The 288,358-nt window shown below is 34.6% G+C and overlaps 2 protein-coding genes and 1 long non-coding RNA gene across 3 annotated transcripts in view; 1 reads left to right on the forward strand and 2 right to left on the reverse strand.

Annotated features, from left to right (window-relative positions):
• Positions 1-50,914: 50,914 nt before the first annotated feature.
• LOC140710196 (uncharacterized) lies at positions 50,915-212,355 on the forward strand. Its single transcript, XR_012091137.1, has 3 exons — positions 50,915-51,123; positions 210,878-210,955; positions 212,148-212,355. It is a non-coding gene; the product is annotated as an uncharacterized lncRNA (long non-coding RNA).
• RGS21 (regulator of G protein signaling 21) lies at positions 89,945-140,120 on the reverse strand. The gene is made up of 5 exons (XM_007989117.3): positions 139,998-140,120; positions 113,956-114,026; positions 109,640-109,716; positions 104,978-105,144; positions 89,945-91,596 (listed from the first exon to the last, which is right to left on the reverse strand). The coding sequence occupies exons 2-5, from the start codon at positions 113,964-113,966 to the stop codon at positions 91,393-91,395; spliced, it is 459 nt and encodes a 152-aa protein (XP_007987308.3). The 5' UTR covers positions 113,967-114,026; positions 139,998-140,120; the 3' UTR covers positions 89,945-91,392.
• Positions 212,356-274,251: 61,896 nt separating the features above from the next.
• RGS18 (regulator of G protein signaling 18) overlaps positions 274,252-288,358 on the reverse strand; it is a 26,981-nt gene continuing 12,874 nt past the window's right edge. Inside the window, exons 4-5 of the mRNA XM_007989128.3 lie at positions 278,871-279,037; positions 274,252-275,980 (exon numbers count right to left, since the gene is read on the reverse strand). Coding sequence (XP_007987319.1) covers positions 275,723-275,980; positions 278,871-279,037 — 425 coding nt within the window. The 3' untranslated portion in view covers positions 274,252-275,722. The remainder of the gene's footprint in view (positions 275,981-278,870; positions 279,038-288,358) is intronic.

A 288,358-nucleotide genomic window follows, 5' to 3' on the forward strand; every position in this document is an offset into this window, starting at 1 on the left:
AGAAAAACAGATACAGAAATAACTTGCAGTAAAGTCAAAGCACATGAAAGAAAGAATAAAATCAAGACCTTTTGTATAATTTCAATCATCTTATACTTTTCTTTGAATTTTCTTCTTGGTTTGATTTTACTAAAATGACTACCAATGAATGGCCATGCCAGTATTAACAATGAATGAACTAAACATAAATAATCAATTTAATTACTGTCTTCCTGTCACTCACCATGGACACATGTTCGTTTGGAATAAAATCAGGACAAAACTAACTGAGATTTATGCGATTTCTAGAATTAATACCCCCCACTACAACAAATACATAGAGAAAATCCTGAGAATATAGTTATTCTCTGCTAGAAGAGGGCAGAGAAAAATCTACCATACTTTTATCATGAAAAATTTACTGATGAGTTCCACAAACAGTTTTGAGGGCCTAAGATGTGACAATGGAGTGCAAATTTTTTACAGATGCCTTAATTTTTTTTTTTTTGACTGTGCTTTGGATTTGTCACCTCTGTGGCTAGACAAGATAGAAATGTCCCAGGTATTCACCAATTTTACTCTCTATTTAGTTGGGGAAATGTTGTGTTGAACAATCCAGAGAATATATACTTTCAAAGGGTCTCTAAGCACAGTTTGTTCACAGTCAGTGATGCACTTGAGCCAGCAAGTGTTTAATTTCTAACTTAATAAAATTACCAAAATGTGGATCTTAAAATAGAGAGGTATTTAAGAAATGTCTCTTTGGGGAGTGATTGCTATCAACCGCACGTAAAGCACAATTGGATACTGCAATAGTACTTACTGTAAAAGAGCATCTGTTCCTGGGCCTATTAATCCTCTTGCTTATAAAAACCATCCACCCCTGAGTGCAAAGAGGAGAGTGGGGGTGGCAGAGCTCACTGCTGGAATCCTCAGGCGGGGAGGGCGCGGGCCATTGACAGCATCCCTTAAAGCCACTTTAAGGCGCTAAAGTCCAGCATCTGTTTGCTAATATTGTGTTTTCACTCTGCTAGGCCATGTCCAGTTTATCCAATCTAATGTAGATAATGAACATGAAATCTTTAGGGTGGCTAAGGACATTTCCTAATGAATAAAAGAACCTTAGAAGGGGAAATGATGATAATGGATGAAGCAGTGTTCTTTGAATCACTAGACTAAATAAATTGGACATGACATAATAGCTTCCTGTTTTTGCCAGAGACTCACTCTGGCTCCTTAGAGAGAAATTCAATCATTTCTGTTTCGGTCAACTCTTTATCAGCTGTTAAACTATTTGATGAATAGCTCCAGCGAATATCCCAGGGCCTGGAATTTTTATGAATAGCTTAAGGTGCTTGTCTATATAACAGAAGAATTTAGAATGTTTTGGCTAAGCATATTTTCCTTGCCAAATCTTGTATCCAAAATTAATTGTAATCAACTGATGTGCCTAATTGGTGTCTTTTGAGAGTTGCCTTCATTTTCATTTTTATATTCCAGTGGACTAATAACAATGAAAACACATTGGTGGTGAAGAACACCACCAGTTTCCATAAAGCTGAATCATCCTCTTTTAAGGAGATGATTCATTTTAAAAATGAGAATAATCTTCTGAAGTTCCAATTAGGTTCCCATTTAAATAAGAGTAAAATAATAAGTAGTTCTTACACAGTGCTTATTATCTGCTGAAGTTCTAAATGCTTTACATATGCTAATTCGTTTAATCTTCCACAAAAACTCTAGTCACAAAAACTCTATGAGGTAGATAAAATTAGTATCTCTGTTTTACAGATGAGGAAACAGATCCAGAGAGGTTTAGAAACATATCCAAGATCACAGAGCTATCAGGTAGTGAAGTTATGATTTGAATTATAAAGCCTATGCTTTTTAACACCATGTTAGTACTTCCTCTCGAAAATTTATAATACCGGATAGGACTATTTAGTGTTGCTGATTTACTACCTGGTAGTAGAAAGGATAAGTTGGAAAATATTAATGTCATTACTAAATAGAGGAATTAGCACTGAAATCCAGTAATACTTAACCCTGTTGATCATTTCCAGTTAAAGATGTTTAATGCACATGACCTTATGCTTTTTTAAGGCTGCAAGGAACAGAGATAGGTTTGGTTACAGTGTGCAGTGAGGGTTTTGATGAAGGAAGAACAAGAAATAGACTGAAAAGCTACATAGGCCCTATACTGAGAATGTAATTGTAATTCTGTAGTCACGCCTTGTGAGAAGTGGAACTTGGTTCAGCATTCAGCATTACTCTGGTAATAACCTGGTTATCTTGTGTTGCCTCCAGGAGGATGAGTCCATCATTCTCTTTTCTTGAGCTCTGCTAGTTAATGCCTTTGTCTCTGTTTTAACTGCTTTTCCTTCTGCTGCTGCTAGCTGACTCTGTCTTTACATGTTTCATATTCCAACTCCCTGAGAGAGAGTATTTGTTTTAGTTGAATTTTCACCATCCAGTCTAAGGGCATTTCTTATGAACAGAATCCTGTGACAGTCCCCTGTAGATGGCTGCCTTAGGATCCAACATCCATTCCTGCATTAGACAGTTGTGGCCAAGATTGACAACTGATGCCTTAGAAATTCCTGGGGCGAATTCTCTCAGAAGAAAGCCAAGGGCAGTCAGACATTCAATGTATTATGTTGAAACTGTACTTACATATATTTTCCCCCAAATTACATAAATGCTGACCAGCCTAATAGCTTTTCTCAATTAAGCTTGATATCAATTATAATTAATAAAGTTCCTGTTTAAAATAAAGGAAAGTAGTATTTTCTAAACACATAATTAAGGTAAAATGATTAGCTAAGTATTAAATCTGAAGAAATATTCTACAGTATGTATGAATGTAAACCTACACAGCTAACTTGCTAATCCTCACCCTTATTTTCTTACAAGGATTTAAGAATGGAGAGCAGATGTGTCTCTCATTGAAGAACTAGAAGTTTTATGTTGAAGTAAATTCTTTCACATAAGCCTTAAATTATTCAATTCTGTTGCTACTGGCTTCCTTTTATTTGGCTGTTAAAAAAAGAAAGAAAGAATTACTCTGAAGTTCTAGGGCACTACATGTCTTTCAAATTTTAAAGATTGCCAGCTCAAGTAATAAGATACATTAAACAGAAAGGATTCAGTCCCTGCGGATGGCTAGGTGTCTTCCTGCGTGTGTTATTGCCTTGACTTAGTGATGGCACTTCCTGATGGATTATTCACCTAAGCTTCTCTCACTAGCAGGCATCTTGTATCCCCCCGTATTTTTGTGACAGTTTAATATGGCAGACCTCCAAACTGATCCTCATGTAGTAAGGAAAATGATCAGTTGGGAAAAGAGGAGAAAACTAAAATGGGAATAAAAATGAGTTGTGGTTAGCTGGAGTTTTCTCAGAAAACTGAGATACCCAGGTCAGATTTTTTTTTTTTTAAAACATTTTTTTCTTTTGTTAAAATTTGATATGTTTTGAAGTAACAGGTCTTCATTGATTTACTTCTTCTTTAATCTTTACTTGATAGATGGATTCCAAACTCAATACGCCACTTCTCTTTTGTTACAAAGAATTTTATTTTATGTTTGCCATTAAAAAATGTCTTCAGTACACTTTACCTGAATGCAAAACTGTGTTGTGCATTTTCCCCCCTACTGATCTCTGGAAATGTGTTGTGAATTGTCTATTGTACTAAAATCTGGCTGAACTTTAGTTCCAAGTAGCTTAGAGACAGCTCTGTGCTGCTCATTAGTGGAGATGTTTTTAAGCCCCTGGTGGCAGGTAACGGAGAGGCTCGCGAAATATGTATAAGAAATAGAATCAACTGGATTAGGAGTTGGGAGTGCACCACTAAATTGCACCGCAAGTTGAGGTGGGTCGCTTAACCCCTTAACCCTCAATGTCTTCATTGGTAAAAGGGATAGATTTGTCTTTGTCCTCAGAGGTGGTTGTGAGTTTGAAACATTAGTGTCAACTGTTTGGGACATGATGCCATTTCTGGGCCATTTGAAAATACTGTTTTTATTAGTTGAATATAATTCCCTAAGAAAACTCTAGTAGCTGAATAATGCATTGTTGGGAGAGAAATCATCCAGTAAAACAGCTAGCATAGAGATAATTTATCTTGAATTTACCCGTGATACCACAGAATATCAGACTTTTATAGACAGAAAGGATTTTTGTAGCTGAGTATATGCAGATTTTTATCTTAGATGCTATGGAGTTTTCCTGTAGTTTCCGGAGAGACCCCAGGGATGTTATGGAAAAAAGGGATTGGATGTTTTCCTTCTCCATTTTGAAAAATAGAATTCAACATTTTTTTCACCAATTCTGTGTCTCCAAAAGATTTCAAATGAAGTATTTTGCCAAAACATATGTGAAGATCACCAATCATAGATCACGAATCATATTTAACGTCCTCATTTACAGAATAAACTGATCTCCAAATCTGCCCCTCAATTAGGCGAGTCTGTCATTTTAATTGACAAAAGAACTGTAGCATTTTAAAAATTTTTGCTTAAGATCCTAGAGTGGTGTTTTTCAACCTTGGCCGCACATTGGAATCACCTTGAGAGATTTAGCAATCTCAATGCCCAGGTGGCTTCCAGACCAATTATATCAAGTCTCCACAGGTGATTCCAACGTGCAGCCAAAGTTGGAAACCACTGGCTTGGCAGGAGGGAGAGGTGACTTTGACTTAAGTTGGTAGGAAAGTGTTTATGGAGAAAGTAGTTTCTGAGTAGGATTTGAAAGATGCGCTGAATTTTGTTCAGAAAAAACGTGGAAGCATTTAGAGTGATATAATAATACTGGTTTCAGAGACTAAAGAGTAGTTAATGTAGACAGAGAGCGAATCAGAAGTATAGGATGACATTACGAATCAGAAATAAATTTAAATTTCAAATTCTGGCCCTATTATCTACTCCCTGTATAAAGGTGGCCAAGTTACCTAATATCTAAAACTTTTTATTTCCATCTATAAAATGAGAAATACAAGCACCCACTGATAATGTTTAATAAAGGCCAAATGAAAAAAAATCATAGAAAGCACTTCTCTCAATGTCAGGTAATAGAAAGTGCTCAATATACGGCTAATACCAAAACATTTTTTACCAGCTGAATATCATTGAAAGTTAAGGAGAGCCACTAATGGAATTAAAGCATTTAGGGTCAGACTGTGGGAGCCTTGAATGCCAAGATAAGCAGATTTTTCTTTTCCCTTTTCTTTTCTCTGTCATTGAAGCCTGTTTTTGAGCACAAGGCCAAAGCAACCAAAGGAGTATGTTGAGATTTGTGCAATTGCAGTGTGCAGGAATGATGGAAGAGAGCAGAAAGTGGAGGCTGGGAAACCAGATAGGGAAGGTGTACAGTAGCCTAGGAATGGACTCCTGAGTTATAAGAGTTGACATCTGTGAGGAAAATCTGTAGATGAGATATTGTTCAAGAAAGTTCAAGTAGAAGACAGTAACTGGCAGTAGGGAAATCTGAATGAAAGAAAAAAGTCAGTGACTTTAAGATAGAAATAGCGTCAGAGGAGCCCAAACCCAGTTCAGATGAAGAGACAAGGCATTCTTTATAGACCTTTTAAGTCTGAGGCTGGGGCAGAACTGTTAAAAAGATGGAGAGCGCAGAGTGGAAATGTCATGTGAACATCAGGGGGAGGGTCAGGCATGACAACAGAGTTTGATAACACTCACAGTTACAGGCATTATGATTGATGGGGTGAGAGTACAATCCCACAGGAGAATTGGAAAGTCAGAGGAACACAAAAATCGTTCATATTTCACAGGTGGCTCAAAATTTTTCTTTTACAACCCTCCGTTTCATTCTCTCTTCCCCTTTCCTGCCATTTAATTTCTTAATCACTCTTTTGCAAAACCCATTTGTTGTTTCAGTCCCTCCGGAATGACACTCACTATTTCTAATTTTCTTCTATACAACTGAGATTTTGCATATTTTATTTCTCGTGACTAAAATGTTCTTCTACTCTTTTTCTCTTGGGATACTCTTCTAGGTCCTTCAAACCTGAGGTAATATTTTTTTCATCCTTTTTATAGCCTTCTCTAATTTTACCAGTAATATTCTTCTTTTTTATTAACACTTCGTGTATATTTTTACAATTACATAAGTTAAAGCATGATTTCATGTTTAGTTTGTCTCTCCAACTAGATAGTAAGTTACCCCTAATATGTTAATTGGTTTATAATCACAGATGTTTGACAGACTTATTGAATAAATGAATGAGTATTTCTTTCATATCTGTGTCAATACTCAGGCTGTAAGTCTCTAGGATGTCATCTGAAAATGTATGCAAGTGTTTTGTTTTCTAATAAAGGCTGACAAATGCTGCTGGTATTTGACACATAAGACCCAGGAATGCTAAATATTCTGCAATGTATGAGACACTGCTTCACAGTGAATAATTATTTCTTTTTAAATGTCAAAAATGGATCACTGGAATGCTGATCTAAGGAATGGTAAGTAGCTACTACCAAGTAAGGCAATTGAAGTGGGCAAAGTCTTCCTCAGTTGACAGCATAGTCTGGTATATCCCTGTTTGAGAGGCAGAAACAGGTATGCAGTAGTTTCTAAGTACTCTGGGCAAGAGAGAAAAACATTGGGGGTAGGGAGTGATAAAGTTTTAAATGAGTTCTGCTCTTGATACTATTATTAAATGACACCAGTGAGCTCTTTATTACTCTAATATGTAAATTACACAATTTGATTAAACATTGGAAAAGACTGTACTGCAGATCTCACAATAATCAACTGCTTGTTTAAATTCTTAGCCTCTTGACAGTTGCAAGAAGAAGCAGTCAGCATAATTTTTTAACATCCTCAGGATAGTGAAAAGTCCTTAAGAAGTGTTTTCTAATTAAAATTGTTTAGATTCCTTCTGAAATATAATTATTTAATATATTTGTGTTGTAACAAAATTGTGTTGAATCAATGTCAGATGATCCTAAGAGCCAAAAAAAAAAAAAAAAGAAAAAAAGAAAAAAAAAGAAAATAAAATGCTTTCTGTTTCATGAATCATCTTAATTTGCAAAGAGTCATAGATTATTCCAAAGAATTTCATTGTCCTTTCAGAGTTGTTTACCCAGTACCCCGTCAGATGTGCATATTTACTAAGTGGCTTTCTATGCGGCCATTTCCTATTCATTTATTATGCATCTTCCCAAGTGCAAGGCAAAGGTTGCCCCCACAGTGAAGTCATTTAGTGAAAACACAGTATGAGCCAAAGCAGCCTGTTTCTAAGAAGTCTGTTATTTGGCCTCTCACGGAAAGCGGGAACTGTTCTCAAGAGTGCTATGAGAAGTGGGATATGCAGTCCGTGGTCCACTCTTGTGTGCCATAGGATTTCTGAGTGCAATCCTATGCAGAGAAATGATCTACCTCCTAGCAGTGCTGAACCATTGTTGCTGTGGCACTCTAGAAAATTCAGTGAGAAAAATAATTCATTGTATAACTTTTTTCCAGGAACTGCTCCTAAAACTTTCTCAAACAGATGATATCATTCAGCTGGTCACCAAAGGGTGACTTTTTAAAAAAATCTGATACAAAGATAATAAAGATACGGACATTGTTCTCAGTTTTGGAAAGGGTAATGTAACAATACATTGTGTCTATATCTCAGCCCTAGGCCTGTCTTCAAAACACATACTAGAAATTAAGCCACTTAAAAATGTCCACTTATTATTTGTTTTGTAAACCTAGTGGTGAATGACATTTATGATCCCAACATAATGCTTAAGAAATAATTGTTGAACAGATGCTGGAGTATAGTATTTTTAAAATTTTATTTTACTTTAAGTTCTGGGATACACTTAAGGTTTGTTACATAGGTATATATGTGCCATGGTGGTTTGCTGCACCTACTTGACCCATTCTCTAGGTTTCCTCCCCTCACCCCCCAACCCCCAACAGGCCTTGGTGTGTATTGTTCACCTTCCTGTGTCCCTGTGATCTCATTGTTCAATTCCCACTTATGAGTGAGAACATGCGGTGTTTTGTTTTCTGTTCCTGTGTTAATTTGCTGAGGATGATGCCTTCCAGCTTCAACCATGTCCCTGCAAAGGATATGATCTCATTTCTTTTTATGGCTGCATAGTATTCCATGGTGTATATGTGCCACATTTTCTTTATCCAGTCTATCATTGATGGGCATTTGTGTTGGTTCCAAGTCTTTGCTACTGTAAATGGTGCTGCAATAAACATACGTGTGCATGTGTCCTTATAGTAGAATGATTTATAATCCTTTGGGCATATACCCAGTAATGGGCTTGCTGGATCAAATGGTATTTTTGGTTCTAGATTCTTGAGGAATTGCCACACTGTCTTCCACAATGGTTGAATTAATTTACATTCCCACTAACAGTGTAAAAGTGTTTCTACTTCTCCACAGTCTCAACAGCATCTATTGTTTCTTGAGTTTTTAATAATCACTACTCTGACTGGTGTGAGATGGTATCTCACTGTAGTTTTGATTTGCATTTCTCTAATGATCAGTGAAATGTTGAGCTTTTTTTTCATGTTTGATGGTTGCATAAATGTATTCTTTTAAGAAGTGTCTATTCATATCCTTTGCCCACTTTTTGATGGGGTTATTTTTATTTCTTGTAAGTTTTTTTAAGTTCCTTGTAGATTCTGGATATAGTATTTTTAAAGTTTTCTGCAGTAAATTAAAAAAAATATTTACCAGGACAGTGTCATATGAAAAGAAACCACAAGGTGGCACCAGAGTAGTTAAAGTTACTGTATTTACTGTGACTCTAAGACAATGATAGGATAATGTTCTTTTAAAGGATATTTTTAGATTTTCATGTAAATGACATAAAAACAGGATTAACATTTTAAATTTCAAATGTTTTCTGGGTCTGGGTACTATTTTGCTGTCAAATGTAAGAACACACTGGGTAAGCATTTTAGATGACAAAACTGAGGAGAAAGTCAGAAATAGAGGGCCGAAGAAGGGATGTGTGATCATAGCATTCCAGAGGCTGATGAAAATGACTACTTTGCTCTAAACAACACAAAATCCATATATATATCTATTGACATGTGTGTATATGTATGTATATATATACATCCATTAATTGTGTACATTGATTTTACAAATACATTTTACACGTATTATGTATAATACGTATGTCATGTATAAAACATATAGTATTATCTGTAATATATGCTATATGTAATGTTATCTATATATCATATAGCACACACACATGTGCACCCACACAAAGCAGTAGATCATTTCCTCAAAGGAAGCTCGCTGGGTTGTTTTGTGACTCCATGCCTTTCCTAGAATTGCTCCCTGTCTCACATTCCTGTTCAGAGGCCATTCAAAAATTCCTTCCTTAGTAAAGCACTTCCTGACACCTGCTCAGGGAAAACCTATTATTAGCTCTATAGTTTGTGCCCCATTGTTTCCTTACCTAGTTTTATATCAACATCTATGCCTTTTCAGTGGACCTATTTATTTTCTAACCTGCCATATTTTATTTAATTGTACATCCTTTGAGGAAAGAACTGTGTCTTGTTTGCTTTTGCTTCTGAGAACCTGGCGCATAATGGGAATCTAAGGAATGCTTCATGAATGAATGTCAGGCATTTCATACTGACAGAGCAGAATGAAAAGAAAGCCACACAGAACACAGAATGTACTTTAAATAGCAGTCCCAAAGTGAACATTTTCTGGCTAATATTGTTATCAATCACATTTAATCAATAACAGTGAGTATAAAATCATAATTAAATTGCTAATATCACGAATGTGAATATTATCATTAAATGGTTACTATTCTTCCTATTCCTTGGGGTGTGGAGTAAAATAAACTAATTTTAACAGACATGAAAGTTAGAGAGATAAACATTATTTTAACCATTTTGCATATTAACATTAACTTGTACTTGCATAGCTCTCCACCTCCTCATTCACTGCATCTGTAAACTGAATCAAATAAAGCTAGACTCAACACTGATCCCTCCATATGCTGGTTGGCACTCCCTCATCAGCTAGAAGTTTAAGTTTTTTGAAACCCCTGTTTACAAACCTTCTGCTTATTTCCAAATAATGCTGCAATGCTAACATCTGAGCCAACAAGACTTACTTTTCAAGAACCAAATGCTCAGCTAAATAAAGATAGAGTATCTTGGAGTTATGTGGGTTAATGAATACTTTTGTGAGTAGTTCAGTTGCTTTGAAGGAAAAAATGTTTCAGATAAATAAATTTGTATTGTATAAAATTGGAATAATATTTTTAATGGCAATATTGTAACAAACAGTATTTAAATTTCCATTGTAAAGCTAGAAAATGGAATTGGCCAAGATCTCATTTCTGCTATATATCAATATGCTAAAATAACGCATACACACACTCATACATGCCCACACTTTCTATCTCCACTAATTAAGGTCTTAAATGAGTTGAGATTAAAGACAGGTAATGATACTGCATTTTGACCAAACACAAAGTCTCCCATGATGTTCACTGGACAAACTGAGAGGCAACATAGAATCTGGGCACTGCAGCTCTAACTCTGCCATTTTCATGGACTTTTCCACGTTTTCTCAGACTTAAAAAGTGAGCTATTTAACACTGAAAATCTAGAAGAGATATGAACATTTTCTGTGTCTTCAAAAGTGATGCTTGTTCTTCCCAGGAATGTGAGAAAAATTATTTCTCCTTCACAATGTATATAGATTTTGTAGAAAGAAATTTAAAAATATAGATAGTAGAATCTTAAATCGATGCATATAAACCATTGCTCTAAACATGGACAACACTAACTGCCACACATTTATTCATTGCAGAAACAATCCCATGCATACTCTGCTCTCTGTATCTCTCCTCTATTTCCTCTCTCATCCGGAAACATACATACGTATTTTGGTTATTTCTTCCATAGTTTATGGACTCTTTTAAAATCCAGTTTTCTGTGCATGAGTTATGTATCACTTTGATGAATCATTTCCACAAACCTTTAGCAATACAAATCTGTTTCTTTTTTTTTTTTTTTTTTTTTTTTTTGAGACGGAGTCTCGCTCTGTCGCCCAGGGTGGAGTGCAGTGGCCGGATCTCAGCTCACTGCAAGCTCCGCCTCCCGGGTTCATGCCATTCTCCTGCCTCAGCCTCCCGAGTAACTGGGACTACAGGCACCCGCCACCTCGCCCGGCTAGTTTTTTTGTAGTTTTAGTAGAGACGGGGTTTCACCGTGTTAGCCAGGATGGTCTCGATCTTCTGACCTCGTGATCCGCCCGTCTCGGCCTCCCAAAGTGCTGGGATTACAGGCTTGAGCCACCGCGCCCGGCCTCAAATCTGTTTCTTTTATTAACAAAGTGTTTCAGATATCTTACTTCCAGAATAGAAGACAAATGAGTGATTTGTGAAAGTTCCCTCTATTTCATGACACTACATTTTGTCCTCTCTGCCTATACATTTGGCTGGTTCTCTGATTAATACAATGTTAGGCACTCAGTGCCAATTATTGAAAGTTTGATTAATGAATAAATGCACCATTTGTCCAGTTGTTGAATTAAAGACTTTGAGATGAGAGTTGTCAAATATATGTGTTTTGACTTCTTACATTGTTTACAGAAATCTCAAAATATGGGTTATTTGATATATTCTTTTCATGCTTATTCAGTGCCTAGCAGAATTTTCTTACCCAAAGAATGTATAATAATGCTGTCTTTATAATTTCTAATTCTATAATTGTGTTTGAATGGTGGCTCTATCATTTATTAGCTGTATTAATCTTTTTTTTTTTTTTTTCAGGCTGGTTTCCCCTTCTAAAATGCAGGGAATAATAACTGGCTAATAGGTTTCTCTAGAAGATTAAATGAAATTATATGATAAAAACTGTTAACAAACTTTATCCAGTCATTTATTGCTGCTTAATAAACCACTTCTAAAATTTGGTGGAATAAAATGAAAACTATTATATTATGCTCATAGATTCTGTGGTTTAGGAACCAGGGATGTCTAGTACCTCAGAAGGCTCAAATAGCCAGGGATGCATCAAATGCTGGTGGTGCAATCATGTGCAGAGTTTCTTATGTACACACATAGTTGTAATGACTTGAAGAACAAGCTCCTCTGTGGTGTCCACTGGAGATTGTAAAATATCCTCTCCACTTTGGTGTGTGCTTCTTGCAGCATGGTGACTGGGCTCCAAGAGGGAGTGTCTTCAGAGAGGGTATGTGGAAAGCAAGCATTCCAAACAGTGAGGTGGAAGATGTGTGGCTTTTCTGACCTAGCCTCAGATTTCACAGGAAGTCACTTTCCCTATGATTTTTAGTTACAAACTGTTCACTACATCCAGCCTAGATACCAAGGAAAGGGGAACTAGACTTCATTTAAGAATGGGCAAGGTCATGTTGCAGGAGGACCTATGGGTGGAAGACATTTTTGTGGTCATCTTTGTAAAATGCAGTCTGTCTAAATAGTGCTTAGCATACACTAAGCAACCAAAAACATTTTGCTATTATTGTAAAGGGTCCTATATAATTACAGTGTATACTTATGGATATATATATATCTAGAGAGAGAGAGAGAGAGAGAGAGAGAGAGAGAGAGAGAGATGCAGTCTTGCTCTGTCGCCCAGGGTGGAGTGCAGTGGTGCAACCTCTGCTCACTGTAACCTCCACCTCCCGGATTCAAGCTATTCTCCTGCCTCAGTCTCCTGAGTAGGTGAGATTACAGGTCCATGCCACTGCACCCGGCTAATTTTTGTATTTTTAGTAGAGACGGGGTTTCACCATGTCGGTCAGGCTGGTCTTGAACTCCTGACCTTGTGATCTGCCCACACCGGCCTCCCAAAGTGCTGGGATTACAGGCATGAACCACCTCACCTGGACTACTTATGGATACTTTTGCATTTGTAGTCTGAGCAATAGGCTCTGAGTTTAATAAGAACTCTGAATTCAGCACCTGGGACAGTGAATCACATAACTGGCTCTCAGTCATTATTCGTTGAATGAATATGAATGTTTTGGTGAATGAACTAGTTCTATCTCCTGATCACACATTTGAGTTATTGATATTCAGTGCCAACTGACACCTTTTTCTGGAATGAGCTAGAAGAGTTTGTCCACTGAGATGACTAGAGCCTATAGATTCGTGATTCTTACATAGTGAGACAATGGTGCCCAGTTCTAGCCGGGTGCCTTCCCTTTATCTTTGGGTAACTTATGGCAACATTGTGAAGATGTTTCAGCCCTCTGAGGTTAGGAGGGACAGAACGTTTTCTTGTTTGGGTAATTTTTTGTGTACACGTGTTGTAACTTTATCTTAGTTTTCTTTGCTATTTACTCATGTTAACTTGCCTTCACCTATAACTCAGTCCTTGTTTTTGTTTGATTTGCTACTTAAACTTCCTGCCTTAGGAATCTTATCTAGTAACATGACCTTAAAAACCAGTCTGTGTGTATCTGCCTGTCTATCATTCTGCCAATCAATCAATTGACTTATCAAAAACTGTTACATACACATAATTTCTAGTCCAGGCTGTCTACTCTTCATCTTCACTTGTCTATCTAATAGCAGTCTTAAATTTCACGTTTCCAGAAATAGGTTTTCTGATTTTCCACTGCCCTCAGGAACTCATCAACCTGCATCCAGAGACCTCCTTCCCCTTCTGTCTTTATACTTTCAGTTGCTCTGGTTGAAAATTCTCTCATTATTTCTGCCTTCTCTTTTTCTCCTACTGTCTGATTCAATAGGCATGATATTTTTCTTGGTTCTGCCTTTAAAATACATTGTCACCTTTCTCACATTCCATGGCTGTGGCTCTGATCCATTCCATTCTCACCTCTCTCTTGCATTCTATTTTCATAGCCTCCTCACTGGTCCCAGCACTTCTGCTTTTTCTTCCTGCATTCTATTTTCAATGAAGTGGTCAGAATGATTTTTAAAAAAGATAAACCAGTTCACGTCACTTCTTTATTTAAAACCTTCCTATCCTTCTCAGTGTCTTTTTCTATCTAACTCGGACCTCAAGTCAAAGTTCTTACAATGACCTAAAATGCCCGAGAAATCCACACCTCGTCCTCCACCACACACATCCCCATATGACTTTCTTCGTGGTTTTCTCCCCCATTCTTCACTGTATCTATACTGACCTTTTGCCAAGCACGCTTGTGCTTTGGGGCTATTGCAATTGCTCTTCCCTCATCTTGAATTTCTCTTCTTCCAGGTAGTCCCAAGACTGGCTCTCTCCCCTTCAGGCTGTTGTACAAATGTCACCTTTTCAATGAGTCCATCCTGATCATTCTACTTAAATTATAACTACTCCAACATTCTCCATCATCCCTCCCCGCTTTATTTTTCCCACAGCACTTTTTCACCATCTGACATTTATTTTACTTATTTTGTTTCTTGTTCATTCCCTTACCGGAAAGCAAATGGGATTTTTGTCTTTTTTTATTGAACTTAATTTCTCTGAGATCCTACCATGATGCCTTTCTCAGGGACTCAGGAAATATTGATCAAATCCATGAGTAAATTAATAATATCCAAAATATTATTATATGTTTATATTCAAATGAAATAAACGTTGTCATCTATAAGATATTTATCAAAAATAATACCCATCAAAAACAGTATTTTTTTTTGTTTTAGTATTCTAAGTTACAAAAATGGTATTTTTTCCGCAAGCTAGATTGTTTTAGTATTCTAAGTTTATTTTGTGTTACTTTGCTTTCCTAAGAGTCTTGACAGACTATTGGTCCTTTATTAAGTGTTTTGTGCTTATTGATGAAACTTTTCTAGTGAAATAACTTATGAATTTAAATTCCAGGAGAATCTGACTTAATTTGTATCTTCATTTAAATATATTATTAAAAATGAAAATATTTGCATAATTTGGGAGATATTGTTATGTATTTTTAAAATATGATCTTGTAAGTTATTTTTTGACAAACACAGGGAAGTAGCGATTTCTACTGTAAGACAAATTGAGACCAAGGGTAGCCAATACTACAAAATTATAAATATTCTGGTGTTATAAATATGTTTAATATAAAAATACTTGACCAAGTGTAGATTGATTCTTCATGCTTAAAAACAAGATCAAGAAAATAATTTAGCAATCTTCTAAACCAAGGGTAGTAACAATTGTGAATTATATGTATCATGAAATTTAGATGGATAGTCTGGCTATGTGATTTGCTTTTTAAAAGCTTATATGAAGAACTGTGTAAATACTGCTATTTACTGAGATTTCTGACGAATGAGGTGCTTTACCTCTGTGGATTTCTCTTAACAGCCAGAGAAAACATTATATAAACAAAACAAAATAAAACATTCATTTTGTTTCAAAAATGAACTGTTTTGCTATTTTTAAGGCACATACATGTGGTTCTGTCACTTTTGCTGTACTTTTAATTCAGTTATCAATTTTTATACATTATTTGAATATGCTAAATTTAAATTTGAGTTGTAAATAAGACATGACTGGTTAAAATTTAGGAATATTGAAAATTGAGTAAATATTTATGAATTGGTTTATTTATAGTCACAAAGTTTTCATTGGAGAATTACATATGCATGTTTATTTCTACAATATAATTAATTTTCTGTGATGTTAGAAAAGTTTCTTAAGGTGATATATTTAATAAGGTGAATATAAGAAAAAAATTTCTAATTCAGAAGGGATTATGCCCTGTTAGAGTATTCTTCAGGCAAATGATGAGCTTTATAGCAGTGTATTATTCAGGATTCTCCAGACAGATAAAACCAATAGGATAAATGGGTGGATGGATAGATAGATGAATACATAGACAGATGACAGACAGATAGATGAGGGGATATAATAGGAAAATTTGCTTTTTTATTTATAGAGGCTGAGACATCTCACAAAAAGCTGTCTACAAGCTAGAGAACCAGAGAAACCAGTAGTATGGCTCAGTCCAAGTGTGAAGGCCTCAGAACTAGGGAAGTTAATGGTGTAATTCTCAGTCTGGGGCTGAAGACCTGATAACCCAGGGGAATGCTGGTACAAGTTACAGCATCCAAAACCTGGAGAACCTGGAGTTCTGATGTGTAAAGGCAGGAAAAGAAGGATATTCCAACTCCAGAAGAGTGAGAGAGAGAGAACAAATTTGCCTTTCCTTTGCCTTTTTGTTCCATCTAGGACCTCAGCTGATTGGCTGGTGTCCACCCACATTGAGGGTGAATCTTCATCACTTAGTCCACTGATATGCATGCCAATCTCTTCTGGAAACACCCTCATAGACAACCCATAAACAATGCTTTAGCAGCTATGTGAGCATTCATTAATCAAGTTGACCCCTAATTTAACCACCTCAAGCAGAATAACTAATGTAGTTGGACTACAACACAGCCTAAACTGGGATTCAGACTATGTAACATGCGTGGAGAACTGATGGGGGTGAATCGTGAATGAATCACCAGGGGTTTCATTGAGTGGGGAACTCTGAAATCCCCTAGTTGGTCCTAATAAGCAGAGACAAAGCCAGTCATGATGGGCTGTACTTCCCAACAAAGCCTTGGTCGTTGTGGAAAGCAGTGGTCCTGAGTTCAGAGTCGTGGCTGGCATATGAGTTCATTCAAGGCTAATTGCTTGTGTCTGGGACTAGAAGAAAAAGTAAACAAAGACTTAACCACCTTTTTTTTTTTTACTAAAAGCATTTTAAAATCTTGATAGAAAAGCAACATTACCAGCCGGGCGCGGTGGCTCAAGCCTGTAATCCCAGCACTTTGGGAGGCCGAGACGGGCGGATCACGAGGTCAGGAGATCGAGACCATCCTGGTTAACACGGTGAAACCCCGTCTCTACTAAAAAATACAAAAAACTAGCCGGGCGCGGTGGCGGGCGCCTGTAGTCCCAGCTACACGGGAGGCTGAGGCAGGAGAATGGCGTAAACTCAGGAGGCGGAGCTTGCAGTGAGCTGAGATCCGGCCACTGCACTCCAGCCTGGGCGACAGAGTGAAACTCCGTCTCAAAAAAAAAAAAAAAAAAAAAAAAAAAAGCAACATTACCTTGGGATTTCTTACACAAAAGGGGATGAGAAGTATTGGCTCATTTTACCAGAGACTACTCTACAGCTTTGACATTTGAAGAGCCCAGATGCAGATTTTACTGCCCCATAAGAAACAGTAAAGCAGCATCTCAGAGTTTCTCTCTGCATATAATCTTCGGAACTCTCAAAAATATTTTGAAAAAGAGGCCTTGGCAATTATTTCGGAATCTATAGTGTAAGTGTTAACAAGAGCATAAGAATTTGAACTAATATTGTTTGTATGACTTTGTTCCTGTGATGGTTAATTTTATTTGTCAATTTGACTGGACTAAGGAATACCCAGACACCTGGTGAAAAATTATTTCTGGGTGTGTCTACGAGGGTGTTTTCAGAAGAGATTAGCAAATGCATTGACGTGCTGAGTGAAAAATCTACCCATACCAAAGTAGGCAGGCATCCTCCAATCTTTTGAGGGCCTGTGTAGAAAAATAGTCACAGAAAGCGCAAATATCGGCTTTCTCTGCTTGTTCTGGGATATCAACCTCCTCCTGCCTTTGGACATTGGTGTTCCTGGTTCTTAGGAATTTGGGCTTGAACTGGAGCTAGACCACCAGCTTTCCTGGGTCTTTAGCTTGCAGGTAACAAATGGTGGAACTTCTCAGCCTCCATAATCCGGTGAGCCAATTCCTCATAATAAATCTCTTTGGATATATGTATACGTATTCTATTAATTCTGTTCTTCTGGAGAATCTTGACTGATATAGCCCCCATCAGCTGATGAGGTCCAGGGAGAATCATATTGCACTAAAATCACAATAACAATTTCTGCTCTATGGGACTACACACAACGGCTGTATGGCTACCCATGTCTGGTATATAATAGTTACTCAATAAAAGTTTATCAAATGAGTACATACTTAGAAATAATAGAATACTACCAGAGGGCTAAATAACAAATCTACCTTCTTTGGAATGCAGGATTTATATTCTAAGGACTGAGTGTGAAATCCATCAATAAGACTAGTTCTGTGATCTTGATAAATCATCTCCCTTCTTCATGCTCATTTTTCCTCGTGGGAATATAAAATGGCGACCTTGTTAGAATCAGATTAGATCATCGTTTGGCCACGGTGTGATGTAATAGGAAAAATTCTGCAGAATGTTCCATGGTAACATCGCTTCTCTTTTGTGTTCTTTCTTTAGGTCCCAAGTGTCAATTTTCATAAATTCAGGACTCTGACTTTGTATTTCTGTTTCTTTCAAATCCAACATTAATTTATGTATATGAACATATTCACACTTATTCAAATTTAACAGTAATGTACATTTCCCCCATTTTATGCTCTTTTTAAAACAGTTATTGAAATACAATTTACATACCATAAAATTCACATTGTAAGACTATAATTCAGTGATCTTAGTAAATTTATAGTGTTGTGCAACCTTCATTACAATCCAATTTTAAAACTTTTCTATTTTTCCCAAAAGTTCCCTTGTGCCTGTTTACAGTTAATCCCCTTTTCTGCTCAGTGATATACAGTTAAGCACACATATTATATCTTTCACAGATAATTACATTTATCCTCCGTTTTAAAAAAGCTTCAGATATTAAAGAAGAGATATCAAAAGAATAAATTATTATTAACCAAGCAGGCTGAAATCAAGTAGCACAAGTGACTACTTAAAAAAATGTTTCCACAGCACAGCAGCTATAAGTATCTAATGTCTGATTTTTCTGATAATATGTAATAGGTATCTTTAACTCTCTGTCTGAGGTAGTACTAAGGTGTCAGTGGTGCTATGGAGGAAGTGATCTACTCAGTAACAATTCTGGTGTGGATTTCTAAGAATGCTTCATATCTGCATAGAATGTCAAAACAAAAACAAAAACAAAAACAAAAAAAATGTATTTTACTTCTGTCTTTGACATTTTCCCAACTATGTGATGTTGAATAAGCTATTTGAGGTCACTGAACTTGTTTCTCATCTGTAAAGTGGGAGTAATATTGATTTTCCTTTTGTTGCTTTATAGGGTTGTTATCACAGTAAACAAAATGTCTATGAAAATATCTCGTAAGCAATTCTACACATAGGTTAGTTTTCTCCCTCATTATTAATAAGTACCAACTGTGTTTACAGTGAACTCATTTTACAAAGATCTAAAACTGAGTTGATGAATAAATGAGATAAAGTATTTTTCATATGTGTGTTTATAGGCTCTGTGGTTCATTAAGTACATGGGTTGAAAGTAATTAACATCCATCAGAATTACATTTTCACATCACTTAAATGACTGAAATCTTAATATTAGTAGTGCATGTACAGAGTTTATTGAAATTTTAATATAATTCCATCTTTAAGTCCCAGAAATCTAATGTTTGACTTTTCTTGATGAAATTTGCCAAGAACTTTCATCTTTCCACTTGAGCAAGAATTTTAAGTTGCTAGTGGCACTCGGTAGGAAGCTTCCTACACAATGAGATTGCAGTTTCGCTCTCTGTCAAGGTTAAAAGCTCAATAGTATCTTGTCATATAGGGCAGAAGCAAGCTATTAGAATTGTCTTTAAGTGGAAAGAAATGAAATGAGGAATTTATAAAATTCTCCAAATCCCACTTCTCAAATATCTTTTCTGTCAGATTCCTCTGCTTTTGAATGGAACCCATTGTTGATAAAGCCATACAAGCCTTGTATTGCAGAGGTTTCTTTATCTTGTGCTTGACAGAGAAAAGACTCATTCTTTGCAGGCGTATATTGCACAGCTTGACAGTATTGAACATTGTAGATTTTAAGTTATATTTAAGTATTAGTTCCCATTAGGTTGCCGTATTTAGAGGGTCAGCCGTCTTGGTATTGTTTGCAAAGAATATGCTCATTCAAAAGAGCTCAATTTAAAAGTACATGAAGACATCAACAAGAATTGTTTAAATAGTGGTTTATCACAATCGTTGTCTCAGTAATTCTTTCATTAAAACTAAATCATAGATGAATAATGAATAATAAATAATTATCCCTTTTTGTCCATTGCTTTGATAAGAGAAACTTCCATTTTTCCTTTTTTCAGGTATTTTTATTTCTCTGGATAAATATTTATTTGCATGTTTTCATCTTTCCTTTGGATTGATTTTTATTGATTTTTAAAATATTAATTTAAAAGTAAAATATAAATCATTTTCCATCACATTGAAAAATCATACATTCATATCCTGGCTTACACAGCCTACATGATCTAACACTGGCCTCCCCGAGTCTAATTTTCTGACCTCGACTTAAGCCATTTTTCAGTACAATGAAACTCTAGCCCTTAACTCTTTCTTTTTTTTTTTTTTTTTTGCTTGTCCTTCCTACTTGAAAAGCCTTAGCAGTCCTAGCACTACCAGTCTCCTCTTCCTGGAATGTTCATCGCTCTAATCATGCCATAGCTACTGTTGCAGTTCAGTTTCCCAGGAAACAGACTCTGAGGTGAAAATTTAGATGCAGAGAGTTTATCAGGGAGTGCTGTCAGGGTCAATGTTTTGCAAGACAGGAAAGCAAGATTAGGCACAAAGAGAAGCTGGGCTGTAACACAACCTCAGTAAAGTCCTTAGGTGGCCTCATAGGGAAATTGAGACCCTAAGAGTTGTCTGGGGTTGGATCAAGGAGGTCAGAACTTTATTCTGCATCATTAATTGTTAGGGAATGCAAGATGCTCATGGAAGGAATGTGATTGGGCAAGACAACTCTTTCCAGTAAAGAACATTTCCAGAGGGGCCTAATGACTGAGAGTTCTTGGTCAGCAGTACTTCCAGCAGTGGGTGGAATATCCACTCTAAGTGTATCTTCATAGGGTCCAGTCCAGCTGCCTTTTGCTTTCTTTTTCAGATCTCAGCCTAAACATCATCTATTCAGAAGGGCTTTTCTTTTTCACTGTGGAAGATCCCCAGTGAGTTACACCCTGTCTGCCCTTCTCCTTGACTGTGAGTGTTGTCATCAATAGGACATGGCAAAAGTGATGGACTACCACTCCCATGATTATGTTATGCCATGTAAGACTTTGCCTTAGCTGGCCAGGCAGGATGGTTCATGCCTGTAATCCCAGTACTATGGGAAGCTGAGGTGGGTGGACCATTTTGTGTCTGGAATTAGTTCCTTCTAGTGGGTTCTTGGTCTCGCTGACTTCAAGAATGAAGCCACGGACCCTCACGGTTGAGTGTTACAGTTCTTAAAGATGGTGTGTCTGGAGTTTGTTCCTTCAGATGTTCAGATGTGTCTGGAGTTTCTTCCTCCTGGTGGGTTCGTGGTCTTGCTGACTTCAGGAGTGAAGCTGCAGACCTTCGCAGTGTGTGTTACAGCTCATAAAGGTAGTGCAGACCCAAAGAGTGAGCAGCAGCAAGATTTATTGCAAGCGAAATAACAAAGCTTCTATACCATGGAAGGAGACCCTAGGGGGTTGTTGCCGCTGGCTTGGGTTGCCAGCTTTTATTCCCTTATTTGGCCCCACCCACATCCTGCTGATTGGTCCATTTTACACAGAGCTGATTGGTCCATTTTAAAGGGAGCTGATTAGTCTGTTTTACAGAGCGCTGATTGGTCCGTTTTTACAGAGTGCTGATTGGTGTGTCTACAAACCTTTAGCTAGACACAGAGCACTGATTGGTGTGTCCTTACAGAGTGTGGACTGGTGCATTTACAAATCTTTAGCTAGACACAGAGTGCTGATTGGTGTGTTTACCATCCTTTAGCTAGACAGAAAAGTTATCCAAGTCCCTACCTGACCCAGAAGCCTAGATGGCTTCACCTCTCAACTTGAGGTCAGGCGTTCAAGACCAGCCTGGCCAACATGGTGAAACCCCACCTCTACTAAAAATACAAAAATTAGCTGAGCATGGTGGTGGGCACCTATAGTCCCAGCTAGTTGGGAGACTGAGGCAGGAGAATCACTTGAACCTGGGAGGTGGAGGTTGCAGTGAGCCGAGGTCATGCCACTGCACTCCAGCCTAGGTGACAGAGCAAGATTCTATCTCAAACAAACAAACAAAATAAAACCTTGCCTTAGTTGACTAAGAGTCAGAGAGACTCTTGCTGGCTTAGTGTGAAACAAACAGCAGTGGTGTGAACTGCCTATAAATATGAAGCCATGTACACATAACTACAGACTATCTCCAGGACTGATAGCAGTTATACCATCAAGCCATCATTATGGCCTCCCAGTCACACCATCATAAGGAAATGAGTTCTACCAATGAATGGTCTAGTGAGTTTGGAGAGGGGCCCTGAACTCCAGAAAGAATGAAAATCAAAACAATAACGAGATATTACCGCATACCTGTTAGGTTGACTATTGTCAAAAAGTCAAAAGATAATATGTGTTGGTGAAGATGTGGAGAAAGCTAACCCTTATACATTGTTTTTGGGAATGTAAATTGGTACAGTCATTATGACATTAAAACAGTATGGAGGTTTCTAAAAAAATTAAAACTAGAACCACCATATGACACAGAAATTCATTTTCTAGGAAAATAACCAAAGGAAATAAAGTCACTACCTTGCAAAAAAAAAAAAACTTCACTGTCACATTAATTGCAGCATTATTCACAATAGCCAAGATTGGGAACCACCTAAATGTCTATTGATGGATGAGTGGGTAAAGAAAGTGTGTAATACACACACACACATGCACACACACACACACAGATATGCAGTGGAATATCATTCAGCCTTCAGAAAGAAGGAATTCCTGACATTTGGGACAACATGAAAGAACCTGGAGACATTATGCTAAGTGAAATAAATCAGTCACAGAAAGACAAGTACTGTGTGATCTCACTTGTATGTGGAATCTAAAAATGTTGAAGTCATATACATAGAGAAGGGTGGTTTCTAGGGGTTGAGTGTTAGGGAAAATTAGGAGATACTGATTAAAAAATGCAGTTTCAGTGATAAGATAAATTCTGGAGTCCTAATGTACAGCATGGTAACTATAGATAATAATGTATTTCATACTTGAAATATGTTAAGACAATAGATCTTAAGTGTTCTCATCATTCAAAACAGTATCTAGGTGAAGTGATGGAAATATTAATTAACTTGACCATGGTAATCATTTCACAATATGTAAGTGTATAAAAACTTCATGTTGTATACCTTAAATATACACAAATCTTAAAAATTATTAATACATAGTATTTGTACATTTTAATGGGGTATATGTGATATTTCATTGTAAGTGTAGAATGTACAATGGTGAAGCCAGGATAGGTAGGGTATCTATCACCTCAAATATTTGTCATTTCTATGTGTTGGGAACATTCAAGTCCTCTCTTCTTGCTATTTTGAAATACACAACATATTGTTGTTAACTATAGTAACCCTACTCTGCTATCAAACATTATAACTTGTTCCTTCTAGCAGACTTACGTTTATTTAATCAACGTCTTTTCATCCAGCCTCACCCCCCACAATGAATGCACTATTCCCAGTTTCTTGTAAATATCATTCTACTCTCTACTGTGAGATCAATGATTTTAGCTCCTGTATGAGTAAGAACATGCCTGTCTTTTTATGCCTGGCTTATTTCACCTGACACAATGACTTCCAGATCCATCCATGCTGCTGTATATGGCAAGATTTCAGTATTTTTTATGGCTGAATAGTACTCTATTGTGTTTATATACTACATTTTATTTATCCATTCATCCATTGATGGACACTTAGGCTGATTCCATATCTTTGCCATTGTGAGGCTGCAATAAACATGAGGGTACAGGTATTACTTTGATATACTAATTTCCTTTCTTTGGATAAATACCCAGTATTGGAATTGCTAGATTTTTATTCTAGTTCTAATTTTAGTCTTCGGAGAAATATCCATACTAGATTCCATAAAGTTGCTACTAATATACATTCCCATCAGCAGTATAAAATAGCTCTCTTTTCCCTGCATCCTCATCAGTACCTGTTATTTTGTGTGTTTTTTGTACTAGTCATTCTAACTGGGTTACGATGATACTTAATTGTGATTTTGATTTGCATTTCCCTGATGATTAGTGATGGTGAATGTTTTTTTCTTAAATAACTGCTGGCCATTTGTATGTCTTCTTTTAAGAAATGTCTGTTCATGTCCTTTGCCTCTTTTTAATTAGATTATTTGCTTGTTTTTATTTCTTTGCATTGTTTGAATTCCATGTATATTTGGATATTATTCCCTTTCCAGATGAATATTTTGTAAATGTTGTCTCCCATTCAACAAGTTGTCTCTTTACTTTGTTGATTGTTTGCTCTGCTGTGCAGAAAGTTTTTAGTTTAATATAGTCCCGTTTGTCTATTTTTGCTTTTGTTGCCTTTGCTTTTGAGGTGTTAGCTATAAAAATCTTTGCATTGACCAAAGTCCTGTAGTATATCACCTATGTTTTCTTTTAGTCATTTTATAATAGTAGGTCTTATGTTTAGGTCTTTAATCCATTTTCAGTTGATTTTTGTATAGGATAAGATATAGAAGTCTAGTTCCATTCTTTTACATATAATATCCAGTTTTTCCAACATCATTTATTGAAGAGGATATTCTTTCCTCGGTGTACGTTCTTGGCACTTTTGTTGAAAGTGAGTTGGTCATTAAATGTGTGGATTTTTTTTATGGGCTTTCTATCCTGTTCCATTGGCCTTTGTGTCTGTCTTTTTTTGTGTGTGCGTTTTTTCCCTTTACATATTGTTTTGGTTGTTCTAGCCTTGTAATAAATTTTGAAGTCAGGTAGTATGATGTCTCCACCCTTGTTGTCTTTGTGCAAGATTTCTTTGGCTATGTGGGTTCTTTTTTGGTTCTGTATCTATTTTATGATTGCTTTTTCTATTGCTGTGAGAAGTGACATTGGTATTTAGATAGTCAATTGAATCTGTAGATTGCTTTGTTAGTACGGTCAATTTAACAATATTAGCTCTTTTGATATATCATCATGACATGTTTTTCCATTTGTTTACATCCTCTTCAATTTTTTTCATAAATGTTTTATAGTTTTTCTTGTAGAGGTCTTTCACCTCATGATTATGTTTATTCCTAAGTATTTTTTGTAATTATTTAAAATGGTATCACTTCTTGCTTTCCTTTTCAACTGTTTCATTATTGCTGTATAGAAACATTACTGATTTTTGCATGTGGACTTTTGTATTAGTCCATTTTCACACTGCTACAAAAATACTACCTGAGACTGGGTAATTAATTTATAAAGAAAAGTTTAATTGACTCACAGTTTTGCATGGCTGAGAAGGCCTTGAGAAACTTACAATCATGGCAGAGGTGAATGGTAAGCAAGGCATATCTTACATGGTTGCAGGTGATAGAGGAAGCAAGCAGGGGAAAGGCCACACACTTATTAAACAACCAGACCTCTTGAGAACTCCTTTACTATCGTGAAACGAGCACGGGGGAACCACCCACATAATCCTATCACCTCTCACCAGGTCCCTCCCTCAACATACAAGCATTACAGTTAGAGATGAGATTTGGGTGGGGAGACAGAGCCAAACCATATCATTCCACCTCAACCTCTCCCAAATTTCATGTCCTTTTCACATTTCAAAACCAATTAGGCCTTCTCAACAGTCCCTCAAAGTCTTAACTCATTTCCAGCATTAACTCAAAAGTCCAAGTCCAAAGTCTTATTTGAGACAAGGCAAGTCTCTTTTGCCTATGCAACTGTAAAATCAAAAGCAAGTTAGTTACTTCCAAGATACAACTGGGGTACAGGCATTGGGCAAATCTTTCTATTCCAAATAGGAGAAATTGCCCAAAACAAAGGGGCCACAGGTCCCATGCAAGTCTAAAACCTGGCAGGGAAGTCGTTAAATCTTAATACTCTGAAATGGTCTCCTTTGAATCTATGTCTCCAATCCAGAGCACACTGATGCAAGACATGGACTCCCACGGCCTTGGGCAGCTCTGTCCCTGTGGCTCTCAGAGGTACAGCCCTGAAGTTGCCTTCGTGGGTTGGCATTGAGTGCCTGCAGCTTTTCCAGGGGCATGGTGCAAGCTGCTGGTGAATTTATCATTCTGAAGTCTGGAGGACAATGATCCTCTTTCAAAGTTCCACTAGGCAGTGCTCAGAGGGGAGTCTGTATGGGGGCTCCAACCTCACACTTTCCTTCCACACGGCCTTAACAGAGGTTCTCCATGAGGGCTCTGCCCCTGCAACAGACTTCTGCCTGGACATCCAGGTATTTCCATACATCCTTTGAAATCTAGGCAAAGGCTCCCAAAGCTCAACTCTTGTCCTCTGTGTACCTGCAGGCCCAACACCACGTGTAAGCCGCTAAGACTTGGGGCTTGCACCCTCTGAAGGAATGGCCTGAGCTTTACATTGGCCCCGCCCCTTATAGCCACAGCCATAGCTGGAGCAGCTGGGACACACAGCACCAAGTCCTGAAGCTGCAGAGGGCAGCTGGGTCGTGGGCCTGGCCCATGAAACCATTTTTCCTTCTAGGCTTCTGATAGGAGGGGCTGTCATGTAAGTCTCTGGCATGCCTTGGAGAGATTTTCCCCATTGTCTTGGCTATTAATATTCAGCTCCTCAGTACTTATGCAAATTTCTGCAGCAGGCTTGAATTTCTCCCCAGAAAATGAGTTTTTCTTTTCTACCACATGGTCAGGCTGCAAATTTACCAAATTTTTATGCTCTTCTTCCATTATAAACATAAGTTCCAATTTCAGAACAACTCTCTGTGAACACACATAACTAAACACTTTCATAATAAGCCAAGTCACCTCTTGAATGCTTCACTGCTTAGAAATTTCTTCTGCCAGATACTCTAAATCATCTCTGTCAAGTTTAAAGTTTCGTGGATCTCTAGGGATTGAACAAAATGCTGCCAGTCTCTTTGCTAAAGCATAACTCTAGTTATGCTTTACTCCAGTTCCCAGTAAGTTCTTCATCTCTATCTGAGACCACCTCAGCGGAGACTTCATTGTCCCTATCACAATCAGCATTTTTGTCAAAACCATTAAACAAGTCTCTAGGAAGTTCCAAACTTTCCTACATCTTCCTTTCTTTTTCTGAGTCCTCCAAACTTTCCAACCTCTGCTGTTTATCCAGTTCCAAAGTTGCTTCCACATTCTCAAGTATCTTATAGCAATGCCCCGTTACCTCAGTACAAATTTTCTGTTGTAGTCTGTTTATTCACTGCTACAAAAATACTACCTGAGACTGGGTAATTTATAAAGAAAGACATTTAATTGACTCACAGTTCCTCATGGCTTGGGAGAACTCAGGAAACTTACAATCATGGTGGAAGGCAAATGGGAAGCAAGGCACATCTTACATGGTGACAGGTGAGGGATAGAGCAAGCAGGTGAAAGGCCAGACACTTATCGAACAACCAGATCTCGTGAGAACTCCCTTACTATCACAAGAACAGCATGGGGAAACCACTCCCATCATTCAATCACCTCCCACCTGGTCTCTACCTCAACGCATGGGGATTACAATTTGAGATGAGATTTGGTGGGGGCACAGAGCCAAACTATATCAACTTTGTATCCTACAACTTTCCTGAATTTGCTTATCAGCTTAAAGAGGTTTTTTTTTTTTTTTTTTTTTTTTTTTTTTTTTTTTTTTTTTTTTTTGTCTTTAGGTTTTTCTAATTAAAAGATAATGTCATCTGCAAAGAGGGACAATTTAACTTCAACTTTTTCAACTTGGATGCCTTTTATTTATTTCACTAACCTGATTGCTCTGGCAAGGACTTCCAGTACTATGTTGAACAGGAGTGGTGAAAATGGGCATCGCTGCTTAGTTTCAGATCTTATAAAAGAAGCCTTTAAATTTATCCTTTTGGTATACTAGGAAAGGATTTGTCATAGGTATACTTTATTATGTTGAGATATTTTCCTTCTGTGTCTAGTTTATTGAGAGTTTTATCTAAAAGGGATATTGGATTTTATCAGTTGTTTCTTCTGCATCTATTGAGAGGGTCATAGGATCATTTTCCTTCATTCTGTTGATGTAATGTATCGTGTTTATTGACTTGCATACAGTGAATCAACCTTGCATCCCTGGCATAAATCCCACTTGATCATAGTAGAATCAAGTGGGATTAATGCCAGGGATTTATTGATAATAAATTGATAATTAAGAAGATAATTATAATTATTACATTATAAATAATTCTAAGATAATAAATCAAGTGGGATTTATTATCTTTTTGATGTGATATCTAATTTGGTTTGCTAGTATTTTGTTGAGGAATTTTGTGTCTGTATTTATCCGAGATAATCATTCTGTAGTTTTTTTGTTATTGTTGTTATGTTCTTGACTGGTTTTGATATCAAAGTAATGTTAGACCTGTAGAATGAGTTAGGAAGAATTCTCTCCTTTCAATTTTTGGAATAGTTTGAGGATAATTGGCATTTGTTCTTCATTGCATATTTGGTAGAATTCATCAGTGATACCGTCTAGTCCTGGGCTTTTCTTTGCTGGAAGACTTTTTTATTACTGATTTAAACTCCTTACTCATTATTGGTCTGAACAGATTTTCTATTTTTTCCTTATTCAATCTGATAGGCTGTATGTGTCCAGTTATTTATCCATTTCCTCTAGGTTTTCAAATTTGTTAGCATGTAGTTGTTCCTAATAGTCTCTGATAATCTTTTATAATTCTGTGTTGTCAGCTATAGTGTTTCCTTTTTAGTCTCTGAATTTATTTGAGCCCTTTCTCCTGTTTTTCTTGGCTAGCCTAGCTAGTGGTTTTCTGACTTTATCTTTTCAAAAAAACCAAGTTTTTGTTTTGTTAAATCTTCATATTTTTTGAAGTCTGTATTTCATTTAGTTCTCTTTTGGTCATTATTGTTTCCTTCTACTATTTTTTATTTTGTTTGCTATTGCTTTTTTGTTCTTTGAGATGTATTAATAGATTGTTAATTTACAATCTTTCTACTTTTTGGATGGGGACATTGATTACTGTAAATTGCCATTTCATTTTTGCTGTATCCCATAGGTTTTGGTATGCTGTGTTTTCATTTTCATTTGTTTCAATAATTTTTAAAATGTTCTTCTTAATTTTTTCATTGGATAAATAGTCCTTTAGAAGTATGTTGTTTAATTTCCATATATTTTCACAGTTTAAAAAAACTTCCATTGTTATTGATTTCTAGTTTTATTCCATGTTTGTCTGTGAAGATACTTGGTATGATTTTAATTTTTCAAAATTTGTTGAGTCTTGTTTTGTAGCATAACATATGGTCTACACTGGAGAATATTCCATATGCTGATGAAATGGTTGCGTATTCCACAGGTGTTAGATAAAATGTTCCATAGATGTCTGTTGGATCCATTTGGCCTAAAGTGCAATTTAAATCCAAGATTTCTTCGTTAATTTTCTATCTTTACAAGCTGTCTAATTCTGAGAATGGGGTGTTGAAGTCCCCAAATATTATTGTATCAGAGCCTCTCTCTCCCATTAGCTCTAATATTTGTTACATATACATATATTAATATATATAGATGACAAATATATTTATATATTTTGTGTGGGCACCAGTGTTGAATGTATATTTTTAGAATTGTTGTATCTTCTTGCTGAATTGATCACTTTAATATAATGTAATGACATTCTTTGTTACTTTTTACCATTTGACTTAAAACTGTTTTATCTAAGTATAGTTACTTCTGTATGTACATATAGCTGTTTCTGCATATACTCCTATACTTCTGTGTATGCATCTTTACAGGTGAAGGAAGTTTCATGTCGGCAGTATATAATTGGTTTGTATTTTTTTCTCCATTCAGCCAGTCTACCTTTTAAGTTGAAAATTTAATTAGTTTACGTTCAAGGTTATTATAGATAGGTGAGAACTTATTCTTGTCACTTTGTTAATTGTTTTCTTGTTTTTAAAAATATCCTTTGATAGATAATAACAGAAAAAATGGAACAATCATTGTGGTTTGATTATTTTGTAGTATTGACATTTGAGTCTTTTCTCTTCCTGATTTGTGTATTTGTTCTACCACTGAGATTTATATTTTTGTGTGTTTTCAGGGTGGTAGATATTTACCTTTCCTTTTAAGGTGTAGTACTTCCTTAAATATTTCTTATAGGGCTGGTTGACAGGTGATCAATTCCCTCAGTTTTGCTTGTCTGGGAAAGAGTCTGGGAAAGACTTTATTTCTCCTTCATATATGAAGGATAGCCATTCTGGGTGTAGTGTTCTTGGCTGGCAGTTTTTTGTCTTTCAACACATTGAGTATATCATCCATTCTCTTGTGGCCTGTAAGACTTCTCCTGAGACATCTGCTGTTGGTCTAATGAGACTTCCATCATAAGTGACCAGATGCTTTTCTCTTACAGTTTTTAGAATTATCTCTCATCTCTGAGTTTTTACAGTTTACTTTTATGTGCAGGATAATTTTTGGGGCTGCATCTATTTTTTTTGGTAGCTGTGAAGAAGACCTTTTTGAGTTGCATTTATTTGGAAATTGATGAGCTTCCTGTATTTGGATGTCTAAAACTTTTGCTAACTTGGGAAGTTTTCAGCGATTTTTTAATAAATATTTTTTAACTTTGGGCTTCTTTTGACCCATATTCAAATATTTTGTTTCTTAACGTGTCCCATATGTCACCTATGCTTTGTTTTTTCTTTTTTCTTCTTTATTCTATTTTTTCTGACTAGTTTATTGCAAATAACCTGTTTTCAAATTCTGAAATTATTTCTTCTGCTTGATATAGTCTATTGTTGAAGCTCTCAAATAAATTTTTAAAACTTTCATTTATTGAATTATTTAATTTCAGGATTTCTGTATGGTTCTTTTTTTTTTTTCTTTCTCTTTTTTTTTTTTTTTTTTTTTTTTTTTTGAGACAGGGTCTCTCTCTATTGCCCCAACTGGAGTGGAGTGGTGCAATCTTGGCTCACTGGAACCTCTGCCTCCTAGGTTCAAGCAATTCTCCTGCCTTAGCCTCCCAAGTAACTGGGATTACAGGCATGCAAGACCAGGCTCAGCTAATTTTTGTATTTTTAGTAGAGACAAAGTTTCACCATGTTGGCCAGGATGATCTAAAACCCCTGACCTCAGGTGATCCACCCACCTTGGGCTCCCAACATGCTAGGATTACAAGCATGAGCCACCATGCGTGGCCTGCTTGGTTCTTTATTATGATATCTGCCTCTTGGGTGAATTTCTCATTTATACCTTCATTTCTTTTAAAATTTCTTTGCATTATTTATCTATGTCCTCTTGTATCTCACCAAACTTCTTTAATATCATTACCTTGAATTATTTTTGTGGCATTTCAAATATTTCTTTTTCATTGTAATCTGTTGCTGGAGAATTATCGTGTTCCTTCAGAGGTGATTTGCTTTTTAATGTTTCTTGTGTCCTTTATTGATACCTGCACATTTGGTGTAACAACCGCTTCTTCCTATGATTTGATTTGGCTTTGATAGGGAAAGGTTTTTCCTGAAGACGTATCTGTGATATTGGTTGGGTAGAGCATTTTAGCTTTGATTCTGTCTGTGTGCGGAAGTGTAATCATTGTGTGAGTTCTTCAGCTGCAAACAGCATTAGTGGTATCTGTTATTTCCTCAGTGGATTTTGCTATGGTTGTTAGTGGAGGCTGTGGTGAAGTTTTGCTTGGGACAAGGATGCCAGGTGGTTCCGTCTTTGGGCCTCGGTGGTGGCAGTGGCAGGTTGAGTGTGCCTGTCTTTGTGCTCTTGAACAGCATATGTATGCAGCAGTGTTAGTGATTCCAAGCTGGACAATTCTTGGGCCTTCAGGTGGCTTGCTTAGGAACTGGCAGCGGCAGTGGTAGGCCAAGTAGATGGGCAGGTTTTCAGCCCCTGGGAAGTATGTGAGATGTGATCAATAGCCATAGCAGTGGAGGGAAAACCCTTTGGCTCCTAGATGGCACATGCTTACGTTAACATTGGCTGCAACAGTCTGGGTAGGTCAGCCCTAGTGGTGCATGGATGTGGATACTGGCTGTGATAATAGTGGTCATCAAGGTGAGTCCATCCTTAGGTACCTGGGAGAAGTGCACAGATGCCTACAGTGGTGGACAGGGCAGAGTAATCCCCAGGCCCCTGGGTGGTATTCCCAGACACTGGGGATGTTGGTGCCAGCAGTAGCAGACCTATCTTCAGGATCCCCGTTGATGTGTACAAGTGCAGGCTGAGTTTGGCAGAGTGAGGTGATTCTCAAGTGTCCTGGCAGAGTGTTCAGGTGGCAGGAGCATCAGTGTTGGTGATCAGGGAGAGCCCATCCTCAGGGCACGTGCAAGTGTATTGTGGTCCTGCTGCTGGGGGATTGACAGCATTCATGTCAGGGGCAGTAGCCACAGGCAAGTGACTATCATACTTTGGGGAGCATGCACTTTAGCTCCCAGCAGCAGCATCAGTGACTGTGGGCATGGAGAGCCTGTCCTAAGAGTGAGTGCCAGTGTACTTCGGCCCTCCTATTGGTCGGGGTAGGGTTGCTGTCAGTGGCAGTAGCCACAGACAGGCAGGTTTGAAGCTCTGGGGAGCACACATTTTGGCTCCTTTCATTCTGGGGGCAGCCTCCCTGGTTTGCTGCACTACCTGTTCTCTGGGGTATAGGACACTGTGTGTATTAAAGTGCTGGGGACCCCACTGCTCTGCTGGGTCCAACAGGCCTTGTGCTACTGCAATCCTCCAGGTATGTATGAGGGATGTCAGTAGGGCTTCACGGTCATAGAGATTCACAGGCTCTTGGGCTCTGGGACAGGATGCAGTCTGGTGGAGGCTGGGTTCCCAGATCGGCACTCTGCTGCAGCTGCTTAGGACTTGGAGTGTGTATGGGACCCAGTTTGAACTCCTTTCCTGGAGGAATGTTATTATGTGGTCTCTAGGAAGCTTCCTATAGTAGCCTCATGACCCACAAGGGTTGAGGGCAGTAGTCCATGGTGGGAATGTGGACCACTGGGGATTACTCACTTACCCTTTCTCCATGCTGGGGAATCTCTCTGGGTTCCCAGCCCATCCCAGCTGAGGTGACTGCCTTGCTTCTCTCTCCTTTTGTGCCTCAGGTATTTCCTGTCACTTCTTCATTAAATTCCCAGTGATCTCTTAGATGCTTTATTCAATGTGTGAGTATTTATTTACTACTTTGGTTCTTCTTTGTAGAGGAGGCAGGTCCTGAATGCCTCTAGTCGGCCTTGAAGTGCCTTCTCATATACAATTTACATTTGTCAATTATAACTCAATACAAGTAGGGTTTAAAAATCAGCTCAACCAACACCTTGATTGCAGCCTTGTGAGACCTGGGTGGAGGATCTAGAAAATACGGTCATTGAACTTCTAATCCATGGAAACTGTGAAATAAGAGATTTGTGTTGTTTTGGGCCACTATATTTGTGGCAGTGGAAAACTACAATATCAGTAAGTTATTCCTTAGTAAAATATCAGTAAATTATCACTCTGTTTTAATCCTCTGTATAATACTTATATCCATAAATATTTTATTTATCTACATATTACTTGTTATTTGTTTCTCATTACCAGACTGGAAGCAACATGAAGACAGTTATCTTGATGCTATTATGTAAAGTTTTATTTCCTGTATGTAGATCAGTGTTGACTGACATGAATAAATGTGGGGGAGAAAAAAAAAAAGACAAGGGAAAATGCTACTCGTACTCCTCTCTGTACTTACTCCTTCCCAGAGTTTACCTCCACTGATATTCTGGTATGTACCTCCCAGTTCTAATTTTATTTACTCATGTATACATACAAAATTGTATACTTAAAACATTTTATGAGTTTTTTTTTTTTAAATTATACTTTAAGTTCTAGGGTACATGTACACAACGTGCAGGTTTGTTACATATGTATACATGTGCCATGTTGGTGTGCTGCACCCATTAACTCATCATTTACATTAGGTATATCTCCTAATGCTATCCCTCCCCCCTCCCCCCACCCCATGACAGGCCCCAGTGTGTGATGTTTCCCTTCCTGTGTCCAAGTGATCTCATTGTTCCATTCCCACCTATGAGTGAGAACACGCAGTGTTGGTTTTTTGTCCTTGTGATAGTTTGCTGAGAATGATGGTTTCCAGCTTCATGCCTCTCCCTATACAAAGGACATGAACTCATCCTTTTACACGGCTGCATAGTATTCTATGGTGTATATGTGCCACATTTTCTTGAAAGATTTTGTTTTATGTCTTGATCATTGACTTTCCATTTAATACCAAAATATTTAGAAATATTTCATGCCTTAGAAATGTTCCAAATATTCCATGTCACCTCACATCAGCTTAATTCTGTCTTTTTATTATGGAATAACACTGCGTAGATTGGATGCACCATAACTTACCCATCATTTCATTATAACAGGTAGTTTATATTTTTTTAAACAAAATCTCTGTTTTAAAACAGTTACACAATTTCTCTTTACATATATTTTCATGCAAATATACATATTTAATGGAAATATACATATTTGTGTATAGTAGATCCTAGAAATGGAATTTCTAGAGTAAAGGCCATGTGCATTTTATCTTAATCAGTTTTTCTTACCTGAACTGTTTTAATAATTTATTAAGAGATCATGCCATCTTCACATCTTCCCCACTCCTCTATTCCACAAACATTTTAGTGTTACGCTAGCATATCTCTGACTATGCAATCAATAACCTTTCTAAAACTTTCAGTGTTTTCTTATAGTCTACCTAATAACATCCCAACTCCTTGGTCTGGCATTCATGACTGCTACCTTAATTTCCTAACCTTCCAGCCTCATATTTAACTATCTACTTCACATGTCTTGATAGTGAGCTTGGAAAATCTATTCTCCAAGCATTCCTGGCGATTTGTCTTCTACGTATCTCATTCTTATTCTTCCTTCCTGTGGAATTCTATTCTTTTCTCTCTCACTATTGCCCCTGCCCTGTCAAGCAGCTCAAGTGCTGTCTTTTCTAATGAAAGATTTCTTGGGTTTTCTAGTCTTTGATAATGCTTTTATATCTGTAAGTTTTTCAATTGTTTATGAACATTTTACAAATATAACCCATAATCCTCAAAACAACCCCTTGAAATAGCTATTAGTTTGCAGACAAGCAAACTGAGGTTGGATAATTTAAATCAGTGTTCTCCAACCTTTTTGTCACCAGGGACTGGTTTTGTGGGGGACCCCTGGTTTCAATGATTTGCCTAAAGTCACACTTTTTATTTTAAGTGACAGAACTGTAATGCTAACCTTCTAAGCCTGGTGCATAGTCCACTGTACAATGGCTGCCTCTCCTTTCTTCTGAATCCCTGTAATTCTGCACTTGTACCAGTCTAGTCTTTGGGACTTATTCAATTCTCTTATACATTTTAAACATTATTCTTCTTATGTCATGGTTCTTTTTATATTGTAAGCTCCTTGAAGTCAGGTAACCTTTCTTAATTTAACTTAAAAAATTTCCCACAACCTCATAATTTCTCAGTTATGCTTCATTGGTGAGTGAAGAGGATTCAATTACATATTCATTGTATTTAATGAGAAAAGTCATATTTATGTAGAAAATATAATGAGTCTAGTTAAGGCAAGCTTCTTTCAAGGTGGTGAGCTCAGCTTTACATACAGCCAGCATCTGTGATGCACAGTGTAACCTAGCACTGTCTTTCAGGTCCACGGTCTGTGTGCACTTAGTTCTCAGGTACTTATGCATGTGGCTTAACCACAGTTTCTACCAACCAGTTTACAAGTGTCATATATATCCCATTTCTAAATAATGTCTAATTAGCCGTAATCAATCTAAGGAACTCAGTAGAGTTCTTAGCCACACTGAGACTTTGCATCACTTCCAGCAGATTGAAGGTCATATTCTCTCTCCATTCCTGTGCCAGAGGTTTTGCTTGGGACAGGTTAGAGCTAGGTCATTCCTGGCTTCATGGGTTTCTCCTTTTGTTTTACATGAGAACCAGCAACAATCTTGTTTACAAATAAATTTGTAAAACCACCCATGTGTACTCCGGGACAGAACCACTGATGAAATTGAAAAGTGAAGATGATGTTTATATATTTGCTTGCATACATATTTTAAATATTGATTTACTTCATTCTCTTAAGAATTCTTGACATCTAAAATGTAATTAATTCTCCCTCAGTACCATGCTACCAGGATGAATAATCTGATAAGAAAACTGATTCTAAGTAAAATTAAGTAATCAGCTAATTGCTACTTACATCCAGACCAATATGTTTTCATCTTTCCTAACCCCAGTGCTCTGCTTGATGCTTAGATGAAATACATTGCTGGAGACTGAGACCAGGTTTCAAAGGTCAGGGCATATTAAAAATTGTCGGAGAGATCCTTCTTTTTTTCTAATGGCAACATATGATTTTAAGCCTTCCTCATAGTGATTTTAATTATTTTTATTTAAAATGCAGAAGTAGTTTTGCAAAAAAAAATTCTAATAATAGTGAAAATGTCCATTGGTCCCCCACTTTTATTTCCATGAATATATCTTTCCAGGTGTGTACTGTGTGCGTGCAGATGTTTAAAATACACTCATGCTAAGTCACTATTTGCAAATTATTATTATTTTTCACTCCAGAATATGTAATGGATCCCTTCTGTGTTAATACATAGCCTCCATCTTCCAGATGCCTCAGGCTTCAGGCTGACTTTTTTGCAAAGCTTCCTCAGCAAGACTTGCCTTGTTTATATTTATTATATGTACTTCTCCAACCATCTGGGAAGAGTGTGGTCAAAGGTGAAGCAGTGCATGTGGCAATGTCTGCATTACCCACAGATCCCTGGTGAAGCATCACTCATTGTCCTTTGACCCATGTTGTATGAGTGCAAAATGATATTTCCTTGTGATAGACTTATCACCTTAATATTAGAACGTAAGCTGGAAAACAAACTAGAGCATTTTTCTTTTTAATTATTGATCGCTGAGTCATACTAGCCTCTGAATGCTTCTCTGGTGATTTGAAAGAAAACCTCATTAGCTTGTCTATGTATTTTCATTTTATAACAATAACTAGTGTTTTTTTTTTTTTTACCAGCTTATATATTTTTAAAGCCACATATATAAATATAATCTAATTGATTAGAACATTTAACAAATCTTATATCTAGATTGATGCTCATTTAACATATTCAACTATTTTTTTTTTTTTTTTTTTTTTTTTTCCCGAGTTGGAGTCTCGGTCTGTCACCCAGGCTGGAGTGCAGTGGAACAATCTCAGCTCACTGTAACCTCAGCCTGCTGAGTTCAAGTAATTCTCCTGCCTCAGCCTCCCGAGTAGCTGGGACTACAGGTGTGCACCACCATGCCTGGCTAATTTTTTTGTATTTTTAGTAGAGACGGGGTTTCATCATGCTGACCAGGCTGGTCTCAAACTCCTGACCTCGTGATCTTCCTGCCTTGGCCTCCCAAAGTGCTGGGATTACAGGTGTGAGCCACCACACCTGGCCCATAAATAATATTGAAATTTCCTCTCCACTTGACTAATCAAGATGTGAAGATTTTTCTTTTCCTTAATATCTCCCTACCTACATGTGTATATACACATAGATATTTATGTGCATAAATCATTGCTTCTTCAAATTAAATAAAATTTTCTCATGACACCCTCCTTTAAATATAGAATAGAGAGAAAATAATAACATATTCTAGTATGGGTTGAGAGAAATAAAAATGTCTTATAATTCAAATAAACATTTCAAATTAAACAGGAAAAGGCCTTTCCGATGTGTTCATTTTCATTTATGTCTTTGTCAATTTACCTTTTATGAAATACAATTTTATATATCTAGGATATAACTTTGTTTTAACATTTTTTTAAAGGTCCCTCATGGCTAGTTTTGGAAGATGCTCTGCTTCTCCAAGAAGGAACAAAAATACCTCCCAGACGCAGAATTCATTCATACCCCGAGAAAAGGGAATAAAAAATTCTCTATGTCTGTTGCATTTCACATTGAATACTGCTCAGCTTCAAACCTGAACGATCAACATGATTTCTCTAGAAATATTTAATTCCTCTTGCTATCCAAGTTAGTGAGTCTGGTTAGAATAAATGTTTCTTCTCAAATTGGATAATGGTTTACATCTTTGGGATTCACAAAGGTGAAGCCATTTCTCCCAGAAGGTCATACAACAAATATTATGTACCTTAACATTCATATTTGAAGTTATTTTATTATTCATGTGTCTGTTTTGATGATCAGTTCTGATTTTCAACTTTCCTTTTCAAAAGCTTGCAAGAAAGTACTCGTCCTTGAGTTTGGGGGTCAGCAAATATTTTCTGTAAAAGGCCAGATATTAAATATTTTAGGCTTTGTGGACCAGATAGTTTCTGCTGCAAGCACTTAACTCTGCTTCTGTGGTGGGAAGCAGTCATAGACAATAAGCAAACAAATGGGCATGACTGTGTTCCAATAAAACTTTCTTTGCAAACACAGGTGGTTGGTCAGATTTGGTCCCCAAGTCTTAGTTTCCTGATACCTGCTTTAGCTCAGTGTTATTTATAGCACCTGGTTCATGGAATGTCTATTACCAGTCTAGAATGTGATAAGGAGCTTTTTCCAGAATGTAAATCTGTATAGTGTTTCTTTCATTGAGGGAGTCTTGCAATATATGTGAAAATGTGAAAAATATGACAGTTGAACTAAATACTCCTTCACGACTATGTAGGTTGATTTATATTCTGCCTCAAACTCCTTGTCTCTCCATCTACTGAGAAAAGATTTTTTGGCCAGCACCGGTCCCTGGAGGACACCGAGTAGCGCTGCTCAAGTTAATTTTTCTGTATATCCATCTCTGAAAATGTTGCAATTCATGATTAAGTTAAATTTAAACTTTTTCTTCCCCAAATAGAGAATAATTATTCTACTACTTATTTTGTTGCTACGGTTGGAACTACAGCTCTGCTTCAGGGCAGAAAGAGGAGTTATGCCAGCAATCCCTTCTTTAGCAGCTGTGGAAGCGCTGTGTCTCCATTTCCTTCATTGAGCTGATATTCATGCTGTATTTGTCTTTAAGGACAACAAATGTTGAATCTTTAACTTTTATAGTAAATTGCTCATTAAAGGAGATAGTTATTGAGAGGTAATTTTAACTTTTTATGTCAAATAATAACAGAAAACGATATTTAGAGAAAACGGATGCACATTTGCCAGTTGCTCTGTTTGTTTATATCAAAACCAGAATTAAAAATGTTATGATACGTTGCCACTATAAACACATGTGAAAGTGTTTCCCTTCACAGTCTAGGTAATTTGGGGGAGTGCTGATCAGTGGATGCATATATGTGAACAAATATGCAATTCAATACCTACAATTTAAAACCGCTTCTGTGAATGTATTTCCAGCATTCTCATTCTTCCCAAAACAGTAACAGACATGAAGATGAGGTTTTTAGTGCATGAAATTAGAAGATATTCTTTCTTTCTTCAGTTCTTATCTATATGTGATAGAATTTCCAACTTCTTAAAGCCTGAACCAACTGGTGTTTTTCTGTGCTGAGTAATCTTTCCTAATCATTTAAGCTTAAAATGGTTATACACACTGGCCATTTGGTTTGGAATTGTCGTCTCCATTTTTTTAACCTAACAAATGACAATTTAAAATTAACTATATTACTTAACATGTCAAATGTGTAACCATTTTGAATTTTTTGTTTTACAATTATAATTAGTGAATAATTTGTGGGATGTGATGATTTCCTACTGGAAACAAATAATTTTAAGACATATACTGCATTTTTGTTTATGCTTTTAAAGAACTTAGCAACATTCAAAATATGTAGGATTTCTTCTTTGAGCAATACTGCACCTTTCTTTGTCACACAAATCACTCAGTATATGTTGCAAGTCTTGGCTTCATGTGGATTTCAGAGATGTGAGAGAAAGTATCAAAAGATAAAGCCTGGCTTGGTAGAACCATATATTCATTCCTTCATTAAGCATTTTTTGGGCCATTATTCAGTGTTCAGAATTTCTGCTTAAAGCACTTGAAGATAACAATTGAGTTTGATAGGACTTCATAAATGTGCTTTATAATTTAGATTTAGGTTTTCATAGCTTTTATCAATTTAGTCACATACAAGCAGAGATGTTTGATCATATTCTATTTCCTGGCTTCAACGTTTCAAGCCTCTCCAGGGCAGAAATGAAAGATTATGAGTGTGCTACATTTCTATAGCTCTTTCATTTCTACCCCAACCCTAGCTTACTTTCAAGTCTACAATAAAAATTTTGATCCAGATCGGATTTATGTGAACATTATTTTTTTCAGATTGACCTACCCTGTGACTGAATTTTGCAATGAAACCTTATCAGGTTGTTATACACCATTGCAACTGGGCACCTTAAAATTAGATGGAAGAAACAGAATATGTTACCAAAGGATGGGCTGACTGGGCAAAAAGTGGGTTTTAGCTTGTTTCATATTTTTTGAGCATATAAACCACTTTAAAAGTTCGCAAGTCTGTAAAGCATTAGCTCTAGATATTTCAAATGTGCTAAGGTTAGAATATGCAGTGAAAAATATAAAACATCATGTGAAGGAAATTCTGATATGCTATTATATTAAGGAAAGTAGATGGAAGTTCAGGAACATGTTGGAAAGAAATCAAGATAACTAGATTTTCTTGTTTTAACTTCCCTACAAACTGATTGTGACATGAAGGATAAGTGATCTTTGTGTCATGGATGTCTACAGACGTGTGATCAGAGTTTGTTATCAGTTAGTGTTGTCACTCTGAACTGTTTCTCAATTTTGAAGAAAGTCAAAGAAACAGCGTTTTAATCAGTTCATCCAAAATAAATAAATGTGAAATATCTGTGAGGAAAATTTGGAAGTGAAAATAGCTCACACACTCTCCATAACTATATTGAAAGGTGGTATGTATATTGACCAAACTAGCTGGGTTGCTTGGGTTCAAATTTAAACTCAGCCATTTACCGAGTGACATTGAGGCGACTTCTTCAACTCCCCATGCTTTAATCTCCTCATCTGTAGATTTAAGGACACTGACTTCATACTTTTGTTGTATTTAATACATGTAAGTACATGGAAGAGTTTCCGGAACAAAGTAGGCACACAATAAATGTTATTTCTTACTGTTTATCAATGCAATCGTTAGCATCACTATAGTTACATTTGAACTCATTTTGGAGTGAACCCTGGAGTCCAGGGTTCTAGATTGAAAACCATTGCTCTAAACTCATAAACTTACAGAACTGAATTTTAATTTAGAAAAATAATTTAAATCAATAAAACAGGATTTATAAAATAGTATTCTCATTGTTTATTAAAGTTATAAAGTATTAGGCATTTTATATATGTGGTTAATTAAAAATGGTTTGCCCCGTTTTATTTTGACTTTCTACACTGAGTTGACAGAGAAAAGTTAGGGTATGATCCTAATTTGCTGACAAATACACAGAAGATGACTTTTCTATCCAAGGCTGACCACAGACTGAAAGCTGAATTGTTCTTTTGATACTGATATTATTTTATCCAGAAGTCATTTTTATTCTTAATTTCTAGCAGTGTTGTTTTGCTTCTCTTTCCTCTTATTCCTCCTCTTGTTCTTCTTATACTGATAGATATGTTAGATTTTTCTGTGCTACAGACTGAGGATGCTACATTTAGACTCTGTATCTAAGTGCATGGAAGAGTAGAGATGTTTCTGAATTATTTATAGTCATCCATAGTATATAAAATACTCTGAGTAAATAGGATTATGTATAAAAGGCACATAATCTATTATATTTTATAATATATTAAAATTATTCTAAATTATAGACTGCACCATGTGATATATGTCCACAAAACATAATTCTAGTAACAAACACATTTAGTTTATTGTTTCACTTGTGAATGTTGGTTTTACCTGGGAAATTCTGCTTTAAAAGTAAAACATGTCTTACCTAGTGAAGCGTCTTATCTAAATGTTGTTTGAAACCCTCTATGTTCTATAATAACATGACATAAAGCAATACAAATTTCAACAGTTGTTTGGCTTTTCTGCATTTAGTTCTGAACCATGTAGACATGTATTATCAAGCTTCAAAAGTTTACTTGACATCATATAATAGCATGTCATTGGCATGAAATGTTTTATATATAAACTGCACCATTTTACATTTTATTTAAGTGTGTAGGTTTGCCAAGGGCCACACTGTCACTTCCTTTTACTAAAATAGATTACCTTAAAAATTACTATCACAATACCACACTTCAAGGTCCTACAGAAAGCTCTGGATTTAAAAAAGTTATATTTTGATACTTTCTTCCAGTGTTAAAAGAAAAAGAAAAATCAGTCTCTCTTAAGCAAGGCATGTGTATGGAATATCATAGGAATTCAGATTTTTAATTGAAAAATTATGATTATAGGAAATATTATTATAACTATTTTTAATTAATTCTTTTTTTATTATACTTTAAGTTCTGGAGTATATGTGCAGGATGTGCAGGTTTGTTACATAGGTATACACGTGCCATAGTGGTTTGCTGCACCCATCAACCCGTCATCTACATTAGGTGTTTCTCCTAATGCTATCCCTCCCCTAACCCCGTACCCCCTGACAGGCCCCAGTGTGTGATGTTCCCCTCCCTGTGTCCATGTGTCCTCATTGTTCAACTCCCACTTATGAGTGAGAATATGTGGTGTCTGGTTTTCTCTTCCTGTGTTAGTTTGCTGAGAATGGTGGTTTCCAGTGTCATCCATGTCCCTGCAAAGGATATGAACTCATCCTTTTTTATGGCTACATAGTATTTCTTGGTGTACATGTGCCACATTTTCTTTATCCAGTCTATCATTGATGGGCATTGCCTAGTGGAGGTTCTAAAATTAATCTTTAAGGACTTTGTACTTTTTCTTCTTTACACATTTATATAATTTTTTTTAGTTTTTTGACATTGTTGATTAAAAAAACAAAATAAACATAAAAAATGAATTACTAAGTAGTTATCAGTTGAGAAATGTTTAATTTTAATAGCAAAAATATTTTTATTCTTAAGTTTATGGCATGCAATTTTGTTCATAATAGTAGATTTATTTGGAAAACTCAGAATGTTTCCTTCTTTATTCTGTTATAGTGTTTTTTTCGTTTACTTATAATTTGTTTCAGTTAAGGTCAAAGAAAATAGAAATCATATCATAAGGTAAATGGCAAATTGGTATAGATTGTATAGGGTGTTTCTGTATTGAAATTTATTTATGTGAACTTTAGAATTTTAGATTTATTGGGTTTTGATCATTGAATGTGACTTTTTTGTTTATAAAATGGTTGATCATTTATGCCGTAGTTAGAAATATATTTGTACATGTGACTTTTCCTGTATTTGAATCATGTTAGAAAAACTTACATAGAAACTCCTTTATAAGAGTTCAACAAATCAGATTCTCAAAATTGATTGTTATTGTAATTGAATATTTCACTTAATTTTTCTGTACATATCTTGACAAGATGGTGCAGAAATGTAATAATTCATATTTGTTTTATAAACAATACTTGAAAATATACAACAGGAATTTGTCAATTTTGTCATCATATTATTTACAAATAACATATTCATAATTATTTGAAATTTGTCTAAAATAGCTAAATACTCATTTAGTTTAAGTCTCAGGGAGAAAAGAGCAATGAAAGCGAGACTGAAATATATTTTAAAGATGATGTGGTGATAGTGCCATAATAAACAACCTGAAATAAAAGTACTCATTTATATTTTGTATATCGGCTTATGTATTTTAATATTCCTGTTATCCTTACCCTTCCCCTCACCATTCAAACATCAGTAAGGGTCTTTTATGTCCACTGCCTCAAGCATACAATATTCAAAAGCACTCCTACTTTTAACGGTAGGAATAAAGGGTGCTTAAAGGAGAAAAGTGTTTAGTGAATTTTGTCATCTTATTTACAAGCATCAACAGCCCAAATGTGGGTGACTCAGAGTATAGGGTTTATGCCAGTGAGAGGGAATTGGTGATAAGTCTCAATAACACAAAGCATTAGATTGTGAAATAGACTCGAACGAGTAAGAAGTCTCACTCAATAACAAGTGTTGCTATCACGTTGAGAAGATGTAATCATGAGGTGTAGGTAAAACATGGAGAGATCCAGGGCCTTCAATGCAGTTACCCAGTTTATTTCTTGTCAGTCAGAATGTGCTGTGGCTCGGCTTCCCATGTGAGGCCTCTGTGTGATATTTGTGGCTGCATAAATGACACAGGAGAGAACCATTTTTCTATGGCACACTGTCATAGCAAATTATTTCAGATGGTCGTATAGCTTATGTGACATCTTCTAGAGAGCCATATGCTATAAATTCGTAGATTCCTGGTTCACTTAGTACAAACAATCCTAGACAAACTATGTATATTCTGCTAAAATCTTTTCATAGATAAGAACTCTCTAGGTAGATAATAGGGAGTTTCCCCATCTGCCTTGTCCTGCCACAAGGAAGTTTATGTATTGTAAACTTTGTGCTTAATTATTTTCTTTCTGGGAGACATTCCTGATGATACATTCAGCTACAGGGCAGGAAAGAGACTGGAGGAAAGGTGCATTCAGTTAATGACTATTGGGTGTTTGGAAATAAATCCCATGTTTGCCATATCTTTCAGCTTGGTCCAGGGAGAAGGCATGACTCTGGAGATACCACAAGTTTGTAGGTGTCTCAGTGCTGAATATACCATGGAATAATTTCCCCAGGGCACAGCCAGTAAGGTAACAAGAGTCTCTTGGAATATCAGAATCATGAATGATCAGTGGTTGCATGAAGGACTTAGTGGACCAGCTTGAGGTTAGTAACAGAACTTTGCACACCCAAGCATGTTGAGGAAGGGATTTTAAAAGTTAGTGTATCTACAATAAAAATGGGAAAACAGGTGTGAAGACCAGTGATCTAGAAGAGGTCTCAATTCATAGGAAGAAGAGGTATATTGAATGTGGACTTGTCAGCTGAATGTCATGGCAGATTGGAGACATCAATAGCAGATGCAATAGAGATAAAGGATGATACCTAGACGAGGAAAGATCAGGGAGCCTTGATGATGGCCAGTGACGGCAGCAGACATTACATGGACAAGACATCCTTGACTCAGTGTCAGGAAAACATGTGAGGTCACTTAGAATTTATATTATTTCAGGGATAGGAGAAGAAGGAGAGAGAGAGAGGAAACTCGGTTTGACTCATTTTTATCTTGTAAGAGGCTATATTACCTTGAGTTGGTAAGATAAATTCTTTTAGTTAAAAACGAATGTTGTAAACCAAATTGCATTCGGTTTTAGAAGTAAAAATTACATGTTTTGAAAGACTGAATTCATGACTGTGACATTCAAACATGCTGTTCGCTCTTTGCATACTTTTCATCCTTTGCTGAAGAACAAGTAAATAATAGAGGGAAACTGAGTAAGAAAACACCTCTATTCTTATCAGTTGTGTTACCTTGATTATGTTGCTTAATCTCACTGACTTGTAGTTTTCTTATAAAGAATAACTATTCATACAGTTGCTGTCAAGAATAAATGTGATACTGGTGAAAATACCTAGCGTGTGGCCTGGCACATGTAGATTTCCAATAAATGCTTGGAAAAGCATAATCTGAAGAAATTTAATGGAATAATATTACTTCTTACCATTTCATATGGTATTTAGCTTTTGCTTCCATACTAAGGCAAACGTTCTGTGACCCATTGAGATTTTCAAGTCACCATTTTTGTTCTTCGGTTTCTGGAGTCAAAACATTCCACCATTCAAACACAAATGAATTTGCAAACCTCAGTGGATGTCTTTTGAAAAGGAAGACACTGGTTGACTTCTGATTGCTGCTTTAAAAAATGCCCTGAGGAATGTTTTAAGTTTTCAACTGTTATTAGAAGTACAAGTTTCAGTTTTGAATTAGGGAGAAAACATACTAAGTACCCCAAAGTCTCTTTGTATTAGAGTAGTCCTAGATGTAAGCAATGAACCCTTGCAGATGCTGATCTGAAATAAGCCTTGCTATTCTAGAAGTAATCCTCTATAGCATTCATCTTTATTTTTAAAACTCTGATATTTAATTATTTGAATTTATTATGAGACTTGTATAGACTCATTATAATTTACATGAAAGGAAAAGGTGAATGCATTTGTGATTTTTCATTTATTATTCATGTATTTATTCATTCTATTTTATAATATCAGTGGTTGCACTGATGTTACAGGGATGTGTGCATTTTCAAGAGGTTCTGCTCACCTCAAATATAATAAATCATACCTGCAAGCTATTTGGGAGCACTTCTTCTCTCGTGTGATCCGGAATGTACAGGTAGAAAAGATGCAGCATTTCCTCAGGATATTTTTTAAAGCAGCAATCAAAAGTCAACCAGTGTCTTCCTTTACAAAAGATGTCCACTGAGGTTTGCAAATTCATTTGTATTTGAGTGGTGGAATGATAGGCATGAAACTAATTAGAGACCAAAGGCTACACTGCCATTCTGTCTTCTTCTGGGTACAGCACACTCTAGGAGTTTTCTGACACAGAAGCTTGAGGGGGAACATATGGCTGAGATTCTCATTCTTCAACAAGTCGGTCCAAAACAAAGCCCAACATTCTGCCCATAGTTTTTTGAATTTTAACAAAAAGCCTGAAGAAACAAGAGGAAGTTAAAAAATATTCTAAACAGTACTTTTAGAAGTCATCATGGCAGCAACCTTTAATAAAGTAATAAATATTTTGATTGGGTTAAGATTTTTAAATAATGAATTTGGACTTTAAATTTCACAATAGTATGTACATTATTTAGAATTTATAATTGCAATAAAATCAAATGTGGTTGGTAAAATAATGATATGAAGAAGCAATCTGTCATTGTCTTCCCAAGACCCATGTTTTCTTTTAGGTAAAATGAAGACCTGGTATTCAAAGATCTCTAATTTCCATTGCTGCTTACACATTTTCTGAAACTACTTCATCATTTTCTTTTGTTGTTGATTTTACTTTTGACTTTCTCAGCACTTAACATAGATGTTTGACAGCTTTATCTTTTATAACCATGCTTTTGAGACTACAATCTTGTGACACCGTGGATTAAAATGAGACTCGTTTGGAGAAAAGTACTATAAGAAAATGGACATTATATAAATAGTAAATTAAAAACCAAGTGCCATCACTTGGAACCTGGAACTCCAGGTGTTCAGTGAGAAACATGGTATCTCCTATATGACATTAGGAACTTATTAGGAAGTCAGTGACAAATTTTGCTCTTTTTTACATTTTTATGACGTTATTGAAGTCAGCAGAAACTTAATATGAGTAATAGGGACAGAATATGGCCTTTGCAATAGGTGTCATTGTTATCTGTAGCCCTGTTCTTATATCACTCTCAGAGAGTGTTTTGTCAAATTCAATTTCAAATCAGAAGCCAGTTGCTTTTGCACCTGTGGGCTGAAACAAGCAGGAACAGAGAGACTGTTGTGCAGGATGCATTTTCTGGCCTGGAGCCACTAATTACAGAGGCTGTGTTGGAGGAAGCTGAAATGCTTAGATGAAAAAATCTGAATGCTTAGATGAAAACTCCTCTTAAAAGGATTGCAAGGAACATTTTCATCTAAGAAAACAGTCGAATTTTAAATTAAAAACACTTTGGAGATGGCTGTGTAGTAGTTTAAAGTCAACCTAGGTGTTGTGCTGTATATTATTGACTCTGGAATCAGTCATGGTATGAAAGAGTAATACTTAAACTTGATTCTGTTTCTCTTTTCTTTAGAAATCTAGACATGAGAGAGATAATCTTCATTATGTTGATAACTGACATCAACTAGAATTAGAAATGAGAATACAGTTAAAATTTTTGTCGAAAGAATAGAACAGACCTATATCCACAATGACCTGGAATATATTAACATTTTCCATCCATAGTAGATAGAGCCTCTCTTAAATTTCTTTTTAATTTGGATCAGAGTGGCCAGTTCACAAGAAGTTTTCAAGTCTATCTAACATAATCAAAACAGATAAATAAACAAAACTGGATTTCATCTATCTGATAAATTTAAAGAAATTCAAGATGAAACTTAAGGTTTTATGAGATAAAATGTGTTATTTATATATAAAATGCTTAATGACATATTTTAAGTTTGATTATTAATGTAATTCAACATAAGAAAGGATTTAGTCTCAATTCCACAGTTAATAAACTGCAAACATTTATAAACAGAAGAAAAAAACACTAAATATTTAACAAAATGACGAATTTGAAAAAAAAAAAAGATTATGAGATTGTTTTTACCCTTCCAAAAGCAAATAATGCTAGTTTAGGTTATACAAATGAAAAGTTCACTTTATATAGTCTATTTGAATTTTTTAAAAGTATCTTTGGGATTCTACAAAGAACTGGAGTCCAAGATATTATATGAGTACAACACAGATAGTTATTTTCTCAAGAAAATGGCTTAGAAGACAAAGGGCAAGGACATAGTTAATTTGTACTAAGGAGGCATGCTGTCATTTGCATCAGTTTAAAAAGGTGTCAGGTTAGTTTTATGTTCGATAAATGGTAAAACACTATAGATTTTTTAAGCTGTTAAATATTTAATAGCTATTGACGTTAGCTCCAGAAAACACCTTTGATTCAGAGATAGTATTCTAAGATACTAGTATACAGTGATGCAGCAGCCAAAAGAGCTAGTGCAACTTTTGAAAACAAACCAACAGTGTGCTCAGAATTTTTTTTAAGGCTGTACAATGGATAGAGACAGGTATAAATTTTCAGGCTCAAAATGCTAAAAAATAGAAAAACTGGATAGAAATAAAATCTAGATACATAAATTTCTTAATGTCATGAATGAAGATTTTTTTTTAAAAAAATTATCAAATGCTAGAGAAATGCACACATTTAAAATGTTATCAATAAAAAATGAACTTTTACTTGATATAGTCAACAGAATTTCATAAATCTAAAGGTTAAGAATCATAGAGAATACAGTTTAATAAATGGAGTTAATGATTTTTGCCTTTAATCAAACAGCCACATAGAACTTATTACAGAAGCTGTGACTAGTTGTCAAGGAGAACATCATATCCTTCCACAGTGTGGCTCTTAAGGCCCCAGAATGCAAATAAATATAAAATTCACTAGGGGCCTACATATAATAGCTTTTGTTTGGATCATTTGAAGAAGTTACTTCAATAAATAAAATTAAGTTCAATAGAATATGTTTTTATAATACATGTAGGGAGAAATAATTGAAATAAATATTAGACAAAAATGATTAGCTTTGTTAAGTATTAAAAAATACACTAAAATATTAGTGTTGATAATAAGCTCGTCTCAATAGCAAAATATTTTTGTTAAAATTCATTCTCTTTGTGCATGTTAATATTTCTATATACAATTGGACAAATTTGTATACCTTGATTATAGATGGATATTATTATCTGTAAATATATGCTTTAGTTTTCAGAAAACTTCAAACATTGTTACCTAATCCATTCATATATGAACATGAACACCTGACTTTTGATTAGAAAGTTGTTATGGTTTGTCGGTGACCCCTTAAGAACCAAGGAGTGATGTAGAGTCATGCATTAGCTCTCTGTCTTTCTCTCATTTTAGAAAATGAATTATTTAGTAGCAACTTTGTGTATGTCATTAAGATTAAATCTCTGTCAAAATTGTCCTGCAGGAACGCTAAAGGGTCTGGGAAAATAGCTTTGGCATTAACAGCGTTGCTAGTTTTTTACATTAAAAATGTTGCTTTTTTTTTTGACATACTACTTTGTGTATTTATGTGGAGAGAGTGTTGTGTTTGTGTGCATGTGTGTGTTTGGAGGGCAGAATAAAAATTAACTAACTAAAAAGTGGGTAGACATATATTATTCCATTAGAGATATGACATTATTTTTTTTGCGCATGCAAGTAGGAAAACTTTTGGAGTGCCAGAGGATGAATGGGTATGATTTGTTAAAGTTGGATATGTTGATAGATGATATATTTTTCTATTACATAAATTGAAATGGAGAAATGCTAAACTATGAAGTACTAAAGGCAGTAATATAGTTGTTTAAAATGACATAGGAATGGAATAAACATATGATGACTTGGGATGATATTTTTCTATTTTAATTTACAAAATTAGTTTAAAATAATTATTTTATATATATTTAATATATATAAAATGATTATATATTAAATAATTTATATATTATTTAATAGATATTATGTAATTATTTAATATATATAAATTATTTAATATAATATATATTGAATAATATACGGCTGAAAGACAACTACTTTGATTATGGATGCCCTGTGTCCACACACAATAAAAAGTCTTGCATCCATAGCTGCTAGTAAAAATTTTATTTTCTTCCAGATTTGTTGTTTTCATTCTTTAGCTCATGAAAAGAAAGTCTAAAAATTACTATTCTGAGTTTCTACTTGAGAATTTTTTGTCATTATGAGAAAAACCTTTTGATCTTAGTATTCTTACAGTTATGATCACACAATGTTTTCTTCTGCATTCTACTTAGTCAACCATAATAGTAGCATACTTAATCTTATTCTTATTCAAGAAAACTGTAAAAATATTAAATTATTTGCAAGCATTGCAGCTTTGTTTAATTAAAATCTCACTTTATTGTTAGAATATTATAAGGAAATGTGAGGTGAAGGCAGTTTATAGAAATTCAGCATACTAAATGTTATCAGGGAGCAGGATCTAGTTCTTGATCTCATATCGTGATAAACTCACATTGACTGGGTTTCCATACTTTACTAATTACTATTCTCATGAAACAGTTTTTGTTTGGAACAAGATGTTAACCTGTGTATTAGTTATGGCACTACACCTGTTTGTGTGTCTCATTGCTGCATAATCTTTCAATTAGTCAAAATTTAGTGTATTTAATTTCTTCAAATGGTCATTGTAAAATAAATAGAAGCCTTCAGTGTGAGGATATTTGGATTGTGTAGATACTGTGGAGGCTTTCTATCTGAAAAGAAACTCTGTTCTGATAGTCTTATACACACAAACCAAAGCTCATTTAATTTGTAGAATAATAGACAACTGATGAAATTTATAATAGTAGTGGAAGTTACAGTAATAGCAAAATATCTTATATTTTCATTAATAGTTTAATATAAATATGTATATGTATGTCTTTACAGATATGAAGACTTTCATGATAATTAACTCAATGTTTATTGATGACCCAGGTGCTCAGAAGGGGAGAGGAACCCAAGAACTGGTGAGCTGCACTGAACACTGCCATGAAGTTAATTTCCGCTCTGAACTCTTGATAGTCCTGGTCTAATTTCGTTTTCTCATTCACATTTTTATTTACCCAACATTAAAGGGGGAAATTTTCTCCCTGATTTTTTTGAGAGAATATGTAGCCTAAGAATCAGACTCTATAGCAAATGGGTCAAAAAACCAGAGGTCCATCTGAAGGGAAAACAAACAAACCAACAACAAACAAGCAAACAAACCAAACCAACAAGCAAAAAACTTGTGTGGTTGAAGTAACGGAATGAGGGATTCTGAAGGATAGGAAGCTGTAGAGTAGTTCATTATTTCTTAGGAAGAACTGTTAGGTTATGACAGAGTCCAGGGAGGGTGTGGTCATGGAAAAGGGTGAATAAGTAGAAAGGAAGTGAAGTTGTCTGAAAACAAGTAACCAAGATCATGAGAGATGTTGAAGAGCTATAGACATGAACACTGTAGGCACCTAAGATGATGTTATGACGGAAGGAAGAAGTCTTAAGCGCCTCAAATGCCATGCTCAAGCAAGAATTATATTCAATGTCTCTTTCTTCTAGATGAACACAGACTGCATTAGATACCAACCCTGACTATTTAAGTTTGTAATTCAAGTGAAATAAATCAATTCTTCCTCTTAAAAAAAAAGAATCGGACTCTATAATATTGAAAATAATATTTACATAAAAGGAAGGGAGCAAAATAATGTAAATTATTTATTGAGGTAAAAAATGAAGTAACATATTAAAGTTTCAACATAAAATGTTAATTATTTTCTTAAAAGCCTCAGCTACATTTCATGAAAAAGACATTTTAAAAAAAGAGAGTCTACATCAGGATTTTCCAAGTTAAAAAAAGCAATCATAAGACAAAAGCACCTTAGAGGCTTCAGTATGGAGAAAGGGATAATTTCTATAATGTCAACATGCAATTTAGATTGTAATTGCTTTGCACTTCAAACTATGTGAACAAGTCTGATAAGGAGAGGGAAGTATATCCTACAGTTTTTTCCTTGATGTGATAACAATGTGTAAATATTTTTACTTTGCTTCATTTTTTTCTGTTTAGACAAAATAAAAACCCAAAATTAATACGGTTTAAAGTGGTATGGGAACATAGTATTTTAGTTCAAATAAGAAATTCTGAGTTAATAATCTGATCCATTTTCTTACTCTCATGTGACAAGTTAAAATAAAACCCCAAAGCCTATTCCATTTTTAGATTCTTTAAGACTATTTTGGAATTAATGTAGTTTGGGGGTTACTTTTTACTCATGATTATGAAAAAAAGCTAGTAAGTTCACCCTTATCAAGTAAAATCAGGCAAGAGAGCCTGGTGAAATCCTGTTTTTATAATTATCATACATTAAGTAATTATGGTTTGGGACGTAATTCTTTTCAATATTCATACCTCTTTAGAACTTGTAATGCTCAGTGCTTGCTTTGAAGTTAAGAAAGTTCTGGGTACAGTTAAGATGCCTAAAAAGTACTATGAAAGTGTTAAATCAGACCAAAATTGGTGATAAAAGGGAAAGTAATAATAGGAAATATTCATTTTGTTTTGAAAGGTGCCCAGACAGTCATGTCAGGACAGCTAATATGCAATTGGTTTTGTATTCATGCTGTTCAACTACATGTGGGATCATGAAAAATTCCCAGTGGCTCTGCTACATTTCTTTCCTGTTATTGTTCTTATTTTAGAACCTTGATTTCACTTTAAAAAAATGCATGAAATGCCCACCTCAGAGCAAACTATTTCACCCCATGTGTCTTCTATTGAAATAGCTGCAATTTACAGGATCTGTAGATAAAGAGGTCAATTTGTTTTATATAATGTGCTATTATTCAGGAAATACACTCAATTTTTAGATTCAGAACTTGAGGTTTCAAATATTTGCTGTTCACCTAATAGAGTACCCTGGATATATAACTGTCACCTGTTCCTGGAGTCACTGCTGCCTTCTGGGTCCCTTGCTCATCATCTCTTGTATTCTCTTTTGACCATCTTCTCCCCGGAATGTGGTCCTGTCACTCCTGCGTGTCGCTCTTAACTACCAAGTGAATTGGAGGGAGTGCCTTCCTTGTTAACGTGGAGATTCACACACCTCATAGAGAGATGCTAAATATAGATTGGCACCTACATTACGCTTTCTTCTTGATATAGCAGAAGAATTAAAAGTTCACAAGAGAAAAGTTTCAAGAGAGAAACAAAATATGAATACTAGGCACTTGTCTGAAATGTTTTGTGTCTGGAATATTTGATATTTGCAATTTTGTTCTCTCTTCTCAGGGATCTCCCGTCACTGAGATGAATATTCTATATGAATGTTTTGCTTGAATTAGCGAATATAATTATTTACTAATTATTATGTTATGAAAATTTCAAAGTGACGTAAGTAATTAGCACAACAAATGTGAAGGATGCAGGTAGAGTGCACAACATTCTAACCGTCTTAGCTGAAATTCTAGAACTCTCTATGTAGCTGAAATTCTAGACCTTTCTGTGTCTTGTTTGTTTGTTTAATGTTAATGTATTGGTAACTACTAAAAAGCCTAACTAATAATTGTTAAATAGTTAGTGACTGGATTTGTTCATATACATTGATCACATTCTCTGAATGTTAAAAATTCCTACAGCTAAAGGAAAAATTGAAGTAGCTATTCCACTATTATCCTCTGGAAGGTGGGATGCACCCCTGATACCAAATTTGGTCTAGATGTTGAGGCTAATGACACCACACACATACACTACGAAGGTATGTAGAGCTGTGCTACTTTCCTAAGGAGGATTTCTGGTGAAGGCAGCACAGGCTCCCAAGCTGGTCTGACAGAAGGGAGAGGCCAGGGGCTTTGATTTTTATTGTGCTTTGTGGGTAGGCGAGGTGAAGTTTCCCAGGTTAAGTGGGGCCTTACATATTTGGAACTTTCTACTGGCACTAAAGGAGGGAACCCACCTGGCTTTCTTATGGTCTACCCAGATATTGAGCAAGAAAGAACATGTAAGAGATGGGACCTAAAGCTGTCTGCAGTCAAACACCAAAAATGGAGTCAAACTCTAAAATGACCTTTCTAAAACCAGTCCCTTGATAATGTCTCTTATCTCTGTCTGCACTGAAGTCTTTAATTCTCTACCCTCTTAGGCTGCTTTATTTATTGATTTTCATGGTGCAGGTCACAACTGACTAACATACAAGTGAGCCTTGGTTCATTATTTGCCTCTTCCAGCTGAAACTGTAGTCTCCCCAAAGCAAAGGTTGTGTCTGTTAGTTTACTGTTGTATCCTCAGCACCCAGATAGTACAGGAAGAAAAATAGGCACATGATAATTAAAAAAATGTCTCTCAGATTTACTAGACTATAAGCCCCATGAAGGCAAGACTGTGCCAGTTTCAGCCATGGTTGATTCCAATGACTCAGAGAGATGCTTCACACCTCAGTAAATATTGGTGGAAAGAATTCATTCTTTCAGTTACTTTTTTTTTAGATTTGAATATTATTTTATTTATTTATTTTGTTAATTATACTTTAAGTTCTAGGGTACATGTGCACAACGTGCAGGTTTGTTACATACGTATACATGTGCCATGTTGGTGTACTGCACCCATTAACTCATCATTTACATTAGGTATATCTCCTAATGCTATCCCTTCCCCCTACCAACACTCCACAACAGGCCCCGGTGTGTGATGTTCCCTTTTCTGTGTCCAAGTGTTCTCATTTTTCAGTTCCCACCTATGAGTGAGAACATGCGGTGTTTGGTTTTCTGTTCTTGTGATAGTTTGCTGAGAATGATGGTTTCCAGCTGCATCCATGTCCCCACAAAGGACATGAACTCATCCTTTTTTATGGCTGCATAGTATTCCATGGTGTATATGTGCCACATTTTCTTAATCCAGTCTGTAATCGATGGACATTTGGTTTGGTTCCAAGTCTTTGCTATTGTGAATAGTGCCACAATAAACATACGTGTGCATGTGTCTTTATAGCAGCATGATTTATAATCCTTTGGGTATATCCCCAGTAATGGGATGGCTGGGTCAAATGGTATTTCTAGTTCTAGATCCTTGAGGAATCACCACACTGTCTTCCACAATGGTTGAACTAGGTTACAGTCCCACCAACAGTGTAAAAGTGTTTCTGTTTCTCCACATCCTCTCCAGCACCTATTGTTTCCTGACTTTTTAATGATTGCCATTCTAACTGATGTGGAATGGTATCTCATTGTGGTTTTGATTTGCATTTCTCTGATGGCTAGTGATGATGATCATTTTTTAATGTATCTGTTGGCTGCATAAATGGCTTCTTTTGAGAAGTATCTGTTCATATGCTTTGCTCACTTTTTGATGGGGTTGTTTTTTTCTTGTAAATTTGTTTGAGTTCTTTGTAGGTTCTGGATATTAGCCCTTTGTCAGATGAATAGATTGCAAAAATCTTCTCCCATTCTGTAGGTTGCCTGTTCACTCTGATGGTAGTTCCTTTTGCTGTGCAGAAGCTCTTTAGTTTAATTAGATCCCATTTGTCAATTTTCGCTTTTGTTGCCATTGCTTTTGGTGTTTTAGACATGAAGTCTTTGCTCATGCCTATGTCCTGAATGGTATTGCCTAGGTTTTCTTCTAGGATTTTTATGGTTTTAGGTCTAACATTTAAGTCTCTAATCCATCTTGAATTAATTTTTGAATAATGTGTAAGGAAGGGATCCAGTTTCAGCTTTCTACTTATGGCTAGCCAGTTTTCCCAGCACTATTTATTAAATAGGGAATCCTTTCCCCATTTCTTGTTTTTGTCAGGGTTGTCAAAGATCAGATGGTTGTAAATGTGTGGTATAAAACCACATGATTATCTCAATAGATGCAGAAAAGGCCTTTGACAAAATTCAACAGCCCTTCATGATAAAAACTCTCAATAAATTCGGTATTCTTGGAACATATTTCAAAAAAAAAAATAAGAGCTATTTATGGCAAACCCACAGCCAATATCATACTGAATTGGCAAAAACTGGAAGCATTCCCCTTGAAAACTGGCACAAGACAGGGATGTGCTCTCTCACCACTCTTATTCAACATAGTGTTGGAAGTTCTGGCCACAGCAATCAGGCAAGAGAAAGAAATGAAGGGTATTGAATTAGGAAAAGAGGAAGTCAAATTGTCCCTGCTTGCAGATGACATGATTGTATATTTAGAAAACCCCATCGTCTCAGCACAAAATCTCCTTAAGCTGATAAGCAACTTCAGCAAAGTCTCAGGATACAAAATCAACGTGCAAAAGTCACTAGCATTCTCATACACCAATAACAAACAGAGAGTCAAATCATGAGTGAACTCCCATTCACAATTGCTTCAAAGAGAATAAAATACCTAGGAATCCAACTTACAAGGGATGTGAAGGACCTCTTCAAGGAGAACTACAAACCACTGCTCAATGAAAGAAAAGAGGACACAAACAAATGGCAGAACCTTCCATGCTAATGGATAGGAAGAATCAATATGGTGAAAATGGTCATACCGCCCAAGGTAATTTATAGATTAAATGCCATCCCATTAAGCTACCAATGACTTTCTTCACAGAATTGGAAAAAACTACTTTAAAGTTCATATGGAACCAAAAAAGAGCCTGCATTGCCAAGACAGTCCTAAGCCAAAAGAACAAAGCTGGAGGCATCACGCTACCTGACTTCAAACTATACTACAAGGCTACAGTAAACAAAAGAGCATGTTACTGGTACCAAAACAGAAATATAGACCAATGGAACAGAACAGAGCCCTCATAAATAATACCACACATCTTTCAGTTACTTTAATATAGCACTTTAGCATGGGCTCTCCTGTATCTTTTACTTTCAATGGAGACTAAGCTATCTTTAGTGAAATCTTGTATCATTTAAGTTCCAAAATACAGCAAGAACATGTTAACTGAAGCTTGTTAATTTTTAATTAAATTCTGTTGATTTGTTTAAAAGTTTGGACAGAGCAGAAGCTTTATCAGAAAAGTAAAAATTGGGAACTCACTTCCAATGATGAAATGATGCTAAAATTATAAACAGTTTAGGGGTATGTACACAGGACTGTTCTTTTGTTCACAGGAAGCAACATGAAATGTCTTAATTCCTGAAAAACTAGGTGAATTTTCAATTTAAAATCAATTATATAAAACTACAGGACAGCACAATTGAAGTCAGGGAAAATCTAATAAATAATCTTCTGATAAAATATGTGTTTTTATAAATAAACCCAAATCCCCCCAACATAAATGAAAAAATGTATAGGTGGATACATAGATAGAGATATAGAGAGATAAAAACAAATAAATTAGATGTTGCCATGCTTCTCAGTCTAAGCCACATGAGAATACAAAAGTTATTGCCTTAGAACTAAACAATACTTTTTTGATTCATTAAATGTTCTGAGACTTAGGCTGGTTAATTTTAGTTCTTCTAAAACATTCAGTTCACTCTGATTTAGTAACTGTTATCACAAAAGTGTCTGATATTCTGCCACTGTGCAATTATTTGGCTGACAAACTCCAAGATTGACTACAATGCTGTCCCAGCCTCGAAAAAGTGGCTTAGCCTGTACTCCTTCCTGGTGTCCAAACCTTAGTTTTGCTTTCATCTGCCTGCTTTCTACTAGCAAAGAAAGGTGGAGCGCTAGAGCTTTTTCGGAGTAGTCTGTTGCTCAGCAACCAGGCTTGTCCTCTTAGGAAACAGGTCAGGAAAAAGGAAGAGAGATGAGGGGGTGATTAAATGTTTGTCTGCCATCTCTGATAAAGCAGATATCCTCTGAATGGAAATTGTTACAGAGAGATATCTCCAACTCACGGTGAAACATATTGATCTCATTAGGCAAGGGGCTAATATCTATTTGCTAGAAATATTGTTTCGCCATCACCTGGTGGGAAGTTTTAGTAGCTGTCAATATTATAGAATGGTAAGATAAACAGCATTATATTTGGTAAGGTCCAGAATTTTAGTATAGTATGATTATCATCTCAAGGTCAAAGAAAAATCATTCCAGAATGATAAGAAAGAATGTTTTATTTTATATAGTAGACATTATTTAGTCATTCAGGGACACTTTAAATGTCATAACAAAATCTAGGCTCTTTTTAATGACAAAAACTTATTGAAACATCTTTCTTCTGTTTCTTTCTTAAAAATACTGATTGATAGTATTTCTCAGGAAATATTCTAAATACAAAACTGCATTGCAGAATCATGAATACCTCTAATTACAATTTTTGAGATAGGAAAATGCTTCTTTTAAATAAAATTTTCTTTTATATTGTTGGGAATCTGAAAACAATACCCCAAACTATGATGCTGTGGCCCGATGAGGACTTTGAGCTGAAGGACATTGGAAGGGTCTCAGAAGCGAAGTCTCTGATCCTTTGTTGCCTTTCTTTCTCCTGCTCCCCTTCCTTTCCCAAGGAAGGCCATAGAAACTGGAAATATTACTCCCCTGCCCCCACCTTTCTGTATAGGAGCTGGCCAGAAAGAAATGATATGACCTACCTTGTTTGCTGGTAGATTATAAGACCATCATTCCAGAAGGGTCTTGCCTTATACCTAGGAGGAAGAAATGCCACACAAAGAGGCCGAAAAGAATCTGAACAGAAGGTCATGCTGGGTTTTCTGCCTCAGACCATTACCTTTAGCTCATACCCTTTTGTCCAATCATATTTGCACATGGCTGTCCATTCTTCATCAAACCTAAGAGTAAAAATAGACAGTTTACCTTAAGTCTTCGGGTCTTCATTTCAGAAGGCTTCTGTGTCAGGAAAACATTTTGAATAAATAAATTTGTTATTCTTTTCTCTTGTTAATCCATCTTTTCTTACAAGAGTGTCAGCTGTGACCCCTGTGATGGGTAAGGAAAAGTATCACACCTCTCTGCCCCTGCAACACAACATATTCCATGATGTGAGCTTGTGTTAACTATATAGCATTTGGCAGATTTATAACCCTAAGGAATTAAATATAAGAACAACATACGTGAAAATAGAGACTGTGGAAAAAAGAAACTATGATTCTTTAAAAGCCCTCTCTTGATACTTCTCTTAAATCAAATTTTCTTTGTGTGTACACACACACACACACACACACACACACACACACATCTCAGCTGGCATAATTATACACACTAAAAATCAACATTTCTTTCTTATATCACTTGACTGGCACACTATTTAAAAGAGCCAATATGTTACTTCAGTTATTTTTCAGTTAAGTTCTTTTTAGTGCTGTTAGGAAAGTAGAGCTCATCAGTTTTAAGCTCAGGGTCAGAAATGAATATGAAGTTTTAGTCAAGCAAGATGAATAAGCCCTTGAGATATGCTATATGATGTTGTAATATAGTCAAGAATAATGTATTCTACACTTAAACATTTGGGAAGATAGATCTTCTATTGAGTTACCATAATAAAATAACAAAATAAAATAAAATGTAGTGGATAGTTAATGGAAGGTGGAGTTTCCTCACCGAGAATAGCAAAGGGTCTACCCAGGACACTGCGGTATTTGTAAATATGTCTTGATATTTCTGCCAGAATCTAAAACTAGGTCTGTGCATCTCTTTGTTTACAATTCATTTATTCATCCATTTACTATTCAGCTTTTAAAAGGCTAACAAGAAATATGAATAAATTAATTTAGCAATGACTTACTGCCTTTAATCTTGTTTTCTCAGTACACAATCTATTGGCTTTGAGAATTGAAGACAGCTAAGCAATTTAAAAACAATAGAAAAATATGGAGTGAGATTCAGCCCTTTCATATTCATGATGAACTCAATATATTACAAACCCAAAAATCAACCTCTATTTTACTTTGTCTTCCGTAAAATGGGGTTTTGACATCACCTTACATCTTTAATGAAGTATTGGAGTGCTATATGAGATCTTATTTTTGAAAATATTTTAGATTTTAGTTATAGCTAGTTATGTTATAATTAAGAATAATATTGTTCCTTGACCAAAAGTTACTAATTTTATTCTCTAGGTATCACTATATAATATACTCACATTTATATTTACATATATATTTTATGTATTTTGTAGTTTAGCTTCAGTAGTTATGATTTTTTAATAATGGAAAAATTTTTATCACAAACACATATTATGTGTGTTTGTTTGCATCTATCTGTCTGTCTGTCTATCTATCTATCTATCTATCTGCCGTGACCCTGTAGATTTATTTCAATTGGTTATAATTGTTATACTTCTGGTTAATATCTCTATCTCAATATTTATATCTAGAACTGGAATGGTTCCAGTCACATCATTTTTACTCCTACTTTTCAGGTCTCATGCTTGCAGTAAAACCCCTGAGAATCAGAAAGCAGAGGCATTCTCTCTACTTCCAAGACCATGATATGAACCCCTGTATTATTGCTTAACTTTTATCACTAAAATATAGAGAGGCCACATTCTATGGGAGGGATGGCATTCCTCATAATTTGCAAAAGTAGACTGATTTTCTATAGATATTTATATTTTAACATGATCTGGTTGAATTTAGCTGGGGAATAAAAATGGCAAAAATATGTTTATATTATTTAGGCACAATGGACTTTTTAAAAAAATAAAAAAAAACAAGGCAAAGTCAGCTAACTTTTGCAGCAATTTTGAACCTAAGGAATCTCTTGCTTTATAAGTTTTGTTCACAACTGTAATAGACTAGCAGCGTATCAAACAATTTGCATTTAAACGTGATAATAAGGAAAAAGAGATTCTTTAAAATATAAAGCTCAGATCAAGAATAAATTGTACATACAAATGTGCTGATTTATATGCAGAGGATGCATTCTAACAGTGGGGCAACTAAAGATATTAAGGCTAACGCTTTTCCTGAGTGCCCAGTAATATTGAATTATAATTGAATACCTATAGAAATGAGTGTGACATCCAAATGGTTACCAAATGAATATATTATGCTCTGTGATGTTTCACTGAATTCTAAATGAGTTCAGAATGATGACATACCAAGAGGTGCTGAAGTACTTCAGACACACTCAGTCAAATGTGTGTGTGGTTAAATAAAACTCCGTGGAATGTTCCTTACATAAAATTAGTTTTTCCTATTCAAAGGGAAAGTAGAGCAATTTATTTTTTCCTTGTAGTCTCATCACAAGTAGAAGTTTAATAAACTCCCTTTTGTTTTTAGAGAAACTTGCAATTTGAAAGTTACTTTGCAATGCTTTGGAACCATAATGCACTACACTTGTGATCTTGCCTTTAGTGTGCCCTATGGCATTAAGTATGCTACCTTTTCTGTTTAATATGAAAATAAGTATAAGTGAACTAATGGCAGGACACTATGCTACCAACAGGCTTTCTAGAGAACTGGGGAATTGGGACATTTTTATTAGTTATATTATTATTATTATTTTTTACCATGTTTATATAGGAAATACTAAATGCTGTTAATTATATTACAATAAGATACTTACATTCTAAGTTCCTACTCCTTTTTGAAAACACTGAATTTATGTTGATAGAATTAATTTCGAGGAGTGAACCTAGAGTGGTCCCTCTGCAGATGATTTCTCTGAGGTGAGATCTGTCCTCTAAGAATAGTTTGGAGGAGCAGCTGCCTAGACCAGAGGTTCCCAGAGAGTTGTAACTCCCCCTGTTCAATTACTGAAGCAGAAGATGGGGCTGAGTCAGAGAAGAAAGCAGAGAGGAGCCTGGAATGGAATCTGTTTCTTGGGGCTCCTAGAGAGAAAGATAAGTACAAATTTAGCAGGCAGAAAAGGGCTCTTATGTTCCTCTCTTGTCTTTCACCAAGGAATAAAATCCAATAATTCATACAATATTATAAATTCTGATTCTGCCAATTATGTTCTATGAAGTCTTAGTGAGATTGTATCATCTCTGTAAACTCCAGTTTTTCAAGCTGTAAAATGGGGTGAAGCTTAGATTGTTGGGCAATTGAAGATATAACAAAAATATTTGTAAAGCCAGTGGTATGAGTATTATTGAACCAATTCATGGTGGTTGTTACTCTTATTCAATTGGGTCTCCCAAGGATCCAGTACTCTAGGACTTGGCTGTCCAGACTTACTCCATAGTACAAATGCCTTGAATCGCTGTTCTTCTCATGCTTGAATCCCTCCCATGCTCTTCCATGCCCCCATTTTATCCTACTCCCTATTTCATTTCCATGTGTTAGCCCGCTGAGATTCTTTCCATTCTTCCTACAATCAAGTCCTTTGCCTCAGAGTCTCTATGCTGGCTATCTCTTGATCTTCAAATGGTCAAGCTCTTCTTGTGTTCCTTTTTTAAAAAAAAAAAATACTATTTTACTTTAGGTTCTGGGATACATGTGTAGAATGTGCAGGTTTGTTACATAAGCTGGCAAGGCTATGGAGAAAGAGGAACACTTTTACACTGTTGATGGGAATGTAAATTAGTTCAACCATTGTAGAAAACAGTGTGGTGACTCCTCAAGCATCTAGAACCAGAAATACCATTTAACTAAGCAATCCCATTACTGGGTGTATACCCAAAGGAGTATAAATCATTCTATTATAAAGATACATGCACAGGGATGTTTATTGCAGCACTATTCACAATAGCAAAGACATGGAACCAATCCAAATGCTCATCAATGATAGCCTGGATAAAGAAAATGTGGTACATATATACCATGGAATACTATACAGCCATAAAAAAGAATGAGATTATATCCTTTGCAGGGACATAGATGAAGCTGGAAGTCTTCTTAGTTTAAATATCTTACCCTCTGCTAGATCTTCCCTGAGTAACCAATCTAATTATAAAATTATGAAAACATTTTCTATCAAATTGTCCTATTTTAATTGTCTTCTAGCAATGATCATTTCTTAAATATTCTTGTTTGCTGCATTGATTGACTCTTTCCCTGCAATAGAATGCAAGCTCCATGAAAGCAGGGCTTGGTTAATCTTGTTCACTTCTGTATCTGTTCTACCTACTATGGTGATGGAACATACAAGATACTCAGTACATATTTGTTGGGATGAATACATTTCTAATGTAAGGTGGCTGTGATGTTAAATTTGCATTGTCTAAGTGTATGGAAAGTTCTCTCCTCTGTGCAGACAGTAATTCCTTACCCATTTAAAGTAGGTATTTCAGTTTTCTTTGCGATATTCTGAGGACATTTTGCTCTCAAATGGAAATTGAATGCTAACACTTTTCTCCTTTTGCTCCTCCTCCTCTTTCTTTTTCTTCATTTTCGCAGTGACCCTTGACCAGATTTACTTTAGTATGTCATGAAACTCAGTTGAAATTTCCCCGTTCAGTGTTAGTGTAGAATGTAAGTAGCTTGAGATTCCAGTCAACAAAGACTAAATTTTAAAATATGATGCTGTGACTTCAGGTTTCTGTGCAGGGCTCTTAACAAAAGTATTGAGCTTCATGTCTGTCCACTGAACAAGACAGCATCATTGAATAAGAAGAGAAAAATCATTTTCAGCCGACCTTTAATGACCTCTCTCTTTTTAAGGGAACACATGAAAACTGTCCAGATAAATGAGTTGGGCCCTTCACCAGTCATAGTCTTCAGAATGTGGTAGTGGAAATCTGCCAAAATCCTAAAACTGAATAAGGAGAGCTGTTTATCTGAAACAAGCATTTTATTTTATTCTCTGAATTTCAACTGATTGAATTCCAAGAACAACTGATTCAGATAATCACATATTATTAAATCTTCATATTGAGTATAAATTAAAAAGTATCTGGTATTTGCTAATGAGAGAAAACAGTATCCCCACTCTTTTTCCTTTTAATAAAAAGTTGGATAGGTGCTGTATGAGTGGTCTGCCCTGAGAACCTTCTTGCTCTCTCCATTCTGCTCTCAGCCTCCCTATGATTCTTAAAGAGTTTCTCCTCCCAATGAATGATAGAAACTCTGTTCTTCTCTCCTGTGCTTTCTCTCCCCTCTGATGTTAAAATTCTGTTTTCTTTGGATGTGCTACTTCCACTGCAGAGTGGAGGGATGTGAAAGCTTCCAAAACTATGGAACTAGAACATTTCTGCCATAATCTATCCCTGCTTCCAGTAATAATTTTTTTTGGTTCTTGTGCTGACAGTTAAACCCCTAAGAAACAGAAAGCAGATATGTTCTATCATCTTCAAGAACTATTTTCTGACCCCTTGCATTATCTGTTCAGTTTCCATCACTACAATATAGAGATGCCACAATATATGTGAAGAATGGCATTCCTCAAGACCTACCTGCTAAATAAATCACACCAAACAAGTTTAATAGTATTAAATTAATTTTTTCATGTTAAAAAAATTAAGATTCAGGGGACACATGTACAGGTTTATTACCTGGGTATACTGTGTGATGTTGAAGTTTGGGCTTCTGCCAATACCATCGTCCGAGTAGTGAACATAACACCTGATAAATAGCTTTTCAACCCTTCATCCCTCTGTCCCTTCCTCCCCACTTTTTGAATTCCCAGTGTTTATTTTTCCCATCTTTGTGTCAGCGTGGACCTAGTGTTTAGTACCCACTTATGAATGAGAACATGTGCTATTTGGTTCTCTGTTTCATTGCTATTACGCTTAGGATAATGTCCTGGAGCTGCATTTATGTTGGTACAAAGGCCATGGTTTTATTCTTTCCGTAGCTGCATAGTATTCTGTGGTGTATATGTACCACGTTTTCTTATCCAATCTACCATTAATGGGTACCTGAGTTGATTCTGTGTCTTTGCTATTGTGAATAGCGTTCTGATAAACATACAAGTGCATGTATCCTTTTGGTAGAGCTATTTATTTTCCTTTGGGTATATGACTAGTAATGATATTCTGGTAGAATAGTAATTCTATTTTTAGTTCTCTTAGAATCTCCAAACTGCTTTCTACAGTGGCTGAACTAATTTATGTTCCCACCAACAGAATCTGAGTGGTCCTTCTTTTTCTCTGCAAGCTTGCCAACATCTGTTGTGTTTCTTAAATTTTTTATTAATAGCCATCCTGACTGGTGTGAGATGGTATCTCATTGTGGTTTTGATATGCATTTCTCTGATCATTAGTGATGTTGAGCATTTGTGTTTTTGTATGTTTGTTGTCTGCTTGTATGCCTTCTTTTGAGAAGTTACTGTTCATATCCTTTGATGGGATTATTTTAAATGGGATAATTTGTGTTTTCTTCTATTTTCTTGTTAACTTCTTTAAGTACTTTATAAATTCTGAACATTAGTCCTTTGTCAGATGCATAGTTTGCAAATATTTTCTCCCATTCTATAGGTTGTGTGTTTACTCTATTGATTATTTCTTTTGGTAATATATTCTACTAAAAAAAAAAAATTAGTTGAACATGATGGGCTGTGCCTGTAGTCCCAGCTACTCAGGAGGATGAGGCAGAAGCTCCTGCTTAATTAGATTACACTTTTTTTGGGTTTTTTTTTGGTTGCATTTGCTTTTGAGGAGTTGATCATAAATTATTTGCCTAGGCCAATATTCGGAAGAGTATTTCCTAGATTTTCTTCTAGGGCATTATAGTTTGAGGTCTTACATTTAACTCTTTAATCCCTCTTGAGTTCATTTTTGTGTAAGGTGAGAGCTGCGGGTCCAGTTTCATTCACTCTCCTTCATGTGGTTAACCAGTTTCCCACTACTATTTGTTGAATGGTGTTATTTTTGTCAACTTTGTTAAATGGTGTTGTTTATTTTTGTCAACTTTGTTAAAGATTAGTTGGTTGTACTTGTGTGGCTTTTTTTTTTTCAGTGATCTGTGTTCTGTTGCATTAATCTATGTGTCTGTCTATTTTTGTACCAGTGCCATGCTGTTGCGGTTAGTGTACCCTTGTAGTATAGCTTGAAGTTAGATAATGTGATGCCTCTGGCTTTATTCTTTTTACTTAAAGTTGCCTTGGCTATTTGGAGTCTTGTTTGGTTTTATATGAATGTTAGAATAGTTTAGAAATCAGGAAGAGAACACAGACCAAATCTGGATCCCCAGATCTACTGAAACAAAGGGCAGGGATTTGTTAAGAGCTAGGGTGGAAGAAGGTAAAAGTCATCTGTGTTTGCTAATTGGCCTTACCAAATGGAAAATAAAGTTGTCCTTATCTTTGTGATAGTAGGTAATTTAACGACTTGGAACAAGGTACCCACCAAAGTTATGCTCCTAACCTCCCATAGAGACTGGGAGGTGAAGGCGCTGTCTTCTTTGATGATTACATTTCAAAGGGATGGCTCCCAGGTCCTTGAGAAAGACATTCCTGGGTTGTAAAACTGACAAGAGGCAGCCAGGCATGGTGGTTCATGCCTGTAATCCCAGCGTTTTGGGAGGCTGTAGGCGGGCAAATCATGAGGTCAGGATATTGAGACCATCTTGGCCAACATGGTGAAACCCTGTCTTTACTAAAATAAAAAAAAATAAAAAATAAAAAAAAATAAATTATCCGGGCTTGGTATCATGCCCCTATAGTCCCAGCTACCTGGGAGGCTGAGGCAGGGGAATCACATGAACCCAGGAGGCAGAGCTTGCTGTTAGCAGAGATCCTGCCACAGCACTCCAGCCTGGCCACAGAGCAAGACTCCATTTCAATAATGAATAAATAAATAAATAAATAAATAAATAACCTGACAAGAGGCTTTTAAAAACATTACCTTCTCAAAGAGGCAGAGAAAGCACTTACAATTACAAGATGTTTTCCAAGTAAATGCTCTAAGAAAAGGGAAGTCAGGGTCTAGAGTCTAAAGTCAAGTAAAGCTGAGGGGAATGTTAAGGCCCTCTTGGTCAGACATAAAACTAATTTCTCTTAGGACCAGCTAAACTTAGGGGCACTTTATAATGAGAGATTGCTTCCTTTTTTTTCCCATTTGCCCTGATGACATGTGGTCCTTCTGGCTAGCTTAAAGGTATGCCTGGCCTAATGGTACATTTATTTTCTCATCTTTGTCTCTAAAATGTCACAGAGTATGCTTTCCTAACAGCACAGTGAGTCATGCAGGCTTTTTGACCATCATCATGGTGTTTTTTATTTTCATATTAATTTGCATTCCAAAGGTATTGATTTTAATCATTTATTTTCCAGCACCAGCACTAACACTTGATGAATCCTTGCATGATATTATTAGAATTTTAAAGAAGATTTAAGTGACTTTATGTTAAAATACTAGAACAGTGGTAATCAAAATCAACTGTACAAGTTCCTATGCGTGTAAATAACAGCTTGAATCACAAGATACTGTAAACGTTTAGAAGTGGAGATTTCTGTTTACCAACAAAAGTACTTCCTCCATGAGAAGCCTACAATTTAACAGACTTTATAATTCATATGCCTGTCAGCTCTGCAATTTTTTTCATTATTAACTGAATCATAAAATTATTTCACATTTGTATCATTTTAAACTTTCTCATGAAATTGGTTAACAATATTAATCAATAGCAAATTGTGAGTCTAAACTTTAATTTGCAAATAGCAAATTTGCACCTTAGTTAGCAATGGCTACAATTTTAGCCAGGTAAATTTTCAAAGAACAGATGCTCTAATGGCTTCGGGTCAAGTACATGAATGCTTGACAACATGTACTCACAATAGTTTATAACATTTTATCTGAGTCATCTTTGCAAATATCAATGTGCCAATAATGATGATACATGGGCAATTGTTGGGGGGACATTATTGTCTTCATTTACCTGCCAAATGTGCAATCAAGATGTTCACCTTTTAGATAGTTGTGAAATCTTTTCTTTAATGATCAGTTTTTTCCAATTTTGTGACCACTATTTTATTTCATAGGACATTTTAATTAAATTATTGAATCACAATCATGAGGTATGATGTTACATTCTAATATTTAATGAAGATCTGACATGACTTGAATGGTTCTTGTGTTATCGTTGAATTGACTGATCATGTCTCTTCAGCACAAGAGGTTACAGTTGGTATACTTTTTATAATAGCAGTTATAGCAAAGAATGCAGGCATGGACTTCATAAAACATATATAAAGAAAATTAACAATGTCTGCTCTGCACCAAGTTTGGTGACAAAACAGTAGAGTTCTGAACTTATGACAACTATAAGGAACAATGCTTTTGTCAATAGTAAGTATGCTATTTTATTCTTTTAGCTTCAGTTAAACATTTTATGAAAGCTATGAAGTATATTGGCATTAAGTATATTTTAAAAATGAGTAACAATAAAAGAAGATGAAAAACAACAACTGTTACCAAATTGTTTAATATGTAGGAAGTTTTAGATAATGGCGAATATTTAATCTGAGTGCAGCCAAATTTTTTGCCATTAGAAGTAGCTTTATTCTTTGTAACTCCCTTTTACAACCAGGTTATCATTTAAAAACAAAGGATTTTATTATCTATCAGAAATACACAAGAATTTGCAGAAGCTCAGGTTAAGATCAGGGTTAAGGTTAGCTATAGAAGGTGGCACCCCATATTTTGCTTTTTCCTGGTGATTTGGCATTAAAAAGGGCAATTAAGCAATGTCTAAATCTTACTCTTTCATGCATGAGGTGTGTATACAATGGATTTCTCAAATTCAGGTATGAAGCTCCCCATCTACCTCCTCCACACCTCTTCCCTTCCACTCTGTGTTCCGGTAATAACCTGGAAGAAACTTTGACTCTTCATGAGAAAATTTAAATTATTTTTTAAAATTTAAACTATTTCCTTTAAAAAATGTAAGCACATTCTGAATTATCTGGATGATTATGTTGTAACTGAGTATATTTAGGCCTTTTGGAGCCCATATCTGTTTTATTGTTATTTTTATTCATTTTAGACAGTAACTCTTAACATAAAATTTACCATCTTAACCATTTTTAAGAACACATATGCAGTGTTGACTATATGCATATTGGTGTGCAACAGATCTCTTGAACCTTTTCATCCTGAAAAACTAAAAATCTATACCCATTGAAAAACTCCCCTCTGATGGTTGATTTTAGGCATCAATTCTGCTGGATTAAGGGATACCCAGATAGCTGATAAGGCATTAATTGTTCTCAGTGCTTTGATAGGAACTGAGCTCACCTGTTTTCTGCTGAAAGGCAGGCCCAGGTGATTTGGCTTTTGGTGAGTATGAGGGGCTGCCCCAGGTGTGTCTATGAGAGTGTTTCTGGAGGAGATTGGCAATGAGGAAAATCTGTCCTTAATGTGGGCGGGCATGATCTGTCTGGGGTCCAGGATGGAACAAAAAGGTGGAGAAAGGGCAAATTCTTGCTCTCTTTTCCAGAGCCAGAATGCCCTCTCCTGCTCTTAGATTTCAGAACTCCTGACTCTGTTCTTTAGACTCTGGGACTCACAGCAGTGGCCCATTCAGGCCCTTGAGACTTTAGCCTCACACTAAGAGACCACTGGAATCTCTAGTTCTGTGGCCTTCAGACTTGGATTGAGCCACGCTACTGGCTTCCCTGTTTCTCCGGCTTGCAGACGGCTCCTCGTGGGACTTCCACTTTCCATTATTGGGTGAGTCAATTCCTCTAATAAATCCCTTTTCATATATCTGTCTCTACATATATCTTATTCGTTCTGTCTTTCTGAAGAAGCCTGGTTAAAACATCCCCCTTTCCATTTTTAGCCAGCACCTCCCTGGCAAACACTGTTCTACTTTCTAAGAGTTTGACTATTTCAGATACTTCAAGTAAGTAGAATCATACAGTACAGTCATATGCCACATAATTATGTCTTAAGCAATGCAACACTGTGTAATCTTAAGAGACCATGTTTATATATATGCTATATATATGCTCACTCTCTATATATTTATATATATGTGCAAACCATGGTCCCTTAAGATTATAATGTAGCTAAAAATGAATGCCTAGTGATGTCAAAGGTGTCATAATTTTACAGTACAATGCATTACTTATATGTTTGCAGTGATGCTGGTGTAAACAAACCTACTGCACTACCAGTCACATAAAATTTTAGCACATATAATTAAGTACAGTGAATAATACTGGATAAAATTAATAAATGACTATGTTACTGGCATGTATTTACTACAATATACCTTTAATATTATTGTAGAATGTACTCCTTCTACATATAAAAATAGTTAACTGTAAAACAGCTGCAGACAGGTCCTTCAGGAGGTATTCCAGAAGAAGGTACTGTTATCATGGGAGATGACAGCTCTAGGCATGTTATTGCCCCAGAAGACCTTCTAGTGGGACAAGATGTGGAGGTGGAAGACAAGGATATTGATGATCTTGACCCTGTGTAGGCCTAGGCTAATGTATGTGTTTGTGTCTCAGTTTTTAACAAAAAAGTTTAAATAAATAAATTCCAAAATTAAAAAAATACTTATAAAGATACACAGAAAGACAATGTTTTTGCACCATTGTAGAACTTTGTACAATGTGTTTGTGTTTAAATGTAAGTGTTATTACAAAGGAGTCAAAAAGTTTTAAAAAAATTGAAAAAGTTTACAAAGTCCAAAGCTAAGGTAATCTGTTCTTATTGAAGGAAGAAAACTATTTTAAAATAAATTTAGTGTCACCTAAATGTACAGTGATTATAAAGTCTACAGAGTGTACAGTAATATCCTAGGCCTTCACATTCACTTGCCACTCACTCACTGACTCACACAGAGCAGCTTCCAGTCCTGCAAACTTCATTCATGGTAAGTGCCCCACACAGGTGTACCATTTTAAATCTTTTATACTGCATTTTTACTATACTTTTCTATGTTTAGACACACAGATACTTACCATTGTGTTACATTTGCCTACAGTATTCAGTACAGTAACATGTTGAATGGGTTTGTGGCCTAGGAGCAATATGCTATGTCATTTTGCCTAGATGGGCACTAGGCTATACCAGTGTATTAGTGCATTTTCACACTGCTGATAAAGACATTCCCGAGACTGGGCAATTTAAAAAAGAAAGAGGTTTAATGGCCTCACAGTTCCATGTGATTGGGGAGGCCTTACAATCATGATGGAAGGTGAAAGGTACTTCTCACATGGCAGTAGACAAGAGAGTTTGTGCAGGAAAACTTTTTTAAAAAAACATTGGATATTGTGAGACTTATTCACTATCATGAGAACAGCATGAGAACAGCATGGGAAAGACCTGCCCCCTATAGTTCAATTACCTCCTACCAGGTACCTCTCACAGCATATGGGAATTCAAGATGAGATTTGGGTGGGGATGCCAAACTGTATCAACCACATATAATAAGTTTGTGTAAGTACTTTCATATTGTTTGCACAAAGATTATACTGCGTAATGACACATTTTTCAGAACATATTTCCATTGGTTATATGATGAATGGCTGTATTTTTTATGTGACTGGCTACCTCACTTCCTATCAGGATTTCTTGTTTTAAAGGTTGAATAATATTCCATTTTATACATAAACCACATCTTCTCTATTCCTTTGTTGATGGGCATTTAGGTTTCTTTTACTTCTGGGTTTTTGTAAATATTGCTGCTATAATGCAATGAACATGGGTAACATGTAAATATCTGTTTGAGATCCCTTTTTCAATTGTTTTGGATACATGCCTAAAAGTGAAATTACTGGATCATATGGTAATGTTATTTTTAAGTTTTTGAGAAATGTTCATACTGTTTTAATAGGGCCTGCACCATTTTATATTCCCAACAAAAGTGCACAGAGGTTTCAATTTCTCCATGTCCTCAGCAACACTTATTATTTTCTGTTTTGTTTTGTTTTGTTTGACAGTGACCATCCTAACAGTTGTGAGGTGATATCTCATTTTGTTTTGACTTGCACTTCTTTAATGTAAGGGAGCTTGAGCATCTTTTCACGTGCGTGTTTGCCATTTGTATTTTTATTTTAGGAGAAATGTCTATTTTTGTTCTTTGCCCATTTTTAGATTAGATTTTTTTTTTTCTGTTGCTGTTGAGTTGTAGGAATTTCTTCCATTTTTAAAGTTGCCTTTTTACTCTATTGGTTGTTTCTCTTTGCTAAGCAGAAGATTTTTTGATATACTCATTTGTTTATTTTTGCTTTTGTTGCCATATCCAAGAAATAATTGCCAAACACAAAGTCATGAATTTTTTCTCTATTCTGTTTTCTCTTGGGAGTTTTATAATTTCAGGTCTTGTGTTTAGGTCTTTAATCTATTTTGAGTTCACTTTTGTATATGGTGTGAGGTTAGGGTCCAACTTCATTCTTTTGTGGATATCTAGTTTTCTCTACACGATTTGTTAAAGAGTCCCCTTCCCCCATTTTATTTCCATCATAACTTTTGTGCAGCCTTTTCACCTTCGTTGGAGATCATTCGACTACATGCATCAGAGTTTATTTCTGGGATCTCTCTTTGGTTGTATGGGTCTAATACCTTTCTTTATACCAGTAGTAGACTGTTTTGAATACTGTAGTTTTATAAAACATTTTAAAATGAGGAATTATGAGGCCTCAAGCTTTTCTTTTGTTTCTCAGGATTGTTTTGTTATTCAGGGTCCTTTGGGATTCCATATGAATTTAATGATTTGTTTTTTATTTCTTTTCTGCAAAATAATGCCATTGGGATTTTGACAGGGATTTCAATGAACATATAGATTGCTTCAGTATAAATTTTTTACAAATATTAAGTCTTCTAATCCATGAACATGAAATGGCTTTCCATTTATTTGTGTCTTTAATTTTCCAGGAGTGTTTTTCAGTTTTCAGTGTATAAGTCTTTTGCTTCTTTGGTTAAGCTTATTACTAAGTATATTATTCTTTTTGATGCTATTATAAATGAAATTATTTCTTAATTTTCTTTTTGGATTATTTATTGTTAGTGTATAGAAACACACTAATTTTTGTGTATTGATTTTTTATCTGACAACTTTATTGAATTATTTTATTAGTCCTAACAATTTTCTGTTTGGGGGTGGAATTTTTTTAAAATATATAAATAATGTAATCTGCAAACAGATAATTTTGCTTCTTCCTTTTTTATTTAGATGACTTTTACTTCTTTTTCTTCCCTAATTGTTCTGATTAGGATTTCTAGCACTTGATGAGTAGAAGTGATGAGAGTGGGCATCCTTGCCTTGTTGCTGACCTTAGAGGAAAAGTTTTCAGTTTTCACCATGAGTGTGATATTAGGCTGTTGGCTTTTGACATATGGCCTTTACTATGTTAAGGTAATTTCCTTCTGTTTCTTGTTTCATTAGTTTTCTTTTTCTTTTTTAATTATAAAAGGGCGCCAAATTTTGTCAAATGCTTTTTCTTCATCAATTGAGATTGCATGTGATTTCATTCTGTTAAAGTGTTGTATTACATTGACAGATTTTTATATGTTGAATCTTCCTTGCATTCCAGGAATAATTTCTACTTGGTCATGATACATAATCCTGTTAATGATGCTGTTGCATTTGGTTTATTAGTATTTTATGGAAGATTTTTTGCATCAATATTCATCGGGGATTTTGGTGTGTAATTTTCTTGTAATATCTTTGTCTGCTTTTGGTACTATGGTATTGCTGGCCTCATAAAATGAGTTCAGAAGTGTTTAATTTTAATTATCTTCACATTTTTGGAAGAGATTGACAAGAATTGGTGTTAATTTGCCTTTAAAAGTTTGGAGGAATTCTGCAGTGAAGCCACCTGATCCTCGGATTTTCTTCCTTGGGAGATTTTTGATTACTAATCCAATCTCATTAATTATAGGTCTTTTCAGCCTTTTTATTTCTTCATGATTCACTCTTAGCAGGTTGTACATTTCTAGGAGTTTACCCATTTCTTCTATGTTATCCAATTTGTTGGCATAAAATTGTTATTAGTATAATCATAGTAGTCTCTTATGAACTTTTTTTATTTCTGTGACACCAGTTCTGATGTCTCCTCTTTCTGTTTTTGAGTCTTTTATCTTTTGTCTTAGATTGGATAAGTGTTTTCTGATTTTATTAATCTTTTCACAAAAGAATTTGTTTTCCTCTTTCATCAGTGTTTGAAGTCAAGTGAAGTGAGACAGAAAAGAGTTCTTTGGGAAGCCCCCTGAAGAGCCAGAATATTGTAAACACACATTCCACTTTTCTCCATCCCTCCTAAGGAGGAAACCATGAACTGGCCACTTTCTCCCAATTACAGTGGACTTTATTGGCTTCTGTCCACAGTGTTACAAGGTCTATAGTTCTCCCATGAGCCACTGGGCTCTCTTGTTGTCCGTGCTCCCTGTGCCTCTAAAGTATATGACTTTTCATTGAGTTGGGCAAGACAGACACCAATCTCTTGGGCAGCTTTCTGAAAAGCCAGAATGTTGGATATACTTTCCATCTTCTCTTTCCCTCCATAGAGAGACGATGGAAGTTGGGATTTTTCTCTCAACCATAAACTGTGCTGGCTTGGGGGACAGGCTGATGCAGTTAAAATTAAGTTACTTTTCTTACCTACTTCAATGTGATTAGGCTTGTGTTTGAGCTTGCTGTGGATATTATGACTTCTTAATGGGTTTCTGAAGTTCTTACAAGGCTTTTCAGACTGTATATTATTGTTAAGTCTTGTTTCTATAGGTTAACAAAGCTCAGGGTTTCCTATTCTGTCATCTTGCTGATTTCACCTTCCCATATCTGGTTTTGTACTTGAGATCAAAATGGTTCCAAGTCGAAGGTCTACAATCCCTTATCTGAAACCCTTAGGGCCAGATATTTTCCATAGCTTTAGATTTGAGAAAGGTAACGCAGTACATACACTGAAAAGTATATACTTTCCCGAGGGAGGATGGGGAAATCACTGAAATCAATAGAAACAAACTTGAATCAAATCAAATTTTTATAATAACATATGTGGCTGTTCAAATAAGTGGGAAATAATGACTATAAATATACTCTTGTTAGATTGTATCAGGATTTTTAAAAATAAAAATCATTTGGATTTAAATCATTTTGAGGTGGAGAGTGAGGATAAGCAATTGTGAACAAGTAGTTCTTTACTTTCTTTGACAAATAAGGCAATAATACAGTGTCCTTAATATATAAATGATATGTACATGAAGTGGTGGTGGTAATGATTTAGTGGATGTGGTTATTAATTTATTGCCTCTAAGCTCAAAATTCACCCTTTTTATCTTATTTGTGAAAACGGACCTGAGCTTTTTAGATATTTTTCCTTTGGTAGCTGGCTCTAAGGATTTGCAAATAAAGGGTGTACAGCAACTTCAGTGCCTGGATCATTGAGTACATGCCAGCTAGCAGCTTTCCCTTGATACCACATTAGGCAGTCCTGTAGCAGACTGTCTCTGGTCAAATATCTCTCCATGAGTAGGTTTACCTGGCATTACAAAGAATTTGTTTCTGGCAAGTTCTACTGGTACAGTACTACAGTGATTTCTTTGTCATAAAATGAGCCACAGTTCTAGGTTCTAAATGTCGTTCCTGTGGGAACCCTTCCTTAAGTGTTCTGTCCCAACTCTAGAGGTAATAGTTGCACCTTATATTTGTTAATTTTGGATTTTTAAAATTCTCTTTACATCTAACTAGCAAATATGTTTTTACTCCAATCCAATGCAATAGTTAGTAATTCTTTATATTAAATGTTTCCTGTCCAAATTGTTCAGTTTCTCTCTCCTGATCAGACTCAGACTGATATAGTAGTCTCTTCATACAAATGTTTAACCATAGTTCAAATGGAGAAAGCTAGTGGAAAAATAGGAATTATCTATGGAACATACTAAAATCAAAAGAAATAATACTGTAGCTGCCAAAAGCACATTCACATTCTGAATTGTAATTTGACAACAGCAAACTAACTTGTTTTTGATCAAGATAAGTTAATGATGTTAATTTAAATTTACCTAATTTTAATATAGTTAAAACTGGGAGGGGGGAGGTTATTTAGTATTATTGGAATTATGAAAAATAGGAATCTATTCAGGTAACATTAAAATGAAAATAATATATCAATATTGGTTATGCACTTACATATTTTTCCGATTAAAATAGGTTTTTACCTGTTATGAGTTAAATTCTGTATCCTTCCAAATTGGTGAGTTGAAGTCCTAGCCCTCAGTACTTCAGGATGTGAACTTATTTGGAAATAGTATTGTTGCAGATATAACTAGTTAAGATAAAGTCATAAAAGTGGGAGGCCCCTAATGCAATATGACTTATGTTTTTATGAAAGGAGAGAATTCGGACACAAGCATGCATGCAGGTAGAACATTGTGCATATGTGAAGATGGCCATTTACCAGTCAGAGAAAGTGGCCTGGAACAGAGTCTCTCTTCAGAGCACTCAGAGTCAACCCTGTCAATATCTTGATTTCAGACTTCTGGCTTCTAAAACTCTGACACAATAAGTTTCTGTTGTTTAAGTCACCCAGTTTGTGACACTTCATTTCACCAGCCCTAGCACACTAATACAATATCTGATTAAGTTATAAAAAAGATACAGTTTTATCCTCTTCTGCAAATTTGCTCAATATTCTTGAAGCTTTTATACACAATTAATTGCTTAGCTGAAAAAAGTTTAAGGCATATCTATTCATAAGCTTCATTTTCTCTCCTAACTTCCAAGAATTTACTTGCAATATTATTTATTGAACTAACTAGAGCTTGAAAGTATCAATTTAAAATAATCTTTATGATGTTACTTTTTTTTTTTCCTGCCCCCTTTTCTCTGTTTACATGTTCATGTAACTTTAGAGAATAAAAAACCTTAGGACAAAATTGATCATCATATAGAAACTGTTAAGGTATAGAATACATAAATGTGATATATAATTAGACTGTAATGACACTTGAATCAAAAAGAATGTAAGGTAGAATGCATTGCATTCTTTATAATCATAATTAGTATAGTATATACATAATAAGCCTTTCTCTTTTTGTTCTTTTCCTTTTTTCATCGTTCCCACCTGTCAAGGCATTGATGCTTCTCTTTCTCTCTCACTTTTCTTTGGTATTACTCTCATGTAAATTACTCACAGTAAAAAAAATTTCCTGTCTCAATTGACATACAATTGTTTTCTTGAAAGATGGTAATTATTTAATTACATTTTAGTAGTTATTTTGTGTTCTAAGAACACATCATTTGTGTTCTTAGAGCTAAAGGAAATGGAAGTCAAGAAATCAGTAACATTAACAGATAGAAGAAAATTAGCCTCCGGATTCAATCTTTTCCTATAAATCATATTTGTTTGTTTCTATGACTAATGAATGCAGTATGGAAATTATTCACACTTCAGCAGCAACCTGGATAAAAACCCATTTTCAGAAGGCTTTGAATAAGAATAAAATTCAGCATTCATTATTTTAAATGCAAATGGTGGAATCTGAGTAGGATAAGAGTGTCAGAGTGGAAGGGCGTGTTTTCAGGCATTACAGAAAGCTGTCATGGTGACTAGGAGGCATAGCAACTTAATTATAAAAATAAATCTGAAAGAGTGAGTCAGGCACAGGTTTGCAATTTTACTCCTGTCAATGTTAGATGGAGACTATATCCTGAAAATCTGTTATCAGGATCCTGAGAAAAGCATTAGAGGAAGAACAGGATAACAGAAAATCATACTTTTATGAAGATAGAGATATAAAACATATTTATCTGCAGGTTATTTGAGATTCCAGCAACTATTTCTGGAACATTTTCTAAATTACAGTCAAGGAGTAATGTTTTAAGTGTGAAACAAAGAAAATAATATGTACTGATTTGTATTATATCACATATCTTGGGTTTTATAATGATAATTTTATACTCATCTTTTCCCATGAGTGTATTTTTCTCTGGCATTTCTCTTGATTATCATAAACTTAAATAAGTAGCAAAGACTAGGGCATACATATATTGAAATTCAGAGCAGAACATTAACTGGAAATCAATCCTAAATAATATGGCATCATTCTAAAGATAGAATATGTCCTCTCTCAGCTTGAGTATATTAGGGTAAAGTATCACTGAGATTAGTTTGAGAAATGTGGGATTGAAACCCTGCTCTGGGCAAAGAAGTCCTCGTAGCCACTGCTGTGAGCTCTGTAGGGGCCAGACCCCAAGGCCCTGGTGTGCAGCAATTAAGCTTAATTGGCTAGTTGGACTTCTTTGGGGGATTGTGGAGGAGCCTAATTAGCAGCAAGCAGTTGATTTTCCACCAAGGTGCTCTTTCACTTCTTCCCACATTTAGACTTTGAACTGAATGAAAGTTTAGAGGTGAATTTCCCCCCCAATGGTATGAATTTTGATGTGGAATGATCAGGTAGGAGGTTACTGTCTCCATGATGGAAACTTCATTCTAATTCTATAACCCATGTACAGTTCCCACTGGGAATCTCATCTGGCCATTACCTGGAGAGTTTCATGTGTTTAGTTTGTGAAACGTGGTTTTGTTAGTTGTTTCCCTACTCATGACCCCACCCTTCTAGAGAACAGGACCAAGGAAATAGGCAAGAGAGAGGCTACTTGATATATTTAAGGAACTGGTTACAGACATTTAGTCAAACTTTGATTGTTTTTAAATTTAATTTCACATGGACCATGAAAGGATAACAAAATCAAGGTGCTTTTAAACATGTCAACCATGTTCGTAAGCACTTTTAGAGTTTGTGACCAACTTATATCTAGTTTACAGAAAGCAAACAGACACTTCCAGCTTCAGTTTGTTGTGTTTTCTGCTTCCAGATTAGACATTACAGGAGTATTGAAAATGTGTTTACTGCATATGAAATGCTATCAAACTGCTTTGTGAAAGGAACGTTTCTTGCCCTGGAGGAGCTTATCATTCATGTAGAAAGAAGGTCAAAGAAATAGAATATTATGGTCAATAGAATTTTAGATGAACATTTTATTTAACATCTAGAAGCAGAAGTTTTCTTCCTTTCCAAGGCATTTCAACACTATATACATTTATCTTTCTAAAAGAAAATTTTGATTTTGTTATTCTGTTGCTGAAACTAAACTCCTTCAAAGCTTGTTCCTTACCCTGTACACAGAATGTGAGATGTTTTTTTGAAAGATTTATCTGAACTGTCCATCCCTGCCTAAGAACTTGATATATTCTTCCTCGAACTTTGCCCTTTTCTTTTCATAGCAAATGTGTCCTGGGCTTGTTTAATTTTCTCCCTGTTACTCAACTGTACTTTCCAAAGAAGCAGATATCCTACCTACCTTATGCATTTTTGTATTCCTAGAAACGAACTCACTGTGTGCCTCATATCAAGTATTCAATACAGATTTTTGGAGTATATGAACATTAATACCGCCAACTGGTGGCACATCATCAGGCAACAAAGCAAAACCAAAAAGAAAAGTTCTATTTCTCTTTTGTGTGGATACCTATAATCTTGATTTGTTATGTGTAGCTTGTAGAGAGGAGTGGTAGAATATCTAGGGACATCATATCTCCACATTCAGATTCAGCCATAGTAATCAGGAGACCAATGAATGCCAACAGATAAGACTAAATCATTTATTTAAATGTGGAGCTGGTTGGACATCTCTCCTTTCTTTCCTCCATACCTTTGGAAGCAAAGAGTATGAGCAAAGAGTATAGAAACTCATCACTATGAGTTTCCCCCATTCGTTTTCATGCCCTATCACTCTGTCTGGTAGATTTTTAGGACCAGTTAAAGCATAACTTTTCCCTCATCTTTCATTAGAGGTTCTTCCTACTCCAAACAAACACATAGGCACACACACCCAATTTTTCTTTCTCTCTCTTTTTTTTTTTTTTTTTTTTGAGACGGAGTCTTGCTTTCTCGCCCAGGCTGGAGTGCAGTGGCGCAACTTTGGCTCACAACTTTGTGAACAATGGTTCACGCCATTCTCCTGCTTCAGTCTCCCGAGTAGCTGGGACTACAGGCGCCCGCCACCACACCCGACTAATTTTTTGTATTTTTAGTAGAGACAGGGTTTCACCGTGTTAGCCAGGGTGGTCTCGATCTTCTGACCTCGTGATTCACCCACCTTGGCCTCCCAAAGTGCTGGGATTACAGGCCTTTCTTTCTCTCTTAAACTTCCCACTGCCTCACTTCCTTGATATACATGTCCACAGGGCCCTCTATCAGTGAATCCCTGTAATAATTTCCTTATAATGTGATCAGTGAAAGTAATATTTTATTTAACCCATTGAAATAAGTTTCTACGTCTTATTTACTTTTTTATCCATCACAGTTAGGAAACAACCTAACGGTTAGTTATTTCCTAGACTGCTTAATGGTTGAAAGGACCATTTAGATGACTGAGCAAATGGATGAATGGATGGATGGATACATATAGAGACTGGAGCAGTAACTCTTTTTTCATTCATTGTCTGTCAACTTGGATTATTCTTACATTCCAACAACAGATTAGGTAGCTGAGAGTAAAAACTCTGCAGGAAGAAAATAATAGCAAAATAAGCAGCAAAATAAAAATACATAAAAAAACTTATTGCAGGTACTCATCCTCATTCTTAGATGTTATGCATCAACATATCAATTTACTTAAGACATTTTTGCATTTTGTGGAGATTTTTGTTAGTGTTGGAGTACAGATAGCGTAAATTTTAAAATTTTAACACCAAAAAATAAAACTAATTTTAATGCATTGTTTTGATTATAGTTTTTCTTAAAACTTCTTACTGTAGTGTATTTAGTGCATGCATAAATTATATCTGTGTACTGGATAGATTAGCAAATTGATAGGCAGCTGTCTTGTGCCACTTATAGAGGAAAAGGTGTTTAATTATTTTCAAAATGTATATAATATTAGAATTTTGTATTATCCTAAATATACACAAGATGATTTAAACAAAGGGAATTACGGCTTTGTTATACCACAGCAACGGGCTCTCAGGAATACAGCAACAAAGTACATGAAGCTGACTTTCAAGTGGGCAACCTTGCTCTTCTGCAATGTTGCATAACTACGATATGGAACCACAAGTAGTGTGATATAACTAAAACTATGTATGGTAAATTTAGGATTTACAATGATGACTTCTTGTTAGAAGACAGTAAACAGTAGATCTGAGAGCAGTAAAGTTTCAGTTGAGTCATTGCACTCGTGACACTTATTTTAAATGCAATCTGTTTAGCCCAAAGTATTACCAACTTTAGAAAACACATGCCTCTTTCACAGGGCGTTTCTCTTAACAATTTGTAGGCAGCCTGTTGAAGAGCTTTCAAAGAGAAAAATCTCATCTCATACAAAATAATGTACTTTAATATATTTTCATTGAGAATATCTTCTCTAACAAAAAATGACTACTACCTTTTTCTGTCGATTATTATCTCCTGCTCTTGGGGAGTGGCTTCCTGCAAGGTCAAATGTGCCTCTGTAGTCACAATTCACACAATAAAATGTCTGAGCATTCTCTCCATGTTCCTTGAAATAAGATTAGTTATATTTTACTCTTTGGGTGGTCGTTAGGACACAGTTCTTTACAGGCTTCTCACGTCTTTGCCCATTTTGCAAGCAGAGGCACTGACTGCTTTGGTTTTGGTGCAATTTTTCGAGAATATTTGTATAGCAAATGGCCTTGGAAAGAGGCATAGTGTCTCTTTCCAGAGCAGAAGATAGGTATGTTTACTGCCCACTATAAAAGATTCAGGTCCTCTAAGCTTAGCTTTTCTCTTTTGTAATGCAAGCTGCAGAGTTTACAAGTGTCACCTGACTCTCTGAGCATCACCCTGTGGAAACTGGGACTGGAAGTTGCTGATGCTCTGGCTACTATTACTAGTAATACATATTACCAATAGTAACGTATATTACTATTGCTGTGAACTATAACATCTTTTTTCCAGTTCTAGGAGTCTGTGTCTTCTGCTAGTATTCATGAAATTGTAGAAGGTTAACTCGTTAGCTTGAAAATAGGGTAATATATCATTCACATTGAGGAAGAATGGTAAGGTAAGATATATTAAGCACTGAGATGTAGAATTAATTATGCTTTGGTTTTAACACATACTTGTAACGTATGTTCAGTAACGTCTGAGTTGTTACATGGAAGTTTAGAATTCTACTAGGAAGAAATGCTTCATTATAATATAGTATGTGCATTTATTCAGTGTTATATAGCAAGAGTAAAATTACATTTACATAATGTATTGCATAGCTCTTGAAAGCCAGTACACTGCCTCTTTTTGTCAAAAAGTTGGTACTTAGAATTCTAAGTTTAACATTTTAATCTTGAGAGGAAAGTAATCTTAAATGTTTTGCATTAAAAAATTTTCAGATACTTCCTACATAAAGTTCAATTATTTCCTTTTATTTCATGTTCCTAAGAAATCATATTTTTCCTAAGCATGTATATGAAATGCTTATACTTAATAAAATTTTTTCAATTCAAATATGATTATATATTAGAAGTTAGATCATTTATATATGTTTAATTAGTGCTATATTATTTCAAATTCATGAAATATTAAAAATTATAAGTTTGAGATTATTCTTTTAAAACTATTGTGAGGCCTAATTTGAACAACGATTTTAGATAACTCAAATACAGTTTTATAATGTATGCATTTCATAAAATAAAAAAATTAAATACCTAAAGATTTAAATATCTTTTATTTCATATTATAGATTTAATAAAGTAATTCAGCGTAATCATATTGTTATTATATGTTCAGAATTTTGAATTACCTGAGAAATGCAAATGCAGTGGGATATAATAGTATTCTTATGCAAATTTAGTACATTTTAATGTTAATTTATAATAGTGTCTGATTATTATATGTTAATAGTGAGAAATGTGTTTGAGATTAATGAGTTATGTGTATTTCATAGGTTTTCTTTTTTCAATGCCCTACCTTTCATAGATTAACCTGGATGTGCTGTCAGGGACTGGCTATTTTCATTGTGGGAAAATGAAATTTTACTCTCAAGAATCAATATTTTAGTAGATTTTACTCTCAAAAATATGATTTATTGTGCTTTTTTCTCCCTTGATTCATTTCTGGGTTTTGTTTCCACTACTCTTTTCATATTTACTTTCTTCATTTTCTTTTACTCTTCATTTCAGGTTTCTTTGCTTTTTCCTTTTAGCGTTTTACTCTTAGACATTGACTTCTTGGAGAAGAACAACTTCTGATTGCAACTACCCAACATAACAGTGAAAAACAATAGCAACTGGACTCCTTACTAAATATATATTTTTGTATAATGTAAAAGGAATAAGAACGTGAAATAAATTCTTTGAAAAGTACTTCACCAGAACTGTATGTTTGTGAATGTGCTTGTGTATGTGCATCAATGTGATTATGAGAAATGACAGAGTAAGCTGTTTAAAGTCAAACTCAAGTCCCATCTATGCAGCTTGCTTTGGGACATTTAGCTACTTAACTCTTTTTTCTCTCTGCTTTCTCATTTGTATAGTTAACAAATTATCCAAAATTTGGAAATAAGGCAAAGGAAAACTGCAATTTTTTTTCAGTGTCACCATAAAACATTGTGCCGCAGACTCACTCAGGGATTATTTTATTGCCTAGGGTAGGGGGTTGGCAAATTTTAACTCACAGGTGAAATCCAGCCCACATCCCATGCTTGTTCATTCTCTGAGCTAAAAATAGATTTTGCATTTTTAAAAAGTTGTAAAAAAAAGAAAAGATAAAGAAAGACAAATATGTGACAGAGACTTGACGTAGCTCACCAATACTAAAATATTTACAAATGAGCCTTCACAGAAAACATCTGTCTACCCCTGCTCTAAAGGAAGGAAGCATTCTTTGATTTAACTGTGCACTATTGATCAGGATTCAGACTCAGTGAAGGTAGATGATAACTAGAAGTTTAATAAATTACAAATGATTTTTGTCTGCTGGTGAGGCAATGATTTCTGTCTGCTTAAAAAACAAAACAAAACAAACAAAAAAACAACCCAACCGGGCACCATGGCTCATGCCTGTAATTCCAGCACTTTAGGAAGTGAGGCAGGCGAAACAACTGAGGTCAGGAGTTCGAGACCAACCTGGACACAATGGCAAAAATGTATCTCTTCTAAAAATACAAAAATTAACTGGGTGTGGTGGTGAGCGCCTTTAGTCCCAGCTACTCGGTAGGTTGAGGTAGGAGAATCGCTTGAACCCAGGAAGCAGAGGTTGCAGTGAGCTGAGATCTCGCCATTGCACTCCAGCCTGGGAGACAGGGAGAGACTCCATCTAAAAACAAAAAACAAAAACCAAGAAACAAAACCCTAAAGGACATAATGTTATCACTCTTTAAGACATTAACCATTTCCATATATCACTTTGTAATAATATTTCAGCATCTTTTAATTGGCTGTAAGTTCTTAGTCTCATTCTCTTTTGAAAAAGCTTTACTATCTGCTGGTTCCCTCATTAATTAAGAAAATAATCTTATTGACATGGCTTTATTTTATATTTGTATATGAATCATCTTTTTAACTTTTAGATATTTAAACTTCAACAATAAATGGGCAGTCTGCCATTTTCCTATTTAACTATCAACTCTTTCAGGGTTTTAATACAACATGGTCTTAGACAGTAAGTGGACTTTATTTGCTCATCTTAAATGTCAGTCTAGATGTTCTTTTAACAGAACTCCAATTAAGAACCTCTCAGGGTTATTCCAGTCTCCCCAGATTTTTCAAAGACTATTTTTTAGACTAGTTTTAGGTTCACAGCAAAATTAACAAGAAAGTACAGAGATTTCTTGCACCTGTCCTCACACATGCATCGCTTCCCCATTATCGACATCCCCAACAGAGTAGTATATTTGTTACAGTTGATGAACCTATATTGGCACATCATTATCATCTAGCGTCTAGATTTTACAATATGATTCTCCATTTTTTTAATGATCATGTTTGTAGAATAGTGAATTCTTATTGCTAGAGCTCATCTGCTGATACCAGTAGAGTTGTAGGTTTATCAACAACAGTTATGTTTCTCTTTTTCCTCAAGCTTCTTTATAAAAATTTTAATTATTGTTATTGCATGATTTAATTAAATAATATGCAATGAGATGAAATCAGTGCAGGGGGAGATTTAATTCAATGAAGTTGAAATTGAATGCTTTGCTATGGCTTTATTAAAGACATAACAAAGGTGAATTGCTAAATAATTGCTATGCAATTAAGTGTGGGTGAAGCAATAGCAAGAGATGGGTGTGTTTGGCTGTGACCAGGCCTCTACTTGGAAGCATCTAATTTTGAAAACACATGTGCTGCATATAAAGCAAAAGTTTGCCTATCAAATGGATATTTTGGAAACATAAAATAAATCATGCTATTTTGCCTCTATTTTTCATTGTTCAAGCAATATCAAAATGGAAATATCAATACAGATAAATCTGTACAAATAAAATGGAAACATAGAAGATCTGCTGAATCTTCACAGCTTCTCCTATTGACATGAAATTTTTTCCTATTTATCAAAGGATATTTATTTAAAGAAAGAAACAATTTTAGAAACATTTCAAAATAAATGTTTTTTAAATAAAATTTGTTCGCATTTCATAAATAGGTTCCAGTGATGAATGAGACATAAATAATTGAGTAGACAATGTTGCTGATTGGGGTTAATTAGTTTAAAAGCCATTCCCAGGGAGATTCTTCTCTCCTTAATCAACCCAAAGATCCAGGGTGCATTTAGTGAGGCATTCGGAAGGCATGGTGGAGCAGGTGTACCTTTTGCTCTAAATAGCTGAACTCTTCTCCTTTCTCAAGTAAAGAATTCAGGCAACTACTCTAAGATTCTGAGCACTGACTCCACAACTAGACTGGGGTTTCATATGTTTTTTGCATGCTTTGCCCATGAGAAGAATTCTCCTTCTCTTCTCTTCTTTGCATTTTTTCACACATCAATTTATAGTTTCTCTTTGTGAAGTCTCTGTTGACTCTGGTTTAACTAGTCCCTGTCTTTACAATTATACATTGATATATAGTGATATGAATTACCAATATTTATATCCACGTACACTATCCTGCAATTAACATTTATGCTGTAGTTTAGTTGCATATTTTACGTGAAAATAGAATTACTTTTCTTCTGTGAAAATAACATTGAACTGTGAGCTGTTATCCAAATGCTGTCTTTTTAGCTTACTGTGCACTTTTGAAAGACTTTTAAAAATCTTTTTTTGCCTTTCCACATTGCCTACGTCAGAAGTGTTAATTCAATGAGAAATTCTTATGACTCAACTAGTCAGATAGTAGTTATTGAGTGCTTAGGCATTTATAGTCATAGTCCTTCAAACTTGAGTTAAGAAATGTCCATTCACATGTCAGGGCTAATGACTGCATTTTAATCGTGGAAAAGAAGTATGTTTTACTTATATTTAGCCTCTTTTTTCAAAGTTATTGATTTAGAAAATAGATCTTCTGATTTGATTAATGCTGCTTTCATTTCCTTTTTGAAATGGAGATATTATGAAACACAACTTGTATAGACTTAAAAATAGCCAGGTGATATATGCCATTAACACTTTCAAAAAACAAAAATTTAAACAGAAATATAATATATGTGTATATTCATATAATATATATGTGTATATTCATATATACATGTAACCTTAGATTTTTCAACAAAGTTCTACATTTACTTTAAGGTACTATATTATAATACTATTTAATTTCCACTGGCTTCTACCACTTAGAAGCCATTTTCCCAGATGTAGTTTCTGTATTATTTAGTTTAAAACACAGTTAAGACTCATGGATTGAAATTTCAATCAATCTTTAACATTCTAGTGTTAGGGTTTATTTACTCTTTTGAAAGACTGCTTCTAGGTTAAAAACAAACAAACAAACCTGTGAAGGAATCTAAAGAATCACTGGACAGTAAACAATAATTTAAAAGAAAATTTTTAGCAGGTCAATCATAACTCCAACAGTTTAAATCTCTCTTACAGTGTTCTTGGTCTTTTACATGGATTATGTTGTGTTGTCATTAAAGATTCATATTCAGATATTAAACATTACTTTGAGTGATTAATAAATTTATTTTTTCTGCTAAATAATAGGCATTTTCTTTGTCTTTTCCTCATATGTAAGAAAAAACTTATAATTTTGAATTCATGATTATATCTTTGGGGAAAACATGATATATTTGAAACGTGCAATAAAAACAACAATTTAAAGGTATCATGATCAAAATATTTACTTCTTTAGACCTAAAACTGACACTATAAAAATAAGATATTTTAATTAAAATCTATAAGAAGTAAATGCAAGAATATTTAATATATCCAAGTTAAAAAAATTTAACTTTTTTCTTATTAGTTTTTAAAAAGAGCCAGCTATTTATTATATTTTATCTCTCAGCCATCATTGTTTACAAAATTAATGATCTAAATATTACAGCTTATTTTCCTAAATGCACGAAAGAAATAAACATATTAGAACAAAGAAATCATATTCATAAGGAATTAATTGCTTTAAAATCCTTATTTGTGAAAACAGAAATAAATGAAATTATGTTTTATGTGAAACTTCCAGGAATAATTAAACAATCATCACCCAAGAAAACAATGTGCATTGAATAAAGCAATTTTTGTTTCTTAGAAATATTCATAGCTGAATTTATTCTAGATATAACACAAATCATAAATACTCAATGGCTACCCAATAAGCTGATTAAACTTCATTGGAGATATATATAGATATAGATATATCTATATCTATATATATATATATTTTTTCTTTTCTTTTCCAGATATCTGGCCCTGTTTTTGCTTCTTAAAAGGAAAAGAAAGGCTAATGTGATTTCTTAAAAAAAATGCATTTTTAAGTAAATGTTATTTTCCCACTTTCTGTTATATTTGGAAGCATACTATGTTCATTTATTAATTTTAATTATACATAGACATTATATATTTCAACACACTCTGTAAGTAGTATTTATACAGAACAGATAAAAATTTCTCCAAAATGGCATAGCCGAGGTAAATAAGTTATCACTTAATATTCATTCCTGATCATTGCCCATTAAAATGCAGTGGCAAATCTGACAAAACAGTAAGAGGAAACTAGACTGTGTGACTCTTTATTCATATAATAACTGATTACTGCTGTGACAACATCCCACCTTTTTCACAGTTATGAAATGAGTTCACTTTAAATTAATTGGCATCATCATGAAATAAATTACCTGACCGTGTGGTTGGGAAGCAAATCAGGCCCACATTTGAATTAATTGGGGTGAAACTGTTATATAGGAATTTTGTGAGTGAAAACTAAGATATAATTTTTACATAGGAAATAAATGTAGGAGTAGCAATACTGAGACCAAATTGTCCGGTTTTGTTTTTAAGGAGAATTTTCTGGTTTTAGAATACATTTCTTAAGTTTTCCCACAATTATTTATTTATGTTAGGCATAGCCTACATGATTGGGAATATTGGCTAATTATCTTCCATATAGACAAAGAAAAGAAAGTTCAATCTAAATTTCAAGTCCAGGATAATGAACCTAAACTTTTCTTGAAATTTCAGGAAAGAAATTTAGACCATTTTCTAAAATTATGTTCCAGAATGCTACTATGGTATAAAAGGGCCAGGTTGATACTAAGCTTCATTAGAAAGGATATTGCAAAAGAAACTGAAAACACTTTTTTTCTCTTCTTTTATTATGTCAATATGTGTTTTCATCAATAATATCCTGAGTACACATAGTTGCTATATCACACAGAATTTTAAAAACTGTAGAGCAAAGTAACTAAAACAATGAAAATGGTTAGAATGAATTCTACATATAGACAGACTGAAGAAAACCCCCCAAAATAAAAGCAAATTTGGGAAGGGAAAGTTGGAGACTAGATTATGTTTGTAATGTCCTAAAGATTTTAGATTTTTACAATATAGTATGAGAAAAAAATTTGTTGATTATATCTTGAGGCAGAAATAGATCCTTTCTAGGCAAATGTAAGAAACTATATTTAAAAGAATCACTATTGATGGAATTATTAATACTTGAAATACAAATAAATTCAAAACGATTTTAGATAAATTCATGGATTGTAGTTCCATAATTCATTGTTAAAAAGGTAAGATCATCTTAGAAATATATCATTTTACTTCTTTAGGTCTGACTAGTGGAGGGCAAGCAGAAATTTCATTAAAACACATTCTGTGGAAACTTTCAGGAGGTGGAAAGCACTGTGCTTGGAAAAATCTTAGAGGGTCATTTCAATTTAAATATCTTGTAATCGTATTAATGTTTTACTGCTTACCTTAGTTTTTAATGTTAGCACCTCTTTTCTTAAAGTTGATGGAAACATTTTTAGGAAATGACGTTAAACAATCATTGAATATTTAAATACGTGTTTAAGGAATGTTAATGTGGTTATTCATTTCTTGCAAATTAATCCTTTTTACTTAAAATTTCATCCATAAAATTACTCATCAATGGTAACTGATTAAATAAAATAACATATGGCGTGAAAGAGACCACGTGTGTAAGATGTACATCTGATATTTTATTAAAAATCCTCACTGATAAGTATTCAAAAACCTGCAATTGTTTTCTTTTATTTAATCAGAATACCTAGAATTGTCACTTAGGGTGGGAGTGAGTTGAGGAGGTAGGTGTTGTTATTGAGGGTCTTTGGCTGGGATTCTATTAGAGGTCATTTAACATCCAATTTTCAACAAACCATTTTGACACCAGCCGTATTTTTTTAGGTACTATCAAGCACCTACGGTTTCTAGGTAGTGAAAGTTTGATTTGTGTCTTCTTTCACATCATTAGAGAAAACTTGAGAGGCAATCATTAAACATAAAGTCTTGCTCTATGGTAACGAGAAAGAAGTTGCAAACTGACTGTAAAGAGAAAATTGAAATACCTGATGAAAGGGATCATGTCTGGGTATTTAAGGATTAGTTGGAATTTAGATTCCAGACCTCAGAACAGTTCTAAATTGGAGAGAGGACTACACTCTTCTGTCAGAGCAGGGAGCCCATGTGGGAAAAGCACTGCTCTGACCAGCTTGGTCACTTACCAGCCTTGTGATCCGAGGAAATAACTGAGATTTTTTTCTTTTCACATCTAAAAGTGGGAATGTGCTTTTAATTTTTAAGATTCCTTTTATCCTCAAAAGTCTATTTCTTCTCTGAGAATAATTTTAAAGTTTCCCATTTAAATAGAGAGTAAATTAAGGTTGGAATCTCTAGAATAAATGTTAAAAATTATAGCTATTTTCCACTAAGTGCACCTTAAAGCACATTGAATGCTTCATAACCAATTTCTATTTATGTCTTCTTTTAAAGAATTTGCAAATGTACAGGGAATATTCCATTTGCATATGCTTAAATGTTTATTTTTCATGATGAAGGGGAGACAAAATTTTGTGTATCAAATGAGTAGTTTGTGAAAACATAAAATAAGCCATGCTATTTTTCCTCCATTTTTTAATGTTCAAACAATCTAAAAGTAGAAATACCAATACAGATAAATAAATATGTGCAAAGAAAATGGAAACATGGGAGATCTGTTGAATCCTTACAGCTTCTCATATTGAAATGAAATTATTCATATTTATCACAGGATATTTACATATAGAATTAAACAATTTTAGGAACATCTCAAAATAAACGCATTTAAAAAATTGTTTGAGTTTTACAAACAAGTATCAGTGCTGAAGGAGTGAATAGATACTTCCCCACAATTGAGTAGATAATGTTGCAAATTTTTGAATTTTATGACTTGCTATGTATTTCATCTTATAAGGATTTATCCATGCTCCTTAGTCTTCCACTTTCTTTTACATTTCCGTTAATATAAGAAAATCAGTATTCCCCACCCTTGAGGCCTTTTTCATACATAACTCATCACATTTCATATGTGATGCCATTGAATTGAGCCAAGTGATGTATTTTGAAAAACTTTGGTCCATGGTGCATTTAAGACATACATATAAATGTGTATACATTCCTGTGATTTTTTAAAAAATAATTTGAGAGGCATAGCGGTTTTCATAACCACCACACTATTAGAAATAGTTGGAAAGAAATTGTAGGAAAAAAAAAACCAGTTAAATATGTTAAATGAAGGCTTGTATTTTGGTTCAAAAATTCTCTTTTTACAAAAGTGAGTTTTTTTGAATAAAGCAATGGTATTTAAAATTGTGTATATGATGCTCAAAAGTCTTTCCTGCCACGTGAAGATATGTACAGTTTCTTACATTATAATGTAATAAGAGTAATCAGTTTTGGTTTAAGACTATATTGTATCTCCATAAACTTTCTTTGTACTCCCTCTGTAGGAGATTAAATAGCTGGTAAAGCAAATACGTTCTAAACAAATGAGTTAGAAATTCAGGCTTGATGTATAAAATGTTATTCGTCTATTTGCGTAAAAAATGTTTTCTAAATCCTAAAAACAAAACACAGGACAATGCATTGTGCTTGTATATTTAAAATATTGTAGCCCTGAAGTACAGTGACTAATTAGTTAACTTTTATCTTCCTCACAAAAAAGGGAGCCATTTTTTATGATTTGGAACCTGTTGGCTATTTACCAGTTTTTTATAGACCTCTGACTTTAGAAATCGAGGGAAAGAATCCTTGGCCATGAGGGAATAGATTAATTTCTGAGCCTCATCAAAGCATTTGAGTGTTGGTTCAGCAATATTCTTTGAGATGAGGTCTCTGGTGCTGAAGTCAATGTTAATCTGTGGAAAATAAGGTTGCATATCATTGGATTAGTTTAATCAAAGAACGTATAGTTTATATATACATATTATTTGAAATTCTTTCTAAACACAAAGCTAATTGGATGCAAAACAGCAGAAAGGTCATGTATTCATTTTCAAGAATGCAGAATACATGCTTAGTTTAATTATTTTTCCTTGCTTGAGAAGGGTAGCATTGACAGGAAACAGTGGTAAAACCTTATTTTGAGATTTATTTTTTAAAAAGGCAAAGTGAAAAAGCAAGTAAGACATTTTACAACTTTATATTTTTTCACCTACCTTTTGTTTTCTAACACTTTGACCTGAGTACATAAAATGTCATTTTCATAGGCAGAACTATTACTAGAATTTATTAGATTTGATTACACCAACTCATTCCCATTCTCCATATTTTCCTTTGTTCCTTACAACACTGCTTTTCCTTCTAATTTGTGTTTCTTTTTGTTTGATAAATGGATCAAATAACATCCCCTCTTCACTGATTCCCATCTCCCCCAAGGAACATATAGCTACATATAATCTACCTGTTTCTTTACCATTACCACATATAGGCATTTCCAGTGAGGTCTAATGGAGATCTATTATATTCTATTATATTGAAACACACTATTCACTTGAAAATATGTAAAATGCTCCAAACTTTCTTGTGGAGATACTAAGATCCCCACATATTTCATGATATATTCTGAGAAGCAGAAAAGTTTATATCCAAGTTATCTAACTTAAACTGAAAATAGTCATAAAGTTCAAAAGGGTTTTTTTTTTTTTTTCTTTTTTTCTTTTGCTCTTATCACCCGGACTGGAGTACGATGGCACAATCTCGGCTCACTGCAATCTTTACCTTCTGAATTCATGTAATTCTCCTGCCTCAGCCTCCCTAGTACCTGAGATTACAAGTGTGCTCCACCACCCCTGGCTAATTTTTGTATTATTAGTAGAGATGGGGTTTCATCATGTTGGCCAGGCTGGTCTTGAACTCCTGACCTCAGATGACCTGCCTGCCTCGGCCTCCCAAAGTGCTGGGACTATAGGGATGAGCCACCGTACCCAGCCTCAGAAGAGATTTTAATCTTAAAATTAAAAGCTCACCATAGGCGGATTCTGTATCTGTCTTATTCATCATTCTGTTTTCTAGCACTTAGCAGAATACCTACCACATAATAGTCAATCAATAAATATTTGTTAAATGGAATTTAAATGTCCCTTGGCAAAATGCAGGAGATGGTAAAAATGTTAGAATTTTGGATTCTGGAACTATAAATGACAAGTTATGGTGCATTAAATTGAGGTTAAACAATAGGCATAGACACCTGCAATCAAATTACTCCTCAGCTACTTGCTGTGTGTATGAGTGAAGTGGTTTCTATAATTTTCTTTTATCTTCAATTTCCATAGTGTAAAAGAGAATACTAATAGCACCTATCATAAAATGTTTTAAGGGTTAAATGACATAGGAATACCAAACTATTTTAATATTATTATTCTAGGAAGAAAAGAATAAAGAAAAAAAGTAATTTGAAAAGAATCATCAAAAGGCCACTATTTGCTCATAGATCTTTCCTTTCCTTTGGGACTTCAGCTACTCAGTGATCCCAGAATATACCTCCACTTTTCTTCCTTTGATTACCTTCTTGAGTCGCTCATCAAAGTTCCAGAACAAATGCCAAAATAATCTTAAGGGCCCGAAAACCTGGAATCAGTTGCCCGTTTATCATACAGGAAGACGCTGCAGGGCAGTGGAAACATTTGGGGATCCTTTCTAGTCTGTCCTCTAACACTTACGGCTTTGGTGACCTGGAGTGAGTTACCTTAATATTTCCGAGTTTCTGCTTCTTCAGGTTTAAGCTATTGATAGTTTTTGACCCAGTGATATAAGAATTAAAGCGGGACGATCCATATATTTATTATTTCACAAAAAAATTATGTGTCTGTTATGTACAAGATGCTGCTGTATTTGGGGGAACAAAACCAACAACTAAATAAATGGTGTTGTTTTAGATTTAAAGTTGAAAGATAAGAGGAAGATGGTGCTCTAAGAATCTGGGGAAAAACACTTAGGGTAGAAAAAATAAACAAATAAACACAGAGTCCCTAATGCAAGAAAAAAATTGTTAGGTTCTAATGAGCCACTACACCTGGATAGCTGGAGTGTAGGGTGTAAGCAAGGAATTTTTGTTATAAAGTTGTAAGAGGAGATCCAGGCCAGGTCTTGTAGAGCTTGCGTGCTATGTTCAGGACTTCTTATTTTCCTACTAGAGGCAATAGAAATATACTGAAAGGTTTTGTGTCAGGAAGTGGAATGATAACTTATATAATGAACATATATAGTGTCTGCCTCATAGTGGAAATCAATAGTGGCTATTATCAAGATCTTGTAGCAGTTTTTAAACATCTACTATAGTCTGTTTCATAAACTTACCTGGTGTGGGAATATGAGAATATATGTAGCCCGTTTCCTCAATTAACTATATTGTTAAGTCTTTAACAGCATCATCTGTGATTTATTTAACTTTGTATCTCCCGTAGTGGTTAAGTAGAGGAACCTAACCTTTTTAGACACTCATCAAGGGAGTCTTTTTACTGACAGCATGGCCAAGGTGTGCCTGCCAAACAGTGCTAAGTTATTATTATTACTGTTGTTGTTGTTGTAACTGAACACCTATAATAATTCCTCATTCCCTATTTAAAAAGTCCAAAGCCATGATTTTGGCATTCATGGCCTTTACAATGTGATACCTACTTACATATTTCTTCTCTTCTATGTGTACCCTGTATTCCCATCAAGCTAGACAATTCCACTTATATTTCTTGTATATTCTTACTTTTAAACTTTTCTCATAATATCTCAATCTAACTGAAAGTCATGCCTTTTATCCTAAGTCTTTCACAAGTCTTTTTGTCTTTAAGGCTAAATTTAACACCTAACATTGAAGTTTACGTGTGGATTTTTTTTTTCTTTCTGATCTGTCAAGGGATTTTGCATTGCTTAGATGATATTTACATTTTGAACATCCTTTCTTATGCCTCGCACACTATAAGGACTCAACAAATACATGTATAAGCAAGTGAAAAAATGGTTCCATATTTGTTCAAAATCATGTTTAAATTTTAGAGAGAACTCTTCAATTTCAACATAATAATGCCAATTAGTATTATTTTTGAAATATATTAACCTTGTACTTCTGACTTATCCTTGTCATTTTTCTAATTTGCCTATTTTCCTACCAAGGAACTGCCAGCATCAGCAATTGGTAGCTAAGTAATGAGAAGGTGTGCTGTTCTCAGGAGATAATCAGTAGTCTTATAAAGCTGTGTCTTGGCAGTTCAGCTTAATGTCAGTGACAAAACATCACACCCACATGTTTGTGTAAATGTAATTATATTTCTTAAAGTCGTTCAAGCTAACGTAGAAATTGTCTCTGACACCTCTCTTTTCTATGATCACTTATCTTGTGTGTTTGTGTGTGTGTACATGCACATATGCATATAAATTCTTTCTTTTATTTTCTAATTTCGCAATGGTCTTTTTAATTCTCACTCTTATTCCTCTAGCTTAGGGCTTTATAACCAACATTTTCCCTAAGTTATGGAATTTATAATTTATCTGATATCTCTTTTTACAGTATCTTTCCCTTCTGAACACAATAAATAATATTACTAAATTGGTTTTAACAGAATATAACTTTCATCATATAAAAGTTCAGTTGAAAATCCATTATTTTCTATAACAGAAAACTTAAACATCTCACTGTGGCATTTGAGATTCTTCACACCCTGACTTGAATATGTTGTTCTAAAATCAACTTCTACTTTTTCCTATTGATATACATAAATTGGACTACTTTCTGTTCCCAAAGTGAATATTTTACCTAAAACTTTTGTTTACACTGTTTCACCATCTAAAATTGCTTTTGCCCCCATAATTATATCCTGTACAGATTGTCTTCTACTTTTATCATTTACCTGAAGTTGAATATCCTCTGAGAAGCCTTCCTTGTTCACCGAAAGTCACTATAATTTCCTTTTTATTATATTCAGTGTTGGTTTTAAAATCTCCAGAAAATTGGCCAGGCATGGTGGTTTACACCTGTAATCCCGGCACTTTGGGAGGCTGAGGCAGGTGGATCACCTGAGGCCAGGAGTTAAAGACCAGCCAGGTCCGACATGGTAGAACCCCATCTGTACTAAAAATACAAAAATTAGCCAGGTGTGGTAGCGGGTGTCTGTAATCCCAGTTACTTGGGAGACTGAGGCAGGAGAATCACTTGAACCCAGGAATTGGAGGTTGCAGTCAGCCGAGATCGTGCCACTACACTCCAGCCTAGGTGACAGAGCGAGACTCTGTCAAAAAAAAAGAAAAAAAAATTCCAGACTTGATTTTTTAAACAGATTTGAATACAAAAGCTTCTGATAATGTTAAGTATTCAATGTGATTATCAGAGAAAGATTTGTTACTACACATGAATTCAATAGTTCATGACGTGGAATTAAGATGTTTTCTATTTTCTATCTTTTCTCTATTCTTTTACTAATTTTTTATTCTCCACAGGTCTTTTAAAAATATAAGCAGATCATATATATATTCCCCAAGTTCTGCCTCAAGTCTTTTCTTTCTAGACTTTTTCCTTAGTGACTCTGTCTTCTCCCATGGCAAAGTATTTTGAACAATACCATCAACTCTAAAATAATAATAAGATTACTTCAAGATGATTATTTTAACTGTAAATAATGTTGTTTTAATTAAACATTAGTACTGATGTGCTAAGTTTTCATATGCCCACTTTATACTACATATCACACACCCATATAAGATGGATAATATTATCCTTTTTTGGTGGTGTTGGGGGGAAAGTCGTAACCTATTTTGGAAAGCTATCTATTTTATTTTTAGTAATTTTTTCAATTTATGTACGTGGAGCATTTATGGAGTAGCTGCTTAGAAACTGTGCTAGGATTTGAAGATAAAAGATGATTAAAGTAAAAAGTCAATCAAGAAGACAGATTTTGAAACAGTAACCTAAAAGAAAAAATTACTTCCCTAAGGAAAAGCTTTCTGAAGGAAATGAAATTTTAAGCTGATTTTTCAAGTAGTATTATGACTGTGAAATATTAAAGAGGAAACTTGCACATGGAATGGTAAACTGGAAGAAGCCCTGTGGGTTTTGAGAAGAAAGGTAAATCACAAAAGGCATAAAGGTGCCAAATCATGTAGGACATTGTAGGTCTTGTAAGGACTTCTTTACTTATTCTGAGGCCAATGAGGAAAATTTTATGTAAGGGACTAATGTAACCACATTTTTGAAAAAGCACCGCCGGCTCCCATGTGGTGTAATAGCTGGCTGTGGGTGAAGGAAAGAAAAATTAGGATACCACGCCAGAAGATCAGGCGGACAATTGATAGTGAATTAGGATTGGTAATGTCACAGAGAATAAAGGGAAGTGCATAGATTTCAAAGTTATTCAGAAAATAGAATGAATGGGACTTGTGATTGAATAGTTATGAGCTATCGCAAGGCAGAACATCTTTTTAGGAATAACTGGATATTAGAAATCATCTAAAGAAAGAGATGATAGAAAATGGTGATGGATTGAATATAGGGTATATGAGAAAGAGAAGAACCGAGGGATGACTACAAATTATTTAGCCAGAATAGTGAAAGAACAGAGTTGTTATTAACAGAGATAGAGAGAACTTGGGTTGGAGAAAACTTTGAGCATGAAATCAGGACTCATATTTAAATTTGTTAAGTTTGAGATTCCCTTTTAAAGCCATAGAACTGGAAGAGATCATCAGGAGAGTGAGTATAAGCAGAAAATAGATGAGGAGTGTCTCTTATTATAATACATGTTGGATTATGAGTAGAAACAGGAAAAGAAATGGTGAAAGAGCAGTCAGTAGGGGAGAAAGAAATTCAGTCCTAGAAGCCAATTTAAGATATTTCCTTTGAGAGGGAATCCTATATTTTGTTAAATGCCCCTAGAAGTCAATTCTGGTGATGTATGGAACTATGCTATCAAGAGTGCCTTATCTTTTCTTTTCAACTCCCTTGACATTTTAGTAAGATAGATATACATATCTTACTAAATAATATATGTAACTTACTATGTGTGTATATTTATATATATATAGAGAGAGTTGTATATATAGAGTTATATATAACTGTGTTTCTATATGTAACTCTGAAATATTAAAGAGGAGACTTGTATATGGAATGGTAAACTGGAATAAATATATATATACACACACACACACATATATAAATACACACACACATACACACACACACGTATTTCTTCCTTCTTCCTTTAATAGAGTCACTCCTTGGGACATGTCCATGAATTGCACTCCCAACCCAACTCGGCACTCCTCTCAAATGTGATTTTTGGTTGTATTCTACCAGAAGATACTTGGATGCATTTCTATCTCTAAAAGTAAGATAGAGGAAATACTGAGTTTGAAGTGTACTAACGGTGGGACTCCATCCGGAGGTGACCCCCTGGAAACTCATACTTGGTACTTGGCAGTTGCATGCTGAAGGTACTCCTGAGCCGCTTGGAAGCTCCAGAGAAGCTTAGACTTTGGTGAGCATGTCAAACTAGGAACTGCAGAACATGGGCTGAACATTATCTCAATTAATGAAATAAACAGTGCCTCGTGTATTTTATTTACTGCTATAAATAGCTAATTTTATTTTTTTTGTATGGATACCCTTTGGTTTCAATGACTTTCAATATTATGTCTGTGAAACATAATAGTTTATTTGCTTATTTTTCAAAAGGTCATAAATTATCTTAGATTTCTGAAACCACTACACTGCCAATCTTAGAAAACAAGACACAGGATTGTGGTTCTTAGAAAATGACAGCTGAGATGTCATCACAACCATTTAGAGGCTTTTAAATCCTGTCAGTTTTGAAAAGGTCTTGACACAGCTGACACTGACAACAATCCACTGCATTAAAATGAATGACTGCTTTATGAATGATGTTTCAGGTAGTTGTGTAAAAACAATTTTATTATGAAGACCCAGGACGTTTTAATACGCATGTGATTTTTGTTAACTGAAAGTGATGCAAACCAAATTTATTTTCTCTACACCAGCAGACTTAAATTCTTTTGGCTTTCAACAAATGACTTTAGTGGAAAGAATACATTTTAAATTGTACCTGTTGGCTGTCTTGTGACCCTAATCTGTGCTTTATGTATTTTTACATAATTTGAATGAGAAGTTTTCAACTGTGCTCTCACATTCAAATTAGATAGCCTTTCCTCATTTAGAATGTATAGTGTAGCAGGAGACTGTCATTATGCAAAGGGTGTGTGCATGCATAAGTAAAACGCCTTACAAAAATGGAGCCGACAGCATCTTAGACCTCATTCACAACAGAGCTTAAAAATTACTATTCAAATTAAGGCCATCTATAATCATGTTTTTGGTTACATAATTCTTTTAATCACCACTAACACCTCAAGTATTACTTCATTTTGGCATCATTAAAAGCAAATGAATATCCTAAAATGTATTCTCAAAGGTGGCTATTAAAGTTGAATATAACAAAGTTTGTAACATCTAGAAGGAATTCATCCCTGCACAAGACTGTATCCTTTTGTTGTCATTGGCTTTGGAGGCAGAAATAGATGATACAAGGTGGGAGGTAAGATTAACACCTTAAATTGGGAAAGAGAAATGAGAAAAATATAATTCAAAACCATCTTGATTAATTAGACAAGTAGTCAAAACAAAGATAGAACTGAATAGAAACCAGATGCTTCTCTGATTTCTGTGGTGATAAAGGAGATGACACATATGAAATCATAACGTGTACAGATGGCTAAAAATAGATATACAAAAGCCGCAGCTATGCTGGAGCAGCTGAAAGGGAATCAGATTGACCTGTTCCCTTCACCAATTCCAACATGCTAAACTAAGGTCAATTTAAGTGGCACAGAGACATAAAAGTTTAAAGAACACCTGAGCCTTTTGTTTTTGAGTTGAAATGCAGAAATTATTTTTTGAAGCACAGAATGATTCTGCAGATTATTAGAAGAACTACTTCGGACACTTTTTTCCTTCTAATGTCATATTTGAATCTAGGCTTCATAATCTAAGAAGTTACACAAATTAGAATACGAGAAGAGAAATAAAACTTTTGATAGGAAGATATATTGTATGTGACTAGATAATTTTATGCTTCTGCCTTTAGCAGAATTATCCCAGTATATGCCATAAAGTATCCCAGGCTATGCCATAAACACTTCAAATGAGTGGTAGATCTAGGGGAAGAAATTTGAAACTTAAAAGTGTGGGCTGAAGACTTCCCTCTCCATGGATCTTAATGACTGCAGGGCTCATGATTTTATCTCTAAGCCTCAGTTTTTCACCTTAAAATGTGAATGAATGTAATACTCCCCTAAGAAAGTGAACATGATGACCACATGAGATAATCTATGTAAAATCTCTGTACAGATATTATGGTTTCTTTAGATTTCCTTTTCTCTTTCTCTCTTCCTCCCTCTTTCTGTGTTTCCCTTTCTTCTTTTGAAGAAGATCTCTACTAGAAGGAATGAATAGAAATGTGGAAATCATTGGGATCCAGAAGGTGCAGTTGCCTCAATTTATACTTGAACACACACAATACTAGGCTTATTTCACTGCTGGACCAGTCTTCTAGGCACTGGCTAGTCCTTTGCTTGGCTCCTTTGTTTGGCTCTTCTTCCTCTTCCTCACCTATCCTTCTTTCTTCCCATCTTGTCTTGTTTCCCTGTACAGTCAAATTTCTGGTCAAAGCTTTCCAGTTACTTCTTCAAAATACATTCCCTGATCCTCTAGACTTGGATTTTCCTGTTGCAAACTACCATCTCACTTTATATTTCCTTGTTAGGACACTCATGGAAGTTTATTGTAATTATTATTTTTTATCTGGTGTCTTCCTGCCAGAATATGGGAAAGGATCTACTCAGGGACCATGGCTGTCTTTTTCTTAGTAGCACCAGCATAATGCTTAGCAGATACTAGGTATTCAAGTATTGATTAATGAACAAAAACCTAGAAAATTAACAAATAAGCAAGCACATTATATACAGAGATGATTCTGTAGTTGGGGGAACAGTGTTGGCTAACAGTCACTAGTAGAGCAGAAATAAGCTACTCAAAATAACATCAACATATAGAGGAAGTGGCATTTAAAAATGCAAAGAAAAAATACGAATATAAAATGCAGAATACAAATTGGCATCACAGTAATAGGACAAAATGCTTCTAGATGCCTATTTTCCTGGACTTTTCTCTGCCAACGACTCATATATCTGTTTCTTCCCTTAAGATCCAGTTTAAAACTATCCTTATTTTTAATGAAGGCCTTATCTCAATATGCTGCTGTCTCACTGGTATTTAATCATCATATCCTTCCAGGTAGCATAAAAATAATTTCATCTTTGTTTTGCAGTTAATCATTTGTTGCTTTGCCATTTTCTCTAGTTCTATACACTTTATTTTTAAGCCAACTATATTGAAAGGTTCTTTAGAATCAAACTAAGGTTTCTACTTATTTTATTTTCTTACATTTCCTTATCAAAAGCTGCCTAGCACAGCAATACACTGTGTCATACTTATGTGTTTGTTATCTGTTTTCCTGCCTAAACTGAGCTTCCCTTCCATGGAGGGATTTTATCTTGTAAGGATGTGACTAGGCACAGAATAAAAAACATTTATTGATGTGAAAGATAATGTGACTCAATAAGCAACATTGTGCTGCATCAAAAATAAAAGAAGCCAAACACAAATAGTAAAAAGTGTCTTGCACAGACCTGTGAAGATGTATTCTCCTTTATGACTATAATTTCTTCTTTGTTTTATGAGATACAGTGTCCTCACATTTGGAAGATACATTTAAGAAATAAACATTTTGTCCTGTTTTTTGACTTAAAAAACTACCAATGTGTTTTTTTTTCTGGATTGTTGATAGTGTGAAATTGAATTTATATAATTTTTAAACATTACACCGTGATATGATTTGATACTATTTTCTATTTCATAGAATGACAATCAACATTAAAAATTTCTCTTTAATGACATATTTTTCATCCTCTATGACTTTCTTTTCAATATAGAGGAATGATGACATAAATATAATATATATTTAAAATATGTTAATTTCTCAGCTGAATATGAAAATATTAATTTTTAAAGATTATTTTCTCAGTTAAGTAATATTTTCTTGAAAATTTAATTAGTGATCCAAGCTGAAGCAAAAATAAGTACAAGTTTAAGAACTTTTTTCTGTGCCACTCTCACATTATTAGTATGTACAAAGTAGAGATACTTTAAAAATATATATTGTTTCTCTAATAATTTTCTTATTTTCAAGTCACTTAGTCAAATACTTGGGTCATGATTTTGTATTTTCTGCTGTATTTTCTCCTGAAGCCATCTGGGTACAATTTATTCAATGAGCAACTCTTTTTATTTGGACCTGACAATTTGCAAACCCATTTTTATAATATGTGTTCACATTTACACTTCTCTCAAGTCTTAACATTGCTTATCTACATATGTTCTTAGAAATAAGCTAAGGTTTGTTTCAATAGTTAGTTTCAATAGCACTTATCATGACTTAAGAAAGAAAGGAATTAACATTCCTTAAAAACTATTCTGCATGATGTAAACCCTAGATACACTGTCTTATATCTTATGTATCATTCTCATTTTTCCTATGTAAATGTATTATTATGCTTTTTCAGATGAGGAAACTGAGCAGAGAGATAAATAGCTTATGACAAAATTACGCAAGTGAGGGATCAGGATTTGAACCCAGGTCAAGATAGCTCCAAACTTTAGTTTTTCTGCTACATCATACTAACACCCTATTAATTTGGGAACCAGAGAGAAGGTAACACTTTAAAGGAGAAGACATAAAATCTCATTCTTGATTTAATTTTCCACTTGTGCAAATCATATTTTCCATCTGTCTCAAATATGTCACCGAGTCTTGTCAAGTCTACCTACCCAATATATCTAGAATACTTCCCATCATTTCTTTATCTCTACTGCTGCCTACCTATCCAACCTCATCTCCAACTCCTCTACTCACATTAGCAATATCAAAATGCCTGCAATTTCTGGAAAATGCTAGGGAGCTTTACACATTGATGCTCTCAGTGCTGAAACAGTATTTCTTCATTCGTTCTTTTCATAAAATATGACTCATTTTTCCTGTGTGAACCACATTGCAAATCTAACTTTAACTCTCCAGGTAGATTCAATTACTCTTTCCTATCGTGCTAATAATGAACTTTAAATGAAGTTTTATTATTATATCACCTATTGTGTATTTTACTCGTTTTATTACATGTCAGTCTCTCTCTTCTTTTACTCTGTAACTTAACTGTGGGAACAGATACTCAAAAAATCAGTTTTATGAATAAACATACTAATAGTATCACTATATTTAACACATAACTGATGAACTATAGAGAAATACCTTGAAGATTGCAATTGGTATAATATATAACAAGCAAACTCCCTTTAATAATTTGAATAGGAAACAACTAATAATAACTGATAGGAAACAGAATAAGTATTTCATATATATGTGTGTGTGTGTGTATATATATCAACATAGGGTATATATATTTACACTTGCATATTTTCAATTAATTTGGTAATATAGCATTTTTAGAGATACTTCAAGGAAAGACTATAATTTATTACTTGAAAAGCAGCCATCAATTTAATTATATTTTGTTTTGTCAAAATTAATTAGATGGACAATCTATAAAAAGCTGTGAAGTTTTATATCCCAAAATAATAGCTATACTATTTAGTTAAATTATTACAATATAAATTAATTTTGGAAGAAAAGGTTAGGAAAATAAATAAAACTATTTTGTCAAAATTGATGGTTTATGATATATTACAACCTTAAATTCAGCTATAATTGAAAGATGACATTTTGTGTTAGAAGATCTTTCACACACAATGTTTCAAAATATTATCCTAAAGCAACTACTGTTAATTAGATGAATTCATAACATAGGAAAAAAATATGTCTTTCAGACCAATATAACAATAAGTAGGATATCTTTAGGGTTAATTTCAAAGCAAAATGACACATCAATCAACCTGAAAAATCTTACATGCAACATTTTCAGTTTTCCAGCATTATTGATTGATTCTTAGATGATGACTTGGATATAAATGTTGAAATAGCTCCACAGGAGTTAAAGTTCTTTTTCCACCCTCATGAATTCCAGGCCATGTTTCAATGGTTCACGTGACTGTTAGTGTTATACTAGACTAATATATGCTGCAGTAATTAATATCTACCTAAAACTTGAACTACTAGTAATATGGTAACTAACTTCATCTCATATTTTCTGAAAGTGTTTGCATTGCATCGAGTCTATCTTTTTTTCCTGTGAGTACAACCATCCTCTCTTACCATGAATCCTCATTTTGGATCAGAATATCTAGTAACTGTCACTTATACAGATATCAACATTTCACCTCTGTAGGAAAGATGACTAGTAATAGTAGTTTGTTTGGTACTAGTAGTTTAATGGAGCTTCCTGTCTGTAGGTTACTTATACATTAACACTCTTTGTTTATGTAATATATTCAGCAAGAAATCCAAAGCAGTTTAGAAATGTCAATTGCTTAAATTTTACAGTTAAAATTTTAAAAGGATTTGAAAATGATTATGGTTTTGGCTCTGGAAATTAAATCAACTGTAAATGAGATATTCCACACATAAAACTCTTTTGGGGGCTATTATCAGAGTCATTGCCGGTTTCTCCCCAAGGCTCTTTCTAGTTTCCTGATCTTTAAGCAGCACAGGTGAGTCCTGATCACTTGATACAGAGCCTTACATCTTTGGCTCAATTTTATCATCAAAGAAATAAAGGCAAGCGACACATCATTTTGTTTCAATTAATCCACACACATTAATTTGTTTTTACATATTCAAGAATGCTATCCATGTTGACTTTGTCTAATTCCTAGTTTAGCAAAAGAAAAACAAGAAACTACATTGGAAATTCAACAGCATTTTGAAGTAGGATTTATATTGGGTTGACTTTAGCGCTGTTTGAGATATTAGACATTATTTTTCAAGGGCCTGAGTATTGTTCCAAAGAGACAGAAATATTAGTCATACCTAGCCCATAATAAGTGTTGAAAAATACTTACTGAATCAACGAAAAAAAGAATCATCTTAAGGAACTTCTCTTGGAAGCTACTGACATTTTCTATTTAAACACATAGCGAGAAGTTGGTTATCTTTTAGATGGATTTAAGGTCTTCTAATTGGGAGCAGATCTGTTATGGGACGACTCTTCACTGTTTTGAAGTAGTTCACTCACCTCTTTAGGTGCATCAGCTTCAATGAATTCAGAATAAATCATCCTGGCTTTGGAAGCAATTTTTTCTGCATTTTTCGTTTTCTTAAAGTCTTCACAGGCAAGCCAGAACTCAACATTTTCTTCACTAAACTCTGATTTTAGAAATGTTCGAAAAGCATCTAGACCAGCTATGAAATATATGAGAAAGAGTTTTGTATAATAGCATACAGAGTAGTGATATGACCAAAATGAGTACATTGTATAGTGTGAGCATTTACTGGGTATTCAGTGGCAAATATTGATCATTCCACCTAAATGTAAATGTATGTTTTAGTTGCTAACTTTAGAAAACTTTATTTTAGATCAGTAATTGTTAACATATATCTACACACAAAACGTATGTATATATGTATATCTATTTCTACAATTAGCTTCATTAACAAAGAAAACCTGTACTTTTTTTCTTTCTGTATTTGAGAAATCTAGAAGTTATGTTTAGGAGATCTTGATGGTAGTTACTTCACAGGAAGCCCCACGGATTTTGCTTTTAAGATTTATTGCACTAAGCTCAGGTCATATTAATGATGTTATACTAAATTCAGGGTAAAAATATCTTTGTTGCTATGAGTTGGTGCAGAAACAAAATATGATGCTAAAGTGTTAAATTGTATTGGTTTGGGCTTAAAGCAAAGGAGGAAGCGCTAGCTTTTATTAGTTTTGGGTAAATATATAGGCCAACTCAGTCTCAAAACCAAGCAAGTAACTGGCAACATATTTGATGTGAATGCTTCTCCCCTTTATGTGGCAACAAGCAACTTTAATTCCATAAGGTAAATACAAATACGTAGGGTTTTTCTCCAATGTTGCTTTAAGCAAAACATTGGTGCCTCCCATTCTCCCTTGTGGTACCTGTTTATGGTATTCCTCCTCCTCCCAGGTATTATCCTTAGCATGTACTTCTCCAGAAACTTTAGATCAGGAACTGCAAATGGACTCACTTATTCACAGGCGTGTTTACTTTGGCTTGATTATGATATGCTTTTTTAAATGCAATGAACAACAGGCAGGGCTTTCAGTCTGTGATTTCCATGAGTCTCACCTCTTCCCCTTATCTTACTTTCAGTCAAATTTACACTTATATCCCTTACTCCTAAAGATATTTGATATTGTGACCACTTGTTTAGACCCTTCCTTCTCTATTTTCCTCATCAAAATGGGCCAGGAAACATTCTTCTTTGGTATACCCAGAGCTTATGTGAGAAGGTAAGTGCCTCTGGTTAGACAACAGGTCAGAAAGATCATTGTCATATTCCCACTGTGGACAAAACTAAACCAATACATTTAGGTCATGTTATTCAGTGTCACAGTTTGTACCCTTTTTCTGGCTGTCTCTATTTTGAGAATGTATCTCTCTCTGAGGAGTAAAACATGTCAGCACTTTTGCCACTCAGAGAAATTTGCCTTCCAAAACGTTGGTGGTTTACTCCTCCACCTGCCAGGGAGGCCCCCTTTGCATGTGCTCCAAGCAGCTGCTCCTTTCCTGCAGGTGGAGTGAGTTAATCCTTCAAGTTCCAAAGTACAGGAGGAATAAGTTTATGGAAAAGCAGGGGATAGGCCAAATTGGCTACAGAAATAGAAAACAATGAGAAAAGTGAATGAAAAGAGGCTTAAGTTCGTTGTTCATGGGTTGCTGCCTGCAGAATGTAAAAGTGAAGTTTATAAAGATAAAATAGAAAAAGACTTTCTGGAGCAGAATTAAAGTGTCTAAAAACACTGTATTAAAATAGATTTAACAGATTTTTTTAAAAGTTATTTGAAATAAGTTTGAAATAACAAGTCATTGCAAAAGGTTATCAGGTACCAATTAAAATTCTTGGTTGAAATACTGGAGAGTGTGGATGCAGTTAATATATGAGCACTATATAAAAATTCAATTAACTTCACGTTCCTTGCATTTAAAAATACATTCAAGAAGTTTCTGTGACATCAATTTAGGTTATAAAAATCCTCTTAGTAACACTCAATTAAAATTTTTCTTGAATTCAGTTCAAACAATGATGAAATTTCAGAGATCTAAACAGAATTTATGCTAAGATGTGGTTTTGTGTAGAGAATAAAGTGTTCTTTAATAATACAGAAAGAAAGAATATTGTAGATTCATGCCTGGCAATATTTTATATGTGCATCATCAAGGCATATGGAGCTTCTCCCTAGGAGGATTTTCTAAATGCATCCCAGAGAGATGGGATGTTAGAGATCAAGATACAATTATTATTTTCCCCTGTTCTCCACTTTTAACGACGGGCTACTCTCAACTAAAAATTAATATCTTTCCTCTTCCCATAGCTTGATTCAGGACCCAATGGAACAAAATAAACAACTTAAACAACTAAACCTGGGGCTAGTTATCTCTGTCTTGAACATATTTTGTTGATTTACTCTCCTATACATACAGTTTGAATGTTCAAAAGATGCCAAATGATTTTAAAGTAATATGCTACATAAAATTAAACTTACTATCTGAGGGCACTCTCCACAGAATGGAAGCTTACTGGCTAGTATCAACAAAGGGTGTTAAATGGAATATGTCAGCATTATGGGGTGAAAACTAGGCTAATGCCTATGCTTAGTACATGCAAAGTATGTCCGCAAATCAACAAAAACAACTAGGTAATTTGATAAGTCCTTTAGCTGTTTAAAGCATTAAAAAGCATTCATACTTTGCCATTTCTCTGGTGTTATAAAAAGCAAAAACCAAACCACTGTTCAGATGCATATATGACTTTTCCATTTCATGTGGGAATGAAATACAAAATTGCAGAAGATATGCAGAGGAACGAGTTTGCCTTCATCTCACCCTTCCTGCCTCTCCTCTATAGTATTGTTGTATGGACTTCCACTACTCTGAAGCCGTCTGGGTCACAACACGCAGAGATGATTCAGTAAGCCCTTTAGCAAACTTGATCTGTCCCGTTAGTTATACACTTAAGGAGAAAGAAAATACACCATTTAACACTTAATAAACTGCAGTTCCACAATCTCATCTCTTCAATATACGCTCTTAGGTGGATTCTGGAAGTTCTGTTGATTCTTTGATGTTTATACTTTAAAAATTAGTCACTTAGAAATAATATGTTTATAGTATCTAAATTCATCTAAATCAATCTAACTTTATACATAAATAAGCAGCAGTGAAGAATTTATTCAGGTCTATTGTGTTTTATATTTTTCTAATATTCTAATTTTTATTCTTCATGAATTTAAAATAAAATGCCATTTGATTTATACAAATAATACTATATTATAAACATTTTCTCTTTATGTTTCACAGTGCCATTTTTCCCCTTTCAGATGAGATAGAACTGCAGATTATTTGTAACACAAGCAGAAGTTATACCTTTGTAAATGATTATTTCGTATATAAGTTGTGTTGACTAAGATGTCTTATTAAAGACTAGGATGTTTTATTTGTAATTGGCCAAAATTATCTTACTGAACCATTCTATCAGTTATAAATATATATTCACACATATACATATTAATACAAACGTATATATTTAAATATGTTTTTATATTCACTGAAAGTGAGAATAACACAATTGATATAAAGTACTTTAAAATACCTTTTGTTTTGACCAACAGTACATATGAAACAAGTGATTTATTTAAATTTTCAACTTTTTCAACAGTTTGTATGTTTCTTTCAACTTATACCAAAGGCAGTCATGATGTACATCAAATTATAGTGAGCCAGCTGGGCGCAGTGGCTCATGCCTGTAATCCTAGCACTTTGGGAGGTCAAGGCAGGCAGATCATCTGAGGTCAGAAGTTCGAGACCAACCTAGCCAACATGGCGAAATCCCATCTCTACTAAAAATACAAATATTAGCTGGGTGTTATGGCATGCTCCTGTAGTCCCAGCTACTTGGGAGACTGAGGCAGGAGAATCCCTTGAACCCAGGAGGCGGAGATTGCAGTGAGCAGAGATCATAGCACTACACTCTACACTCCAGTCTGGGTGGTAAAGCAAGACTCTGTCTCAAAAAAAAAATATATATATATATATGTGTGTGTGTGTGTGTATGTATATATATATATGTATAGCGAGTCTAGGGCTGGCACTGTGACTCACACCTGAACTGAATCCCAGCACTTTGGGATGGCGAGGTGGATGGATCACCTGAGGCCAGGACTTTGATACCAGCCTGGCCAACATGGTGAAACCCTGTCTCTACTAAAAATAGAAAAATTAACCGAGTATGATGGTGCATATCTGTAATCTGAGCTACTCAGGAGGCTGAAACAGGACAATCGCTTGAACCTGGAAGGTGGAGTTTGCAGTGAGCTGAGATCATGCCACTGCACTCCAGCCTGATTGACAGAGTCAGACTCTGTATTAAAATAAAATTTTAAAAAAGAAACGTTAAAGTAAGTCTAAAGAAATGGAAAACTTCACTTGCTAGTTTGAATTTTCCTTTTGTTTTAATGTACAGAGTTCCTATAAACTTATTTTAGACCCAACTTGATTCCATTTAGATTTTGGATTTTTATGAATTTATGATCATTAAGAATTTTATACTTCATTGACTAAACTCATACTTTATGATATGTTACCAACTTTCAGAATTTAATTATTTATATTTAATTATTGTATTTTTAAGCCTATTATTAGTTAGATCTTACCTTGGTTGGCTAAAAGTGTGTCCATATTTTCAGACCATGTCATTGCTTCCGTAGTTTGTGACCTGTAGAAACAGCATCTACCCTTGACAATAGCATTGTGATCTTTCTCTTCTCTAACCAATAGTAATATCTGAGTTATGTGTATTTTGAATTACATCATTCAAATGAACTTCATGCTGCTAATCAAATAGTCAAACATCAAAAAGTTATATAGTGCTATTTACAGTAGATAGCTATGGTGACATAAATTGGGATGTAATTGGACATCAGCAAATTATTAATCTAGCTGACAGTGTTAATAATATTTGAAAATTCTTAAATTCTAATAATGGCATAAGAGATATTGGTTCTGTGGATCAGTGGTGAATTTCTTTTCAACTATGAGTATTTTTTGTATGTATTACTTTGTATTATTTTGTATGTAGACATTACTCCAGTCAAAATTTATATTAGCAAAGGTGATGAATAAACTACTTTCTAAGTTTTTATGGTGTAAAGATTATCTATTTCATAATTATGCATCTCAAAAAAGTTCAAAAAAGTTTTAAGAATTTCTAGCATGTGATGAACTTGAAAACATTTTGTTCATAATATTTCAAAAAGTCTTTACCTACTCTGAGGCAGCCTTTATTTCTCTTTAGACTGGTATATTTCTAGTTCTGAGCTGATTTATTTAAATCTAGGAATCTGTCAAGACAGAGTAATATCTTTTCCAAAGCAGTCAAAAAATTTATAGACTTAAGTCTTCTGAAGAAGGTTACTTTTGGGGATGTGATGTAGAAATAATAAATCAGGTTTAAGATAGAAATTTTCTGAGATGCAAATATACATTATTCCTCTTAATAAATAAACAAAGATCCTGATGAAATAAGCCCCTATTCGTAGAAAGCATCTACTGCCCAGAAATAAAACCACATTGGATTACATAGCTGTGATGTGCAAATAACTTAGTTGTGGAAAGAGAGGGTCCAATTTAAAGTCTGTGTTGAAATTATCAATAATAAAATAGAGAAAAACTCACATATCGCAATTCTTATAAAACTTTTGTATTTGCATGGCAAGATGACTAATCTTAAATATACTAGTGTGAAATGATTCCTTTGCTTTTGTATTACTTCTTGTAATTTGCTGCAGTTTTTATAGTTTTTCCTCTACTGATGCAGTTGTAGTTGCATCTTCAGTTAATAATGGTCATCCTCATTGAGGACACATAGAGAGGGCAATATAGCTAAGAATTCATTTTACTATTTTCCATTACTCACATTTCCAATCTCAAATTTCCTTCTCCTGTTGTAGGCAGCTGACTTTCCTTTCTTCCTTGACTTACTAAATCTTGGGGACACAGATTACCTGTGAAACCATTTGGAAATAGTGGTTTTTTTTTTCATTCAAATGGACACAAAAGTTGGGTTGTTCAGTTTCTGTCTTTCATAAATGGAGGATGAGACACAATCCTAGATTTAATTTTACGTTGAAGAGATTTTGTGTACTCTATAGCCTGTTACTCAAATAAGCTTATGTTATGTTTCATGTAACTCAAATATTAGATCTTGTAGGAATTCTAAAGTTATATGGTCACTTAAAATACATATGCTTAAAAAATTCCTGTTTGTATACTAAAATTTGGTTGCTAGCAGGGTATTCAAATTAAAGCTACTTATACCTGTGGAACATATGCTAATGAATAGGATAGAGAGGAGCCTGGCCATGCAGAATGCCCATTTTGAATGAGGAACAGGCATCCAGGAAAAAACAGTGAAAAATAAAATCTAGACAAATTCATTCAAAGATGAACATTTATATTCCCATTAGTATGTAAGTTATCTGACGACAGGACTAAATGTTATTTTCTAGCACCAAAAACAGTGTTCCTGGTCTATGAAATATTAAACATATTAACAAACAATAGATGACCAAACCCCATATATTGACACATATTAAAGCCTTCAGTGGAAGATGGTAAATGTCCTCCAAGATGCTGATAAATTACAATGATAAAAAGTATTGAGATGTATAGCTAAATTGTATTAGCTTCAAAGACATAGGGTGTTCTGGGCAAGAAAAGACAAAAAATAATGTGAACACATCACTGGATCATCATGGATCTCACTCTCAACTCTAAGGTATGTGAGGTTGGAGAGAATGACCAACATCCATTCTAGAAGGCAGTGTCCTTTAAGGACAGACAGGTTTTACTTAAGCCAAAAGCAAAAAGGCATATTCCATGAAGATCTTTTTGGATATAAAGGAGTATTTATAGAATGAAGGTGTTTACATAAATAATAGCTATTTGTATTGTCTTCATTACTGTAGAGAAACAGTAAAAGAAAGCAAAGTGGGGGAGATGGTGTAGAACCAAGAATAAAAGAAAAATTCCTAATGTTTTGAATTACAGAGAGATGCTAAAATGTTATAGATATTTGATAGATATAGACATGGAATACTATAGATAATAGAACTAGGGATATGGGCATATCCTAGTATTAATCAAGGTCCACAAAATGCTGACATTGTTTTAAAGAGAAGAAATTGCCCATCAGCTCTGAAGGAGTACCTCTGCTGGTATGTAACAATGCCTGGAATGCCCTCAGTTCATTCCTTCGTAGCCTATTTCTTATCCAGAAGGTTACATTTTGACTATCTGAGATGTTGAAAGAGTTGGAGGTAACACAGCATTTACTTTTCAGAAATTAGGTGAAATGTAACTATTTTAAGGAGTAATGGTTGTTTGTTGCCAGTTAAATTAGTAAAATTTAGGGTTTCTTGTAATTCTGTGGAAGAGCAAATTGATGGTATCTATGAGTAAACTAAATACATTATTTATAATAGCACTAAAATGCACAACTATGTATTGGATGTTTACAATGTATACCACATTGTGCTAAGCATATCATATACTTTACTTCATTTAACCTTGAAAATAATAGTCTGTTTTACTCCAATATTACCAATGAGTAAAGAGTCTCAGAGATACAAATAAGTAGTGCAATATTCCACAGACAGTAATGGCCAGAGTTAGAATAGAAACACAAGTGTGTCTGCTTTAACCCAGATTATTTCATACTTCTTAAATGGATGAGTTAATACATATATGTTTGTACTTAATTCATGTTTTATAACATTTATAATAACTATCTGAAAAGTGATTTTTTTCTGCAATAGAGATTACTTCATAGAAATATTATATTTCCTCTAAATAATAGTTAAATTTTGGTAACTGGCTGCTCAATTGAAAGTTTACATGAAACAGAGATTCTTAAAGCTTATACACTATCAAATAAAAATAGGGCATTTCTTATGGTAGATGGGAGTAAGAAATATCATTTTCTGTTTTTAAAAACTGTAACTGTATAAATGTTAAGAAAGAAATCTATTGAATAAAAGTTGGGGAAAAAAGAGGGTGGTTGATTTTAAACTCTACTGACTTGGTTGACTTTTACTTGATATGTGCTATCTGAAAAAAATGGACAATGGCCACTCCCTCATTTCTTTTTTTCTTCCTTTTATTGAATTTTAACAGAAGTTTTGTCTGGCTCTTTTCGTTTCTGTGTATATTTACTGTAAAATTGTGATGCATAATCAGAGTAAGGTTTTGTTTGTGTATGATTTGCCATGAAAAGTCACTGTGTATCTGAAGCCAAAATTACACTTAGTATTTCATGGGGTTTTGGCTGATTTCCTTTCTATTTTCTTCATTAAGCAAGTGCCATCAAGGCCAGCAGTACCCATATTATATGTCCAGAGAAGAGCCAGGCCAGATGGGAACTGCGTGAAAGCTACCAGTTATCTTGCTAATTGTGCCAGCTAGAACCAGTTGTATTGCATTAAAAAATGTGGAATCCAACAACTTAGCTGTTCACACTCAATTAGCAGTGTGCTGGAGAATGGAAAATTCAAGCAAGGAGTCCATGTGCTCCAGGAAGTGACAGCTGCTTCCTTACCCAGCCCTTAATATCCATGTAAAAATTTTCAATAAACATTGTGATAATAATTTTTGCAAGGATCATGTATATGTTATGTCTCTAATCCATCTCATAATTTTTTAAAAAATTACATAAAGAAAGCACAATGGTCTCTCTCCACTTTATAACCTTCCTTTAGCCCACATAAAGAATAAATCGCAAAAGTAAACCACAAATTGTTGATATGTTTTCGAAAAGAAGAAATCAATAGAGAAAGGAGAAAAAATCAGGAAGAAAGACAACAATTAGTGTATATATCATAAATGAAGGAAATAAAACATCGAGACTAAAGAAGACTCAAATGTTTCATTTGTACATCTTCGGAGATAAAAATAGCTGGAAACGGCAACTCACTTCACTGGCATTTTTCGTTCCACTGTCTGTCACAGATGATGCCGAGTTTCTCTTTCTGACTGATCTTCAAGCTGAAGGTAATGTGACAGCAGGAACATTACAATTAGTATGCAAATACCTATCCCCTGGGTTACAAATTGGCATTCTTTAAATCCTGCTATTCTCAGCTTTTTTGTTTTTGTTATTAACTTTTCATTGGTCAAAGCACTTAAACTTCTAAGTCATAAATAACTCTGAATAAATGTGACATTTCTCTGAGTCTGTGGCATAATTGAAATAAATTCCATCTGAAAGTTTGTTTTCTGAAGTTCGTATTCATCTGCTTATAAGACAACTATTGTTCACAGGAGGTTAAATCAGTATATATTAAGATATACATATTTGAAATATATATATAATTAATATTCACCTTTGAGTCTTTAATCTGCCTAAAAGATCATTTTGTTTTCCTTTGTTCTTTGATTTTCAGAAAATCTGAGGAAGGCTCTACATTTAGTATACTTATCTTAACTATATATGTTTAAGCAATTTTATTCATGAACTAAAATGTTCTAATATAAGACATTGCCGTTTTCTTTGAAATTTATGCAGGTTTTATGGCTTAATAACATATATTTCTCTCTTTTAACCATGGATGTCATGTCATTTTATGCCAATATTTATGCAATGCAATGTTTAATGTAATAAGGCTAATATATTTATCAAAACAAAGACCATATATTGGCAATTTTAATTATAGTCAAAGTTTTATACCTTCATGCTTTGTCAAGCTTTTATCTCAATGTAATACAGTTCTTTGGTAGTAAAATTCAATTGGTATGTGTTTATGACCCTCAATGTCAATTAAAGACTATTGAAAGATTGACAGTTTTTCAGGTGGGAGAAAGAAAGGAGTCAGAAGAAGGTAGAAAATGTTCTTCTCCTTGACTTAGCATGGAAGTACCCTAGTTGATCTATAGAAATGGTTAGTATGAGTGGCCCTGGACTAATGAAACTGAGAGAAGTAGAAGAAATGACCTAAAAAGTCAGTGTATCATTAAGAAGGGAAATCATCAATTAGCTCAATCCCTTTTGTTAATTCAAGCTCCATTAAGTAATGTTCTTATGATAAGCAAAAACTGAATCATTAAACATATTTTGACTTTTTGTTTTGCTCAGGGGGGATAATGAAGAATTAATTTTATAATATATGCTTGAAAATAGTACAGTTTGGAAAATACACTGTCAAAATTTAAAGACCCTCTTTGGTAAAACAAAAACATGCACAGTCTTTAAGAAATAGGAGCCAGGGATAGGTTTACTTTATATTAAAATGTTAAAACAAAAATTTAAATTTCTATTTTGAGTTTAGTGCAATTGCAAGCATGCTTTTTCTCATAAATCCTTCCACAAACCACAATTATTACTTTTTTAGTGTGCACTTTCCATTCCTTTCAATCTTCTTTTCATTGTTTAAAAAACAACTCAGAATTAGATTTTATTTATCAAAATGAATCATAATACAATGAGCAGGTGAGGAAATAAGCTTTCTTATTAGGTGGAATGATGCTTTATAGCATTCAATGTATCTTGACAAAAGAATGCCATATAGATACTGTTGGGACATCTAAATACCATCAGCTTTCAGTCCAATGAGTTCAGGCTCAATTATCAGAACTTATGCCCGGTGTGATAAGCTAAGTATACAACCCTCCCTGAAAAGATATCTGTGTCCTAATGCCTGGAACATGTGAATATAGTACTTTATGTGACAAAAGAGAAGTTGATTATCCTAGATTATCCTGGTGGACTGGGTGTAATTATAAGGGACCTTTTTAGAGGGGAGAAAGGAGGGTTAATGTCTAGTAGTAGGATATTTCAGGATGAAAACAAGATGTTGGAGTGATGTGAGAAAGGGTTAAGAGTCAAGGAACGTAGGTGGCCTCTAGAAGCTGAAAAAGGCAGGGAAAGAGGTAGTCTCCTCAAAGCCTCCAGAAGCAGCTGGCCATGCTAATACCTTGATTTTGACCCAGTGAGACTGATTTTGGACTTCTGGTCCTGATATAGGTTGGCTGTGTCCCCACCCAAATCTCATCTTGAATTGTAGCTCCCATAATTCTCAGGTATTGTGGGAGGTACCTGGTGGGAGCTAACTGAATCATGGGGGCGGTTTCTCCCATACCGTTCTTGTGGTAGTGAATAAGTCTCATGAGATCTAATAATTTCTTATGGGGTTTACCCTTTTGGTTGGCTCTTTCTCCCTTGTCTGCTGCCATGTAAAATGTACCTTTCAGCAGCTGTGATTGTGAGGCCTCCCCAGCCAGGTGGAACTGTGAGTCCATGAAACCTCTTTTTCTTTATAAATTACCCAGTCTCAGGTATGTCTTTATCAGCAGCATGAGAACAGACTAATACAGGTCCCCTGGACTCTGAGATAATAAATGTATATTGTTTAAGCAACTAAGTTGGTGGCAGTTTTTTACAACAGCAATAGAAAATGAATACATCTAGGGAACTCCCCTCTTCAAAACCCTCCTTAGAAGAAGGGAGGTCAATAATAAAATAGGCATAAATTTTGAGTCAAGAGTAACAAGCTCATATGCAAATGTGGATTCTTCATCCTGGACAATAACCTTGACCTTTCTCAGTCTCTTTGCTACTGATAGTATTGATAATACCTATCTCACAAAGTTATTGTGTGAAACTGAAAGAAAATATAGCAAGCCAACACATCTTACATAGGATTATTTATATATGCTTATTTATTTTGTTTCTTTTCTCCTCATTTGACATTCACAGAACCATGGTTAAGATAATAATATGGGAGATCTTATGGACAATACTGTCATGCAATCAATGGGAATTTCTCTGGAAAGATATGAGATTTATTCTGCAATATTTTAAAATACTTGTACAAGAAATCATAGATAGGTGCTGTAGGAATTCAAAACTTTAATCAGACAGTATAAAATTGGTCATTCTGGATAATTAACATGATGAGAGTATGTGTGGAATAATTGGAAGACTGAGAGGCAGATGGGAAAGTTAAAGATTATGTTTAACTCCATAATATATATGATATATATAAACATATATAAATATATAAATTTTATTTGTCAGTTACAAAATTAATTTACTAGTTTAAAAGGTAAAGGGGAATTGGCAGAATCATGGAAGGTATTTCTTTTTATTTTCAGTTTATGGGTTAAGTTCATGACACAAATTATACTCGTAAACCACTTTAGAGCTGTAATATTTTTGGAAACTCGACTCTGCAGTCAACTTTCTAGTTTAGAAAGTAACATAGTTTTTTTTCTCCTTGAAATTGCAAAACAAAGTTTAAGAACATTTTTAAAAAGTATAGTAAACTGTTCCAAACGTGAGAGAACAAGGGTGGCGATAGATGGATGGAACAGTAAACGTCAGTGGTATTATGTCTCAGCAGAGGAGATGGGGTTAAGAGGGTCAAAGGAACAGATTTCAAATCTGGTGACTTGAAAGAATGGTAATTCCACTCATGATCATGGCAATCCATTAAAAAAACAAGGTTAGGAAAATCAATACATAAAAAAAAGTTTAGAGATATGTAGAACGTTTAGACACAGTTTGCTTAACTTTCCTGTCAGAGGTCATAGTAATTTTACAGGCATATTCAAAGACAATATAGAGCATTTAAATCTACATGAAACCCCTCTATAACCTAAGAAACTACTGCTATTTATACTTCATCATTAAAGGTAAGCTAAAAAATTTAATAAGAATTTAATTCTGGTACTTGCATAATTTAAGCAAAAGTATCATATTTTATCTTGATACAAGTGCTAAACAATGTTCATTAAAAAAAATGCTGATTTGATTGTATGACATCCAAGGGAGAATGTCATGAAAGATTTGTGGGAAAAACACCATAGCAGTTAAAATAATTGAGCATTTTAATCAATAATAGTTAAAATGCTTCAGACATATGTGTCAGAAACTTTCTGAGCATTATCTCTTTGGTTATTATTCAATGAGATAGTCAATATTTTTATTCATATTTTAAATATGAGGAAACTAAGACTCAAAGAGGCTAAATAACTTGCTTAGGCTTGTATAACTACAAAGGAGAAGGGCTGGAGCAAGATTGAGTGGGGGCAATTTGGTATTTAAGTGGTAGTGATAGTTAAGTCTGTTAGATTTAGTTTAACAGGTGAAATGACAGAGAAAAACGGAGCTGAGAACTGAGGGCTTAAATGTTCATTTATTCAATAAATATTTAAATACTTTATTGACTGCTGAATGTAAAGTAACACTTATATTTTAGGAATAGAAAAGGGAAATGAACTAGGGATGAAGATTTAATGCAATAAGCCAGAGAAAAGCTAAGGGTACAGAGTGGCATGGAATTTCCTTTAAAAACACTGTTCACAGCCTTTTGGGAAGAAGAAAGAATGATCAAGAGGTCAGATGACAGACAGGTTAAGGAGAATGATGAGTGATAAAATACTGTGAAATTTGTTAAGATGGTCTCTTGCACAGGTCACAGCAAAGGAAATCAACAAGAATGAGATTAGATGAGCAGGACAGTTCACCACAAAATCACACTGATTGTTATTTGCCCATATTATGTTTCTATTCAAATTATAATAGGAAAGGAAAGATTAATTTTTTTTACAATTGTCTTCTTTGATTTATATAATAGAGTTATATAAGTGGTTTATTTTAGGACTAAATAATTTAAAAGTTAATTTTCTTTTTATAAACAAATGGGAAAAGAAAATTATATTTTCTTGATTCTGCTTTGCCTCAAGTTACTGCTATATGAGGTTCAATTTATAAAGCAATGAGCCTGAGTTGTGTATGGTTCATCAATTATTTCTGAGAGCAGTTCTAATGGAGAAGTTAGAAATGTTTTGAGCAATGACAATACCGCTGAAATGTGTCTGATCTCCCCAAGTGGCTGCTTGGAAATATAACGCTCATTTGGACGTATAGTTCTTAGTATGCTTGTTGATAAATTGGTTGCATTACTTGCTAGTCACACTTCATGACTGTATGTCCTAAATGTATTTTCTTTGTTTTCTTAGAACATGTACTGTCATTGATAGTTAAAGGAATATCTGCCTTAGTAAAATAAAATATTTAGAAGTTCAAGATTTCTGATGTAAGTAAAAATGTCTTTTCTTATGTTTTGAAAGTGAATAACATTTTTTCACTTTAGTGAATTCATATACCTCAATGAATTAATTAAAATTCTAGCATGATAGATATAAAAGTATTGCATAAATTTAAAAGTCAGCTTTTTGGGAGGTAGAGAATGTTTAAATTCACATTGTAATATCATAGTCATCATCATATTTGTTATCATTTGCTCTGTTGCAATTTTCCTTTACTGTAGCTGAATATTTTTAGAACACAAAGATAAATAATCATTTAATTGACCCTTTCCCCTGTGTTTTACATTTCTGTGTTGCCATTGTGTATAACTAGCATCTGTAAAACTATTCTTCTGAGCTAACCTTTCCTGTCTTTACTGTCTGGTGAAGACCTCAGTATTCAATGCAAAAATATGCAAGGCAGAGTAGCAGTCATGGGAGATATTAATAAAGCTAAGTAATATAATTTTTAAAAAAGTATTTTAACTGAAATCTATGTACATCCTTAGCCAAATTTTTATTAACTTTTTAATAAAAACATTAATAAGAAATTAGCTCAATGGAATGCCACAGTCTGGGTAGTACAATTCTATTAAGTAATACCACAGTCTGGGTAGTGGAATGTTGACATACTGAGAGGAACGATTCTTTATAAATTCTAGCATTTTAAAAATGTACAATTTTTGAGATGGTACTAAGATTGTCTTAATATTTTGGGGTACTGATGCCTAATAAAAAATGGAAGAAACACAAATTTAAGCTATATGTATCTACTACATCCAAATATATTTTAAGTATAGCATACAAGATCATTGACTATTTTATAAGGAAAAGGCTCAATATCTTTTATTATATATTCCTAGAATAAATTGTCAAAGCCATGATATAAATTAAAGTTTATTTAATTATGTTATTGCAACTATATCCAAATTTCAACTATGGGTACCTTGTACCATCCTATTTATAAACTATTCTGAATAGAAAAGGAAAAAAAAACAAATAAAATTCTCACCAAGACAATCACTTTTTTTTTTCCCTCAACTCATAACAAGATTATTTTTATTTATTTTCTTCATGACCAGGTATCTCCTCCTGCATGGTCAGTTTGCTTTCATATCTTTTTTCCTTTAACCCTTAACTTGTAAAATTCATTTTTTTTTTTTAAATGGAGAAGGAAAAATGACAATTAAAAATATTCACTCTTTGTTGCAAGTATTATAAAATACCTGGCTTGATTCTTAGGGATATTCGACCATTCATTTTTTTGACAGGTTAAATGGGTTTCTCTTAATATGCAGATTATTGCTGAAATAACTCTCTTTTAAACAGTATAAAGAAGGCAGGAAGTCATCTAATATGTGCATTGCCAGGAATCAGACAGTAACCACATCTTCCATTGAATTTATCATTCTTAGACTACTTGAGCCTTTTATTTTATTTTATTTACTTTATTTTATTTTATTTATTTTTTAGACGGGGTTTCAGTCTTGCCCAGACTGAAGTGCAATAGCGCAATCTCAGCTCACTGCAACTTCTGCCTCCCGGGTTCAAGCGATTCTCTGGCCTCAGTCTCTCAAGTAGCTGGGATTACAGGCATCTGCCACAATGCACAGCTAATTTTTTGTATTTTATTTATTTAGTGTTTTTGAGGCGGAGTCTCGCTCTGTTGCCCAGGCTGGAGTGCAGTGGCACGATCTCAGCTCACTGTAAGCTCCGTCTCCTGGGTTCACGCCATTCTCCTGCCTCAGCCTCCTGAGTAGCTGGGACTACAGGCGCCCACTACCACGCCTGGCTAATTTTTTTGGTATTTAGTAGAGGCAGAGTTTCACCATGTTGATCAGATTGGTCTCGATCTCCTGACCTCAGGTGATCCACCTGCCTTGGCCTCTCAAAGAGCTGGGATTACAGGTGTGAGCCACTGTGCCTGGTCTGAGCCTTTTAATCTTCTGATTAGTGGTGCTTTGGGCTTGGCTTATAGACTGGTTACAGGAAATTCGGAAATGTCATACGTATATTAATTTTCGATTAATTGATTTTTAGACAATATGCTTTACACGGAGAACATTACACAGGTTGTTAATCTGGATGCTATTACAACAAATATACTTCGTTGAACAGCAACTAAAAAAATTTATTTTTGTTGATTTCCGGCTGCTTACCTAGAAGTCTAAAATGCTGGCCTGGTAGTATGTAAACTGTTTTTCTAAAACACAGGTGTTTGTGTTTTTGTTTTCCCTCTCAGACACACTGACTGCCTGGTATTCCCTGAAAGTTCCCCTGTTTTATAACTATTTCTGATCTTGAAATTTCTTCTACTTGGAATTCTCTACCCAGTTTTTGTCTTCTTTAACTTCTCAAGGCTTAGTTTAAAAATTATCCCATCTTAGAAGCCTTTGGTGTTCTCCAAAGAACAAACCTATCAATAACCTTCAGCTGGTAGCATTGTGATGTTACTGATTATATATTTTCTACTGCAATATCCAGTGTTCTGGTCTTTTTTCTTATCCAAGGTAGAGATACAGTCTTGTACATCTCACAGCATATGGCATGGTGCCTAGCACTATATGAATGTCCGGTGAATATCTGCAAAATGAATAAATGAAATGGGTAGGTAGAAAAACAACATGTAAAACTAAGGAACATACTAAAAAAAATGAGTAACCAAAAATGAGGAAGAGGTTCTTTAGTAAAATTATTGACAGTGATCTCTATTAGTAAGCTGCTATCATGTGCAACACACTGCATACTAGCTTTAAAGAGAATATCTAATTTCATTCTTATAAAAATTCTAAGATTCTCATTATATATGTGAGAAAATAAGCTCAGATAATCATTTCCTTCTTCCCAAAAGTTACTTAGTTTTAGTGGTGGAGAAAGGATTCAAACAGGTTTAACTGATTCCAAAATCCATGTTCTTTCACAATTTAAAAATTTAAATTATGTTCATCCTTTGCTGCAACAAAAGAACAAAAGTAGCAAGCTTTATCCTGATGACCTATGGAATGATTTTTTTTTAGGGAAGCTAAGCTCTGTGAGGATAATACAATGAACAGTTTTATTCAGGATCATACCTTAATACTGTTATTTGTAGGTCCAGATATGGTGATAAATATTTAATTAGAAGAGTATATGAAATACATGTTAAAAAGAGGATTTGTGCAAACTCATTAGGCAGTCTTTCAAGCTTTGTAATGACATAAGTGGCAAGTGGATTATGGTTTATTTTAAAAGACTTGTCAATGCAATCTTGTTGGGGGAAGGGAAAGAAGGTGGAGAAAGAGAAAAAGAGAGATGGAACACATTCTTTTGCAGATTTAACAAATGATTTCACATGCTTCATGCTGTTTATTCTGTGGGATTGTTCTCTTAGCTAAATATACACACTCATAAATACCGCATATTTCCTACTGTCTGTTTAAACTTTTGCAACTCATTCTTTATTTTCAATAGCTCTTCTCTCTTCAGCATCTGTTTTTTTTTCTTTTTGTCCCAAATTTCTCACATATATTACAACACAGTTCAGAGGCCTCTTTTTAATTTTATCAAGTTTTTAAGCTAGTAGAAGCAATGTCCAGTGACCTTCGATGGTATAACTTTAAAAGTATACTGTACTCATTGTCCTATGAAAAGATCTAATTCTTCCTGGGATAGAATTCAATATAGAATCCCAATATAGAATAGAATAGAATAGAACAGAATAGAATTCAATTCTAAAACAAAAATGGAAGAATGTTAGCAGAAAATACTTCATAAACTGTATTTGATCTTGACTCTAATAGCGTATAACTATTTATTTTCTCTTCTTTAAAGGTGATAACCTAAAGTGTGCATTAAGATTTTTTACTCATAGTTACATGACAAATACACTTTTTAAATTAATAACTACTGGATATGGAATTGAAGCTCAGGTATCTTTAAGTCCAAATATACTTTCTACTACACTTACGTTGAAAAGTTCACTGTCTAGAAATGTAGCTTAGATTAGCAAAGGCATGCAGACCCAAAGACAATGCTATGTATACATCTTTTTATAATCATGATGTCCTTAGAGAGCCATATGTTAAAGTAAACTTTTTCCAAAGGATTGATAATTTTGAATTAAATTTTAAGTCATACAACATGTTTTGTTTTACTTTTTTCAGCTTTTAGTTTTGGCATAAGTATATATTCACAGGAAGATGTAAAGACAGAACAGAGAAGTTTCAGACCCTTTGCGCAGTCTATCCCAGTGATTGGCATGGTTTGCATCTTATATAATTATAGTACAGTAACAAACCAGTAGTTGACACTGGGGTGTATGTGTTTGTCCTTTGTCATTTTATCACATGTGTAAATTTACATAACCACCAATGAAGTCAACATACAGAACTATTCCATTACCTCAAAGATCTCCCTCATGTTATGTCTTTATAGTACCTTCTCTATATCATCCCTAACCCCTGGAAACCATTCATCTCTCTTTTTTTTTTTTTTTTTTTTTTTTTTGTCATTTTGAGAATATTATAAAAATACGATCATACCACACATGTCCTTTTGAGATGGGCTCTTTTCAATCAGCATAATGTTCTTGTGATTAATCTGTATCATTTCCCATGTGAATAGCCCTTGCCTTTTTATTGCTGAGTAGTATTTCATAGTATGTGTGTATCACTGTTAATTTAATCATTCACTACTTAAGGACACTTTGCTTGTTTAGAGGTTTTGATCTATGACACACAGAGCTGCTATGACTAGTGTAGGTATTTGTATAGACATACATTTTATTTATCTGGATTAAATGTGGAGGATTACAATTGATGGGTCCTATGGTAAGTGTGTGTTTTTATGTGTGTTTATGTGTGTGTGTGTGTGTGTGTGTGTGTGTGTATTTAAGAAACTGCCAAACTATTTTCAGAGAGACTATCACTTTATATGCTACCTGCAGTGTATGACAGGTGCACTGTTTCTGCATCCTAATGAAATTTTTGTTTTATCATTAAAGACATTTTTATCTGTCCTAATAGATAGGCAGTGATAACTCATTTTGGTCTTAATTTTAATTCCCTAACAGCTCGTGATGTTGACCCTCTTTTTATGTGACATTTGCCATCTATATGTTCTCTTCAGTGAAGTGCTTCTTGTATTTTACCTTTCTTACTAATTGTTAGTTATTATTATTTTTAACTGTTGAGGTTTTTTTTTTTTTATTTAAAATTATTTTTTAGAGACATTTGGGTAGGAGGAGAGTATCTTGCTCTGTCACCCAGGCTGGAATACAGTGGCATGACTGTAGCTCACTGACTGCAGCCTTGAACTGCTGGGCTCAATCCATCTTCCTGCCTCAGCCTCCGGGGTAGGTAGGACTATAGGCATGAGGCACAGGCTCCATTGAGTTTTGAGAATTATTTATGTATAGTAGGCATGATCACTTTATTAGATACGCAGCTTGCAAATATTACTTCCTAGTATGTGGTTTGCCTTTTCATTCTCTTAGCAGGCTTTTTCATAGAACAAAGGTTTTTAATTTTGGTAAAGTTCAATTTATTGTTGTTTCTTTTATTAATTGTGCTTTTGACGTCATGTCTAATGACTCTTCCCCAGGTCCTAGATTCCAAATACTTTCTCCTGTTACACTCTAACCATTTTAGAGTTACATTTAAATCTATGATTCATTTAAAACTATTTTTTTAAATATAAGGTGTGAAGTTTAGAACAAGGTTTGTTTGTTTGTTTGTTTTGCCTATTGGTATTCAATTGACAGTTTGGCAGGGATTAAATTTTAGGCTGAAAAATATTTCCCTTTATAATTTTGATGGTATTGCTTCATTGCCTTTTTCTATCCAATCTTACTGATTACTGAACCCATATAATTCTCATTTCTTTGCATTTGTATTACTGGTGTTATGAGATATTTTGATTCTGTTCCTTTACATGGTTCTTTTTTCATTCACTAGGTTGATTTATCTTTTAAATATGGAGCTTTATGTTCTTCAGATCTGGGAATTTCTCTTTCATTATTTTAAGAAATAATTTTCTCCTTTCAATTCTGTTTTTCTGTACTTTATGCTTATCAGTTAGATCATGAACATCCTGAATTTTACTTCTTTATTAGTAATTTTTACCATGGTAAACCCTCAGTCTGTCTAAGATTCTACTTCATTTTCCCCGTTGTATTTTTTTTGCATCAAATAATTTCCCCAAAATTGAAAAGCATTTCTATTTAAGACCGTTCTCTAAATATCTTAATTATTGTGGATATATGCAATGTTCATTTGTTTAACATTACTTTTAAATGGTCTCAAGGGAAAAGAGATAAATACATTTTTAATCTTCTAACAAAAGTAGAGACCCCTGTATCTAAATTTTGAAAAAATATTTAAAGTAGTAAATATTTCAAAATGTTATTTTTCTAACTCATGATTTTCATACTCTTCTAGTATTTTATCAAATACCTGTACCTTAATTTTTAAGTTACTCTCATTGTGCCACTCATTAGGTTTTTAAGTATGTCAAAGTTTTTGAATAATATGTTTTAAAGTCAGTTTAAATTACACACAGTCTTATTTATTTATTTATTTATTTACTTATTTATTTATTTATTTAGAGATGGAGTCTTGCTCTGTCACCAGGCTGGAGTGCAGTGGCACGATCTGGGCTTACTGCAACCTCTGCCTCCCGGGTTCAATCGATTTCCCTGCCTCAGCCTCCCGAGTAGCTGGGACTACAGGCATGTGCCACCACGCCCGGCTAATTTTTTGTATTTTAATAGAGATGGGATTTCACCATGTTGACCAGGTTGGTCTCGATCTTCTGACCTCATGATCTGCTCGCCTGGGCCTCCCAAAGTGCTGGGATTACAGGCGTGAGCCACCACACCCAGCCACAGTCATGTTTATTTAAAATAGAATTTTTTTTTTTTTCAGATCACTTACAACTTTTAGATCCAGAAACAAGGGAGAAAATAAATTCCACAAAATTTTCATGGCTACATACAGCCAGACATTAACAAGAATGTAAAGCTATTATTTATTGAGGGCTTCATGTGTTCTATTATAGTCTTTCTTAAAGTAGTCTAGTTGAGTAGAGCCAGAACATATACATCAACCATAGGTTTGAGTTACTACCACATACACAAACACTGATACAATCTACTACATCATAATCTCCTAATTAATTACCAAAATACATCTCAATGCCACATTCGCAACTATTGCACAGATACACTTGGTTACCCCTCAGCTCATCAAACTCAAAGTGTCTAAAACTTAATTCATTTTCCATTGTCTATCATTCAATCCTTATTTTTTCGTTTTGACTTAACTATACTTGTAGTCACTGAATTAAAGACTTCAGAGTTATCATTAACATAACTTCACATGAAGATAATGGCTTGTCACGTCTCATTCAGGTATCTCTCACAGTTATCTGTAACTCTCCAACTCCAGCAACATTCCTTGTCCACGCCCTCACTTCTTAGTGATTAATGCATCTCTTAACTAATTGTACTGTCTCCAGATTCTTCTCCTTCCAATCCATCCTACATATCTTAAAAGAGTCTTAATGAAAAACATAAGATCTCATTATCTTTTGCCCTAGGATCTTATATGCCTCCGTCGTTTACCAAATTGTGTGTAAACCTTTTAAGATGACTTTCAGCATGTGCCAGAATCTGGTTTCAACCTGATTTTCTAGATTTTATTTCAAAGTTTATTGGGTCAAAGTAGCTTCTACTTTAGGAAAATTCTTCCCCTTCCCCCAACATCCTTCTTGAATTCTGAACCATTTTGTATATCTGTCCATATTTTAAACTCCCTCTGAAATTGACTTAACCTCACCATCTTTAGTTGTCTAAATTCTACCCATGGATTTCAAAGCTTTGCTTGCATGATTTCCCATCTCTGATCCACAGAACTGGAAACGATGCCTTGCTCCTCTGAACTTTCATAACACCTATTATATGCTTTATCACTTTCTGTCTTGTGTACTTCTGGTGTGTGACCATGTCTTGTTTCTCCTTTTAGACTTTTTATTGCATAAGGGTAAGTTAAATATTTATTCAGCTTTAAATTATTCTCAATGCCTAGCATATTACCTCATATATAATAACAATGCCAGTTGATATATAATATTAACAACAACGTTGGATATAGAAATATAAAATATTTAAAAATTTATATTTTTCTTCCTCCCTCAACCTTTAGGAAGCTCTTCACCACGTGATTTTAGCTTACTATAAACATGCATACAAAATGAAATTTATCACTGAATTAGAGTACTTCTGTTTAAATCAGTAAGCTTGTATACCTAATCCTACTTATAATGTGGAAAAGGCAAAGAATATCTGTTCTGTGTGTGTAGGTTTTTGGGGTTTGGAGTATGATTCTTTTTTTTTTTTTTTTTTTTTTTTTACTTTTCCCTGCCTATGCTGACCTTCTTTTCTCATCTGTACTATTGCCTGAGGCAGTAAGATTATAGCACAAAGATTTGACTACAGTTTTATATTAATTACATGACACACCTCATTTGAGAAACATCTCTCTTCTTCGTAGAATCTGTGAAACTGCCGTAGTACTTTAATTCCTTCGTTACGGATATTCTTTTAACTTAGAATAATAGGTCATTATATGTTTTTATTTTTCTTATGTAAGTCACAATGTACATAGATGCCCCTTTTCTCTTCATAATAAGCAGACAAATTAAAAGACACTTCCATATTTTATTCTTTTCAAAAATAGAATCAGAAATAGTCAAATCAGAATAAGAAATAGAAAAAAAATGTAGCTTTGGTAGTTAATCTCAGAGAAACAGCCTAGGGAAGCAAAATTAACAACGGAATGAAGTATACCTCTGCTCGTAATGAAACTAACATATATCCAAGGAAAAAAAACGAATAGGTAATTGAATTTTATGCTCATACTAGTGGGATCAGTTCTATATATTTTAGATACTCAGTATCACTGAATTCACTGAGGTGTTATCAATTTATTTCCAGGTAAACCTGACAATATCAGACACTAAAGTCTGTGTAATATCTGTTAATATTAAATGTGTGATTTATTGTATCAAAAAACTTATAACCTACATCATTAAGAGTGATACTAACTTCCCTGATTCTCTTCTTGTCATTTAAAAAGAAAAAAAAATGCTCATGGAATTGTAAAGTTGATCTATGGGAAATAATTTTAAATTGTATAACATTTTAAAGGAGTAAGTTAATTGAATTTAATCATATTTACAATATGAATGTATGAGACTTCAATATCAAGCTTTAATATTTCTGTATCAATAAATATGATTCTTGAACATAATAGCTATCACCTGCAAATTATTTGTTGATTTATTTAATCAATCCTCTATTAAACTTAAGGGTTATTTCCCCTTATCCACTATTGTAATAGTGTGATGGATGTCCTAGTGTACACATATTTTATACATATGTAGTTATATCAATGTAAATTCTTAGAGATGAGGTTTCTAGATCAAATTTTATGCACAATGTATATTTTGACAATTATTTCCAAACTTCCCATTAGACACACTTTACTAATTTGCTTTTACAAGTCCTATTTCTCTAAACTTTTCCAACAGTGAGTTTTTATCATTTAAAATAAAAGTCTTTGCCATTTTGATTAAAGAAAGTAATATAAAGGCCTAGCATAGTTGATGGCCTGTTTTGTAAGATTCTTATCTGAAGCTTGGAAACATTTAACTTAGAAAAACATAATAAACCATAGGGACAAATTATTAATTCAATTACTAACATTAATTCAACTACTAAGCACTTAACAAATAATAAAATCAACAAATTTCAGGTAACCATCTGTGTTTAATTTTTATCTCTAATTCTTATACCTCTTATCCTGTAAATTGAGCTAATACATTTTACATATCAAATTAGTATTAATTCCAATAGTTTTGTATCATTTGTCTGTCCCTGGCCGCCCTCAGAGCTGTGCCTAGCCTGGCATGCATATGTGATGATTAAGGATACAGTTAAAGAGTCAGTCACGTGTGTCCACAACAGAGACACATGCAGCCTTGTATGCCTTCTTTTTAAAAGTTGAGAATATAGTATTCATTTTGCCTATGGGATATTGTTCACATTGCCAGTTACATGGATTTTACTTATCAAAGTAAAGACAACCTTATTGATTTCCACTTTGATCAGACAATATGACTTAAAAATAATAAGCATTTCATGAGAAATTGTAACTCTTCAATTGCTATAGAAGTCAGAGTATTTTTTGCCATGTTAATTCATTCCTCGTGTCATCATTTTGTGCATATAACAGGGGATATAACTGACTTTCTTTATTTACTAAATGCCCAGTTTGCTACTTACTAGAACTTTGCTTTCCAGATGGCAAATTCTTCTAAGAATGTTTTTTTCTGGTTGGGAGCAGTTGCTCACGCCTGTAATCCCACAACTTTGGGAGGCCACAGTGGGCGGATCATGTGAGATCAAGAACTCGAGACTAGCCTGGCCAACATGGTGAAGCCTGGTCTCTACTAAAAATACAAAAATTAGCTGGTGTGGTGGCACATGCTTGTAATCCCAGTTACTCGGGGGTCTGAGGCAGAATTGCTTGAACCCAGGTGGTGAAGGTTGCAGTGAGCCAAGATCGTGACATTGCACTCCAGCCTGGGTAACAAGAGCAAAACTCCATCTCAATAAATAAATAAATAAACAAACAAACAAATAAATAATAATAAAAATAAATGTTTATTAAAATGCAATAATCTTAAATCTTATAGACTTTTGGGATTTAGCATTATTACTAGTTTTTTACTTTCTGGATTTCTTGTGTGATTTGTGTATTTTATAATCTGCTTGTTGCTAGAATATTTTGTTGTCACTTCTTTTTCTGATGCTTTTTCAGAGGCTATTATTGTCCCGAACTCTGCACATTTTATACTGCATTTATTTTCTTTTTACTCATTGCTCTTTGCCACTCAGTAACACCCATATCCACCTCTTTATTAAGATCACATGCTGTTGGGTAATTCGTATAGCTTCTTAGGTCAGTTAAATGTTTAACAATTTCTCTGTTATTCGATGCACATTGAAAGAGTTTATGTGCTTCTAGACATTCTATTATTAAGGAAATGGCTGACTTCTCTAAGACTCATTGAAAAACCATTTTATTAGAACATAAAGCTGATTCATCTCTACTATCCTTGACAATACTCTAAAACAGGATAAAAGAGCCCTAGAACCTGTGTATTTTAGAACTTTTTGGGGAGCTCTTTTGAGTTCACTGTCTCTAATATTAGAATTATGCAGATCTGTACATTAATTTATTGACATTCTTTACCTGCTATGAACAAAGTGGCTAGTACAATTTATATCCTTGTACTGTCATTTAAGGCACATAAAGATACTAGTTCCAAAGTTTGGGAAGAATATTGTGTTTGAAAACAGTTGTGTATATTGTAAATACAAACTGAGTTAATACATATTGCATATGAAATATTTTTTATTTTGACAGGACTCTATCATTGTGTGCATTTTCATACTCTAAAACTGAGAAAATTGTATTTCACTTTGCATATTCAATTTCTTGAATTTTACTCATCAGAATAAAGACAACTTTCTTGGCTTTTATGTTGATTAGGCAATATGACAAACATAATGAGTACACACATAAGTACTTTTAAGTTTATGAAATTATTTTCCTTATGTCATTCAAAGTTGTTAAAAATAACTTTGAGGTAAATATTATTAACCATATTTTTTAGGTGTGCAATTTGTCTTACGTAAGTCATAAAATTAGCAAGCTGTAGAATTAAAATTTGAACACATTTTGTTTAGCCGTTTTTAGAGAGTCTAATTTGGCTTCTTTCTTTCTCTATCTAGTTCAGTAATGCTGAATACAACCCCATTGTTTATATGATAATGGCTTAATGTATTTTAAAATAACTGCTATGTAATTAAGTGGTATAACATAAAAAGAAACATCATTATTTTAGTTATGTCAAACCTTTTTACAAATCTACTACCACAAAGGTTACCTAGATTTGTTTGTCCTTAGAGACAACAGTCCCTGCATATTCCTTATACTTAAGTTGTAATATTTGCAGGATCCATAGCTTTCGTGTATCAATTATGAGTCATAGAAGAGCCATATTTTATCTTAATAATATGAATAATTAAAATAATTCCTATAGAATACAACTTCTGTTTTGCAAGGTAACATACAGAGATCCATATTCTTTCTGAAGGATCTGTCTGCAGTTAATCAAATAAAAATTCTTGTTAGTATCACAAGACAATTTAAAATTAGAAAAACTCACAAACTGCATCTGACAAAGGTCTAATGCCCAGAATCTATAAGGAACTTAAATAATTCAACAAGAAAAAAACAATACCGTTACAAATTTGGCAAAGGACATGAGCAGAGACTTCTCAAAAGAAGACGTGCAGCCAACAAGCACATAAAAAATGCTCAACATCACTAATCACTAGAGAAATGCAAATCAAACCACTATGAGATGCTATCTCACACTGGTCAGAATGGCTATTATTAAAGAGTCAAAAAGTAACAGATGTTGGCAAAGTGGCAGAGAAAAGGGAACACTTATACACGGTGGCAATGTAAATTAGTTCAGCCTCTGTGCCATGCAGTTTGTAGATTTCTCAAAGAACTTAAAACAGAACTACCATTTGACCCAGCAGTCCCATGACTGGATATTTACCGAAAGGAATATACATTGTTCTACCAAAAAGATATATGCACCCATATGTTCACCGTAGTACTATTCACAATAGTAAAGATGTGTACTCAACCAAGATGCCCATCAACTGGGTAAACATAATGTGCTTCATATATACCATGGAAAACTCCACAGCTATAAAACCAAAACCAAATCATGTCCTTTGCAGCAACGTGGATGCAGCTGGAGGTCATTATCCTAAGCAAATTAATTCAGGGACAGAAAACTAAATGCCTCCTGTTCTTAGTTATAAGTGGGAGCTAAACATTGTTTCTATGTGGACACAAAGATGGGAAAAATAGACACTACCTATTGGGTACTATGCTCACTACCTGAGTGATGAAATCATTTGTACACCAAATCCCAGCATAATGTAATAACCTAAAATAAAAGTTGAAAAACAAAACTAAGATACTCAAGACAGATCATCCTCATTCCCAAGGATAGTGGAAATTAAAAACCAAGAGAAGAGGCCAAGATTTAACTATGTTATCACCAAATGGATTTTTATAGCTTAAAGAGTATCACCGTTCCAGCCTTCTCTTAGACTCACCAATTTCCTATTTTTCAATTAAGCTTCTGAATGATTACCATGTAACTAAGACATTTGTTAGCCTGGAATGGACTTTGTAGGCTTGCCTTTGATGGATTCAATGTAAAATTTTTTTTACATAGAAGTTAGAAAGGATAAGTGGTGTTTAATAAATATCAATAAAGCAAATGTATTTTTTTTTCTATGGATGGAGATTTTTTAATGCCAAAACTTTAGAATTATGTGCATGTGTGTGTGAGTGTAACATACACACATTCCTCTGTGAATACTTTTGGTGTTTTATGTGCAGTTTTCCAAGTGCAATATAATCTTTATTTCATTTTTTTCCAATGTGAAATTCACATTGAAATAAAATACTATTCCTAAGGGAACAAGAAGTCGTGTTCTTGATACTCAGCTCAATTCTACAACTACTGCTATATGAAATTGTTGTTAAGTTCAACTGCCAATGCCTTATCTTGCTGTGAAACAGATCTCTTTCAATAGAAAAATCTAAACAAGGAAAATTTATATGTAAATGTAAATCAGTATTCAAACTGAAGTGAAAATTCTCCTAATGAGAAAATTGTTTAAATATCTTGTAGAATTGGTCATTCTAGAGTTTCATTAACTTAATTTCAACCAAAATATAACTAAAGATATTGTTAGTAACAAGATCCATTGATCCTTTAATATTAAAGAGAACTCTTTATGCTGTTTTTATGAAGTTATGACTGTAGAGAAATAAACATGTGTCTGTGGAAACAGTTAACGATTACATGTGTATTATTTCTATCTATATTTAGCTACTTATTTGCTCTTCTTTATTAACTGTGATATTTCTTAGGGATGAACAATGAAACATGATGTAAACATTTACATAAGGCAAAATTCGTTTTAAAAAAATTTTTTTTTCCTTACAAACGAGTTTCTTGAATACATTTCTTAGCATAATACTTGAACCTGTCTAAAGAATAGCCTGATTTATAATGTCTGGGCTGTGCATTTATATGACTTGGAACTTTAGTTTTTTTTTTCTTTTCTGAACCTATGCATTCTACTTAGATCATCTTAGTAACTTTTTGAGTAATCTTCAGGAAATTTATACACATCACTTTCAGGCTGATGGTTGTCCAGTCTTCACCTGCAGTTCAACCCTTCCTCTGAGCTTCTTATCATTTCCATTGCCACTTAAAATCTCCATAAGCATCTAAGTATCTATATGCTCATCATCTTTGCCCTCTATCCACATGTCTCCTTCTAAAACTTTTTTCACCAGTCAATTTTTCAATCATCTACTCAGTGACACAAGCAAATCTGGGAGTCATTTTTCATTCTTCCCTCACTCTTGCCATTATCTATTTTCTTCATGTTATATATTTTCTTCATATTTCCTGATTTATTCATTTCAGTTTCTCTTTACTTTCACTAGTCTATTACAACTTTTGCCTAACATTCCTGCAACAGAGCCCTAAGTGCTCATCTGGCAGCTTCTCCTTCCTTTCTAAAGGCCATACTCCATAATGCAACAGGATTCATCACTCTGAAAAGCAAATCTGAGGTTATGTAGTTGCCTGAGCAGATGCCATGCAAATAAATGGAATTTCCTTCACAGCCAAACTTTATGCAAAAGCAGAAAGAGGCAACTGTGTTTCTGGGGTAAAACGAGGAGTGACTACACTTTCTTCATCTCAAACTTCTCTTGTTGCAAATCTAACACTGTATCTGCAATTTCCATCTTCTTCATCCTTTGTGTCAATACATTGAAGTCTCTTTTAAAAACACAACACTTATTTTTTTAAATAAACTATTTTGGAATAGGTTTAGTCTTACAGACAAGCTGCAAAGATGATATAAAATCTAGATAGATGCTTCCTGCATTTCCTCCACCCGCTTAATATTTTACATTATCATGGCAGGTTTTTAAAAACAGAAATCAACCGTGGTATATTACTGATATTTAAACTCTGAAATTTATTCAGATTTCATCTGGTTTCCCACTGATTTCCTCTTTCTACTTTAGAATCCAATCCAGACTATCAGGGAATTTAAATAATGCTGATTTTGACAGATAAAACTTTTTGCAGTTATTAGAATCTTAGTTTAAGACAGTTTAAGACACCCTTTTAGAAGGGTGAACAAATAGGACAACAGTCAGTGAAATTTGGGGAGATGGTGTTGGGGTGTTTGAGTGGTGTGCTGTAGTGTGGGATCCTGGCTGGAGGTGTGTGGCATTACTAGAAGAACTTGGGAAACCAGGTAATGCCATGAGGAGACTTGATTTAGAAGATACAAATTAAGGGGGTTGTTAGAACACATAATGGGTTGTTAGAAACAAACATTTCAGTTGTAAGTATGTTTGAGAATGTTTATTGATTACATAGAAATGGATACAATCATGAGTCCAACCTCAAAATGGGAAAATAATTGTGAAAGTAAATGAAAGCATATGTGCCATTGATTAGAACTGTGAATTTGTAAATTTCTTCCTAAGAGAGCCTTCCTGTGGCAGTTGATGGGCCTGTTGGTCTGGGAGTTTGAAAAAAATATTCTGAGGTTTGGAACAATTAATTTGATTGATTAGATTGATCATTTCCATGATAGGGTTTTTATTCTGCAGATACAAAATTTATAATGAACTTTAGATATTTGAATGTCGTGCTTCTATATTCAAATGAATCTTCTCAGGTTCTAAAGGAACTGAATATACCTTTCTTGTGAAGTCATGTATATTCCTGAGGGGAAGGACTGGGTAGTTGTCAATTTCCCTGGAAGTTATCAGCTGCAGTCCCCTGCAAGGGGCAGGATATTAGATTTCCCGTTCCATTTTTAATTTCCTGGGAACATATTGTGTGTTTACAAAGATATTGTAAGAAAAATCTGCATCAAATTACTTTTTAAAAATGAGACTTGCAGAAGATTTACTTGCTATAATCTCTGTGTGTGTGTGTTGGGGAAAATTGTGGGTGTGTGTTTGTGGTTTTAGCTGTTTTTTATTTTTTGGTCATAGTTTTCAATTCTAATATAAGGAGCTACTCAAAATGAAAGATTTATTTCAAGTATTGAAAATAAAAACATACTCAAAAAGCATATTCTCTTCAGATCAGGGCTCTTTTTAATATATCAAAGTGTGAGTATCTCAGGTTCATGAGAAAATAATTTGATTTATACTAATTGTACATCCATATGGTACATCTTTTAATTTTTACTCATATTATATATTAATATACAAATGATTCACGTAAAAGTAAAAATGGCATTAAAATAAAATCAATAAGAATTAGCTCCTTTTTATGAAGTGTCAATAAGTTTTTAATTTATTTACTTTTGTAGTGTTTGGTACCTAAAGTTATAATCAGAAAACAGCAAGGATCAGGATCATTTTAAATTAGAGTTAGATTTCATCAGTATGCCTGGGGATTAGAAAATCCCCAAGTTATAAAACTTTCCACCAGTTCCAATGAAAATTCAGCCCTAATGTCAAATCATTTTAAGTTTATTAGGCACTTGTCATAACACTAATTATAAATTAGATCATTTTATATTCTCGAGATTGAGAAAAGTAATTAAATTGGTGGTTTCATTAGTTGATGGACAGTTTTAAAGAGTTTATTTCTTCTGGAAAATCAAGGTGTATTATTTTTTCAGTTTCTAAAGAAGTGCTTATTAGAAAAAATGGGTTTGGATAGAAATCTAAATCTAACAGAAAAGGGTAATTTTGTCATGAATATTGACTTAATTTTATTAATAGCTTTTAATATACATACTTTAAAGATATGAAGTCTTAGCTTTAGAATTTAAATATTAAGATATTTCTTCATTAAACTGAAAATTCAAATTCAAAGTAGATATTTAATTAGATGAATTAAAAATATAGAGTCATCATAATATCTATTATACAGTCAATCCTTTAAAATATGCTAATTGCAAGGTTTATAAATGACGTGGGGAGTCGAAGTTTTATAAATCCTCAAACATTATAATTGGTCTTTGGAATCTTTTTTGTTGTTGCTGTCCAGACTTAGAAATGTACAAATGTTTAATTTAAGGTCAGCCAAGCTGAAAAAATTTAAAAATATTTTTAGTCAATTAGCTAATTCTAAATTTGCTTTGTTTATTCTCATGTTATTTCTTATTCTTTCTTTTTTTTCTGAAACTACTAATGTAGCAGTAGGAAGTTAAATTAATACTATAGAAAGTCATAAAAGTCATGTTCAATCAAGGTTTTAGCTTTAGCTTTAGCCCTGCTTTAGATTGAATGTGTTTTCTTACCAGGAAATTCTGGAGAGGTTATTACAACACACCCTCACACATACACATACACGTTCCTTTACATTTTACATGGTCTGTGCTAGAGGATTAGCATTTATTGAGTTTCTACTATATGAGGTGCTCTGATTCTCGACCTCCCATGCCACATTGTGATGTTGAACATCTCTGTGCATATATTCTTGTAAAATATGTGTTGCAATTTTTATGCAAATCTTTTAATTTAAACAAATGTCATTGTGTGATATATTTCATTTTGCTTCTTTTTAACTTTTATTTTAAGTTCAGTGGTACAAGTGGAGGTTTGTTAGATAGGTAAACTTATGTCATGGGGGTTTGTTGAACAGATTATTTCACCCAGATATTAAGCCTAGTACCCATTAGTTATTTTTCCTGACCCTCTTCCTCCTCCCACCCTCGATCCTCTGAAAGCCCCAGTATGTGTTGTTACCCTTCTGTTTTGTAATGTCTTTCATCTGGTATTGTGGTTTTAAAAAGATCTATCTATATTGCTGTGTGACCTTTGCTTCTAATTGCTATAATATACTTCACTGTGTGGACTCATTATCCTTTCCCTTTACCCAAAGGCTTCTGACTTCCAGCAACCACAGGTAAAACACAGTTGAGTATCCCTCTTCAGCTCCCCTTTGTCACCACTTTTAGATGAAGAAACAGAGGCATGAAGGGTTGAATAATCTTATCAGAATTGCACCGCCAGGATTAGAACCAGTCTAGTGGCAGGCACATAGAGGAAAGAGAAGCATCAATTATTAAACATCTATTGTAGCAGAAGTTTTATGTCAAAAAATCAATTTTATCCACTTAAGTGCCTTATGTAGTAGCTAAAATGACTCAAAAAAATCAGAAAAGTAACCCGAATAATCATAATTGATAACTGGCAGATTCAGAAGTTTACTAATATTAGTCATCCCTTAAAGCTCATCTTGTTTTTTAATTAACCAGTGTCTCGTTTCAATGAATGTATTATTTTTAAAAAATATGGAGGTAAGGTTGCTTGATTACTCAGGTATTTCTCTCATTTTGGGAAATTGCATACACAGCCTTAGCAAACAGCATGTAAAATTGTTCCCAAATACCTAATTTTATTTGCTTGTTTGTTTTCTTAATTTTGGGTAATCTACAGCAGCAGAAGAAAAAAAATATATATATACACACACACACACTCACACACATAGATTGGAGGATTAATTTTCCTAGTAACAAATATTTTGAAACAACTGATATAAAAAATTTGGAAGGGATTCTCATGTTAAAAGCTTATTGGATTATTTTTCGGATTTTTAGAGAAAGGGTTCTGTTCTGTCACCCAGTCTGGAGTGCAGTGGTGCAATCATAGCTCACTGCAGCCTTGAACTTCTGTGCTCAAGTGACCCTTCTGTCCTCAGACTCTCAAGTAGCTAGGATTACAAGTGTGGACCATCACACCGCACCAGGCTAATTTTTAAATTATGTTTATAGAGATGAGGGTGGAGAAGGGACCTTGGTCATTTGCCTAGGCTGGTCTTGAATTTCTAGCCTCAAGCAGTCCTCCCGTTCTGGCCTCCCCAAATGCTAGAACTACAGGCATGAGCCACCATACCCACTCTTGAACTCTTAAAATAGATTTTCCTCTGTCATTCATTTTGTTTATTGATTTGCAGATGGACATCATGACTACATAAAATTATTTCCATTTTTCATTTCTATCTAAGTAAAAATTACCAGCTGGTTTTTATGGCGATAATGACATGGATCAACAATAGTTCTTGGAAGTGTTATTTTTCAAAAAATTGTTGAATAAAAAGTTTTTTTATTCTTTCAACAGATATTATTTTCCTCCAAGCTTGAACAGTGATGAGTATGATGATTAATCAATATCATTTTAAGTACTAGAATGGCTCCTGAATGCTAAAACCCATCAGTAAAGACAGACTAAGCCAACATTAAGAAGTAAATGATATCTGACCTAGGAATTTCTCCTTTAGATACGACATGCTCCCTGTTTTTCTGCTAGAAGACAAATCTTGGGTGAGGACAACATTGCAGAAGGGCCTGAACAGAGAGTTGAGCTCAGTATAAAACTTCTGACAGATTTTGCTGTTCTGGGAGGGACAGAGTCTAGCCCCAAGGAGGGGAAATGTTAGAGGCAGTCTGATGGGGTGAGATCCTGTGATGTCCTTCAAATCAAACCAGAAGAGATTGCTTTACTTCTTTCCCAATTGCTCAGAGGCAATTAGCAGAAGTAATTAATAGTGTTACTTCGAGAATGCTGTGGCTGCTTGATTTATTTTCAAATCAAATAGAAAATTGTAGTGTCCCCTTAACAAATTCGCAGGTGTACTTGACATTTCTAAGTTTAATGACTAGGTTTTTTAAGAAAATGCAATATTTTGATATTGTCTAAAAATAACAGGATATTGATTTCTTAAAAAGGCAATTATATGATGAATATATTAATATTTATTAATATTTTAGACTATAATTTTAGAAAGCAGGAGAAAGGGTTGCCAGCATTTGGTGTCATAAGTTTTAGGGTGTGGTACAAACCACTAATATGTTATACATATATTATAATACATGTACTAGTAAATGTCAAAACAAGGTAATACCATTTCATCTTGAGTTGTGAATGCACATTTTGACTAAAAATTTTATGAAATTACAAATTAAAATTATATAAACTAATTTTAAAGAACTTATTATCAGTTATAAGTTAATAAGATGGGGTGGTATGAAGATGCATTTTTCTAAATTATTTTAAAAATTAAATTTGAAGAATAGTGAAAGTACTAACTGAAATATATCTTTAAAACTTTAAACATTGTTGAAGTAGTGCTTTTATCCTATCAAGTTCTACTCAAGTCATTGAACCATATATAAGTAAAGACATAAAAATAGTAATATTATATTTAATGTGTTTTGTATGCTGTATAAAACATCTTTCTTACATTTTCTTTATTTATATAATTCATTACTTTCAGGTATGGTAATTGGCCACCTGCTAACTGTGTGTCCTTGAGAAAGATGTTATTATTACTTGTTCTAGTTGCTTTTCTAAAAGGATATAAGAAAAGTATGAGATAGATTTTTTTTACATTTCTCCTAGCTGTAAAATTCTATGGGTTCTATAATCCTATGTCTTGTCTTTTTTTCTCCCCTCCTGTGGAGTCTGATATCCTGTGTTCATCTTTTTTACAAATTTGAATCAGACTAGTTGGCAAAGTGTCAGTTCTCTGACAGTCTGTGATAATATATTATTTTGCGCAAATGTTACCAAATGAATAGCTAGTAAAATTTTTTCTTTTTATGATTCCAAACTCGCTCAGTTTGATGAATAGGATCTAATATTTGGCATTTTTATCTCTAAATGTCATCAATTTAATCTTTGTAACAAGTTCATTTATATAATAAACTTTAAATCTCTTTATACTCACACAAATGCAATGCAGGGGAAATCACTGTCCTTGCTCTCTTGATTTCTTCTTTGTTGACAGGATAGATGACAGAATCTGTGCTTCTTTCAGATGAATTGTTTTTCAGGTGGTAACTTTTCTATATTAACATACTCCCTACCATATATTTTTCTTTTCTACACAATCTTCATATAACCACATTATTTTTGAGGTTAAGTTTAATATCTAAACACCATTGAATCCATTCCATAATCAAGATATTTAGATTGTAGTTAGTTTTAATTTGAAGAATTTTGGTGGTGTTTCTATCCAACGTTTAATAAATTTAACAATAACTCCGACTATCTGAGTCGCTTTTCTTAATGACCTGGTACCTATTCATGTCAGTGTCCTAAAATCTTCAAATTGTGAAGTCACATACATGTGGTATGGAAATTATTTTTTCAGTCAAAAATATGTAAATCTTTACTTTGCAATTGTACTCTGATAAAGTAGCTCAGTTTGAGGGACAAAAATAAAACAAGCCTTTATTTTTCTTCTCAAGGCAGTATTTGCATGACTTTCATATGGTATATAGGTTTGCATAGGAAATTTGTCTTTAGTTTCACATCTGCCTGGATTATAGCCTTTAATTCAATGATTCAAAGCTTATCTGGAAGACACTTAAAATACTTGAAAGCTACATACTATTATTTTATGATTTCAGCTACTCAAGACATGACTTTTAATGTATAAACAACATCTTTATCAAGTCAAGCAAATAGTGAAGAGAAATTATCAAACTATGGTCTTGTTTTTAAAGGAATGGGCCTAAAATTGGACAGATATACTTGAAGTGGTGAAAGTGGAAAATATACAACCATTTCATCTGTCCAGATTATTTGAGCCTTTCCTGTATCAATGAAACATCAGCTGTTGCAGTGAGATAATCTTTAATGCTCATCCTATTTTTTGATCTAGATGCATTAATGATTAATTTATTGAATATTATTTGTTTTCTATGCTGTAACACTGGCATATCAAAAACTTCAATAGATTGTTACATTTTAACTCTTGACCTTTGGGTTTTACTGCGAATAATTAACTCTTTACTACTCACATACCCTCAAATGTAGTAATATGATTTAAGTATTATTGCAGGAAGAAATATATTGTTTTAGTAAGTAGTTTGACATTTTACTAAACTCTGTTAAATATATGTTATGTATGTAGTATTTGAAATGTGATACATCTATAAAGGAAAATATTTAGCATAATTGTTAGCTTTACCCAAACAATTTTGAAAGTTAGGTTATTTTCTTTTTGTCTCAGTGTCTGTATACTTAATGTCCCTCGTGTGCTACACACAGTGACTGAAGAAAAGTAAACTTCATGAGAAAAAACATTCACATATAAATTTTGATCAGTTTCTCAGAATTAATAAATCAAAGGGAAATGCTGGTGCTGTGTAATAAATTCGGCCATATGTAACAGACTAGCTTTCACTAATACAGATCTGTGCCTTCTAATGATGTTATAGTCAATAATGAACCACATAGATGATGGCGATCCTGTAAGATGATAATACTTTCCAATCTTACTATGCCTTTCCTATGTTTACATATGTTTAGATATGCAAGTACTTCTTGTGTTAAATTGCCTAGAGTATTCAGGACAGTAACATGGTGTACAGGCTTACAGCCTAGGAGCAATAGGCCATATTGCCTAGATGTGTAGTAGGTTATGCCACTTAGGTTTGTAAGTTAATTCCATGATGTTCATACATTGAAATCACCTAATGACATATTTCTCAGAATGTATCCCTTTTGTTAATCGATATATGACTGTATAAGTATGCCAGTTCATTAAGCAAAACTAAACAAAAACAAAATTGGGCACTAGATAGCGCAAGGAAAAAAATAGAAAACACATTCTGTATAGAATAATAGCTGTTACCTCTTACGTTCTCTGTAATGATTTTGATTTCATTTTGAAATGCATATTGGATGTAATGAGTTATTTTAATTCTGATTAGAGGTAATGACTTACTTTTAAGTCTGATTTTTTTTTTAACCTATGAGTAGTGGTAGTCTCATCCAAGTAAACATATTTTATACTACTTTTCTGAATCAGTTCAAATCTAAAACTAAGTTACCAATGTTTTTGTAGGCAACTGGTGAATTCTGAGAAAAAGTAATATTGCAGGTTTCTTTTTTTTAACTCTCAATTTATGGTAATTGTTTAGAGAAAATGTAGAATGATAAATAGGGATGTGCTTTGGCTACTTTAGTCAAAGTCTGAGTTCTGCTACACATTATGTACATTCTTGTGCAAGATACTTAACCTTTAAAAACCTTTATTTTTCTATCGATAATATATAGAAAATAGGATTGGGTTCTTAAATCTATTACATTAAGAATTAAGTGATACCATTTAAGCATTTATCAAAGTGATCACTAGATGGTAAACATTAACACATGTTAGCTATTACTGCTAAGGAAACTGTTTTAATACTTAAATTTCATATGATCATAAAAATAAAATTTAGAATATGATTTTTAATCATTATTGAAAAAAGAAAACACATTTAAAAGGAACACAATCTCTTCTCAGCCTTTTGGCTAAGGCCAAGTGTAAAAGGGACGCAAATGTAGTTTAGAGCAAATTTAAGTGATGTGGTTAAAAAAAGGAGGTAATCACAGTATGATAATCAGGTCAGATTATTTCACTATCACGAAGAAGAAGAGAAGTTACGGAGAGAAGTAGGAAGACCTTAGTAACCTAATGCCTACTAGGTAGTCTGTGGCAAAGTTTTGAAATAGAAATGGTGAATTCTGAGCACAGGGTTAGAAAGAAAGGTCACCTGAATGATAGAATTATGCATATTTTTACCAATGCAGGATTCTAAAAATGTGATTTACAGAGTTTATAGGAAAGGCAGTCAAGGAAGAAAGAGCTAAAGATACAGATTGAGGTTTCAACTGAGGTATAGTTTAGCCAGGGCTATGGGTGTTGTGAGAGAAATTTTAAGGATGAATGTGGTAATATATATGAAACACTCTCTGTTCCCTGGAAGAAAGGTTCTATAAAAACGTAACATATTGCTGATTCTTAGAACGAATGGTGAAGGTTGAAAGATTTTCAGATGTGGGGAAAGGGCACATTCACAATCCAGTGAGAGGCAAAGGATATTGGAAATGGAAGGTCAGAAACAAGAAAGGAAAAATAAAATTTGAATGCTTCTTACAAGACTACACACACATGCACACATACACTACAGTTTTAAACAGAATTATTTTCATTGGAAATACTCTGTAAAATAAGTTGATTGATTTCCAAGATAGCTGCACTTAGAATTGAATAATTTAAGCACATAAAGTGAATATAGTGGTCAGAGAGAGGAAAGAATGAATTTGGATTAATTGTCTAAGGAAACAATATCGTAAAAGAAAAGGTATAATAAAAGAGAAAAGAGAAAAAAGGAAAGAGATAGGTTTTTGAATAAAAAATATTTTGCCAAAAAGTTCAAGAAAATGTTTTGAAGGATAGAATTTAGAACTGTTCTAAGAAGTTCTGTATATGGTAGATAAAGCGATAGCTTGCCAGAAGATATGTGGCCAATTTTAGATATATAAAAAGAGTGGGAGGAAATACAAGGAAATTAGAGTGTGCCACCCAGAGTGTCTCATGTGGAGCTGCTGATTGCATGTCCAGATCTCATAATTGATGCAGAGGTGGCTATCAGTTAACTTAGCCAACAGATAGTTTTGAAATAAATCAAGTCTCCAAATTACAAACAGTATTGAAATATGTTATCATTGAAGGTCTGTACCTCCTTAGTGATTTAAATCTGGATATAGTATTTATGCTCTAATTAGAATACCATATTGTATTTTTTCTAAGTAGTCTTATCAACTAGAATTTTATAGTTAAATGGGGATCTAATAATTAATGTCTTATGACTTGAAGAGCCTTTGGAAAACACATTTATCAAATGCTCATGGGAAACAATTCAATTTTATAGTGTTATGATAAATTGAAATCATGTGTTTTGTAATGTATCTAAAATATACTTGAAAAGATAATGGACTTTTCCATTTGTAACACCTATGGCCATAAAAATCTTATGAAAAAGTAATTCAATGTCTTTGAGTTCAGAATGTTACAAGATTATTTTATTATATTAACTTATCACATATGTAAGTGCAAAAAAGTAAAGAATAATCTCAGGCTTTCCCATTATGGTTTTTCTGTACTTGCGGAGAAGAAGTAACTTTGGCTTTGCTAACAGGCTATTTCTTTTCCCCTTCTTTTTCTTCCATTCCCCCCTTCCATTCACTTATCAAACATGTTTGATTCCAGTTTCAAAATATAATCATGTCTTTACTCACTCACCTCTATCTTCATTATATTGATTTAAGCCTAAACTGCCTCTTACCTGGATTACTACAGTTGTCTCTGAGCTATCTCTGTGCTTTCTGGGTTTTAGTCCTGTAGTGTTTTCTCAGTGTGGCCACTTGAGGGATACTTGTAAAATGCAAGTCAGATCATATCACTCATCCACTCACACCTTCCCCTGGCTTTCCATCTTGCTCAGAGTGAAATCCATGTTGGCTGGGCACAAGCTCACACCCGTAATCCCAGCACTTTGGGAGGCCGAGGTGGGCGGATCACTCGAGGTCAGGAGTTTGAGACCAGCCTGGCCAACATGGTGAAACCATGTCTCTACTAAAAGTACAAAAAATTAGCAGAGTGTAGTGGCAGGCACCTGTAATCCCAGCCACCAGCTACTGAGGCAGGAGAATTGCTTGAACCTGTAAGGTGGAGGCTGCAGTGACCCGAGATTGTGCCACTGCATTCCAACCTGGTCAACAGAGTGAGACTCCATCTGGAAAAAAAAAAAAAAAAAAAAAAAAAAAAAAAAAAAAAAAAAGCCATGTCCTGGAGTGGCCTGAACATCCCTACAGAATGTGTCCCTATCCGCCTCTCTGATACGGTTTCCCATTACACAACTTTTTGCTTGCTCCACTCTGGGCACATTGGTCTCCTTGCTGCCTTCCTACTTGTCCAAGCACCCTTATTCCTAAGCGTCTTTACACTTGCTTTTCCTTCTTTCTGAGTATTCCTTCCCCAGCTAGCTATTCCCATGGCTTACTAGCACACCCGATTTACTTAAATGTCAAATGAAGGCTTCTCTGACCAGTACACTTAACATGGTTAACACACTGCAGCTTCTCCTTCCTAATTGTTTTTTTCTCCTTCCCTACTTTATTTTATCCATAACATATAATAGCACTTATTACCAACTGGTGTACTATAGCATTTATTTTATTTTTCTGTTTATTTTCTCTCTCACTGCTTGACTACTTGAATGGAAAACTCCAGGCAAGCTTAGATTTTTGTTTTTTACTTTTTTATCATAGCACCTAAAACAGTTTATAGCATGTAGAGATTCTTAAAAATATTTATTAAGTGTATAAATGAATTATGTTATCCCCAGAAGCTGGCTAATGTAATGGGCACCTTGATAATGCATTATTGTCCTGAAGTGTTAAAATACTGGAGAAAGGTCACTAGATAAAAGGTCAAGGAAGCAGTACTCAGTGGGAGAGGGAAGTTAGGGAGAAAAGATGGCATAAGGGGAATGAAAAGTCTGTGGATGTTCATGAAAAAATGAAACTATGCCTGCATCAAAATATCTCATGTATTCCATAAATATATACATCTACTATGTTCCCACAAAAATTTTAAAAAATCTTATCTGCTTTCATAATTTAACAAAACCTTGCCTGCATATTTTTGCCAATAGATGTCAGTGGTTGACCATATGAGTGAAATTATTGCAGATACACTTGTTTTATGCCACTCTTATAAGGCTAGTCTTTAAGGAGTGTCTCATTTCTTAAATGATCCTTTTTATTATTTTACCTTGAGAAGTAATATATATTATGACATGATAGAGTTGACAAGACAAAATGTTAACAGATTCCCTAATATACTGAAACTATTGAAAGTTAAGGGCTATAGGAAGTATTTAAATTAAAATGACTTTTTTAAATGGTTGCTTTGTTTATACAGATTTATGTATATTCCTCCAATCATTCAATGTTCAAAGTGAAAAAGAAATTGTTCGTACATATAGTGTTTTATTCACATCCATGCTTGCTATGGAGACTTTTATCCAGGTTTCAATCAATTTAGTTTAATCCAGTACAATTCCCAAGGCAGTTTGAAAAGAGTTTCATTTTTTAAGTTATAAATGGTAATTGAGTAGTCATCATCTTATATCTGTTAACAATGATTGTGAACATTGCTTTTAACGTAAATATTCTTGTTTCAAAGTCCTAAGTACCAATGAGATACAATTGTTTTCCATTTTATGTTCTACTACTTAATATTTTTTCTCAATGTTTATTTCCTTAATTATATCTTTCAGAAATAAAATTAATGTTAAAAATAAACAGTGTATGTTATATTTACATGGATTTATAGTTTCAAAAATATCTGTCAACGGGTCTTTAAAAATTTCAAGAATGATACCATGCTTCTCTTCTTTGGTCAGTGGGAAATTCACAAACCTCTGAGATATTTAAAAAATTCTCCTAATCATGATTATTTTTTCTAGAAAACTGCTGTTACTATGTTGAACAAAATAATGAGGCAAAATACTTTGATAAGGGTTTTATTGAACAGACCTAAAAGATGTGCCATCATTTATTGATTAATTCAACATATATTTATTGAGCTCCTCCTAGAGATCAGAAACTTAACATGTCTTCTTTTTTTACTATGGCTATCTGTTGCCATGTGAAGAAGATTTTTTTCTCTTTTTCTATGTACAAAATAATGGAAAAAAATCAATTCAGCTGCGCATGGTGATCCCAGCACTTTGGGAGACCAAAGTGGGAGGATTGCATTGACCTAGGAGTTTGAGACTAGCCTGTGCAACAAAGTGAAATACCATCTCTACAAAAATTTAAAAATTAGCCCAGTGTGGTGGCATGCACCTGTAGTCCCAGCTACTCAGGAGGTATAGTGGAAGTTTCACTTGAGCCTGAGAGATTGAGCTTGCAATAAGCCATGGTCTCATCACTGCACTCCAGCCTGGGCAACAGAGAAAGGCTCTGTCTTAAATAAATAAATAATAAACAAACAAATAAAACTCACTGGGTGAAAGGATGTACAAGACACAGAGTTGGAGAAAACGTTTGCAATACTTAATCTGACAGAAGTTGTGCATGCATCATATATAGGGAACTCTTACAAATTTAAGAATAAGGTTTATAACCCCACTAATACAACAGGGGGAAAAGGCAAGCACATTTCATCACAGACTCTACTAAATAGTCAATAAACATATGAAAAATGCTCACCAATATTGGTCATTAGAGAAATAAAAATGAAATCATTGTATATCCACCATAATGCCTAAAATTTAAAAACAAGACTGTGGAGCAACAGGAACCCTCATACAGATTTGATGGATGTGTGCATTGTTACAACCATCTTGGAAAACTGATTGGAAGCATCTTTTAAAGCTGAACATCTGCAAACCTTATGACCTGGCAATTTCTTTCCTAGGTATCTATCCAAAACAACTGCATCCATGTGTATACCAAAAGCTATGCATCAGAATTTCATCAACAATGTTATTTGTAAAAACGCTATACTAGAAACAATCCAAGTGTTCATTTGTGAAAGAAAGAATAAATACATTGTGGAATATTCATACAAAGAATACAGCAATGAAAAAGAATGACCTCTTGCTACATGCAACAACATGAATCCATTACAGATTATATTGAGGCCGAGTGCGGTGGCTGACGCCTATAATCCCAGCACTTTGGAAGGCAAATCCTGGAGGATTGCTTAAGGCCAGGAGTTCGACACCAGTCTGGCCGATATGATGAAACATCATCTCTCCAAAAAAAAAAAAAAAAAAAAAATTAGCTGGGCATGGTGGTGCACACCTGTAGTCCCAGCTACTCTGGAGGCCGAAGCAGGAGAATCACTTGAACCCATGAGGTGGAGGTTTCATTGAGTCATGATGGCACCACCTCACTCCATCCTGAGCGACAGAGTAACACTCTGTCAAAATATATGTACAAAAAAAAAAAAAAAAAACTAGTCATAAGTAAATATTATAATTTAATTTTATTTATATAAAGTTCAAAAGCAGTCAAAACTGATCTATGGAGGCAGAAATAATACCTTTAGGAGAGGTATTGACTGAAGGAGGTCATGAGGGAGGCTTCTAGAAAGATGGTAATTTTTTCTTCCTTGATCTTGATGATTTTACACAGGAATGTGCACTTTATAAAGTTATCGCAATTTGTTTGCCTTTCTGTATATGTGCTATACTTCAGTAAATATTTACTTGGAAATTGAACTGATTACTCTTTTCATAATTGTTAATAGAATAACACTCATACATTTTCTATCATTTCATAAACACTTGACTTTTCCAGGTAAAAGATTCCTTGAGACTCTTTGCAAGTTAGGCAGAAGGCTTTCCTCATTCACTCATTTACATTTTTAACCAGTGTCTATATCGTATTAAGAGGGTGAAAGAACAGGACTGTGGTGATGAACGCAGAAGTGAGATTATTCTATTCAAGATGCTGCACTAAACAAAGCCATTTAAAGCACAAAATGAGCTCTAAAATTTTTGAAAGAACATTATGAGATAAACACAGTGGAATACAGTTTTTATTTGTTTGTTTTGTTTTTTACCTGATATACTAAGGCATATTAGGATAAGGATCACACTTTTTACTAGCTCTTAATTCTGGGGAAATCTTACTCTAATTTTTTCTCTTTTTTAAAAAACATAAGGGTCATTAAACAATATAATGCTTGTGTTTGTACCATATACATATACATGTAACCTGCACCATATGCATATACAACCAAACAAATCAAATCAAGAAACATGTTACCTATGTGTTTAAATGCTTCCTGGTGATAATTCTTTATATTCCATTTCTTGTAGATATCTGAATCCTATCATGAAAAACAACTGAAATAGCCAGATTCCCTGGAAAGAAATATTTCTCTGGTTGAAAATATATCACTCCCTGTTTCTTGTCACACAAAAAAGTATTACTTAATTCCACAAAAAACTTACTGATTGCTTATATTTTGTGTAATAAGTGCACAACATAGCATTAAATAATAATAGAAACATATAGAAATTATGAGGAAAACACTTTAAAGTGAGATTCTTATTGTCCTTTTTTCCTTGCTTATTTTGTTCGAATACGACATTCACTTTTATAACATACATGGCTACGTGGACTACATTCAGTTCATCTTCTCCCAGGTTTTTTTTTTTTTTTTTTTTTTTTTTTTTTTTTTTTTTGTATACCATTTGTTTAAATCCTATGGCTAAAATAATGTGAGGAACATAAGTACACAGTTTAAGCTTAGCCAAAAATCACGTCTTCTCTTTTTCATTTGTTTTTCCAACTTGAATGAATGTAAATCATTTCCTTCACCTGTAGTCTGTAGACCTTCAGGAAATGAGCTTCAACCTGTTCCTTCTCAGCTATGAGCACCTGTGAGGAGCTTGAATATTTCTGATAAGTCTTTCTCATCATCGTTGATAAGACCATAGCAAAATATACGTAGAATTTATGTGTTATATATACTGAAAAACTTAAGTGCTCTTTTCAAAATTTTCAATATTATAGTCTGGAAACATTATATTATCTAGAAGAATATCCTGAGTTGATGACTATACAGAAGAAAAAAGATGAATACTGAAAAATCTTTTCAGACTTGAAGTTATTATCGTGATTGGGATCTGAGAGACTGAACTTGTATACATTCCCTTAGTTTTCTGCACTTGAAAGCTGAAAATACAATTATAATGGCGTTAGGTTTTGTTTATGATGATACATAATGACATAAATGCAAGAAACATGATTATATATATAGTACTTATATATAGTGTATATGCAAATCATACACATAAAGTTTATGTGTAATTGTATATGTATAGTATACATACATTATATGTATATAAACTAGATAAATAGATGTGCTTTTGATAGTTGAACGATGCAAGTGTTAGGAGTGCTGATCAATCGCATAGTCAAAAATTCATATATAACTCTGACTCCCCAAAACTTCAGCTACCAAGACCCTACTTTTGACTGAAAGCTTACCAATAACATAAACAGTTGATTGACACATATTTTATATGTTACATGTACTGTATAATGTATTATAATAATAGAAAAGAAAATGTTATTAAGAAAATCATAAGGAAGAGAAATTATATTTTAAGAAGATAAAATATATATTAAATGGAAATGAATAGTCATAAAGGTCTTCATCCTCATGGTTGTCATGCTGAGTAGGCTGAGTCGGAGGATGAAGAGTACAGGTTGGTTTTGCTGTTTCAGGGGTGGCAGAGATGGAAGGGGTAGAGAAGGTGGGAAGGCAGGAGAAGCAGGCACACTCAGTATAATTTTTATTGAAAAAAATCTAGGTATAAGTGGACACATGCAGTTCGAATTCATTTTACTCAAGAATTAACTGCATATGTATCATGTATGTATACTATACATATATAAACTTGTCTACTGTACACATTTGTGAATATTTATATAGAAATAGTAAAATTGTTAGGAAAGCTAATATTTTACTTTAAAAGTTTATTTTCTTTTTCTCTGGGTTTATGTTATGTTTCTCTTGAGGTTTCTTACAACATAAAGGAAAAAATAATTGTTTAAAACCGAAATATTTCTCTTATATTTAGCCTAGGGCAACCTCCTGAAAATTGATAAACTTGAATTTTGACAGACGGAAAGTGAAGATAATTTAATGGTCAAGACCCTGTCTTAGAAAATATTGCTGGAGCTCTTTGAAATTTGAGTTGATGAGTTTCTCATTGGCAAAGTCAATTGAAAGACCAAATTTAAAAAATCACTCTTTAAAAAAATAAAATTTAGAGATAGGATCTCTCTTTGTCACCTAGGCTGGAGTGCAGTGGTAAAAATATAGCTCACTGCAACCTTGGACTCTTAGGCTCAAGCAATCCTTCCACCTCATTTCCTGAGTGGCTAGGACTACAGGTGTATGCCACCATGCTTGGATAATTTTTAATTTTTTTTTATAGAGACAGAGTCTTGCTATGTTACCCAGGCTGGCCTTGAATTTTTGGCCTCAAGTGATCATAGCACCTTGGCCTCCCAATGAGAAAAGATACTCTAAAAGCTAATGAAGGCAGAAGTTATAAAATAATAAGTAGGTTAAAAATATTACTCTTCAGTTTGGAAAACTGAAGATTTCTTCAAGAACTTAAAACAGAACTACTCTTGAACCCAGCAATCCCATTACTGGGCATATACCCAAAGGAAAATAAGTTGTTCTACCAAAAAGACACATACCCTGTTATGTTTACTGCAGTACCATTCACAATAGCAAAAACATAGAATCAACCTACATGACCATAAATAGTGAATTAGATAAAGAAAATATAGTACATATACACCACGGAATACTATACAGGCAAATAAAGAACAAAATCATGTCTTTACAGCAACATGGATGCAGCAGAAAGCTATTATCCCAAGCAAATTAATGTAGACACAAAAAACCGAAAACTGCATGTTCTCACTTATAGGTGGTAACTAAACTTTGGGTACACATGGGCATAAAGATGGGAACAATAGGCACCACAGACTTCTAGTAGGGGGAGGAAGAGAGGAGAATAAGTTGAAAAACTACCTATTGGTGTCTATGATCACTACCAGGGTGACGGGATCAATCATATTCCAAACTTCAGCATCACGTAATATACCCACATAAAAAACCTGCATATGTACTCCCTAAATGTAAAATGAAAGCAGTTTTTTTTTTAAGTACTGCTTTTTTTTTTTTTTTTTTTTTTTTTTTTTTTTTTTTCTTTTTTTTAAATCATAGGCCACCTTCTACAGGAAATTCCCACCACCTTCGGGGACTTTATCCATTAAAATGGCTGAGTTAGGCAGAAAGATTTGGAACCTTCCTTATAGTTCCAAAGCAAAGCTATACATTCCAACAAATGCCAGTATCAGCAATTTAAAATAAACAAATGCGTTCTATAGAGTGTTCTAATTATCACTGCTAAAAAAGCCAAAACACATGAAAAAAACAATATAAATCCCACACAAAACCACTCTACTCTGCTCATGAAGAACTCACAGTCTAAAGGGACAGACCATAAGAAATCTAGCAAGAATGCAAGTGAATTTAAAAACAAAGCTTGAAGGTATATAGTTGCCTTTCATACTTTTCTCTCACTGGCAACAACTTACATAAGAAATACAGCTTTATCATTTAATTCCGGTGAAAACTTGGGCATGCTGAATTTTTGTTCCCTTGATTGTTAAATAGGAAAAATAATTAGCTAATTTGTGAAGATTTGGTGACATGTGCGAAGCTCCTAATATCGCGTGCAAAGCCTCTGTATCTGCACATTGTTCAAAATTCCTAGTTTCCTACCTTATCTAACCTTACTGTTTTAAACAAATTATAGTCTGTTTATTAAAAGAGGACAATAAAGAGGTCAAAGATAATAATGCAGGATCATGGGAGACATAAGAACAATAATATAGGATTCTTAATTTTGTCACAGAAAACTGTTCCATATTTCTGGATTTTTGACTCAGTATCTCATAACTATCTGGAAATGCATGCCACTGTTCACAAGGAATGATATTCAGGAATTTCTCAGAAGTAATTCTGAGATCCCAGGGAAATGAGTCAGAGCATAACACTAATGGACTGTAAGCCAGATGCATTATAATAATTTCTAAAGAATGGTGACTTTATATTTTGTTTTAAAGAGGTTGAACATATATTAACAACAGCAACAACAAAAAATATGACTTCCAGGTACAAAACTTTTGTCCTTGAACTTCACTGGAGAACTTCAGTACTTCAAATAAAATGTGAGATGATTTATACATGTATATTTCCACTAAAGGATAGATTCTTAGAAACTTCCAGATAATGTCAATTCAGTTAATATCAATGCTTAACACTTATAGAAGTAGTATCTTTCTAATAGATCATTAAGAGATTATTAAATTAGATTAAGAGAAAATAAGAAAAAAGATTTGACTTTCCAATTATATTCTTTAGCTTACATACATTTCGCCTGATTGTAACAATATTAATGATACAGGTGATTACCCAAAGGGACTGTGATTTTCACACTTACAATATTTAGCTGTAGCTTTAAAAAATAAAGTCAAATTATTGGTTCATTAAACCCATGTTTATCTCTGACACTGGTACTAATGAAATAATTTTGAAAGTTAGTATTCTTTCTAAGTTAGCCATAGCATCCTCGAAAAGCTGACTAAATTTCTCCCAAATATCTTAATGTAACTTTAATATAGTCTGTTACAAACATATTATCTATTATTATGTAGAGATCATAATAGAATCTATTTTTTTCTCAGTTTGGAAATAAAATATACCATCAATTTCCCCTCCTTCATGTAAAGTACTTCTTTTATCTTTTCCATTTTTCTCCCTTTTTAGATTTTAAGGTGCATCTCTATTTCTTGTACTTCAATTATTTAGTTTAAGATGTTTTATTTTGAGGGTAAAATTATATTTCTCATTGCTCATGGTATTATAACTTTTTAGCCAGAAGACCATACTGCACTAATATATTCAGAGAGTATTCACAGTGAGTTCTACTTCTTTTAACCTAGTAAAAATCAATAGTGTTAGAGTCCATCATTATATAACTATTAATTGGATAGTTTTTCTCTCAAATTCCCAATGCATTTATTTTTACCATCTAAAGAGCTTTGCTCTGTATTCCTATAGCTCAGTCTGTTTTTAAGATGTCAATTTGTGTAGCCCAATCTGCAAATTATCTTGCGGCAACCACTACCCCTTTCTTTCCTTTATTAATGGAATCCCTGAGTTTTAGCTAAGCAGATTTCCCAGCTATTCTTGCAACTAGGTGCAACCATGTGACCAGGATTTTGCCAAGAATAACAAATTGAAGTGATAGTCATGAATTATAGATTGTAATTTTGTGAGAAAATTGCTTGCCCTCCAGTTATACGGTGGATGGGACAAGGGTGAGGAACAAGCAAAAGGCTAACCAGATTTTGGGATGACGTGACTGGAATCACGTCAAAATACTGGACTGGCATGTGAAAGTAAGTGAACTTCTGAGTTGGTTGAGCCATTAAATTTTTGTAATATCTTTGTAAGTGTAGCTTAGCCTAATAACTGATTAATACATCAAAATTCCATTGGAAACTCTTCTAGATAACGTGTAAATGCCACAGGTACCCACATTCTTGATAATTTTCTTTTTTTTTTTTTCTTTTTCTTATTATACTTTAAGTTCTAGGGTACATGTGCACAATGTGCAGGTTTGTTACACATGTATACATGTGCCGTGTTGGTGAGCTGTATCTTCAGATTTATCTTTAGTCTTTTCATCTCCCTCTAAAAATAGTTAATAACCACTCACTGAAAGACAACAGAGGGCACACTACTGAAATATGTCTTATGGGATCACTTAATTCCTTTTAGGAAGAAGGTATTTAAACAAATAAACTAAACACTCTAATATTTTAAGAAAATCTACAAAGCCCAATTTTTTTTTTTTATTTTGCTGCTGTTCCATAGGGGTTCTTGAATCTAGAGTGTGAAAGAATAATGAAAATGAGATCAATTAACAAAATGCAAACAAGTAAAAAATGACATAATATTTTTACATATAAAATTTCAAAAGGTGTAATAATATTAGTCTGAGTAGAGAAGGGGCTTGAAATAATTTTAACTTTTATCTGGAAAGAAGAAACATTAATATTTTCAAATTTTCGTCATGTTTTGTTGGAAGATTTTCAACAGTATCGAAAACGAAAGTGCATGTGTGGAAACCGACATCCTTTGTCACAGTTTATTTTCACACATCGGAACACTAATTTCTTTCAATTCTGTGCTCTAGTATAATGTCACATCCTGCAGTTCTCTTTTTTGCACCCTAAGGTGTGGTCCTATGAAAGTATTTTAGTTCCAAAAATACACTTTCTTTCTCTCTCTCTCTTTCTTTCTTTCTCTTTCTTTCTTTCTTTTCTTTCTTTCTTTCTTTCTTTCTTTCTTTCTTTCTTTCTTTCTTTCTTTCTTTCTTTCTTTCTTTCTTTTCTTTTCTTTCTTTTCTTTCTTTTCTTTCTTTCTTTCTCTCTCTCTCTCTCTTTCTCTCTCTCTCTCTCTCTTCCTTTCCTTTCCTTTCCTTTTCCTTTCCTTTCCTTTCCTTTCCTTTCCTTTCCTTTCCTTTCCTTTCCTTTCCTTTCCTTTCCTTTCCTTTCCTTTCCTTTTCCTTTCCTTTCCTTTCCTTTCCTTTCCTTTCCTTTCCTTTCCTTTCCTTTCCTTTCCTTTCCTTTCCTTTCCTTTCCTTTCCTTTCCTTTCCTTTCCTTTCCTTTCCTTTCCTTTCCTTTCCTTTCCTTTCCTTTCCTTTCCTTTCCTTTCCTTTCCTTTCCTTTCCTTTCCTTTCCTTTCCTTTCCTTTCCTTTCCTTTCCTTTCCTTTCCTTTCCTTTCCTTTCCTTTCCTTTCCTTTCCTTTCCTTTCCTTTCCTTTCCTTTCCTTCCTTCCTTCCTTCCTTCCTTCTTTCTTTCTTCAGATTTTTCAGATGTTGTGCCTTCAAACTGCAACAATTTTTTTCTGCCATGGTTTTAATTACCAACTTTGCATTATCATTCAGTCTAAATAAGCCTTCCTGACCATTTATCATGTCTTTTCCTGTTTTCCTGTTCTCCCAAAGTCTGGAATTATGTTAATCTCATATGTGGTGCCAAAAATGAAAAAAGTCTCTGTTTATTATGTTAGAATATTATGACAATTCGTTCTATTTAAAAAAAGCTATTATGATGCTTTTATTCCTAACATAATATGATTTTATTTCTGTCACAATTAAAATATAAATGACAACTTATTGTGATTACTTTCCTTCTTTTTTCCTTCCATTTTTTCTTCTAGACTGTGTATCTATATAGAACACGGATCCATTTTGGACACTGTGTAAGATTTAAAATTGAATCTGCAAAATTAGTATCCTCAGTAATTTTCTAATTCTATGCAGGATAAGAAGTGTAAAAGAACTACATTAGGCTGGGCATAGTGGCTCTTATCTGTAATAAAAGCAACTTTGGGAGGCTGAGCTGGGAGGATTGCTTGAAGCCAGGAGTTCCAGATCAGGATGGGCAATATAGTGAGACCTTGTCTCTACAAACAATTTAAAATAAAGCCAGGCACAGTGGCATGCCCCTTTAGTCCTAGTTACTTGGGAGGCTGCAGCAGGTGGATCACTTCAGCCCATGAGTCCCAGGTTGCAATGAGCTCTAATCATGCCACTGCATTTCAGTCTAGGTGTCATGGTGAGATCCTGTCTCAAAACAAAACAAACAACAACAACACACACACACACAAACACACACCCACTCCAGAAAACTTAACTGCAAAAAGAAAGCCGAAAGTGGTGTATTTCATAATCAAGTCACTGTGGGAGTTCCGAGGAGGAATCTCATTGAGTCAGGGAAAGCATCATCAAACAGGTGACATTTGAGATGGGTCTTAAAACATAGTAGTAAATTGGCTGAGAGAGGAAGGTCACAAGATTATGAACAGTGAATCCTATGAGCAAATGTATGGAATTTTACAGCTCTGGAGTAATTCTGAAAGTTAGGTTGTCCAATCGTTCCTTAAATGCAAGCCTGCAATTGTACATATTTCTTTGAGCAATGATAAATTGATCAAGGTTTTGGAATAGAGAGATGACTTGAGGATAGCAGTATTTCATAAAAATATGGCAGCTGTATATAAAATGGATCAGAGATGATACAGACATGGCAGAAAGCAAGTAAAGATACCTATTACAGTAACCTATGGGTAAATCTGAATTAGGATAGTGGATTTAGGAATAAGGTAATTAGTAGATACAGAAATATAATGCAGGAAAATGTTAGCATATTACTTGTGGGAAAGAAAAAGGGGGAGTCATTGATGAGTCTGAGATTTTAAACATTTATTGCTTAGAAAAGTAATTTGTATAAGAACATGATTCTCCAATATAAGAATGAATATAGTACAGACTATAAGGTATGAAAAGTGTAAAACTGAAAACATGGCTTCTTGGGGATACAAAAGAAATATAAGGACATTTGTAGATATAGAAAAACTTTCAAAAGAACAAAAATAACATGAGAAGATATTCCTAGAAAATAGGTGGTTTAATTTTCCAGGTTATGAGAATAACATCAGTCCTTGACAAGGTTGTGAAATGAGCAGATAATGCCTTTATTTGGTCACTTGCCCTCCCTTGGACCAGATACTTAGTGTGGGATTCATGTTGAAGAGGTGCAGAAAGGTTGCCCCTGTTCTCCGGCCTCTGTTATCTCACCTCTGTGCTGTTGATAGTCTCTGACCTGTCTATATCAATTCTTCAAGATCTCTTTCTCAATATTTCAAGGTAAAATTAGATAACCAATTGAGCCAACTTGCATTAATGTTAATAGTAGAAGACTGGATATTTTCTTTTCTCCTTCCATAAAATATTTCTATTTAGTCATTTGGGTGCTATAATTCTGCATTTATTGTTAATTCATTACAAGGACTGTATCAGAGTAGTTTTAGAACAGATAAAATAAATACAGATACAAGAAAAGGATATTGGGTGGTTGTGTTTGTAGTACCTGGATCCTCTAATTTCGACTGTTTGTCTTTGCAGTTTACCAAGGAGTAGTCTATTTGGGCTGGATTAAAAGGATTGAAATTACTGAATTTATTTAATCTGTAAATTTGTTACATGCATTTGACAAAAATATGGAGTGACATTATATGCAGAAAACAATACAATGTGTCTCTCATATGGCATTTGGGAGGCTTCATGCCAGTTTCCTCATAATTAAAATAGCAATAATATACTCATACTATTTAGCTTCTGAAGTTGTTACATGATTCTAATGAAAATAGTAAGTGTGATTTGTGAATTATAGAGTGCTATAAAATGTATAGTATTGTTTGTTGTTATATATACTTAGAATATAGTTATACATGAAGATTCTGACATATTTTTTTCTGGTATGACCTAGCATATTTTTTTCTGGTACAAACTAGCTATTTGATGAGTTATCCTTATTATCATAAAACAAAAAGTAATAAGAGTAAAAAAAAGCAAACCGGAGTCCAAAAATTCCATGTTGTATAGCATACAGCTGCTATTTAACTGAAAAATACCAAACTACAGATGCTAATTGGACTCTATATGAATTATTAAAATAAAGGTAATGAATATTCAGATATGTTGCGATCAGTAGTTCAGTAAACTATTGTTGAGAGAACCTCTAAATCCTAAATGAGTAAAAATATAAAAGCTTAAAATTATGTCAAAACATTCCAAAATTCTTTTCTATCTCAGTACTAATTCTAAAAATAATAAGTTTTTATATTTCTTCATGTTTGTGTATGAGTGTATGTGTGTGTGTGTAAGGAATTTTGTTTTGAGGTAAATCTCTAGTCAAAAAATAAATGACATAAGTTACATGTAATGTATTACACTAGACTCAGGTTTTGTATATTCTTATTTTATTTTATAGACTTTCATAGCCAAAGAAATATTTTTCTCCTCACATGGTATCTCTAGGCACTGTGATTAATAATCTAGAAATCAAACAGTGTAGGTATATAGCAGGGCCTGTACTAGGGTAAAGGGAGTGAGGTGCTCTCAGATATAAGTGTGCACATTAAACCCCTCAGTAATCAAGATAATGTTTAAATGTGATATTTAAAAAATTAAAATTAGTGCAAAATCAATGATGAATAAAATTTCACATCTTATATAAAAACAGCATGAGAATGACTAAATTTTACTTTTGTCTCAGGCTGTATCATGGCTCAGCACAGCAACATTGTACAGATATTTTCTAATGTCTAAGGTTATACATTAAATTCTATCTTTTCAAAATTGGTTCCAAGGTCAATACTCAGAGAGAGTACACATTTATTCTCTAAACTGATAAAATATTTCAATATATTTTTCGGTTATCTGTTTTAATTTTAAAATTTCTGTCCTTTGCAGGGAGATGGCTGGAGCTGGAGGCCATTATTACTAGCAAACTAATGCAGGAACAAAAAACCAAATACTTTATGTTTTCACTTATAAGTGGGAGCTAAATGATGAGAACACATGGACACAGAGGGGAACAACAGATACTGGGGCCTACTTGAAGATGGAGGATGGGAGGAGGGAGAGGATCAGAAAATAACTATTGGGTACTAGGATTAAATACCTGGGTGACAAAAAAATCTGTACAACAAATCTCCATGATATGAGTTTACCTATATAACAAATCTGCTCCTCTACCCCAAACCTAAAATGTAAATAAATCAATACAAATTATATACAGATGTATAATAGTATCTTCGGTATTTTGGTGGGTTTTGTACGTGAAATGTGGTCAATAAGAGAAGGTTTCCAATCAGCTAAGCTGCATATTTTTCACCACTGGAAGTAACAATAATGTGTGTGTGTGTGTGTGTGTGTGTGTGTATGCACTGTTGATGGAGCCCAAATTACATTTTATGACTTAAAACATAATATATATTTTTAAATAAATATAACTTCAGAAACATGTTTATACAAACATAAAAATCAAGAGATTTTTCTAAAGTATAGGTATAAAAATGATAGGAAAATATTTGTACCACACAAAGAATGTAGACCTAATAATCAAAGATATGTATACACTCATGATTATAATTAAAAAATAATTAGTTGATTCTTGGTTGGCTTTTATTTGGCTCAAGTTTTGAAATGAATATCAATAATTTATGTTTTGTATCATTCCATGAAATGTCATCATCAAAATATCAGAATTCCTCCACAAATTATTATTTAGTAATTGTATTTACATAGGTCAATTTTTTTTCTCAGGAATTCAGGTATGAATTTGTTTTCTGCCTCGTGACAGAAATTTGAAGAAGAAATGCAGCTTAGCTACAATCAGTGAAGGGGGTGATATGGAATCTGAATTTGGAGTCACAGAAATCTGGGTGTGAATAAAACTTTCTAGTTGTGTGAATAGAAAAGTTTCTTACATTCTCCAAGGTTGATATCAGGTTTTACATATTTATTTTCTCTAAATTAATTTATATTTATTAATATATACCTCAGTCCACTAGGCTATTAAACAGTTTAATATCATTTATATTTATGTTCTGTCAACATATTCCTACACTCGCCACTAGTGGAAGAAATCAGGAGGCCTTAAATTAAATAACATCATTGGGCGAAAAGGTAAATCCTTAGGATCTTACACAAGAAAATAGTAGGTCGGTAGGTTGGTAGTTAGATATTCTGTAGCTGTTAAGGAAAGTGACAGAATATTGACTTTAAATAATATTTGTGTTGGTGATGAAAGGTAAGAGAGTAAAAGGAAAGGAGGGTATTATGAGATGGCGGTGGTGGTAGCAGGCAATGGGTAAGTTACAGATTATCTTTACAGTAAAAAAAGATAAATTAAAATTAAAATTTTAAGTAAAGGAGAAACCACTGTTTTTCTCCTTGAAAAGATGAGAAAGATATTGAAAGATGCCAGTAAAGGGTTTTCACAAAGACCAAAATTGGGGCATGCTATATTATTTGATTTTTGTTCTCTGCTTGGCCATGAGCAGAAAAAGGAGAAAAAAAAAAAAAGTTCTCTGACAAGTTGCGCAGAAGTTAAAGGTTTCTTATTGTAGAAAGAAACCAAAGGCTAATTTAAAGTTGTTTTTTAATATGCGGTTGTGTCATTTTGTCATTTTACTGTGCCCTATATAAAATGCTATGCTAAAGCATATTGCTGTTTTATTGTGTAACTAGCGGGTTGAAAGGAAGCTTATTGGAGAACCAAACTAATCAGTAATTGATTATCAGAAGATACAGGCAATTAATTGAAAAGTCTTTTCTTTTTGTTCCCTACCCTAACCCTGGAAAAGTATTTCCTGTCTCAAAATTTTATTAAGAAGTATGCAGCATTTCTATAGATGTTGCGATCAGGAAATATTCATTAGATATACTTAACTACTTTAATCATTTTAAAACCATTTTCTTATGGTCAAGTATGCAGAATAGGATTATAAAGGCAAGATTTCAGCCTAACCCACATCTTACGGTGATTTCCTTGAATTTCAGTTAGGGGGCATAAATATTTCAAGTCCTTTCAATAAAGAAGCAGCAAAAAAATCAGAATCAACTATGATAGACAAGATTCTAAAACAAAATCTAACCATACTACTTTTAACTTAGAATCTTTTAGTGGGTTTTCATTTTCCAGGAGATAATGCCTGTATCTTTTTTCTGGTCCTCTGTGACCAGTCTTCAATTTATTCCTCTTCCACCTTATTCTCCCACTGTGCTCTTTCTACCTAATACACTAATTGTAATGACCTACCTATTCATGACAATCTGTTTCCTTGTAAATTTTGGTATGGCTGTGTGGGAATCCTAAAATGTCTGGCTTGAATTGGCACACATTGGGAGAAAATTTGCATTTGTGTCTGCCAGAGATTCTAGAGTCTGGTGAATCAACTTGAATTGCTGACCCTTCGTAGGGTAGACCTGTGGCTAAAATCCTCAGGAACTTTTTCCACTCACACTGTTTTTTTTTCCCCCCCCTGCATCAGTGTCTTTTCTAGCCCACCCTTTCACTGAGTGAGTAGACTTCAATTGTCTCAAATTTATGTAGAGATCTAATTCCACTTCCCACCAAAATCTTTGTCTCCTGTTATTGAACTGACCTTAAAAAATTAGCCTCCTGTGGCCGGGCGCAGCGGCTCACGCCTTGTAATCCCAGCATTTTGGGAGGCTGAGGCGGGAGGATCACCTGAGGTCAGGATTTCGAGACCAGCCTGAACAACATGAAGAAACCCCATCTCTACTAAAAATACAAAATTAGCCGGGTGTGGTGGTGCATGCTTGTAATCCCAGCTACTTGGGAGGTTGAGGCAGGAGAATCGCCTGAACCCGGGAAGCGGAGGTTGCGGTGAGCGGAGATGGCGCCATTGCACTCCAGCCTGGGCAACAAGAGTGAAAATCCGTCTCGGGGGGGGGAAAAAAATTAACCTCCCAGTTTCCAAGATTGTCAAAGCTTCATGTAACCTTGGAGTTCTCACCCGCCCTTCTTTTCTTCCAAGCTCAGTTAGTTATTCATTGAAAAGAATATTTGTTATATTTGGCCAGAAGCTGTGTGTCTTCAAAAAAGCAATTTTGTTATTTTTGTCTTCAAAATATATTGTCTGGCATATTTCCAAGATTGAAAACCACAAACTTATACAAGAGAATTAAGGGTGAATAACTCTTCTCCCAGCAATTGAATATATTCTAGATTGATGCCACTTTTATATGTAAAAAAATATGTTTAGTGCATGTTACTTAAAAGTGCTTTTTTAAAAAAGCATGAATTTGTCATGCTCTAGTTCAGTACCGTCCAGTAGAATTTTCTACAGTGATAAAAATGCTCTATATATCTATGCTGTTCAATATGGTAACCGTTTGCCATATGTGGCTACTGAGTATTTGAAATGTGGCTGGCATGCCTCAATTTTTAAAGCTCAATTAATTTCAATTTCAATAGTTACATGTGGCTGCTGCTACTTTATTGGACAGTGCAGCGAGTGAAACAAATGGTTTTAATTTTACCGCATGTAGCAGAGTAAGAAAAATATAAGCAAAACTACTGAAACAAAAAACTAGAACTATGGAGCTGTAGTGGGGTGAGAAGCTTTAAATAAACCGGCACAATTGCTAAAATGAAAAATTGACGACAGAGCTGCTTCCAGTGGTTTTCAAATGTCAATGTGGTCAGAAACCTAAGTGTCCATCAACGGAGGAATGGATATAGAACAAGTGGCACTAATACACAATGGATACTCTTCAGCCATAATAAAGAATGAGATTCTGTCATTTGCAACAGCATGGATAGAACTGGAGGTCATTGTGTTCAATGAAATAAGCCAGGCTCGGAAAGACAAACATCACATGTTCTCGCTTATTTGTGGGACCTAAAAATCAAGACAAGTGAACTCATGGAGATAGAGAATAGAAGAATGATTACCAGGGGCTGGGAAGGGTAGTAGGGGAGGCAAGGGAGGTGGGGATGGTTAATTTGTACAAAAAATAGTCAGACAGAAGGAATAAAACCTAGTATTTGATACCAGAACAGGGGGACTACAGTCAATAATAATTTATTTGTACATTTTAAGATAACTAAAAGTAGAGTTGGATTGTTCGTAACACAAAGGATATGTGCTTGAGGGGATGGATGCCCAATTTTCTATGATGATATTATTGTGCATTGCATGCCTGTGCCCAAATATATCACATACCCCATGAATATATCCACCTTCTGTGTACTCACAAAAATTAAAAAGAAATGTAAAATGTTAACGTGGTCAGAATCACCTGGAGGACTTACAAGTCCTCACTCCCAGAGTTTCTGATTCAGTAGGTTTGGGTGGGGTCCAAGAGTTTATGTGTTTAAAAAGTTCCTAGGTGATGCTCATATTGCTGCTCTGAACAAAGCACTTTGGAAACTGTCAGTCTGATTGTGTCATAGAGTTGATAGTTCAGACATGGAAGTTACTCAAAGAGTAACAGCTGTGGCCTGAGTCCCACCGTCCTGTTTCTCTTGGAAATACTCTGGCTTCTAAGCAAGGCGATTGTGTGATTTCTCCAGGAAGTGATACAAAAATTCGTTGGAAATCTAGATCTTTTCATTATTTTAAACAAAGGTGAACGTGTAAACGTTTTTACCTACGTATTTATATACTTATAATCTAATTAATGTATAAACCATCAGTAAACTATTATCTAACAAATTTTGGTATTTTCTTCATGATAATGAAAATACAGTCAGTGTAGCAAATACTGTTAGCTATCTACCCAACCCATCTTTCTTTCTAACAGAGCCTTGATTTTCAAAAAAAAAAAAAAAAAAAAAAAAATCTACTTCTTGTATGACAAAGTTAACCTTATCTGTAGTTTCAAGATTAGATCTTAAATTTTTAAAATTGCTTAAGACTTTAGACAAATTATGGTAATCTCATTCTCCTTACCAGTGGACCTCTGTCTCAAACAGTGAGAAAAAGTTTATTTCATTCTAAGACAGAAGCACTAGAGTAAATACGATTTTTCTATTTCTGGATTTGCTGTGTTTGGTTGTGATACAAATGTAACTACTACATTTCCGTCATCTTCCTACAAGAAGTTCTTAAACTATCCCTGAGCAGAGCAGACACTAGAGAATATCAGAGAAAGAGAAACGAGAGCATTGAGGCCTGGGGCTCATCCCACCCCTTGACTTATTTTTACATGAAATAAAACTCCAACATTTCTTATAGTTTAAGTCAGTTTGGGTTGATGTGTTCTGCCATTTAAGGCAGAAAACTGCCTAACAGCTACCTTCAGGGTGTAAGGATCAGGATTTTTCAAATCACAGAGATAATGTAGAAACTGCAGAATTATTTTTTTTTGTTTTAGGTGACTGTGCTGATATGCTGCATCTAATTATTTCCCACTATGGCTTGTCTGTAGAGCAAAATGGCAACAGACATGACCTACTTCCTTTTTCTTCCTCAGTCATATCAAATAACAAAGTAGAACAAATGGCAACAGAAACAATAACATTGCCATAACCTCTGGTTAAATTTTTCAAATAGAAGAAAGACTTCCAATATGTCCTTTGGCATGATATAACACTAACCTTTAAAATGTCCTTTTCCTTTCCTTTGACATTCTATAGACCAGTAAAAAGCAAATGTGACTTGATGACATGTAATGGCTAGTGGGTGACTGGGGAATGGCAACATTGTCATTGATTAAATTGTCTCTAGTTTATAAGTAGTAGCATTTACTTTTAGATGGCAGATAAGTCATGTAATAAGCATGAGCTATTAAAAGTGTGAATCAACCACAACTGAAATAGTTTCTCAAATTTCTTAAATGAGTTATACATATCCATAATATTTATTATCACTTAAGATTAAATTTTATATAAATTGCACGCTTCTCAAAATTAAGCCTTGATTTATGAGATTGGGTGGCAAACAAAGGATGGAAAGAAAATCGCATATAAAATATTTAATAGTATAATTTACTTAAAATTGCTGGGCAAATAAATATATTCACCAGATACAATTGAATATTTGTGAAGAAAAACATTCCATTTGTTTTGGAATTCTTACATTTTTGGAATTTTTTTTTAAGTTTATCCACTTCTGTCAATGTTATTAGTTGTTCTTTTCTTTCTTGTTTAGTGAAGATGTGCAGAACAGATCACTTCCCATTTCCAGTTATGTTCCTCTCTTCAGTAGTGTGATGCCTTCATCTTTGTTCCTTTTGTCCAAGATTGCTTTGGCTATTCAGGGTCTTTTCATACAAATTTTAGAATTATTATCATATTTCTGTGAGGAATGTCATCGATATTTGATAGGAATTGAATTGTATCTGTGGATCTCATTTGGTAGCATGGACATTTTAAGATTATTAATACTTTCCATTCATAAACATGCAATATCTTTCCTTTTATTTGTGTCCTCTCCCATTTATGCCACTAATGTTGTATAGTTTTCATTGTAGAGAACTTTTATCTTCTTGGTTAAATTTACTCCTACGTATTTTATTACTTTTGTAGTGATTATAAGTGGGATTGTTTTCTTCATTTCTTTTTCAGATAGGTTGCTTTTAGCATTGCCGTAGTCCATTTAGTGTTGTTGTAACAGAAATACCTGAGACTGGATCTTTATAAAGAAAAGAGGTTTATTTAACTTACAGTTTTATAGGCAGAGAAGTACAAGAAGCATGGCACCAGAATCTGCTCAACTTCCTATGAGGACTTTCTCTGCTGTCTTATAACATGGTAGACAAGGACAAAGGGGAAGTGAGCACTCTTGTGTGGTGAGCAGGTACATGCTGACCTAATCCCAAAGACTGAGGGAGTTGAGCGGTTAAAGAAAGGAAGACAAATGCAGTTTGTCAAAAAGAAACATTTAATATGACTTAGAACAAAAGCCATGTCTCAGGTGTCTGTGAGATGGTGGGTCCCTGCACCGGTCCTCCAGAAAGCTTTCTTTGTAGAGCAAGCTTGTAGGGTAAAAATGTTTTACCCTTAAAGAGATGCAGCTGTTCGTATTTCCAGATTTTTCTTGCCAATACTCACGACCACTGGGAAGGTTAGATAAGCATTTTAATAAGAACCATCTATGCTACAGGCATTGTTTAAGATCTTACTGCAGAACACCTTCGTATGTGGGGGTCTAACATGAGTCATAATGGCACTTTTTGCTTCAAGATGGCATCACTCTTGCCATGAAATAGGATATTTCCTACAGACATATGTTAAGAGGCAAACCCTGAGGGATGTCCTGGCTTTATAACAGCCCACTCTTACAGGAACTAATTTAGTTTTGCAAGGGTAAAAACTCACTCGCTTTCGTGATCATGGCATGAACCACCCATGAGGGTGCAGCCCTGAGGCTAGGTAATTTGTAAAGAAGAGGGATTTATTTTGCTCATAGTTTCTGTAGGCTGGGAAGTTCCAAATTGGGCAGCTTCATGAGATGATGGCCTCATGCTGCTTCAACTCATAGTAGAAAGTGGAAAGGAAGTGATAATGTGCATAGAGATCACGGGACAAGAATGGAATCAAAGGAAAAAAAAAAAACAAGGAAACCAGAGACTTAATTGCCTGCTCTCCTGGGAAGAAATGTATTCCTGCAAGAGAATGTATTATTACAAGAGAATGTATTCCTGCAAGAGCAAGGACTCACTTACTCTTGTGGGAAGACATTAATTTATTCATAAGGGATCCACCTTCAGGACTAAAACATTTCCCACCAGGCCCCACTTCCCAATTCCGCCACATTGGGGATCAAATTTCAACACAGGTTTTGGTGAGAACAAGCCACAGCCAAACCACAGCAAATTACCACCCTTTATTCTACTTTACCTCCTCCAGTTGTACAATCCTTGGCCACAGTGATATTTTCCAAGTGAGTTTTGATCATGTCATTTCTACTGAAAATCCCCAAAACATCTCACTGTTTACATAATGGAGAACAAAATTATGTTAATGTTCTGAGTCCTATATGGTTTGGCCTTGTCTTCATCTCAGGATGACATGACACACAGAATACGGCTGTTCTTTCTTTGATCTCCAGTCACACTTGCCTCTTGTATGATCCTCCCTCCTTTGGCAGGTCCTGAACAGATGTTGCCCTCTGCCAGAATGTTTTCCCCTTCACTCTCACCTGGGTAACTCCACACCACCCCTTAGATCTTGGAGAAGCTCCCTGTGACCTCTGTGTTAGGCCAGTTTCCTTACTTTTAACCTTCATAATACCACATATGTTTTCTTCAAAACAATTTCTCTCTTTTTATAATTGAACACTTACTGGTTTTAGTACTTAATTAATGACTCTATGATCTATAAGACAATAACAAAATGTTAGAGATTTTATCTATTTTGCTCTAATGTATTCTCAGTGCCTAACACCTAGAGATGTTTCAGATAAAAATGTGTTGAACAAATGAGTCCTTATTGTAGTTTCTAGCAAGTAGTGTATACCTGGAGTGCATTTTTCCTTGTGATTATTAGTCATGAATAGGAGTGAATGCTGTTTTGTTTGTTAAGCCCTAAAAATGATAATATTGTTCTCTCTGATTAAAGAAATTTAATCAGGAGTTTTCAGGTTCAGGAACTTTCAATTGTGACTATCCAATGTGTTTTTGGAAACATTCTCTCTTATCAAAGATACCTTATTAATCGTATCAGTTTTGCATTTAGAAATTTTCACCTTCTTTTAACAGAGTCACTAATGAGGATGGCACTTCCAAAAGAGCATGGTCCTAAGGTTCTTTTTGTTTGTTTGTTTGTTTGTTTTTTGACACAGAGTCTCACTCTGTCGCCCAGGCTGGAGTGCAGTGGCCTGATCTGGGCTCACTGCAAGCTCCGCCTCCCGGGTTCACGCCATTCTCCTGCCTCAGCCTCCCGAGTAGCTGGGACTACAGGCGCCCGCCACCTCGCCCAGCTAGTTTTTTGTATTTTTTAGTAGAGACGAGGTTTCACCAGGTTAGCCAGGATGGTCTCGATCTCCTGACCTTGTGATCGCCCGGCTAGTTTTTTGTATTTTTTAGTAGAGACGCGATTTCACCGTGTTAGCCAGGATGGTTTCGATCTCCTGACCTCATGATCCGCCCGTCTCGGCCTCCCAAAGTGCTGGGATTACAGGCGTGAGCCACCGCGCCCGGCCAGTCCTAAGGTTCTTAATAACAGTGTGGCTTTTTGTAAGCTACTTAAGGTCTTTGAACCTCACGTCTCTAATCAGTGAAATAGCTACCTCACTGGTTGCAAGCGAAATGCCTAATCCATAAAAATGTTAAGTTTCTTTCTCTTTTCTGCTTCCACATGCCTCTTATGATCTCTGTCTCAAGGGTTTTCAGCCTGATAGTACATGCTAAACCAATTTATAGACATTTGAACCAGAGGTCTTCAAAATGAAATGCAGGTCAACAGGATTCATAAAGATGATCCACTGGAGCTAAGAAGAAAATATTGGAACTTTAACCTAGGGCTGGGAACCATGGCCCACATCTGTAATCCCAGCATTTTGGAAGGCTGAGATGGGAGGATTGCTTGAACCTGGGAGGTCAAGACCAGTCTGGACAATATAGTAAGACCCTGTCTCTACAAAAAAAATTAATAGTAATAATTAAAAATTAGCTGGGTGTGATGTTGCATACCTCCAATCCCAGCTACTTAGGAGGCTGAGGTGGAAGGAACACTTGAGCCCAGGAGTTTGAGTCTGATTGGATGACTATACTCTAACCTGGGCAACATAGCAAGACTTTTTGTCAGGAAAAAAAATTAAAAAAAAAAATAATAACAAAAATCTTTCAGCTAGTAGGTATACTTGTTTTGTTGTACTTTGCTTTATTGCACTTCACAGATGTTGCATTTATTACAAATTGAAGGTTTGTGGCAACCCTGTGTTGAACAAGCCTGTTGGCATCATCTTTCTGACAGCATTTGCCCATTTCATGTTTCTGGCACATTTTGGTAATTCTTCCAAAGTTTCAAAGGTTTCATTATTATTACATCTGTTATAGTGATCTGTGATCAGTGATCTTTGATGTTCCTATTGTAATTGTTTTAGGGTGCCATGAACCACACTCATATAAGACAACAAACTTAATAAAGATTGTGTGTGTCCGGCCTGTTCCACTGACGAATCATTCTCCAGTCTCTGTCACCCTTCTTAGGCCTCCCTATTACCTAGCACACAATAATATTGATATTAAGCCGATTGGTAAACCTACTATGGCCTCTACATGTTCAAGTGACAAGAAGAGTCACAGGCCTCTCACTTTAAATCAAAAGCTAGAACTGATTAAACTTCATGAGGAAGGCATGTTGAAAGCTGAGACAGGCCCAAAGCTAGGACTCTTATGCCAAACAGTTAGCCAAATTGTGAACACAAAGAAAAGGTTATTGAAGGATATTAAAAATGCCAATCCAGTGAATACACAAATGATAAGAAAGCAAAACTACCTTATTACTGATTTGGAGAAAATTTTAGTGGTTTGGGTAAATGATCAAAACAGACACACCATACCCTTAACCCAAGACAAAGCTCTAACTTTCTTCAATTCTCTGAAGGCTGAGAGGGGTGAGGAAGCTAAAAAAAGAAAAGTGTGAAGCTAGCAGAGGTTGGCCCATGAAGTTTAAGAAATAAGTCACCTCCATAACATAAAAGTTTCAGGTGAAGCAACAAGTTCAGATGTAAAAGTTATAACAAGTTATCCAGAAGACCTAGCTAAGATCATTGATGAAGGTGGCTACACTAAACAACAGATCTTCAATGTAGACAAAACAGTTTTGTATTGAAAGGCAATACCATCTAGGACTTTGCTAGCTAGAGTGCAGAAGTCAATGCCTGGCTTCAAAGCTTTAAAGAACAGGTTGATTCTCTTGTTAGGGGCTAATACAGCTGGTGACTTTAAATTTAAGCCAATGCTCATTTACCATTGTGAAAAATCCCAGGAATTTCCTAAATCTACTCTGCCTACGCTCTAAAAATGAAACAACAAAGTCTGAATGACCTGTTTACAGCATGGTTTACCGAATATTTTAAGACAAATGTTGACACCTACTACTCGGAAAAAATATTCCTTTCAAAATATTACTGATCATTGACAATGCATCTGGTCTCCCAAGAGCTCTGACAGAATTGTACAAAGGAATGAGTAGTGTTGTTTTCATGTCTGTGAGCTTAACATTTTCTGCAGCCCATGGATCAAGGTGTAATTTTGGGTTTCAAGACTCATTATTTAAAAACTAAATTGTATAAGGCTATAGCTTCCATAGATACTGATTCCTCTGATGGATTTAGGCAAAGCAAATTGAAAACCTTCTGTAAAACAGTCATCATTCTAGATGACATTGAGAACATTTGTGATTCATGCGAAGAGATCAAAATATCAACATTAGCAGGAGATTGGAAGAAGTTGATTTCAACCCTCCTTGGACAACTGAGGGATTCAAGATTTCAGTGAAAGAAGTCACTGCAGATGGGAAGGAAATAGCAAAAAAAAACTAGAATTAGAAGTGGAGCCTGAAGGTGTGTCTGAATTGCTACAATCTCATGACAAAACTTGAAGGGATGAGGAGTTGATTCTTATGGATAGACAAAGAATGTGGTTTCCTGTGGTTTCACTAATCTTAGTGAAGATACTGTGAACATTGTTGGAATGACAACAAAGAATTTAGAATATTACATGAACTTAGTTGATAAAGCAGCAGCAAGGTGTAAGAGAACTGACTTCAATTCTGAAGGAAGATCTGTGGGTAAAATGCTATCAAACAGCACTGCATATTCAATATATTTCTAAAGAGGAAACATTTTATGAAAGAAAAAGGCAATTGATGGGGCAAATATATTGCCGCAGCTACCCAACTGTCAGCAACCACCATCCTAATCAGTCAGCAGCCATCAACATCAAGGCAAGACCCTCCACCAGCAAGACTGCAACTTGCCAAAGGCTCAGATAATTGTTAGCATTTTTTAGCAACGAAATATTTTTAAATTAAGGTATGTACTTTTTTAAGAAACAATGCTATTGTACACTTACTAGACTCTAGTGTAGTATAGACATAACTGTTATATGCACTGGGAAACCAAAAATGTTGTGTGACTTGCTTTACTTTATTGTGGTGATCTGGAACTGAACCCACAATGTCTTTGTGAGGTATGCCTGTAATTATTTTTATTCATAAGTGAAGGCATCTATAAAGCTTATTGTATAAATAATAAAGATTGATGCCAGTGGCCTCAGTTTGTGTTTAGTAAATTTAAAAATTTTGTGGTTTAATTCCAACAAAGCCAGCCTTCACAAAATGAACAAATTGCATAAAAGGTTTTCTGCAAAATACTCTCTAGTTGAAGATAACTGCCAAAGTTAATAGCTCAGCGCTTTGTCAGGCACGTATTGGGTAGGTCAGTGAAAACAAAAGCATCATAACCTAATCACACTGTTGCATACCACCTAAAGTTTATTTTTTAAAATGATTACATTTAATTAGACCCTGAATGGTAAATATGGCTATTTTTCCCCCACATTGAGAAGGAAACTCATCCCATGGAGGTAGCGTTTTATAGAAAGGAATTTGGAATTTTTCTGATGCATATGTTACCCATAAAGACTATCATTGCTATTCACATTTTAAAAATCTAGAAATCGTTTTTTAACCAGTTCCTAAGAACAACCAGTTGAAGAACTACAGAAATTTAATGCAAAGCGTAATTTCAAAAAAATCTTTGCCAAACTCTCTCTCTATATTATATATATACAATATATATATATAAAAAATATATAATTCTTTGTCTTGATTATTATTGCAGCCAATGGTGCACTTTTTTAGTATTTAGATGTTTTCTGGGTACTTTATTTAGCTGAAATGGTAACGTCAACTCTCAAAACCAAGTACTAAAATGCATTCTATTTGGAAAGAAACTTTGGATGCTGTAACAAAAAATATTGAAGCATTTATAGTGAGAAGGTTTTTATACAATTTGTCAATAATTTTTTAATAAAAATATTGTCTCATTTTTGAAGAATTTTATTTTGTGTGTATCTTAACGTGTATGCAATGTCAGCACAGTAGTATGTGAATATAATTTTAAATAATTAATCATGCATATACTGAAAGTACATGTTCAATTTCTTGTTCCTTTTGTTTTTAATATAAAAATTCTTTAAATTACTTACTGGATACCTAACTTCATTGAAACTTTTTCCCCACACTCTGATTAGCTCTTCATATAACAATTTAATTTTTTTTAACTTGATATAAATTAGTCTTCAGAAAAGTTTGGAGACCCCTATAAACAACATCTACAAAAAACTTCTAATTATACAGCTTTGGGAATACACATTTATCCTCTTCTTCGTTTTGTGCAACATATTCTTGAATTCATCAGCCTTATACCTTTTGTTCTATTCTATTCTTTCAGAACCATATTTTCTTTCTTTTTCACCTCCTCATTAAGTTATTCCTTCCATCCTTTTTGGAAATGCCTCATTATCACTAAGTTTGAAAAGTGTTTTACACCATTTCATCTTCTTCTCTAGCTGGAGACTGGCTCATAGACACAGAGCATATAATTGGCAAATCCCTCAGGCAGTGAGACAAACATAGCCCATACCTGCAGGTCACTGGAACAGGGCCCCTTGGTATCCATTCCCCTGAGAATCTAGTTGAACTCCTCTTTCCTCTTTACCTTCTGTGAAGGCTGCTCTTAAAATACTCGAATTTATTTTCTACCCCTCATCATGTAATCTCTGCATTAGTAAACCACACTAATTCACACAAATGTATCAAACTCAATCCCCTTAGGGAATTGCAGCACACACACTGAGATGCCAGGAATCTGTCAGAATCTCTCACTGCTGCTCTCTTATTTTGGGAGGTTTGTTTGCAGCTTGACTGCTAAGAAATTTGTGGGGTTATTTTTGTTGTTGTTATTGTTGTTGCTTGTTTGTTTTCTTTTGAAACAGAGCCTCTCTCTGTCACCCAGGCTAGAGGGTAGTGGCATAATCTCGGCTCGCTGCAACCTCTGCCCCCAGGTTCAAGCGATTCTCCTACCTCAACCTCTAGAGAGGCTGGGATTACAGGCACGAGCCACCATGCCTGGCTGATTTTTTTGTATTTTTTTCAGTAGAGACAGGGTTTCACCCTGTTGGCCAGGCTGATCTCGACTCCTGACCTCAGGTGATCCACCCACCTCAGCCTCCCAAAGTGCTGGGATTACAGGCGTGAGCCACTGTGCCCAGCCAGAAATTTGTGGTGGTGTTTTTTTTTTTAAACCTGTTGCAATAACATTTTATTGAGAAAAACTTAGTCTGTATATTTAGCCATTTTATCTATGATTTAAAAAGTTTATATCACATAAACATACACACAGAGAGACTGCTTTAACTAAAATAATTTAAATTAAGTAAACATGAAGCAATAGGGAAAAAAATGCCTTCTTTGTCTTTTTCTCTGTCAAAATGTCATATTATTCAGCAGAAATGAAAAACAGAGGTCCAAGAAATTATAGGGTACATTCTACCTGTGAATCTAAGACATGCAGAAGCTGTTACCAGCCCTGCTTGTGGAAGATTATTAAAAGGGCTAGGGCTCCGGCTACAATCTGTAAAGGGACTCCAATATCAGAAATGAAAAAACACGTCAAGAAATGAAAAAACACGTCAAAGCCTTGGGATAAAAGAAGGGGTCCAGACGTGGTTGCTCATGCCTGTAATCCCAGCACTTTGGGAGGCCTGGATGGGAGGATTGCTTGAGGCCAAAAGTTCCAGACCAAAAAAGAAGCAGACAAAGTTGAAAAACTAGTTTTATTAATTTTACAGAATTCGTTTCTCAACTGGGCTCTCTTTAGGGTTTTTTCAAAATGTGCTATGGTTTTGAAAGAGGTAAAAATGTTTCTGATATATCTTGCTACTAGAAAACGGGAGAGAAATGAAAATCCAATTATTAGACTTATTTATTATTATAGTGCCAAACCCCATTTTTTTTTAAAAAAAATTCCATGTTCTCATGAAACGTTTTTTATATTTATAGAATTGGTTTGCTGTCATGTTTACATAGCTTTCTATTAGCACATTTCCATAAACATTTATAGAAAAATCTATTTCCATGTAGAATACCTCAAAGTTATCAAAATGCAAAAAAAGGTACATTTCCATTCACCTTGTAAGTCATCAGATAATGGCCACTGCTAGAGGTAGGATTTTGACACAGAAAAACCAGAGGTCTGATCTTATAAAACAATCTCCCTCTTCCCATCTTTTCCATTCAGCTACTAACTTTAAAAATATGTTTAGGTTGTTGGCAGTTTATTATATCCAGAAGGAAACTTGACTTACTTTTTAGAGGTGAAAAATTCTGAAAGTGCAAAACACTCAAAATAGCACTTACCTTTAAGATAAGTGAAATAGATTCAAATTTAAAGCATAGTTACCCTTTTGATTAGTAACTTACAGTCTATAAAACATGTGGTGCTGCTTGGAGAAAAGGTGCCACATAAAAAACAACTATAGCTATGAGGAAGTGTAGTGTGAAAATTATAACTTAGTTTTAAATGTCTTTTAATGCCGATTTAACCATTTGAGGAAAAAAAATAATGATTCTTTTCCTTTAAGAGCTTTCAAATCAACTAGAAAATGCGTGTGTGTGTGTGTGTGTGTGTGTGTGTGTTTTAAACTTGCATGACAGAGTTAAATAAGATGACTTTAAATCAGCGAACTGGTCTATATAAATATAAAGGCAGAAGAATAAGTTAAAACTTTATTTTTTATTTTTTCACTGTAATCCAAAATGTCATTAAATTAAATAAATAAAAATATAAAATTGTTCCCTCATCAGTTACGTTCCAGGTTTATAAGACAATAGATCATGATTAGCAGCTTTTCTATTACTAGTAGACAATAAAAGGGGGTAGAAAACACCACATATTCTCACTTATAAGTGGGAGCAGAATGACAAGAACACATGGACACAGTGAGCAGCATCACACACTGGGACCTGTGGAGGATGGGTGGGGAGAGGGAGAGCATCAGGAAGAAGTTATTACATTCTGGGCTTCATACCCAGGTGATGGGCTGGTCTGTGCAGCAAACCACCATAGCACACCTCGACCTGTGTAAAAAACCTGCACATTCTGCATAAAATAAAAGTTGAAGAAAAAAGCAGGTCGAAGAGGAATTGGGAATTGGGACTACATTTAGATGCGTGTCTTTTCTTTCTTTCTTTTCAGTCTAGTCTAAAAAATGTCCCCCAAAATCATTTTGCTGTGAAGCACTGTCTCAGATTAAATGAAGAGAGAAGGGATTTAGCTTAGGTAAAGGAGATTTGGGGGTGTATAACTAGATTCTAAACAAAGCAATAACTCATTTGATACTGCGATAAATTTGGGAACAATTAGAAGCAAACTCCAGGATGATCTAGAGAGAGAAAGCATAGAACTGTGTTTGGAAGTTGTCATGGCCATGTATGTGCCCAGGCCCAGAATCCCCACCCATTCAATTTCTCAGTTGGCCAACAGTTATTGAATGGAGATGAGCACATGCATTCATAATGTGGTTCAGGTGTCTTAATGGTTAAGGAATACTTGATGGGGCTGAGGGGTATTTAAGGGCTACTAAGTCCTGAGGGATTTTGAGTCATCTGTGAAAGCACAATCCCTTTCACTGGTTACATTCAGCCAAGTGATAAGTAAAGTTTCCTTAGTACTTCCAAAGTAGGCTACAACAATTTAAGAGTAGAATTCTCCTGCTTCATAAAATATAATTTATCCCATTTTGGATTATAAAGTATACCCTTTTATTTCTTTCTTTTAAAGAAAATGTATATAATTTCAATTTGAACTTATTAACCAGATTTAATTAATCAGAGTAAAGAAATAGCTAACTTTATAATTGAAGTAAAGAGTATTTAGGTATAAGTTGTCTTAAGTTCTGCATAGAATGTCTGATGACTGGCAATTTATTATTGAAAGTGGGGCAGTGCTTAAGAAAAATGTTAAAAGAATTTGTGGTAATAAGTAGATAACATAGGGAAGAGATTTACATGTGAAGAGATGCAATGGAGCCTTCTGGAAGCCAGTTTTCCCAGTGGAGGCTTTTGGTAACACTGGACATCTCTTTCTAATGGAAATGTCAGATAGACAATGTCAAAAATGTGTGCCTCTCAGCAGAATAATATAGAATTTATATCATCTTTCCGCCCTGGGACCTGTCGCTTTCTACAAGGAAGTAGCCTCCAATTAGAGGATATTGCTTGGTCTCAAATTACTCAACTTCTGCTGTCTTCCTTTGGTTTATCCCTTTACACCTAATTTATTTTCACATATGATTATTCTGCATCATAGTTCAGGCTCTGGGTGTTATTTGGGATTCTTAAAAAACTCATATTTACCTTTCATTTGAATTTTCCTATGGAAAAATAAAGTCAAGTGTTATATATTTTGTAAATAGCCTTAACATTTTGTTATATGTGCACAGACTTTTCATAAAGTCACAGCATCAGATTGGATGGCATACTTGATAAAATTCAACAAAAGCAACCAGGTGTGATTAAATGTGGTTGGGGAAAGTAGGTGAAGATATTAGTAATGAAGATCAATGGGTACACTTGGGTCAAATGAGAGATCCTTGCTTTGTGAAACAGGAAGTATTGCTAATATGTTAGGTACTACTATTTTTTAGGCTTAAATATGGCTTAAGAGATTTTTCAATGTACAACAACTTCACCAGCACTACTGAAGCTTGTTTATTTATAGATGAGACTGGAAACGGGAAAGTTATGTTAAACACAATTACAGTGGTACAGGAGAAATACGTTGAGAGCTGTAAATAATGTAGTGAGAATACAGAAGGGAGGCTAATTCTAGAGATATTTAAGATACAGTATATAAAAATGTTTCATGGTATTTGGATTGAGGGATAAGGAGGTGGAATAAATTATGTTATATTGTTTTAATAGACCAATATTTATAATTACAAATACTAAAATGCGGGTCATTTTTGCAGCAAGTCAAGATCAAAAATAAAATTAAAAGGTTGTGTGCAAACTATTACTAAAACTGTGTTTGCATGTGGGCAAAGGAACAACTAAAGAATGCCAAAACATTACATACTTTGTAATGCTAATTTCTACCTCTCAATCACTCTGGCCCCTTCAGACACAGTATGAGCAGGATGCAGACCCTCTGGCCATTGGCCATATGTCCATATAGATTACCCTTGAAACCTCCATTGACTATTGGCCATTTGCTCTTGAAACCAGTGGCTTTCTGCTTATTCCAGGGCTTGGAGTTTCAGTAAGGATACCTCTGGTATCATTTTACTGTGGCATACATTCAGCCAATTCATCCTGGGTTTTTTCTATTGTTCTGGTATGCTGTTTGGTGGCAAGGTCTTTTTACCATTAAGACATCCGGCCTTTTCTTTCTCCCTGTAGTCTAGTGATAGTGGAGATGATGGAAGTAGAGGAGAAGGTACATATGTGTTTGTGTGGTTTATATGACTGGAATGGAAGAAGTGTTCTTTCCCCTGCTTCTGGCAGAGATTATCTCTTTTTGTAGCCCTAACATATTTCCCTCTTACGGCAATGAGCATATAAGAGAGAAAAAGAAAGTAAAAACTGCCTAATATCTCAGTATTCTGCAATTTCACTGCCAAATCCACATAAATCTTTGAGAGCAAGATGTTTTTCTAAAAAAATCATGTTTTCAATTCCAGCCCCTAGCACAGTGCAAAAACATAGTGTTGTTAAATAAATATCTTATTTGTGCGAAATAAATATCTTATTTCCCTCTTACAGCAATGAGCATAAGAGAGAGAAAAATAAAAAAGAAACAAAACTCCCTAATATCTCAGTATTCTGAGATTTTGCTGCCAAATCCACATAAATCTTTGAGAGCAAGACATTTTTCTAAAAAATTACATTTTCAATTTCAGCCTCTAGCACAGTACAAAAACATAGTGTTGCTAAATAAGTATCTTATTTGTCTAAAGATAAAATGAGGTCCTCCATTAAAAAATCTTAAGAAAGATCCTGTATAATGAAGCCCTTAAAAATATCTCAGACTACTTTTGAAATAAGATGTTCTATTCTGAAGAAAAATATTAGCATAAAACTATTTCAGTTAATGCTAGTTTTTGATGCATAGAGAGATCATTTAACAGAAAAACTAGAAAGGGAGGCAAACACATTTAATAGAGATTTTATATCTTGGCGTGTGGTCTCAGGATTGCAAATGTGAAATGTCATTGTAATCTGTTTAAAGGGCATTGAAAAAAAGAAATCCTTTTTGTTAGATTTTGGAGTTCATAAGTATAAAAAGTAGGATCAACTCCCTCTGTGTTATAAAAGCTGGAACTTATGTTAAAATCTCCGGTGAGCATTATACATGTTATGTTAGTCAGCTATTGCTTGCGGTAATGCTGCATGAAAATATAGACCCCAATGGTGAACAGCATTAAGGTTTTATTTATCTCATTGACATGTCTGTGGGTTGGATAGGGTGCCTTTGCTTCAGAGTTCGGGTTGAGTGGAGATCTGCTCTATCAGTCTCCTCATTCTCCTTGGATCAACAGCTATCTGAGGAGAAACCCAGACAAGCAAGCTTTTGGAGAAAGCTCATCCCTGCCAGCAGATTTAAAACCTCTTCTTGCTGCAGGTCCACTAACATTCTATTTATTAATGCAAATCAACAACTGAGCCCAGAGTTAATGGAGTGATCCAATATTATTCTCTCATGAAGAAAGGGGAAACCATGATAACAGAAGAGGGTAGAGGAGGAAAGGAATAATCATTAGCTGATAACATGAACTTTACATGTTTTTGTCTAAAACATTTCACTTGGAGGTTAAGATAACGTTAATGTCAAAGAAACATGTGAGTTTTTAACAAAATTACATCAGGACTTGTTAGTAAGACTAATTTTATTCCAAAATCAACATAATATTTAATATACTATATAGATTTTAAATGTATATATATAATGTTTTAAAAGTTCAAAAATTAATATATAATGCATTTGATAATTTTCTCAACATATCTAGTTAAACTGTTATGATGATAAACCTCTAAAATGTAGTAGATTATATAAAACACAATTTATTAAATTATCACATAACAGTCCAGGGTAATTGTCCCAAGTCACAGAAGTATAATCGTATTCTACACAGTTATTCAGAAACTTGAGGTAATGGAGGCTCTGCCATCCTCCAGGTCATTGTGGTTTTCCCCATCCAACTTAGAAGGCCTAGGAATGGTCCACATCACTTAAACATTCAATCCATAGAAACATCTAATAGCAATGCAATCTAAATGCGCACCTAGGAGAAAAAAGAGCAGGTTTAGTAAACAGCTTAGTAGTCTCTGCAAAAATTTCTAAAAGTCAATAAACTCAAATTATTTAAAAATGTTTGGCTCCTCTATTTGGGATTATGGTAGAAAAACTGTTTATCATGAATTGCCTTATATTGGGGTACATATAGTATTTGTCAAATATTGAATAAAACATAATTATGTTAAAGAAAAAAGTGCTATCAATTGATTAATTTCTTTGACAAAAATCATCTAAAATGTGAGAGAGGGACAAGGAAAAGTAACAAGAGACAAGTTTCCTATGGTTTTTACTTTTTCAGGCACATTGCCTTGAATATGATACATGATGGCAAATGTTTGTTGAATGGATTGGATTTCTTTAGTAGAAACCCAGTGACTTCATAACACATCACATATTTTTTAAATAAAAAGAGAAAGTTTGACTTGGTGGAGTTTTAAGCTTAGATTGCTATGGCAAAGTATTTTAGCATGTAAAGAAACCTAAATCATTAGACAACCCTTCTTCCTTTTATTTCCTTTCGTTTTCTTTTTTTAACCTTTAAAACATTATGAAAACCAATGGCAATTTACCTCAGGGCACTGAAAAATATACTCTTTAATTACTTACATTTTAATGATGACTGATTACATGGGCTTTTTCTTTACAAAATCTGGGACATTTTTACTGTTTGTTTTGTGTAGGTTTGGATTTCGGTGCAATATAATATTTGGTAATGACAAGATTTTGAATGACACCCTAGTTCCAAACAAATACAAACAAAGTTTTTATATCTCATACACTTCAAAAGTTGTGTCCAGATTTAACTGACATAAATAAAATGGTATGTTTTCTAAAGCTGTGTAACTTATATCAAATTTCTATTCATAGTGAAGAAGCAGTGCTTCAGTTTCAAATATGAGGGCAAACATCTTTTTTCTAACTTAGTTGCTTTAAATTTACTGTGAAATAACAAGGTTTAAAACTATTTTTCCCAAATGTAGCCATTCTAAAATATTCAGTGTTAGCTATGCTTTTTCTCCTCTATTTTAAAATACTGTCGCATGTAAATTCTTTCAGAAATGAAAACGACATCCAACAATGCAAAAAAGAGCAAAATGAGTCATGTTTTACACAGAAAGATTATAAATTTATTTTAAGCTTTAAAATAGATATGAAGTTGATATATAAATTTAATTATATAAGTATTTTCTTCTATGGAATTACCTTTGAATTAATTTTCAATGTATTAAGTAGTAACTGAGCAAGAAGATTTTTAAAGCAGCAAACATACTAGCATATTGAAATACACTCAAATGGAACAATTTGCAAAATGTTTATTTTCAGACACTCCTTGCTTTTTAGATATTTCATATTTCATGCATGTTTTACCTAGAGGAAGGGGAAAGGGCATTATCTAAAACTGTAAAGTGACTATTCAAAAGTGCAGCCTACTCCTAGAAAGATATTGACATTCCTCAAGAATTGTGCAGCCATAACGGAATCAAGAACAGAATAATTTTTTGGTCACCACCCTCCTTCCCGCTTTTCCCTGAATGAGTCATATTCATTGCACCCTGTATTTATTCTCCATCATCAGGCAACTCTTATTGACTGAGTCATCACAACATGCCTCACTGTATGATAATATTGTTGTACATTATTATATTCCAGTATATAATTATCTTTTAATAAGCTTAATTGGTCATGCAGTTCAATTAAGATTATATTATTTTATTATAATAGGACAAACTTACTCTCCAAGAATGTACAATAATTCAGTCAAATTCTTAGCCATTTTCTAGTCCCTTTCATACATACTTAACACATTTTTGAAAGTAGTTATTCGTGTCCTTAACACACGAAGCCTAAGTCTGCCTTAAATATAATATAAAACACACACACACACATACACGCACAAGTTTGTCTTGTTCTTCTTCACATCTGTGTTATTAAAACTCCCTCTAAGGCTCATTTTACTCATCTGTAAAACAAAAACTCCCAGCTTGATTTTTCTCATATAGTTCATACATTCATTCACAATATATTGCTAGAATATCTGTTTAGTTAGGATTAACATGTAGGAGGGAAGAAAAACAAATGCATATACTGAAAAAAGTCACAGAGAAAGGAAAAACTGCTTGATTGTGGTTTAGAATGGTCATATTTTTCTAATTCAATTCTTCAAATATTTGAGTGCCCATTCTATGAAAATCTCCATGTTTCCTCCTTCTTTTTTTTTTTTTTTTTTTTACAATACTTTTCTTCCTTCCTAATTATATCACAATATATTCAGTGTTAGCCAGAAAATCTAGAATTATCCTAGACTTCACTTTCTCTCTTACCTTTTCTGTCTAGTTAGATTCTATTTAAAACACAATTCTGTTCTTAGTGTCTCATCTCCCTGTCTACCCACCTCATCCTCATTACTCACAGTGTTTCAGTTGGACTGTCAATGAAATTCCTAGCTGGGTTCCTCATTACCAGACTCTTTCAAGAATTATAACCACTTCCTACCACTCCTTATAAATCTTTGTTGGTGTTTTATTGACTCTATGAAAAAAAAAATGTGTCCTCTTTAACACAGGACCTTAAAACATGGTTCCTATCTAGTTCCAGTGTACCTTCTAGTATCATTCCTTGCCATTCTCTACACTCAACATCTCTCTCCCATCCTCCACATTATTGGGCATCGTAAAATTCCAAACTTTTAAATTTCAGATCCCATTCATTGCCTGGACTATTATCCACATCGCTTTGAGTACTAATTATCTATATTCAGCTTTCACTTCTTATCCACATAGAGTTAATTTGAGATCAACCAGTTTATGTACATTATCAGAAATTCACAATACCTGAGAAAGCCAGAGTGTGTTTCAGCTTATATCACGTTTCTCTGGGTAACTGTTAACCTCCATGAAATATGTCTTGTTTGCAGAAGGTTTTTAAAAGAAAATTTTAAAAGTTTATTTCCTAACACTGCATCATTGGCAGCTGTTCAAGAACACAGTTTTGTTGCCCTCTTTGTTGTTTGGGTTGCATACCTGATACATAAATATTGTAATAAAGAAATTGTCATTGCTAAAATAAAATGCAACTGAGAAAGAACTCAGATGTGCTTGGATTGGAATATATTGCACAAGGATGCTACTTGATGCAATTATTCTGGGTTTGCGTGGAGAATGCTATTCTGACAGAGAAATTAAGTCATCATTTACTACACAATGATCCAAAGAAAAATGAACATTACATCTCTAAAAATGCAGGTTGCTGTAAGAAAGTCTGATGGAATCAATGAATCACCTCCCTAATATGTATTTGCAACCTCAGCATAGATCATTAACCTAATGGATTATGTTTTGTAGTTGATGTATCTTTTTTGTCTGTGTACTAAAATGACATATGGAACTTTCCCATTTTAATGGTCACTTAACCTTCACAGTGTGAAAGGCTTAAGTGAATTTCAACATTTGTATTAAAATCCATAACATCTATCTCAGGCACTAAGTAGCTAGAAGCTGCAGTTTGCTCCCCAACACAAATAGCAACCACTGTTGGCTGGTGTGGTAATGTTAAAGACTCCTTTGCCTTAAATTTAAGGGCACCTTTATTTTTGGAGAAACTAAAAATTCAAAAAGGACCGCCCATGGAGTTTCATACCTAAAACGTCAAGCACTTTCAGGGGCCAGGGTGGGAAGATCACTTGAGCCCAGGAGTTTGAGACCAGCCTGGCCAACGTGGTGAAATCCCTTCTCTAAAAAATAAAAAAAATTACCTGGGTGTAGTGGCGCATGCCTGTGGTCCCAGCTACTTGGGAGGCTGAGGTGGGAGGATCACTTGAGCCTGGGAGTCACCACACTGTACCCCAGCCTGGGCAACAGAGAGGGACCCTGTCTTGAAAAGAAAAGGCTTGTTCTCAGCATCCTATATAGAATTTTGAATTTATCCTTCTTCTTTAAGCCCTACTTACTCCAATCTTAGAAACATTACAATAATGGTACTTAAAGCAATGTGTTAAAAACGTATGTGCTACTTACCAAAAATGCATTTATATTTTTTAAAAAGATCGTAGTGAAAAGCTGGGTGTGGGGGCTCACGCCCGTAATCCCAGCACTTTAGGAAGCTGAGGTGGGTGGATCACCTGAGATCAGGAGTTTGAGACCAGCCTGCCCAACATGGTGAAACCTCATCTCTACTAAAAATATTTTTAAAATTAGCCACACGTGGTGGTGAGCGTCTATAATCCCAGCTACTCAGGAGGCTGAGGCAGGAGAATTACTTGAACCTAGAAGGTGGAGGTTGCAGTGAGCCAAGATTGCACCACTGCACTCCAGCCTGTGCGACAAGATCGAAACTTCATCTAGGAAAAAAAAAAAAAAAAAGATTGTAGTGAAAGGATAATGATTATATACAGATAAATATACAGATAAATGAATAATTAATATGACATTTTTATTTAGTATGAAAGTTATTTTAGAGAAAACAGGCAATTAGGTAATTCAAAAAACATTTATAGATCACTTATTTAATGCTAGATATTTTCTTGGTTATGAGGTTAAAAAAAAAATTAAAAGAAGTTCCCTCACATCCCAGAGCTCGCAGACTAATGACATCTATAAGTAAATAATTATCTAATTGAGAACTCCTATGATGGAAGAAAGAGTGGAGAGTAGAGAATAATTCTTATACCAAAATACAGGTCTTGTATAGAATGAATCTAGAAGAAAGCGTGTACTAAATTGTAAATGATAAGAAGGAGAGTCAGGAATAGTGAATAACACAATAGAGTGACTTGGAGGTAGAGAACTGCAGTGCTAGGTGTGAACTGAGAACAGACGCACTGGAATCATGTTTCATGTACAAGAAGTGTTATTTGGGGTCTTCTTCTAAACCCTGTTTCAAACATGAGGCTGATGATAGAGAACCCAACCTGGGATTGTGAATGGAAGAAGAGAACAGGAGGAAGAGCCCAAGAAGACATTGAGGAGAACTGCCCAGGCCTCTGCCAGAACAGCAGGTTTTATGGAAGGTGTTGATTCCAAATTCAACTCAGTATCAAGATGGCTTTTAGAAAGCCCGCTCCACTCTGGTGTGGAAATAGGATAGTTGTGGGGTAGAGTATGCAGAAGAACCCATCAAATCAAATCAAGTGGACAACTGCTTATACAAGACTGACCCATCCCAGAGGGACCTTGCAGATCTAGATGGCGGGACTTTCAGTGGGGAAGTTCCACCAGCCTTTCCTTGAATTCACAAGCTTTTCTGCATTGGGTTTTGTATCGCACTCTGACAAATACGTGCTCACTGGTACAGCTCTCAAAGAACGAGGAAGCAGGTCACAACCCGGAGTACTTGGAAACAGCAGTATTGAAATCATTTTCTGCGCTGATGAAGCCCAGTTCTGTCGAGAGAGCTTCACTCAAGCTTCCTAATGGATGCTGAAGTTCAGTTTAAGTCAGCACTTCCACCAGACACTTGTGGGGCTTTTTAAAAACTCTTAACTTAAAAATACATATATATATATATATCTGTGACTTGGCCAAAATTTTTCTATCTGGTTGACTCAAAGAGGTGAATTTTTTACTAATGGAGAAATTTTAAACAGAGAAAAATAGAAAAATTGAGCAAAGGAAAGTGAGGCATAGGGATTTTCAATCATTTTCTCATTTGTTTTAGTGCCATCATTACAAAGAAAATAAAACCATTAATCAAGAAGAGATGTTTATTTTTAAATATCCTTTAAAATCCCCAAGATTATATGATATTTTCAAAGTGTGGCATGTACTTTCATAACTCCTTACCTTTTTATTCTATTCTCTAAGCCTATTTTCATATATATATACACACATATACATTTATATATATATATAAAAATATATGCTTCAGCACTCAACTGAAAAGACCTCTCATTTATTTGGCTTTCTCTGAGATCACTTATTCAGGCAGGTTTAAATGCACCCTAACATTGCCTGTAAATTTATTGTGCCACTTATTTTTAGTTTTATTATTATTCTAATTAGATTTTTGCATTTCTCTTTTTTATTGTAGATTAAACTACTTTAATAGCTTACATTTATTGAACTCTCACCAGGTGTATTGTTTCATTTAATTCTTATGAGACGCCTACGTGGGAGATACTATTAATAGCCCCATTTTACAGATGATGAAAATGAGACACAGAAGGATTATATTCAAGGTCAGTCTAGTAAGTTGCTGAGCATGTTTCTAAACTCAAAAAGTCTTATCACAGAAACTGTTGTATCCGCTAAGCTCTAAATGACAGATTTTTTATAAAAATAAAAGTTTATCTCTATGTAAGGACACAAAAGCAAAAGGCCAATGTTTTAGGTATAACATAGCAAAAAAGAAGACAATCTGCTAATGCTGAAATATAATCATGCATTTCCTCCAGTGTTATCAAAATGCAGCAGCACTGTTAACTAGCCATCTGCATCAATGACACTTAGGCACAGAACTTGCTTTATGGTATTTTTCTTTTGTACTTGCATTTTGTCACTTTCCTTGAAGGAAGGTCACAAATATACTTTAAAAACAGTCTCAACGCAAAGAATATAACTTTCTGGAAATGAATTTCTTAATCAAAATATCTTCTGGGAATTTACATTAAATTCAAGGCATATTCATTTAGGGAAGACCTAAAATATGAGGTCTTTTTTCCTCATTATCTCTATGTGGATGAAAAGAAGCTAATCTTTAGTTATTTTCAATTACACTATTTTATGGATTTTTAACATTGTATTGTGCAGTATATCTTTTTATTTTATTATGTGTATTTCTGAGGAATGGATTTATTCTATTTTGTTTTTTAATTTGTGCTCTGGAAGAAGTAACACTCAGAAAAATGCTAGACATTTTATAAGACATGTAAAGGGAATATGAAGGTTAGTATTAAAAAATAAGGAAGATTAAGAACTAAAAAACCTGTTTAATTCTATATAGAAACATCTGCTTTCACTTGAAAGAGAAGAATGTTCCACCGGAAGTAGCAGCTCTTTGTAGAATAACGTCATCCTTATTGCTTGATGTTCTTAGTGTCAGAACTAAGGTATAGTTTTTTTCCATGGTGATAGATGGTCATGGTTTACATGTATATTTAGTAATTACCTTTAAAAAATACACATGGATTAAGAACTGGATTAAAAATGGATTATATTAATGCAAAAGTTGCTTCTCTTTTAAAAGTTTGTAACTGAAGTTAAGGTTGTGGTCATCAAATAGCAACATAAGTAAGGCCTCCATGCTTCCACGGGGTAACTGAAGAAAAAAAAACTCAAGGCATATTCATTTAAGGAAGCATCCTAATCTGTGTCTTCTGAGACCTGAGAGAAAGAAAGAGAGAGAGAGAGTGAGAGAGAGAGAGAGAGTGAGAGAGAGAGAGAGAGAGAGAGAGAGAGGGTTTATATAAAGCAACTGGATCCTTTCCTTACTCCTTATACAAAAATTAATTCAAGATGGATTAGAGACTCAAATGTTAGGCCTAATACCATAAAAATCCTAGAAGAAAACCTTGGTAGTACCATTCAGGACATAGGCATGGGCAAGGACTTCATGTCTAAAACACCAAAAGCAACGGCAACAAAAGCCAAAATTGACAAATGGGATCTAATTAAACTAAAGAGCTTCTACACAGCAAAAGAAACTACCATCAGAGTGAACAGGCAACCTACAGAATGGGAGAAAATTTTTGCAATCTACTCATCTGACAAAGGGCTAATATCCAGAACCTACAAAGAACTCAAACAAATTTACAAGAAAAAAACAACCCCATCAAAAAGTGGGCAAAGGATATGAACAGACATTTCTCAAAAGAAGACGTGCATACAACCAACAGACACATGAAAAAATGCTCGTCATCACTGGCCATCAGAGAAATGCAAATCAAAACCACAATGAGTTACCATCTCACACCAGTTAGAATGGCAGTCATTAAAAAGTCAGGAAACAACACGTGCTGGAGAGGATGTGGAGAAATAGGAACACTTTTACACTGTTGGTGGGATTGAAAACTAGTTCAACCATTATGGAAAACAGTATGGCAATTCCTCAAGGATCTAGAACTAGAAGTACCATATGACCCAGCTATCCCATTACTGGGTATATACCCAAAGGATTACAAATCATGCTGCTATAAAGACACATGCACACGTATGTTTATTGCGGCACTATTCACAATAGCAAAGACTTGGAATCAACCCAAATGTCCATCAGTGACAGACTGGATTAAGAAAATGTGGCACATATACACCATGGAATACTATGCAGCCATAAAAAAGGATGAGTTTGTGTCCTTTGTAGGGACATGGATGCAGCTGGAAACCATCATTCTCAGCAAACTATCACAAGAACAGAAAACCAAACACCGCATGTTCTCACTCATAGGTGGGAACTGAACAATGAGATCAAATGGACTCAGGAAGGGGAACATCACACTCCAGGGCCTATTATGGGCAGGGGGGAGGGGGGAGGGATTGCATTGGGAGTTATACCTGATGTAAATGACGAGTTGATGGGTGCTGACGAGTTGATGGGTGCAGCACACCAACATGGCACAAGTATACATATGTAACAAACCTACACATTATGCACATGTACCCTAGAACTTAAAGTATATATTAAAAAAAGCATTATAGAATTTCTTTACTTTTTAAGTAATTCTGTTATTAATCTTTCATGTGAGTAAAGAAGGACAACTGCTAAAGGTGAGAATATATTCAGAATATTCTGAACCAAATACCAAGGTATTCAAACAAATCTACTAGAATACACTTTTATGCTTAAGTCCCTAATTTGGTTATTTTATTATTTACCATTTTTGATGCTGCAGATAAATTACTTTTCAGAAGAAATTAATACAGAAAATGATGTTTAATGATAACATACAAACATCTAGGGGCTATTAGATAGGATGAGAAAAGTATTGATTGAAATGAACATAAAATAGAATTTGATATCAAACAGGGATATATATTAGGTATGAATAGTTTTGGTTTCAGAATTCTGACAATTAAAGGCTGTATGTTTAAATTTAATATTGAACAAGACACACATAAGAATGGATTTTATGAAAAAAGAAATGAGTCATGATGTTTTGTCGACAATATATTACTTGTAGGAAAAGAATAAGAGACAAATGATTAAAAAGGGGATCTATAATGTGCTACTGAACATTGCAATAAACAATTCAAGACATGAAATGGTAATTATAGAGTTTACATTTCAAGTTAAATTCCTACATTATCTGTGTTATTTCAAATGTAGAATCTATTATATCTTCAGAACACTTAAAAATGTTCTGTGACACCAGTAAGTACCCTTCTATTTCCTAAGCTTAGAACTCGCCTTATGTAACATTAATAGCTCTATTTGTCCTCTTACTCCTCACAGTGAATTATTGTATTTTTATTTTGACATAAAGTGTATCCTGTTACATGTTAAACTTTGGTTCTTCTTGAGTGTGTTCTTCCCTTTTTCTTTATCACATGAAATTGACTAGCCATGCCCTATGAAATACAATCACTCTATTAACATTTATCCAAAGGAAAACTCTGAATTATTGCAACTTACATTCATTTTTCCAGACCTCCTGTACTAGCAAAGGCCACAGTTTCTCTCCAGAACTGCCAATTTTTTCCTGGAGTCCACTGGTCTCACAGGTGCTGGTCACAGGAAACATGAATCACTCCCTCCCACATAGATTCTCTTGGTTTTCTTGATGTCTATCCAATTCACATTTTTTAAAAATGCAGTTGGTAAAACATGTCAGACTTAATTCAGCCCTCTATTCCTGGAGTAATGGTTCATTAATAGATACGTACGCATTTAGACACACAAATCACTTATATCCAGGCAGCCTGCAGAACTGTGTCTGGAGGTTGGTTCATCTCAGTCATTTCTTCCTGTCTTTGTTTATATAATTTTTAGTAAATGATGTAGGTGTTTGCACATATCTCAGCACTTTACAACAATATAGTAAGAATGTGAAATCACATCTCAAGTTATTTTTCATATTCTTGTTGCTTATACCTATTATCGTTAACACCAATCATAGGGATCTATATGCTATTAGAATGAATGACCTAATGTTTGAGAGATAAGCAGAATAGGCAGATAGCAGTGAAATAAGAAGGAATTAAATAAAATTTGAGAATGGGCATGGGAAAGTTTTGGTTTTAAATTTTTAAACATCTTTTTACAATGCACACGTAAGTTTAAGATGTCGTGTGAAAGTCCACATTGAATTCTGGAAGCACTTTGGAATTTACACATACAAATTATTCTGATAACACTAACACCTGGATCAAACTGATTTGCGATTACAATTACATCACAATTACAATACAGGCATGTATTACTATAACACATTTTTATTTCCCCATCTTAGATGTTTTATATAGATCATTAAAACAAGTCTCAAATTGTTAATGCAACAAAGGACATCTCTTGTTGGTTTTGGAAGCATACATAGTTCTCAATTTGCACATAGTCAACATTTGAAAACCGACAGTATTTTTTCCTTTTTTTATTTGCCTGTTTATTATTTTCTATTTCTATACCCGACTCTCATTCTTCCTGAACACAGGCAACAGTTTTTGTTGTGCTTATTGCATATTCAGTATTTAATTAAGTTCTTTCTCAAATGATTATTTTGTCTGCAGACATTTAGTATACAATGACTTAATGTAGTTTCCATTTTAAAATAATCATTTTATTTCTGAGATTATTCACATTCTTAGGTTTTCGTCTAATGTGTTGCTTCCAACTGCCTTACAATACTCACGGCCTCTACCAGAATTTGCCCATCTACTCTCCCCATCTCTATCAACAATTCTTCAGTGAACAGATGTTTGCATGTTCTGTAGACTACCTTTATGTTGTGTTATTAGGAATTGTGTATATTTTATTTAACTAAATAAACTAAGGGTGTTCTCCAGTGTGATCTAATCAATTTTATCCTTCCATAGCAAGGAATGAGGGATTCTATGTCCTCAACATTTAGAATTATACAACTTTCTAAAAGAAGTAATACAGCATTATTGCTTTAATTTGCATTTCTTTGACCACCATACTTTTGAGCACCTCATCTTCTACTTGTCAACATTTTTGGTTCTCTGCTGGAAGGTGACTGATGTGTCCTTTATTTTTGTTTTGAGATTGCAGACTTTTTCTGATTGATTTCCAGGTTTATTTTTATACTTTTTGCTTCTTGGCTTGTGTTTTGAAATTTTTACTTAAGTGATTTTTTTGCTCATAATAATTTTTCAACATTTCTTTCTTCTAAATTTGGCTTTTAATGCACCACCTAGGCTTCCCATTTTTTGTGTGGTCTTAGGTAGGCATCAAGTTTTATATTCATCCATGTAGTGAACGAGTTTTCCCACACCAGACAATTCTTTTCTTCTAGATTTGTAATGTACCCTGTTCATAGAGTGTTTGTATATATACCTATCTGTAAGCTATCCATTTTATTCTATTGGCCCATTAGTCTTTTTTTTTGCACCAATGGCTTTTCAATAAGTCAGAGCAGGCTATGTTATGCTGTGGTAATAAACAACTTGAAAATATCAGTGGCTTAGAATGAGAGGTTTACTTTTCATGCTGCAGATCCAGTGAAGGTCTGCAAGATACTTCAATTGTCTTAGTTACTCAGGAACAGTGGTTTTTACTGAAACCTGAAACTCTGTGTTGCCATTCACAAGCCAGAGGGAAGAATGGACTAGATGTTTTCATGCTGATAATTAAATGAATGCTCCAGTCCAGAAGTGACATACCTAAGTTTGGCTTATAATTTATCATCCAAAACACAAATCCAGCAAGTTACACCCTAACATGTGATCACAGCATGAAAGTATATGTTCAGTTAATAGCACTAACGACTGCTATAACTTAGTATAATAATAGTATCTCTTTCTTTCTTGTAGGTTAACTTAGATATTTGAGTACATTTTAATGCCATATACATTTTAAACTGAATCACTCAAAAACACAACTAAAGTTTTGAATTGGATTTCTTGGAAATTATAAATTGATTTAGGTTGGTTTACTCAACCAACAAAGTGTTTTTGAGATTGATCAATATTGCTAGATTTAGCTGTAGTTCTTTAAGGCTGCATATTATTCTATTGTGTGAGGAATTTACAATGCAATCATCATTCGACTTTGGATGAATATTTGATGGGTTATTTCTTGCTTGGAGCTATTACAGCTAATATTGGAATCGACATTAGTACATGCTTTTTGGTGCCCATGTGCATGAATTTTGGTTAGGAACATATCTAGGAGTAGAATTGTTTCAAGTCCAGTTTAGTCAATCAAAGGCAGTTATCTTCTTTTTACAATTTCAGGGAAAGAATTATGACTAATCCATCTTCGGTCAGGATTGTAGATTTTGTCCAATTATTTATAGTTAGGATGTGCGATCTTCCTGCCCACTTAATGGACTATGGATAGTTACACTTCAATGAATAGGCACAGGCAAGAAAAGAAATTGAATTATATTTTCACTAAACTGACCACAAATTAACCTAATAACCTTTTCTTCTTTAGAACTCCTTATTCCAATTGATCATACAACCATCAAAAAAGTCCTATAATCATAAACTTTATCCAATAGCATGTTTTATCCAATAGGATGGTTTATCCAATAGGATGCTTTTCCCTTAAAATATGTAACTAATCAGTTATATTTTCTGAACATCTGTCCCCTTTCTCATCTCTATTTCTTTTCCCTCCAGCCATTTGTTTACTTCAGATATTTGCCTCAAAATTTTGGTAGCCTCCTATATCATGCTTACCCTTCAATTTTCTTGAAATTATGTTTTCTACAATTTCACATGATATATTTTGGATGTTCTCTTCAAATCTCATATTGAGAAGTAATCCCCAGTGTTGGTAGTAGGGCCTGTTGGGCAGTGATTGGATCACTGTGGTGGATTTCTCATGAATGGTTTAGCACCATCACCTTAGTGCTGTCCTAGCGATAGTGAGTTCTCATGAGACCTGCCTGTTTAAAAAAGTATGGCACCTTGCCCTTTTCTCTTATCACTTCCTGCCATGAATAAGTTTCCTGAGGCCCTCACCAGAAGCAGATGCCAGCACCATGCTTCCTGTAAAGCCCACAGAACTGTGAGCCAATTAACCTCTTTTCTTATAAATTACTCAGCCTTAGGTGTTTCTTTATAACAGTACAAAAATGGCCTAACAAACACACCACGCAAATAATCTTTTAATTAATCTTTCTAATATTCATATCCTAGCTTGCTTAAAACTCTCCCATGGATGTATAATTACAGGTTAGAGTCCAGTTTTTTTTTTAATCATTAGAATGTAAGAATTTCTGTAATATAACTCATACCTCTTCATCTTATTTGGTTCTGCTTACCTCTCTCAGTTTAAACTTGCCTGCGTTTACTTCCTCCTCTTTCCTCTATGTGCTTACACTGTGCAATGTGGTTATTCAACTAAAATGCTTGTTGTACAGTGTTTCATTTAGTTGTTTTCATATTTGTTTTATGTTTACATGTTCAATTCCTTAATGGCTGGGTTTAGACTTATTTATTCACCTTTATATCTCCAACACGTACTACAGTACTTGATAATAAAAGGCCTTAGTTGAATTAATGAAGTAATGAATTCTGGGACTAAAACTAAAAGGCTATTCCTGCTATTCACAAACTAATCTTACTTCTTTTCAAATTTTCTAAATTACATATTTTTAATATACCTCCTCTTCATTCTCTCCCCTCCAAACATGGGGCTACTGAGTCCAGTTGTTGTTGCTTTCTTAAACTCTTAATTAGGTCGGTTAATTGTCTCTGAGTATTTCTAAATTGCTCTCCAAACTGCTTTCCCTGATTACAGTCTTACCTTTAATCTCCTCTGTCTCCAATTCCAATTCATCACTTATACTATTACTAATGTAATTATCCTAAATTCAATACTGATATTTTCAATAACCAGCTCAAAGTTTGTTACTTGCTCTCATTGCCATTAGGCATGCTACAGCATATGAGACCTTTCTCCTACTTGCTGTTTTCTCTTTTAAATTCCTCTCCATTTGTTTACCCAAATGCATAAGATCAATTTATGTTATGTGTCTATGTTCAGTAGCTTTTTTTCTGTTTGTATCCTCTCATTTGCCACCCTCTGAATTGTTTAGGATTCTCTTTAGACTCTATTACCTTAATCATATTTTTATTAAAGCAATCATGCTACTTATTACCCTTATTAGTTTATAAATATACACAAACCTATATTAAATGTCTTGAAGAAATTAAACAATATTTGTCTTGTGTCACCTCTGTTTAGCATGTAGTTAGCTTTCAGCAAATCTTTTATTGCGTTTAAGAATGCACGAAAGAATAAATAGTGATCTTATGTGATTAGTGATCTTCACTTACAGATTTCTATAATGTTCAGTTCTGGGGACTTAGAACTGTTGAGACTTAAGAATTATTCTGATTTTTGAGGCCCTCCTGAAATTTTAGAACACATTGAGAGGTTTATCTGCATAGATGAAACGTCTGTGATTGGTAAGGCTTTAGTATAGAATTGGAGAAAGATTCTATGGCCGTCATGGCAAAGGTTAAGGAGAACCCTTGTGTTAGGTACAGTACCAGGTGTTCTTCCTGTAAATCACTTCGGATTTGACATATAGACAATTAAGACATTTCACATCTAGTACTAATGCACATGTAAAAATAGTGTTATCATATATATATACATAAAAACATAAATACACTATTTTTCACATAATATAGTTGGAAAAGTAAACATTTCTAAGATATGTTTCAAATTAGTTTAATTAGATGGCCCTAAAGCCAGGTGTTCTAGCAGCATTGTAGATATTTTGTATTTAGGAAAATACCATATAAACAAACTGTTAAATATAGTTTTTTCCAAAGGACACAAGACCCTAAAGAACCATTGATTTGCAAATTACTTAGCAACATAATCATAACATTTCTAAAACTTAGAAATCAATTATGCAAAGGATATAACCCTATAGTTATTTCCCTGTCTTGTGTGAGGTATGGAGATAATTTTTCTATTATATGCAATACACAACTTAAAAATACAGCCCAAGCAACCCATTAGTATATAGTTTTGTTAAAGACTCTTTCTAAGAATAATTTTGAGGGTTTCTCTGTATCTCTTATTAGAATTGCAGTGACCTCATGATGAGAAAAATGGCTAAAAATCTGAGAGAAAAAAAGAATTTAAAGTGACTATGACATGTTTGAGAAATAGCAGTAATATTTTGTGTTACTTTCATTCTGCAATATAGTGCTTGCTCTGACTGCTAAAAACAGAACAAAGGAAATTCATTTAAATTTGAGAAAGAGTAATTTGTATCAAGCATAAGAAAAGTCTTTCTGGTTCAAAGAGAAGTTAGACATAAAAGTGGATTTTGATGAAAGCTGTATTTTACCATTCAATGAAAGTAATTAAATATGTACAAACTATGATTTGGACCAAAAAGTAGAGATAGAGATAATGGAGTAAAATTGATGACCAAACTGTAAATGACTGTTTCTTCATTCTCCTGCTTTAAATATCAATGTTTTATCTTCATTATACATGTAAAAGAATTGACTGTACACAAATAATGAATATATATATTATGTCTATATGCAATGATTATTTTAAGAAAATCATTGTAGTTGCAGTTTATTATAAACTAGAACTGTTTGGTGAAATCATTTATGCAAAATCTCCACACTATCTACATGATAGGGACAAACCAATCAGTCTTCTCTCTTGGGAAGTGTAACAGTCCATTTTGCATTGCTACAAAGAATGCTTAGACTGGATATATATATATTTAGGGAGAGAGAGAGAGTTTATTATTTGGCTCACCATTCTGCAGACTGTACAAGCCTCACAGCAGCAGCTGCTCAGCTTCTGGTAAGGCTTCAGGAAATTTTTACTCATGATGGAAGGCAAAGTGGGAGCAGGTGTGTAATGTGGCAAGCGAGGCAACAATGTGAGGCGTTCTACAGACCTACTCTCCAGTAAAACCAGCAAAGCTGGTGAAAACTGTTCTAGAAATAACTGTATTATCTTAAAATTGTTCTAAGAGCATAGAGCTAATTAAGAAATGTTTATTCAAGACAATCCACTAAATGTGATAAGAGCAGCAAGGATCTGTGGCATTGGAATAAACATCCACTTCCTCCTTTCACTCTTCCTTCTCAGCTTGATGGAAGATCCACTTGATAGGGTGTGGCTGAAAAGATGGGCTTCTCTCTCTTTATCTCCCAATTATGGGTTAGCACATCTCAGGCCAACAGCATTTATTATGCCCTCTAACTTCAAGTTGAAAAAGTTAAATTCCTGGTGAGTATTATCTAGAAGTTAGGGGCTCCCTTCCTCTACCAATCACTTACCTGTAGAATGGAGGTTCTGTCCTAGGCATAATAGGATGAGAATCTTGTGTCCCTGAGTATATTCATCTCAACTTTCTTATAGGGCAAGTTCCATTACAAAGAGGCAATTCGTGAAAGGCAAAACATTTTGCTACACCAACATTCAAGAACAGTAGCTTAGAATTTTGATCAGGGGGTAAAACAATCACTAAAAATAGCTCTGAAGCTTTCCCTGGAGCTGATTTTATTTGAAACACAGTGTGAGGAAGTTCAAGCCTAAGGGTGCTCTCAAATGTTCTTTAAGAACAACAAGTAAAATTAAAAGTCAGATAGTTCAACGGATAAAAAGAAAATTAGTCAGTTAAGAAGAGATCTCCTGGGATTAGGACAAACCTTAAATTGGTGTCAAAAATTACCCCTACATAAATGTAGTTGAATCAGACTGCTGAGAAATTTGCGTATCGGACATTATTGAAAATAATAAAGCAACCAGCCAGTAATCAGTGGAAACTAACTTCCAGCTGTGATACCAAATGAGGTAGAGAGCTTAACAGAGAAATTAAGAAAAGAAGGATCAAAAGACATCCCTGCTACTACTACTATAATCACAGATGACTGTATACGTACCCAAGAATATGCCCTATAAGGAGTGACACAAAAGGCTTCATAGTATGGGAGGAATAGACTTCACTGAAAGATGATAACTAAGTCATGAAACAAATGCTAGTAAACAACAACAAACCCAGAGAGGAGAGAAGAAAATCAATATTCAGAATTGCTGCAATATATGACTTAAACTGTACAGTTTTCAACAAAAATTATGAGACAAGCGTAGAGAGAGAAAAGTGTGAAACATATAGGAAAAAACTGGCTATAGAAACTGTGAGAAGGACGATATGACAAATTCAACAGAAAAGTATTTCAAAATAACCACTCTTAAGATGTTCAGAGTACTAATGGAACTTCGCTTAGAGAAAGAAGGGTATGAAAACAATGTCTTGTTAAAAATAATATAAATTAGGAACTAGAAATTAGAAACAAGGAAGAACCAAGTTGAAATTATGAGTTTAAAGGTACAATAAATGAAATAAAAGTCATTAAAGGGTTGAACAGAAGATGTGACTTGACAAGAGAAAGAATTAGTGAACTTGAAAATAGATCGAGAGATAATGTAGTCTAAAGAACAGAGGGAAAATAAAATAAAAAGACCTTAAGAGAAGCGTGAGACATATTAAATGAATTAATACATGCATAGTGGAAATACTGGAAGAAAAATAGAAAAAAAGAACAAAAAAATTAAACTAACGTTTCCCAAATTTGCTGAAAAACATTCTACATATCTAAGAATTTCAACAAACTCCAAGTAGGATATATGCAAAGAGATCCACAGTTAGACATATGAGTAAAAAGGTTGAAAGTCAAAACAAAGAGAAAATGTTAAAAGCATCAAGAGAAAAACAACTTATACAGTGGACCACAATAAAATTTACAGTTGAGTCATTACAAGAAACAATGACCAGAATGCAGTGAGATGGCAGTCAAACTTCTGAAAAATATTCTCAACCAAGCATCTTATATCTAGAAAAACTATCTTTCCAAACTCAGGCCAAACCAAAGATATTCCTAGATAAATAAAACTGGGATAATTAATGCCTAGCAAATCCACTTAAAAATTACTAAAGTATGTTTTGAAAACTGAAAGCAAATAAACCCAAATGCAAATTCAAATCTACTCAAAAGCCAGATCATCAGTGTAGACAATTATGTAATTGCAAAAGATAATATAAATACATATTTCCTTTTATAACAGTATCTATATTCTTTGTCTTCAGCTTATAACATGTAGAAATATAATATGTTTAAAAAAAGCAACACCAAGTGGGTGGGTGGGAGCAAAGTTGTATTGGAGTAGAAAAATGACGCCATATGGTAACTTGAATCCATAGGAAAAAATAAGAAGAACAGAAATGGTATAGAAAACATACAGCGTGGAATACTATGCAGCCATATGAAAGGATGAGTTCATGTCCTTTGCAGGGACATGGATGGAGCTGGAAACCATCATTCTCAGCAAACTAACACAGGAACAGAAAACCAAACACCACATGTTCTCACTCATAAGTGGGAGGTGAACAATGAGAACACATAGACACAGGGAGGGAAATATCACACACTGGGGCCTGTCAGCGGGTGGGAGGCTAGGGGAGGGATAGCCTTAGGAGAAATACCTAATGTCAATGACGGGTTGATGGGTGCAACAAACCACCATGACATGTGTATGCCAATGTAACAAACCTGTACATTCTGTACATATATCCAGAATTTAAAGTATAATTAAAAAAAAAAATCTATAGACTGAATGTGGTGGCTCATGCCTGTAATTCCGGTTGTTGTGGAAGCTAAGGTAGGTGAATTACTTGTGCCCAGGATTTCAAGAACAGGCTTGGCAATATGTTAAAATCAAATCTCTACAAAAAATACAAAAATTAGCCGGGCATGGTGGCACGTGCCTGTGGTCCCAGCTACTCAGGAGACTGAAGTGGGGGGATTGCTTGAGCCCATGAGGCAGAGGTTGCAGTTAGTCCAGATTGTGCCACTGCACTCCAGCCTGGGCAACAGAGTGAGACTTTGTCTCAAGGAAAAAAAAAGACAAAAATAGAACAAGGAAAGAGGAATGGGAAAACAAAATACATACAAAATAGAACAAGTAAAGAGTCATATGGAAAGCAAAAAGTAAAAGAACTAAATATACACTTGCTGTTTTTCAGCTTTTAAAATATACAGTAATTATGTAAAGCAACAATTATAACAATGTATTATTGGATTTGTAACATATATAAATGTAATATGTATAACAATAATGGCACAAAAAGAGGGAAGAGGGAATGGAGCTACATAAAAATATTGTTTCTATATTTCACTGGAATTAAGTTAGTAAAAATCTGAAGTAAAATCAGATAACATACATATTGTAAATTCTAAAGCAACCACTAAAAAGGCAGCTCAAAACTATCTAGTGAGTAAATAATTAGAAAACTTAAAATGTTAGAGTAGAAAATACTCACTTAATGCAAAAGAAACAAGTAAAGAAGGATGGGGAACAAAAATACATGAGACATACGGAAAACAAAAAGTAAAATGGCAGGCATAAGTCCAACTATATCATTAATGACATTAGATGTGAATAGAATAAACAATCATAAGGCAGAATATATTAGACTGGATTTAGAAAACATTATTCATATATTCTATCTACAAGAGATGCCCTATAGATTCAAAGATACGAATAGATTCAAAGCAAAAGGACAGAAAGCAATACATGTTGCAAACAGCAGCCCTAAGAAAGATGGAGGGGCTGCAGTAATATCAGAAGAAAAAACAACAACAGCAATAACAACAACAACTAGACTTTAAAACAAAAAAGTTACTAAAGATAAAGAGGAGCAGAAGCACCAATTTATGAGTAAGCTATAACAGTTATAAACATATATGCACCTAAAAACAAAGCTGTAAAATATGGACAGCAACAAGTGCAAAAAAAAAAAAAAAAAAAAAAAATAGACAATTTAACAAAATAGTGGACATTTAATGCTATACTTTCAATAATGGACAGAACAACTAGGCAGAAAATCCACCACGACATAGAAGACTTGAAGAACACTACACATGTACTAGATCTAATGGACATTTTTAGAACACTCTGCCCATGATGGTGAAATATACATTCTTCTCAAGTGCACATGAAAAATTTCCCACCATATGTTAGGCCATAAACAAGTTTAAATAATTAAAAGGATTAAAATCATACAAAGTATGTTCTCTCATTATAATGTAGTGAAATTGGAGAATATTGACAGAAAGAAATTTAAGAAATCTCTAATACATGGAAACTATATAACACACTATTAAATAACCAATGGGTCAAAGAAGATATCAAAAGATGAATTAGAAAATATTTCAAGCTGAGTGAAAATGAAAATACTATGAATTAAAATTAATAAAATGCAGGCAAGGCAGTGCTTAGAGGAATATTTATAGCTGTAAATACCTACATCAAAATGGAAAACAGCGGGCAGGGCCAAGAGGGCCAACTAAAAACAGCATTCAGAGGCTCCCATCAAAAAGAACCATAATTAGCATGTGAATCCTTCACTGGCAACCAAGGTATCTGGGTTCTCTCATCAGAACTGACTAGGCAGCTGGAGTGATCCACAGAGAGGAAGGAAGAACAGTGTGGTGTTGCAGCCCACCTGAGAGCTACATGGGACAGGGGAGTCCCCACCTCTCCAGCCAAGGGAGGTGGTGAGTGAGCATGCTCCCCAGCTGAGGAAATCATGTTTTATCCATGGAACTGTGCAACCCATGGATTGGAAGATCCCACTCATGAACCCACACCACCGGGGCCTAGGATCTCAACCTCAGAGCTGTACAGATTCTCAACAGTCTTTTAGCTGAAATCTGTTTAAGCCTGCCTAGCTCCCAGGTGAGGGGCAACCAGCACCATAGCTGCTGCTGCCTGCTGTTGAAGCCATTTAAGCCCCTTGTGTGAGGGCAGCAGCCAGCTCTGGTACTCACAACTGCCTAACAGGCTAAGCTCCCCAGGCACGGGAAGGGCGGGATCCATCTCTATAGCTCCAGTCTGTGCTTTTCCCCTGTTTCAGCCAGGGAGGCTGGACAGTTTGGTCCCAACAGATGTCCCCCACAGACCAACACACCAGCTGTGACAGACTGCGACCAGAGTGCCTCTTCAGAACTGACCCTAACCCATTATTCCTCACTGGGTGGGGCTTCCCAGCAGGAACTTCAACAACTTCAGCTAGGGTCCCAGGGACAGAACCTGATCTCCCTGGGCCTGAGCCCCCCCAGGGGGAGGGATGGCCACAGTATCTGTGGACCAGCAGACTTAGCCTTTCCTCCTGGTAGTTCTGAGAAATCTGGGCAGCCCAGGTTTTCCTGCAGCAAAGGACACCCCCTCCACCAAGGGACAATCAAAGTGCTTCATTAAACTGGTCCTGTTCCCTGTGCCACCCAACTGGGTGAGATCCTCCAACTGGGGTTGTCAGACACCCTATACAAGAGCGATCCTACTGGCATCAGGTTGGGGCCCCTCGAAGTCAGAGATCCCAGAAGAAGGAGCAGGCACCCATCTTTGCTGTTCTCCAGTCTCCTTGAGTGAAATCTCCAGGCGAGGGAGCAAACCAGATGAATAGAGCCTGAAGTGAACCCCCAGCAAACTGCAGCAACCCTATGGAAGAGGGACCTAACCGGTGAAAGAAAAACAAACAAACAGAAAGCAACAACAACAAAACAGTCCCCACAAAAACCACATCCAAGGTTCAGCAGCCTCAAAGATCAAAACCAGACACACTCATGAAGATGAGAAAGAATCAACAAGAAAAAAAAATGCTGAAAACCTGAAAGGCCAGAGTACCCCTTCTCCTCCAAATGATCACAGCACCTCTCCAGCAACGGTGCAGAACTGGACAGAGGATGAAATGGATGAATTGACAGAAGGAGGCTTCAGAAGATGTGTAATAAAAAACACCACTGAGCTAAAGGACCATATTCCAACCCAATCCAAAGAAGCTAAGAACATTGATAAAAAGTTAAAGGAGCTGCTAATTAGAATAACCAGTTTAGAGAGGAACATAAATGACCTGATGGAGCTGAAAAACACTGTACAAGAACTTCATGAAGCATACACAATTACCAATAGCCAAATCGACGAAGCGGAAGAAAGGATATCAGAGTTTGAAGACCACCTTGCTGAAATAAGGCATATAGACAATATTGGAGAAAAAAGAATGAAAAGGAATGAACAAAGCCTCCAAGAAATATGGGACTTTGTTTAAAAAAAAAAAAAAAAAAAAAAAAAAAGACCGGATCTATAATTGATTGGAGTATCTGAAGGAGACGGGGAGAATAGAAACAAGCTGGAAAACACACTTCAGGATATTAACCAGAAGAACTTCCCCAACCTAGCAAGGCAGGCCAACATGCAAATTTAGGAAATACAGAGAACACCAATAAGATACTCCATGAGAAACTCAACCCCAAGACACATAATCTTCAGATTCTCCAAGGTTGAAATGAAGGAAAAAATGTTAGGGGCAGCCAGAGAGAAAGGACAGGTCACCTACAAAGAAAAGCTGATCAGAATAATAGCAGACCTCTCAGCAGAAACTCTGCAAGCCAGAAGATATTGGGGGCCAATGTTCAACATTTTTTTTTTCAGCAAAATGAGCTTTATTTTCAAGCTCATATAATTGGGGGGAAGGTCTTCTCCAGCAACTGCCCTACCTGTAGACCCCTCAGTCTTCCATTTATGGGGTTTTGGCTAAGACTTGATGAATGGTGCTATACAGGTCACTTAGAGTATAGGTATGGAACAATACATATTTGCATTGTTTTGTTTTTCAAAGGCATTCAGATTACTTGTAGACAATAGCCACCTAGCATGTGAGGACAATTATCCTGAATTCACACTGCACCAATGAACAACTCAGGTCCCAGAAAAGAGCTTAAAACAGTTGGTCAGTTCTGGAACTATTGAATCCCTTAAATATCTCTCTGGAATACTTACCTGCATGGTAATTTGTTTTGCAGATTTTTCTTCACAGGCAGATAAAAAGATATATTTTACACATAATGTCTGAATGACTCTGGGTTCTTAGTGGGATATGAATCAGTAAGATAGTCATCAGTGTACATGTTCTTTCTGGTATTTTTCATGTAGGTTCTTTACAAACTTGCAGAATTCATTCCACGGAAGACAGGTTCTGCATTAGGCTTAATTCTAAGAAATTTGAACTTGCTGTGTTTATAAGTAAACACTGGGAATTTGAGATGGATGACAGGGTTCTTTGCCAATCTCTTGATGAATGACTTTGAAAAGGTGAAAGGATCCACATATAAGATAAGGCCAGGAGAACTGGATTGTGTTTTCAAGTTGCTTACACTTTGTCCATTTGTGACATTTAACTGTAAAGTTTATTCACAGTTAAGTAAGTATGCAACAACTCACAGTAACTTGCTGGTCCTGGATTTGAAAAGTTCAATTAAGAAAATAAAGTCTTGTCAGATTTTAATGTCTCCTCTTCCATTCTTAACGAAGTTTCAAAAAAACAGAATCTTTTTTTTTGAGCTATAAACTTTATTTTTATTTTTATTTTTTCAGAAGCTTTAAGAGCAAATCCTTTATTTGCCATTTTATTTCATCTTTTTTATTATACTTTAAGTTCTAGGGTACATGTGCACAACGTGCAGCTTTGTTACATAGTATACATGTGACATGTTGGTGTGCTGCACCCATTAACTCGTCATTTACATTAGGTATATCTCTTAATGCTATCTTTCCCCCTTTCCCCCACCCCACAACAGGCCCCTGTGTGTGATGTTCCCCACCCTATGTCCAACTGTTCTCATTGTTCAATTTCCACCTATAAGTGAGAACATGCGATGTTTGGGTTTCTGTCCTTGCAATAGTTTGCTCAGAATGATGGTTTCCAGCTTCATCCATGTCCCTACAGAGGACATGAACTCATCCTTTTTTATGGCTGCACAGTATTCCATGGTGTATATGTGCCACATTTTCTTAAGCCAGTCTATCACTGATGGACATTTGGGTTGGTTCCAAGTCTTTGCTATTGTGGATAGTGCTGCAATAAATGTATGTGTGTGTGTGTGTGCATGTGTCTTTATAGCAGCATGATTTATACTCCTTTCAACATTCTTGAAGAAAAGCATTTGAACCCAGAATTTCATATTCGGCCAAACTAAGCTTCATAAGCAAAGGAGAAATAAAATTCTTTCCAGATAAGCAAACGCTGAGGGATTTTTTTACCACCAGACCTGCCCTGCAAGAGCTTCTGAAAGAAGTACTAAATATGGAAAGGAAAAGCTGTACCAGTACTGCAAAAACACACCAAAATATAGAAACCAGTGACGCCATGAAGAAACTGCATCCACTAGTGTGCAAAATAACCATGTAGCATCATGATGACAGGATAAAATTCACACATAACAATACTAATCTTAAATGTAAACGGGTTAAATGCCTCTATTAAAAGACACAGACTGGCAAATTGGATAAACAGTCAAGACTCTTCAGTGTGCTGTATTCAGGAGACCCATCTCATGAGCAAAGACACACATAGGCTCAAAATAAAGGGATGGAGGAAAATTTACCAAGAAAATGTAAAGAAAAAAAAAAAAAGCAGGAGTTTCAATCCTAGTCTCTGGCAAAACAGACTTTAAACCAACAAAGATCAAAAAAGGCAAAGAAGGGCATTAAATAATGGTAAAGAAAACAATTCAACAAGAGCAGCTAACTATCCTGAATACATACACACCCAATACAAGGAGCACCCAGATTCATAAAACAAGTTCTTAGAGACCTACAAAGAGACTTAGACTCCCACACAATAATAATGGGAGATTTTAACACCCACTGTCAACATTTGACAGATCAATGAGACAGAAAATTAGCAAGGATATTCAGGACTAGAACTCAGCTCTGGAGTGGACCTAATAGACATGTAAAGAACTTCCCACCACAAACCAACAGAATATACATTCTTCTTAGTGCCATAGGATGCTTATTCTAAAATCAATCATATAATTGGAAGTAAAACACTCTTCATAAAATGCAAAAGAACTGAAATTGTAACAAACAGTCTATCAGGCCCCAGTACAATCAAATTGGAACTCAGGATTAAGAAACTCACTCAAAACCACACAATTACATGGAAATTGAACAACCTGCTCCTGAATGACTCCTGGGTAAATAATGAAATTAAGGCAGAAATCAAGAAATTCTTTGAAAACAATGAGAACAAAGAGACAATATACCGGAATCTCGGACACAGCTAAAGCAGTGTTAAGAGGGATATCTACAGCACTAAATTCCCACATCAGCAAGGTAGAAGAATTCAAATCAACACCTTATCATCACAATTAAGAGAGCTAGAGAGGCAAGAGCAAACTAATCCAAAAACTATCAGAAGACAAGAAACAACTAAGATCAGAACAGAATGGAAGGAGATGGAGACATCAAAAACCCTCCTAAAAAATCATTGAATCTGGGAGCTGTTTTTTAGAAAACAATTAACAAAATAGATAGACTGTTAGCTAGAATAATAATGAAGAAAATAATAATAATGAGAAAAATCAAATAGACACAAAAACAAATGATAAAGGGGATATCACCTCTGACCCCACATAAATGCAAACTACTATCAGAAAATACTATAAATGTCTCTACACAAATAAACTAGAAAATCTAGAAGAAATTCCTGCACACATACACCCTACCAAGACTAAACCAAAGAAGTTGAATACCTGAATAGACCAATAACAAGTTCTGAAGTTGAGGCAGTAATTAATAGCATACCAACCAAAAAAGCCCAGGAGCAGACAGATTAACAGCTGAGTTCTACCAGACGTACCAAGAGGAACTGGTACCATTCCTTCTGAAACTATTCCAAACAATTGAAAAGAGGGACTCCTCCCTAACTCATTTTATGAAGCCAGCATCATTCTGATACCAAAGCCTGGTAGAGACACAACAAAACAAGAAAACTTCAGGCCAATATCCCTGATGAACATTGACACAAAAATCCTCAATAAAATAATGCCAAACCAAGTCTAGCAGTACATCAAAAACCTTATCCACCATGATCAAGCTGGCTTCATCCCTGGGATGCAAAGCTGGTTCTACATATGCAAATCAGTAAACATAATCCATCACATAAACAGAACCAAAGACAAAAACCACATGATTATCTCAAGAGACCAGAAAAGGCATTTGATAAAATTCAACATCCCTTCATGTTAAAAACTCTCAATAAACTAGGTATTGATGGAACATATCTCAAAATAATAAGATCTATTTATGACAAACCCACAGTCAATATTATATTGAATGGGCAAAAGCTAGAAGCATTCCTTTTGAAAACCAGCACAAGACAAAGATGCCTCTCGCACCACTCCTTTTCAAATAGTATTGGAAGTTCTGGCCAGGGCAATTATTGTTTTACCTAAAATATTGCTACTTTGAAAAAAAAAAACACTTTAATTATTGAGAGTGGTTGTGTTAATCAGGGTCAATTGAGTTATGGTATAAGAAAACTATTGGCAATCTACTGCTATATAACTAATCACCCCAGAATTTAGTGACGTAAAACAACAATCTGTTATTTTCCTCAGGAGATGCATTTTAGTTAAGTGTCAGAGAGGATATTCTGTCTCTAATTCATGGGGTATCATTTACAGTGGATTGAAAGTGAAAAAGTCTTTCAGGATGATTTACCTGCATGGTAGACAAATTGTTGCTGGCTTTTATTTGGGATACTGGGTCTTAAGTTTCTTTTCCTCTGGCATTTATACCTTATGCTTTGTCTTCTGCTTACCATAGTTACTTAATTCAAAGAGAAAGTATTAATTATCACAAGAGGAGAAAGCAGAAGCCCATAGCATTTTAATAATTTAACCTCAGGAATTACACATCATAACTTTTGTCATACTGCATTTTGAAAGCAGTCACAAAATCCTATGTCTCCCTACATTCAAGGGGGGAGGATGTAAACACTACCCGGGAATAGAAGTATTAACATCATATTGTAAGCAGAGTGTTTGGGATGGGAGATATTATTGAGGACTTTTTATTGTTTGGGGAATGTAAGAAGAATTTTAGTCTTTAATCTTTTGTAATTGACCTTTGGGCACAACAATCCACATTGTTCTTACCTGTGAAATTCATGTATCTTTTCTTCTAATAAGCAAGTTATATCTCAGTATGTCATCAGTTCAAAGTCTAGAATCTCATACAAAACTCAGGTCCATGTTTAGATGAGCATCATCAGGTATAGTTCTGTAGATACCGCTTGTTGAATATTATTATTCTCCATTTGAAGCACTGTGAACAAATGATACCAAATTATCCTCCCACATTCCCAACGTATAATGTAGACAGGCACAGGATAACCACAATAGACACTCCCATTTATAAAAGGGAAAGATGAGAAGCACATAGCAGTGACTAGTTCATAACAGTTCTGAAATCTAGGTTGGCTTTATGTTGCTACTGTGGGAATTACCTCCTATGGCTATTATCTCTAATTCTTGAGATCTTGATTTGACCACTGAGTCTTTCTTTCTTTTCAATAAAAAGGGCTTCTTTTGTAACTGAGTATTTTTTTAAAACTGATATTTACTTGTAAATGTCTGGTGGTTAAAAACATTTTTTAACTTTTCTTTCTCTATTTCTATTTTTTCAAGCTGGCAACAATTTTACCATTACAATTCTCTTAATAGTTTTGTAAGTTTCCCATGAATCTTACTAGATTTAACCCATTAGATGAAAGCCACATCCAATATTTATTTTATATTAAATATTTGATACATGCTAAGTGTTAAATATTTAATATAACTTTTGCATTATCTTTAACTTAGGCTCCCTGTGAGATTTTCTGAAGCCTTATTGTTTAACAGAGATACATTTTAAGGAATGTTTTCAAGGTCTTTAGGAGCCCTTTAACTATCAGAAGGGTAACATGAAGCCCCAAAGATCTTTAAAACAGATATTAAAACATCTCTCCCTCTAATTTGTTTTTTCCCAGAATCCATTTCCTAATTTGAGAATCGTTTGCTATCTGCAAAGGCTAAAAATAAGGAAGAATTTTAGTTTTTAACCCATCAAGCCTCAGTTCCACTATATTTCATAACTTATTGTATAGTTCATCTCCTTTCTTTTACATTTTATCCTAGGCAGTGGGAATACAATTGACACTTTCAATGTTCTTCCTGGAAATTTATTTTCCTGATACTAAAATCTGTACCTATTACCTATTACTGCTTAACGAACCACCAAAACGGAGTGGCTTAAACAATAACAAACTGTTTTTTCCCTCCTCATGATTCTTCAGTTTTTAAGGGCTTAATATGGATGGCTGTTTATATGTAGTTTTCATGTGAAGTCAGCTAGGGTGACTCAATAGAGATTGTAGGACTTACTTTAAAAAAGCTAGCTCACTGACCTGGCTACAAATTAGTACTGCTTGTCAACTGGGAGCTTACATATGACTTCAGGCAAAGACCTTAGTTCCTTTCCATGTAGCGTTCTGCATATTATACTTGGGCTTCATCACAGTGCAGGGCAGTTCTGGGTGACCGTGAACTTATCTAGTTCTGCCCCCTTTTTTCCTTGTAGTTCTCAAGAATAGCTGTAAAATGTGATGGGAATGCAACATTCTGAGATAAGGAGGTACCGGCTATAACAATCTGAGCATTATTCTAGTGCCCCCTAGAAACAGGACGTCCTTCAGTGCTTTAGTTTATTGTGTCATGTGACACCCGAGGTAGAAAATCCAGGGCAGACTGCTTTCTAGGGTCCCTCAGCTGCAGTACAAGGGGTACATGTGCAGATACAGCCTCCCCAGGCAGCTTTCCTGAGCCTTGAAGGAATGGCTCACAATCAATCCTAGGCTTGTGTTGTCCCTTGCTGCCTATGTGTAAAAATAATAAACCTGCTTCATGTAACTTATGTATGTGGGTCTTCTGTCTCACTGAACTTAGACAAATTGCTAACCAGTCCACAGTGAATCTGCATCACGGACTGCATGGGGTGTCCTTGAAGAGTAAGCATTCCAAAAAAGAAGGTGGAAATACATGGCAACCTAATGATATGCCTCAGAAATCATATAGCATCAATACAATCACAGTCTTTTGCTTTGGGTTGTCATAAATGCTTTCCCAGATTCAATAGCTTAGGAAGAGTAATAGATCCCAGGACTTTGGGAGGAGTGTCATTGTCAAAGTCACATTGGAAGAAGATCATGGAGTGTGAGAAATATTGTTATGGTTATCTTTAGGAAATACAGTCTGCCACAAGGAAATAGAGAAATTAAAACTTCAGTAGTAGAGGAAATAACTCAGAAGTGAAGCTCTGAAAGTGGCAATTGGATGATCACAATTGTCATTGACCAGTCAATCTGAGAAGCCAAGTATGTGTCTTCATGGATTTCGGATGATCTATGGGACACTAATGTTATTACACTACTGAACATTTGATGATGGGCTTTTCTATGTTCTTGGTTAATAGGCTAGCAGTCCAGGGTAAGAGCTGTCTGAAGAACAGAGGAGAGTGAGGACAAGCTGGAACATGCAGGCAGCCATGAGTCTGTTTGTCACTCTGTCTAACCATGATGACCTTCAGACAGTAATATCATTTGCTTTTCTTCCATCTCAAAAGACTTCCACAATTTACTCTTATAAATTCTGAAAAATATAGTTTCATCTTAACAAATCTGCCACTGTACAGTGAACCACACTGACAATTCACTGGGCAGAATATAATACAAGTGAAGCTGTCAATTCTAAATAAGCCTCTGAGACAATTTTCTTCTCATACTGCCCTAGCTAAGCAGGGATGGGTAGGTCTGAGGATACTGAGACAGAAGAATTATTAATTGTTGATATGAATAATTGTTCTGTGAGTTTTCTTCAGAGATGACAGCTATAAAAAATAACCCGATACATATTTAAAAGGTAACATATAAATACTCTTTTTAAGCCTGTATTATTTGACATAAAACATGTAGAGGACCTCTCTTTTCGTAATGTTGTTAAATGTCTTACATAACATTTCACATTTTTAAAATTGGAGCTTAGCTTTGGAATCCCTAAGAACCTTGATGAACTCCATTAGAAAGAGATCACAAGTTAATGTTTGCGTGTAAAGATTCTCAGGTTATTATTTAGTTTAAAGATGTGTTAACTTTTTTATAAATGGATTTTTAATGCTTAGTAATGAAACAATATTTAAAGTCATTTTTTGGCAATACAAACTAAGTTATCTAATTTATTGGTGATTACTTCCTTTGATTTTTTTTTCAATATTGAGATGTAAAATCTCAGAGTTTGAAAAAAATTAACTTAATGCATTTTGCTTGATTATTCCACAAATAAAATTTTTGATTGTGCAGTATATAAACAAGTATTTCTGGTCCCTTATTTTGTGACCAGTATGCATCAAAGTATGCAGAGATAAAAGGCATGGAATTTGTCTTGAAATAACTAACGTTATTTGCAAGGAGAAAAATTAGACACAAGTGTGAAAGAGAATCAGACAGTGACTAACAGGTTATTATTAAATGCTAATATATATGGTACAGATATTAGTGCAATAACAATTTTAAGAATGTATTTGTCTATTAATTTAGAAGGCTTTCCGCAAGGGAGATAGGTCTGGGATTTGAAGATCAGATAAGATTTGGAGAGGCAAAAAGGATGGAGAAATACATTCCTTGAATGACAAAAGTAATCAATGGTTTGGACAACTAAATGGTGAATATAGTCTTTTTCTTTTAAGATTCTGAAATCTATGTAGCAGTGTGCCAATAAGGTTATAAAAGCCATCTCCATGCTTTTGAGAGGGTAACCAAGATTGTTCATGACTTCTTATAAGTCCTGAGAAACTAATATGGGAGGAGATGGCAATGCATAACACTGATAATTTTTAAGCAAATTTATGGGACTTATTTCCTTTTAAAATTCTTTTTATAAGCCTATATACACAAACCCCAATTATAATCTGTGAGTAGATAATTGAAGCTTTTGGCTTCTTTTATTGAAGATAAGTTTGCTAGTTTTCAATAACATCACAATAGTTTTGGCACTGCATAATTATACTAAGCCTTAGCATTTAAAGCACTTTATGTAATATAATTTTACTATAGAACAAATTAATGTTTAAAAGTATTTTCCAACAAGTATATAAAATATATTAGGAGGCAGTACTATGTAGAAAGAGCAGGAGTAATGTAACCATCAAGACTCATTTTTTGTTTAATGTTCTGGTTCTCTTCAAATTGCATCTACTCACAATTTGAATTACCTTGGTTGTTTTCCTGAGCTACTTGAACTAGTAAGCCATTAAACAAATTTTCTTTTATTCAAGGAGAAGCACTTCTTTCTAATATCTGTGCTGAGGTTTCCAATTTTTAATATATTCTTCTCTGGGGTTGTCATAAACAATATATTAAGCTAATAATCATATTAATGATTTGTTCTCCCTTCTGCTTTTCAGACATGTGGCAGCCAAGTTAATCTTCGGTGGAATATGCAAATAGGATTTCTGAATTTGGCATGCAAATGAATTTGAGAGGTAAATGTAAAAGTTAACTTTACTAAGAAAATCAATGCCTGCAGAAGCTTTCGTATTTTGGAATTTGTGTGTTGAATCCATATCAGTTGCATTTAAGAAACACTGTTCATTTCAGACTTTCATTTATTTATTTATTTTTAGTGCTTAAATATCTGTCTTGAATCTGGGTCTCTAAAAGGACACAGTATTTTCAAAGAACCTTCAAAATACTTCCAATAGTGATGTAAATAAATTTATAAGTTTTACATTTTTACTGCCAGATTGTAAGAGAAGTGAGGAGAATTTTATAAACAAACAAACAAACAAACAAACAAAAAACCTAGATTAGTATTCTTTCTTTATTAGCTAACTTTCAAGAAAAATTGCCCTTTTTAGGACCTTAGTCACAACCATTCAAATTATTAATGAAACCTCTTTTCAAATCAAAATAGACATTTTAAAAATATTTATTAATGGATTTGCTCCCATAGCAACTACAAAGAAAGAAAGAAAGCATTCTCTCTAATACTAATTATAATAGTTTTTGAAGTTTAAAACTGTCAGACAATTTTAAAGGTTAGTTTTACAGATATTAAGTTCTTAAATAGTAATTATTCATTCTACCCAAAGTAATGCAATTACCCACAAAACAAATAAATTCTTCTTTGACTTTCTCAGAGATAAAAATGGGGATGGCATAAACCTTTGATGACATTATGCTAAATGTAACCTGTAAAATCAATTTTATTGACTGCATACCTGGTGTTACAGGTCTGGATTTTCTGAAAAGCAAATTCTGAGATGGAGATTAATATGTAGGGATTTTATTAAGAAGTATTTTTGGGTTGGAGGCTTGTGGAAGGGAGAATAAGAAGTGGAAATAGGCAGATGTTCATTCTGTGACTTTTTCTCAATAAAGACCTTCATGACGCCTCACAAGGACCATGGAACTGAGATTCAGAATTGTATTAAGTTGGATTGAGGGGTCCAGGCCTTTTCTACTCTCATACTGATCAATCATTAAGTGTAGAATGCCTGTGGATGGAAGTGTGACCTTAGAGAGGAAAATTTTTCATTCAGGGCAATCCTCAAGGAGTTCTGACAATGAGAACTGTCTTTCGGCAGGAATTCCAGCAGATGGGGGAATATTCACTTCATTCTGAAGGACCTGCAAGGTATATTAAATTCTCCACCACGATTTTTCTTCTTACAGCTTCTGGGAGCATCTCTTCCAAGATTCTGGTGAGCCTTTCTTCCCGGGGGAGACTTAGCAGAGGAAGGTAAGTAGGACAAACCACGGCCCCCACTATTGTGACTGGATTTGATGCTTATTCTTTCCACCCTCTACTATGCATTTTGATCTCCCTCACTCAACATAATCCTTGCTAGTTACAATGATTTATTGGTGTCACAACACAGACTTTCATCTTTGAGGGATCTGAGTGCTTGGTCTCAATGTTCTTCTCACTTGGAGTTGCTCTTCTTGTCCATTTACCATCGTACTTGGGAAAGGGAGTGATGCATAGAGGTAGACAAGAACATTTCATAGGTACCAAAGTATTCCTTCCTGCTATTCTTGTGTATCATAGCTCTACTGTCTCCTGGTCAGGGTTAAATATACATGTTAAGATGATGACTCCTTTTCTTCCTGCTGAACCCTTGGCATAAGGAACCCCAAATGCCCATGTAGTAGCCAAGAGATATAATGGGATTCTGATTGTGTCTCCTGGGAAAAAGAGTTTACCTCTTTTGGAACTATGGTCTTTAAACTGGTGTGTCTATATTTGTGAGTCTATATTTAGGAACACAAATTTCCTAAATAGGTTACTAGAATTGACGACTGCTCAGACTGATTTTTCTCTTTCCCAGTTACTATAAGAATTACGGAATTTCTCTCTCAACAAACAACATTTCTGTGTTTTCTGTTACTCAAGCTCGATACACTCCTTTTAAATCTCCCTCCTTTCTTTTTTCTCTTTCTAACTTATTTGCCTCACCAGGGAAACATTTTAAATTACAATTTGACTTCTACTTGCTACAGGACAGTAATTCCAGCCATTTTGTGTTTCTACAAAACATCATATATGTCACTATTTTTGGTGCTTTTACTTATTGGAGTATTCTACTGTTCAGGTCACCACATGATTATTTATTCCTTCTCTAATCTAATCTTATACCCAGAAACATCACCTCGTGGAGACTTCTTTGGACATTACATACTGAAAGAACATTCAACATCTAGTTATTATTGGTTATATATTATTTATTTTCCTCTTAAAAGTGGTTAATGTATTTGCTTGCTTATTATAATGTCATTTTTTATTGTTGTTTTTATATTGAGGCAGTGATCCTCCTACCTCAATTTTTGACTTTTTGTAGAGGTCTCACTATGTTATAGGCTTGTCTCAAACTCCTGGACTCAAGCCTTCTTCCTGCCTTGGCCTCCCAAAGTGCTACCATTATAGGCATGAGCCACTACACCCAGATAATTTTCCTTTTTCTAGAATGCAAAGTCCTTGAGGGAAACGAACTTTTCTGACTTGATCATGATTGTATCTACATGATGTGGATAATTGCCTGCCACTTAGTAGGTGCCTATTTGATTTTTGTTAAAGAAGTAAAAACATGACAGTCTGTGATGAAAAATTTTCTCTTTCCCAGTTATTTTAACCCAGCACAGGAATAAAAGAGAAGGAAAAATGAATAAAATGAATTAATAATAGTGGGAATATTGGTAAAATTACCTGAATAAAATCAACTTTCTCAATGACTAAAGATATGAAGAAGATGACTACATTTTCATAGACAACCCAGAAATGAACCTAAAGTCTAACACTAATTATGTGCCTTGGTCAATAACTAGAAACACGAAGGTCAATTTTCCTTTGGCAACTTAGAGGAGCCTTGTATAGATAGTGGTGACAAATTATTACAGTGATGGAAAGAGAAAGAACAAAATGGCCCTCTAAACCAATATCCTCTGGTATTTTTGTCCTTGAGCAGTGATTTTAATTGATTATGGTTGTCCTGTACTACCTGTTCAGCAATTTTCCAGGTCATTTCTCCCTAAAGTTTGTAGTACAGACACACTAATACAGTGTCTTCAACACTCAAGCCATTTGATCAAGGCATCCTATTTGCATGTAGGAGAGAAACAAGGACTATTTAATTGTAGCTGCTGCAATAATTGTAGTTATTATTATTTTTGACTACAATCTGGTCTCTCAATGATGCATTTCTTAATTTGAGAGTTTTCTCTCCTTATTTATGAGACTGAAGTATAGAAATCATGGTTATGCTCAATGAACTTATGTTACTGGATGCATTTGGTATTTGAAAGTATAGAGAAGGCCTAAGAAAGACCAAGCAGAATCTCTGTTCCTAAAATTTGAAGCTTTGATTCTGAAATTTTACTCAGCCTGAGTTGGTCATTTGACTTTTATTTCTATCAACTTGGGAGTTAAGGTGTTTATGGTATAGGGGGGTGGGTTTTAGGACAACATATATGATGAAGACTGAAAATCAAGTTTGCAGAAAGAAAGCAAAACAAAATAAAAATTAAATAAATTCTCAGAGAAAGAGAGATGAGGGACTAAGATGTGAATAAGAGAGAAAAGACCAGTGTGATTTCTAATGGTTTTGCAGGTTTTGATTCCAGTCCTCTGGGAAGCCTAGCTGTATTCTCTGATGATAGTTTTCATAAAATATTCATCTATGTTATTTAAAAAGACTATTTTCTTTGGCCTCACAAGTATAACTACATGATTAATGTAATAGAGATGATATTAATCTTATAATAGTATGCTCTTTATCTTCATAAACATGATTACCAAATAAACTTTCTACCATTTCAGTCTTAAAGAAGAGGAACAGTACTGTCTATTAAAAGGGTCAGACAAGGAGTGAATGTGGAATGATGGCTCTTCCCAGACATAACTGACTGCAGGAGGAACAGTCTGAAATTGGGGAAAACATCACAGTACACCTACACCTTAACTTCTCTCTCCAGACCTAAGCCCCAGAAATAGGATATACATTACCCTATGTTGAAATAAAAGCAAAAATGAAGGTATCTTTGCCCTACTCACATTTGAGACTCTGAGAGGAGACTACTTTGAAGAATGACCCTGCTGTAACCACGGGTGACAACATAAGAAAAAAACAAAAACAAAAAAAGAGGTGTCAAGTGTTTAGATAGAGAGATAGCCTAGAATCTCTTACATATTCCAAATGGTGTGAAATGTACTGAAGTCATTGGTTTTAGAGTTTGGGAGAGAAGTGAGCCTGCTTTTATCAAGGCAAAATAATTCTTGAATTGAGGATTGCAGGGAGACAACCTGGGCAATAACTAAATTGGATTCATTCCCAGACCTCAGGACAATCCATAGAGAGGCCTTAAGGGAAAGGGCTGAGCTCACTAGAGTTTGTTGCTCCCAACAGATTGCTCATCTTGTGGTCCCCTGACAGGACGAGACACACTGAACAGGCAGATATAAAATATCATCTCTGCAGGAACTAGCAAGGATCCGGAAGGCAGATTTGCTGCTGGAGTAGATTTGGGGTCTTCAACCCCTCATGACCATGACGCTAGAAGAAATTCTGCAGTCTATGAATGTACCCAAAAGAAACTAAACAAACAAACAAACAACAAATTAGTTAAACTCATTAGGTGGCAAGGGTTTTAATTTTTTTCTGTTTTATTTTTAATACCTAGCACAGTGGGAGCTTTGAGGAAGATCAAATACATTACAGAAACTGAAGTTGTCCTGTTTGTATAACTACAGAGTAATAGTGAGTAAAGTCATTTATTAATAGGTTTTGTTGTTGTTGGGATAACAAAGGATTCTAAGAAATCCATCACTTAATAGCAAAATGGCTTATTTATTTATTTTTTTTACTTATTCAACCATGTCTACCAGCGGTCAGCAGAAGTATTTCTTTTTCATCGTCACCCAGGTACACTGAGGCACCCAGCATCATAAACACTGCTGCTTGTCTGCCAGAGGGAAGAGGTTCTCATACTGACAATTAAATGTTCCTGCTCAAAAGTGACATGTATAGCTCACTACTCATTTTTCAGTACTAGTTACACTGTTCCATCTAATCACAAAAGGGCCAAGAGGTACAACCCACTTATGTGCCCAGAAGGAAGGGAAATCAGACATATATCAGGGATAGCATAATGACTACCTTTCAATGAGTACTAGAGATATCAGTGAGAAGGTAAATTATCATGTTGCTATTTTCCATTTGAGATACGGATGGAAATAAGTCATAGATGGCTGTGCTTTATCAGGGCACATTTATACAAAGGTAAGCCCTAGAGCTGAGTGGAAGGTACTGAGCTCAATTATTCTGTTTAATGAAGTAAGGGAAATACGAAGGTGAGAAAGTCTTGAGGGAGAGAAGCTGGGCCTCACGCTTGTGTGACTAAGTGACTTTTATGTGTAGAAGCATCTAATATTTATAACTGTTAGTGTTGCTGTGAAGTTAATCCCTAATGTAGCCCCAAACTTCTATGAAGGCTGCCACATCATAAAATGCCTTTTATGAATGCCTGGCATGTTTGTTTGTCTGTTTTGAGAAAATTAAAGGGGTAAAGTTAAACATCTATGTGAGCCCTGAGGAGGGTGTGGGGGAGAGGGAGAGAGAGGAAGAGAGAAACGGTGAGTTATATTGAGAATTAAATAGATGCAAGGACATGGAGTCAATTTAAACTTTAAAATTTCTCATATATTGGTGAGGATGTTGGATTGCCCACGGATTATGGGATACAGTACTCAGAAAAATTTTATTTAAAATTCAAAGGATTGAGTAACTTTAGCTGGGATCTTAGTAACAGTCCAATATATTATCTCCTAGTTTATGCCAGCCCAAAATACATGCCTGTTACTTGAAATTGAAGTAAATGTGAATAAGACGGTTTACAGAATATGTAGTAACCAAGGAAAACTGCATAGATTTTCTATATTCATAACACAAAAAGCATGACAATGATGTGAAAAAAAATTAAAGTGTATTTTGCACACTTATGTTTTTTCAGACTAATTTTGCTGCATAACCAAGATAATGATATTTGTTATCTATGGTTTATGTGTACTTTGGATGAGAGGAAAATGGATCATTTTAGCTTCAAATGCCTTTTTTTTTTTTTTTTTTTTGCGCAGTCCTTTAAATTCACAATACTCTGTATTGTTATAAAAAAGCTACTATCAGCCTAGAGAATTATGTTCTTTAAGAAGAGAATGATATTCTTCAGCTAAGAAGAGAATGATATTCTTCAGTTAAATTACTTCACACATGGAGGATCTTAATCCTTCTATTTTTCAACAGTATTGCATGAAGCTAAAAGCAGTCTTATATTTTAAAGAACATCAAGATATATTATTTAATTTTCCAGATTACTCACAATAACAAACAAACTGAAAATTACTTTTAAAAAGAATAATAAATAAATGTGGCCATTAGAGAAATGTTTCATGAGAAATGTAATTTCTTTAGCCAGGCTTTCAGCATGTGGAAAGGCCAGATGCTTACACAAATGAAAGAGTGAGACAGCCAGCCCTTAAGGTACTCCCTCTGCCAACATCTTCACCTCAACCCTCCTGATAAGCGTATAAATCTAGGCATGGCTGCTGTGTATCATAGGCTCCTGCCTGCATGCTGTTCACCTATTTTCTTAAGTTGTGTAGTCTCTCCCTTTCCTGAAAGTGCAGCATGGAGGGAGATAGCTCCTGCACCTTATGCAGCTCAGGGCACTCAGGCTATACACTGGAGAAAGTGAAGCTTGTAATGTCTAAATAAGTATTCTAAGTGGGCAATTTCAGTAAATTGAATGGCAGTCAATGGACCTTTCTGCTACTCTCTTCCTTTCATCCATTACCATTACTTCTATGTGGGAGGTTTTAGCTCAGGGCAGATGTTACAGTAGAGCTCGTGAATAACAGAAATTTTGAACTGTCTTCCTCCTACAGCCCTGAACATTCCAGGGACCACATTCTCTGCAAGAATTTGACAAGGAAACTACATTTTACTGTGTGCAACGTTAGTAATGAGATTCAAACTTTGAAAACATTTCTAAAGTAGCATACATATGTGGCTTTATAAAAAATGCTTTCATGTTAGATCAAATGCTACACTCAATCTTTTTATAAGCAGAGATGTTTAAGTCCAGTGATGTTTTCGTGTGGATGTGTAGGTCATATAATCATGCTAAAATTTGTAAATATGAATATTATGTAAAATTGCAAACATTATAAAGCTAATTGCCTTTATTCTGAGCTCAATATATCTCTCATTTATTTAAGCCATGAATATTCTTAATTTTTCTAATTATTTATCAAATACCTTATATCACCAAGTTATTTCACTGTAATGATTTTATGAGCTGTGTATTATCAGTTCTGAGAGAGATTCATAGGCAATGACACAAATTTCTAAAAATCAAAAGAAACCAATTTATTATATTGTTAGTAACTTTTTTGTTAAATGGGCTGTAACAAGTTTCATAAACCTTCAAGAAAGATCCCTTATCCTTTTGGCCAGGCACGTTGGCTTGCACCTGTAATCTCTGCACTGGGACTCTGAGGCAGGCAAATCATCTGAGCCCAGGAGTTTGATACCAGCCTGGGCAACATGGTGAAACCCTGTCTTTTCAAAAAATTTTCAAAAAAATAGCTGGCGCGGTGGCACATGCCTCAGGCTATAGCCCCAGTTACTTGGAAAACTGAGGCAGAAGGATCACCTGAGTTCAGGATTTTGAGCTGCAGTGAGTCAAGATTGCACCACTACACTCCAGCTGGGGTGACAAGATGGGGCTCTATTAAAAAACAAACAAAAAAATCACTTTATATCTTAGTTTGCAATTGTTTTGTGTATCTACTTTATAATTTACCCTTCCCTGCAACATTTAAGACAAATGCTGTAGTTTGCTGTAGTTTAGCAATCTCAAATTTAATTAGACATTAACATATAAAATAACAGGCTGGGTGTGGTGGCTTATGTCTGTAATCCCAGCACTTTGGGAGGCCGAGGCAGGTGGATCACGAGGTCAAGAGAATGAGATGATCCTGGCAAACATGGTGAAACTCCATCTCTACTAAAAATACAAAAATTAACTGGGCGTGGTGGCGCGCATGTGTAGTCCCAGCTACTTGGGAGGCTGAGGCAGGGGAATCGCTTGAACCCAGCAGGCAGAGGTTGCAGTGAGCCAAGATCGCGCCACTGCACTTCAGCCTGGCGACAGAGTGAGACTCCATTGCAAAAAAAAAAAAAAAAAAAAAAAAGAAAAAAAAAAAATAAAATGAGTAACCTAAATAATTGAAGCAGCAGCCTTTTATGAGCTTCAGTGTGTGCCTCAGAACAATTTGAAAGTTTTAGTATTCATATTACATGTATCTCTCTATAAATATAGACATAATTTAATTAAATCCAATGTGATATGGCTTTAGCCACAAGAAATAGATAAAATATTATATCTTTTTTACTGAAGTTTCCTCCCAATTTAATATTTAATACATACATATATACACGCATGCACACACGTAAGCATTCTTTTTTTTTTTATTCACTGCTATTTATAATTCAGTCGTTGTTTAATTCTGCTCTGACATCTGCTATGTCCTTTTTCCTGAGGATATAAAACAGGAAATAAAAATAATGACTTTTTCTAATTTGTTTTTGGTTGTGATTAAAAAATAAATAAACTGCCTTTCTTCCCTTTGCCAGGCGGCAATTAAAGGTTCTTTTCAGTTTTTGCTTACCTACTATTTCTAGTTAAGGAGCTATCTGAATTATAAGAAAAGTGTAGGTGTTATCTCCTTTATCAACTGCAATAGAGACAGCTTGAAGAAAACATCATTTGATGGGCTTGAAGAAAGGGCTGGAGAATAAAGCAGAGAAGGTCCCAAGTACCCTAGAAAAGAGGCTGTTTACATAATCCTAACTTGGAAACAATCTTTACTGGAACCAAGAGAAAAGACAGATGGGAGTTTGGTAAAACAATTTGTTTCTTTAAAAATTACCTAAGTTTAGATCTAGAATGAGACCCTTAAGGAAAATTGCTTTTATTCCTTTGAGAAATTTAGGTTTTGCAGATAATAGCATGTTTTGTGTCACCAATGATGTTATTTGCCCTAATTTTTCTAAGTCATATTACTGTAGAAGCAAGTTGTATCTCAATTAAACATCATCTTTTCTGAGAAGCAAATAATGAAACAAGTTAAGATGAAGTAGTTGAAAGTTTGAAGCCAAAAAGAATGATATCAATGCGGGAGATTAATAATTCTTATGGATAGTGTCTTTTTCTTTCACAATTTATTGAGTCATACTTTTAGACTCCCACACTATTAAGGAGCATGAGCATATAATGTTGCTTTAGATTTTCATGAACATTTTAATCATCTTTAATTTTTTTTTCACAGATTACTCTTAGGATTGCTTAAAAATCATGCTCAGGAAAGCAAAATAATACTTTATAATTGATTGTCAAATGTGGATGGTTCTGGAACTTTGAAGCACCTCTACTAAAATAAATAAATAAATAGACAGTGTGTCCTACACATTAAAAATGATACCTTCTTATTCAATTAATGTTACTCCCTGCCTATTTGGAATCAGAAACTATTACTGTCTGATATGCAAACCATGATTGTTTTTTACATTTAAGGCAGTAAGGTTGGAAGGACTTGGGAAACGTCTTGTCTAGTATTCACTTTTCTACCACTTAGTTAAGAATTTTCATTAAGTGCCTCCAAAGGCAGGTTTCCTCCTTTGCAAAACGAGGAGGTGGGACAGAGTATCTCTAGGGCACTTCATTTAAGACATAATTCTTATAAGAATTGTGTCATTTGTTGACACATTGTTTTTTATTAGTAGTGAAAATGTTTGCTTCTTTATAAAATTTAATATTCTGCAATAATTCTATACTTCTCTTCTGAGGTTGCCTAATCCCTCTCCAATATGAAACATAAAGTGATATTAATAACTTGATACATTTATGGAGATGTATTATTAGCCAAAACATTAACTCTGGACAGTAGCTTAAAACAAAGTCCAGATAACTTACTTTTTTATAATTTCTTATTCTGCAAGTAACATAAAAGATAACTTTCTTTCTATAAAGTTTGCTTAGTTGGTGAAACTGTTGGGATTTAATAAAAATATAATAGCACTTTAAATGATTGGGAGACCACAAGTATAATGATTCTGTTATGTTTTTACTACAAGTAATTTAATCTGATTCCCTAAATTGTTATAAAATATAAATTAAATCAAAGACTAGACACAAAGAAAGGTACAGTTTTCAATATTTCTTTCATTTTCTTCCCTTTGCCTTATTACTATAGCATTTGCATCCTAATAAAGCTATTCAACTCCCACCTCCAGTCAACCAATATCTGCCGTCAAATGAAAGTACTTAGAGCTAAATAACAATAATTTTAAAAGACATCAATTAACTTAAAAATATAGTAGAGGAGATTTTTTTAACATCATGATTGTAGAAAAGGGAATCACACGAATGAGAATCTGTGCAAAGAAAAAGACAAATAAAATAGTTAAGTAAAATCCAAATAAAATTGGACCAAACAACTTGAAAATATCACATATTTAAATCATTTTTCTTGACTTTTCTAAGCTCTTCATTTCTATCATTATTTATTTCATCTCTATTTTAATTAATAGTACATTTTTGACATTTGTTTTATTGTGAATTACTTTGAAATTAATTTTCAAATGTCAAAAGCTTGACAACTGGAGAAGTTTTAGGCTTTTATACTGACCCTTGCCATATATATAGGTAGAAAATAGAAATTTATTGGGTCTTGTGTTTCCACAAAATGTGGAAAGACTTAGTTTTTCACACATTATTTCAGTTCATGTGCACATGTACAAGCATTTAACTTATTCCTGGTGCATAGTAAACCATACACCTGTAAGTTAAAATTTCAGAGCTTTTAAAATTTATAAACAAATTCTTTGCTGCTTAAACAGAAGGAGCCAGTTTTTCACTGTTTAATTTTGTAGGTTCAATTTTCCTCTCTTAAAAGCTCTTCCAAGAACATGTTGGTGAATGTGATACTGGTCAGACTGTGCAGGCTGTTTGCCCTTTTATCTCATAACAATCCTTGCAATGCCAAGTGCTGTCTCCGATCAGTTTCTCAGCATGAATAATGTGAGCCATTTTAATTGTCTTCCATTTACAACTTAAATTCTCTGCTTGATTTGCTGATCTAATTATATCATGTCTGTATTCATTATGGATTGGAAGGGTTTTAGTGTGTTTCCTATTGTGAGGATCAGGGGAAGATTCACGTATTCCTTTAATACAAATCACTTCTGGGCAAGACCTCGCTTTGAGAAGAGGCCATATACTCAGTATCCATATAAAGTGATGTAACTCGCTTTGTTATATGTATGTATACATTCATATTACTACATGCATTTAACTTGTACTTTATATATTTTGAGATACTCTCTGACTTATATAGGGTTTTGTCAAAAGCAAATCTTGAAACACAGGTTTTAACGCAGGTAATTCATTTAGAAACTAATCTTCGGAAGCATCTCCCCGGGGGCAAGGCGTGGTGGCTCAGGCCTGTAATTCCAGCACTTTGCAAGGCAGACGGATCACAACATCAGGAGAACGAGACCATCCTGGCTAACACGGCGAAACCCCGTCTCTACTAAAAATACAAAAAAAAAAAAAAAAAAAAAAATTAGTCTGGCGCGGTGGCGGGGGCGTGTAGTCCCAGCTACTCAGGAGGCTGAGGCAGGAGAATCGCGTGAACCCAGGAGGCAGAGCTTGCAGTGAGCGGATATCACGCCACTGCACTCCAGCGTCGGGGACAGAGCGAGAGACTCCATCTCAAAAAAAAAAAAAAAAAAAAAAAAAAAAAAAAAAAAGAATTATCTCCCTACAAAAAAGAGGGAAAATGGAGAGAGGAGCAGGAGAGAAAAGCCAATAAAATGTGCATTAATTAATGATGTATTACTGTTACCAACTGTAGCTCAATCTCTTTGGGGGAATTTCTGAGAAACTGTGAAACATGCCTCTGAATTACTTTACCAGGTAATGGGAGCTTAGGACATGCACAGACTTCCATCCTTGGTAGAAGATTGTTCTGGGCACATCTTCTCCATCCCTGCCACGCTAGGCTGTGTCACATTACTGTGAAACAAGCTCTTGTCAGTCCGAGAATGAGTGTTTCTGTGTCAGAAACTACAACTTCAGGTAAACTCAGGTATATCAAGGGAAGATGATATGAGGCATCTAAAGAACTGCTGCTCTCCAACACTCGTACCTCTTAAATTTGCTCATTCCTCACAATGAATGTACTTGTTGCTGGTACTCCATGCAAATGGCTAGCTACAATCTATATGAAAAAAAAATCTTAAGCTATAAGGTTAGTAGAGCCAGCTAATCATGTTGCTACCACTAATCTAAAATATATAATTGGTATTCTTCATATTCTTTACCACCTATTCTAGATTACCCTCATCTGCAGGAGCATGTTTTCTGGCCTAGATTGCTTGCCTTGTGGAGTCACTCAAACCTTTATCCCTCAGGGCTATGAGTCTCAGTCACCTTGCTTTTATCTGGCTATGGTGGCTATAATTGAATTTTAACTATTGTTATGGGGCAATGTTCCAGTATATACCTCAAGTTCCAAGACGTATCTCTCTTTGATCTTGTTATAAAGCATCAACCCGAACTATTATGGCATTAGTTCATTACTTTATCTGATGGCCTACTGACATGAGGTGCCCAAAATGATTTGGTTTCAGTTATATCATTAGGTTTAATGGAACCCTTATTGTGTCTTTTGGTAGACGCAGCCCCTGATTCTCCATTGTATGACGTTACCTTTACAGCCTGATGTGTCACTTACCTTTAGAGCCTAATGTTGCATGGAGATAAATAAAAGTTCTCTAAGTAGATCACTGAGAGTAAAGATAGCAACCATTTCTATTTCTATCCCATGGTTCTTGGTTTCACATGTTTTAGCTACTGGATGCAAAACAGCATCTAATTGTTATTGACTCAATGTTAATACCTTATCCTGAAGGAGACTTTTCCGACCTGGCAAGATATCTCTTCCAAGTTTTCATCTTAGGTGAATGAACCTTTGAATATTTATTCCAAAATTCAGGGTGTTAATTTTTGGACAATGTATTATATGACAGAGTTAGCGAATCCCATGAATGCATGTTTATTGCTCCTTTGCTATACAATTACTTCATTAGTTAAGGGCAGTATCATTTAGTATAGAACATTAGTAAATCTGTTAGAAATTAGATACTAGTGCTGAAGCAAGGAAGAAAACCATTATTTCAGAGTGAAAAATTGTTGCACTAATGATGAATCACTGATCTGTTCATGATAGAAGAGATTTGATGTATACAACATAGCACCAAGTGGTTTTCTGCTGCTGAAAAGTTCAGACATTCAGTTATGTTTGTAACAATAAAAGACTTCATAAAAGGGAGTCTATACCTTTTGTACCTATATAACTTTTGCCCCTGCCATCATGATACTCCACTTTTTAGTTAATTGAGCCAGCAATAGAATGGCCAAAGACAGAGGCTGGATGACATCTACTGGACAAGTCATTTTTATCTATCTAGTTGTTCGATATCTTCTCTGCAGTTAATGTTTTCTTGTAGGCATTGATGTGATATACGAAATACTTCATACTTCAGGTTCACTCACACTCAGGTCCCATTTACATTATTCTCCATCATAACTCCTTTACTATACCTTTCAATCTTGTCCCTTCCAGTCTGTTAAACTAGGTCATTCACCATTGCCCAACAGTCTATATATTCATCTCAACTGCTTTTTCCTCTGTAAAAGGAAATGACTAAGCATATTGCTTAAAATTCTTACTGCTGAGAAGATTTCTCTTTGCTCTGTCTTTAGGACCACCCCTTATGGAGCTGTGTGAAAAAATATTCACTTCTGACTTCCATTCAAATACCAGGATAATTCATCTGTAAACTAGGCTCAGGATTTTTTTTCCTTTATTTTCAGTTGAATAGGGAACATCAACAAGACCATTGGTATGTTCTGAGGGAGGGACAACTGTGTAATAGAGACAGGTAATTTGTCCATGTAAGCTACCTCTTCAAGTGACAAGTAACTTATTAGTGACTTCTCGATCTCCTTTGGTTTGATCCCACATATACCATTTTCATCGTATGCATATCCTATCTTACATTGTGGTGGTAGTGATAATATCTAGCTTACATTGACAGTTCTAGTTTTAGTGCAGCTTGATGTCTGTAGCGAGGCACTCAGTCTCTACTAGGCACAAGGAGCACACCAGGATCTCCTTTTCATATGATAAGTAATTTTCTCCTTGAGGTTTGCACTCCAACCTCTGTTGAGACGTATTAGAAACACCATATCACATTCCTATCTACCATGTAAATCTCTAGTTTCAGTGAGATAGTATACAAAAAGTAAAGATGATTAATATTTTTTATAGAGAACAGGAAAGGGAAAATAGCCCTGGGAAAGATAATGATTTGCTTCATCTTTTAGAGAAATATGAACACCTTTACTAATAGAAATTGAAAAGCTGTATTTTCTAGATCAGGGTTTATCAAACTATGGCCAATAGGCCAAATCTGACTCATCATCTTTTTTTCAAATAAAGGTTTACTGGTATACAGCCACATGCATTCATTTACATAGTGCGTATGGCTAATTTTGTGCTACAATGACAGAGTTGACACAGACCATATGGCTTGCGAAGCCTAAAATATTTACTAAGTGGCCCTTTACAGAAAAAGATTGTTGATTGCAGCTCTTGATCTAGAGCTGCATGACAAGTGCCAGAGCAGTGTGGATCTGCACCATCATTTATAGCACATCAGCTGCAACTTTTCTACTCTTCGTTTAAGTTAATAATAATGTATTATGACCCCATGATTCATCTTTTTCAGGAACCATATTGATACGATGAACGGGGTTATTGTGGGAATCACTCATTACTCCTACCACTTTTAAGACTTTGAGGGTTGAACTAACATTTTTAATTCCACTGATGATGCATTATTGTCTCCAATTTACTAGTGGTTGGAGCTTAGGAACTCTGACTTGACTCTTCCCCATTAGCCAGAGCGGTTTTGCTAGCTGGTAAATATATCCATCTTAATTGTGTGCTCTGAGTACAGGGAAGCAAACACAGCATGGGTTCACAGACTCATATGAACCCCTACCCAGTGGACAGGAGCCAGCGCTTTCTCAGTGGCCTCCCTAACGGAAGAACTATGCTGATATTTGCTTCAGCTAAGAGTTTCTGTCCAATACCTCTCAAAATACTAGGTAGTTCTCTTTTTGCCTTGTTCTGTTACTCTGGTAGATAGCCAAGGTTGGGATATATTCACTATATATACTTGTAAATTTAAAATTAATGCTCTCTGCCTTATATTTCCATAAAGTGATGAATGTTATCTCTTACATGGGTTCACAAGGTTATCTCCATTCTAATTAAATTGGTCTCTCTAAATTTTTGTCATAGCTCTTACTCAGACAAATATTTCCCCCACTGGGAATATTTCTTTACATTTTATTTTTCTAAATCTCACTTATTCTCTAAAATCCAAATCAAGTACTTTTTTTTTTTTTTGGAAATCGTTGCTTTGGAAATACTCCCTCTGACATCAACTAGGTGACTGCCTTGAGTTGTTCTTCAACTCTTGAATTATTTAAGTCTTCATACCTCAGTCAAACAACGCAACAGGCAAGCAGAAAAATCTTAATGTAAGCTAGTAATTTCATATATACCTTTATTTAATCTTCACAAAATCACCATGAGATATGTGTAATTATTTTTATCATTATTGTAAGGGAATAAACATTCTCTCATAGATAAAATTAATTTCCCAATGTCACACAACTGATTAAATGTTACAGAGTATATGTAATTCCCAAAATTATGAATCTAATTATAGTGTGCCCTTTTTGTATAATAGGTACCATTTTATCCCAATAGATTTTAAGTTACTAAAAGAATGGGCTTGTATCTAGTATATTTTTATGATTCCCTGCAATTTTATGAGAACCTTGCACACAATAGAAATGCAATATATACTTATTGGTTGATAAATTAAACATACAAATCTTCTTTCTTGAATATCCACATTTCTGACCAACTATTAACTAAATTCTTTGCATTTTCCAGAAGAATCATTTATCCTATGTTATGAGACCACAAGCACATACTACATTTCAAGTCTCTGTTCTCCTGAGGCACTTGTTTTTTGTTGGGAACTGGATCATGTAACACCTTATTACCTGTTTCATATTTCATATGTCAAATATGTTATGACTTTGATAGTCAATCATTATTTGCAGTTTCTCATTCAAGATAGTTAAAATCTGAGAACAATCAAAGGCATTACTATGAGATCAGAAATACATAAATTTTATATATACACCACATCTATGTGTGTATATACACACACAAACATGGATATCTGACTGAGCAGGTGGATGTGTGTGTATATACACACATATATATAAACATTTATATATATATATATGCAGGGGTATATATATGCAGGATGTATCTATATGCAGGATGTATATATATGAATTATGTATATATATGTGTGTATATACACACACTATATATATGGGAATATGTGTGTTTACGTGTCTGTCTGTCTATCTATCTATCTATCTATCTATCTATCTATCTATCTACTGCTCAGTCAGCTATCCATGTATAACTTTTGACTTCCCCAAAACTTTACTATTAAAAACATCTTTTGACCAGAAACCTTACCAGTAATGTAAGCAGTCAATTAACCTATATTTATATACTGCACTCTTATAATAAAGTAATCTAGAGAAAAGAAAATGTTATTAAGAAAATCACAAGGTAGAGAAAATGTTTTTACTATTTATTAAGTGAAAGTGGATCATCATAAAGGTCTTTATCTCCATCATCTTCACCTTAAGTAGGCTAAGGAGGAGGGTGAAGAAGAGGGCTTGGTCTTTCCATCTCAAGAGTGGCAGAGTTTAAAGAGGTGGAAAAGGTCGAAGGTGAGGTAGGAGAGGCAGGTACATTTGTTGTAACTTTATGAAAATACATAGTAATCTTGATCTGACTGTTTTGCTTTTTCATTTCTCTAAAAATGTTTCTAAACAATATCAATTCTTCTTCCACAATTTGCTTTAGTTTCAGTAACTTTATCATAGATGAGTCCACGTCATAAAAGAAGTCAAAAGCAGTCTTGAATACTTAGAGTCCTTCTGCCAGATGTTTGAAGGCCAATTTGTTTTCTGAGCATTCATCTTCATCAAGTCATCTTCTATTAATTCCTCCATTGTGGTGCCTATTAGCTCTTGGATTTCTCCAAGATAAATAACTTGAAACCCTTCAGCCCTCACCCTTTTTGCCATATGCACAATTTCTTTTATGGATGCCTTGACTGGCTCAGTTGTGAATCCTGTGAAGTCAAGTGGAACATTTGAACACAGGTTTTCTCCAGCAATAATTATTTTTTTTAGTCTTGATGGCCTTCACAACTGCTTTTATAAAAGTGATGGCATCTTCAATGCTATGATCTTTCCAGACTTTCATTATATTCTCTTTATTGAGGTTCTCTTCTATAGCATTGACAATTATTTCCATAGACTACCACATATAGATTTGAAGGTTCCAGTGACCCAGTCATTTAGAGGCTGAATTAATGACATTGTGTTTTGGGCAGGTAGATCACTGTGATAGCTTTCATATAGAACTCATTGGGTTTTGGGTGACCATGGGCATTTTTTGATATCAAAATAAATTTAAAAGGCTGTCCTTTATTGTCAAAGTACTTCCTGGCTTCAGGATAAAGCATCAGTAGAACCAATCTAGAAAAAGAGCTCTCATTGTCCATGCTATCTTGTTGTAAAACCAAATATTAGCAGTTGATATTTATCTTTTCCCTTCAAGGATTGGGGGTTAGCAGCTTTATAGACAAGGGCCGTTCTGATCATAAATCTGACTGCCTTTTCACAAAACAGTAGAGTTAGCCTCTATCCCTTCCTGACTTAAATCTTTGTGCTAACTTCTCTTTCTTACCAATGAGTGTCTTTGTGGCATTTTTCCCCCCAAATACGGCGCATTTGTCTGCATTATGAATCTATTTAGGCAGATATCATTTCTTCTTAATGTTTTTGTTTGTTTGTTTGTTTTTGTTGTTGTTGTTTTTTTAATGACTCCTGAGAATTCATCTGCTGCATCTTGGTTAGCAGAAGCTGCTTCTGTCATCTTGACATTTTTAAAGCCAAATCTCTTTCTAATATTATCAAACCATCCCTTGCTGGCATTAAATTCTCCAGATTTAGATTCTTTGCCTTCTCTTTGGTTTTTGTATAATAACTTTGCTTTATTTTGAATCATATTATAGTCTATAGGTATGGGTATGCCTGTTTTATAGCAATTCTGCACCCACATAAAAGCTGTGTTTTTAATACAAGATAAAAAGATATTTTATAAAAAGTGCAAGGTTAACACCCAAGCAGCATAGCTGTAGCGACAGTTTCAAACATTTTTTTTTTCTTTTATTACAATCGTCTTAAGCTAGATGCTTTTATCTTGAAATGGCAGGCAACTGCAGTTACAGACCTCAATCTATGGCACATGTCAAGCAATTCAATTTTTTTCTTGTAATGTCATGACTTTTCTCTGCTCTTTGGGAGCATGTCCAGCATCACTAGTGAGACTGCATATGGGTCCCATGGTGTTATTCAAGGTTGATGTCATAGCAATGAACATGATGAAAACTATGTGAGAATCACGAGAGATTACCTTTTACTGTTATATGCAATTTACTGGAGAGACAAGCTGCTCATGCAGAGGTAATTAGTATCACATGGCATTTTAAGTGGATACTTGGAACACTTGAGATCACTTCAAGAGCAACAGGAAGTAACTACAAAATTATTACAGTAGTACAGTATGTACTAAAGTTAATTTTTTGAAGTTATGGTTTAAACTGCATCTTTCTTTTTACATTTCTCTTCACTGTGAATGGTGCCATGTATAGTCTGTGTTTGTGTAAGTTTTGATAAATTTTTAACTTTTTTTTTTTTAAGAAGGAGATTTGCTCTTGTTGCCCAGGCTGGAAGTACAATGGCACAGTCTTAACTCGCTGCAACCTCCGCCTCCAGGGTTCAAGTGATTCTCCTGCCTCAGCCTCCTGAGTAGCTGAGATTACAGGTGCCCACCACCAAGCCCATCTAATTTTTGTATTTTTGTAATTTTAGTAGAGACAGGGTTTCATCATGTTGGCCAAGCTGGTATTGAACCCTGACCTCAGGTGATTTGCTTGCTTCAGCTTCCCAAAGTGATGAGATTACAGGCCTGAGCCACCTTGCATGGCCAATTTTAACTTTTAATAAAAGGTTGTGTATATTTTGTTACAGTAAATGATAAACTAGTGCTGAGGTTTACATATATTAAATATATTCATGACACACCTAAGTTAAATTAAGCAAAAATTGTTCCTGACTTTTAACAAACTGTTGCAAATCTTCAAAATTTTTCCCAGTATATTTATTTTTATTTATTTATTTATTTATTTTGATATATGGATTTCTTTTTTTTATTAATATTATACTTTAAGTTCTAGGATACATGTGCACAATGTGCAGATTTGTTGCATATGTATATGTGTGCCATGTTGGTGTGCTGCACCCATTAACTCGTCATTTACATTAGGTATATCTCCTAATGCTGTCTCTCAATGCCCCCCCGCCCCCAACTAATAGGACCTGGTGTGTTATGATCCCCTTCCTGTATCCAAGTGATCTCATTGTTCAATTCCCACCTATGAGTGAGAACATGCGGTATTTGGTTTTCTGTTCTTGCGATGGTTTGCTGAGAATGATGATTTCCAACTGCATCCATGCCCCTACAAAGGACACGAACTCATCCTTTTTTTTATGGCTGCATAGTATTCCCTGGTGTATATGTGCCACATTTTCTTAAACCAGTCAGTCACTGATGGACATTTGGGTTGATTTCTAGTCTTTGCTATTGTGAATAGTGTCGCAATAAACATATGTGTGCGTGTGTCTCTATAGCAGCATGACTTATAATCCTTTGGGTATATACCAAGTAGTGGGATGGCTGGGTCAAATGGTATTTCTAGTTCTAGATCCTTGAGGAATCGCCACACTGTTTTCCACAATGGTTGAACTATTTTACAGTCCCACCAACAGTGTAAAAGTGTTCCTGTTTCTCCACATCCTCTCCAGTACCTGTTGTTTCCTGATTTTTTAATGATTGCCATTCTAATTGGTGTGAGATGGTATCTCATTGTGGTTTTGATTTGCATTTCTCTGATAGCAAGTGATGATGTGCATTTTTTCATGTGTCTGTTGTCTGTATGAATGTCTTCTTTTGAGAAATGTCTGTTCATATCCTTTGCCCACTTTTTGATGGGGTTGTTTGTTTTTTTTTCTTGTAAATTTGATTGAGTTCTTTATATTTGATTGAGGTTCTGGATATTAGCCCTTTGTCAGATGAGTAGATTGCAAAAATTTTCTCCCATTCTGTAGGTTGCCTGTTCACTCTGATGGTAGTTTCTTTTGCTATGCAGAAACTCTTTGGTTTAATTAGATCCTATTTATCAATTTTGGCTTTTGTTGCTGTTGCTTTTGGTGTTTTAGACATGAAGTCCTTGCCCATGCCTATGTCCTGAATGGTATTACCTAGGTTTTCTTCTAGGGTTTTTATGGTTTTAGGTCTAACATTCAAGTCTCTAATCCATCTTGAATTAATTTTCATATAAGGAGTGAGGAAAGGATCCAGTTTCAGCTTTCAACTTATACCTAGTCAATTTTCCCAGTACCATTTATTAAATAGGGAATCCTTTCCCCATTTCTTGCTTTTGTCAGGTTTGTCAAAGATCAGATGGCTGTAGATGTGTGGTATTATTTCTTAGGGCTCTGTTCTGTTCAATTGGTCTATATCTCTGTTTTGGTACCAGTACCATGCTGTTTTGGTTACTGTAGACTTACAGTATAGTTTGAAGTCAGGTAGTGTGATGCCTCCAGCTTTCTTCTTTTGGCTTAGGATTGTCTTGGCAATGTGGGGTCTTCTTTGGTTCCATATGAATTTTAAAGTAGTTTTTTCCAATTCTGTGAAGAAACTCATTGGTAGCTTCATGGGGATGGCATTGAATCTATAAATTACCTTGGGCAGTATGGCCATTTTCACAATATTGATTCTTCCTATCCATGAGCATGGTATGTTCTTCCATTTGTTTGTGTCCTCTTTTATTTCACTGAGCAGTGGTTTGTAGTTCTCCTTGATGAGGTCCTCTACATCCCTTGTAAGTTGGATTCCTATGTATTTTATTCCCTTTGAAGCTATTGTGAATGGGAGTTAATTCAGGATTTGGCTCTCTGTTTGTCTGTTACTGGTGTATAAGAATGCTTGTGATTTTTGCACATTGATTTTGTATCCTGAGACTTTGCTGAAGTTGCTTATCAGCTTAAGGAGATTTTGGGCTGAGACAATGGAGTTTTCTCAATATACAATCATGTCATCTGCAAACAGGGACAATTTGACTTCTTTTCCTAACTGAATCCCCTTGATTTCTTTCTCTTGCCTGATTGCCCTAGCCAGAACTTCCAACACTATGTTGAATAGGAGTGGTGAGAGAGGGCATCCCTGTCTTGTGCCAGTTATCAATGGGAATGCTTCCAGTTTTTGCCCATTCAGTATGATATTGACTGTGGGTTTGTCATAAATAGCTCTTATTATTTTGAGATATGTTCCATCAATTCCGAATTTATTGAGCGTTTTTAGCATGAAGGGCTGTTGAATTTTGTCAAAGGCCTTTTCTGCATCTATTGAGATAATCATGTGGTTTTTGTCTTTGGTTCTGTTTATGTGCTGGATTATGTTTATTGATTTGCATATGTTGAACCAGCCTTGCATCCCAGGGATGAAGCCCACTTGATCATGGTGGATAAGCTTTTTGATGTGCTGCTGGATTCGGTTTGCCAGTATTTTATTGAGGATTTTTGCATTGATGTTCATTAGGGATATTGGTCTAAAATTCTCTTTGTTGTATCTCTGTCATGCTTTGGTATCAGGATGATGTTGGCCTCATAAAATGAGTTAGGGAAGATTCCCTCTTTTTCTATTGATTGGAGTAGTTTCAGAAGGAATGGTACCAACTCCTCCTTGTACCTCTGGTAGAATTTGGCTACGAATCCATCTGGTCCTGGACTTTTTTTTGTTGGTAGGCTATTAATTATTGCCTCAATTTCAGAGCCTGCTATTGGTCTATTCAGGGATGCAACTTCTTCCTGGTTGAGTCTTGGGAGAGTATAAGTGTCCAGGAAATTATCCATTTCTTCTAGGTTTTCTAGTTTATTTGTGTAGAGGTGTTCATAGTATTCTCTGATGGTAGTTTGTATTTCTGTGGGGTCAGTGGTGATATCCCCGTTATCATTTTTTATTGTGTCTATTTGATTCTTCTCTCTTTTCTTCTTTATTAGTCTTGCTAGTGGTCTATCAATTTTGTTGATCTTTTCAGAAAACCAGCTCCTGGATTCATTGATTTTTTTTGGAGGGTTTTTTGTGTCTCTATCTCCTTCAGTTCTGCTCTGATCTTAGTTATTTCTTGCCTTCTGCTAGCTTTCGAATGTGTTTGCTCTTGCTTCTCTAGTTCTTTTAATTGTGATGTTAGAGTGTCAATTTTAGATCTTTCCAGCTTTCTCTTGTGGGCATTTAGTGCTATAAATTTCCCTCTACACACTGCTTTAAATGTGTCCCAGAGATTCTGGTATGTTGTATCTTTGTTCTCATTGGTTTCAAAGAACATCTTTATTTCTGCCTTCATTTCATTATGTACCCAGTAGTCATTCAGGAGCAGGTTTTTCAGTTTCCATGTAGTTGAGCGATTTTGATTGAGTTTCTTAGTCCTGATTTCTAGTTTGATTGCACTGTGGTCTGAGAGACAGTTTGTTATAATTTCTCTTTTTTACATTTGCTGAGGAATGTTTTACTTCCAACTATGTGGTCAATTTTGGAATAAGTGCAATGTGGTGCTGAGAAGAATATATATTCTGTTGATTTGGGGTGGAGAGTTCTGTAGATGTCTATTAGGTCCGCTTGGTGCAGAGGTGAGTTCAATTCCTGGATATCCTTGTTAACTTTATGTCTTGTTGATCAGTCTAATGTTGATACTGGCACATTAAAGTCTCCCATTATTATTGTATGGGAGTCTAAGTCTCTTTGTGAGTCTCTAAGGACTTGCTTTATGAATCTGGGTGCTCCTGTATTGGGTGCATATATATTTAGGATAGTTAGCTCTTCCTGTTGAATTGATCCCTTTACCATTATGTAATGGCCTTCTTTGCCTCTTTTGATCTTTGTTAGTTTAAAGTCTGTTTTATCAGAGACTAGGATTGCAAACCCTGCTTTTTTTTTGTTCTCCATTTTCTTGGTAGATCTTCCTCCTTCCCTTTATTTTGAGCCTATGTGTGTCTCTGCATGTGAGATGGGTCTCCTGAATACAGCAAACTGATGGGTCTTGACTGTTTATCCAATTTGCCAGTCTGTGTCTTTTAATTGGAGCATTTAGTCCATTTACATTTAAGGTTAATACTGTTATGTGTGAACTTGATCCTGTCATTATGATATTAGCTGGTTATTTTGCTCGCTAGTTGATGCAGTTTCTTCCTAGCATCTATGGACTTTACATTTTGACATGTTTTTGCAATGGCTGGTACTGGTTGTTCCTTTCCATGTTTAGTGCTTCCTTCAGGATCTGTTGTAGGGCAGGCCTGGTGGTGACAAAATCTCTAAGCATTTGCTTGTCTGTAAAGGATTTTATTTCTCCTTCACTGATGAAACTTAGTTTGGCTGGATATGAAATTCTGGGTTGAAAATTCTTTTCTTTAAGAATGTTGAATATTGGTCCCCACTCTCTTCTGGCTTGGAGAGTTTCTGCCGAGAGATCTGCTGTTAGTCTGATGGGCTTCCCTTTATGTGTAACCTGACTTTTATCTCTGGCTGCCCTTAACATTTTTTCCTTCATTTCAACTTTGATGAATCTGACAATTATGTGTCTTGGAGTTGCTCTTCTTGAGGAGTATCTCTGTGGCATTCTCTGTATTTCCTGAATTTGAATGTTGGCCTGCCTTACTGAGTTGGGGAAGTTCTCCTGGATGATATCCTGCAGAGTGTTTTCCAACTTCGTTCCATTTTTCCCATCACTTTCAGGCACACCAGTCAGACATAGAGTTGGTTTTTTCATATAATCCATATTTCTTGGAGGTTTTTTCATTTCTTTTTACTCTTTTTTCTCTACACTTCTCTTCTCACTTCATTTCATTCATTTGATCTTCAGTTGCCATTACTCTTTCTTCCAGTTTATCGAGTCGGTTACTGAAGCTTGTGCATTTGCCACGTAGTTCTTGTGTTATGGTTTTCATCTCAATCCTTTCTTTTAAGGTCTTCTCTGCATTGATTATTCTAGTTATCCATTCATCCATTCTTTTTTCAAGGTTTTTAGTTTCTTTGTACTGGTTATGTAGTTCCTCCTTTACCTCTGAAAAGTTTGATCAACTGAAGCCTTCTTCTCTCAACTCATCAAAGTCATTCTCCATCCAGCATTTGTTCCATTGCTGATGATGAGCTGCGCTCCTTTGGAGGTGGAGATGTGCTCTGATTTTTTGAATTTCCAGCTTTTCTGCCTTGCTTTTTCCCCATCTTTGTGGTTTTATCTGCCTTTGGTCTTTGATGATGGTGATGTACGGATGGGGTTTTGGTGTGGGTGTCCTTTCTGTCTGTTAGTTTTCCTTCTAACAGTCAGGACCCTCAGCTGTAGGTCTGTTGGAGTTTGCTTGAGGTCCACTCCAGACCCTGTTTGCCTGGGTATCAGCAGCAGAGGCTACAGAAGATAGAATATTGCTGAACAGCGAGTGTTGCTGTCTGATTCTTGCTCTGGAAGCTTTGTCTCACGGGTGTACCCTGCCATGTGAGGTGTGAGATGTTGGTCTGCATCTAGTGGGGGATGTCTCCCAGTTAGGCTCCTCAGGGGTCAGGGATCCACTTGAGCAGGAAGTCTGTCCATTCTCAGATCTTAACCTCCATGCTGGGAGATCCACTGCTCTCTTCAAAGCTGTCAGACAGGGGCATTTACCTCTGCTGAGGTTTCTGCTGCTTTTTGTTTAGCTATGCGCGGTCCCCAGAGGAGGAGTCTACAGAGGCAGGCAGGCCTCCTTGAGCTGTGGTGGGCTCCACCCAATTCGAGCTTCCCTGCGGCTTTGTTTACCTACTTAAGCCTCAGCAATGGTGGGCACCCCTCCCTCAGCCTCACTGCCACCTTGCAGTTAGATCTCAGACTGCTGTGCTAGCAATGAGGGAGGCTCCCTGGGCCTGGGACCCTCTGGGCCAGGTGTGGGATATAATCTCCTGGTGTGCCATTTGCTAAGACCCTTGGTAAAGTGCAGTATTAGGGTGGGAGTTACCCGAGTTCCCAGGTGTTGTGTGTCTCAATTTCCTTTGGCTAGGAAAAGGAATTTCCTTCTGCCTTGTGCTTCCCAGGTGAGGCGATGCCTCACCCTGCTTCAGCTCTCGCTGGTCAGGCTGCACCCAAGGACCATCGCCAACTGTCCGACATGCACTAGTGAGATGAACCCGGTACCTCAGTTGAAAATGCAGAAATCACCCATCTTCTGTGTCGCTCATGTTGGGAGCTGGAGGCTGGAGCTGTTCCTATTCAGCCATCTTGGGCACGCCCCTGATCCCCAGTATATTTATTTTTAAGAGTCTGCATGTAAGTGGATTCATGCTGTTCAAACCTAGGCTGTTCAAGATTCATCTGTGTGTGTGTGTATGTTTATGACATGACAAGGGTTTGTATATACATACATATAAATATGCAAAATGTCAGAAGGTACAACTTAGTTTTAGTTTTGAAATTTGTGAGACTAGTGTTATTTGGAAAAAAAACTGCTTAAATTAGTAATTCCACATGAGTCTACAGTATGTAGTCAAGTTTTTTTTTCAAGGTCTTTCATTGGGTTAAGCTCTCCAAAGGGAAATGATACAGTTCCAGTCAAGACCTAATAATCTTCTGAAATGGTTTCTTAGTTATTTCCTATAAACTGGACTACTCTAATTCTGTGGTGTTTTCCAAGTATATATTCTAAAGCAAGATGTGAACTACATATGACTTATCTGACCTATCTCAGGAGTAAATCCTAGAAAGTTGCTCAGGACAATGATTCATATCAGATATTTGCATTTATAATTTTTAAAATTTTAATTAATATACTTTAAAAATAGCTTTAGGTTTACAGAAAAATAAAGCAGCTACTACAAGTAATTCCCATTTGCTTTTTACATAACCCTTGACTGTATATTTCCCCAGTGTTAACATCTTGCATTGGTGTGGTACATTTGTCACAGTTGATGAGACAATATATTATTACATCATTATTAAGTAAAGTTCATAGTTTACATTAGGGTTCACTATGTGGTTTGTACAATTCTATGAGTTTTATCAGATAGATAGTGTTATGTATCCACAATTATAGCATCATACAGAATGCAGACTTAAAAATCCCCTGTGCTGCACTTTTAAAAATCTCTCCTCTCTTCTCAATCTTGCAACCATTGATATTTTACCATCTTTGTAGTTTTTCCCTATTCAGAATGCCATATGATGGAAATCATACAATATTTTGAGTTTTCAGGTAGTCCTCTTTCACTTGACAATGTGCATTTAGGATTTTCAGTGCATCTGTTCATGGCTTCATAACTCAATTCTTTACAGTAATAAATAATATTTCATTCTGTGGATGTATCACAGTTTTCACAGTTTATTTATCCATTCACTTATTGAAGGAATTTTTTTTTTTTTTTTTTTTTTTACAGAGATAGGGTCTTGCTATGTTGCCCAGGCTGGTCTGGAACTCCTGGCCTCAGGCAGTCCTCCCACCTCCCAAAGTACTGAGATTACAGGCATGAGCCACCTCACTTTGCCTGTGAAGAGTAACTTGGTTGTTTCAAATTTCCGTCAATTATTAATAAAGCTGCTTTAACATCTTCATGCAGGTTTTTTGTGAACCGAAATTTTCAACTTATTTGAGTGAATATCTAGGAGTACAATTGCTGGATAGTTAGTTTCACTCTAACAATTCTTTTGGTAGAGTCTTTGGAACTTTTTGTGTATAATATTGTCCCTTGCAAAAATAATTTAACTTTTTATTTTCCTGTTTGCCTGCCTTTTATTTATTTTTCTTGCTTACTTGCTCTGGCTAGGAATTCCAGTACTATGGTGAATAGAAGTGGCAAAAGTGGGTACCCTTCTCTTGTTCCTAACCTTAGAGAAAAAGCTTTCATCTTTTCACCACTGAATATGATGTTAGCTGTAGATTTGTTACATGTATGTTTTATTATGATGAGGGACAGTCCTTCTATGCCTAATTTGTTGAGATTCCTTTTATCATGAAAGGATGTTAAATTTTGTCACATACTTTTTCTGTAGCTGTTGAGATGATCATATGGTTTTTGTCCTTCATTCTATTAATGTGGTTTATCACATTTAGTAATTTGTACATATTGAGTCATACTTGCATCCCAGGAATAAATACCACTTGATTTTTTAAAGGTGTTGTTGAAACAAAGCCAGTATTTGTTGAAGATTCTTTCATCCAAGTTCATCAGAGATTTTGGGTTTTTGAAAGAGTTTGAGAAAGATTAACATTAATTATTGTTAAATCTCCTTTAAATGCTTGGTGCAATGCACCAGAAAAGCAATCTGGTTTTAAGCTGTGTTTGGCGGTGGTTTTTTCACTACTAATTCAATTCCCATACTTGTTTTTGATTTGTTCAGATTTTCTATTTCTTTATAATTCAGTCTTACTAGGTTATATGTTTCTAGAAATCCATCCACTTATTCTAGGTTATACTATATATATATATATAGTATTTTGGACCAACTAATTTTTGGACCATATATATATATATGGTCAACTAATTTTTGATAAGGATACCTAGAAGATACAATGAGAAAAGCATAGTTTCCTCAATAAATGTGCTCTAAATACTGGATATACACATGGAAATAAATGGAATTAGACCATTGTCTTACACTATATATAAACATTAACTCAAAATGTATTAAAGATGTAAACATGATCTAGGATTGTAAAACTTTTACAAGAAAACAGGGAAAAACTTCCTTGACATTGATCTTGGCAATTATTTTTTTAGATATGACACCCAAAGTACAGGGAAAAAAGAAAAAAACAAAAATAACTAAGTGGCACTATATTAAACTAAAAACTTTCTGGACAACAAAATAAACAATCAAAATAAAAAGATAACCTACAGAATAGGAGAACATATTTGTAAACTATAGATCTGATAAGGAATTAATATCCAAAATATATGAGAAGTTCATATAACTCAATAACAAAAAATAAGTAATCCAACCAAAAACTGGTTAAATGAAATAATGCTATGGTTTGAATGATGATGTTCCCTCCAAAATTTATATTGGAATTTAATCCTCAATACAACAGTATTAAAAGGTGTGGCCTTTGAGAGGTAATTAAGTCATGAGGGCTTTGCCCTTATGTTTGAGATTAGAGTCTATACATAAAGACTTGAAGTTGAAGGAGGTACTATCTTGCTCTCCCATTTCTTCTACCATGTGAAGACACAATGTTTCTCTTCCCCAGAGGATGCAGGCGCAAGACACCATCTTGGAAGCAGAAAGCACTTTCCCCAGACACTAAACCTGCTGATACCTTGATATGGGGCTTCCAAGCTTCCAGAAACCTGAGAAATAAATGTATGTTATTTATAATTCACCCAGTCTGTGGTATTGTGTTATAGTGGCACCAACAGACTAAGGAAGACAGGAGTAGCTCTTTCCTCAAAGACATAAAAATAGACAAAAGGTATATGGAAAGGTGCTCAACATCACTAATTATCAGGGAAATGCAAGTCAAAATCACAGTGAGATATTATATCACATTCGTTAGAATGGCTATTATCAAAAAGATGAAAAGTCACAAGTGTTGATGAGGGAAGAAGAAAAGGTTGTTAAACCACTATTGGTGGAAATATTACTTGGTACAGCCATCATGGACAACAGTATGGAGGTTCCTCGAAAAATTAAAAATAAATCTACCATACAATCCTGCAATCCCACTTGTTTATACATTCAAAGAGATCGAAATCAGTATTCCTAAAAGAGATCTGAATCCTTACGTTCATTGCAGTATTATTAACAATATTCTAGATATAGAAATAACCTGCTGCTTTTCATTAATGCATGTATAAAAAATGCAGTATATATATATAATGGATGCTTATTCAGCAATAATGAATAAACAAATTTTGTCATCTGCAACAAGATAGGTGAACCTGGAAGACATTATCCTAAGTTAAATAAGCCAGAAGTAGAAAGACAAGTACTGCATTATCTAATTTTTATGTGAAATCTGTGAAAATTGATCTCAGAGAAGTAGAGAGTTGAGCTGGAGCTGTCATTGCCAGGGTCTAAGGCAGTAGGGTAAATGGGGAGATGTTGGTCAAAGGGTACAAACTTTCAGTTATAAGATGAACAAGTGCTGGGGATCTAATGTACAGCATGATGATTAAGTTACTGATACTGTATTGTTTACTGGAGATTTACTAAGAGTGTAGATTTTGTGTCCTCTTCCTCACCCCCAGCAACATACACATAGATGGAGACTATGTGTGGTAATGAATGTGCTCATTAATTTGGTTGTGGTAATCATTTCACCATGTGTATGTATATCAAATTATGTTATACATCATATATAGGTATATAATTTTTGTTTGTCAATTATACCTCAATAAAGCTGTAACAGAATGAACTATGTTTAGTTAAATAAAACATTGTCACATCAGAGGCAGAGCAAGATGGTCGAATAGGAACAGCTCCAGTCTCCAGCTCCCAGCATGAGCAACACAGAAGATGGTGATTAATGCATTTTCAACTAAGGAATGCAGCTCATCATCAGCAATGGAACAAAGGCTGGACGGAGAATGACTTTGATGAGTTGAGAGAAGACGGCTTCAGTTGATCAAACTTTTCAGAGCTAAAGGAGGAACCATGTAACCAGCGCAAAGAAACTAAAAACCTTGAAAAAAGAATGGATGAATGGATAACTAGAATAATCAATGCAGAGAAGACCTTAAAAGAATGGATTGAGATGAAAACCATAACACAAGAACTACGTGACAAATACACAAGCTTCGGTAACCAACTCGATAAACTGGAAGAAAGAGTATCGGTGACTGAAGATCAAATGAATGAAATGAAGTGAGAAGAGAAGTGTAGAGAAAAAAGAGTAAAAAGAAATGAAAAAGCCTCCAAGAAATATGGGATTATGTGACAAGACCAAATCTACATCTGATTTGTGTGCCTGAAAGTGACGGGAAAAAAGGAACCAAGTTGGAAAACACTCTGCAGGATATCATCCAGGAGAACTTCCCCAACTCAGTAAGGCAGGCCAACATTCAAATTCAGGAAATACAGAGAACGCCACAAAGATACTCCTTGAGAAGAGCAACTCTAAGACACATAATTGTCAGATTCACTAAAGTTGAAATGCAGGATAAAATATTAAGGGCAGCCAGAGAGAAAAGTCAGGTTACCCACAAAGGGAAGCCCATCAGACTAACAGCAGATCTCTCAGCAGAAACTCTCCAAGCCAGAAGAGAGTGGGGGCCAATATTCAACATTCTTAAAGAAAATAATTTTCAACCCAGAATTTCATATCCAGCCAAACTAAGTTTCATAAGTGAAGGAGAAATAAAATCCTTTACAGACAAGCAAATGCTTAGAGATTTTGTCACCACCAGGCCTGTCCTACAAGACATCCCGAAGGAAGCACTAAACATGGAAAGGAACAACAGGTACTAGCCATTGCAAAAACATGTCAAAATGTAAAGTCCATAGATGCTAGGAAGAAACTGCATCAACTAGCGAGCAAAATAACCAGCTAATATCATAATGACAGGATCAAGTTCACACATAACAGTATTAACCTTAAATGTAAATGGACTAAATGCTCCAATTAAAAGACACAGACTGGCACACTCGTTAAAGAGTCAAGACCCATCAGATTGCTGTATTCAGGAGACCCATCTCACATGCAAAGACACACATAGGCTCAAAATAAAGGGATGGAGGAAGATCTACCACACAAATGGAGAACAAAAAAAAGCAGGGTTTGCAATCCTAGTCTCTGATAAAACAGACTTTAAACCATCAAAGATCAAAAGAGACAAGGCCATTACATAATGGTAAAGGGATCAATTCAACAGGAAGAACTAACTATCCTAAATATATATGCACCCAATACAGGAGCACCCAGATTCATAAAGCAAGTCCTTAGAGAGTTACAAAGATACTTAGACTCCCATACAATAATAATGGGAGACTTCAACACCCCGCTGTTAACATTAGACAGATCAATGAGACAGAAAGTTAACAAGGATATCCAAGAGTTGAATTCATCTCTGCACGAAGTGGACCTAATAGACATCTACAGAACTCTCCACCCCAAATGAACAGAATATACATTCTTCTCAGCACCACATCGCACTTATTCCAAAACTGACCACATAATTGGAAGTAAAGCATTCCTCAGAAAATGTACAAGAATAGAAATTATAACAAACTGTCTCTCAGACCACAGTGCAATCAAACTAGAAATCAGGACTAAGAAAATCAAAATCGCTCAACTACATGGAAACTGAACAACCTGCTCCTGAATGACTATTGGGTACATAATGAAATGAAGGCAGAAATAAAGATGTTCTTTGAAACCAGTGAGACAAAGACACAACACACCAGAGTCTCTGGGACACATTTAAAGCAATGTGTAGAGGGAAATTTATAGCACTAAATGCCCACAAGAGAAAGCTGGAAAGATCTAAAATTGACACTCTAACATCACAATTAAAAGAACTAGAGAAGCAAGAGCAAACACATTCAAAAGCTAGCAGAAGGCAAGAAATAACTAAGATCAGAGCAGAACTGAAGGAAATAGAGACACAAAAACCCTCCAAAAAATCAATGAATCCAGGAGTTGATTTTTTGAAAAGATTAACAAAATTGATAGACCACTAGCAAGACTAATAAAGAAGAAAAGAGAGAAGAATCAAATAGACACAATACAAAATGATAAAGGGGATATCACTACCGACCCCACAGAAATACAAACTACCATCAGAGAATACTATAAACACTTCAATGCAAATACACTTGAAAATCTGGAAGAAATGGATAATTTCCTGGACACTTACACTCTGCCAAGACTAAACCAGGAAGAGGTTGAATCCTTGAATAGACCAATAGCAGGCTCTGAAATTGAGGCAATAATTAATAGCCTACAAACCAAAACAGGACCAGATGGATTCACAGCTGAATTCTACCAGAGGTACAAGGAGGAGCTGAAACCATTCCTTCTGAAACTCTTCCAATCAATAGAAAAAGAGGGAATCCTCCCTAGCTCATTTTATGAGGCCAACATCATCCTGATACCAAAGCCTGGCAGAGACACAACAAAAAAAGAGAATTTTAGACCAATATCCCTGATGAACATCGATGCAAAAATCCTCAATTAAATACTGCGAAACCAAATCCAGCAGCACATCAAAAAACTTATCCACCATGATCAAGTGGGCTTCAGCTCGGGGATGCAAGGCTGGTTCAACATACACAAATCAGTAAACGTAATCCAGCATATAAACAGAACCAAAGACAAAAACCACATGATTATCTCAATAGATGCAGAAAAGGCCTTTGACAAAATTCAACAGCCCTTCATGCTAAAAACGCTCAATAAATTCGGAATTGATGGAATGTATCTCAAAATAATAAGAGCTATTTATGACAAACCCACAGTCAATATCATACTGAATGGGCAAAAACTGGAAGCATTCCCATTGATAACTGGCACAAGACAGGGATGCCCTCTCTCACCACTCCTATTCAACATAGTGTCAGAAGTTCTGGCCAGGGCAATCAGGCAAGAGAAAGAAATAAAGAGTATTCAGTTAGGAAAAGAAGAAGTCAAATTGTCCCTGTTTGCAGATGACATGATTGTATATTTAGAAAACCCCATCATCTCAGCCCAAAATCTCCTGAAGTTGATAAGCAACTTCAGCAAAGTCTCAGGATACAAAATTAATGTGCAAAAATCATAAGCATTCTTATACACCAGTAACAGACAAACAGAGAGCCAAATCATGAATGAACTTCCATTCACAATTGCTTCAAAGAGAATAAAATACATAGGAATCCAACTTACAAGGGATGTAAAGGACCTCTTCAAGGAGAACTACAAACCACTGCTCAGTGAAATAAAAGGGGACACAAACAAATGGAAGAACATACCATGCTCATGGATAAGAAGAATCAATATTGTGATAATGGTCATACTGCCCAAGGTAATTTATAGATTCAATGCCATCCCCATCAAGCTACCAATGAGTTTCTTCACAGAATTGGAAAAAACTGCTTTAAAGTTCATATGGAAGCAAAAAAGAGCCCGCATCTCCAAGACAATCCTAAGTCAAAAGAACAAAGCTAGAGGCATCACGCTACCTGACTTCAAACTATACTACAAGGCTACAGTAACCAAAACAGCATGGTACTGGTACCAAAACAGAGATATAGACCAATGGAACAGAACAGAGTCCTCAGAAATAGTACCACACATCTACAGCCATCTGATCTTTGATAAACCTGAGAGAAACAAGAAATGGGGAAAGGATTCCCTATTTAATAAATGGTGCTGGGATAATTGGCTAGCCATAAGTAGAAAGCTGAAACTGGATCCTTTCCTTACTCCTTATATGAAAATTAATTCAAGATGGATTAGAGACTTAAATGTTAGACCTAATACCATAAAAACCCTAGAAGAAAACCTAGGTAATACCATTCAGGACATAGGCATGGGCAAGGTCTTCATCTCTAAAACACCAAAAGCAATGGCAACAAAAGCCAAAATTGACAAATGGGATCTAATTAAACTAAAGAGCTTCTGCACAGCAAAAGAAACTACCATCAGAGTGAACAGGCTACCTACAGAATGGGAGAAAATTTTTGCAATCTACTCATCTGACAAAGGGCTAATATCCAGAACCTACAAAGAACTCAAACAAATTTACAAGAAAAAACAACCCCATCAAAAAGTGGGCAAGGGATATGAACAGACATTTCTCAAAAGAAGACATGCATACAGCCAACAGACATATGAAAAAATGCTCCTCATCACTCACCATCAGAGAAATGCAAATAAAAACCACAATGAGATACCATCTCACACTAGTTAGAATGGCAATCATTAAAAAGTCAGGAAACAACAGGTACTGGAGAGGATGTGGAGAATTAGGAACACTTTTATACTGTTGGTGGGATTGTAAACTAGTTCAAACATTATGGAAAACAGTATGGCGATTCCTCAAGGATCTAGAACTAGAAGTACCATATGATCCAGCCATCCCATTATTGGATATATACCCAAAGGATTATAAATCATGCTGCTATAAAGACACATGCACACATATATTCATTGCAGCACTATTCACAATAGCAAAGACTTGGAATGAACCCAAATGTCCATCAGTGACAGACTGGTTTAAGAAAATGTGGCATATATACATCATGGAATACTATGCAGCCATAAAAAAGGATGAGTTTGTGTCCTTTGTAGGGACATGGATGCAGCTGGAAACCATCATTCTCAGCAAACTGTTGCAAGAACAGAAAACCAAACACCGCATGTTCTCACTCATAGGTGGGAACTGAACAATGAGATCACTTGGACTCAAAGGGGAATATCACACACTGGGGCCTATTATGGGTAGGGGGGGAGGGGGGAGGGATTGCATTGGGAGTTATACCTGATGTAAATGACGAGTTGATGGGTGCTGATGAGTTGATGGGTGCAGCACACCAACATGGCACAAGTGTACATATGTAACAAACCTGTACGTTATGCACATGTACCCTAGAACTGAAAGTATAATAATAAAAAATAAATAAATAAATACATAAATAAAAATAAACCATTGTCACACTGGTCTCCAAAGCGGGTGTACCAATTTCCTTTCTCATCAAAAAGGAATGAGGTTTCTTGTTGCTCTACATCCTTACTGTCCTTTGGTGTTAGTGTTTTTGGATTTTAGCTATTCCAATAGATATTTAGTGGCATCTAATCATTTTTTTTTTTTTTTTTTGCAATTCCTGTGACAAACGACATTGAGCATCTTTTTATATGCTTGTTTGCCACCTGCATATCTTCTTTGGTGAAGTGTCTTTTCTGGTCTTTAGCCCAATTTTTAATAATGTTGTTTGTTTTCTTGTTATTGAATGTTTAGGATTCTGTGTATATTCTGTATGTATGTTTTCTAAAAGGTATGTGTGTGCAAATATTTTCCCCAAGACTGGCTGATCTTTTCAGTACCTTAACAGTGTCTTTCACAGAGCAGAATATTTTCATTTTAATAATGCCTAACTTACCAAGTTTTTCTTTCATAGGTTGTGATTTTAGTGTTATATCTAAAAATGTATAGCCAAACCCATGGTCACTTACATTTTCTTTGTTGTTTTCTAAGAGTTTCATAGTTTTGCTTTTTACTTGCATTTAGGTCTATGATCAATTATGAATTTTTTTAATGAAAACTCTAGGTTAGTGTCTACATTAATTTTTTTTGCACATAGGTGTCCAGTTGTTTCATCATCATTTGTTGAAATAAGTATTATTTCTCAATTGGATTAGATTTATACCTTTTTCAGTTGGCTATAAATATGTGGTTATAATTCTAGGCTCTCTCTTTTGTTTCACTGATTTATCTATTCTTTCACTCATAGCAGACTGTCTTATTTACTGCAGTTTTAAAATAAGACTTCAAGTTCGGTAGTTCAAATCTTTCAACTTTGTTCTTCTTCTTCTTCAATATTGTGTTGGTCATTCTGGGTCTTTTTCTTTTCCAAATGAACTTATCATCAGTTTTCACAAAATAACTTTCTGGAATTTTACTTGGGATTGAATTGAATATACAAATCAAGTTGGGAAGAACTGGCCCTTAATATTGTCTTCGTATCTACAAAAATGAAATATATCTCCATTTATTTAGATTTCTTTTATCGGGGTTTTCTAGTTTTTACTCACAGAGATCTTTAACATATTTTGTTAAATTTATACCTGAGTATTGATTTTTTGGTGCAATTATAAATGACGTGTTTTTAGTTTCAAATTTCTATTGCTCGTTTGTTCTAGCCTGCAACTTTGCTATAAAGGCTTGTTACTTCTAGTTCTTTAGTTGATTTTCTGAGATTTTCTACGTAGACAATCATGTTATCTGAAAACAAGGCGGCTTTATTTCTTCCTCTCTAATCTTTATATCTTTAATTTTCTTCTCTTGTTTTATTTCATTCCCTAGGACTTTTAGTATGATATTGCATAGTAGTAGTGAGAGGGTATATCTTTGCCTTGTTCTCAGTGTTAAGGACAACGAACCTTGTTTCTCATCAATAAATATGATATTTACTGTACATTTTTTGTGGCCACTCTTTATCGAGCTGAGGAAGTTCCACTGTATTTCTAGTTTGCTGTGAGTTTTTAACACGAATGTTGGATTTTGTTAAGTGCTTTTCCTGAAACTATGAATATGATTGTATCATTTTTCTTCTCTAGCCTGTTGATTGTTAACTGCATTAATTGATTTTATAATGTTGAGTCCACCTTGTATACCAGGGAAAAATCCCATTTGGTCATGCTGTATAACTACATGCAATACTGGATTCAATTGGCTAATATTTTGTTGTGAATTTTTGCATCTGTATTTATGAAAGATGTTGGTCTGTAGTTTTCTTTCTTGTAGTGTCTTTTTCAGTTTTGGCATTTGGGTAATGAGACCTCATAGAACAAGTTAGGAAGTGTTCCTTCTGCTTCTATTTTCTGGAACACATTGTAGAGGATTTGTGTCATTTGTTCATAAAATGTTCACAAATTCACCAGTGAAAATATCTAGGCCTGGTTCTTTGTATTTTGAAAAGTTATTAATTGTTGATTGAATTGCATAAATAGATATTCACCTATTTGTATTACATGTTTATCCTTGTGTGAATCTGGGTACATTGTATGTTTTCAGGCATTGATCCGTTTCAGTAGATTATCAAATTTTGGGGCATAAAATAGTTCATAATATTATTTTATTGCTGTTTTAACATCCAGGGATATATAGTAATCTCCTATTTAATTTCTGCTGTTAGTAATTTGAATTTTCTCTCCATACACCCCTTGTTAGCCTTGTTAGATTGCTTCCAGCAATTCGCCAATTGTATTTTTTTTTAATTTTAATTTTTTAATTGATTTTACTTTTTTTTATTTTAATGGTGCAAGGAATATATGTGTGCATTTGTCTTTATGGCAGGATGATTTATATTCCTTTGTGTATATAACCAAAAATGGGATTGCTAGATCAAATAGTAGTTCTGTGCTAGGTTATTTGAGAAATTGCTAATCAGCTTTCCACAATGGCTGAACTAATTTATATTCCCATCAGCAATGTATACGTACTCTTTTCTCTGCAACCTCACCAGCATTCTGACCTGTGTAAGATTATATCTCATTGTGGTTTTGATTTGCATTTAACTAATGATCAGTGATGTTAACATTTTTTCATATGCTTGTTGGCCTCATATATGTCTTCTTTTGGGAAGTGTCTGTTCATGTTCTTTGCCTACATTTTAATGGGGTTGTTTGTTGCTTGTTACATTCCTACTAATATTAGCTCTAACTGTGAGATTCTACTCCTGGTTAGCTGTGATTCTCTGGGTCTATCTTTCTTTCTCTCTAATTTTTAGAGTAGTGACTTGCCTGTAAATATCAATTGTTTTCTTTCAATAGTTATTGGGGTACAGGTGGCTTTTTTATTATATAGATAAGTTCTTTAGTGGCAATTTCTGAGATTTTAGTATACTTATCACTCAAGCAGTGCACACTGTACCCAATATGTAATCTTTTGTCCCTCACTCCCATCCCAGGCTTCCACCTAGAGTCCCCAATCTCTTATATCATTCTTAAACCTTTGCATCCTCATAGCTTAGCTCCTACTTATAAGTGAGAACATATATTTGATTTTTTATTCTTGACTTACTTCACTTAGAATAATGGCCTCCAGCTCCATCCAAGTTGTATCCAAAAGATATCATCATATTCCTTTTTTATGCCTGTGTAATATTCTATGGTGTATGTATACCACATTTTCTCTATCCATGCATTGGTTGGTGGGCACTTAGGTTAGTTGCTTCCATATCTTTGCAATTGTGAATTGTGCTGCTATAAACATGCATGTGCATGTACCTCTTTCCTATAATGACATATTTTCCTTCGGATACATGTCAGTAGTGGGATTGTTGGATCAAATGGTAGTTCTACCTTTAGTTCTTTAAGGATTCGAGGTTGTAATTTACATATAATTTACATTCCCACCAGCAGTGTAAAAGTGTTCCCTTTTCATCACCTCCACACCAACATCTATTGTTTTTTGACTTTTTATAACAACCATTCTTGCAGGAATAAAGTAGTATCTCATTGTGGTTTTAATTTGAATTTCCCTGATGATTAGTAATGTTGATAATTTTTTCATGTGTGTAGATCTTTTGAGAAATGTCTATTCATGTTCTTTGCCCACTTTTTGATGGTATTGTTTCTTTCTTGCTGATTTATTTGAGTTCTGTGTAGATTCTGGATACTAGTCCTTTGTTGGTTGCGTAGCTTGCAAATATTTTCTCCCACACTGTGGGTTATCTGTTTACTCTGCTGATTACTTCTTTTGCTGTGCAGAAGCTTTTTAGTTTAATTAAGTCAGATTTATTTATTTTTGTTTTTGTCACATTTGCTCTGTGGGTCTCAGTCATGAAATCTTTGCCTAAGTAAATGTCCAGAAGAATTTTTCCAGTGCTGTCTTCTATAAATTTATGACTTCAGGTCTTAGATTTAAGTCTTTGATCTACCTTGTGTGTACTTTTTGTATAAGGTGAGAAATATGAATCCGGTTTCATTTTTCTACATGTGGCTTGCCAGTTTTTCCAGCACCATTTATTGAATAGGGTGTTCTTTCACCAATTTATGTTTTGGAACGCTTTGACGAAGTTCAACTCTCTGTTAAGTATTTGACTTTAATTATGGATTCTCTATTCTGTTCCACTGGTCCACATGCTTATTTTTATACCAGTACCATGCTGTGTTGGTAACTATAGCCTTTCAGTACAATTTGAAGTTGGGTAATGTGATACCTTCAGCTTTGTTCTTTTTGTTTAGTTTTGCTTTGGCTATTCTGGCTCCTTTTTTGGTTCCATATGAATTTTGGAATTGTTTTTTCTAATTCTGTGAAGAATGATGATGGTTTTTTTTGGGAATTGTATTGAGTCTGTAGATTGCTTTTGGCAGTGTGGTCATTTTCAAAATATTGATTATTCCCATCCATGAGTTATGGGATATGTTTCCATTTGTTTGTGTCATTTATAATTCTTTCAGCAGTGTTTTGTAGTTTTCCTTGGAGAGGTCTTTCACCTCCTTGGATAAGTATATTTCTAAGTATTTAATTTTATTTTTTTGCAGCTGGTGTAAAAGGGATTGAGTTATTCATTTGATTCTCAGCTTAGTCATTGTTGATGTGGAGCAGAACTACTGATTTGTATATATTGATTTCATATCCTATGACTTTACTGAATTTGTTTATCAGATCTAGGAGTTTTTTGGATGAGTCTTTAGAGTTTTCTAGGTATACGATCAGCAGAATTCTACCAAGCTTTCAAAGAAGACTTGCTTCTAATACTGCTGAAACTATTCTAAAACACAGAGAAAGAAGGAATCCCACGTAAATCATTCTATGAAGCCAGTATCACCCTAATACCAAAATCAGGAAAAAAAATGACAACCAAGAAAAAAGAAAAAGAAAAAGAAATTAAAAGAAAAGAAAACTAACCTGTAATCCTAGCCCTTTGGGAGGCCGAGGCAGGCTGATCACATGAGGTCAAGAGTTTGAGACCAGCCTGATCAACATGGAGAAACCCCGTCTCTACTAAAAATACAAAAGTAGCCGGACATGGTGGTGCATGCCTATAATCCCAGCTACACGGGAGGCTGAGGCAGGAGAATTGCTTGAATCTGGGAAGTGGAGGTTTTAGTGAGCTGAGATCGTGCCATAGAACTCCAGCCTGGGCAACAAGAGTGAAACTCCATCTCAAAACAAACAAACAAACAAGCAATAACAAAAAACAAACAAAAAAACCCCTGCATACCGATATTCCTGATGAGCAGAGATGCAAAAAATCCTTAGCAAAATTCTAGCTAACTGAATCCAACAGCACATCGAAAAGATAATTCATCATGATCAAGTGAGTCTCACCCTAGAGATGAAGGGATGGTTTAGCATATGCAAGTTAATAAATGTGATACATAACATAAAAAGAATTAAAAACAAAAATTACAGGATAATATCAATTGATGCAGAAAAATCATTTGATAAAATCCAGCATCCCTTCATGATAAAACCTTTCAACACAATAGGTGTAGAAGGGACTTACCTCAAAGTAATAAAAGCCATGCATGACAAACCCCCAGTCAACATAATACTGAATAGGGAAAAGTTGAAAGCCTTCCCCAAAAAACTGGAACAAGACAAGGATACTCACCTATTTCAATTCTGTTCAACACAGTACTGGAAATCCTAGCCAGAGCAATCAGACAAGAGAAAAAAATAAAGGGCATCCAAATTGGAAACGAAGAGGTCAAATTGTTTCTATTTGCTGAACATCAATTTTCTGAAGGATCAATGAAGGGTTGTTGATCTTCAGCTCATTTAGATTTTTCTTGTGAGTATGGAAGTGATGATTTCCAAGATCTCTATATATCTGCCAAGAAACCAGAAATAAGATTTATACATTTTAGTCAAGTTACTGGATATTCATTGTTTTCTCATTCCTCTGCTGTAAGTCAAGAGTGACCAAGAATGAAATGATAAATGATATATGGAGAAAGAAGTGCTGAGAACTAAAAGAGAGGGAAGAAAAATAGGTAAAGTATTTTTAAGTTGACCTTTTCATTATTCTTCAATTGTCAAATTCTATATTCAGGATGGTAAGCTTATAATATGACATCTGAAATTTTTATCCAATTTGCCAAATATATCCCAAAACTTAGAGATCACACTTCAAGAACTTTGTTTAAACGTTATTTATCAGAATAGAACCATGGATATTATCCAGTGCATTGAATAAAGATAGTTCACACTTTTAATATCATAATGTCATATGCTTTATGTAATCACACAATAACCTTAGAGTTTATTGTGTATTTTAAATATTTTTGATATTTTCTTCTAGTAACAATAACAACATGTAGAAGATAAATGTATTTTTTTCTTGAACATAAGAAAAAAACATGTAAGTTTTCATTTTCCATTTTCTTGTTGCTATATAAAATGTCAAAACAATTGAAATTAAAGAATATCCTCCTTGGCTGTAGTATTTCTCTCTCCTACATTATACTCAGGAATGACAAATAAATTTCCCTTTGCATCTATGTATATGATCACTGCTTCTTTTTAAATTGAATGTGGAGAGTAAAATCAGACAGAGAACTGACATATAACCTTCCACTAGGGAGACGCTAATAGCTATATTTAAGCATTTTTTTCTTCTGAAAAAAATTACACTGCAAGTGATGATTTATATAACCACAAATTAGATTAGAAACAAATATTCCATAACAAAAAGAAATGTATTAAAATGTCTAAATCAGAGAAAATAAATTTATTTAGCCCAGGTTGTTAGGGGAATTTTGTGTACCAATTGTAAAGATCCCATAAGTGGTTAAGCCTTTTTCATAACATGTGTTTTATGCTATAACACTGCTGTTCACATTTTCAAAACACACCCGGACTTTATTCTTATGTGTTAAGTCCTGCTCATTGTATTTGCAGCATTTGACACTGTGAACATTTTTCTTCTTTTTGCTTTGCTTCCTTGAGGACCAGGAACATATTCCAGTATTTCTACAGATCATAGTCTATTCACCTCTTTATGAGACCTAAGTTTTTTGTCACATATATCCTACCAAATGGTAAGACCAATAATGTTATGTAATTGCAATTTTATTTTAAAGTCTATTTCTATAATGTAAAAACATCTAATTACTTATTTTTTTATTTGAGTTTTCATTTATCACATTTTTACTTGGATGGAATTTAGATCTCTATAAATGAAGTTAACAAAATGTTCTCAAAAGAATAATTATTTTAACATGTGAAAAGGAGCATATGCTGTTGTAAACTTCTAACTATAAATTCCTCCAGCGAAAAAGAAATAATTGAGTATGAAATATAAGTAATAATTAAACTGACATAATAGAGTGATTAGTGTGCATAGCTCTTATGATGAGGTCAGAACTTTTAAGAAGATGTAAGCAGTTTCTCAACAATTAGGGAAAAAATAGTACGTACAATTTTAAACGTATTTGTGCAGTGGGTGCAGTGGGTGCAGTAGCTCACACCTGTAATCCCAGCACTTTGGGAGGCCGAGATGGGTGGATCACGAGGTCAGGAGATCAAGACCATCCTGGCTAACACGGCGAAACTCCGTCTGTACTGAAAATATAAACAATTAGCCAGGCTTGGTGGTGGGCACCTGTAGTCCCAGCTACTAGGGGGGCTGGGGCAGGAGAATGGCGTGAACCTGGGAGGCGGAGTTTGCAGTGAGCAGAGATCGTGCCACTGCACTCCAGCCTGGGCGACAGAGCGAGACTCCGTCTCAAATAAATAAATAAATAAATAAATAAATAAATAAAACAAAAAATATTTGTGAATATCCCAACTAGAGGAGATCAGAATCTAGAGACGTTACCTGGCCACTTAACATTTCATGGATTTCAGGGGATTACGACACATAATTGTTAAGAACTCCATGTTTGTGTTTCTCTAAAATTCGTATGGTGAAACCCTACCTTCTAATGGGATAGTATTAGGAGGTGGGACCTTTGAGATGTAATTAAGTTTAGATGAGATCATGAGAGTACAGCCCCAGGATGGAATGAGTACCCTTATGAGAAGGGAAGGAGACTTGAGCTTGCTCTCTTGACCGTATAAAATATTACAAGAGAGCAGCTGCCTACAAAAAGTTTGAAAAAGTTTTATATACCTCTAGTAGTCAACCAATGAATATACTGATGTCTGCATTATAATATCCAGGAGCTGTTAAAAACAAATGTTTAAATATTTTACAAGAATCTTATAGAAAATTTCCATGTTTGTCTTTCAAGGGAGTAGTTTTATCTACCATCGTAAAGAGAGATTCAAAAAGCAAATATTGTGAATCTAGAATAAAAAAGACAGTCGACAATGATCTACATCTGTCCAATAATAACTTGTGTCTTTATTTTTCTATTGTTGTTTCAAAGCCTTATCTGCATAATGACTATCTAAAACCTAAACGTAGTAACCCCGCTTTGGGAGGCTGAGGCGGGCTGATCATGAGGTCAGGAGATGGAAACCATCCTGGCTAACACGTTGAAACCCTGTCTCTACTAAAAGTACAAAAACAAATTAGCCGAGCGTGGTGGTGGGTGCCTGCAGTCCCAGCTACTCGGGAGGTTGAGGCAGGAGAATGACGTGAACCCGGGAGGCAGAGCTTGCAGTGAGCAGAGATCGTGCCACTGCGCTTCAGCCTGGGAGACAGAGTGAGACTCCTCTCAAAAAAAAAAAAAAAAGAAAAGAAAAGAAAAGAAAAAGAAATTTAACCTGTTTTCATCAGGTTCTCTTAGTAATCCTCTGTTCTGCAGTTCTCCATCCTTGTTATTCTCTTGGTGGGTTTAATTTACAGTGGTTTTCCATTTTCACTCTGGGTTTGGAATATTGAAACTTTTATGGCAGAAACAGAATTGCTTTTGAATGCCCCTCATAAGCAGAAAGAACAGAGAATGATACAAAATAGCCATTGGTAAAAGAAGTCGAAAACAAAATATCTACCTCCTAAATCTACTTCCTAAATTCTGAAGGCAGATATTGCTCCAACCTTTGTTATATATGCACCCCAGTACATTGAGAATGCTTAGTGAACTTTAGTAATGGCAACAACGTCGTAAGTGCAGAATGCCTATGTTTTATTTCTTCCTGGTAAATTCATTCTTATATTTTTATGGCTAAAATAACTTGCTCTTAGATTAAATCTTTCTCCTTTGATTGAAAGAGTATTAAATCTTTATTTTTTTCAGCAGTTTGTGCCTATTAGCATATTTGAAATGAAAGAGAAACTGTGTGTTGTTTCCTCTGATATTGTAAAAGGTAGATGATTTACTAAGAAATAAGAAATTACTCTTACAAGTTTACTCTGTTCGTGGTTATTATTTTTCCCTTCAGCAGAACTGAACTCTTTTAATGGGCTTCCATATAAAACATATACAAATTCTACGGCAGAATGATTCAATGTTTGTACAAGTAAAACTTTAGAAACTGAGGGACAGTTATATATGAATTTCTGGAAATTGAAATTCTAGGAAAAATCCTCATCTTAAATTATCCTCATTATTTATAGGGTGCTGCAGTTCTCCTGTGGTGTGAAAGGATGTAGATTTTTATTAGCTCTCTAAACTGAGAGTGAGATGCCATCCATACAGGGACATTGACAGAATATTATTGATTCTGTCTGTAATAAAGCCAAGTCAGGGCAACTATTGTGTGCCGAGCCACCTTACTCTTCCACTGCTGCCAATTGTTTTCCTAGAGAATTGGGGTATAAAGTTGATCCTTATTAAGATTTCAAATTAGTGTAGGCTTTTTTTTTTTTTTTCCACTTGTTAAAACAAACTGCCTCTGTGTCTTCCACACTAACCTTCTTGACCTGACCATGTTTTGCCCTTCTTTTTCTGCTAAACATATGAAATCCTTTTAAAATGAACCATTTTCACAATTATGCAAGAGCGAAATCCCTTTACATTCATAAAAATATGTACTATTCCTTGGGGTGGAATAGTGAAACTGAACCCAGGTCCTGCGCAACCAATGCCTACCGCGACTGTGAGATGTTGGTGGAAGATGTCTGGATTTTTCCTGAGTAGCTGATATTGCAGAAGTGTCCAGTTGCTTCTAGGATTTTAAGTATAAACTTAGCTTCAGGAGTACAAGCATTGAAAAACTGATGTTAGCAGGGTGTCTTCCTAAGATATGTCATCAGTCTTAACATTTTGGTCTTCCTAGTGTTGTCTGTGGATTAACAACTTGGCTTCTAGGTAGACATGGCTTTAAAAATATAGGTGTCTTCATACACACATTTTCCTCCTGTACTTATTTCACTCTCTAACCCTTCAGCATAATTCAAAGTATATTATGCTAGCTTATGAGAGATTTTATGGATTTGGATGGGAGTAAATATAAAGCTTAGTGTTATTTACCTTCTCACTTTGATACTTTTTTTTGACTGCCATGCAGAGGTGTGGGTGACATTTAAAGTACAGTTAACTGATTTGGAAGAATCTTTTTTAATATAATTCTAGAGGCTTTTAAAAGTATGAGTGGGCTTTGCATAGCAGGTGGTGAATGACAGCTGTTTGGGCAGAATACAAATGAGAATATGAGACACCTCCACATTATAAAAGTTTCAGAAACAAAATATGTTGGGTCTGATATGCGACAATGCATGTAAAATTATATTTGCTTTTTTCCTTTCTTTTTTAAGTTCTGTTATTTTTTCTTTAGTTTTAATTTAATATAAAAATAACATGGTTTAAATAAAATTAACCATTTGAATTGCAAACCCTATACGGTTTTTCACCAATAATGTAATTGTAGTTTTAACTATTTCAAATTTTGTGCATCTTTTTTGTTGTTTTTACAAGAAAATAAGCGGAAAACATTGTAATTAGAACACCTGAATTTAACGTTTGGATCTGACTTCCGATCTCATTTCAATTAGTACCATTTTAAGGGAGTTAACAGAGGTGAATACTTAAAACTGTTTTTAGTATAAAGTCTTAAAATCAATTTCTTCTTTTCAGCTGACATTTATTCATTCATTGATTTTTTTCCAATTTCTGAATATATATGAGACCCCTTGTATCTAACATATGGTCATATATATGATTTATATATCATGTTAACATTTTCAATGAGCCTTCCATCCTTGGAGAGTGATACTATGTGATATGTTTCACTCTGTGTCCCCACCCAAATCTTATTTCAAATTGTAATTTCCAAGTTCGGGGAGGAAACTGGTGGGAGGTGATTGGATCATGGGGAGCAGATTTCCCCTTTGCTCTACTCATGATAATGAGTGAGTTCTCATGAGATCTGGTTGTTTTAAAATGTGTAGCATGTCCCCCACCTGTAAAGACATGATCACTTCCCCTTTGCCTTCTGCCATGATTGTACTTTTCCTGAGGCTTCCCTGAGCCATGCTTCCTATAGAGCCTATGGAACCATGAGCCAATTAAACCTCTTTAAAAAAAAGGAAAATTACCAAGTCTCAGGTAGTTCTATGTAGCAATTTGAGAACAGACTAATACAGTATGTAATGTAAATAACTGTAAATATGTGTAGAGGATGATTGCATCATAATGTGGTCATTATGTTTTTAGAATTTGGAGCATTTCTAATTGCCTGTAGTTGAAGTGTGGAATTGGGAATATATCTGTACTGTATTTTGAGGAATGGCTAATATTTCTACAAAAGAAGAGTTGGGAATCTTCAAAGAATGGTTTGAGCAAACATTTGGACAGTGAAAAGTATTGAATATGTGCAGAGCAGTAAAAGATGCTTAACTCAGCAACAGCGATTATTTAACAAAGGGCAGTTGATATGGTTTGGCTGTGCCCCACCCAAATCTCAACTTGAACTATAGTTCCCATAATCCCTACGTGTCATGGGAGGGACCCTGTGGGAGGTAATTGAATCACTGGAGCAGTTACCCCCCGTGCTGTTCTCACGATAGTGAGTGAACTCTCACAAGATACGATGGTTGTTTTTTTTTTTTTTTTTTTTTTTTTTTGAGATAGAGTCTCACTCACTCAGTCACCCAAGCTGGAATGCAGTGACAAAATCTCTGCTCACTGAAACCTCCACCCCCAGGTTCAAGCAATTCGCCTGCCTCAGACTCTCAAGTAGCTGGGACTACAGGTGCCTGCCACCATGCCCAGCTAATTTTTGTATTTTACTAGATATGGTGTTTCACCATCTTGGCCAGGCTGATCCTGAACCCCTGACCTCAAGTAATTCACCCACCTCAGCCTCCCAAAGTGCTGGGATTACAGGCATGAACCACTGCGCCTGACCAAGATCTGATGGTTTTATAAGGGGCTTTTCTCCCTTTGATCAGCACTTTTCTCTCCTGCTGCCTTGGGAAGAAGGATGTGTTTGCTTCTCCTGCCCTGATTGTAAATTTCCTGAGACCATCACAGCCATGTGAAACTGTGTGTCCATTAAACCTCTTTCCTTTATAAATTACCCAGTCTCATGTATTTCTTCACAGAGGCATGAGAATGCACTAACACAGTAAATAGGTATGGCAGAGTGAGACACTACTGTAAAGATACCTGAAAACGTAGAAGTGACTTTGGAAATGGGTAACAAGCAGAGGCTAGACTAGTTTGGAGGGCTCAGAAGAAGGCAGGAAAATGTGAGAATGTTTGGAATAATCTAGAGACTTGGAGCATCAGAAGACCAGAACATGTGGGTAAGTTTGAAACCTCCTAGAGACTTGTTGAATGGCTTTGACCAAAATGCTGATAGTGATATGGACAATGAAGTTCAGGCTGAGGTGGTCTCAGATGGAGATGAGGAACTTGTCGGAAACTGAAGTAAAGGTGACATTTGCTACACAAAGAGACTGGTGGCATTTTGCCCCACCCTAGAGATCTGTGGAACTTTGAACTTGAGAGAGATGATTTAGGATACTTGGTAGAAGAAATGTCTAAGCAGCAAAGCATTCAAGAGGAAGCACAAGATAAAAGTTCGGAAAATGTGTAGCCTTATGGATGTGATAAAAAGCAAAACTCCATTTTCTGGGGAGAAATTCAAGCCAGCTGCAGAAATTTGCATAAATAATGAGGAGCCAAGAAAATATATCCAGGGAATGTCAGAGACCGTCATGGGAGCACCTCCCATCACAGGCCCAGAGGCCTAGGAGGGAAAAATGGTTTCCTGGACTGGGCCCAGGGCCCCCCTCTTCTATGCAGCCTCGGGACATGGTACCCTGCCTACCAGCTGCTTCAGCTCCAGCTGTAGCTAAAAGGCACCAATGTACAGCTCAGTCCGTTGCTTCAGAGGATGCAAACCCCAAGCCTTGGTGACTTGCACATAGTGTTGAGGCTGCGAGTTCACAGGAGTCAATAATTGACATTTGGAGACCTCTGTCTGGATTTCTGAAGATGTGTGAAAACACCTGGATGTCTAGACAGAATTTTGCTGCATGGCCAGAGCCAACATGGAGAAACTCTGCTAAGGCAGTGTAGAAAGGAAGTGCCCTAGCAGAGCCCCCACACAGAATCCCTACTGGACCACTGCCTAGAGGAGCTGTGAGAAGAAAGCCACCATCCTTCAGACCACAGAATGGTAGATCCACCAACAGCTTGCACCGTGTGTCTGGAACTGCCACAGGCATTCAATGCCAGAATTTGAAAACAACCAGGAGGGGGACTATACCTTGCAAAACCACAGGGGCAGAGCTGCCCAAGACTGTGGGAGCCCACCTCTTGCATCAGTGTGACCTGGATGTGAGATATGTAGTCAAAGGAGATCATTTTGGAACTTTGAGTTTTACTGACTATTCTGTTGGATTGCGGACATGCATGGGACCGCCCCTTTCTTTTGGCCAATTTCTCCAATTTGGAACAGACATATTTACCCAGTGCCTGTACCCCCATTGTATCTAAGAAGTAACTAACTTGCTTTTGATTTTACAGGCTCAGAGGTGGAAGGGACTTGCCTTGTCTCAGGTAAGACTTTGGACTTAGACTTCTGGGTTAATGCTGGAATGAGCTAAGACTTTGGGGGACTGTTGGAAAGTCATGATTGTGTTTTGAAATATGAAGACATGAGATTTGGGAGGGGCCAGGGGCAGAATGATATGGTTTGGCTGTGTCCCCACCCAAATCTCATCTTGAATGATAGTTCCCATAATCCATACATGTCATGTGAGGGATCCATTGAGAGGGAATTGAATCATGAAGGTGGTTACCCCCTTGCTGTTCTAGTGATAGTGAGCAAGTTCTCATGAGATCTGATGGCTGTATAAAAGGCTTTTCTCCCTTTGTTCAGCACTTCTTTCTCCTCCTACCTTGTGAAGAAGTTTATGTTAACTTCCCCTTCTGCCATGATTGGAAGTTTCCTGAGGTCTCCCAGTCATGTGAAACTGTTAGTCAATTAAACTTTTTTCATTTATAAATTTTCCAGTCTTGGGTATTTCTTCATAGTAGTGTGAGAATGGATTAATACAATAGGACTGTTATAAAGGCTAGGAAAATAGGGGAGTTCCAGCAGTACATGGGAAAGACAAAAATCAAGAGATGAAATATAGTCAAGACAATTACAAATGATTATGATAAAATTAAAAAGCTTCCTTTTACTAAGAGTACTTTGACTCTTCAACAGGGCAGATATCAAATATGTATTAATTGGAGAAATGTGTTCTTATTTAATTACTCAACCATTTACATGTGGTAGAAATAATTATTTTTATTTTATATGGAAAACTGATAAGTGAAAAACAATTAGCAACTTGAGTACATCCTAAATTTAAAATAGCTGTTAAGTTTTAGAACTCAGATTTAAAATCATCTCATTAGACTCCAGTTTTTATGCTTATAACCAACATACAATCCTGTGTGTTCCAGAAAGGGAATTCAAATACAGACACTCATAGGCTCTAAGATGTACTTGTCATTAAATAACTAGAGTCCAAGCAGAGAAACGATTTGAGGGAAGTGATGTTCCAAATTCAATGTCAGATCTACCACAAGAGTGGCTTGCTGCAGAGTTGATAATTCACTGATCTGAGGTTGCCATTCTACCTATTAGTCATAGCTAAACTCTGGGGTAGGAACAATAAACTAGATAGGCAATTGTAATAGCCACCATTGTTACAAAAAAACTTCACACTATGTTCATTAAATGTGTTAATTTACATAGAAATAAAATCTTGAGTCATTATTCCCTAGTGGATTCTTCTTACCTGGTCTGTTCAATCTACTCTTAACTGGTCTGTGAGAATCCACCTCATCTAGGTATAAACCTATTATTTCATCCTGACTCATGACTTTCAGAACACAACAAAAAGGTAAACTGAGATAAATAGAAGCCATGTTTTGAATAAAAAACTAGTCTATTTAAGCAGTTAAATACACATAAAAATGTATGTATATACCATATATAATTATTGTGCAAATGAGATATTATTCATAAACGTATGTATAAAATCTCAATATATACATCTCAAGCCACCCCCCGCCCCATCTGAATGTGGGTCATTTTAACTCAGTTAGCAATAGCTCAACACAACATGTTCATAATTCTCTTGATATTATTCAATTATGTTAATGTTAGAAGCATGCGTGTTTTATTTTAAATAGGCTACTCAATGAAATATATGATTGGGAAAATCTTCTTAGTTCTAAACATTGAGCACAAATGAGCTGCTAAAATTCAAACCACATACCTGATTCTGATCCCCCACACCAATAAAACAACAACAACAACAGCAACAACGACAGCAACAACAGCATTTCAGCAAATGCTTTTATTTCTATATAAATATATTCTGTGTACTCAGGTGACTGTTATTTACTTTTCGTCAGTATGAGTTTTAGGCACTATGGTAAACTTTTTATATATATTATATCATTTAACTGTCATCCATTTTAAAATTATAAATTTGAAATCTCAGTATCCTCTGAAGCAATCTGTGGCCATATAACACAGTTTTGGCTAATGTGGTCAGGCAGAAGTCCCTTGGGAGGAGTCTGTTCAGAAAAGAGGGCAGTGCTTCAATAGAAAGCCATCTTTTCCACTTTTTAATCAACTCTCCTGTCTGTTGGGAAAGCAGACATCATGCCTATAGTTGATGCAACCCATTTCAATCATGAGAACAAAAGGCACACAGGAAGAAAAATAAAGCAAAAACATTAAAGGCATCCAGGCCACTGATGTCATATGATGCTAACAGAGCAACCCTGACCTGCTTATTATGTGAGAAAAGTGATACTGTAAATTTTTAAAGTCACTGTTAATTTTTGGTTAATAAAATTACCACAGAGACAGGAAGTTAAGGGCTAGGATAAAACATGAGTATTAGTGACTACAAAGCCAGTATTTTTTTCCTATTTTGCCAAAACTGTCTGGGTTCATATCCTTAAGGAACACATGGATTTCATGGAAAGGTCAATAAACAGCTAAAGTAATAGTAGCTTGGATATAACTACAATAATAAGTATAGCTTCATTAACACTTTATGTCATGTAATTCTTCTTGACAGTGTCCTGGATTTTGGAGAGCTAACCTTGGCAGAATTAATTTGCCCTTCCACCACCTTTTGATCTCTCTGCACTCATCCTCCTAGAATGTGTCTCCTAGAATGTGGGAGAAAATGTTTTTCACGAAGCAGGAAAATGTTAAAAAGAAAAACTAGAGAAAACTTTGGGCATTACATGAAAGATATTTTCTTTCTAAATTAATGTTTGTTTATATTTGTTCTCAGAAGTCATAAAATTATTTAAAATTTTAATGTGTATTAAAGAGTTGTTCAGAAGTTTAAGTATTTAGTGTCACACAAACTGCTTATAAAACAGTTTTTACTCTGCATCAATCTGCAAATCACAGTGGCAGTAAATGTTTCTGGAAATGTCAAATACTTTCTGGTTTAAAATCACTCCAGAACACCAATAGTAGCTCCTCATTGACATTTTACTATTCTGCTTCAAGCTAAAGACAGATGGCTCTTTATATGTGTGATATGAAAAGCAATATTCTTTTTAAAATCAAGTCATAGTAAGGTTTCACTAAACTTTTTGAAAAGATGTGTGACTTCTTGTTTACATGTTTTCCATTCTGAATTGCCCTATGACTCAAGAGTTTTGCTTCTTTCAGTCTTGAAGTATGGCAGAAAGCAATTAGAAATAAGAATTTCAATATAAACATTATCTCTTTTGGAGGCCCATTGGAGTTAGTGGTAAAGCAATAATAATGATTAGGTTAAACAATACTCCAGTCTGTCACCTGTCAGGGGAATTCTAAATTTGAATATTAAAGTTTGTATTTTAATGTACTATACATGCTACTTGAAATTATAAAACTATAATTAGCTATAAGTGTGACACCTATTGAAATTAAGGTTAAAACAATGCTTATAAAATGTCGTTATTATCCATTTTTAAGCACAAGTCATTGCCTAGCATGTTTCAAAAGATGGGGGAAGGTATTTGATCTGGTAAAGTGACTAAAAGTTGTCAGTTTTTAAATAAACAGGACACCATGGCAGTGTATTTGGAGAGGAGTGATTTTGTAAGTATGATCACTAAAGTGGCTTTGTTAATAGCAATCCTCTTTTGCATTTGCAAAGTATGCTTCCTTCGAGAGGCTTAGAGTGCTTTTTTAATATCTTTGTACTGCTTCACAGTAACTGTAAAAAATGAAACAAATCTCCTCTCTAAAAATGTCATTGCATAAAGAATTTTCTCTATGGGAATAAATGACCTAACATTGAATAAATAACCAAAAAAATCTATTGCTACCTTTATCTGTCTCAAAGTGTGTAGTCAGATCAATGGTCCCATTGAACTTTGCATTAGTCTGAAATCATTTGATATATTTGATCAATTTAGGGTGTAATATTTTGAAAAGGAGTTGTCGATTGTGTTTAATTTATCAGTTTGTGTATTCTCAGTACTGCTTATATGCACGTGATATATAAGAGTTGTTTAATACCTGAATTAAAATCAGATGTTGACTATATACATGCAGTGAAAGATGCAGAGGTTTTGAGTTTTAAAATGTATTAGTTTTCTTTTTATTGCTGTGTAACAAATTAATACAAACTTAGAGATGGGCCAGAATTCTGGAGAGGGCTCAATTTCTCTGCTCAGGGTCTCATCAGGCTGAAATCGAGTTACTGGCCGGGGCTGTGTAACTATGGGAGTTAATATCCCATCACACTTTGCTATGTAATATGACCTAAGTAAGCAAGCGAGTGACTACCGAAATATGAACATGTTAAGCCTACACTCAAAGATACATTGTTGTAAGTCCTATAAACCAGGGAGTGAGCATCCTGGGAAACCTGGACGCCATCTTGGAATTCGGCCTACTGTAAGAAGGACACACACACACACACACACACACACACACACACACAAAGGCAGCATCAAGGGAAAACCTCATTTGAATTTTTTGTTATTGTTGTTTCTTCACTATTATCTCCTATTAGGAATAGAGATAAGGGCGAGGATTAAACATTCTCTGCTACTTGTAGTTCAGCTATCTAAAAACTGACGTGTTTGATGAAATAACATCTAACATGGATTGAATGCTTAGTATGTGCCAGACACTCTTAAATTTTAGCTACATTAGCTCATTTAATCCTACAAAAACTGTGTAGAAAAGGTAACATTATTGTAACCTTTTTCATAGTTGAAAGATGTGAGGCACAAAAAGATTAAGTTGTTTATCAGGTTCAGAATGCTGGTGAGTGGCAATGATAGGATAATATGCCAAATATTTATTATATGCTCAATAAATGTAGTTATTAATTTGATTGACTATTATTTAGGATCATTAGAAAAGGAAATAGTATAGAATAACCTAAAGCATGCATACATTTTGCTAACTAGCACTGTTGGTCTTTCATATTAGAACTAGTGGAGGATTGTAGCCATCCTCATCCCAGAGAAGTACAAAATCAAATTTGAAAGAACTTTTAATTCAAAATCACGTCTGTTTAGCAGTGCTCATGACTTCTGTTTAGAAGTTCCAGCACTGCCCACCTTCTCCGTGTACTGACCAAGGAAATGCAGGAAAAAAAAAAGACAAAATCTTATAATGATCATAAAAATTAAAACAGAATGGCCAACCACCACCAGGTAGAATCTTCATTATATTGAAGAAAGAAGATCGATGATGAAGAGCATTCAGCCCAGGTTTGATTCAGTGGCATCACCTGACTTTGACCGCCTGGAAAAAAGCTAACAAAAATAACGTGAGATGTGTTGTTTTTCTCAAAGCTTGATTTTGGCTTTTCCAAAATAAATAGCCACACTACTCTTTCTTTTCTTTGACTTCTACCCCGCTGTCCTCTGCCCTCAAATACTGATTGCATCAACATATTATGTTCATCTAAGCAGAGGTAACAAAGCCCAGCAAACAGCTAGGATTTGGAATCTGAATCAGAGTTGCTCTAGGGGGTGAAGGTGGCTGTGGAAGGAGAAAAGAAGCTGCAGCAGACAGAGGTGTAAGAAATTTAATGCCGAGACCCAATGCTACAGGAAGAAACCTGAGAGCAGAATATTACTTGCAATGTGGTTTTTCATCCATTGCAGCAATTCAGATCAGCAGGGAAACATGCTCATGTCCATGAATGATTATTTTGTAGGACTCATCATAAAATTTTAAGACACTCTTTTACATGCTCAATATGGTTTCAGAAAATCTGACTTTCTTTGTCAGAAAATGTAGAGAATTACTGTTTATTTTGATTTCAAGAGAGTAGGCCAGGTATCACTTGAGACTGTAATTCTATGACAATTTTACTAAAATAATTTTATTTTAAGATAAACAATGATTCAGCAGATGTCTGCCACACTATTGTGAATAACAATGAAATTTTAATCTTGTTCAAATAGGTAAGCATGGGACATAGTCAATAGAGAAATATGTATTGGTTGCCAGAGTTAAAAAATATTACTTATACAATTGATGAGATGCAAAGAGATAGCATAATTATAAAGTTGACTTGGAATTACTGGATTAGTAGAACTATTGGAACTGTGTTTGAAGTTGAAAACTTGCATTGATACATTTTCTGAAGGCAATGAACATATTAATGAGGTAATACAAAGGATTGCTAATTCTTAGAGTTTGTTATTATTCTGCAGAACTGTCTCTTCATGTCTCTCAGAATGAGAGCATATTAGTTGACATCATCAAAGAAAAAGTTTGTTGTAATCGTTGAGTCATTCCTTATAATAATTGCTTTTAAAGTCCTGAGGTTGGCTTTAAAAGCTTGAATTATGAATATTTCATATTATGTTATTTTCATATTCCATGTGCATAGCTCATGCAAATTAATTTTCTTATAGCTTCATACTGACCTTTACTTCATTGAAGGAAATTAAATTATAAAATGAATCTGCTTGGGAAAATCTTTTTCAGGAAATATCCCTTCCTCTATTTTGTTGAGGTTTAAGAGAAGCTTTTAGCATTCCAGGTTGTTGATCTTATTATATAATATAATGAAATAAAAATTTAGATATTTAATAAAAATTAGTTTCTTAAAGTTTAAAATAAAATGCTAATGTTTAAAATGTTAAAATACAGCAGAAATGAAATGTAAGTGTTACAATTACCTCCTAATATTTTTAGGATATGAGGGTAATTTTCACATCATATAGTGGCTTATTTGATGTTTTTCCAGACTGTTTGAAATCGATAAAATACACATTAAGACATAGATATTCCATAAATATCTAAAAATCTTTAATTTGTATGTCCAATAATATAGTTACCATGAAGAAATTAAAATATACCTTAAACACCTAGAAACAAAGCAGATGCGTTTTTTACATGTAGTTACACACAATAAGCTGTTTTTTGTTTTATCTGAGGATGGCTTTGAAGAATTCTTTTACATCTTTGATGATCTCAGATAGAAAATAGACTGAGGATTGTGTATTTTCTCTTCATAATATCTCAACTACCTCCAAAAATTCACAAATGTAACCTTACAATGGTTGGTGACACTGATGTTTTGTATACAAAAGAAGGGGAAAAACTTTGAGCTTCCCATGCATCATTTATTTTAAATTCACATTGCATTTTATTTTTAAAACTCTAAAATCATATTACATGGACATTACCTCCTTTATCTAAACATTATGATTCAATTTTCATATTAAAGTGTTTTTCAATGTAACATTATGCATGGAATCAAAAATAGAACTTTGGTGTTTATTCTTACACCAAAGAATAGTTTTGTTTATAAGACAATTTTAAAGAGAATATATTTATAAAGAGAGAGTCTATGGATTTTAGAATAATCTCAATAAACAATTAATTTAGGAAGATGAAGCCTGAGAGATAAAATAACCAAATCCATAAAATCACGAGTATGAACACAGACTTGTTCACTGAATCCAAAGTAAAACAAAGACCTAATTAGTTCTTTAAGAAATTTCAGTTTTAAAAGAAGTAAAAGAAAGAATAATAACGTCTGAGGTAGTAAAACTATTAAGCTTGTTAACTTGAGGAGCTGTCAAATACAAAATATAAGCAGATCTAATAATGGTTTAATAAAGTCTATGATGTCAGTTACATAAAATATATTAAGAAACGTACAAAATTCTTTCTTATTTGAACACATTTTCATAGGGATTATGACTTACATTCAAATACTATGCCAACTCTCTGGTCCTCCCAAAACCTCCCATTCCTACCCCACCCCACTGTAGTATTTCTGTCAAAGCTTAAATTTTCTTCTCTATAATTCACTGTTTTGCTATATTTTTATAATTCTTTATTTTATGTAGCACAATTTAAATTTTAAAAAAGAATGTTTATAAAAACCTGTAAACGTGTCATCATAATTTTAAATTTGGTATCAACCTTTTTTGTTGTTGTTGATGTCTCTGGTCTAAATCATTGCTTACCTTTTGAAGGAACTTGATCAACCAAACCATTCTGTATCTTTGCCAAAGAGTCAGCCATATAATGTGGAAGGGAAAAATTAACCTCTGTGCTCAAACTTACTAATATAATTTAAATGTTCACCTTTTATACTATCGATTTTAATCAGTATTAGTAATTCTAGTATTTATTTTATAGACGAACTAGAATCTTGGAAACAAGCAAATACTAGGTATTTTTCAATATTTCAGTATATGTAGCATATATAAAACATTAAAGAGAAGCAATGAGGCATTTTATAAAACAAAAAAATAGATTATCAGTGCCCATTGTTATAAAAGTATTTAACCTAATATCTAAAAATGAAGGTAGCTTATACTTATAAATGAACATAATAGACATAGGAATACATATCTTTGGCTTTTGAAGCCAAAGATAGAAATAACTTGGTGTTTAATAATTGAGTATTTATTCAATTAAATACGCAATTTTAACATAAAACATATTATTAAGTATCTAAGTTCTTATAAAAATCTGAAACTCTGAAATTATATACACAGGACATATGTGTACATATATGACTAACATTTTAATATGGATACATGTCTTGCATTAAGTTTTACATTCAAATTTATGCTAATAAATATAATTAATGTACTTCATTTCTTTCGTGAAATAAAATTCTCTAAATGTTCACTCTCCCAAAGATTAGCATTCAGTTAAATGGTAGTGTCTTTAGTGTTTTATACATAAAGTTTAAAAAAATCGATTTTAATATAGCTTTCATTTCTTTCAACCATTATGTATGTGCATGTTTATGAACACATGTAAGCATAACATTAGCAAAAGTAAATTTCAAGGAAATAACGTAGTTTTATATTGAGTTTTGATTAATGTTTAATTCCCATGAAAGTAAATGAGATAACTCTTGTGGCAGAATAATGAACATACCTAACATTTTGCTTTATTAGAAGAGAATCTTGATACTTTGTAGTTACTAATAAATTAATGGTCTATGAGAGGAATACATAAATGATATTTGTTGATATCTGAGTGACATTTTTGCTAAAATTCCTTCTTTATTAATGTTTTAAATTAGTCTAGAAATGATTTCCTTATTCTACTCTACAAAAGGTGAAGGTTTGTTGGGACATGAGCTCTAATTTCTTTCCAGCACCAGTGTTTAAAGATCAAATGAAATTTTAAAAATCTGCAAAGTGTCTTATTCAAACTCCCAGTAATGAAGTAGATTTCCCTTATTAGAACAGTGTCATGCTTTTAATAGACAATTCAAATATTGCAAATGTTTTATTATTCAAAATATATCACAATGTGCATTATTTGTAACGAAACACTGTATTTTAGAATCATTACTGTATCAATATTGTCTGTTTTTGGACTCTATTTTTTCTCATTCTTTATCTTCATATCTTTTATAATCCAAGTTTTTAATATACTCTGTCTAGGGTTTACTTCAAATATATAATCACTTTTCCATTTTGATATTTGAATATATTTTATTCTTAACTTCAATCTAGTTCTAGTTCATATTGATACCATACAATACATTTGAAATATTAAGTATTTTTTCACACATTAATACTAGCTTAAAAACTTGATTTTTGTAATTAATATAATTCTATAAAAATTGATATTCATATTCATAATCCATTATTTCAATGACAAAAATTTGTAGATTTTTGAAATATTAGAAGAATATAAATGTTAAAATGTTTATTTTTCGAATGAAAAATTAGACTTATTTTTTATTCAACTTATGCTCCTCATATGTTGTTTTAATTTGTCTTTAAGTGATATGTAGAATTAATCATGTTAACTCTTCAATATGTACACTCTATAACCTTTTATAGAAACCATGGTATGATTTTAAAGTAGAGATGGTGGTTCAGAATATTATAATTTTCACTTTTCTGTAATCATTTTTCCAGAATATACATTATTTTTATTGCCAATATATATGTCCTTGAAATGAAAGAATTTCCCCCATGTAACCTTTTTTGTTATGTTAAAGATAATTTAGACATGTGTCAATCATTTGTTGAAAAATTAGCTTTGAAATATTATAATATGCTATAATAATTACTGAACTCTGTCTCTAGAGATATGTTTGTTGACTCAGCCATTCAAGAAAATGGGACTTTCTATCTAAAATATTTTTAAGTTTCTAAAGGCCTCAGAGACTCTGTATGAAAAATGAGAAAAATGAATGTGAAATACTCTCTTTTTTTCCTCAGAAAGATAATGGCAGTTGCAAGAGTGAACTCCATCAATAATTTGCAATATTCAGTGATCAAAATAATGCTTATTTTTACGTGATTTTAAAATCACTACAACTACTATTTCATTGATTTCTCCAATTACTATTATCAGTTATTTATAATCCCAATTTTCTCATAAAAGTCTTCTGAATGATATAAGTGTTGTCTTATTACATCACTCCAAACACTTCCCTAAAGACTTTCTTCAATGAGGAGGAAATACTGATATTCCACATCAGAGAAAATACACTCTACCCAATTGACTGAAAAAATGATTGTAATAATTATATATTTCCTTTTAAAAATCAAAGTGTGTGTGTGTGCATGCGTACACATGTTACTACATGTGTAACACGCTGAAAACTTCTTTTATTTACAAATTTTTGTCAAAGTAGCTGCCTAGAGAAAGGATAAAACAGACAAAAAACAACAGAATAAAATATATGGTGAGGCTATTACCAAAGAAAAAAATATGTAATGGGACCAAACTGTAAGATTAGTGTTCTCTTCATGATCTTGTGAACTTTTTAGATAATGTGTTTATTACATTTTTCAATAGAAGTGTTTAAGAATAATACAAATAAATAGAATTTCATGGGATGAATCATGATTTTCCAGTGAACTTATTTAGTTGTCTCAGTTATCATACATGTATGATCTTTTGGTTGATACTCATTTATCAGTATCTCTTAACATTCTTTCACAATTCCATCAAAAATTTACTTCCAAATCCTCTATGTTAAATAATTTTCCATTAATATAGCTCGAATACATTTCTGGGAGCTTATATTCTAATGTGAGTGATGCCCATTTATGAGATCAGTTTAGGCTTCTAGAGATTGAGGTTTTAAAGCAGATTTCAGTATAAATATAGCAATTTAATACCTAATCCCATACTATAAAATATACTCAGACATATGGTGAAGGCACAGGGGCATGACTCTGCTGTTTAGCTACATTGCATGAAATTGTCTTGCCATTTTTTAGATATAAGGAGTCAAGATATATATGTGAATGTTTCACACGTCATAGTGAAACAACTGATTTTTGTGTTTGCCTACATAGGAACACCATTCATTGTAACACTACATTGATAGCCTTTACATTATTTTATTTGTCTTTGTATCGCTACTGTTCCCTATAGTGACTGGGACAGAGGTGAAGCATGGCAAACATTTGTTGAACTACAGGACTCTATGATTAAATAACAATAAATGAAGTATAAGATATTCCAAACTATGGGTTGTTAAATACATTTATTCCTGCTATCATTGATACTGATTTGATCTCACTTGGATTCATGTTTCAATATTTCAGTTTCTTTACATGTAACTACAATTCCACATTGAAAAAAATGAAATGATTGCTGGGTTTTACATGTTGATGTCAATCTTTCCAAATGTTTTTTATTCACTTTCTTGCTCTAGTAAATAGCATCTAACAAAAAGAATTTTGACATTTTTTAGTGGATCAAAATATAACAATGATTCAGTCTTCATTTTTCTCACAATTATTATCTGTTTGTTACAGTTAGATAACAAAATCAGAAATAATAAGATTGTAGACAAAATATCTAAAATTTAATATGGTTATTTTAGCAAATGTCTGACATTTAAAATAGTTGCTTTGCTTATTCTAAAAGTTTCATTTCTACTCTATAAAATTTAATTAGTAGGTAAGATTCCAGGTAAATATATATATTTACTGTTAAATAATTACATCTTTAAAAACACAGCTTAATCTCATTTTTTTAATTTTCCAAATGTAATATTTTACTACCTGTGCTGCTAAATTTGTATTGTTTCCCAAGTGATTTAATTTTTTAAATGTTTCTTAAACTTTTTGTTTTTTCATCTTCAAAGGACCCCTCTGTAATTGGTTGATTTATAGGGCAAAACCAATAAAATGAAATGACTAAAATCTTCAAACCCTTAATAAAATGTATTTATACATACATATACTTTCCGTTCTGCTTTTGTTTTATAAAAGATGCACAAAGATATGCAAGTTAGTGAATCTGTTGTATTGTCCTTAAATGAGGAAATTAGCTACTTAACTCCCAGCTTCAAAAGATAAGTGGTAATCTGCACAATTGGTCGTAGAAGGATTTGCTATTTGGGATACATATGAAGAAAAGTTTAAAACATGGCTCTCAGCTGCGTATTGCAGAATGCAAACTTTATCAGAGAATATACCATGAAGAGAGTTTTTCTTTCTCTCACTTTCCCTGTCACTCCCACTGTTAAATTCACTTTTGGATGCCCAGAAGCTAGCAGTAGCAATCAAACACAAGTGTTCAATAAATACTTGTTCATTTATTCAAGTTATAGAATATGAGTTTTGATAAGTTGCACCAACTTTTATTTTCATTGCTGAAAAGGCTTCAGATGACATAGCTAAACAAACATGGTTAAATTTGTGTTGGTAATTTTTTTCCTTTTTAGACAGATGATAAAGAGTCAGGAAGTTAAATATAAGAACAGTCAATGTGGCACAATGAAAATAAATTAATCTTTTTAAATTTAGTTAATGCCATAGCTAAGACTTAGCATCTGATGAGGTGGGTCGGGGAGGGTATACATCTTCACCATGCTTTGTCTTTTTTTTTTTTTCCCTCTTAACGAAGATCTCACTGCACATAACTAAAAAGTTAAGGGTTTTTTTTTTTTTTTAAAAAAAAGCTTTTCCTTTAGAAAAATGCTTATGCTTAAAATGTTCCCATATTTTAAGTTAGCTGAAATATCATTTTTTATGAAGTAAAAATTATAAACGATTTGAGGAGAGCAATAGTTATCCCCATACTTTAGTCAAGAAAAATCTCATTATTCTCAAAGATATTTTTTGATTTGTAACCAAGACATTATTAGAAAAATGTATGTTAAAATTAAAATGTGACACTTAAACACAGGAAATAATTTCTAAAATCCATCCACATGCTGAAGTCAATTAATACTGGAGTTGGCACTTTGCAAATACTTACAATTTAATCACCATAAAAACATTGTGAAAATTGTATTCCAATATTACAAATAAAAAATTGAAGATAAGAATTTAGGTAGCTTTCTCAACATAGTACACTTCGTAGATAGTAGAGATAGAATTCAAATAAAAATGCACCACAAATTAAAGACTTTACTCTTTGCTGAAATACGACTCTAACTTCCTCATGCTTCCTTTTGATTTCACCTGACTTTGCAATCACTTATTGATCTTTTATTATGTTCATAACTTGACAGCCTAGGTATTTACTGTTGCTTATGGACTTCAAAAAATGCCCCAAATTATCAAATTCAACCCAATTTTATTTATCATCCAATACTTTAAAGACATTGTTATTATACACTGGACTGGTCAAAAAAAATTCAAGCTCTATTTCCTGTGGCTTCTTTCCTTCATATATTTCTGGGTTTTCTATAATCTTGTGCCCTATTCTTAGACAAACATCCCATGTTAACTTTTAGTTTTAAGTTTTCCTTCATTAATTATACTTGTTTGCCTCTTTTCCTTGGATACACATCAAGAGTTGCTTTGGAGAATATCAAGTGAACAAATTAGAATTAATGAGTGTGGGGACCATAAAGAACACTAGAAAGTAGAAATCCTGAGTCTTTATCTTAAAACGAATGTGGATGGAAAGAGTCCTTAGAAGTTATATAAACTTCTGGGGATCCCACATCCAGTTAGGGGAACTCGCATACTGAGGCTTTCAAGTCTAGTTTCAAGTTGTGCATTCTGTCATCATTCAGCCAACACTCAGTGCTTTCTGTGCATCTGTACTTGGCTACTTTCAGTTGTCCAATTATTTAGTTTGTTTCTGTATTTGTCCATGTTGTCTCCTCCAGAAAGTGCAAAGTTTTTGAAGTCAGTGATTAATTTTATGAAGAAGTCCTGTTATGTTTTTGAAGCATCTCATTGAATATTTCATAATTTAACAAAGAGATCAGATGATTTTGAACAGCATTATATATGGAAAAGCTACATGATACGTATTTGCGGTACCACAGCAATGCTATTAAAATCAGCCCATGATGTTTCTGATGAGATCACAAAGTTTGTATCAAGTCTTAACTCTGTATATGAAACAATTAAATTCTATACAGAAAAAGAAAACAGGAATTAACCAAGGAAAACATAAAAATCACCTTTTTAGTTGATTTCTGAAATGCAAGATACTTTGTTTTTATATTCACAACAGTTTAAACAACTGATATAGCATTAAGATCAATGATACAATAACTCAATTAATACTTTCTATCCCAATATTACTCTAAAAGAAGAAAATATGTTTATTCCTTATTACATAACAGGAAGGATAATCAACATTCAGTGAAAGCTTTTATTGTCAGATAAACTTAACTGTATGAATGAAGTTAAAAATATTTATCACTACAAATGATCTAAAGTTTTTACATTTTACGTTTCCACTAACATTATGTTTCCAAAGCCTAATGCATGGCATTTTTAAATACAAATATTTACAGACCATGTAACACATTTAAAATTAAATAGCTCTTTAAAACAGTCACATATAAATGAATTAGTATAATCTTATTTGAATAATAATTACTTAAGCAGATTTGTTTAACAAGAATATAATCAATGAAATAACACCTTCTGAATATGAACCAATGCGGCAGATGACGAAATCGCCAGGGCCTTAGACTCCTTGCTTCTTCCCCTCATCTGGTTTCTGATTTCTACCCACAATTCCAAAGAGCCAAACATGAGACCTCCTGGGCAAAACCACCTCTGGTTTTTATTCAAGCCATTGATGGCCTAATAGTTTAGTAGCAAGTTTTCTTAGCAGGTGATAAGGTAGTCTACTCAGTTCCCTACCTAGAGATATGCAAAATCTGGTCATGTTTCTGTGACCAACAGAAGTGCTTTGTATAACTGGGTATGTTAATGCTCACTTAGGAATGAGTTCAGATGTGGATCTTATTCTCAGTCATTAATCTAGATTATATTTAATCTGAAGTTCTGTAGAGACGAATGTGTCTTCACAAAAGTTCCTGTTGCTGGTTTATAACTAGAAGTGATGTTACTATTCTTGGGACAGGGTTAGTAGTAAACCAATAATAAATGTTCTTCCTCTCCCATTATACGAACCAGATCACTTCTACACTATGTAAAAAGAGAACCGAAAAAAGAGAAAAAAGAGAACATTCATTATGTAAGATGCTATCTGAACATTTGGATATCTGAGTATTATTATGTTTGTATAACACATATTATGCCGCTTTTGTAAAAAATCCCAACTAGATTTTTGTTTGAACTGTTGACAACTTTGCAAAAGCTTAACTTTTACTTAACTCTACAATCTTATAAAACATTATTACTTTTTTCTACTGCCTTTTAATTAAGAAATAAGTTTTTTCTGATTATGAATGGAATGACATCAAATAGAAGGTTTTACAGAATATACTGGCAGATACTGTATATACTTTGTTAACAAAAAGTTTAGTTTTTACATTTTTAAAATCATTTCACATGACATATTTCAGTTTAAAGGATGGGACCAGATATTAACATAAACATGTGATATGTTAGAAGCAGATATATAAGTTTGTCATAAAAATGAGCAAAATAAATTTTCTTTATAACCAAATGGCAACATCTGATTGTACATCTTGGAATTCATTGCAGGTAAATGAGCGTGATCGTCTCCTAAGATTTGTTGGTCTCTGAGGTCTTCCCTCAACCAAGTCTAAATAGATGTCAGATTTCAGAAAACGTGTGTAACTGTCTTGTTCCATGAGCTGATACACTCTGCTTTGTGCAGCATCAAAACTGTGGAGGGTGGGTTGAGTGATGCTCTTTGTAATGACTTCTTTGGTGTGAAAATCAAGGTTAACCTGGATAAACAGGAAAAAAAGTGAGATTATAGTTAATATGCTTATATAAACAACTTTGAGAAACAGTACAGGACTGATGCAATGTTGGAGTGGGCATAGTGGGCTTAGAAGCTGATATAGTTTGGATGTGTGTAGCCCGCCCAAACCGCATGTTTAATTGTAATCCCCAGCATTGGAGGTGGAGCCTGGTGGGCAGTTATTGGATCATGGGAGTGGATTTTTCATGAATGGTTCAGAATCATCCCCTTAGTGCTGTCCTCACGATAGTGAGTGGTTTCTTGCAAGATCGGGCTGTTTAAAAGTGTGTGGTACTTCACTCTCTCTCTCTTTTACTCCTGCTCCTGAAATGTGAGATAACTGTCCCCCCTCTGCCTTTTGCCATGATTGGAAGCTTCCTGAGGTCTTCTCAGAAGCAGATGCTGTTAGGCTTCCTATATATCCTGCAGAACCATGAATCAGTTAAAGTTATTTTCCTATAAATTACCTAGTCTCAGGTATTTCTTTTTTTTTTTTTTTTAGCATATACCAAAAACTTTATTCTTTCTGTGGCTGAATATTCCATTCTACGAGTATACCACGTTTTGTTTATCCATTCATTTGTTGCTAAACAATTGGGTTGTTTCCACATTTTGGTTATTGTGAACAATGCTGTTGTGAACACTGGTGTTTATTATAGTGCAAGAATGGCCTAATATAGATGCTTGGGTGTTTTCCTCTATTCTTGACTAGCATTTCATCTGGTTCTTCTCTCCTGGAATTCCTGGTCCTTCTTACTCTCTACGAATTCAGAATAATGGCATATTGAACTGCTAAAGATCATGTAAATAATTAAAGCATAACTCATTTTCAAAATAGGTAACTAAACCTCATGGAGGTTAAATTATTTGAGTCATGGGAAAAAAAGGAGCTGGGGCATATTAGAGATTTTAATATGGGACTTCTACTTATTCCAGTGTTTATTTCATTATGTTATGATGCTTTCCTCCAAGCAAACATATGCTGTAGTATGAATGTCTTTTAAAGATATAAAATTCTTTAATGCCTTGTATCATAGCACTGCATATATATCCGGTTCTGATGGTGGTAGGTTTTCAGGTAGAGGCTTTCTTTCCCCTTGTCCATAACACAATACAACTAGTAGCCTTTTTAAAAACAAAAACAAAAACAAAAACAAAAAAAATCCGATATAAAACATTGGTTTTGGGAGAATCACTATTTATAAAACACATATTAGAAACTTTGAAACTCTATTTAATTAATATTTGAGGGCAGTCAAGTCATATTTGTTAGTCTTATAACCATTTTAGCAATTGTTTCACACAATTACTTCACATTGAGTTTGGAGTAAAAGAAAATCTCAATTGTTTTCCACTTGAAAATTTGTCTAGTTAGGTTTACCTCATCTCTCTATTATAAGATTTTTCTTTTAACCTGTCTTTAAAGTAGCCCTAAAGCAACAAAACTCTATATAAATAGATGAGCCAAAATTAAAATGATACATGATACAAACTTCTTGATGTCTCTTGACTTCATCACTTATAGAAATCTTTAGTTTCTATGAGAGGTTGCTTGTGCTAAAGTGATTAATATGATTAAGTGAATGAATCTAAATGTTTCAATTAATCATATTCACTCTTAGTCTAGAAAGAAAATAACTCTGAGAAGTGACTTTAATTGTACTTTTTCTTCTATGATAGTATTTTACAATGTATTCCATTTGTATGGATAAATCTGTATAAATATCTTCACTCCAGCAACATCATGAACATTCTGGTAGAATGTATGAGGGTACAAATTTGATAAAGGCAGATTACCTAAAAAATTTAGCTCTGAATAGATATTTCTCAAAAAAGACATAAAGTGCCATTTTGGACAAAATGTTCAACATCATTCATTACCCATCAGGGATATGTAAGTGGAAACTGTAATGAGCTATCAACTCACTTCAGTTAGAACGGCTACTAATGAAAAAGACAAAAAATAACAAACGTTGGTGAGGATGTGGAGAAAGGGAAACTCATGCATTGGTGTACTGGTGGTGGGCATGTAAGGTAGTTCAGCCATTATAGAAAATAGTATAAGTATTCCTCAAAAATTAAAAATAAAACTATCATATGATCCAGCCATTCTACTTCTAGGTATATATCTAAAGGAATTGAAATCAGCATGTTAAAAAGATATCTACACTCCCATGTTTATTGCAGCACTATTCACAGTATACAAGAGATGGAATCAACCTAAATGTCCATCAGAGGATGAATGTATAAAGAAAATGTGGTACATAGGGGACACTATTGAGGTATAAAAAAAAAAACAAAGAAACTCGGTCATCTGTGGCAACGTGAGTGAACCTGGAGGACATTATGTTAAAAGAAATAAGCCAGGCACACAAAAATAAGTACTACATGATCTGACCTTTATGTGGAATCTAATAAAGTTGCTCACATAGAGGTAGAGAGCAGAATAGTGGTTACCAAGGGCTAGGTAAGGTAGGAAGGATGGGAGGATGGAGAAAGGATGAATCAACAGGTACAGAGATAGATAGGAAGAATAAGTTCTGGTGTTATATTACCTAATAGGTGATTATAGCGAGTAATAATACACGGTATATTTCAAGAGTGCTAGAAAAGAACATATTGAATATTATCACCATGTAGAAATGATAAATGTTTAATTTGATGAACATGCTAACTCTGATTTTATCATTATACAATGCATATATATATTAAAACATGACACCGTATTCCATTAACATATATAATTATTACATGTCAATTATAAATAAAATTAATAAAAATAAGTTGGGAAAAATATAATTCACAATTTTAAAATAAAATTATTAAAAAATTTTGAAAGCAGTTATGCATTTTTACAGTTATCTTTACTGTACCTCTTTTGGAGCATCAGTCTTTATAAATTTCTCATATATTGCTTTTGCTTTAAGGTGAATTTGTTGAGGTCCTTTGCTTTTCTTGAAATCTTCACAGGCTATCCAAAATTCAATATTTTCCTCACTGAATTCAGTTTTAAGAAATCTGGTAAAAGCCTCTAGTCCATCTATCAAGAAAATAAATAATATAACTACAAATATTATTAATGTTGGAAACATTTACTGATTGATAATAAATAAAATGTAGTTGGAAATATTAACAGAAAAGCTACATCCTCCCTCTAATGCAGCACCGCAGCACACATCTTGCACAACATACATGAGAGACCTCATGTAGTTTTCACAACCATAAAAGAAAAGTATTATTCCCACTGAAATAAGGCCAGTATCTCACTCAGGCTTAAGTTTGACTTTAGGACTAAGATTAAGAGGGACCCCCTACAGTGGACCTCACTTTGTGTCTCTTTTATCCATTCCCCTCCCAGAGTGTGAGGGGTGATTGCACAGAGTGAAGAAGCCATTACAGTTGGAACGGATCCTACCTACTTCTACACCATGCCTTTGAATTTCAGGATCTTGAGACTCCCTGACTAAAAGCTCTATGCTTCCAGCATTTACACAGCCTTTTCTCCAAGTCCATCTACCAAAAACACACTGACTCACTGGTAGGTATACCCTTAGGCCTGACTATGAACGAGGCTTCAACTTGCAGGCTGAAGTGTGTACTCAAATGTGCAAAGGGCTGCCCACAGTGTGAAACCAAACCATGAGGGGAAAGAAAAAGGTGCTAGGTCATGTTTATAGAGTGGAATTGTTAAGTCTGAAAATTTTAAATTCAAACATAATCTTCCAAGTGGCTTACAAAGTATATTTGTTAAAGCAGAAGGACAACATATATATTTATTTTAAAGTTATTAGTTTCCATAGCTCATAAACATTTAGACATACAGCATGGGACCTCTTTTTCACATTTTGTCTTGCCCCATAAATGTTAGGGGCAGGTATCAAGTCTTGTGGAAGACAGTCTGGGCTCAAATTAGTGTTCATTTAGTTACTCTGTGGCCCTTAGCGTTATTACCTTTTCTTTCTGTGTCTTAGTTTTTCAACATTTATTTATTTATTTATTTATTTATTTATTTATTTTTACTTTTTTTTTTTTTTTTGAGGTGGAGTCTCGCTCTGTGGCCCAGGCTGGAGTGCAGTGGCCAGATCTCAGCTCACTGCAAGCTCCGCCTCCCGGGTTTACGCCATTCTCCTGCCTCAGCCTCCCGAGTAGCTGGGACTACAGGCGCCCGCCACCTTGCCCGGCTAGTTTTTTGTATTTTTTAGTAGAGACGGGGTTTCACTCGGTTAGCCAGGATGGTCTCCATCTCCTGACCTCGTGATCCGCCCGTGTCGGCCTCCCAAAGTGCTGGGATTGCAGGCTTGAGCCACCGCGCCCGGCCTAGTTTTTCAATATTTAAAATTAAGATAATAATGATCTCCACCTGATAGGGCTGTTGAGAAAATTAAATGTGTTAAAATACACAAAGTGTTTGAAACAGTAAGTGGGACATATTAAGAACTCCATAAGGGCTCTAATGGTGGCTGTGATGATGATGGTGATCTTGATAATTTTTATTTAAGGCTCACGAATATGACATTTACATAACTAAAAAAGTGGCAGACTTTGGATTCAACCCTAAGGCAATGTGACTTCGAAACTAGGGCTCTTTCAACTATCCTTTTTAACACTCTACTTATTTTTAAGCCTTTTAAAAGTTAAACTTTTTTATTTTGAGAAAATATAGATTTACATGAATTCGTAGGAAGTAATGAGAGAGACCCCCATGTACTCTTTATCCAGTTTTCACCAATGTAACAACTTTGAAAACTACAGTGAAATATCACAGCTAGGATAGTGACATTAATTAATATAATCAAGATACAGAAAGTTACAAGTATAACTCATGTTGCCCTTTTACAGCCACCCTTACATCTCCCCACATATAACTCTTTTTAACCCCAGGTAACCACGAATCTGGTCTCCATTGCTATAATTTTGTCAACTCAAGGATGTTATATAAATTAAATCATATAGTATATGTTGTTTTAGATGTTTCTATTTTCCACACAGCATGATTCTGTGGAGATTTATTCAGGTTGATGGATGTATCAATGGTTTGTTTCTCTTTGTTGCTGTATTATATTCCATGATATGAATATACTATCATATGTTTAACCATTCTGCCATTGAAGGAAACATGGGTTATTTCTTTCTTTTTTTTTTTTTTTTTTTAGTTATTACAAATAAATCTGCCATGAACATTTATGTATAGTTTTAAAAAATGTACACAAGTCTTTATTTATCTGGAATAAATTCCAAGGAGTGAAATTGCTTGGGTGTTTGGTAGCTGCACCATAGAAATGTTGAGGGAAGGGAAATATGTTCCTAATGGATTTTTCAGATAAACTTTCTCAGAATAAATCACATTTGAGTTGGATTTAAATGAGTTTTAGCAATCTTTCTTTAGATTCACTCTCACTCTCTAGTTATAGCCCATTTCTCTTTCTGCTCTGCTTATGTAAGTTATTGCATAAGGAAATATCATGAGTCCCATCTGGACTTCCCACTTGGTAGCATCTGATAGTACTGACCCCCTCCTTTTTCAAATACTCTTCCACATAGGATTGTAGGATGCCATATCTCCTAGTTCATACTGTGTGATCGTTTCTTTATGTGTTGTCTGTTTAGGTTTAACTCCCTCTGCTCTCCATTAAATGTGCTATTTGCTAAAATTCTGTCCTTTACATTCTCCTTTTCCTTCTTCTTTCCTTTATCTTCCCTATTTGCCCATCTTCTCTCTTGACATTTTCCTGAACTCCTTTTTTCTGACATCCAACTGTACTTTATGCATATTGTTAACACCTACAGACAAAATGAGGCATTAGAAACAATTCTGAAAAACAATAAAGTTTTTCTTTTACATGTTGATATCATTAAAATATTTTAATCTTCTTACAAGAAACTTTAAAAAAAAATCTTAACTTCAAATATTTCTCTAGCTACTAACATATCTTTTCTCCTTACAAATATAAAATCTTTGATTAAGTTTTCTACACTTCGTCCCTTAATCCCCTCTATCTCATTTACTCTCCAACACACAAAAATGTGGTTTCTATTCAACACTTTACTCAAATTATTTTTGCCAAATTGACTTAACGTTATAGTTAGTGAACATTTTGTTTTCAGTCCATATGTTATTTCATCTCTCCACAACAGCAGGCACGGTAGAGAATTGCCTGTAATTCTCTTTAATGGCAGCTAAACTCCAGAGTTTCCTATTACACCTCTGACTATTGCATCCCCAAATCCTTCTCAGTTTATCCTTCTTCATCTTTCCCTTAAACTCATTTCCTGGAAAATTACTTCAACACCCAAATACAATCAATATGCAGATGATTCTTAGAACTTATCTCAAGCCTCTTTTTCCTGAGCTCCAAGTTCATATCAACCAACATGTTAGAAACATCATTGAATTGACCTTTGAATTAGTCATATGAATGGTGCATTTATCATCTTTACCCCAAACCTTCCCTGCATACATTTCCCATTTAATGACCCTATCCACTCAGGGATATAAACGGGAACCCTGGCATTTATTCTCAGGGATATTTAATTTTCCTCTTATCTCACACATAGCTGATAATCAAATCTTGTAAAATTTCCCCTTTCATATATCCTATGTCTGTCTTTTTATTTTTGTGCGATCTGTAATTACTTTTATTTAGACGGGAACTGTCTCTCACACAAATTATTATAAAAGCCTCCTAACTAGTGACCCTGAATTGAGGTCTTCCTTGTCTCTTCCTCCAATCTCCAAGTGTATTATCCACATTCTAGTCAGCAATATCTTTCTGCAGTACAAATTTTATTATGATTCTTCACCGTTTAAAATGTCCCAATAGCGTTCATCTCTTCCTACCATGTTTTTACACTGATTTAAGCTCCACTCACAGAGACACATGTATAGTTCCATTCATGTGCCATGTTCCTGAATCTCTTAGTTTTAGCTCCTGCTGAGAATACTTTTCCCTTCCTATTCTAAATCCATAAAGCAATTTTATTAATCTAATCCATACAGCCTATATTCATTGAGGTTGAAATTACATTTCATCTTGTCCGGAAAGACTTCACCAATCTCTAAAGAATGCGTTGGGTGTCCTTCATATACGGCCTTTCACTGTGCTGAGTAAACTTAAAATATTGTACTGCAGTTGCCTGTTAACTTTTGTTTTCCAGGCTACACTGTAACATACATAAGATGAAGACCCTTGTCTAATTTGGTGACCCTTGTCACCAAATTTCCAGTATCCAACATGAGAAATAACTCAATAATTATTTAATAATACTAAAATAAATTAATAAATAATTGAATTAATGATAACAATACAGAATTATATTTAAAAACATGAAACAGTTCTAGGAAATATTTTGTGTACTAAATGAAATATCAGACCTATCATATTTACAAGAGATATGGACAATCAGAGCTAGTAACATAAAGCAAAAAATAAAACAAAAATCCACAAAATTTTGTCCTATTGTGAATATGGACAAAAATATGTAATTAAAAATAGACCAGTTTATTTAAAAAGTTAATTCTTAGCTTGATGACATTAAACAATTAATATTCTAGTTTCATGCTTGGCAAGCAAAATTTTTAATACACTTTGGCGGCTTCTTTGGTCATATGAAAAGGTAGAGAAATGGCTATCAGTGACAGTTTTATTTCTGAATCTATATTATTAGTTTGGAATTCAACCTTAGGAGTTTTGCCAATGTGAGCCTTCCACTGAGAGTTGGGTCCTTCCTGGCATGCCAACAAGATGACAGCATCAATTTTGAGAACTTGTAAAGCAGAGTTTGTGGTGAATGCCAGTCTCTATGACTTTGGACAAGCTGACAAACATTTCTGGAGGTACACTGCTCTCTGTTGGGTATCACTATGAGTTATTCAAACATATCTTATAATGTATTCCTTATTTTGTTCAACTACTTTATTAAATATGTTTGTTTGCATCCTGAACTCCCCACTGAATAACTCATTAGTTAATTGAAACAATATTGATCACATGCTATGTTCCAGACACTGGTCTAGGTACCAGAAGTGGACAAAGCCCTTGATTTGATATTTAATCTATAGAGCCCTACCTTAAATAGAAGAACATATTACTATTACACTATTAAGAAGAGGAGAGTCATTACAAAGTAATGGGAACCAGACTTGTCCTCCTACCATAAATAACTATAAAATTAGAAAAAATTTTGAGGCAGTAGTTTTCAAGCAGAATACAACTGGCAACAGGTGAGAAGAAAAACACATAAAGTGAGTGCTAGGTTTGTTCTGGCTTTCTACCTGGGGGCATTTTTAAGACTGGAATGCATGAAGACGCAGGCTAAACAAACTAAGAAGTCTTGCTGAATTGAGGTGGCAGAGATACGAGTTTGGGCATTATGATGTATTTGGAATTTGTGGGTCAGGCTACTGAAAAAAGAAGACATGCAGAAGGGTGTGGGACAGTTTGACAGTTTAAGTGACCTTGTACCAACTTCTTCTCTCTTTTTTGTCACTCGTAGTTCTCAAAAATAAATGTACAATGCGCTGACAATGCAACATCCTGAGATAAGAAGAAACTGACCAGAGTAACCCTGCCCTGTTCCTTTGCCAACCCAAAATAGGATCTTCTTTAACACTTTAGTCCAGGGATACCTGTATTCCCTCAGACACAAAAATCAAGACAGGCTGCTTTCTGGGATCCCTCAGCTGCAGTGCAATTGGAATATCATAGACAAGATTTAATTCACTCTTAACAGCTTTTCTGAGTGTTGAGGGAGCAGCTCATTATGAATACTAGGCTTCTGTTATGCCTTGGTGCCTATTTGCAAGTACTAAAGTTGCTTTGCCCAACTAGTTGTATCAGTGTTCTATCATAGTGGATTTGTGCAAGTAATCAAAAATTGTAGCCCAAGATATAGCGGGCTTAATTGGTAACCAGTGCACAGTGAATCTGCTTTATAACGGGACTCAGAAGCCTGCATGCAGTTTTCCTGAAGAGTCTTGACTGAGGGCTAAGCTGCACATGAGCAGGGCAAATTTTGTGAAGTCTAGAAGAGGATAGATGCTATGGGACTGAGGCAAATGGAGATAGGAGAGTTTTGATAAGTCTGGATGACTTTGGATTTCTGGTTCAGCCATAGAAGAGATACCAAAGAAAGGTCATGTTTCTGGTATAAATACTATGTCTTGTCCTACTACTAAGAAAGGTCTTGTCCTCATGCTAAGACAATTCTGAGAGACACCAGCCTTAATCAGAAAAAAATCAAGAGGATACAACAGTGATTTAATTCACTTCCAGAAAAATGATTCAATACTCTTTAAAGGAAGACCACATAATTTAGACTCCTATGTCTTCCTCCATGCTCACATGCAAAAAAAAAAAAAAATTAGTCATGTAAGGAGATTTTCATGACTCATTATCAATATTTTATTTGTTGATAAAATATCAATAAAAACTGATCATGAGGTATCTAAAATGTTGGAAATAGCAGACAAAAACTTTAAAAAAACTCATATAAATGTTTTGAAAAACACAAAGGTTAAAAAAGACCTAAGACAAAATTTAAACTATAAAAAATAATCAAGTTGAAATTCAGGAAATAAAATGTAAAGTATTTAAGATAAAAAAATATTGGATGGTCATGGCAACAGATTAAAGACTGCAGAAGGGATGGGTATGCTAGCAGGCAGTTGGATAGAAGATAGATTTACTTAATCTAAATAAGGCAGGAAAAGAGGAAAAGAAAAAGAACAACAACAAAATGAAGAAACAAATAGAAAATAAATAATAAGATATTAAATCCAATCCCATATATATCAATGAAGAGATAACATTTAAATGAGCTAAACATTCCAATTAAAAGTCAGAGATTATCTGACTGGGTTAAAAAGTAAAAACAGAGTACATATTGGCAATAAGAGACACATTAAATGAAAAGTATCAGGAAGACAAAGAAAATGGATAAAAATGTTACACAGTGCAGAGGTTAAGCATAAGAAATCTGAATAAAAAATCTTCACAGGCTTGAAAAAGTAACTTCAAAATAAAGAGTATTTCTATTTTGTAATTTTTAAGTGACCAATTATTACTAGTACATAACAATCCTAAACATACATGAATTTAATTTAGAGCTTCAAAATACATGAAGCAAGCTAATAGAACTAAGAGAAGTAGAAAAATTCACAATTTAGGTATAGATTTTAATTCTGCTTACTCATTAATTCATAGAAAAAAGGAGACAGAATATCAGTGACAATATATAAAACATAAACATCATTAATTCGACTGAATTGAAAATTACAAAATGATCTACCAAACACATCTTTTCAAATGCACAAGGAATATTATCCCAGATAAACTCTGTGTTAGACTCATAATATGAGCCTAAATAAATTTCAGAAAACTTGACACCTTACAGATACGTCCTCTGCCCACAAGGGTTTGAATTAATAACTGATACTAGTAACATAGATAAAAACAAAACAAAAATAAACATTTGAAAATAAGCACACAATAACCAGTGTGTTTGTGATAAATATGTAATAAACACAATAACCGACATGTTAAAGAAATCACAAGGAAAATTAGGAAAATATTTATACTTGAATTATAGTGAAAGTACAGCAGATCAAAAATTTGTGAGATGCAGCTTGAACAGTGGTCAGAAAGAATTTTATTACACAAAATGGTGGTCTAGTAAAAAAAAAAAAAAAAAAGCAAGAAGGTTATAAAAATTAAGATCTAGTTTCCACCTTAAGAAACTTGAAAAGAAGAGCAAATTAAATACACAGTCAGTAGAAGAAAAAAGTAAAAATAAAAACAAGAGGAAAAATATATGTAATAGGAAAACTACAGAGAAGATTAACAAAGTCAAAGTTGGTTCTGAAAAGCATTAATAAAATAGAACCCCTAGCAAGAGTCTTTCACATTAGGAAGCAAACTATAAATATTAGTATAGATCTTACATATATAACAAATAAATGAATATTATGAATGACTTAATGTCAGTAAATATAATTTATATGACATAGGGAAATTGTTTAAAAAAACAATAAACCTATACCCAAACTGACACTTGAAGAAGTAGAAGATCTGGTAGCCCTAATTCAATTAATAGATTTTGTAATAAAACATTTCTCTCCCCCCCAAAATACCTGGGACCAAATTTAGTAAATTCCATCAAACATTTAAGAAAAAAAAATGTATTTTAATCTTACACACTTACTTCAAGAAAATTGAGAGGGGGTGAACACTTTCCACCTCATTTTATGAGACAAGTATAACTCTAATACCAAAACTTGACACTCTCCCCCATAAAAAAATAAGTAAAGACTAAGAAAGAAAGGAAGAAAGTTACACAATATCTCTCATGACTATAGCTGCAAAGATTCTATACCAAGTATATATTTTTTTAAAAATCCAGCCATTTATAAAGAAGGTACAAATATTCTGGCATTATGGCTGAAAAAAGTTGAAAAAAATGTAGCTTTGTCTGTTCAACTCATTTTAACTTAGATTGCCACATTTTTTTTTTTTTTTTTTTTAATGTTTACAGCTCTCTAGAACTATTCCTCGTGGTCAATGACTATTACTAATATAAAAAGTTCCATATAAAATGAAACAAGAAGAATATATTTCTATTGGTAGAATTACGGTAATAACTAAGAGCTTTTACATTTATAACATGTTTAGAGGTTTTGAAGGTTAAGTCTTATTTATATACATTACTTAATTTAATTTTTATAACAGATACATGGAATATGTCTTATTTTCATTTTCTTAGATGAGAAAACTGAGATTCAGATAAGTTCAATTGTCCCAGATTTCATACGTGTGTGTGTGTGCATATTTTTCTCAGGACAGCATTGTCTCCTTTGGTAGGCAGAGAAATAACCCTCCAAAGTTGTTCATGCCCTAATCTCCAGGACCTGTGTGAAAAAAAAGGAACTGAATATAGTGCAGGACCTTGAGATGGGGAAGATTATCAGCGTAGATCCAATCTAATCACGAGTCCTTAAAAGTAGAAGAGGCAAAAGAGTAGATCAGAGAGATGTGACCTAAGAAGGACCTGACTCTGCTGCTGGCTTTGAGTATGAAGAAGATGGTCATGACCCAGGAAATGTAGTATATTCTAGAAGGTGGGTGTCTTACTCTGTTTTGTGTTGCTACAAAGGAATACCTGAGGCTGGGTAGTTTATATAGAGAAAAGGGTTATTTTACTCATAGTTCTGCAGGTGGTATAAGAAGCCTGTAGGCATATTCTTGGCTTCTGGAGAGGGTTTTGAGTCAAAACATGGTGAAGACCAAAGAAGTGGGCATGTGCAGAGAGGGATCAAACCCGAGGGGTATCCTGGCTTCATAACAACCTACTCTCGAGGGAATGAATC

The sequence above is a fragment of the Chlorocebus sabaeus genome, chromosome 25 (genome assembly GCF_047675955.1).
Source record: "Chlorocebus sabaeus isolate Y175 chromosome 25, mChlSab1.0.hap1, whole genome shotgun sequence".
In the NCBI taxonomy this organism is placed as follows: Eukaryota; Metazoa; Chordata; class Mammalia; order Primates; family Cercopithecidae; genus Chlorocebus; species Chlorocebus sabaeus.

Coding starts and splice junctions, on each gene's coding strand:
- RGS21 (XM_007989117.3), bottom strand. Junction 105,145..109,639: donor CACACTTTTAGCCAACCAAG/GTAAGATCTAAC, acceptor TATATTTCATAG/CTGGTCTAGATGCTTTTCGA. Junction 91,597..104,977: donor AAGCTGATGCACCTAAAGAG/GTGAGTGAACTA, acceptor TATTTTCCACAG/ATTAACATTGACTTCAGCAC.